General features: G+C 43.6%; 1 protein-coding gene across 1 annotated transcript; it reads left to right on the top strand.

Annotated features, from left to right (window-relative positions):
• Positions 1-81475: 81475 nt before the first annotated feature.
• Positions 81476-271530, top strand: gpd2 (glycerol-3-phosphate dehydrogenase 2 (mitochondrial)). Its single transcript, XM_041201033.1, has 17 exons — positions 81476-81606; positions 133181-133287; positions 165113-165287; positions 193223-193347; positions 193581-193678; positions 210020-210183; positions 218792-218956; positions 223941-224085; positions 225925-226118; positions 259487-259621; positions 260386-260564; positions 261790-261921; positions 266367-266525; positions 267348-267457; positions 267574-267652; positions 268014-268112; positions 270660-271530. Exons 2-17 carry the CDS (start codon positions 133189-133191, stop codon positions 270783-270785), a joined length of 2184 nt encoding a protein of 727 aa, XP_041056967.1. The 5' UTR covers positions 81476-81606; positions 133181-133188; the 3' UTR covers positions 270786-271530.
• Positions 271531-274527: the final 2997 nt, after the last annotated feature.

Below are 274527 nucleotides of genomic sequence, written 5' to 3'. Positions count from 1 at the left end.
GGCTCGCTGTCACAATCTGGTAAGCACAGCACAGATTCTGGTCCACAGCCAGTGGAGGCAGGGACATCCAAGGTCACCAACACGGAGGACGGCTGGAGACCCGGATTCTGCTGAGTCCCAGTCAGATGATGAGTCTCTGGTCTTAATACAGATATTGGAGCTGCGGCAACAGGCACTGGAATATCAGGCAGGAGTGGCAGATGCGTTCAGTCTGAGGTAATAATGCTGGCATGGCAGCACACCGAGGTCAACACTGGAGGCCTCCATGGAGGCCTTGCTCCAGGACAGAGGTCCTGCACTGCTCCAGGAGTTGAACTCCATTGCTGTAGGCATTGGTGGAATCTATCAGTGGCTATGCAAGAGGGGGCCAGGGCTCACTCCAGGTGCTCCTTCTCCTTAAGGAGTCAACCAGAGAGCCTCGGACATCCACCCAGGTGACTCTGGCAGTGCCCACCAGATCTTAATCCCCTCTGCCTGTGACCCCGTCACCTCCCACTCCACAGGCGAGGAGGTTACACCTGCCCCACAGCAGGAGAACGAAAGAAGGCCGGGGCCCTCCAAGTCTCGACCCTCCAGAGGACACGTGCCAAAGTCCTCACAGACAACGGGGTGTAGCAGTCAGCAGGCTGCCTCCACCTCTGCTGTGGATGTCGGGGATGCACCAAGACGTAGTGGTAGGGTTAGGAGGATCAAGAATTACTATGAGCACAGTGGTAACACAGGTGTTCACCACATGTATATACTTTCCACTATTATAAATAGAATTGCACTGATTCCACATCTCCTCTTGTGTATGCCTACTCTGTATGCTGAGTTGTGTTTTGCTTGAATAGGTGTTATACCACGTTCCCTCCCCCTATTTATCGCAGCTTTCACATCATTTGCTTCTGGTCAATGTTGTGTGCTGCCATCTCATCACAATGTGTGCCTGTTCTCAGTTCATTACCAACATTAGTGATGCCTCACCCTCAATGTCAAAAGTGCTGTGCAAAGCATCTTGTCAACATGCATTGAAGGTTCAAGTGATGTTCATTCTTGGCTGTAAGATGGAAGCTCATGTAGTCCCCCGACTCATTTGCATTGTGGAAAGGTGAAGGTATTGTGTAGAAGCAGAGATGTAGATGTGCATGGAGAAGGGTAATCTTTCCTTGAACTCCGGGTACTCTCTGTCATCCATGAGGGTTTGCAATCTATAAGCCCATACCCAGAGGTCATGTGCACTCCTGCCAGCCTTGTGCATTGTAATCTCTTTGGGTGTACGTCTTCTAAGCTCACCAATAAGTGTGTGCACCTTCCCACCTCAATGTGCCTCGGGGGCACAATTTTGTCCAAGTGCGCAAAGCTACAGTTTGAACCATTTTCCACTTTGGAATTGTCTGCATAGCACCCACAAGACTATCATCAAAAAGAAGGGATGCAGCACTGGCCCATTAATTCTGCTTTGCCTCCTGTCCCCTAAACAGTCACTAAACTCAGTGATGCTGCATCCATATGGAGATGTGATGCGGTCAGTGGAACTGTTGAGCATGGTCTCGATGCTTATATGAAAGACAATGCTGAGGGCAGAAATGAACGAGTAGCTAGGATGTAATGCAGCTGATGCGTGCTCTTTATTATCAATGAAGCGAAGCCTTGAGGGCTTCATATTTTGTCTGCATTTTTGGGTTGGCAAGGGCCAGAGCTGACCATTATGGGAAACTGGTGTTGAAGAGGAGGCTTTTTCATGTCTGTCAGGCAAATATGTGAAGATGGTCATTGTCAGGTATGCTATGAACATTGAAAGGCCAGGCTAACTGGAGCCCACATTCCTAACTGAGAGTGGAGGGTCTCAATGTATTGGTGATTAAGGTAACACTAAGGGCTGAGTACTTTGAACATGCATTAACACCCATTGAACATCCGCGCCTGCCTTGGCCTAATTCTTGCCTAGCAGTATCACCACTGAAGTTCCACAGAAGGCGTTTTTCTGTTGCTGAAGATGGATCTCCTTGAGACGCTTTGTCAGACTGAGGGTACTCTTCCATGAGTCCACTGAGGACTGCAGTATAACTTCTGCCTCTTTTAGGCTGGAGAGACACATAAAGACACATAAAGAGGCAGCAGCTTCTGTCGTGTGATGCCGGAACGACCTCCTGCACTTAATACCTCATCTCAGCAAGGACACGTGCCGGCATGTCTTCATCATCCTTCATAGGATAAGGACATGGTGAGCAGAATGTGTAAGTTCTCAATCTCAGAATGAAGAGGATGGTTGAGAAGACTAGCCACACTGGCAGTGATATGGACCCATCACAGAGGGCACTGGTCTGACAGGATATGCAGTGCTACTCATCATCATCCTCCTGGGACCTGGTGGCTATGAGTGGCTCACGTGCACAATTGCCTCATCCGGCTCTTGCTATGGCCTGTTCCCCTTCAGCCTTGCCTTCCTCGACCTCCTCGCCCTCACCCTTCTCGATGTCCTCTTCAGAGGAGGTGTGCAGCTCCGCCATCTTGGTATCTGGCAATTCCTCCCTCCTTTGCAGCGCCAGATTGTGCAACGCGTAGCAAACCACGATGATCTGTGAGACCCTCTGGGGAGTGTACTGGAGCATTTCGCCAGATCTGTCGCAGCATTGGAATTGCATCTTCAAGATGCTAATGGTCTGCTCTACCCCTGTTCGTGTGGTGGAATGAGCATCATTGTACCTTCCCTCAGCTGGAGTTTGTGGCCGTCAAACGAGTGTCATCTGCCACGTCCTTTGCTGATGGCCTTTGTCACTGAGGAGCCAACCCTGGATGTTGTATGGTCCTTTGAAGACGTCTGGGATCTGCAGTCTACTCAAGGTATAGGAGTTGTGGCAGTTCCCCGGGTATCTTGCACAAACTCGCATGATGTGTTTCTGGTGGCCGTAGACCAGCTGCAGATTAAGTGAGTGGAAGCCTTTCCTGCTGATGTATTACATTGCATGTTAGCAGAGAGCTCTTATAGCCACATGAATGCAGTTGATGGCACCCTGCATCTGTGGGAATCTGGAAATGGCAGCAAAGCCCAGTGCCCAGGCTGCCTGGCTAGCCTCATCTCTTGCAAAGTGCACTTGGCAAAGAAAGCACCCGTCACCTTCTGTATGCACTTGTAGGTGGAAGCTTGAGAGATCCACAGAGGTCCTCAGTGGACCCCTGGAAAGAGCCAGAAGTTAAGAGCAACAGTGACTTTCAGAGCCACTGGCGAAAGATGTCACCCCAGTCCCCAGGTTATCAACTCAGGGAGAATGTGGCAGATGTGAGCCACCAGATCCCTGGAAGTGTGGAGGTGTCAACGACACTGTGTCTTGCTCATCTGCAGAAAAGACATGCAGCTTCTGTACACCCTCAGTCTTGAGAGGTGCCTACTTGCAGCGTTTCTGTCAGTCTCATCCTCTGGGTCTGGAGGGGGCCCTGCTGCCCCTTGCTCATCAGAGTGAAGCTCCTCCCTTTGGCGAGCCTGATGTCGCTGTCACACTCTTCTCCGCCTTTCCTCCTGCCTGCATGCAATGATGCAGGTGAGATTAAATGCACCCTCCATCTTCCTGAAAGTTTCCTCTCTGCAGGAACATTGAAAGAAAGGCATGAGTAGGCATCAGCTTCAAAGGTTCACTTTCTGTCGCTGACTCGTAAGTGACTGTGAGTTCAAGGGCTTGGTTACAGTATGGGCACTTAGGTCTAGGACTGTGTTAGCCAATACAGTCCTGGCCATTGCAATGACCGCTTCCCCCTTCCCCCACACCCCAGCAACCCCCAGGCCCATTTCAGTAGATCTACTGCTATAAGAGGGATTTGGTCAGGTGCTTGGATGCCCTGCATGGATTCGAGGTGATAGATTACTCATTCAGTGGACTCTATCACTACATCCTTTGGAATACTGATGAGGGCACATGTTCTGTAAGGCGATGAGATTCCTTTAGGGAGACCTGTGAGTTCCCATCTCTGAACCTGGCAACTGCAAGGTTCTGAGGTGGGATTTCCAAGAGGCTTCTCCTGTTGGTCCAGGTGCCCACTTGCTTTTGGAATCATTATCACACTGGAGAATTACCACGATTGGTACAATGTGTTATTGCAGGAGATCGATGATTGGAACGCACCAGAATTAATCTCGTGTGAATGCGCTGTTACACAGAAGGCTCCAGATTGCCTCAATAGTTATTGAGATGCTCCTAACATGTCTCAGCTGTGCATTCCTCCTCATTTGGTAATACAGATTCCAGATGGGTGCCCCTTTAGTCGGCCCCACAGTGCTGTGATCCACTTCTCCCAGAAGCCCTAACAGCCCTTCTCAGCAGCACTTTTTTTTTGTTTTACATTCTACTGCACCATTGCTTGAGGTTCCAAGTTGGTAGGCCAGATTTGGCCCTCCCTATGTGTCCATGGAAACCCCTCCCATCCTCGTAAAGAGCATAACGTTCAGATTTCCCTCCCTCCTATTACTTTCAGTACCCCACCCCCGTAATCCTTGATCCCATTGTAATTGTGGTTGATATCCCAGTGTTACCCCCTGAGTCGTTTGAGGTGGATGTGCCTATACCCGATGTAGACCTTACTCATCCCTATCTTGAGGCCTACTGTACTTTCACACATAGGCATCCCCCACTAACCCCCCATGAGACCATTGAGTGCTTGTCCCTGGCTGTTCCCTATCTACAGGCTGCAGATGCCTCCCCTGACTAAGACTGTGCCATCTGTGGTTGAGTACTATGCTGGAAACCCCCTGACTATTGTGTTTGAGGTGATGACCACACCCTGCTCACACTATGCTAGGCATGACTGACAATGGACAGACATGCCCTCCCCCTCCCTGGACTGGAACAGGGACTGTCTTTGGAAGCTCAGCAATGTAAGCTGAAGCGCAATCCTCCACAATCCTCCATTCTGGCCCCAACTTGCTTATGTCCTTCAGTAAGAGACTCTCTCCCAATTCATACCCAGAAGACTCTCCCATCGCCCCCAGTCCCCCAGGCTTCTGAGTACAACCTTCCCCAGCCTCCCTGCCCCCCCAAGTCAGGTGTTTGACTACAACCTTCCCGAGTCTCCCCACCCCGGTCCCAATCAAGCCTTTGATCTCCAGCACCTTCCCTTGCCTCTGTTTTGTCTTTCCGCACCCTCCTCCCCCACCCCAGCTGCAGTCGAGCCCATGCCCTGCAGCACATTACAGCTCACCCCTGCCTTACAGCTGGTCTTGTATTTACAGCCTTGCCTGTGTAGCCCCACCCTGTGAAAGCCATGTGTTGTATGCGAAGCCAGCGCAGAGTCAGAGGTGCTGCGAGCACTGCACAATGCAAGGTAAGTGAACATACCTCAAAGTCACAAGTGAATTGCAGATCGCCATGTGCACATAAAAATATAAGAAATAGGAGCAGGAGTAGGCCATTCGGCCCCTCAAGCCTGCCCCACCATTCAATAAGGTCATGACTGACCTGCCCCAGGCCTCAGCCCCTCTTTCGTGCCAACTCCTCAAAACGCTCAGCTCCCCAATATTTCAAAAATCTATCTACTTCCTCTTTAAATACTTTCAGTGATCTAGCCTCCACAACTATCTGGGGTAGAGAATTCCAGACATTCACTACCCTCTGAGAGAAGAAATTCCTTCGCATCTCAGTTTTAAATGAGTGTCCCCTTATTCTGAAACCATGTGCCTGAGTTTGAGATACCCCCACTAGTGGAAATATCTTCTTAACATCTACCCTGTCAAGCTCCCTCAGAATCTTATATGTTTCAATAAGATCACCCCTCATTCTTTAAACTCTAATGAATAAAGGCCTAATCTGTTTAGCTGCTTTTGATAAGTCAACCTCTTCATCCCAGGAATCAGCCTAGTGAATTGCTTTTGAACTGTCTCCAATGCCAGGAATATCCTTTCTTAAATATGGGCACCAAAACTGTGCACAGTACTCCAGGTGCAGCCTCACCGACACCCTGTACAGTTGTAACAAGACTTCCCTATTTTTAAACTCCAATCCACTAGCAAAACAGGCCAAAATTCCACCTCCCTTTCTGTCTCTTCCCCCTTCCTTTTGTTTTTTCCAATAAATTATATAGATTTTTCTTTTCCCACCTATTTCCATTATTTTAAAATATTTTTAAATCTTTTATGCTCCCCCCACCTCCACTAGAGCTATACCTTGAGTGCCCTACCATCCATTCTTAATTAGCACATTCGTTTGGATAATATCACCAACTTCAACACCTGTGTTCTTTTGTTCTTTTGTCTGTGACATCTTTTGATGATCTGCTTCTATCATTGCTGGCTTGTCCCTACAACCACACCACCTCCCTCCACTTCTCTCCCCCCACCCAACACCACCGCTCCCCCCCACACACACACCTTAAACCAGCTTATATTTCACCCCTTCCTTGGATTCACCTAGTTCTGTTGAAGGGTCATGAGGACTCGAAACGTCAACTCTTTTCTTCTCCGCTGATGCTGCCAGACCTGCTAAGTTTTTCCAGGTAATTCTGTTTTTGTTCCAAAATTCCATTTGCCTTCTTAATTACTTGCTGCCCCTGCATGCTAACTTTTTGTGTTTCATGCACAAGAAGACCCAAATCTTTCTGTGCTGCACTTTTTTGGAGTCTGTCTCCATTTAAATAATAGCCTGCCTTTTGATTCCTCCTACCAAAGTGCATGACCTCATAATTTCCTACATTAAACTCCATTCGCCAAATTTTTTCCCACTCACTCAACCTATCTATATCCTCTTGCAGATTCCTCATGTCCTCATCGCAACATGCCCTCCCACCTATTTTTGTATCGACAGCAAATTTGGATACATTACACTCTGCCCTCTCCTCCAAGTCATTAATGTAGATAGTAAATAATTGAGGCCTTAGGACTGATCCTTATGGCACTCACTAGTTGTGTCTTTCCAACCTGAAAAAGACCCATTAATCCTGACTCTCTGTCTTCTGTGTAATAACCAATCCTCGATCCATGCTAATACATTATCCCCAATACAGTGAGCTCCTATCTTGTGCAATAACCTTTTATGTAGCACTTTATCGAATGCCTTCTGGAAATTCAAATACACTACATCTACCCGTTCTCCTTTATCAACTCTGCTTGTTAAGATCTCTAGCAAATTTGTCAAACATGATTTCCCTTTCACAAAACCATGTTGACTTTGTTTGACTGCGTTAAGCTTTTCTAAATGTCTTGGTATTTCTTCCTTAATAATGGACTCTAGCATTTCCCCAATGACAGATGCTAGGCTGACTGGCCTATAGTTTGCTGCTTTTTGTCTTCCTCCCTTCTTGAACAGGGGCAACAAATTAGTGGTTTTCCAATCCGCTAGGATCCTCCCAGAATCCAGTGAGTTCTGGAATATTTTGTTCAATGCCTCCACTATCTCTGCAGCCACTTCCTTTAAAACCCTTGGATGCAGGCCATCAGGTCCTGGCAACTTGCCTGCCTTTAGTCCCGTTAGTTTGTCAAATACTTTGTCCCTCGTGATAGAGACTGTTACAAGATCTTTCCTCCCATTAGTTCCTCAACTTTTGGATGTTTACAATGAGTGTTGATTTCGGTATGAAGTGACAGATCGCTGGTGAGTTTGGCGCCTAGATATGTGAGTTGTCAACAATCTTCAAAGTCACATTGTCAAAGCTAATGGATGGTGGTCTGGCAACATCCTGCACCATGACATTTGTCTTCCTGGTGCTGGTGGTCAAACCAAACTCTTTACAAGCATGAGAGAGTCTGTCCATTTGCCACTGAAGGTGTTCCTCAATATGGAATGTTAGTGCAGCATCGTTAGCATAGAGCAACTCTCTGATGAGGACTTGGCATGCCTTTGTCTTGGACCTTAAGTGAACAAGGCTAAACAACTTTCTGTCAGTCCTGGTATGTAAGTAGACACCCTCTGTAGATGATCTGAAGGCATATAACAGCAGCAAAGAAAACAATATATCAAAGAATGTAACTCTTTTTGACCCCACTGTGGATCTCAAAGAGTTCTGATGTTCCCCTGTGATAACTGACTTCACCCATCATGTTGTCATGGAAAGAGGAGATCATATTGAGTAGCTTCGGTGCAAAGCCGATTCTCTTCAGCAGCTTAAATAGACTGCGTGCCTCTGCTCATAGGGTCGAATTCCTTCGTGAGATTAATAATGGCAACATATATGGCCTCCTTTGTTCCTGGATTTCTCTTGCAATGTGGGACGGAAAAGATCAGGTCAATTGTAGATCTTCCAGTTTTGAAACCACACTGAGATTCAGAGTACATGGGCAGGATTTTTTGCTTCTTCTTATCGTGTCCATGGACAGCCTATACATAGTCGAGCCAGAACTAGACACATTTTTGTGCCTTGTTGTTGAATTCAGTAAGATCTGCAACAGTGCAGAGTTCTTCCAGTGATAGGCATTGCAGGAGATGTTGCATAGTCTGTGGCTCAGTTCCACAATCACAAGTTTTCAGGCTGGTTGTATATCCCCATTTGCTTAGTGATACCTCTGAACGACCTACGTCAGTCCTAAGTCTGTTAAGGCACTTCCTTGTTGCCCAGTTGCAATTAGTTCCTGGGCGAAGGCTTTCATCCGGTAGAATTTCCATTGCTGGGGGTTGTTTGAGACTGGCAAGCCAGTCTTTCCACAAGGCAATGCGGGCTTCAGATGGGAGTGATTGTAATGGAACAACACTGTTCATGAAGCTCTTCCTTGACTTTAGGCGGCTGGGTGTAGGTGTATGACCATGTAGAGGTTGCCTCTCATCTGATGTATGACAGAGTCGCTCTTTCTTGCTGGCTACCATTCTTCTTATATCAGGGGGAGCGATACCCGCCAGGATATATTTTTTGCTGAGCGGGTGGGTACTGGCCAACCCGCTCAAGCATAAAATGATGCGCGATGGCATCAGGTGAGCGTCCTGACGTCATCACGCACTCGTGCGATATATCGGTTGGCAGGCATGCACATGATTCGGCAGCGCACGAGTCAACAATTAACAATTAAGGCTATTAAAGTCGCAATTGAATGAAATTTTTCATTGCCCATCCAACCTTACGGTCATTCATGGGCGGAATGAGATTTCCAACAGCAGTTAAAAATTAAATAAAAAATTTTAAATTTCGTTTATAACATGTCCCTGTTCATGTGACAGAGTCACATGAGGGGACATATTTTTAACAGTGGAAACTTTTATTTTTGAGTTTTTTAATCTTCTGCTCCCTGAGGCAGCTCTGTGGTTCAGGGAGCTTTCATTGCGCGCACCCGCGCGCATGTGCTGACTTCCACGCTTGTCCTCCTCCCGGCCCACCCTGGCAGCGCTGAGCGCTGCAGTGCACGTTTCATGCTGGCTGACTGTTAATTGGCCAGCCAGCATGAAATCGATGTCAGCGCCTGATCACTCCCAGGCCCGCCCACCACATCCACTTGACAAGGTAAAAATCCTGCCCTATATGTTTGGTAAGGAACTGCCATCTGACAAGGGCAATATGAGTAAATACTTTTCCCATGACACCCAACAGGGAGATGCCTCGACTGTTTCAATCGCAGGGGTTGCCCTTGTTCTTGTGCAAGGTTAGAATCTTTGCATCACACATACCCTGGTCACTGCCCCCTCCCTCCAGCAGAGATAGGGCAGAATCATTCGGTCTGGTTGGCGGCGGGCGTCATGGCAGGTGTGAGCAGACAATATGGTGAGAAGGCCAAATATCAGTTTTACGCCACTGTGAGACCAGTTTGCGATCATCTGCTCCACTTGTCAATGGCGGGCCGCGTTTACTGCCGCTTCATGTCGGGAACCTAATTTCAATACTTCAGCATCTCATTATAAGCCCTGCTCACCAGAATCATTCCCCCACCGTGGATCATCTGGGTACCTCATGCCTATGTGTTTCACAACTGTATATAAATGATGTGCAGCTGACAAGCTTGGGACTTCAAGGTTTGTTTGCCTACCTTGCTTCAGGCAGCACTCGTGATCATCAGCGCCAGGCAGCACCACGTCACTTTTAGGGTGGATCACGGACAGGTGTCTACCTACCAGACCATCTGTAAGGCAGGATGGCTTTTCAACGGCTGCAGGGCTAGGGCTTGCTTGGGGAAGGGGGAGCACTGGCCTCAGGCAAGGGAAGAGGCTGCAGAGTGAGGGCTGTACTGGGGAGGGGAGGTATCCCAGGGTATGTGTGGGGGTACATGTTGATCTGTGCAAGTTATCTCAAGATGGTGAGGACTGAGGAGGCAGTCTTCAGAAAAGATGAATTCAGATGGAGATGTGTGGGAGACAGTGCGTGGTGATGTTCCTTGAACTGGCAGTGAGTGAAAAGCCAGTAAATGTGTGATGGCCTTGTGACTGTGTGAGTTTAGAGTGATGAAATGGCTGCCTTACCCTGATGTCATGGATAAGATTATTCATCCTCTTTCTGCACTGGATGGCCAGCCTCTTCTGTGCAGCACTGGCACTGACCATCACTGCCATCGCCTCCCAAGCCAGAGTGGTGAGATTGCTGGACCTCCTGTGGCCAGAACTGAGGTGGAGGACATCCAAAAGTGGGCCTCAAAAGGCATTCCAGTGATGGGTCACTGAATTCTTCTTGGCTTTCAAGGCCATGTCTTCACTGGAGCAGTCCTGGGCTGCAAGCATTGAGAACTGTGTGCATGGCTGCTGTTTAGATATGACACCTGGACTGAGGAAACAGTGTGGTGGGTGATTCAAAGACCAACGAGACAGCGTTTCCTGTGGCTGCATAATTAATGAAGCTGGAAGCGGACAATACAGTGCGAAAACCCGCCATTGCAGCCAGTGAGTAAAACGTCATTTTCCATGCCCGCCACTGCAGTTAGTGCAAATCTGGGACAAATCCCCCCAGAGTAGTTCATGCAGATGCTGCAGGAGGGCCGGTTTTCTATGCTTGAGTTAAGGCACATAGAATCAACACCTGGAGCATTACCCATGGTAAACAAGTCAATAGCTTTGTTAAGCTCCTCCAGCATGGGTTTGACAGCAGGCTTTCTGTGGTGTCCAGGGCTTCCTCACTGACAGTGTTCTCCCTAGACTACAACTCAAGGTAGTGTTCCACCCATCTTCCAACTGTTTATTGCAGTCGGTGATGACCTCCCTTTTTTCCAATGGTGACCTCGCTTCCTTTTTCTCAACGGAGCTGTTTTCTTTGCTGATGGATCTGTTGCCCTTTTGATTCATTCATGCCTCTAGCATTCCCAGTGTTGAAGGACATCTAGATATTCAGCAGAGCTTTAATCAGCAGTCATTGGCATACCGCCTATCAGTCAGTTGGACTTTACAATATATATAAATGATTTGGGTGAAGGAACCAAATGTAATATTTCCAAGTTTGCTGACGACACAAAACTAGATGGGAATGTGAGTGGTGAGGAGGATGTTAAGAGGCTTCAAGATGATTTAGACAAGTTGAGTGAGTGGGGAAATTCATGGCAGATGCAGTATAATGTGGATAAGTGTGAAGTTATCCAGTTTGGTAGGAAAACCAGAATGGCAGAGTATTATTTAACTGGTGATAGATTGGGAAATGTTGATGTACAAATGGATCTGGGTGTCTTTGTACACCGATCACTGAAAGCAAGCATGCAGGTGCAGCAAGCAGTTAAAAAGGCAAAAGGTGTGTTGGCCTTCATTGCGAGAGGACTTGAGTACAGGAGCAAGGATGTCTTACTGCAGCTGTAACAGTGCCTTGGTGAGACCACCCCTGGAGTATTGTGTGCAGCTTTGGTCTTCTTACCTAAGGAAGGATATACTTGCCATAGAGGGAGTGCAGCAAAGGTTTATCAGACTGATTCCTGGGATGGCAGGATTGTCGTATGAGGAAAGATTGGGTTGACAAGGCTTGTATTCACTGGAGTTTAGAAGAATGTGAGGGGATCTCATTGAAAAGTATAAAATTCTGACAGGGCTGAACAGACTGGATGCAGGGATGATGTTTCCCTCTGGCTGGGGGATCTTAAACAAGGGATCACAATCTCAGGACATGGGGTAGGCCATTTAGGACGGAGATGAGGAGAAACTTCTTCACTCAGAGGGTGGTGAACCTGTGGAATTCTCTACCACAGAAAGCTGTGGAGGGCAGGTCACTGAATATATTTAAGAAGAAAATAGATAGATTTCTAGGCTATAAGAGTGTCAAGGAGTATGGGGAGAGTGCAGCAGTAGGGCATTGAGATAGAGGATCATATTGAAGGCGGAGAATGCTCAAAGGGCCAAATGACCTACTCTTGCTTCCATTTTTTGTGTTTCTCTGTTACTTCAAGTGGCGCTTAGTGCATTCAGAGTTTTCTCGCTCAGATCTCATTTTTAATTAATGAGTGTGGAATGCTTGGCTTCCATGACAGGTCCCATCACAGTGATGTTAGCTTTTGAGCCAGTCAGCATTTTTTTGCCCCTGCTTCTCATATGTTCAGTGTGCGGTATTGTAGGCAGTGCTTCGAAGTACATTCCATTTTGCATCTGCACTCTGTGTGAGAAGGCTGGAGAGCACCTGTTCAATCGAGTCAAAGAACTGTTGGTTTTTATCTGAGTAGGCAGCATTGCTGATGTTGATACCAGGACAGCATTTCTGCTTTGAATGAAAAAGCTTCAGGGGTTGCATTCCCCCTCTGGTGCACACCAGTGAGTGATCTGTATCACAGTCAACACTGTGGTAGCTGTGTGTATTGAGAATGCTGTTCAGAGGGTGATGTCTGGTGATGATCAGCTCCAAGTGATACTAATGCTGTCTTTGAAAGTCTCCAGCTCCAGGACAAATTATGGCATGGTTTATTCTGAAAGAAGGTATTAATTACACAAAACCCATGGTAGCAGCAAAGCTCAAATTGTCTCTGTTCATTCTCATTGATTTTCCCCTGCATTCCCATGATGTCCAAGGCAGGAGGGCCATGCCTCATAGTCCATGCCCACTCTTGCGTCAAAATCCCCCAATAGTTAACAATGTTCTGACTTAGGGATTCTGCCGATAGTAGTTTCAACTTCTTCATAGAAACTGGTCTTTCACCTCTGTATTGGAGCACAGTGTTGGGGCATAGATACTCAAGAGGTTAACTAGCCCTGTTTGAGCTGAGAGACAGGTGGAGAGAACATATTCTGAACCATTTGTTGGGAGTTCTATTATCGAGAGTAGAGAATTCTTTATGGTGGAGCCTACACCTTGCTCACACATTCCCTCTAAACTCTTCCCCTGCCAGATGAATGTGCAATATTTTTCTTTCAGTGATCTGCTCTCGGTGAGCCTGGTCTCTTGTAGGGATGCTATGTTGATATTCAGACCATCTAGTTCTATGTGGATCACAGTTGCCTGATGCACATTATCAATTAGCTGCAAGTTGTCTGTCAATCCTGTGCACATGGTCTTGATGTCCAGCTTGCCAGTCGAAGTGTTAGCATCTTTTTTTCTGTTTCTTTTGTTTCTTTGCTGGTGCGATGGATTCCGTCCACTTGTTGAGCGGAGACTCTAAGGTCCAAGTACCCATTGAAGCAGATGGACTATGGCTAGTCAGCACCTTATTAGTTGGGGGTGGGGGGCGCTACCTGACTTGAGGTGGATGGTGACTGACCAATGGGAAATAATGTTCCCTCCCATTATTCTCTGTGCCAATTGAGTTAGGCTTATAACTCATAACTCCTGCCTCTCATGTTGTGTTAATGTCCTGCAGTGAAACTGGAGTGTCCTCTCCAGGGCGCATGCCTGGGAAAAATTTAAGGAGACCCTGGGCTGTCCAAATGTCAGGATCTCCCTCTCAACCTCCCCGGTTGATTCCGAAGGAATTCAAAGCATTGGCTTGATTGCAGGAGTTCCTGGAAAAATGACTTTTTTAAAAATCAGTCCGCCTTTGGGCTGCACTCCAGATTTCTTTGTCGGGGTTTACTCCTTTAGCCTTTAACTCTCATGAGATATCGACAAGGCACTGGAGCTACTTGCCCATTAGTTGGGAGTTTAGATCATGTGCCCACATGCCAGTGGGCCTGCACACTGCATAATCTGGGGGACAAACCTGCTCTGAGTTCCTCTGAAGCTCTAGCCTTGGGACACGAGGGACCCAGTTTCCGTGTGTTGCCACAAGGAGGCAGGGCTGAGGACTTGCCAATGGCAAGGTTGTGTACTGATAGGGAGAGACTTACACATTTGATTATTTTTTTCACATGGCTGCTAGCCAACAGTGTAGGTTGAAAATAAGAAGCAAACTAGCACACAAGAATGGAAAGCATGCCAATTCTCTTCACCCACACAATAGAGACATTACATCGACCTGTTGGACACACACCTTTAAAGTTCACTGATCAAATATAAGGAGAACTATTCTCAAAAGTTCCAATGGATTCAGCCATTGGAGTGGCTGTAAAATCTGTTGTGTCCATCTCTTGTTTCTGCTTATTACTTTAGCATTTACATATTTTAATACATCCAAGTGATATTCTTTGGATTGAAATATTTGTTTCAGTTAAAATAATGTAGCAAGTGGAATTTCATTCAACTTTTAATCAGTGTTAAATCAAACATATTTTTAGCAACAGGAGTTTAGCTTTATTCACTTCTTCATTGGCCATGATAAGCTTTCACATTTCCAATATGTCGCATACACAAGATTCAACCTGACAGTCCTGCAGCTGAGGAGATTCTGGAATTATCTGTTCCAAGTGGCCCGCTTACATCTTGTGGGCCTAACCTTCACTAACTTATCAATCTGTCATGTGAACGCAGATTGCACCATTTCAAATACATATTATTTGTCAAAAGCACATTGCGGACGGATGTACTTTCCGCATAATACAATGCAATAATAATACTGTAATAGCTTTTACTATAAAATTGGAGAATCCAACAATGTATACCCAGGGGCATGGTTTCCTCTAGAATGATTTTTAATGGAAAAATGCAACGCTGCAATGTATGTTCTTCCAGATGTAATGTTATCTTTGATAGAGAAAATAGTTTCCCTCCTTTTCTGCCTGTGGTATGGATTTTTAAACATTGTTTACTTCATTTTAAATTTGGATTGTAGAAATATTAAACACATAATGGATTTTTGGGTCAATTCAACAATTGTTTGGATGAGTCCAATAATTGGCTTAATTGGCAGAACTTGTGACTATGTGGAAAAGTTGATTTCTGTAGTTGATAAAAATGGCCAAATTTGATGAAATGGTTAATTATGATCAAGGTATTTAACAAATTATTATGAGCACCTGTGGATAACACTTACCATTCGGCTTAAAATTTGTGTGATAATTTGACTGTCTTTTTTTCTGCAGAGATAACAAAAAAGGTACGAAGGAAAAAAGATAGAGATTTTCATCTACACTGCTTCCAAGCATCTTTTTACAAGCAGGGTAGAGTAAATTTGAACATTAATTGTAATAGTTGCCTGAACTTCCTCTATGGATTTTGTGGTTCCTGCACTGGACTGAGCCTGAAAGGGATGGAGCAATTTAAATTATATGCAAATAAGTGCCAAACGATATCAGTCACTTGGTGCGGCCAGATTTTCTCCAATTCTGTTGCTCATGGGTTAGGGCGGATTGCTCCAAAAACAAACATGTCTCTATATCTTCCTTGCTGGTCTTAAGGTGATAGTTATGTTAAAGAGACAAGCTGCTTGTGTCCTTTGGCTTTTAGGTTTCAAAATTGTTGTATTGCCCAAACACCTGCATACACTAGTCTGATAATTAGTGATGGAGGCGGTGATATTTCTTATTTCACCCCCACTAATAAAATGGGTGAGTTATTTGGTTTTCACTGTATATGGCTTGGAGGAAGAGGAGGAAGAAGTTGTTCAGCATTTGATGGATGACTGGAACCAATGCTCCTAAAGAAGTGTAGGGCTCTAACTTGGCCATACCCCTCCCGAGAGGAATGTAAATGTAGAGGGTGGTTTTGAAGACTTTTAAAAAAGCAGTATATCTATCAGTTGAGCTTTGTCAAAGAAGTGGTAAGAAAAATGTGTGATCTGTTATACGAAGATCTGCATGCAGTTTCCCAGATAGGTATTGCTCTATCCGTGGAACCCAAGGCCACATTGATAGTAAACTTTTATGCTGCAGACTCCTTCCAGAGTATAATTCTTGATCTCATTAGGAATGCACAAAATACCCCAATCACTGCATCAAAATTAACCATTCAACAGATCAGGGATCTCCATACCTAAAGGTTTAGATATTCAACAAGAGGGCAGCAAAGACAATTACATAACATGGAAGGAAAGAAGCAGAAGCAGGGAGAGGAAGGGGAGCGGTTGGTTGGTCTATGGAGTATGAGGCTGTCTTTCTCCCCTGCTGCCGAGGTCAGAAGCCCAGATCTCCACAGCCCCGTTTTTAAGAGGAAATTTCTATTTGAAGGGTTATTAAAGTGGTTGGGGGTATCTTGAGTTTGGCACCAAGTATGAAAGAGTCCATAAGCCACCTGTGTGAGTACAGAAGGATGGCACGAAGAACCTGCAGCCTTGTGAGGAATGGCATTGCCCCTGTCCCTAATCCCAGTGTCAGGGTCATTGACATAGGGGGAATTGGCATTCATGTCATTGGCATCACCTCTTGGGTGTCTGCCTAGAAAGACAATGGTTTTCCTTATAGCAAGATTGGGGTATGACCATTCCACCTGAAGAGATGTTATGATTTTTCAAGGGCATGGTTCAACGAGTAAAAGATCTTTCTTAATATCTTTTGAGATTTATTAAGCAACCTGCAAGCTGAAGATATTAATCTGTGGATACTATGGATATTCTGGAATACTACAGATATTTGAACAAAGAACAAATAAAGAACAAAGAAAAGTACAGCACAGGAACAGGTCCTTCGGCCCTCCAAGCCTGTGCTGATCATATTGCCCATCAACTAAAACATTTTGCACTTCCGGGGTCGGTATCCCTTTATTACCATCCTATTCATATATTTGTCAAGCTGCCTCTTAAACACCACTATTGTACCTGCTTCCACCACCTCCTCTGGCAGCGAATTCCAGACACTCACTACCCTCTGCGTAAAAAACTTGCCCTGCACATCTCCTCTATGGTTTTCTCCTCTCACCTTAAATCTATGATCCCTAGTAATTGACTCTTCCACCCTGGGAAAAAGCTTCTATGCCACTCATTATTTTGTAAACTTCTATCAAGTCGCCCCTCAATCTCCGTTGCTCTAGTGAGAACAATCCGAGTTTCTCCAACCTCTCCTCATAGCTAATAGGCAGCATCCTGGTAAACCTCCTCTGCACCCTCTCCAATGCCTCCATATCCTGGTACTGTGGTGACCAGAATTGCACGCAATATTCCAAGTGTGGCCTAACCAAGGTTCTGTACAGCTGCAGCATGACTTCCCAGCTTTTATACTCAATAACCCTGCCAATGAAGGCAAGCATGCCATATGCCTTCCTGACTACCGTATCCACTTGCGTTGCCACTTTCAGTGACCTGTGGACCTGTACACCCAGATCCCTCTGCCCGTCAATGCACTTAAGGGTTCTGCCATTTACTGTATAATTCCTGCCTGTATTAGACCTTCCAAAATGCATTACCTCGCATTTGTCCAGAATTTCTCTGCCCAAGTCTCCAACCGATCTATATCCCATTGTATCCTTTGACAATCCTCTTCACTATCTGCAACTCTTCCAACCTTAGTGTCATCTGCAAACTTACTAATTAGCCCAGTTACATTTTCCTCCAAATCATTTATGTATACGACAAACAGCAAAGGTCCCAGCACTGATCCCTGTGGAACTCCACTAGTCACAGCTCTCCATTCTGAAAAGCACCCTTCCACTGCTACCCTCTGTCTTGTATGACCAAGCCAATTCTGTATCCATCCTGCCAGCTCACCTCTAATCCCGTGCGACTTTACCTTCTGTACCAGTCTGCCATGAGGGACCTTGTCAAAGGCCTTACTGAAATCCATGTATATAATATCCACTACTTTTCCATCATCGATCATCTTTGTCACTTCCTCGAAGAACTTGATCAAATTAGTGAGACATGACCTCCCCTTCACAAAACCATTCTGCCTCTCACTAATACGCCCATTTGCTTCCAAATGGTAGTAAATCCTGTCACGAGAATCTTCTCCAATAATTTCCCTACCACTGACGTAAGGATCACTGGCCTGTAATTTCCTGGATTATCCCTGCTACCCTTCTTAAACAATGGAACAACATTGGCCATTCTCCAGTCCTCTGGGACCTCACCTGTAGCCAGTGAGGATACAAAGATTTCTGTCAAGGCCCCAGCAATCTCCTCCCTTGCTCCCTCAGTACTCTGGGGTAGATCCCTTCTGGCCCTGGGGACCTATCCACCTTAATATTCTTCAAGACGCCTAACACCTCTTTTTTGATCTCAACATGATCCAGGCTATCTATAAACTCTTCCCTAGACAAATCGACTGCTAAGCCCTTCTCTTTGGTGAATACTGATGAGAAGTATTCATTTAGTATCTCTCCCATTTCTTCTGGCTCCACACACAGATTCCCACCTCTGTCCCTGAGTGGGCCTACCCTTTCCCTGGCTACCCTCTTGTTTTTTACATATGTATAAAAGGCCTTGGGATTTTCCTTAATCCTGATTGCCAGTGACTTTTCATGACCCCCTTTAGCCCTCCTGACTCCTTGCTTAAGTTTCTTCCTACTTTATTTATATTCTCCACAGGCTTCATCTGTTCCCAGCCTTCTACGAATGCTTCCCTTTTCTTTTTGACGAATCTCACAATATCCTTCATTATCCAAGGTTCCTGAAACTTGCCTTGCTTATCCTTCATCCTAGCAGGAACATGCCTGTCCTGAATTCTTATCAACTGACGTTTGAAAGCCCCCCATATGTCAGTTGTTGATTTGCCCTCAAACATCCGCCTCCAGTTGGAGACAGTTAAGTTTACATGTCCAAATATTACCAGGTGTATCCATTTCACACCTTGCTGCCTGATCAAAGTTGAGAGGCTCATATAAAATTTCAATAATTCCATTCAATTGGTGCATGTGGACAGACCATAGTTTTAGTCAGGCTTCTCTTGGAAGAACAGGTCAGGCACCTAGCTATTACATACTGCCAAATTTGGCAGCCAGCACACATTTGGTGGAAAGGAGGGCATCAGGCACAAGAGATTGCGTCTGGAATTGTGCACATTTCCACTCTCCACCGCCAGCCCACCCCCCCGCCAACCCCACCACCACCCCCCAAACTGCCCCATGTGAATAATACATCCAATGGATGGGTTTAACAAGGACCAATTGCTCCCCCAAAGACTATGTAGTTAGGGAAATCAAAAGCTTAAGTTAGTAACTTCCAGTTTAAGCCATATCCTAATCTTCAAATTTGTTTCAATTTCATTTTTGATGCCCAGATTGTTTTTCAACTCTCCTCCTGGCCTCCCACTTCTTTAGGCTCCCTAGACTTGGGGAGAAGAGCTAGGCCAGACAGGACTGGGCAATTGGAGTATGGCAGCATTTGGAGAAAGTGTACTCTGTGACACCACTCAGCAGCCCGTGGTCTCTCAGCACCGATGGGAGGTGGACTGGGTCAAACAGAACTTGGGTAACTGAAATCTGGCAGCGCTTGCGAATGAAAGGGTTCGCAGTACTCAAATGTGCTGGAGTCTGACAGTACTTAAAGGGATGCCTGGAGTTTAGCAATGTTCAGCAAGCAGCCAACCTGATAGGGAACCCGTAGTTCAAGATATAGTGTGAGGTGGTCCTGTGTGTATGCATTCTACTGCTCATACACTATCATGTTTGCTGGGCTGGACAATAGCTTTTAAGAATTGTAGTCCAGCTCAAGAATTGAAACTTTAGAAATGTAGCAAAAGGCAAGGTTTAGGCTGGAGAGAGAGAGAGAGAAAGGATAATATATTGTAGATATTAGAAGACGGAATGGATAAGTTTAAGGATAAATATTGCTATTCATTTCAGAATTGATGATTGCATTATGTTTATTTTGTTTCAAATTTAAGTTTATTTTTGATATAGTGCCTAAATGAAGAACCAACGTTGCCATTAAGAGGACTTAGTTCCATGTTTTGTAAGTGAATTTTTTTGAGGGGCGGTTAAATGTTTAAATGCTTGAATGATTGCTTTTTTGTGAATACATTTGGATGAATCAGCATGGCGTGTATGAAATTTGGTTCAATTGCCATGCAATAATGAAATAATTGTATAGGAATTGGTTATTTTTAGTAATGTAAAATGTAAACAAACCAGCATACTATACACTCTATAGACATAAACATCAACTGGACATTTGTTCATGGTCTATGGACATATAAATGACACAGAATTTGTGGAATGTGGGTATTTGGTGGTGTGCCCTGTATATTAGATTTTTTCTTGGTCATTCAACTTGAAAACTTTGAGTCACAAATTGCTGCAAGTGCAAACTGATAACAAGGTAAATGGGGCATTTAGTGAACAATGAGACAAACAGTCTACCTCCTTAACCAATGAGATTTAAGGATTGATAAAGAACGTGGAAACAACAGAGACGAAATGGGATGAATTAGAGTCAAGTTAGATAGAAAAGAGAAATAATGAGAGGGAAAGAAAGATTGAGTTAAGAGAGAAAAAAGAAAGGAAAAGAAAAAAAAAAAAAAAAAAATATTTTATAAACCTCCAGGAACAATTTATTACCTGTGGGAACGTGACTCCATAGTTTCAACTGTTCCCTTTCTGGGCTGAAATGGTTGAGTGCCATTGCACAAGCATAATTCTCATCATTTTAAGGGCTCTTTTGATGTTATGTACCAGCCCTAATTTTCTGTAGTGAGTTTAATTTGTTTTAAAAACATAAATGCAGCAATTTTGTGAAATTCATGGGGAGTTTGACGATAAGCTTGCATTTTTACACAGCTAACGGAGAAGCGGTGCAAATTGCCCTTGAAGTTCACAAAGTATCTCTTCCTTGGCAAAAATTGCTGCATGAGTTACATACTAATTATCGACTTGGGCATTAAATTTGCCAATACTCACATGTCAATTCTGAGTCTATTTTGGTACAGAGATATGTCAGGCATAAAGGCCTGATATTTACTGGAATGTCGCCATGTGTCAGCAGCCAGAAAACACAGAAATATTGGGAAGACAGAATTAAATGCTGTTACTTCAGCAGTAATGCATTAGAATTCTTTTTACAAGAGAAAAATACTGTGGATGCTGGAAATCTAAAATAAAAGACAGAGACGGTTGATGACGTTAATGCGCTTTATGTGGCATACGTAGACTTCCAAAAGGCATCTGATAAAGGGCCAAGTAACGGGCGAAGTTCAAGCCCATGGAATAAAAGGGACAGTAGCAGCATGGATACAAAATTGGCTGAGTGACAGGAAGCAGAAAGCAGTAGTGAACAGCTGTTTATCGGACTGGAGGAAGGTGTATAGTGAAGCTCCCCAAGGATCAGTATTAGGACCCGTGCTTTTCCTGATATATATTAACGAACTAGACTAAGGCGCACAAAACATAGTTCACTTTTATCAACATAGTTCAAAATTTGCAGATGACGCAAAACTTGGACAGATTGTGAACTGTGAGGAGGATAGTGGTAAACTTCAAAAGGACACAGAGAGGCTGGTCGAATGGGCGGACACATGCAGATGAAATTTAATGCAGAGAAGTGTGAAATTATTAATTTTGCTAGGAAAGATGAGGGGACGCAATATAAAATAAAGGGTATGATCCTAAAGTGGATGAAAGAGCAGAGGGACTGGGGTACATATGCACAAATTATTGAAGGTGGCAGGGCAGGTTGGGAAAGTGGCTAAAAGGCATGGGAAATCATCAGCTTTATAAATAAAAGTACTGAGTCCAAAAGCAAAGAAGTTATGCTGAACCTGTATAAAGCATTTTGGCCTCAACTGGAGTATTGTGTCAACATTTTAGGAAGGATGTGAAGGTATTAGAGTGCAGAAAGGATTCACAGGAATAATTCCAGGGATGGGGAACTTCATTATGTGATAGATTGGAGAAGTTGGGGGCTATTTTCCTTGGAGAAGTGAAGATTAAGAGGACATTTGATAAAGGTGTTCAAAATGAGAGGGCTGGATGAATAGATGAGGAGAAACTGTTCCTGTTGGTTGAAGGTTCGAGAACCAGAGGACACTGAATTAAAGTAATTGGCAAAAGAAGTAACGTGACATGAGGAAAACCATTTTTATGCAGGAATTGCTTAGGATCTGGAATGCGCTGCCTGAGAGTGTTGTGGAGGCAGATTCAGTCGTGGCTTTTGAAAGGAAATTGGATAATAATCTGAAAAATAAATTTGCAAGGCTACGGGATAAAGGCTAAAGTGGGACGAGGTGAATCACTCTGAGAGAGAGCTGATAGGGCTGCAACAGACTAAATGGCCTTCTGTGTTGTAACAAATATCCCCATCCTCAAGGATGGGGGAGCCCAGCACATCAGTGCAAAAGCTAACAATAATCTTCAGCTCGAAGTGCCGAGTGGATCATCCATTGCAGCCTCCCCCAGAGGTGCCCAGCATCATAGATGCCAGTCTTCAGCCAATTCAATTCATCCCACATGATATGATGACACTGCATACTGCAAAGGTTATGGGTCCTGATAATATTCCGGCAGTAGAACTGAAGATTTGTACCCCAGAATTTGCTGCGAGTCTAGTCAAACTGTTCCAGTACAGCTACAGCACTGGCATCTACCTGACAATGTGGAAAATTGCCCAGGTATGTCCTGTACACAGAAAGCAGGACAAATCCTACTTGGCCAATTACCACCCATCAGTCTACTCTCGATCATCAGTAAAGTGATGGAAGGGATCATCAACAGTGCTATCAAGCGGCACTTGCTCAGCAACAACCTGCTCACTGATGCTCAGTTTGTGTTCTGGCAGGGTTACTCAGCTCCTAAACTCATTACAGCCTTGGTTCAAACGTGGACAAAAGAGCTGAACTCCAGAGGTGAGGTGAGAGTGACTGCCCTTGACATCAAGGCAGCATTTGACTGAGTGTGGCATCAAGGAGCCCTAGCAAAACTGCAGTCAGTGGGAATCAGGGGGAAAACTCTCCACTGGTTGGAATCATACCTAGCGCAAAGGAAGCTGATTATGGTTGTTGGAGGTCAGTTCAGGACAGTTCCAGGCCATCGCTGCAGGAGTTCCTCAGGGTAGTGTCCTCAGCCCAACCATCTTCAGCTGCTTCATCAATGATATTCTTTCCATCATAAGATCAGAAGTGGGGATGTTCGTTGATGATTGCCCAATGTTCAGCACCATTCGTGACTCCTCAGATACTGAAGCAGTCTATGTCAAATGCAGCAAGACCTGGACAATATCCATGCTTGGGCTGACAAGTGGCAAGTAACATTCTGGGCTGACAAATGGCAAGTAACATTCGCACCACACAAGTGATGACCATTCCCAACAGGAGAGAATCTAACCATCACCCCTTGATATTCAATGGCATTAACATTGCTGAACCCACACCATCAACATCCTGAGGAGGTTTCTATTGACCAGAAACTGAATTGGACCAGCCATATAAATAATGTGGCTACAAGAGCAGGTCAGAGGCTAGGAATCCTACAATGAGTAACTCATGTCCTGGGTCCCCAAAGCCTGTCCACCACCTACAAGACACAAGTCAGGAGTGTGATGGAATACTCCCCACTTGCTTCGATGAGTACAGCTCCAACACCACGCAAGAAGCTTGACATCATCCAGGACAATGCAGTCCGCTTAATTGGCACCCCATCCACAAACATTCGCTCCCTCCACCATTGACACATAGTGGCAGCAGTTTGTACCATCTACAAGATGCACTGCAGTAACTCACCAAGGCTCCTTAGACAGCACCTTCCAAACCTATGACTGCTACCATCTCAAAGGACAAGGGCAGCAGATACATGGGAACACCACCACCTGGAAATTCCCCTCCAAGCCCCTCACCATCCTGACTTGGAAATGTATCGCTGTTCCTTCACTGTTGCTGGGCCAAATTCTGGAACTCCCTTCCTAACAGCACTCTGGGTGTACCTACACCACTTGGACTGCAGCAGTTCAAGAAGTCAGCTCACCATCACCTCATGGGCAATTAGGGATGGGCAATAAATGCTTCCTTAGCCAGTCATGCCCACATCCCATGAATGAATAAAAAAAACATTCTATGAGTCTATGATAAAAACATAAAATGCTAGATAAATTTGGCAGATTGGGCAGCATCTGTGGAGAGAGAGATAGAGTAAACATTTCAGGTCTATGACCTCTTATTGAAGCTAAGAAATGTCAGAAATATAATAGACTTTGAGCAAGTGATGGGAATGTGGTGGGGTGGTTTGGGAAGAAGAACAAAAGGGAAGCTCTGTGATCTGGTGGAGGGCAGAAGAGATTCAATGATAAAATGTTTCATGGTGCAAAGGCAAAGGGAGTGGTAAAAGTAGTAAAGAAATAAAAGATATGTCTAGAGGCGGTGTGAATGGCAGATTAACAGCTGTCAGAATGCAGAGGAAAGAAATTAAGAAATGAAAGGAAATACCAAACCAGCAAAAATACACAAAACAAAATGGGGCAAAGGTTATGATCTAAAATTGTTGAGCTCAGAATGCTGTACAGTGTCCTGTCGAAAGAGGTTCATTGGACCACTGTAGTGGGCCAAGGACTGAAAGGTGAGAGTGGGAACAAGGTAGAGAACTAAAATGGCAGCTTTCATTTCCTAACATTAAGCCACTTTTTGCCATGTGCTATTCTCAGACTGAAAGACTAAGCATCAGATAAGAGATGTCTTAGGCTTGACAGCATTGTTATTATATTGTCCACTCGTGGAATAATCATTATAATTTACAAATATCTACTCACCTCTTCATTTTCCCACTATCTGGGAGGACGCACTTAGCATTTGCTTTGGACCACTCCCAAAGTTGTGCCTGAGGTCCAAACTTCTCAAGCGGGAAATGGTTTGTGTTAACCAGCATCGTGTAGCATCCTTTGAATCTTTTTTTTTAAATTACACTTTAATGTGTAACTGTTTTCATCAGTGTTGCAGTTATTATGTCTGCTCAATTCACTTGAGAATATTGGCTCTATTTTGCTCAGGGTTCTTGTGATCGCACAGCTGATAAACTGCATAGGCCAGTTTGGATACTCTGCTTACATTGTATTTACATTTAACAGTTTATTGCTAGTGAGCAACCAAGAAACTGTAGCAAGATCCAATTTCACAGTAATGCTTCACTACTTTTAAAGTGTTATTGTCAGTCATATCAATTCAAGCAATAACAAAGTGATTTTCTATATCTTTTACTGCCTACTTCATCAGTTTGAAAACCATATCTTTTTCCTTTTACCAATCATGGTTACTGCTGCTGGACACAAGAGTGAACTGAATGTGTTAATGGCATGGTTGCCTAATTTAACTGACAGAACATTAACCTTTATGATATTTAAGTTCCCATTATTTTGGATTTAAAACTATTACTGTTCCTTTCCACTGTGCCTTTTATATGTTCTCTCCATGCTTCTTTCAGCTTGCTTATTTTAAACCTTATTAGTTTTCATTTCTGAAGTTAAAAAAAAATTACATGATTTATCTCCTACACTAGGTGAATACAGCCTGCCAATTTCTGTCAGTGTTAAGTATGCGCAGGGGCCAGAAAAGTCTCTGAATTTGCTTCCAATCTCCACCCATCCATCATTTTCACATGGTCCATCTCTGACACTTCCCTTCCCTTCCTTGACCTCTCTGTCTCAATTTCTGGTGATAGACTGTCCACCAATATCCATTACAAGTCTACCGACTCCCACTGCTACCTCGACTACAGCTCCTTACACCCCGCTTCCTGTAAGGACTCCATCCCATTCTCTCAGTTCCTTCACCTCCGTTGCATCTGTCCTGATGATGCTACCTTCAAAAACAGTTCCTCTGACTTGTCCTCCTTCCTTAACCGAGGTTTTCCACCCACGGTAGTTGACAGGGCCCTCACCTGTGTCCGGCCCATCTCCCGCGCATCCGCCCTCACGCCTTCTCCTCCCTCGCAGAAACATGATAGGGACCCCCTTGTCCTCACTTATCACCCCACCAGCCTCTGCATTCAAAGGATCATCCTCCGCCATTTCCACCAACTCCAGCATGATGCCACCACCAAACACATCTTCCCTTCACCCCCCCTGGCTGCATTCCGTAGGGATCGTTCCCTCCGTGACACCCTGGTCCACTCCTCCATCGTCCCCTACTCCTCAAACCCCACCTACGGCACCTCCCCATGCAAACGCAAAATATGCAACACCTGCCCCTTCACTTCCTCTCTCCTCACCGTCCAAGGGCCCAAACACTCCTTTCAAGTGAAGCAGCATTTCACTTGCATTTCCCCCAACTTAGTCTACTGCATTCATTGCTCCCAGTGCGGTTTCCTCTACACTGGAGAGACCAAATGCAGACTGGGCAACTGCTTTGCAGAACACCTTCGGTCTGTCCGCAAGAATGACCCAGACCTCCCTGTCGCTGCCATTTTAACACTCCACCCTGCTCTCTTGCCCACATGTCTGTCCTTGGCTTGCTGCATTGTTCCAGTGAAGCTCAACGCAAACTGGAGGAACAGCACCTCAGCTTCCGACTAGGCACTTTACAGCCTTCCGGACTGAATATTGAGTTCAACAACTTTAGCTCTTGAACTCCCTCCTCCATCCCCACCCCCTTTCCGTTTCTTCCCCCTCCCTCTTTTTTCCAATAATTTATATAGATTTTTCTTTTCCCACCTATTTCCATTATTTTTAAATGTTTTCCACCCATGGTTTATTTCACCCCACCCCCACTAGAGCTACCTTGCTCGTCCTGCTCTCCAATCTTAATTAGCACATTCTTTTAGATAATATCACCAGCTTCAACACCTCTTAGTTCTTTTGTCTGTGACATCTTTTGGTTATCTGCTCCTATCACTGCTTGCTTGTCCCGACAACCACCCCCCCCCCCTTAATCCAGCTTATATTTCACCTCTTTCCTAATTCTACTTAGTTCTGTTGAAGGGTCATGAGGACTCAAAACGTCAACTGTACTCTTCTGCGCTGATGCTGCCAGACCTGCTGAGTTTTTCCAGGTATTTCTGTTTTTGGTCTGAATTTGCTTCCTTGCCATCCATTCAGTGTCACACTTAAAATCCTCCCACTGCTTTCCTGCTGGCACTGAACACTCCCTGTAACAGAAAGTACAACACCTCTACTAGATGTGCTAATCTACTACTGAATACAGGGCATTTAAATAGGAAGCGTACAAATTTCCTGTTCTTGTGTCCTGCATATATAGAGTGCTGATTTGCTTTTTTTCAACTGTCTCAATCTTATAAATCAGAGGGATTGCTTTTCATGACTTCTCACTTAATTTAGTCAAATATTTGTAAATTGAAGAGGAAGAAGCAATACCAAGGATGATAGATGGCATCAGACGAAGTTTGCCCAGATCAACAATATGCTACTGATACAGCCATTTGAGGAGGGGTAAAAACAACTTCCCTGTCCTACCACTCCAAGTCTGACCATAACAGGTTTTGTTGAAGGATTTAGAAAGATGAAGAAATTTTGCTCAATGTGTGAGTTTAACCGTTTGTGTTCCGATTGCAAAGAATCGAGGCTGACAGGCTTTCTTGAGATTTAAAAAAAAATGGGGATAGTTTTTATTCTGTTAAAAACCCACCAAGGTAATGATAGCAAAATATTTGAAAAGGTAAACCTGCGTCTCGACCTTTCATGACCCACATTCACACACACAAATTTAAAAGTTATACCATAGGAGTTACTTTCTTAGCAAAATTAAAGTTCAATGCTGAAAGATAAGAATCCTGTGAGTTGACTGTTAGTCCTTGGTTGGTCATTATGGCTGTGGCAAACATTTTTCCCAGCTCCTTTAGATCCCAGGAGTGGAGTGAAGCCCATGTAACTGCAATTGCTGCAGACAATTTATTTTTAACCTGTAATCTGTCTCTTACAGAAGTTGATGAATTTTGCACCTGAGGTTCCTTTCAATGGAAAATTCACTATGTCTGTGCTGGATTTTTAAACTTTAAGAGATAGGGTCTTAATTTGGGAGAGGAGAGAAGGAAGCACATTACTGCTTCACAGGCAGCTTTTTCAGACGACTGAACACTGCAGCTGTATGCTGTATTAAAGATATTTTAAAATGGTTACTCAGGTCACATGACGCCCAAAATCTGCCTCCCTTGGCAGGTTCTTTTCTTACATGTCTCTGCCAATGCTCAAAGGGCGGCCAAAGGAAAAGGTATAAAGATAAGCTCAAGGCCGCCCTAAAGCACAGAGGCATTAACACCACTAACTGGGAGGAGAATGCTACCAATCACTTAGCATGGCACCACCTGGTCCATCAAGGTGCAAGCCACTTCAAGGTTCAATGACTCGACAGTGAGGTGGAACAGCGGCGTCAGAGGAAGGAGAGGGAAGCCAACCCAGGGCTGCGATTTCCACTCCCCTGTGCAACAACATGCCTCCACTGCAGAAGAACACATGGATCCAAAATTGGGCTCCTCAGTCATCTGAAGTCTCACCAAGCCTAATGGACGCCATCCTCGATTCTGAGGGATTGCTAACGACGACTCTCCCCATATGATTTCAGAAGGTATTTGTTTATCTAATGTCTGAACTGATAGTGCTTTTGTTTCATGGTCATGGGGGAGGGGGTGACTAAATTCTGTAATGTTCTATCCACAAACCCCCTGAATGAGTCATTATCCTGTCATGAAAATGTAATAATTTTCATAATATTATTGTGATTTATTGTAAAAGTAGGTTAATAGTGGGGTTTGGATTAGTTTCTCTGTGTGGATGTGTGTGGGGGGTTTAATTGAATTAGGGACAGCTAGCCTGGAGCTTTAGAGTGAAAAAGGGAAGTTAATTTTGAAATGCTAAGTATGTAAGCATGGCTGAAGTTTTAGAATGTGAGATGAGAGGAACATTTGCATTTTTAGATAAACCAGAGTAGTGAATTTTAAAGAAATGGTAAGGTGTTACACCTAGCCATAAGAGGCCGAGCCAAACAATATGTTTATTATCCCAAAAGTTGCTGATAATATGGGTACTATGAAAGGTTTATATTATGAAAAAATTGCAAAGACATATTGGAACAATGGAATTTTCATTGAAAAAGGAGAAACATGTATAAAGGAGTTGCGGTTATGTGTAAGGAGAAGGAATTCTTAGATCTAACACAAGTGTGAAAAGCTTCCAGCCTCTATGCATCAACTATGTCTACAAGAACCAAAGCTAAGAAAACTCACTGTGAATATCACTGTCCAAGGCATTGTGTGCTTTGCCTGGGTCTGTTGAAATCTATTATGTTTTATTGTTGTGCTAACGGAAGTGTAACTGTGAGTCAGATTAATTAGGGGAGCTAGGAGTTATAAAGCAGTAATCTGTAGACCTAAGCATGTGCTTAAAATCTTTTCTTCTATTAATAAATGTTTAATTTAGTTTTGTAAAAAACTTCTAAGACTTGGTGGACTTATTACCACTGAATTCAGCCACACATCGTGAGATAAAATACAAATTGCAATAATAGTTGTGGCAGTTGTTTCAAGTTTTCCTCTGTGATTTTAGCAGCTCAGCATTTATCATCTGGTGTGCCATAACAATCCATCTTGATGAGATAGGAAAACATTTGTCATATAGCTATTGATCCAGCAGATTTTCTGTTCCTGCTGGAGAGGTAGTCTTATAGAAATGTAAATGTAGCTCCAGTACATTTTTCAGCAAATTCTTTTGAAGTAGTTCTTGACATCCTCAGGTGTGAAATTCCAGAGAATGATGTTGTGGCATGTCTGATTGTATTCCACATTGAAACTTTCCAGAAACTGGTCACTGGCATTACCAGATGTCAGATGACTTGTGGCATCCATCCCGGTGATCCTTTAGGCAGTACTAGCACTCCAAGGGATGATGTGGGGATGGAATGGCTGTGATGAAAGCAAGCCATGGGCTTCACAATGACTCCCTAGTTTGTGATTGGATGGTGAACATGGCAGGCTTCTGTTCAGTTATTTCTGCAGAGATGAGCAGGAGTGCATCATGGATGGAGCAGACAATGTAGTGTTTATCCTGGCAATGAAGCAACTAAGAAAGAGGAGAAGAAGGGCCCATCGCTGCGAGGCTGGGCAAAGGGAAGAGCCTTGCCCTGATGATTAAGCACCAATGGGGTCCCCTCAAGACCCTGAAGCTGAGGCTGACAAATCCATTGAGTGGGGGCATTTGGCGTGACCAAGGGTGTACAGAAGACACTTTTCATACCTCCAGATGAGCAAAAGACAGTGCTGCAGCTGCTTTTGCATGTAAACGGATGTACTGACTCACATCTGCCACATTGTCTGGGAGGAGTTGATGCAGCAGGAACTGGGAGGCCATCCATTGACAGTGGTTCTCAAAGTGACCGCTGCTCTGAACTCCTTTACAAGTGATAAAAATAAAAAACTGTGGATGCTGGAAATCCAAAACAAAAACAGAATTACCTGGAAAAACTCAGCAGGTCTGGCAGCATCGGTGGAGAAGAAAAGAGTTGACGTTTCAAGTCCTCATGACCCTTCAGCTGAACTGAGTTGCCAGACCTGCTGAGTTTTTCCAGGTAATTCTGTTTTTCCATTGCAAGTGGCTCATTCCGGGCTGCACTGGGGACCTCTGCAGGATTTATCAAGCATCTGCTCACAAATGCATGTGCGAGGTTACTGATGCCCAATTTAACAAGGCGCACAATTACATTCAGTTTTCCCTAGATGAAGTCAGCCAGGCTGCCAGAGCAGTTGGACTTGCAGCGATCTCTGGATTCCCAAAGGTGTAGGATGCCATCGACTGCACACGTGTGATAAAAAGAGCTCCCTGGCAGCAGCCACTACAGTTCATCAACAGGAAAGTGTTCCACTCTCTCAATGGTGCAACCACCAGAAGCAAATTGTGCAGGTATGTGCGAGATACCCTAGGAGCTCCCACAACTTGTACACCATGAGTCACCTGCAGTTGCCACAGATCTTTGAGGGCCCTCAGTTCATCCAGGGTTGGCTCTTCAGTGACAAAGGCAAAAGACGAGGCTGATGGTGCCTGTTCAGCGGCCACAAAGTGCTTCAGAGGAGAGGTACAGCACTGCTCATTCTGTAACACACTCACTGATTGAGCAGACCATTAGCATTTTGAAGGTGTGTTTTCGATGTCTGGGCAGGTCAGGTAGCAAGTTTCAGTACTCTCCTCAGAGGGTCTCATGAATGAGAGATGGAGGAGCTGCACATCTCCCCCTCGTTGACAGGGCTGAGCTCGATAAGGGCGAGAAAGCTGAGGACCCAGAGGAAGAGGCCATAGCATGGGCCAGACAAGGCAGGTATGCATATAAAATGCTTATAGCCACCAGGTTCCAGGGGGATGAAGGCGACTAGCTCATACGAGCCTCTTTCACCAGCTCAGCCTTCTCAATGTCCTCATCGTTGGGGGAGATGTTCAGTTCCTCCATCTCTCATTCTGCCAAGTCATCCCCCCTTTGGAGCACTAGGTTGTGTAGAGTGCAGCAAGCCATAAGCCATGATGATGCATGAGACCCTCTGGGAAGAGTGCTGGAACTTGCTACCTGACCTGTCTAGACATTAAAAACACATCTTTGAAATGTTTTGTTGTGATCCTCATCATCTCAATCTCTGTATGAGTAGTTATACTCTCACATCACAATGTCCTCATCCTTGGAAGGTAAGGCAGCCTCTGGAGCATGTGGCTTTTCTGTTATGGGATGATAACTGCAATAGGGTGTTTTGTGAGCCAAGTTCAGATAGTGCAGCCTCTTCAAGAATCCCGCCAACATTCCACTGCCTAATGCAGCCTTCAAGAGGCAGGAGCAGCACTGCAATCCTCAGTGCACTTGGGGCAGTATGCCTGCAGTCTAGCAAGGCACATCTTGCAGGACAATCATCATCACTCAGTGGTTCTCGCCTTGATGTCTGTGGCCTAATCTGAATCCACACTGTGGTATTCCACACAGGCAATCATTCATGCTAGACAAGTGTTCAGGCCTCATCATCATATTGAACACCCAGCATGAGATTTATCTTCAGGACACAGTAATCTGCAACTCTTGGTAATGGATGCAAGCCTGCACTTCAGTGGGCCATGAAAGCATCAGCAGCAGCATAGTCTGATCTCTGTCAAGCACTCATGACCATGATTCCACTTGGAGTCTCCCAACTTCCTGTACAGCCTAGCATTGGCATCTGTGGGCCTGAAAATGCTGGCACTCCGTCTCAGCATGAAATACTCTAACCTTTGATAATAAAGAGAACACATCAGATGTATTGGAGCTTCGCTCTGATTCTAGTCAAGATCTCCATGTTTTCATTCCACCAATCTGACAAGCCCACAAGGAAATCAGGCACATGGAAGCCATTGTAACTAGCACATAGCCATGTTGATTGCCATCTGAAAGCTGGCACAAGGATAATGTCAAGAGTCGCTAGCCAGACCTCATGGACTAACACAACATCCTCCATGTCAAACTCCAGCATCTTGGGCCTTTGCATACACTTCTGGTCTTGCATAGTTTTAACCATCGAGCAGGAACCGCAAGGCTCAACATGTGTCAACGAGGTCATAGCTCTGCATCATGGAGGTGGGAAGGTGGGAACTAATATTGGGGTGATGTTTAGATGTACATATGGACATGTCATAGCGCTGCAGGCTGCCAGGAACACATAAGAGCCCTGGGCTTTGGTGCATATGCAAAGCACATTCAAGGCTGACGGATATTACATCTCGGCCAATGAAAGATGCAACAACTGAGATAGACTGCAATGCAGGTTGACATTCAATCCTCTAAGATCCACATAGAGCACTCTTCAAGTATAGAAGTATCAGGAAATGAAAGCAGCCTCCAGCTTCTAAACTCATGAGGCAACATTATGTGAACCTCTGAAGCAGATTTCAAAGATGCCTAGGCCAACCACCAAGCTCTTAGAGCCAGAAGCTTCACTCATTTTAAGTCTGCACAGAGAACAGTCAGGCACTGTAATGGGATAGTGAGAGACACCATAGACCTGAGGCAGATGATGCAACATCTGTGATGAGGGGGGACATCTGCAACACTTGGCTGATCATGGAGCATATCATCAAATAGAAGCTGACTGAAACAAGTTCTATTTACATGTGTGAAAATGATATACAGATTGTGAACACCCATGCTACCTTTGTGCTCTTAGTATTTCTTAATTTTTCTTAACCTACCACTACATCTTGGTGCCTCGCTAACATCCACAGCAGAGATGGAGGCAGCCTGTGGACTGCTACGCCCTGTTGTCTGTGATGACCTTGGCAGACGTCTCCTGGAGGCCGAGACCTGGCGGTCCCCTGCCTGCTTTGAGTCTCCTGCTGTGGGGCACGTGCACCCTCCTAAGCCTGTGGAGCTGGAGCTGATGGGGTCACAGGCAGAGGGGATTGGTTGCGGCTGCACACTTACGGATACACCCCAGGGTGACTGGCTGAAGATCCTCTTCTCTATGGGTGCCTGAGGGCCCATGCCTGACTCCTTGAGGAGAAAGTGCACCTGGAGTGCAGTTTGGGTGCCTCGACCCCCCTCCCACCTAGCAACTGATGGATCCCACCTATGCCTTGAGCGATGGAATGCAGGTCCTGGCACAGATCAGCTGCTAGGTCCTCAACTAAGGTCTCCTTAGCGGTTGCCATCCTACCAGTGTTGACTTCAGTGCGCTGACATGTCGGTGTACAACATCAGGCTGAATGCAAATGGACTCTTCCATCATTCATTGCAACCTGTTGATGGCATTTGACAACCCTGCCTGATGTTCCCATGTCTGTCTTTGCAGCTCCAACATCTGTGTTGGGGCCGAGTCCAGAGGTTCGTCCTGTGATTTAGAAGCCTGGCCTCCAGCAGCCTTGTGTGACGATGACCTTGGATGCCCCTGCCTCCACCTGCTGTGGACCCAAATTTGTGCTGTGCTCACCAGATGGTGATCCCAAGCCTGCTGTAGAATGTGGTCCCACCGAGGTGTGTGTCTGTGCCAGCTCTACATTCAGTGGGACCTCAGGGCCCTCACGTGAAGTAGTGTGGGGGCTGGGGCTGATGACTGGCTGCTGGTGGCTCTCTTCCTTTTCCTGTTGGTGCCTCTTAAAGAGAGATGAGATAATTAATGACTTGCTGCATAGTCACCAACATTACAAAGCACTCACAGTTTCAATGGGTGTCCGATGAGCTATTATTGGGACTTCACTGGCTTGGGAGGCACTGATCTCATCCTTGGTGTATGCACAACCCTGATCCTCATTGGTCAGCTCTGCTGCCCACTCTTCCTATATTGTGAGTGGCCTGAGCTCAGGCATCCCCCCTCTGGCCTGGGCTCTCTTCCTGTTATGGGCAATCTTTTCCTGCTTAAAGAGGTATGGACAGACTGTGAGCAGGACGGATGGCAGTGTAGATGATAAGGACGCCTGCCTTCTGTGGGTGCTGAGTGAACCTCTGTAAGGGCTGATGACGTGAGCTGTACAGGATGCGAGAAGAGATGAAGATGTCAAAGTGTGTGTGAGAGTCAGTGGTGATGTTCCTTGTGATGGTAGTGTGTGAGATCCCTGTGGACTGTAACCCTGCGAATGCATTATGGACCTGTGAGAGTGTGAGTTGAGAGTGAGGAGAAGATGGACTTACCCAGCAGATGAGATCATTCATCCTCTTTCTGCACTGAATGGTAGTCCTTTTCTGAAGAGTGTCGGTGCTGACAACCCTGATGACCTGCTCCCAAGCTGGTGTTGTGAGATTGATGGACTTCCTGCTCCCATCATGGGGGAAAAGTATGTTTTGTTATTCCTATGCTGCGCCAAGAAGTGCCCGCAGTGCATTGTCACTGAACTTAAGGGCAGTTGACTTCTTTCCCCCGGGGAGCATTTGGTTGCTTGCCGGGATCACTCCTGGGCCGCAGAGAGTGATGCGTGCGCGGGTGCAGTGTAAATATAGCGCCAGGAAATATGAGCCAATGGGGCAATGTTGGGGTGCAAGAATCCCAGCGCAACCTGCCATTACATGCGATGTGTGTCACGTTTATGCGTATATAATGAGCTGGAAAGTGGACGATTTGGCATGGAAACTCACCACGATGGCCGGCAGGAAACGTGCCACTTAACTAGCCTGCCACTGCACTTAGTCTCTGGAGTGGAAATTTCCACCCTATATTCTTGTAAAAGTCCTTACAATCTGTTTTTATATTCCTGGCTAGTTTACTCTCATGTTCTATTTTTTCTCTTTTTATCGACTTTTTGGTAGCTCTTTGCTGGTTTCTGAAACACTCCCAGTCCTCATGTTTATTACTATTATCTGCAACACTATAAACCTCTTCTTTTAATCTAATACAATCCTTAAATTCCCTAGTAAGCCATAGATAGATCTGACTTGTGGAGCTTTTGTTTCTAATGGAATATATTTTTGTTGAACATTTTGGATTGTTTCTTTAAATGTTTCCCACTGTTTATAACTATACCTTTTAGCCTATTTACCCAATCAGCCTTAGCTAACTCTCTCTTCATGCTTATGTAATTGGCTTTGTTAAAGTTAAACATTTTTGTTTGGGACTCAAATATGTTGCTTTCAAACTTAATATGGAATTGAATTATATTATCATCACTTTTTCTCAGCGGATCTTTTACTTTGACCTCACTTATTAACTCTGCCTCATTGGATAACACTAGATCTAAAGTAGCTTAATCCCTCAATGGTTTCACATAAATGAACTACAAACTCATCTTCCAGGCCACATCCAGTTTATATGAAGATTAAAGTCCCCCACAATTATTATGTCAGCTTTGTCACAAGCTCCAATTATTCCTTAAATATTGCTGAAAGGAAAGTCATGTTACTGAAGCTTTTTTTCTTGCACTTTTCAGGACAAGTTCAAGAATGCCAAATTTCAAACATTTCACAATGATTTATTCTACAAGCGAAAAAGGTGCTGATTGGTTGAAAGGTTGACTCTGATTGGCTGGGGCATTGCCATGGGCAACCAATTTAAGATAACCAGTCAAGCTCACAATGTGGCTCATTTATTCTTGCAAATAACAACTTACATTCATATGCAGTGACCTGTTTTCTGCAAACAAAAGGAAAATGTGCACGTGGCCAATTACAGCCAACTTGCCAATCAATCCGCACCCTTTGCTCCTGTCGTATAAATTGTTGTGATCATTTGAAATTTGACATTCTTGCGTTTGTGTAGATGAATGCAAGATGAAAAGATTTGGCGACAAATTATTTATTGCTTAGTGCCCTGTCCAATGGCATAACTACTGTTTGAGAGCCTATAAACTACTCCCACCAATATCTAATGAAGCTTGTTATTCCTAATCTCCACCCATCTTGATCTACTTCCTGATCTTCTAAAGCAAGATCCTTTTTCACTACTTTCATTATGTCATCCTTCTTTATCACTCCTTTTCCTCCTCCTTTTCCATTCTGCCTGTAATGAAACAGTGAAGCCTGTTTAGGCTCTGGATCAGTAGGATACAAAGCTGTGTTGTCTGTTTAAGGTAGGCTTACAGCCAATTAACACCACTGCAAGTGCAGTCGATGTAACCATAGTCTTCAACTTTTATGCCTTTGTTTCCTTGCAGCCTAACATAGGGAACATCTGCTTCATCAGACCATTTGATTTGTACAGACACATCAAAGACATGGCAGATACTTTATTCACCAGTGGTAAATCTGGTGGTGTATGGTTGAAAGGTCTTCACTGTCCAGGAATGATGCAGTTCATCCCTTTTGCCCATTTAGTATGAGCACACAGGACTGCCTAATACCTTTGCTGAAATAACCTCCAAATGTATCATTGCCCCATTTCTTTCCTGCTCTTTCCCCACAGCTATTAATATTCATCTTTTCAAAGCAACTATCCAGTTCCCTATTAAAAGAATAATGGACTTTGCTTCAGCAATGCTTTGTGGTGAGAATTTCACCTCCTAGAATGAAGAAACAGCAAAAACAGGGAAATAAGAATACTGGTCCAAACTGGTCTTATGTACCTTAAAATAGAACACCAATAAAAATTGGGAAATAAGAGTACCAGTCTGAACTGTTTTTTCCTTCTGGGATTCTATCTGCCTTCTATATAAAGAATTTAATGTCAAATTTCAATATTGTTCCTTCAATTTCAGAGCCCAGATTATTGAGTTATATAGTAAATACTAAATCAAAATTGCCACGACAGTTGCCTTTGCAGAACACTACTAGTCCCCTCTTTCCATTTCAGGAGATTTTCATTCATCGCTAGCCTTAGTTTTCTTCCCTTCAACCATTTCTCTGCATTGTCACATTCCTTAATTCCATGTAACATTTTCTTTGCCATAAGTATTTTACATGACACCTTAACAGCTCATTTTTGAAAATCCATCTGAACCTGCCAACTCATTGCATTTCCTTTATCTGTTATTCCTTCAAAAAATTCTACATAGTTGATTGAGAACAACCTGCCATATAGAAACATGTGTGGACTGGCCTTAATTAGCTTTTGGCTCTCCACGTGGTTCGTTACCAACGTCTGAAATCAAACCAGTGGCCTTAAGTTTTCTGATGTATTGCTGCCTTTTTTGAAGAGGGGAGTCACAGTTGCATCCTTCAGTCCACTGCCACAATTTTACTTTTCACAGAAGTTTGGAAAATTATAGGCAGATTTATTTCTCAGGACCCTGAAATGTTAATTTAAAAAGTTGCATTGCTTTTACAAATATTTGGAATGCCACAGTTCCAAAGAGCTAAGAGGTTTTCTCAGGGTAAAATAACCATGTGGGCTCAAGCTGTGCTGCAGTTTCTATACCGCAGCTCATATGGAATCAGTAACTCTGTACCTCACCCAGTCCTCCAGTCCTGCCTAGTTCACATATTCACGTTCCTCTGGACATTGCTTTACTGGATAATATCTTCCAGTGATTTACTAAATCTTTCTAATATGCTCACAGTTAGTTTAATTGCTGACCTATCGGAGAATACTTTGAAAGGAAGGTAGCTATTGCAAGGTTAGGAAATGATTTAAACAATGCTAAATCAGCAGCCAGTTGGAGATGGGTAAGGCTAATCCTAAAATCAATCAGTCAGTCATCTTCTTCTCATGACATAATAACCCCAAATGCTTGGCTGCTCTTCATTTGAAGAGGCAATTGTCTATCTGTTGCTTGTTTTCCCAGTCCCTTTTCCTTAATTGTGATCTTTCCTCAGCTTTTACACCTGGAATCAAACATGCTGGTCTCTCTGGAAGATCAAGCTGTTCCCACATCAGCTGTTTTATTAGCTCCTGTGTCAGCAATTCAAACAAGGACTGGAAAGTGCACACTGTCCTCATAAAAAGTGGAGAACTGGCAACTATGCACCGTCTTTCTTCAGTTAGATCTTTAACAACATCAGCCAGGCAAATTGTGAAAATGGAGATTGGTCAGATACAACCACGCTTAACAGTTTTTATTCAATCAGTAAAATGTTGATGATCATCGATAACAACAATGTAACTTAGCAACTAGAATGCTTTGGTGTGGCTGGGGGGTTTGTGAGAGGATTAGAAGCCCAACATCATTGGTAAGTGGAAGTTGCTAAATTCAATTTAACAAAGTCTGCTGATTATCACCTCGCATGACAAGGAGCTGGAAAAACTGATAGCTAATGTGAAAATTGTACAGTTGGCAACAGTGAATCACTGTGGGGAACCACAAGGGTGAACCTTCTGCTGACACAAGTTATGAATACGGAACATTTCTGACTTGATAAAAATTATAAAATACAGTTTAGCTTGCTTTCAAAAAGTTATTAAAGGCATTTAGTACACAAAAAATGTAGAAAAGGCAAACATCAAATTTTTACAGCACGAAATACACTATTGCTTTCTAAGACAAGAATCAACCCTACTGATGATTGGCATAAGTTTACCATAATGCTCAACACCCTGCTGGTGAAATTTGTCATAGGTGGTATTACAAATAGCAATGGAGACAGGCCAACCTAGTGGGAAAAGGAAGACAGCAAGAAGAGGCTTCAAAGGTTTTCTTTTATTTTCCTTGTTGAAGAGCATTCCTGTTCTTCATGGCCGCACAAAAACTTTTGCCAAAATTACCATCCTTCACAGAAGTGCATTTATTTTATTTCACAGGATGTGGACGTCACTGGCAAAGTCAGCATTTATTGCCCATCCCTAATTGCCTTTGAACTGAACATTTCAGAGGGAAGTTCAGAGTCAACCACATTGGAGTCCATGTAGGCCGGACCAGGTAAGGAAGGCAGATTTCCTCCCCTAAAGGACATTAGTGAACCAGATGGCAGATGGTTATGGCAATCAATGATAGTTTCATGGTCACCATTACTGAAACCAGCTTTATATTCCAGATTTATTAATTGAATTTAAATTCCATCAGCTGCCATTTGAACCCATGTCCCCAGAGCATTAGCCTGGGCCTCTAGATTACTAGATAAAAACAAAAAAACTGCGGATGCTGGAAATCCAAAACAAAAGCAGAATTACCTGGAAAAACTCAGCAGGTCTGGCAGCATCGGTGGAGAAGAAAAGGGTTGACGTTTCGAGTCCTCATGACCCTTCGACAGAACTCAAGTTCTGTCGAAGGGTCATGAGGACCCGAAACGTCAACTCTTTTCTTCTCTAGATTACTAGTTCAGTGACATAACCACTATGCCACTATTGCTACCTAAAGCTTAAAAAAGAGACACTTTAAAGTTAGGGCTAACATGACTAAAGATAATCATACAGAATTTTAAAAGTATAATAAAGAAGTGAAAAAAAGACTAAGAAGGACTTAAAAGGGAATATGAAAGAACAACCAGCAGTTAACATAAAGAAAATAAAAAGAGTTTTTATGAACATATAAAAAGTAAAAGAATAGTTAAGAAAGAATGTGATTGCTCAGTAATGAAAGAGGAAATCTAATTGGAAAGGTTGAAGGGTTGGGGGAGATGTCCGAGAGGAGGATAAGGAACATTTGATAGAATTAACTGTTGAAAAGGAATATGTTCTGAAAGAAAAACTAGTATAATGCATGGAAGATTAGTCATGTGTTTATTTAAATCGTTCCAGACAATTTAAGAAACTGGTTAGGTGAACGAGGTGTAAAATACTGTGAGCAGCTAGGCATTTTTAGTGCTCATTTTATGGCCTCATGAGTAGCAGAAGTTAAACCATCACATCATGGGAGACCAGACATATCCTGCCATCCCATAAATGAATTGCTTAGTGTGCTGGCTGCTCAACTGCCCAGGATGAAATTATAGGTGGTTAACCAAGCTCAAGTCAGAGATTAGAAGAGAATGAATTTGATTATTTTAAACGTGTTGAGCTAGATCACAGAGTGAACCACTGCTGGCATTTAGAAGAGCAACACTGCAACCAAGAGGGTCTTGTAAATGATGAAATGACCAAATATGCAGTGACAGTCATTGTGAGTAGGTTGACGCCTTATCTGCGTTCAGTCCACTTTTACTCACAGCATATATATAGATGATTTGGATTTGGGTAAAAGGAACACAATCTTGAAGTTCACTGACAACATACAAGTTGGAAGACTGTAAAAGAACAGGAAAACATAGGTTAACTGGAATTGGCAGACTGACATTTAAATACATACTTACCTGAAAGTGTCAATGGATGTAGATAAACCCATAAAACTGGACAATAATTTGGGGATAAGTGTACAAGAATAAAGAGGTATTGATTTTTTTTCAAAACGTTTATTACGGTTAGAGTACCATGTACAGTGTTGGCTATTCTTTATAAAAAGAATGTTTAGGCCATGGAAAGCTAAGGACATATATTCACCAGGATGTGAAAGATGAGAAGCAATGTGAAGAGCCTGAGATATTGGAACTGCTTCCATTAGATAAGGGAAGGCTAAGAAGAGATTTAATATGGGTTTTTAGCTTTGAAAGAGTCAATAACAAGTCAATTATTTCCACTGCTTGGAGAGTCCTTGAGGAGGGATCATCAATTTAGAATTGTCCCAAAGACAGTGAAGAGACTGGTTAGAAGAAATTTCTTTACACAGAAGGTTGGATAAATAATTGGTGCAAAGGAAATGCATGGCTTTGGAAAAAGCCTGGAGCAGTGTAATTACTTCTGGATTGTTCTAGCAAAGAGCCTGTGAAGTTTTAATGAGCTCATTGACCCCTTCCTAGCTGTAAACTTCTATATTTCCTTAAATTCATGTTTACCCAGAGAGGCAAGTGTATGGATGACATTCAGTGACATGAGTATATCTTTGATGGTTATGCTTGACCAAGGAGGCTCCTTCACAACTGTGTTGCCTCTTGCAGGAAGATTTTCAAACCTGGTCCATGAGCAAGATAAATAGTACCCTAACTGTGAATAAAAGTCTGTTTTATCTAAATTTATCATTACATATTTATTCTTGTTCTATGTGCCTGTAGCTATTGATCTCTTTTGCGGTTTTATCTATCTTGTCCATCTTCCTTCTATCCTTCCTTCTCTTCCTCCCTTCGTTCCTTGGTCCTCCACCCTCAAAATCGATTGGAGAAAAAACTTTTTAATGCAGCAATCGGTTAAAGTCTAATGCACTGCCTGAGAGTGTGATGGAGGCAGGTTCAATTGAGGCACTCAAAAGGGAATTAGGCTGTTATTTGAAAAGGAAGAATGCACAGGGTTCTGAGGAGAAGGGAGAATGGCACTAACTGAATTGCTCATTAGGAAAGCTGGTGCAGACATGATGGACTGAATGGCCTCCTTCTGAGCTGTAAAAATTCTGTGATCCTTCCTTCCTTTTTTCCTTCCTACCTTCCTTCCTTTTTTTGCTTTATCTCTGTATTTCTTTCCTTTTCTCTTTCTCTCTTTTTCTCTTTCATTAAGCTAGCAGACAGACGAAAGCAATTCGAATAAGCTTTCATCTGCTATGACTACAAGAAGTAATTTCTGGCCTATATTGTTCTTCTGAATCAATCAAAAGGGTTTATTTTCTTGCGATGGAAGTAAACATTACTGTACACTGCAATCACGGAAACAAACTCAAATGCACAAAAACATGGTTTAGAGGAATGGAACTTAGATTTTGTGTTTTCAGGTGGACCCGATTGCATATTGATTGTTAATGTCACTCCTCATATTTCTCCATGGATGTTGACTTCTCTATTACAGCTGTTTTGAATTTTCTCCTGACTATCGCATGATAGCAAAGGGAGCTTTGCCAGAACTGTGTAAATAAACTGCTTTCAAAGTTTCAGAACATAGCTGGGTGCAACAGCCCATAAACAGGCTGTTGCTGGACTAGTAATCTAGAGACCCAGGGTAATGCTCTGAGGACACAGGTTCGAATCCTGCCACAGCGGATGGTGAAATTTGAATTCAATAAAAATCTGGAAGTAAAAGTCTAACGATGACCATGGAACAGTTGTCAATTGTTGTCAAAACCCATCTGGTTCACTAATGCCCTTTAGGGAAGGAAAGATGAAGTCCTTACCTGGTCTGGACTACATGTGACTTCAGACCCACAGCAATGTGGTTGACTATTACATGCCCTCTGAAATGATCTAGCAAGCCACTCAGTTGTAACTAACCGCTACAAAGTCATAGACCACCTGGCATCAAACTAGGCACCAGAAACGACAACGGCAATCTCAGCCCTGTCAACCCTGCAAAGTCCTCCTTACCAATATCTGGGGGCTAGTGCCAAAATTGGGACAGTTGTCTCACAAACTGGTCAAGTAACAGCCTGACATAGTGATCCTTATGGAATCATACCTTACAGATAATGTCCCAGAAACCACCATCATCATCATCCCTGGGTATGTCCTGTCCCAGCGGCAGTACAGGTCCAGCAGAGGTGGCGGCACAGTGGCATACAGTCTGAAGGGAGTTGCCCTGGAAATACTCAACTTCGACTCTGGACCCCATGAAGTCTCATGGCATCAGGTCAAACATTGGCAAGGAAACCTCCTGCTGATTACCACATACTCCCCTCCCTCAGCTGATGAATCAGTGCTCCTCCATGTTGAACACCACTTGGAGGAAGCACTGAGGGTGGCAAGGGCGCAGAATGTTCTCTGGGTGGGGGACTTCAATGTCTCTCACCAAGAGTAGCTCAGTAGGACCACTACTGACCAAGCTGGTCGAGTTCTAAATGACATAGCTGCTAGACTGGGTCTGCGGCAGGTGGTGAGGGAACCAACAAGAGTGAAAATATACTTGACCTCATCTGCACCAACCTGCATGCCGCAGATACATCTGTCCATGACAGTATCGGTAGGAGTGACCACCTTACAGTCATTGTGGAGACAAAGTCCCACCTTCACATTGAGGACACCCTCCAACATGTTGTGTGGCACTACCATCATGCTAAATGGAATAGATTTTGAATAGATCTAGCAACTCAAGACTGGGCATCCGTGAGGTGCTGTGGGCCATCAGCAGCAGCAGAATTGTACTCAAACACAATCTGTGACCTAATGGCCCAGTATATCACCCACTCTACATTTACCATCAAGCCAGGGGATCAACCCTGGTTCAATGAAAAGTGCAGGAGGGCATGCCAGGAGCAGCACCAGGCATACCTAAAAACGAGGTGTCAACCTGGTGAAGCTATAACACAGGACTACTTGTGTGCCAAACAGCATAAGCAGCAAGTGATAGACTCTATCACTGCTTGTTTGTCGCTACAACCACACCAACCCCCTCCACCTCTCTGTCTCTCTATCTCTCCGCCCCCCACACACACACCTTAAACCAGCTTATATTTCAGCTCTTTCCTGGACTCGAACTCAAGTTCTGTCGAAGGGTCATGAGGACTCGAAACGTCAACTCTTTTCTTCTCCGCCGATGCTGCCAGACCTGCTGAGTTTTTCCAGGTAATTCTGTTTTTGAAGTGATAGACAAGGCTAAGTGATCCCACGGCCAAGGGATCAGATCTAAGCTCTGCAGTCCTGCCACATCCAGTCGTGAATGGTGGTGGACAGTTAAACAATTCACTGGAGGAGGAGGCTCCGCAAATGATGGAGGAGCCCAGCACATCAGTGCAAAAGATAAGGCTGAAGCATTTACTACAATCTTCATCCAGAAGTGCCAAATGGATGATCCATCCAAGTGGAGGTCCCCAGCATCATAGATGCTAGTCTTCAGTCAATTCGATTCACTCCACGTGATAATCAAGATATGGCTAAAGGCACTGGATAGTGTAAAGGCTATGGACCCAGACAATATTCCAGCAATAGTACTGAAGACTTGTGCTCCAGAACTTGCAGTGCCCCTAGCCAAGCTGTTCCAGTACCGCTACAACACTGGCATCTACCCAACTATGTGGAAAATTGCCCAGGTATGTCCTGTACACAAAAAGCAGGATACATCCAACCTGGCCAATTACCGCCCCATCAATCTACTCTCGATCATCAGTAAAGTGATGGAAGGTGTCATCAGCAGTGCTATCAAGCAGTATTTGCTTAGCAATAACCTGCTCACTGACACTCAGTTTGGGTTCCACCAGGGTCATTCAGCTTCTGACCTCATTACGGCTTTGGTTCGAAGTTGGACAAAACAGCTGAACTCCAGAGGTGAGGTGAGAGTGACTGCCCTTGACATCAAGGCAGCATTTGATAGAGCATGGCATCAAGGAGCCCTAGAAAAACTGGAGCTAATTGGAATCATGGGGAAAACTCTCCATTGGTTGGAGTTATACTTAGCACAAAGGAAGATGGTTGTGGTTGTTGGAGGTCAGTCATCTCAGCTCCAGGACATCATCGCAGGGATGGCATATCCTGCAGCGCACCTGGGTCCAGTGCCGCAAAAGGTTTAACAAGCTGCTGCGCTCAGGAAAGGTGAGTACCCTGTTGGCATGTATCAGTATGTTGAAGTATGAAGGGCTGGTCATCCCCCGTGGAGCTCAGGGGTGTTAAAGTCTGAGTGCCAATTGTCAATGACACTGGAGTTGGCCAAGGGGGTGAGCACTGGCTGCTTGGACTGAGTGCCTTGCGGCTCGAGGGCCATGACTCGGATGTGCCCTGCAAGATGCTCCTCAGGTAGCATTGGCCAGGCTACAATACCACTGCAAGTAGATGCTCTTCTGTCCTTTCAGGAGAAGATAGCCTTTCACAACATTGAAAGGTCACGGAGCAGCGGACGCCCTGCTAACCTCCTAATTCTAACCAGATATGAGCAGGACACCTTGGATCTGGAGAGGAGCCATGCACCTCAGTCAACCAGTCGCGGAGAGACTGGGTTGTCAGACAAAGATAAGAGTGCAGTGCACAGAGGTGAGCATTTCAGATGGTGCAAATATTCTTGTGTTGTCTCATAATTGATGGGAGGCTCTAAACTGGATTCCCCATTGAATATTGAAAGATGATGGCACCATGATGCAGATCACCATGGTCTCTCCAGTGCATGCACAGTGGCAGTGTGATGACTTAAACTAATGACGTGTCGTTGTTCTCCCTTACGTTTGCTGCCATGCACCCAACTGCAGGACCCCGAAGACCCACCCCTGACGCCAGAGAACCGTTAGACTCCAGAAGCACCTATGTCACACCTGCTCTGCTCTGCTCTGAACCAGGCACCAGCGCAGATACCAGCACCTCAGTGGGTGTTAGATCTTCGGCAAGAATGTTGGTCCACAATAGTGAGGGCACTTTGCACTCGCTTGAGGCAGAGAGTACCCAGGGCATTGCCAGTTGGAGGACTGCTGGAGACCAGGATGATGTTCAGATGATGAGGGCCTGGAGTCGTCCATTAGGCAGCAGATGCTGGATGTCCAGTGATATGTGTGGGAGGATCTGGTGGAGACCCATGAGGGTATGTGTGCCATGGTCTCCGTTAAGGAGGCGTCTAAGTGGAGCAACAGCACTATGTTGACCCTCATCGCCAAGCGCACTGTCTCCTCTATTGAGAGAATGGTGAGTCTCATGGAGAGCATTTCCAGGGACAGAATCAGGTGCAAGCCCTCACACAGGCACTGACCCAAGGTAGTCAGTGTCCATGTGGGAGGTGGATGAGGTACCCAGTATTCCAGCTAGATGCCCGTTCATCAATGATAAGCAGGGAGGTCCAGAGGGACCTCATGTTGGTGCATGAGCTGCCTGTTGTCTCTGCAGGCTCCTCTCAGGGTGCTCTGGATGACGGCAGCAGCTCGTCCGCCCCTCTGCAGGTGATCATGGCATCTGATGAGGCTGCAGCAACTGGGGAGATGCCAGCTGTGGAACTGGTTGCTCACTCCCTCCCAGGCTGGGCCAGCACATGCTTCACTGGCGAGGGGACGACAGCCAAGGTCATCAAGGTCAACAAAACAGCATAGTCAACAGGCTGTCTGCAATGCTGGTGCCAGCGAAGGAGGAGCACCAAGACATAGCACTTGCAAGCATAAGTTTAAGGCACCATGGGCACAAGAGGGACTTCTGTTGTGCAATGTTTTGTTTATTTTAACTGGCCTGGTATTGAAGACCAAAGAAGGTTCTGTTAATTTGTTTTGACTGTCAACATGATATAAATTTTCTTTTATCAGAATGGTCTGAGTATGCTTTGCCTTTTTTATTTAATGTGGCGCAGGATACACCAGTATATAATGCTGGACGTCGGTGGCTGGAAACTTTATTGCACAGGCACTGAATGGACTTTGGGGTCAAAGGAATGGGCTATTTCAGACATCTGAAATGGAGGTGGCAGTCTTGACATGAGGTGGTAGCACTTATTTGGCAGCCTAGTTGAAGGGGCATTGGATCAAGGCGTCCCTGGTGTCCCTGCTTCCACAGAATCTGCGTTCTCCTCACCATGCTCCTCTTCTGACTCACTTCTCATTCATTATCTGTGGCTTGTGCAGCTGCATCAACTTCCTCTTCCTCCAGTGGGTGCCCCCCTTGCCAATGCCAGATTGTGAAGGGCGCAGCATGCAAGCACTATCAGTAACACCCGTTCTGAGGGATATAGTAGTGCATCCCCTGAATGGTCCAGGCATCGGAAGCGAGTCTCCAGAAGACCTACGGTCCTGTCTTTCACTGCCCTTTTAGAGGCATGACTCCTGTTTTACCACTGCTCTGCCTCTGTTCTTGGATGGCAGAGAGGCGTCATAAGCCACCTTTTCAAGGGATAGCCCTTGTCACCCAGCAGCCGTCCATCCAGTTGGGCTGGAGCACTGAAGAGCCTTGGCACCTGGGAGTGTCTCAGGATGTAAGCATCATGGGAGCTGCCTGGGTAACTTGCACAGACTTGTAGAATCAGCATCCTGTGATCACACACTATCTGTACGTTCATGGAATGGAAGCCCTTCCTGTTGACGAAGGCACCAGGCTCACCTGCTGGTGCCTTGATGGCCACATGTGTGCAGTCTATAGCACCCTGGATGCGGGGGAAGCTAGCAATTGCTGCAAAACCTCTGGCTCGCTCAGCCTGGCTGGCCTCGTCCGTACGGTAGTGAATGAAAGTCAGTTCATGCCAGAACAGAGCGTCTATCTTCAGCTTCATGCAACTATGGACAGCTGATTGGGAGACTTCACAAAGATCCCCTGCTGACCCCGGAAAGAGTCAGAGGCATAGAAGTTGAGGGCCACTGTGACCTTCAGAGCCACTGGCATGGGGTGTCCACCCACACAGTTGGAGGTGATCTCAAGCCTAATTATCTAACAGATGGAGCTCACTGTCCCCCTTGAGAGGCGGAGCCTCCTTCGGCATGGCACCTCAGACATATTGAGGTAGCTGCATCGCCACCTGTAAACCCTGGCAGCAGGATAGTGGCATCCTCCGTGGCCCCTTGGACTGCCAGCTGGCCTTGCGTCCCTTGTGCCTGCACCTCTTCTCCCACAGATCGCTTCCCTGGAAGCTGCAGAGGGACATCTGGCATCCTCCCCCTTTTGCCCCTCTCTTCCTCCACAGAGAAGGTGCTTCCAGCGGTGACCACAATCCCCATTATCATTGTAACAGAAGGCTGTCTGATACCTGGAAGGGTCCACAAGGTCTGAATTCTCTGGGGTCCTTGGAGACACCAAGGAATCCTGAAAGAAAGCCTGAAAATACTAAAAGTGAAGCCCCAAATAGAGATGCTGCTGCGATATACCAATAAGTTACCAGCAGCAAACTACCTACCAAGCTCCTCACTACTCACACTGGTCATGCTGCTGACCCTTTTTATCTCGCCTGTGTATGAGGTTTTTGAACTTGTCGGCTGGCTGCCTGCCTGTTTTGCCCATACAATGAGTGCGAAATCGCATGGGCAACGAAAAATCGGCATTAATTGACTTTTTAATGGCCTTAGCTAGCCTCTTAATCAATGGCGGGCGCGGCTCCGGCACCCATACGCACCCATCGAGCAAAATATTTTGCCAGTGCGCGATGATGTCAGAACACTCACCTGACATCATCACATGCTATTTTAAGCTCAAGCGTGTTGGACGTGCACTTGCGTGCCGAGTGAAAAATTCTGCCCCAGACTTCTTTCAATGAAATAAAACCATTTACTATTCCAAGACCAGTCCCTATTTTATTTATTCACCCTAACAATTTTGGAAATCCATTTTCAGGAATTCTTAAATAAAGTTTAATGCATACACAGTTGGATGTGAACCACCATAAGAACATAAGAAATAGGGGCAGGAGTCAACTGTTTGGACCCTTGAGCTTGATCTTTCATTCTCAAAAAATTTCTGCAATCAGTCTTTATGAAGATAAACCACATAAGACAATTGTCGTGGTTTCTTTCAGGAAAAATAAATATGTTGGTTGCAGAATTGAAAGAGCCTGAAAACAAATGCAAGGATTTTGATGCAGGATCACCCTGCACCCATTGCTTCCAATGTAGGCAGCGTGCAAAATTAGTGCTGCCTGCTAATTTAAATGATTGCAGCATTTTTAGCCAATGCTCAGCATGCTATTGGAGTGGCTGTACACCTGAGTGGTGGGTGCAAAAACATGAGATAATAGTATGAGTTAAAGCTAGCCTCAAGGGAGCTGTACTGAGGCTGGAGCAGGTGCTCGAAGTCATTGTGAAAGTGACTTTGACATGGAAACTCTGAATAATGGCACATCATGGCAGGGTGCAGGCACTATGATTTTCCATAACTGCACTGGAGGTTTTTTTAGAGCAGATGGGGAGGAGGAGAGACATAGGGCTTGTGGTTTTCCCCTTGGAGATGAGAAACAGGAGCTGGGTTTGTTTTTGTGTCAGAAACCTGACTCCAGTGAGATACTAACTGAGTTTTGGATTTTTCAAGGGGTGAGCTTGAGTCCTTAATCGATACGGAGATGGGTTTCCTGCCCAGTTGAAGTTAGTGGAGCAGGAATGGAGGCAGGTTTCAGACACCCAAGACAGCTATCACTGAAGCTGCTACTTGTTCTGAGGGAGTTTGGCCAAAGCTTGCCACAGCACCCCAGGGACCCGAGGTGGCACAGGGGAACTAGAGGACTGGCATCCATGACAGAAATGAAGGAGGTCCTCTTCCCAGAGGGTGGCTGGACGAGGCCATTTTGGCATGCAGCAGGGGTACCTTTACGTTCAGTGTCATCTCCCTCTGTCTCTAATTCCTCCTCGTCTCTTACTTCCTGTGCCTCCTGTGATGAACTGTCCCTTCCAGGGCCTCACTGTTTTCAAGGTCCACATGTCTCTGGAGGGCCATGTTATGGAAAACACAGGAGAACACCACAATGACTGAGACCCTTGCAGGAAGTTATTGCAGGATGCCACCTGACTGCACCTGGCACTGGAAGCAGTGTCCTCTGATTCCACAGTGCCCCATCAGTTGTGATCTTGATCAGGGCGTAGTGCCAAGTTTTGAGGTGCAGGAGTTATAAGAAAATGTGTTGGCCATATAGTTTCTAAATCTACTATTATGTTGTTTTCCTATGTGTTAATCAGTTAAGTCCCCAAACATCAGTAAAATTATGCTTCTTAAGTGAAAAATATTAGTGCCAGTAGGCACTTTGTTTTGAACTATGCTGTATTTTGAATCATTAGTCTTCAGCATAGCTAGAATTTCATTATGCAACAGTTTAATTATTTAATTCAAGCCTATTGAAAACATAAATTACAGAAAATTTTACTTACTTCTGACTGGGGGATGGTATATAGAGGGGCCAATGCTTTTCTTGATTTATATTAATAACCTTGACCTTGGTGTACAGGGCACAATTTCAAAATTTGAAGATGATGCAAGACTTGCAAGTATTGTGAACTGTGAGGAGGATGGTGATAGACTTCAAGAGGATATAGACCGGCTGGTGGAAAAGGTAGACACATGGCAGATGAAATTTGATATAGAAAAGTGTGAAGTGATACATTTTAGTCAGAAGAAGGAGGAAAGGTGACATATAATAAAGGGTACATTTATAATAAATTCAGGAGCAGAGGGACCTGTGTGTGTATGTGCATCGTAGAAGTGACAATGCAGTTTAAGAAAGCAGTTAATAAATTATACTGAATCCTGGATTTTATAAAAGGGGGCCCACAGTACAAAAGCAAGTAAGCCTAGAACCTTCATAAAACACTTTTCAGCCTCCACAGGAAGGATATGAAGGTTTTAGAAAGGGAGGAGAAAAGATTTATGAGAATTGCTCCGAGGACGAGAGACTTCAGTTATGCGGATAGATTGGCAAAGCTGGGGCTGTTCTCCTTGGACAAATGTAGGTTGAGAGGAGATTTGTTAGTCGTGTTCAAAATCATGAGGGGTTTGGATAGATTAAATGGAGAGAAACTGTACCTATTGGCAGAAAGCCGAGAACCCGAAGGTGATTAAGAAAAGAACCGGAGGTGACATGAGGAACAGCTTCTGTATGCAACAGGTGATGTGGATCTGCCTGGGCATGTGGTGGAGACAGATTCAATTGTGGTTTTCAAAAGGGAACTGGATAATTATCTGAAGAGAAAAGATTTTATAAAACTACAGGGAAAAGGTGGTGGACTGGGACTAGCTGAGTTGCCATTGCAGAAACCTGGCACAGAGACAATGTACTGAATGGCCTCCTGTGTTGTAAGTATTCTATGATTCAAGTGTAGGTATACTTAAGGAATTTGATAAACACATGAGGAAGGAAGAAGCTGAAGGTTACCCTCATAGTGTGGTGTGATCATTGTGATCAAAAAGGGTAGGCAGAGGTTTGTATGGATCATTGTTAATACACAGCAGATGGTAAATGTTGAGTTGTTCAAATCCCAGAGGGAAACTTGAAAAAACAATTGCAGCTAATTTTCAATTGGTATAAAAGATGAGATGTGTGCCTTGAATTCAGTAGTAATAAGACCACCAAGTCTTATAGGTTTTTACAAAACTAGATTAAATAATAACCATAAATAAGAGAAATAGTTTTTAAATATATACATAGATCTACAAATTACTACTATGATAACTTCCAAATCTCCCAATCAATCTAATTCCCAGTTACACTTTCATTAAGGCAACAGTAAGACACATGGATTTTAAAAGATCCAGGCAAAGAAACATAATACCCTGAACAAGTTGAATACAAAGTGAGTTCTCTTCACTTCAGTACCTGGAGACAGCAGCTTGAGGCATAGATGCTGAAGCCTTTTTCACACTTGTAAGATCTTGAAAAAATGCCTACCCTTATACACAGCCTCTGCTCCTTTATACATATTTCCCTCTTTGAATCCCCATTGTTCCATTATGTCTTTGGACTTTTATGTTCCTGATAATAAAAACCTCTCATGGCACTAAGATTTACCAGTAATCTTTGGGAAAAATAAATGCACTGTTTCTAAACTTCACCCATCCTTTGAAAACAATCTAGTCTGGTTTATTTAAGAATGCAAATGTTCCCTTAACACGTATGTTTCTAAACTTCAAAACAAAAACAAAAATACCTGGAAAAACTCAGCAGGTCTGACAGCATCTGCGGAGAGGAACACAATTAACGTTTCAAGTCCATATGATTCTTCAAAAGAACTAAGGAAAAATAGAAAAGAGGTGAAATATAAGCTGGTTTAAGGGGGGGAGGGACTAGTAGAGCTGGATAGAGGGCTATCCAGCTCTACTTATTTTACATTTCACACCTGCAGCTCATCACAGCCAAGGAATTAGGCAAACACAACAGGGTGTTTGGGAATATTGATGCTGCTTTAGATCCCAAGAACCTTGAGCTTCAACGACCCTGGAATGTCTATTTGTGAGAAAGCTATGTGCAGGGAGTTGTAAGGTCTGTAGTTTTTTAGAGTCAGGGAGCTGTACAGGAGGGTTACTGCTGTTGCTGCTACTAGACAGTGACTCAGAGTCATTCAGCACCAGTAGCATTATGCCCAGGGCCTTGGGCCCGGCCTTCCCTCTGTCACCTCTTAACCTACATCACAAGTCAAGCAGCCCCATGTGGTTGCGAGAGGATTTCCCTCCAGTTCTGATTGCTGCTATCAATGGCACAAATCCCCCTGGAAACAAAATTAAATATTGGAGGCAGTGAGGATTAAAATCCAGTCAGACAATTAATGGCGTGGATTACATTGAGATAAGTGGAAAGAAAAATCAAGTTGGGTGAATAACGGATGACCAATCAGCAAAGGAGAGTTTATCAACCAGTGGTGAATATTAAAGCCTTTAAATAGGAGGTGCCGCAGCAAAGCTCCCCTGCCCCCAACACCCTCCTCCCCACTCCCAAACTCGCAACCCACACAACATCCCCAGCAGCAGAGCAGCAGCGAGTGAAATTGACCAGACAGACTGGCTTCAAAAAACCCGAACCCTCAGCCTGAAAGTTTCGAGGTTTTTTAAGCCGGTCTGTCAGTTCCTCAGCTCTGGCTCCTCCGCGTGGATTACAAGAACTCCATTTAAAACAGGCTTGTCCAAGCTTTTCGCTTAAGGAGGCCACATTGCCATTTTTTTCCCCCTCAAGGGGCTGAGGAGCAAATTTTAGAAAGATAAGGTTTGACTCAACTTGAAACACTAAATGCACATACTGATTGCAACTCTCATCAGCTCATCTGAAATCACTTTTGCCTCAAGTTCATGTGAAAGTAATATCAATAATAGCTTGCATTTATAAAGCACCTTTAATATGGCAAAACGTCCCAATGGTCCTAATCGTCTTAGGACCATTATCAACCAATATTTGACACCAAGCAACATAAGGAGATATTCAAACAGGTGACCAACACCTTGGGCAAAAAGGCAAAGAGTGTCTTAAAGGAGGAGTGAGAGGTAAAAAGGTGAAGAGTTTAGGGAGGAACTTCCACAGCCTAGGGCCTAGACAGCTGAAGGCACTGCTGACAATGGACGGGAAGGAAATTGAGATTGCACACGAGGTCAGAATTGGAGGATTGTAAAGTTCCTGAAGGCTATAGGGGTAGAGGAGGTTGCGATAAGGGGAGGGACAAGGCCATGAAAGAATCTGAACATGAAGAACAATTGTTGGATCAGGAGCCAATGCAGGTTAGTGAGCACAGTAATCTTGGGTAACCAGGACTTGGTGCAAGTTAAGATACATGCAGCAGAGTTTTAGATGAGCTCAGGTTTGATGAATGTGGAAAGTGTGAGGCCAGCCAGGAGAGCATTGGAATAGTCAAGTCTGGAGCAGTAGATGGGCTGAAGAATGCCCAGAGACAAGAGGCCGGGATTTTCCATGCCGGTCGCTGTTGGGTGTGTTTGGTGGCATGAGCAGAGAATATGGCGCGATCGTTTCACGATGGCATGAGACCAGTTTGCGATTGTCCGCTCAGCCTGCTGATGGTGGGCTGTGTTTCTAGCCATCGGATGTCGGGAACCTCTTTGTAATACATCTACATATCATTATTAGGCCAGCCTGCCGGAATTGTCCACCCGCTTCGGTGGGAAAACATGCCAATGTGTTTTACAACAGCACATAAGTGATGTGCACCTGGCAGGCTGCACTTTGCTGGGGACTTCAAGGTTTGTTTGCCTACCTTGCTTTAGTCAGTGCTCACAGTCATCAGCGCCAGGCTTCACAGACAGCACCACATCACTTTTAGGGGGGCTCATGGCAGATCTCCACCTACCAGATCAGCTTTTCAATGGCTGCAGGGCTAGGGCTTGCTTGGCGAAAGGGGGAGAAGTGGCCTCAGGTAAGGGAAGAGGCTGCGGGATGAGACCTGTACTGGGGAAGGAGGGTAACCCAGGTTGTGTGTGGGGCACATGTTGATCTGTGCAAGTGGCCTCAAGGTGGTGAGGGCTGAGGAGGCAGTCTCCAGAGGAGGTGAGGCCAGATGGACATGTGAGGGCATGTGTGTGAGAATAGGTGGTCATATCCCTTGAATTGACGGTGAGTGAGCTGCCAGTGAATGTGTGATGGGCTTGAGTGTGTGAGTTTAGAGTGATGAGATGGTTGCCTTACCTTGGTGTCATGGATGAGATCATTTATCCTCTATCTGCACAGGATGGCCACCCTCTTCTGTGCAACATTGGCACTGATCACCACTGCTGCCACCTCCCAAGCCTGGTTGGTCACGTTGCTGCCCATCCTGTGGCCAGAGCGGGGTAGAGGACATCGTGGCGGGCCTCCACGGTGTCCAAAAGGTGTTCCAGTGATGCGTCACTAAACCTCAGGGCTGCATCTTTTTTGCCTTTCGTGGACATCTTCCCTGCAGTAGTTCTGGGCTGTAAGCACTGGGATGTGTGCGTGTGTCAGGACTTTAAATATGGTGCCTGGAGTGATGAATCGGCGAGGTGTTGGCGTGGCAGGCGAATGAGAGCCCATCCGCCATTGATACAGCGTGTTTCCTGGGAATGCATAACTAATGTGGTGGATTTGGGACAATATGGCATGAAAACCCACTATAAAGGAAAAGCGCAAAACATCATTTTACCTGCCCGCTACTACACTTGGTGCAAATGTGGGACAATTCCTCCCAGAGGGTGAAAATAATACCTGAAAATAATGACAATCTTTCAGCGAGAAAGACTGACTATTATAAATTACTGGCAAGCTGACACATTTAAACTGATGTCAGCTTAAAAAAGTTGATGGTTGGCATGTATGAATCTTGTATGAAAGGGCTTCACACATTCTCAAAATTCTCAGAGCTGACGTTCAGAAAGCAGAATTCCTGAATGCCACCAATGCTGAAATTAAGGATCTGCGTGTTGCCTCCAGCTGGTTTATTAGCTAACCTCTTCTTGCTACTCATGCTCACTCATGCTGTCAGTTTTATGTTGTACCTCTGCATCTAACTCTGCTTTCCAGTCTGGGAGTGTCCTTGGGCATCGAAGCTTGCACTGTTTTAATGTAAGTTAATGTAACTTTTTTGCGCTTTTCCTTTATATTTATTTATTTGCAGCTGTCCAAAAGACTGTTTTTTATTTAATTAATTCCTGAGACGCTCACGCCATTGCTGAGTTTATTTAATTATTACCTCATTGCCAATTTCCTTAATCTCTTCTCTATGGCTGGTTTTTATCTATTGCCTTCTTGTATGGCCCTGTTTATTTAATTTATTCCACCCGATTCCCTCTAATACCTCTCTTAATTCATGATCCCTATATTTGTGTAATTAATTTATTGTTGGAATTCACTTATGGCAAAAAGGCAACAAGCCTAATTTTATTTAATTAATTTATCATTCATATTCATTTAAAAGACTGCTGGAGGCCAAAAGCCTGAGTTTATATGTAATTAATTTCACCCAAAGTTCAGTAGATTCTGCTCATGACAAAAAAGGAAAAAGCTCAAGTTACATTAATTTCACACCAACTTCAATAAATCTCACTGCCTAAAAAATGTAACAAGCTTGAGTATATTTAACTGATTACCCCAATTCTTTCTTTTCTAAGGTTACTTGCCAAAAGCCGTATTTCTTTATTCATTCATATTATTGTGGAAATGTGATTTCTGCTTCTCTTTTAATTTATTGCTTTCCCACAAGTCTACATTTATTTAATCATTTAATTTATTGATCGATTTAATTTCATCGATTCATTACTGTACAGATCCAATTCCTCAATTGAAGGAATAATGAAGAAATAACCTTATGATGTTCCAAGAAGTCTGTAAACCCGCTGACTGACAGTAAACAAAACCACCACAGGAGAACTACTTGTACACTGTAAAATACAAACTATTAAACTAGCAGAGCTTTAGTCCTTACTAAAGACATTAATGTGAATTTTATTTTGTTATGGAAGAAGTAACAGTAACTTAATGAGAGGGACATTCTAAAATATAAAAAGTGAACCAAATAAATGTGTTTTTCATAAATGTTAACATAGGAGTTTCTTATTATAAATGTTGACATGAAAGCATTGCTCAAAAATTATAACACAGGAAATCCATGAGCAAAGCTTTTAACTAATTATATAAATAAATGTGAATTGTTGATCTTACAAAATATTTTGTTTACCTATGTCATTTAAAAGTCAATGCCATGATAATCTGATTAACAATCAACCTGTTTTTAATGCATGTAACATAGGGTATTGTGGATGGAGAACAAAGAAATGAATCATTCATTTAGGGGCTGTGGGCCGTGCACTCCTCATAATTCAAATGTACTTTCAACTTTCAGCAGTGAGCAATCTATCTCCCTCAGAGTTCATGTTGAGTTTTTATTTTCTTACCCTGTTGCCTCAACCATGACTGTACATGGGGCCACAGAATCATTTACGATAAAGAAAGAGGCCATTCAGCCTATTGAGTTAATGCTGGCTCTCTGCAAAGCAATCCAGTCAGTCCCACACCACTTTTTGATGCAGTGTTACTCTGCAGGTTTATTTCCGTCAGGTGCCCATCAAAAGTCCTTTTGAAATCATTCATCTTCTCCACTGAACTGGCACCTTTAAAAAGGGAGTCACGAGGTGCCTGAGATGGGAGAAATGAAAGATAGCATGACTAGGTGACAGAAAGGGTAGGAAAGAAGGGTAGGAAGAAGGGCCAAGAGGGACCATTGAAAAGTGAGAAAGATAGAAATATTGTGCATCAGTCCAGAGCAGCAACCAAAATGTGGATGTGAGCAAACACAAAGGAAACTGGGGTTACATGTGCTTGTCAGAGATTAGAGAATATAGATCTTAACCGGAAATAGAGTACATGGAGATGACAATATGAAAGTCTGAAGTTAAAGTCTGCAGCACTGTTGTTTGATGCTAGCGAGGCCATATTGGCCCCAAACTTCCGATCAGAGTTGTGACCCCTGTGTCAACTCCTGATCAGAAAGAAAACTAGCCACTTACCCACAAGTGTTGAAAAGGCTCCAAATTCTGATCCACGATGCAGAACTCCCTCAGTGGAGGATTCCTTGCAGAGAGCAACGAAGACAATCAGCGCAAAAGCAACATCCCCCCTCTAGCTGCTCTATTCTGCGAAGAACTTACCAGTGTGTTAATGAATGGGTGTATGAGTGAATGGGTGAGTGTGTAGGCAGGATGGCAGCTGTGTAGGTTGGTAGGGTGCAGCTGGGTAGGATGCAGCTGGGTAGGGTGGTAGGTGGGTAGGGTGGCAGCTGAGTAGGATGGTAAGTGGGTGACGCGTTAAAGGTGGGTGAGTGGGTAGGTGGGTCGGGAGGGGTTGTCAGATCGGGGCTAATCAGGTTGAGTTGGGAGTAGTCAGGTGGTGGGGGCTAGTCAGATCCATTTTGGGGGGAGTCAGGTGGTGGGGGCTAATCAGGTCGGGGGTGGGTGGAATCAGAGGGTAAGAGGGGAATGGGGGTGTTGGGGGAGATGGGAATGTCAGTTGTAAAGTTACCCAGGTATTACAATGGAATTTTTCTGTCTAACACTTTTTGGGTGACTATCCAGGTAAGTAAGTCGGAACCATCTAAAGTCTCTAAGTCTAACTCAGGGTCCTGGGCAGCAGGGGATTTGCCCATTGGGAGTTCAGAATTCCCAAGCAATTGCCATGGAGCCTTTGCATCACGACTCCCACGGGGTCCCAAACTGCATCTTGGGGGATACATTCAGTTTCTGATGATCTGGAGACCTGAAGAACTGGGCCATTATGTTAATTCCTTCCTTCTTTGGTTCTCTCCCGTACCTAGTTGTACACATGGCAGATGAAGCACATGCTTCCCTAGTCTATTTCCCTAGCTGGTTTTTCCTAGAACATGTGGCCAGCCTGTTGACAGATTGTGTTAATTAATGCTTGTGAATTATATTATTCGAATTTTCCATTCATAGAGTTTGCCTGTTATCTTAATGTTTTCAGTAGTGGTAACTGCATCTCTTTTCTCAATTTCTTTATTCATATTTACACATTGTAAACCTTGTGAATGGTATTCCCATTCCCATATGGTTTACATCAGTTATATTTTTTGATATGTTTAGCAGCTATACATTACAGTGCTGTAGAAAGCATAAACCATCCAGCATAATCTACAAGTTGAATATGTATATTATTAAAGATATCACATTAGAAACATTTTATTACTTCTCACAGTGGATTGTAATAATAAATTAACTGACTAATGTATCAACAGTAGAGCAACAGAGAGACCCCAAAATTTCTCAGCCATTCTGAGTTTTGCAAGAAGTCCACTCAAACAGCTGCAAGCTTGTCTGGAACCTGGATACCCCAGGTCCTGGCCAATGGTCTAAGCTTTGGGTTTGCCTTGTGGGGCTGGAGCTGTACGCACTCCCTAGAAGGCTAATAATGTAATGGGGTTATGGCAGGGTGAGGAGTCTTTAAGTTAGAAGCTCCCACATCTTGGCCTTCAGTTAAGTCCTGGTGTAGCACCAGCAGATATGCCTGGCCTCAACAGCTATGCTTTGTACAAACTGAAAGACGTGGAGCCTGACATGGGATCATCTTTTGGAGGGGAAGGGGAAAGCTAGGACCTACACAGTGTCAGCTAGCTTCCATCAGTGTTTCTGGCATCTTTTATTGGAGTTGCTCCATATTTACTCCTCACACTCCCACAGGTCTGCTCCTTGAGACTCCTCCTTATGACCGCATGGTTAGTGACATAGTTCAGCAGTTGGATGTGACTGACACGATAGTGCTCCGACAGATTTTCTGGTCCAAGTATGTTTTGAAATGGTTCCTGGAATAATCTAAATTCTATAATAAAAGTTGGAAAATTTCAGAATTTGAATCAAAATCTAAATCAAGCAAGTATCAAGAGCAAATCCCCTGCTACAGATCTGTGACCTCGGGATGGTAGTTAAAACAGCTGGAAAAACAAAATGACACAGCAGTTGTCAAAACATTCTCTCAACACGGTGATTATGACATCAAAGGATTCTTTCAGAATAACCAGAGCAATATTTGCCGATTGGAATATTTTTGATTTTTTTGACTGTGTTGGTGTTTATTTAAATTATTTATCAGCTTTCCCCACATACCATCATAAATGCATTTCCTGCTTTGGATCAAGTAAACAAAATCACTGAATTCAGACATAAATATTCCTATGTGGTGTCATTTCACAGTTTGTTTAATTCTAATGCCAATGTGCTATCATATGTTATTTTTCATTTTCTGAACAGTCTTCCCTCTTCCCCTCTTCTGTTGTCTCTTTGAATAGAATTTTACCAGTCCTTTGATGTTGGGAAGGAGGTGGGAAGGCTGGCAAAATAGTGTGGGAAGCTGTCGGGAGCTGCCTGGTGTTATCTCGCCATCGTGCCATTTTGCTTGTGGCGGGAAACCTGGCAGAACTGCCATATGCCCAGAGCCTAACTGAACCATTTAAGTGCCCCACTAAGGGCCCCCTTCCACTTCCGTGAGCATTTTTCCTGTGTTGGGTTGGGGGGGGTGGGGTGGGGGCGGCGGTTGACTGGTGGTGGCAGGGGGGCTATCACTGTGTGGGGACACCGTCCAGTGAATCAAGGCAATCCAAGGCCCACAGAGGGGCTCTGTGGTAACAGCACCAGTTGTGCACTGCAAGCCCCCTACCCTGAACGTTGGGCCTGCCTGGCCCCAGTGACCCAACCCCACTTATCCCTCTCTAAGGGGTCTCAGCCATTGAGGCACCCTCTCCCTGCAGCTGCAGCCTCAGCACTGGCCATCACTAGAGGTGGTGCTGCTGAGGCTGCTGGGCTCCTGGCCCTGAGATTGGATCAGCACTTTTTGGAGGCTGCTGCTATAATCAATAGGGATGTCAGCCCCAATGGCAGCCACTTAATTGGCCACCACCAAGAATATATCTCCTCGGGTTTTGCCGCTAACTGAAGCAGGATTGCCTCCTACTTTTAGCATGGGTGGCACAACTTCAGCCATCCCTATTAAATTCAGGCCTTTTGTTTGGGTATTATTCCGTTGACCTTCAGTTTCTCATCCAAATGGGCCAAGGGTTGACAAACCGAACACAATCCAGTCTTCATTTGATTGATACATGTGCACTTCCAGCAACAGTCACTGGATAGTGATCGAAAGTGGAAAATCTGGTTGAAGTGCCCCTCTCTATGTCTGCCCCAGATTTTATTCAGGTCTCCAGGGATAATGGGGTGTGATCACCCTGCGGAAAGAAGGACATTCCTGGTGCACTTCTGGTGCAGTATATTATTTAAATGGAGAGAGCTTGCAGAACTCAGTGGTACAGAGGGATCTGGGAGTCCTGGTACATGATCATAAAAAGTTAGTTTGCAGGTACAGCAATTGATTAGGAAGGCAAATGGAATGTTAGCATTTATTGCAAGAGGAACGGAATACAAAAGTTGGGATGTTTTACTGCAGCTGTACAGGGCCTTGGTGAGACCACATTTGGAGTACTGTGTACAGTTTTGGTCTCCTTATTTGCAAAAAAGATATAATTGTGTCAGAAGCAGTTCAGAGAAGGTTCACGCGATTCATTCCTGGGATGAAGGGATTATTTTACGAAGAACGGTTGAATAGGTTGAGCCTACATCCAATGGGGTTTAAAAGAATGAGGTGATCTTATTGAAACATATAAAATCCTGCGGATATTTGATAGGGTGGATACCAGGAAAATCTTTCCTCTAGACAGGGAGACTAGAATGAGGGAACATGAGAATATGAGATTTACCACTTAGATGGAGATGCGAATTATTTTTCTCAGAGTGTCATTAGTATGTGGAATTCTCTTCCCCAGAAAGCAATGGAAGCTGGGTCATTGAATTTATTCAAGGCAGAGTTAGATAGATTTTTGATAGACAAGGTAATCAAGGGTTATGGGGCGGGGCAAAGAGGAAAGTTGAGTTGAGACCACAACCAGATCAATCATGATCTTATCGAATGGCAGAGCAGGCTTGAAAGCTGTATAGCCTACTCCTATTCCCAAGTTCTATGTTCCTATGTTCCTACTGTGGCAATTCCATCTGAGAGGAGAATCTAGCATTTAATCTCCATTATTTATTTGACAAAAGGTCTTGTTTGTCCTAAAACTACTTACAATATCTTATAATCCATTACCTTTGTTGGTCTAAGAATTAGCCAGTGATGTTTAACTATGGAAATAGGCAGAAATCAGCCTTGGCAACAATATTTGACATGTATTGGATGCTGTCAATCTACTTATTTATGGTTGGGTGCTACAATTCTTCCTTTTTTAAAAAAATCAGGCAAATAGAATTTTTTAATTCATTTACAGGATCTGAAGGGAAGCATTTATAGCTTATTATTTGCTTCCCTTGAGAAGGTGGTAGTGAGCTGCCTTCCTGAACCACTGCACTCTGTCTGATGAACGTAGTCTACAGGGTTGTTGGTGAAGGAGTTCCAGGATTTTGAGCCAATGCTGAAGGAACAGTGACATATTTTCAAGTCAGGATGATGTGTGATTTGGAGTGGAATTTGCAGGCACCTCTTGCCCTTGGCGTACTGGTGGTAGAGGTTGTGAGTCTGGGAGATGCTTTTGAACAAAGCTTGGTGAGTTGCAGCAATGCATCTTGTACATGGTACACACTGTTGCTGTGGTGTTCTGGTGTTGGAGGGAGTGATTGTTCAAGGTGGTAGATGAGGTGCCAAGCGGGTTGATTGTCCTGGATACTTTCAAGCTTCATTAGTTTTGTTGGAGTTGCACTCATCCAGGCAAGTGGAGAGTCTTCCACCATATTCGTCACTTGATCCTTGATATCAAGGGCAGTCACTGTCACCTCACCTCTGGAATTCAGCTCTTTTCTCCATGTTCAAACCAAGGTTGTAGTGAAGTCTGGAGCTGAGAAACCCTGACAGAGCCCAAACTGAGCACTAGTGAGTAAGTGCCATTTGATAGCACTGTTAATGGCCCCTTCCATAACTTTGTTGATGTTTGAGAGCGGGGTAATGAAGCAGTAATTGGATGGATTGCATTTGTCCTGCTTCTTGCAGACAAGGCATACCTGGGCAATTTTCCACTTTATTGCCAGTGTTGTAGCTATAATGGAATAGCTTGGCTAGCAGCTAATTATTGAGCTCAAATCTTAAGTGTTGCAGCCAGGATGGTTTTGAGGCCCATAGCCTCTATTGTATCCAGTGTGCTCAACTGTTTCTTGATATCACATTAATACCAAGTATGTTTGCGCTGGTTCATAAAGAACAGAATAAGACTGAAAATATTTTTCCCTTTTGGTGAATTCCCACTACAACTCCAGCAGAAGTATACTAGAAGGTTCAAAATTTAGGCCAGAATCCAGATTTGCTGAATCCAGGCCTTCTGAAGGAATTCTCTCCTGGTCTTGTAAGGGGGATAGCCTGAGCTTCATGAGACTAGTGACATAAGAAGCAGCAGATTTGGGGCCAGGGACTCCCAACACTAGGAGTTCTCTCGTTCCTGCTCTGGGAAGTGTTGACTTGGGGATCATATGGTATACTCAGTAGGAGGAGGCAAATCATTACCACCCCCCAACAACAACTCTTAAAGTAATAAAATGTCCTAAGGTGCTTCAGAGGAGCATTTTAATACTAAATATGATACCAAGCCACATAAGGAGATATTAGGTCAGATGACTAACAGCTTAAGGAGTGTCTTAAAAGAGGAAAGCAAGATAGAGAGGCGGAGAGGTGTAGGAAGGGAATTCCTGAACTTAGGGTCTAGGCAACTGGTGACACGGCCACCAATGATGGAACAATTAAAAGATTAGATTAGATGGGCACAGATATCTCAGAGGGTTGTGGAGATGGAGGGAATTACAGAGTTATGGAGGGGTGAGGCCAAGGAGAGATTTGAAAACATGAATGAGAATTTTAAATTAAATTTAACACTGCATGATCAGGAGCCAATGTAAGTCAACAAGCACAAGGATGATACGCGAATGAGATGCGGTGCAAATTAAGATATGGGAAGCAGATTTTTGGCTGACTTCAAGTTTACAGAAGGTAGAATGTGGGAGGCCAGCCAGGAGTGTGTTGCAATAGTCAAGTCTATAGATAACAAAGGCAAGAATGAGGGTTTCAGCAGTTAATGAGCTGTAATGGGGTGAAGTAGGCAATGTTACGGAGATGGAAATAGGTGTTCTTAGTGATGATGAGAACGTAGTTGGAAGCTCATCTAGGGGTTAAGTATGATTGGTCTGGTTTACTTTCAGACTGTTGCAAGGGAGAGGGATGGAGTTGGTAGCTAGGGAACCGAGTTTGGAGTGGACTGAAAACAATAGCTTCTGTCTCCCCAATAGTATTTAATTGGAGGAAGTTTCCGTTCATCCAATATTGGATGTTGGATAAGCAGCTGGATTGTTTAGTCACAGGGGAGGAGTCCAGAGAGGGGATGGTGAGATAGAGCTGAGTATTGTCAGCGTACAGTGGAAACTGGCATTGTGCTTTTGGAGGGACAGCGTGTAGATGAGGACTAGGTGGTGGGGTGGGGGGCAAGGATAGATCCTTAGGACCACCAGAGATAATGATCCAAAAGCGGGAAGAGAAGCCATTGAAAGTGATATGCTGGACATGATTAGAAAGATAATAGTGGGATCAGATAAAAGTGGTCCCATCCAGCTGGATGACAGAAGAGAGGCATTGGACCAGGATGATGTGGTGAACTATGTCAAAGGCTGCAGACTGGTGAAGAAAGGCAAGTAGGGAAAATTTACCTATGTCACAGTCGCATAAAATGTCATATGTGACTTTGATAAGAGCTATTTCTGTACTGTGGCAGGGATGGAAATCTGATTGGAGGGATTGAAACATGGAGTTCCAGGAAAGATGGGCATGGATTTGGTAAGTGACAAGCCATTCAAGCACATTTGGAGAGGAAGGATCCATTGGAGGTGGGATGGTAGTTTGCAAGAACGTTGGGGTCAAAGGTTTTTTTGAGGACGGGCGGTGACGGCAGAAAAAAGGAGAGAGGGACAATACCTGAGGAGAGAGAACCATTAACAATATTTGCTAAAGTAGGGACCAGAAGGAGAAGTTGGGTGATCAGCAGTTTATTTGGAGTAGGGTTGAGAGTGCAGGAGGTGAGTTTCATGGACAAGAGGAGCTTAAATAACACATGAGAGAAGAAAGTAGAGAAAGATGTGAGTTCAGGGCTAGGGCAGGGAGGAGCTTGAGAGGAAGTTAGGCCCAATGGGCCAGTGGAATGGAGGACGTGGCAAAGGCAGCTGATAGGATGGTCTGATCTTAGGGACAAGGAAAGTCCCTGAGCTCCTTGCACTTATTTTTGGAGGTGCGGGTGGAGAGGATGGGGAAGAGAGTTTAAGGAGTTGGTTTGAATAGAGAAAAGAAGCTGGGGTTATCTTTGCATTTCAGGATGTTCCAGGAGCAGTGAGCAATTTTAGGAGGACCAGATAGTCTTTTATGTGGTCCAGTCAGATCCGGTGATGGATGGCTGAACTAGTTGCTTGCCATATCCATTCAAGTTTGTAACCCTTGAACTTAAGGGAGTGTATTTGAGGGCCATACCAGGGAATGACCAGAATGAGAGAGAGTAATAGTTTTATTGGGGGACTGGGGCATCAAAGGTGGAGGTGGGGGTGCGATTGAGAAAATCAGTAGTTGCAGAAATATTGTAGTGAATGATGACCAAAGGCTAGACAGTTGGAGCTAGAGTTGGGAGATAGTAGGGGGTTGTGGGTGGGGACTGATACAAGGAAGTGATCATAGATGGCCTTATATGTAATTGATATGATGGAACTAGGAAAACCACATGAATTGGCAAGGTCAAAGGGATGGCTGTTAATATGGGTTGGGGAGAGATTTAGGGAGGATAAGAGGGCAGTGATCTTAGAGGAGAGAGAGCATGATGAATTGAGCTTGATGTTGAAATTACTGAGGGTGAGAAGTTGATCAATGCGGAGGCTGAGGGAGGAAAGCAGTGAAGATATTTTGATAACATTTTTATTGTACTTGATAAGGCAGTAGAGAACAATGATTTTGAATGTGAAGTGAGGGGTGGAACATGAGGAGATGCTCAAGTGAGGATAAAGTGCCAGGCAAGTAGGGAGTCACCCTAAGGTATGATCTGGTGATAAGTGCCACACTGCCTCCGTGATGGTCTGGACGGGGCAAACAGTGAAGGATATAGCCAGGCAGGGAAGCTTAAGAGGAAAAGTGTCATCACCCCTCAGCCAGGTTTTCGTTAAGGCTATGATGTTGATAAAATCATCCTCAATAAGTTAATGGATGGCAAGGGCTTTGTTCACAAGTGAATGGACATTCTGGAGAGGGGCGGTGAGAGCAGAGTCCACAGGATCAGCAGTGGAGGTGGAGGGGTGGAGGTGGGGTGTGGGGGTGAATTGGACAGGAAGAAGATTGGCAAAATTAGCTTCCAGTGGGAGCACTGGGTGGGAAGGTCAGTGAACGATCATGGGAAGGCAGTGGTATAGTGGTATTGTCACTGAACTAATATTCCAGAGACCCAGGGTAATGCCCTGGGGACCCGGGTTTGAATCCCACCATTTGAATTTGAATTCAATAAAAATCTCGAATTAAAAGTCTGATGATGACCATGAAATCATTATCAATTGTTGTAAAAGTCCATCTGGTTTGCAAGCATCCTTTAGGGAAGGAAATCTGCTGTCCTTACCTGGTCTGGCTTATATGTGACTCCAGACCCACAGGAATGTGGTTGACTCTTAAATGCCCTTTGAACAATGGCAATTAGGGATGGGCAATAAATTTTGGCCTTGCCAATGCTGCCTACATCCTATGAATGAATACATTTAAAAAAAAGAATAAGGCAGTTGGGGTTGCTGCTCAGAATGAGCTAGCACTGACTGCTTTGATAAGCCTTTTGGAGGATGTGAAGAGGCACAGAGGGAAGCCATGTTTATCTAAGAGCAAGTCAAGCCCTGCTGGAGGAACGGCAATTGTGGGACCTCCTCTTGGAAGGTCCAGTGTTGAAATGTGATCTGGATCCTTGAAGCTTTTTAATAAGTAGACTTCAATTAGAGGTGAGTTTTCTTTTCGGGGGAACCCTGAACCTTTCCCACTCCTCCCTGAAGTAGGTTGACTTCAGCCAGGATTAAAATATAATCTGCAGTCGTGACAAGGTGAAACGAATAGTTTCTTACCTAAAGGCCAAGAGACTTGATCAAACTGCCGGATGTGACAACTGTGTGAGGATGTGAATGTGTTTGTATGTAAGGCTGTTATACTGAAGCTATATCAGACTTGTAATAATCACAAGCTGGCTGCACCATTTCTGGCTATAAATATTTTCAAGAGCATAATTTGGGTTGTCCACATTCTTAAAAAATTTGAATATGCTTCGAGGAATGACCAGGGATTAGTACCTTTACCCACCAAACCTATACGGGGAGACTCACTCAAAAATGACTACCTCTTTTGAATTGTGAGAGTTACTTTGAAAGCTTCCTTGTTTGCTGAAATTTTTAATCTGGTGGCTTTTACACCTGTAGATGACAGTTGATTAGATATTGTAACATTTTATTGTAACATTAAAGTACTAAGTCTACTGTGTGCAATAGGTTTTGAATTTATCTGACATAAGGCAAGATGTAGGGTAAGGGTCAAGGTCTGCTTGTCTTTCTGATCTGTGATACCTATGTAACTTGAATTCCCTCTGTCTGTGGTCCTTTTTTTTCCAGGCCTCTTTCAGTCCTTTCCCTCCAGCCTTGTCCATTTCTTACGAGTAATACCACTTTTCATTGCTACCGTCTTAGGTACTGTAGTGTATTGCAAGACCTGAGCATTTTGTTTTATTGCCTCTCTGCCGTCCTTTCTTTTGGGAAGGTGTAAATAAAGTTAGTTCGATGACGGCCGCCTGCAGCTGAGCGTGTTAATCGCAGCTGAGCGCGTGTTAATCTTACTCAGTGCAATACCGAACAGGTACTATGTCCCAAATCTGTACTACCGAAGCCCTGCAATGCCAATGTGGCCCTCATCACCCAATCACATCTTGGTATTTCCTTCTATTTCTCCAACACTTCTCCTTTGATAACCCCACCTTGTTCCACCACTCTTACCTCTCCTTTCAACTCTTCAATGTCTACTGGCCTCCAAGTGCTACCCTGAGATTTTCCTTCCTTTACTGTTTCAGCCTTTGCATTGTGACTTTAATCTTAATTTTAACTCATCTTGTCTCTCTTGTCTGAATTCACTGCCCTCTTGTCCTTATTAAACCTCTCCCTCAATATAACCCCTTCCTTATTTTTAGCCATCCTTCAACTTTATCATCTTCCACACTCTCTCTACTCCCAACACCTTGATCAGTGACAAGACCAACCAATTTCTTGAATCTTTCAACACCCACATCCACCCACATCCATTTACCCCCTTCCAACCCCATTAACTTATGTGTTTGTCATTGGAAAGAACTCTCCCATGAGTCACATACAACTGCATTGTCAAGTTCCTTACAGCTGAACCTGTGACCTTCCATTAACCACAATATTTTTGTTGTTGATTTGTCCAACTGGTCCCCACCCCCAGCATCTTTGGTCACCTCCTCTGTATGGTAAACAACATTGTTTCTTCAAGTTGGAGTGACACAGATCTAAGCTATTCGAGCATGTACCTGGGTTAATTTTCCTCCATCACATCTGACTGGGCCACATCAAGCATTAGGAGGTCTCAGTCACCTCTGCCAAAACGTATAGTACTTCAAGATCATCATGAAATTGTCTACCATCTATAAGAGTTTACAGCATAGAAGGAGGTTACATGTCTCTGCTTGTTTTTGCTAGAGCAATCCAAAAATAATCCTGCTGTCCAGCTCTCTTCCTCTATTTCAAATAGTATCCAATCCTCCTGTAGAACATGTAATGGTTTCTGCCTCAAATACCAATGTCATGTTCTAACAACTCTCATTTTAAAGTGTTACAATCTCCATAGAGACTGATAACTTTTAAAAAGAGAGTCAAACTTCCAGTTATTAGCTGAAAAGTTTCACATTTTAAAATTTTTCATATAGCAAATGAACAATATTGACTAAACTCTATTTTCCTTTTGTAGGCAACTTATACTTTAAATTACAGAAAGGCAATTTGGGCCAGTTTTTTTTGGAGTTGGGAAGACTCTAAGGACCTTCAAAAATGGTGGACAGGACCCAGGTTTGGAAGTCCCACCCCGATTTCTACCAGATCCCATTTTCACTGTTAGGGAAAGGGCGCAGGGCATGATTCACACATGTGGAAAGCCTGAACTCAGCAGAGCCATTTGAACTCAGTGCTGAGCTCAAACAGATTCCATTTTCGCTGTAGCAAGGGGCTTATCCTGCAATGTGGGAGTTATGAATTTATGGAGGTGACGTAAATGCTCTTGAAGGGTGGATAAGGTCTATAGAACTGTCAAGTTGTGAAGTTATTTAAATCCACAAACCTTTAAAAAAATAAAAGAATACCCTGTCTGTGTCATTGAAAGTTGAAGAAAAATCTGTTTTAGCAGTTACAATGGCTGTTTGTTAATATTACTCTAAAGGATATTATCATATAATTATTAATGCTTGGCTGCTTTCCACAATATACAATTATCCCACCAGGGGCAGGGGACAGAGCTGCGGGGAGGGGGTTTTGTAAGTTGGCAGTTTTACTGAAAGCTCAAAGAGGTTATTAAAGGATTAGCTGTCTTTGATGTGCAGTTATGGATATAAGTCTGTTTGTATAAAGGATTAAGTACTTCAGGGGTTTTTCAAGTTTTGAATGGGCTTTCATGAATGGGAGGTTTTTATTTAACTCCTGTAAAGACTATAATAGATATTTAGACCTTTATTTTTTTCATTGCAAAATGGCTCCTGCAGTTTGCCCATCATGGATTCTGGGTGAGTTACCATGGAGGCTGAAAGGGCAAAAGGTGCTATTTGATTGCATGGGTTGGCATGGGGTTATAAGGAGCCTTGTGTGGGTAGGGCATGGGTTGGCATTAAGTTGGCATGGGAACTTTAAGGAGCCATGGGGGCTGGGAGCATGAGTTGTCATGGATGGGGTATGGGAGTGGGTGGGGGTGATTGGGTTTGAGGGTTAAGGATAGAGGGCCTAATATTTAAGAAAACAACTGGAAAAAGATCCCAGAAAACTGACGTGCCCCTTTTAAATAGCCTAATTTGGTACTCGGCAGCCCCCATGGCCACCTCTGATTTGTGTCCAGGGGCAGCAGGCCCAGGGGCGGTGGGTCCAACTCCATCCCATACCTAAACCCCTGAAACAAAATTGGCATCTGAAGGGGCACTTTTTTCTCAAGGCAGGTGTGGCAAGCTGGGAAATTTTCTAACTCGTGTTATCCACCTCAGGAGCGAGAATCTGGCCCATTCTCCTTTACCACACATCACACTCGCCATGGAATTACAGTCCTTATAGCAAACAGACTACAGTTGCTCCCAGCTTCCAATGGGTTGCATCCTTTTTACTTTTCCAACTGGATAACCTCTAATCCCAAAATGGACTTTCATTGAGGGTTGCATTGCAGATTTGTTTACACCAGCCCAAACAAGACGAATCATCCAGCCTCCTTTATATCCTCACAAACTTAGTCACCTCAGTCTGAGCCTGAGCCCCTACCCACATTTTGCGTGATGAACAATTGAGTCGACATTTTCTCCACTTCAGGTGCAGGATTGGCTGCCTCCATCTCTTGTTCTCTGCTTCTCAGATGGCTGCAGATCACATGAAAACAAACTGCTGTCTGTCTGAGATATGCATGGTTTATAGGAAGCCTGTAACCTGATCTCAAAAATGGCTTCCTCTGCCATCTATGGCAACATGAAACATGAAACCTTGTATCTAGATAGAAATGCTAATTAGCTCTCTTTGATCCCAACTACTTTTCATCTTTGAAGTTCCATGATATTTTACAGCACAATTGTATTGTTGGGAAGTCAACAATCCACATTGTTGACTTCCCAAAAACAGGAAATAGCTTTTTTCCCCTTCCACTTTACCAAGACTCTTAATTTTTAACAATCTATAAGACAGTTCTTCTCAAAGTTCCCTGTCCTGATGAAAATAATCCCAAAATATCAAATCTCTCCTAATGTCTGTAGTTTCCTATCCTTGGAATCATCCTTATGAATCTAAAACATCACACAATATTCTAAGAAACGTTGCATACACATTTGTGATTACAGTACTTCTTTACTCCTGTACCCTGTGCTTCTATTTGTAAATCCCAAAATACACTTTCCATCCGTGATGACTTCATCTACCCACACTCATATTTTCAGGAAAATTATATCTATGAATCCCTAAACTGTGCACTCTATACCCATGGACAAATCATCTATATAGGAAGTACCAAAGCTGATTGAGGACTGATTCTGGGGCACAACATTTCCAAGCCTTCTCACGTCTAAGTAATTTCTATTTTCCCAAACCCCATCTCTTGTCCTTCAACTAACTCTCTATCCATGCTGCTACATTTCACCTTATACCAGATGCTTGACTTTTGACTATGTACCTCGAGAGACACTTTAGCAGATACCTTCTGAAGATTAATTTGCACTATATCCCCTGCATTCCCTTTATTTATCCAGATCCACAGCAATGTGGTTGACTCTTAACTAGCCTCTGAAATAGCCTAGCAAGCCACCCAGTGTATCAAACCACTACAGCAAAGCTGAATAAGAATAAAACCAGACTGACAACCTGGCATCAACCTAGGCATCAGCGACAACATCGGTACACCTTGCCCAGTCAACCCTGCAAAGTCCTCCTTACTAACATCTGAGGACTTGTGCCAAAATTGGGAGAGCTGTCCCACTGACTAGTCAAGCAACAGCCTGACATAATCATATTCATCAAATCATACCTTGAAGCCATCACCATTCCTGGGTATGTCCTGTTCACTGGCAGGACAGACCCACCAGAGGTGGCAACATATTGGTAAACAGTCAGGTGGGAGATGCCCTGGGAGTCCTCGACATTGATTCTAGATACCATGAAGTCTCATGATATTAGGTAAAACATGAGCAAGTAAGCATCCTGCTGACTTACAATCTACTGCCCTCTCTCAACTAATAGGAACATAGGAGCAGGAATAGGCTATTCAGCCCATTGAGCCTGCTCCACCATTCAGTATGATCATGGCTAATCATCCACTTCAATGCTTTTTTCCCACATTATCCCCATACCCCTTTATGTCATTGGTATTTGGAAGTTTGTAATGAATCAATACTCGTCCATGTTGAGCACCACTTGGAAGAAGTATTGAGTATTGCAAAGGCATCTGGATAAGGGACTTCAATGTCTATCAGCAACAGTGGCTTGGTAGCAAGCACCACTGCTGACCGAGCTGGCTGAAGGTCATAGCTGCCAAACTGTGCCTGCTGCGGATAGTGAGAGAACCATGAGGGGACAAACCTTTTTGATCTCATCCTCATCAATCTACCTGTTGCAGATGCATCTGTTCATGGCAGTATTGATAACAGTGACCTTAGCACAGTCATGCTAGGGATGAAGCCATGTCTTCACACTGACAATATCCAACATCATGTTGTGTGGCATTACCATTGTGCTAAATGTGACAGGTCTAAGAGCTCAAAACTGGACATCAGCAGCAGAACTGTAATCCATAACAATCTGTATTCTCATGGCCTATCCCTCATTCTATCATTACCTTCAAGCTAGGAGACTGACCATGGTTTAGTAAGAGCCTAGGAGAGCATAGCAAGAACAGCACCATAGCTTACTACAAATGGGGCGTCAACCTGGTAAAGCTACACACAGGATGCATGCAATACATGCATGCTGAACAGCGGAAGCAGCATATTATAGGCACATTATCCCACAGCCAATCCATCAGATCAAAGCTCTACAGCCCTGCCACATCCATTTTTGGATGAGAGGCAAAGGATCCAAAAATATCTTTATCCTCAATGATGGGGTGGCATGGGGGGTGGTGGGGGGTGGCGCAGGGGGGTGCAGCACATCAGTGTGAAAGACAACACTGAAGCATTTTCAACCAACTACAGCCAAAGTGCTGAGTGGATGATCTATAACAGCTCCTATAGTCCCTGGCAGTCTTCGGCCAACTTAATTAATTGCACATGATATCAAAAAATGGCTTAATGAGACCTGATAACATCCCGTCTGTAGCACTGAAGACTTGTGCTCCAGAACTAGCTATGCCCTTGCCAGGTTGTTCCACTACAACTACAACACTGGCATCCATCTGACAGTATGGAAAATTGCCCAGGCCCAAAAAGCAGGACAAATCCAATCTGGCGAATTGCCGATCCATCAGTCTATTCTCAATCACCAGCAAAGTGATCGAAGGTGTCATCCACAGTGCTATCAATGACATTTGCTCAGCAATAGCCTGCTCACCAATACTTAGTTTGGGTTCTGCCAGGGTACTTAGCTCCAGACCTCATTTCAGCCTTGGTCTAAACATGGACAAAAGAGCTGAATTTCAGAGGTGAAAGAGCGACTGCCCTTGACATCAAAGCAGCATTTGACTGAGCAAAATTGAAGTCAATGGAATCAAGAGGGAAACTCTTCACTGAATAGAGTCATTCCTAGCACAAAGGAGTATGGTTGTTGGAGGCCAATCATCTGAGCCCTAGGACATCTCTGCAGGATTCCTTCAGGCTAGTGTCTAAGGCCCAATGATCTTCAGCTGCTGTCGAACATAAGGTCAGAAATGGGGATGTTTGCAGATGGTAAGGTATTCAGCATCATTTGCAACTCCTCAGATACTGAATACTAAACTCCCTCTTGCCTGCAGCAAGGGCTGGACAATATCCTGGGCTGATAACTGACAAGTAACATTCTTGCCACACAACTACCAGGCAATGACAATTTCCAACAAGGCAGAATCTAACCATCTCCATCGATGTTCACTGGCATTACCATTGCTGAATCTCCCACCATCAACATTCTGGGAATACCATTGAACATAAATTTAACTGGTTGAGCCATATAAATACCAAGCCACAAGGGCAAATCAGAACTGGAAATTCTGTGGAGAATAACTCACCCCTGACTTCCCAAAGCCTGTCCACCATCTACAAGGTACAAGTCAGGAGTGTGGCAGAATACTTGCCGGGATGAGTGCAGTTCCAACAGCACTCAAGAAGCTTGATACCATCCAAGGCAAAGCAGCCCACTTGATCAGTATCCCATCCACCACATTAAACATTCCACCACCAATGCACAATGGCAGCAATGTGTACCATACACCCTGTACACGATGCACTGCAGCAACTTAGCAAAGCACCTTACAAACCTGCGACCTCTACTACCTTGAAGGACTAGGGCAGCAGATGCATGGGAACACCATCATCTGTAAGTTCTCTCCAAGTCACACACCATCCTGACTTGGAACCATATCATTGCTCCTTCACTGTCACTGGGTCAAAATCCTGGAACTTCGTCCCTACACTAACCAGATGGACTGCAACAGTTCAAGAAGGCAGCTCACCACCGCCTTCTCAAAGGAAGTTATGGATGGGCTATAAATGCTGGCCTTGCCAGAGATGCTCACATCTCTTGAACAAATATAAAAATCCAATCACTTCTTCAAATCCTTGAAAGAGATGAGTTGCTTAGCAAGTCACATGGCATTTATAGAGACAACAAACACACTAGTGTTTCAGGTATGGACCCTTCATCAGAATTGGAGGATATTACAGATGAACATTACTTAAAAAGGAAGAGAGCAAATGAAGGAAAATGGGGAAAGTACACATACACACATAATTGAGTGATGTAATTGAATGATCTATAAAGTGACTAGTGGAAAACAGCAAGTGATTAAGTGGAAGAAGTGATATTTCTGTGAGACAATAGGAGGCATAGTACTCACAGAGAATGTGTGAATAGCTCAGCTGACTGGGTGAGACGGGCAGTGTTGGTGGGGAAGTGGGTGTTGGAAAAGCAGGTATAGATGAAACCACAAAACCTGATAAAGCTATGCAGACTCTAGTAGCTAGGAACCTTGATGTAGAAACATGCAGGTCAAAACCATGGATGCAGAATGCCTCATCAGCATGGTGTACAAACTGTCATCATCTGAGCAAGAGACCACAAGAATATTCGCACCACCTGTGCCATGACAGGAGCTGATGACTGCTGGACTGACCATCACCCAATCCGGGCTACTATCTCCATCAGCCTGGCCCAAAAACAGCTGCAACAACAGAAATGCTGCCGCAGGAAAATCGATGTCAATGGACTAAAGGACTCTGTGAAGAAAGACCTACTCAGACAGTGCCTGACAAGCAACCTGGCCATGCTCAACAAGAAGGAACCACCGAATGTCTACAGTGCCTGGTCTGCCGTTAAATCTACCATAATCAGCAAGGATACTCTTGGTTTCTGCACCATGAAACATCAAGACTGACGAAAACAATGAGGAGATGCAAGGCGTTCTTGAACTAGAAGCCAAAACTCGAGGGAAAGAAAGCCGGTCTACCGACAAATGAAGGCCGAGGTCCAACTAAAAACCCTAAAGAACAGATGGTGGGCGGAAAGTACGCAGGAAATACAGCAACTTGCCGACAACCATTACCTGCATGGATTCTTCAGTGCAGTCAAGACCATTTACAGCCCAAATACTCAAAGACCGACCCTATTGCGAGCTAAGAATGGAGTGGCATTCATCAAGGACAGAGAAATAGTCAGCGCTCGTTGGAAGGAGCACTTTGAGGATCTCCTCAACCGAGACTCAGTCCTTGACTTGAACGCTCTCGACTACAATCCACAGCATGTTAACCGCCACCGTCTCAGCACAATCCTAGCTCAACACGAGGTTGAAAAGGCCATTCAATAACTAAGAACCAACAAGGCCACCATGCAGGCAGAATCCCCACCAAAATGCTAAAATATGGCGGAGAAGTACTCATGACACGAATACCTGACCTCATTTCCCTCATCTGGAAGGAGGAGAGCATGTCAGGGGATATCTGAGATGCTGTAATTGTTATCACCTACAAAAATGGAGACAAGACAAACTGCGGTAACTATAGAGGTGTATCTCTGCTGTCCACCACAGGGAAGGTCATTGCAAGAGCCCTTCTCAATCGCCTTCTCCCTGTGGCTGAAGAGCTCCTACCGGAGTCACAATGCAGATTCATGACTTTCACAGCAAGATAAGTCCAAGAAAAGTGCAGAGAGCAGCAGCAACCTCCATTCATGGCCTTCTTTGATCTCACAAAGGCCTTTGACTCTATCAACTGGGACGGACTGTGGAGCATCCTCCTCAAATTTGGTTGCCGGCAGAAATTTGTCACCATCCTCTGCCTGCTGCATGATGACATACAAGCCATGATCCTCATCAACAGGTTTGCCAATATGACCCAATATAAGTGCAAACTGGGGCCAAGCAAGGCTGTGTAATTGCGTCAACACTCTTTTCCATCTTCCTCACAGCAACGCTACACCCCATCTCCATGAAGCTCCCTGCCGGAGTGAAGCTCCTCTACAGTACAAGCGGCAAACTATTCAACCTACAACACCTCCATTCCAGAAGCAAGATCACCCCAACCTCTGACATCAAACTGCAGTACCCTGATGATGCTTGTGTACGTGTACACTCAGAGGCCAAGCTCCAAATTATCATCGACATATTCACAGAGGCATATGAAAGAATTGGCCTTAGGGTAAACATCCAGAAGACAGATGTCCTCTACCAGCCTGGTCCTGCTAGACAACACTGCCCCCAACTATCAAGATCCACAGCAAACCATTGGGCAACGTTGATCATTTCTCAGAGCTTGGGAGCCTCCTCTCAGCAAGGGCAGACATCGGCAATGAAACTCAACATCGCCTCCAGTGTGCCAATGCAGCCTTCAGCTGTCTGAGGAAAAGAGTGTTTGATGATTAAGACCTCAAACCCAGCTGCAATGCTACTTGCCCTCCTGTATGCATCAGAGACATGGGCAACACACAGCAGATACCTTAAATCCCTGGAGAAACATCACCAGCGGTACCCCTGCAAAATCCTGCAAATTCAATGTCAAGATATGTGCTCCAATATCAGTGTACTCTCTCAGGCCAACAGCCCCTGTATCAAGACACCCGTTATCATTAAGCAGCTACATTGGACACCCGTTATCATTAAGCAGCTACATTGGGCAGGCCACATGCCTGACACAAGACTCCCAAAGGAAGCTCTCTACTCCGAGCTTCATCACGGCGAGTTATTACCAGGAGGGCAGAGGAAACTTTTCAGGGACATCTTCAAAGCCTCCCTGAGAAATGCAACATAGAACCATAGAACCATAGAACACTACAGCACAGAAAACAGGACATTCAGCCTTTCTAGTCTGTGCTGAAATATTATTCCGCTAGTCCCATTGACCTGCACCTAGTCCATAACCCTCCAGACCTCTCCCATCCATGTATCTATCTAATTTATTCTTAAAACTTAAGAGTGAGCCCGCATTTACCACGTCAGATGGTAGCTCGTTCCACACTCTCACCACTCTCTGAGTGAAGAAGTTCCCCCTAAACCTTTCCCCTTTCACCCTAAAGCCATGTCCTCTCGTGTTTATTTAATCTAAGTGGAAAGAGCCTATTTGCATTTACTCTGTCTATACCCCTCATAATTTTGTAAACTTCTATCATATCTCCCCTCATTCTTCTAAGCTCCAAGGAATAAAGTCCTAACCTGTTTAATTTTTCCCTATAACTCAACTCCTTAAGACCCGGCAACATCCTAGTAAATCTTCTCTGCACTTTCTCGATCTTACTGATATCCTTCCTGTAGTTAGGCAACCAGAACTGCACACAATACTCCAAAGTTGGCCTCACCAATTTCTTATACAACCCCACCATAACATCCCAACTCTTATACTCAATACTTTGATTTATGAAGGCCAGTATGCCAAAAGCTTTCTTTACAACCTTGTCTACCTGTGACGCCACTTTCAGGGAACTATGTATCTGAACTCCCAGATCCCTTTGTTCCTCCGCACTCCTCAATGCCCTACCATTTGCTGTGTATGTCCTACCTTGGTTTGACCTTCCAAAATGTAACACCTCACACTTTTTGCATTAAATCCCATCTGCCATTTACTGGCCCATTTTTCCAGTTGGTCCAGATCTCGCTGCAAACTTTGAAAGCCTTCCTTGCTGTCCACAACGCCTCCAATCTTAGTGTCATCAGCGAACTTGCTGATCTAATTCACCACATTATCATCCAAATCATTGATATAGACAACAAACAACAATGGTCCCGCACAGATCCCTGAGGCACACCACTAGTCACAGACCTCCAGTCTGAGAAGCAATCATCCACTACCACTCTCTGTCTCCTCCCACACAGCCAATTTCGAATCCAGTTTACAACCTCCCCATGGATACCAAGTGTCTGAACCTTCTGAACTAACCTCCCATGTGGGACCTTGTCAAAGGCATTACCAAAGTCCATGTAGACAACATCCACAGCCTTTCCTTCATCTACTTTCTTGGTAACCTCCTTGAAAAACTCTACAAGGTTCGTTAAACACGACCTACCATGCACAAAGCCGAGCTGACTATCCTTAATCAGCCCTTGGCTGTCCAAATAATTATATATCCGATCTCTCAGAACACCTTCCAATAATTTACCTACTACTGACATCAGGCTTACTGGCCTGTAATTACCTGGTTTACTTTTGGAGCCTTTTTTAAACAACGGAACAACATGAGTTACCCTCTAATCCTCCGGCACCTCACCTGTGGCTAAGGACATTTTAAATATTTCTGCCAGGGCCCCTGCAATTTCTACACTAGTTTCCCTCAAGGTCCGGGGAAAATCATGTCAGGCCCGGGGGATTTATCTACCTTTATTCGCTGTAAGGCAGCAAGCACCTCCTCCTCTTTAATCTCTATATGTTCATGAAACTACTGCTTGTTTCCCTTCCTTCCTTATACATTATGCCAGTTTCCTGAGTAAATACTAATGCAAAAAAACTGTTTAAGATCTCCCCCATCTTGTGAGGCTCCACACATAGACGACCACTCTGATCTTCAAGGGGACAATTTTGTCCCTTACTATCCTTTTACTCTTAATATACTTGTAGAAACCCTTCTGGTTACCTTCACATTATCTGCCAAAGCAACCTCATGTCTTCTTTTTGCCTTCCTGATTTCCATTTTTAGTATTTTCTTACATTTTCTATACTCTACAAGTCCCTCATTTGCTTCTTGTTGCCTATACCTGCTATACACCTCTCTCTTCTTCTTAACCAGATTAACCAAGGTTTCCTATGCCTGTTAACTTTGCCTTTAATACTGACAGGAACATGCAAACTCTGCACTCTCAAAATTTCACCTTTGAATGCCTTCCACTTACTGAACACATCCTTGCCAGAAAACAACTTATGCCAATCCACTCTTCCTAGATCCTTTCTCATTTCCACAAAATTGGCCTTTCTCCAATTTAGAATCTCAACTTGAGGACAAGACCTATCCTTATACATAATTAGCTTAAAACTAGTGTCATTGTGGTCACTGGACCCAGAATGTTCGCCTACACATACTTCTGTCACCTGACCTGTCTGGTTCCCTAATAGGAGATCAAGTATTGCATCCTCTCTCGTTGGTACCTCTATATATTGATTTAGAAAACTTTCCTGAACACATTTGACAAACTCCAAGCCATCCAGCCCTTTTACAGTATGGGAATCCCAGTCAATATGTGGAAAGTTAAAATCTCCTACTATCACAACTTTCTGTTTCTTACATCAGTCTGCTATCTCTCTACAGATTTGCTCCTCCAATTCTCTCTGACTATAGGGCGGTCTATAATACAACCCTATTAGTGTGGTGACACCTTTCCCATTCCTCAGCTCCACCCATATGGCCTCTGTAGACGAGCCCTCCGGGCTGTCTTGCTTATGCACAGCTGTGATATTTTCCCTGACTAGTAATGCCACTCCTCCCCCTTTCATCCCTCCCCCTCTATCACGTCTGAAACAACGGAACCCCACTGATTTGTGGGAAACTTTTGCTCGAAATCGCCCAAGCTGGAGAAGTATCTGGGAAGATGCCAACCATTTCAAACATCTCCGACAAACCCAGGTGGAGGCTAAGCACAAACAGCGGAAGGAGCGTACCAAAATCCGAGCATCTCACCCACCCGCCTCATCAAACACTACCTGCCCCACCTGTGGCAGAATGTGTGGCTCCAGCATTGGACTTTTTAGTCACCTCAGAATCCATAACCCAGGAGTGGAAGAAAGTCATCCTCGGTCCTGAAGTACGGCAGAAGAAAAGAAGTGCCAATGGTTATCCTGGTTTTGAAAATAGGGGCAATTGTTTTCCATTGTGTTCACATGGGATTTCACATATTGATGTTTTACAAATGTGCACCAGCTAAATTGTATATTTTATCTTGGGTGAGCAGCAATTTCCTCATTTATATCCTGGAAAAACTAGAGCCATGGTCTTCGCCCCTCCATCAGAAACTCAACACTCTTGTCACCAGCTCCACCTTACTAACAGGAAATATCTTCAGCACTACAAGTTCTAATGATTCCTGATTCATCCATTTCTCAATAAATAGAGCAGTTCAGCTGCTCAGTGATGTCAAATTTAACTGCCTCAGTCTTACTCCTCTAATGTTGAATACAAATCACTGCCTATATATATTTTGCTTCTTTACATTTTTTTTTGACTTGGTAACAGTTAAAATTGTGTTGGCTCCAAGTCAATACCTGATAATGGGATGTTAAAACGTAGTTGATCCAATATCTGAACCAGGGATCCACATTGTTGATGATTCTCTGCAACACCTGCCCCTTTACTTCCCTTTTCCTCACCATCCAAGTGCCCAAACACTCCTTTCAAGTGAAGCAGCATTTCACTTGCACTTTTCTCAACTTAGTCTACTGCATTCGTTGCTCCCAATGTGGTTTCCTCTACATTGGAGAGACCAAGCGCAGACTGGGTGACCGCTTTGCAGAACACCTTCAGTCTGTCTGCAAGCATGACTCAGACCTCCCTGTTGCTTGTCATTTCAATACTCCACCCTGCTCTCATGCCCACATGTCCGTCCTTGGCCTGCTGCATTGTTCCAGTGAAGCTCAATGCAAACTGGAGGAACAGCACCTCATCTTCCAACTAGGCACTTTACAGCATTCCGGACTGAATATTGAGTTCAACAATTTTAGATCATGAACTCTCTCCTCCATCCCCACCCCCTTTCCGCTCCCCCTTTTTTCCCAATAATTTATATAGATTTTTCTTTACCCACCTATTTCCATTATTTTAAATGTATTTCCATCCATTGTTTTATCTCCACGTTTTAACCTATTTTGATCCCTTCCCTTCACCCCACCCCACCCCCACCAGGGCTATCTGTACCTTGTTTGTCCTTTCTACCTTTAATTAGCACATTCATAAGATAATATCACCACGTTCAATATCTCTTTGTCCTTTACAAAAACAGAATTACCTGGAAAAACTCAGGTCTGGCAGCATCGGCGGAGAAGAAAAGAGTTGACGTTTCCTTTTTTATTTTCTTCAACGTCAACTCTTTTCTTCTCTGCCGATGCTGCCAGACCTGCTGAGTTTTTCCAGGTAATTCTGTTTTTGTTCTGGATTTCCAGCATCCGCAGTTTTTTTGTTTTTATCTCTGTCCTTTTGTCTATGACATCTGGCTATCTCCACTTATCACTGGCCCTCTATCCAGCTCTAACCCCCCCCACCTAAACCAGCTTATATTTCACCACTTTTCTATGTTTACTTAGTTCTGCTGAAAAGTCATGCAGACTCGAAACGTTAACTGTGTTCCTCTCTGCAGATGCTGCCAGACCTGCTGAGTTTTTCCAGGTATTTTTATTTTTGTTTTGTTGATGATTCTCCAGCCAGTCTGGCTCATGGATGAAACATGAAAGAAAACAGCCAGAGATTGTTTCTTTCAGTCGGCTCCAGATAAAAATGAATTTTCTAGCTGGATAAGCAACAGGAAGCATGCCAATATTATAGATTTTAACTGGTTAAAGACTCTAGAAGTATTTCTTTGTAATTTGTATGTTGGGCGCAGGGGCGGAGGGTTATAAATTGCTTATCTTAGGTTTTAGGTGAGATTATTCAGGCCCCGATACCTTTTTGGCAGAGTATGCACACAATTTGAGACTGGAGAAACTGTAATTCTATAGATATTTCAGTAATTTGATTTGGAGGGTCTTATACATGGCAGTGGGTTTCCATGTGTGGCAGGATACTGAAGGGCCAAAACAGATCGGAGATAATCATTCCTCCATTCTGATTCCACACCTCACATAATTACATTCCATCATCACAAGAAATTAGTCATTAGGGCACTGGTTTTAAAAAAGTTATAAAAGCAATGATTATGCCGTGACAGGCAGCAACCTTCAGCTTCTTACAGTAAGGAATTACTTACAGGGCAGGGCGGAAGATAACGTGTAATTAAAGAAAACTCCCTATCCGGCTCTGATTGGTGCAGTAAATGCGAAGGCGCGTCTGTGTTGACAGCAGCGCCGCAGTCCTGTTGGGCTACTTGAGCTGTCAATCTCTGAATAAGGTCGTGATCACATAAGCGATTGGAAACGTTGTGCAAAAGGAAGAATGTGTTATTGGGGTGGAGATCGTGCAATGTTCAAGCAGTGTTGAAGGTTACCGGCTGTGGGATTTGGTGAGTGCCCTGAATTGTTAATAATGTACAGTTAAGTGGGTGGTGAGGTAAATGTACAGATCAGTTTTACATCCCGCTTCCCAGACATAGCGTCCGGGAGAGCGGTAATGGGCATCTATCTACAGGTAAGACCGGTGAAGTGGAGGGATGTTATCAGCATACCAAGCTTTTGCATGCATCGTGCCCCTTATGCAATGCTGCCCGTTTGGTACGTGCAATTATTTGGGGATTTTTTTTTTCTTTTAGTGTAGATACAGAAGTTGTGTAAAGGCCCCTCTCATTTACTTCTCTTTTTTTTTCTCCGCCTTTCGTTGTTGAAAGGAGTGCAAATCACGCCCGTTTCCCGCTGCCTATGATTGGGGCCCTGGCAATCTCAGTTTTGAGTGGCTAAAAGCGGTGTCAGTCTGGGGTGACAACACCATCACGTCGCAGAAACTGAGCAGGTGGTTTGCAGGTTCTGAAAGAGTCACAACAAAATGTGTAGCTACGGACAAGTATTGACTTAGAATACCTTTTGGAGGGAGAAGCGTTTGATTATTTGCTATGGCTGAGTAATCCCTGCTCTTTTTGCCTTCTGTATTAGCGCCGTGCTATTTAATACTTGCAAATTCTCATCCTTTTCAAAACCCTCCATGGCTTCACCCCTCCCTATCTTTGTAATCTCATCCAGTCCCACAACCCTCCGAGATATCTGTGCTCAGCTAATTCTGGCCTCTTCAGCATCCCTGATCTTAATTGCTCCATCATTAGTGGAAGTACTTTCAGTTGCCATGGCCTTAAATTCTGGAATTCCCTGCCTAAACCTCTCTGCTTCTTGACCTCACTGTCTCTTGAAGCTTCTCCTTAAAGCCTGCCTGTTTGACCAAACTTATCTAACTGTCGTCTAACTGAATACCAGCCTATGTGGCTCAGTGTCATATTTTGTTTTGTAATGCTGCTGTGAAGTGCCTTGGGAAGTTACATTACACTAGCAATGCTATATGAATAAAAGTTGTTGTTACTGGTATATGTGTGTGAATTTTGCAGGTTTGGAATTTCCTCACATTTGCACCCAACGATGCATATAATCTGGATGCAAGCAAATTAAGTGTCTTAAAAGATTGTGGAAATGTTGGAGAAAGTGAATTGCACAGATTTTTTTATTCTTTCATGGGTTGTGGGCATTCCTGGCTAGGCTAGGATTTGTTGCCCATCCCTAGTTGACCTTGAGAAGATGCTGATGAGTCATCTTCTTGAACTGCTGCCGTCCTCGTGGCATGGAGCCGCTGGTTCCAGTGGCCTCGTGGTCTGGTGCAGGGTATCTGCCTCCATTAAGCTGGCTAGCTTTGCATGCAGCAGGTGGCTGCTCCACTTCAGAAAAATGCTCGTGAGATTTCAGATTCTCCCCTAATTGGGGCCTTAGCCATCTTAGTTGGTTGCATGCCTCCATGCAGCAGGCAGTCAATCCTATTCCCAGCCCACCCTGGGTAGTTCCCCAGCAGTTGGAATGTGTTGGGTCACCATCCCAACCCTGCTCCTGCTACCCCCCATTTACCCAGATCCCCAGCCTCCAAGCCTGTTATCTTGGGGCTAGGAAAATTCCACTCAACATTTCAGTTCGATGACCTTTCATCGACCTGAAATGTTAACTCTATTCCTCTCTTTCCACAGATGTTGCCAGGCAGCTGCATATTTTCAGCAGTTCTGTTTTTATTCAGATTTCAAGCATTTACTTTGACAATTGAGAAGGTGGTGGTGAGCTGCCTTCTTTAACCACTGCAGTCCATGTGGTGTAGGTACACCCACAGTGCTGTTAGGAAAGGAGTTCTAGGATTTTGACCCAGTGCCAGTGAAGGAATGGTGATATAGTTCAAAGACACGTTGGTGAGTGGCTTGAGGAGAACTTCCAGGTAGTGGTGTTCCCATGTATCTTCTGCCCTTGTCCTTCTAGAGGATAGCGGTCGTGGGTTTGGAAGGTGCTGCCTAAGGAACCTGGGTAAGTTTCTGCAATCCATCTTGTAGATGCTACACACTGCTGCCACTGTTCATCGATGGTGGAGGGAGTGAATGTTTGTGGATGGGTTGCCAATACAGCAGGCTGCTTTGTCTTGGATGGTGTCAAGTTCCTTGAATGTTGTAGGAGCTACATTCATCCAGGCAAGTGGAGAGTATTCCATCACGCTCCTGACTTGTGCCTTGTAGATGGTGGACAGGGCTTGGAGAGTCAGGAGGTGAGTTATTCTCCACAGAATTCCCAGCCTCTGACCTATCATTGCAGCCACGGTAGTTATATGGCTGGTCCAGTTCAGTTTCTGGTCAATAGTAACCCCCAGTATGTTGATAGTGGGGGATTCAGCAATTGTAATGCCATTGAATGTCAAGGGAAGACGGTTAGCTTCTTGCTTGTTGAGATGTTCTTGTGTGGTGCGAATGTTACTTGCCATTTATCAGCCCAAGGTTAAATGTTGTTCGGGTCTTGCTGCATATGGACATGGGCTGCTTCAGTATCGGAAGAGTCACAAATAGTACTGAATATTCTGCGTTAATTAGCAAACATCCCCACTTCTGACCTTGTGATGGAGGGAAGGTCATTAATGAAGCAGTTGAAGATGGTTGGTCTAGGGCACTATCCTGACAAACTCCTGCAGCGATGTCCTGGAGCTGAGGTAATTGACCTCCAACAACCATCACCATTTTCCTTTGAGAGATTTCCCCCTAATACCCATTAACTTAAGTTTTGCTAGGGCTCCTTGATGCTACACTCCATCAAATGGTGTTTTGATGTCAAAAGCAGCCACCCTCACTTCACCTCACCTTTGTCCATGTTTTGACCATGGCTGTAATGAGATCAGGAGCTGTGTGGCCCTGGTGAAAAACAGACTGAGTATCAGTGAGCAGATTATTGCTGTGCCACTTTATAGCACTGTCAACAACACCTTCCATCACTTTGCTGATGATCGAGAGCAGACTGATGGGATGGTAATTGGCCATGATGGATTTGTCCTGCTTTTTGTGAACAGGACATACCTGAGCCATTTTCCACATTGCCGGATAGATGTCAGTGTTGTAGGTGTACAGGAGCAGCTTGGCTAGGGATGCAAGTCTTCAGTACTATTGCTGGAATGTTGTCAGGGCCCATTGCCTTTGCAGTACCCAGTGCCATAGCCATTTCTTGATATCATGTGGTGTGAATTGGGTTTTCTGAAGACTGGCATCCGTGATGTTGGGGACTTCAGGAGGAGTGCAAGATGGATCATCCTTTTGGCACTTTTGGCTGAAGATGACTACTGTATGGCCAAGTCTCCTTGAACTTTTACAGCTATCCAGCAATCTCTTTGCCCTATTGAATCTCCACTTTAGAACTTGTCCCAATCTTAACTCTCAAATGAGTATTCCCAGTTATGCTTGTTCTCATGGTTTTACAACATTGGAACAAAATTATCAGTTTCAATTGGGTCCATTTTTGTGTTTTGCAATTTTTTGAGCATTGTTTTCAATGTATTTATATAGCAGCAATATAAATGTGTTGTCTTAGAAATTGAAAGGCCTTCTGGATTACCATATTCTTAAACTCAATGCAGGATATGCATTAAGGATAGTTAAATGAATTGAAACTTGAATTTTGATACTTTTGGAAGTCGTTTGATAGCACAGAACTTGAGTATTGCTGAAAAAAGAGACATGTTGAAGATTTTCGCTATAATATTGGTCTTATCGGCAACCTTATAATTAGGACCTGAATCATTTGCTCACCATGCAAGTTTGATGCTGAAATAGGGTGCATCAAAGGCATCTTGCAGGATAATGGCTATCCTGATCAGATTGTTTCATGCCATCAGATTGTTATCATGCAAACTCATCAGCAGGCCTAAGGCTGTCACTTTATGCCCTGAAAAGTGCCCAGTCTACCTCAGATTACCCTGGATGGGCAAAGTATCTGAAAAATTTGAGCAACAGGTAAAGCTAACTGTTTCACACTGCTACTATGCAGCAGCAACATGAGTGGTATTCGCCACTAACAGGATGCTGCCATCAAGCCAATAAGATGTTCTGCCAAATGAATAATGTGGTATATGAATTTCATTGCCAGTGTGATGCTAGGTATGTAGGTCGTACGTCCCAAAGACTGGTGGATTGTATCAAACAGCATGTCCCAACCTCTGTTTGCAGTGGGCACATTTCAGACTGTAGCCAATCAGGTCATGTTTGCAAAACTCAAAACACAGTGTCCAACATTAGGTGTGATTCTGCGATTGGACAACATTTGTTAAATAATCTTCAGTGTAGTAAGAATTACGCTGACAACCAATTTAAGATTGTCATTTGGGCTCAAGGTGTTGCTCATTTGCATGAATTGGAAGCTACATATATTAATTCCCAGGGCCCTGTGCTTTGCAAACAGAAATAACACGTACACACATTGTGCCTGTTTCAGTTAAACAAAATAAGTGACAGCCATTTGCTGACTTATTCCTCAGGGCAATGCCTTGACCAATCAGAGTTAAGCTACCTGGCTTAAATTTCAAACGGTGCTTGGAAGTTAACCATCAATTGGTGCATTCTCCATGGCAATGCCTCTACCAGTCAGAGTCCACTTGCCAACCAGTCAGCACTCTCTTCTCACACAGTATAAACTGCGGTTTTCCCCTTATATTGGTATTCTCGCAAAGTGTCCTGATGAGTACAAGATGAAAAGCTTTGACATGTCTCTTTTTTTCAACAATACTTTTGGAAGAAATATACAATGTGGATTCAGTTCTTTCCTTAGGCCTTCCTTTTTATTAGGATAATAATTTCTGATTTACCCCCATCTATACCCATCTCTAATGAGGTTGGGAGAATACTTGACTGTAACTTGACATCAACAAAATGAGTGTGACGAGTATATAACTTTCTGACTGCACTCACGGAGAAAAGTCCAGGCTACGATGTGTAATGTTTCTGTGTTAGTTTTTGGTGGATATTACCGTACAGTGGATGCTTATGCTAGCACAGTAATACAAGATCTTACTAATACTAAAGTTTTTATGATTTAAAAAAAAAGCCTTAGTAAATAGAAATTGCAGAGGAAGGAAGAACTTGCTTATGTGCAGCTCCTTCTGATATCTCAAAACAATGAATTGCTTTGAAATGCAGTTCTTTGTTAAGAAAGTGCATGTGTTTGTCATTTGGCACACACAAATTCCCACAAAAGGCAAACACATGAAGGAACAATTACTCTGCTTTTGGTTGAGTGGAAAGTGTTGGAAAACGCATCTAACTCTATTCTGTTTTGAATAGTATCATGATATATTTAATGTTGACTCATTCTAACATCTAACCATGAAAAGACACCTCCCACTGTATAATGTCCTTTGGTTACTGCACTGACTGTGTCAAGTTGATTTTATGCTGATATCCAAGAGTGGGACATGAACCCACACATTCTGGTTCAACTGAATACTGAACAAGGTAAAATCACAACTGGAAAAAGAAACAGCCGTGTGAATATATTACAACTGTCCCATAACATACTTGAGTTCCAAGTAAGTGCTTGACTTGATTATGTTTTCAAATTATGAATATATTTGCAAAGATGGTTTTACGTAATAATCTGGTTCAGCTGAATACTGAACAAGGTAAAATCACAACTGGAAAAAGAAACAGCCGTGTGAATATATTACAACTGTCCCATAACATACTTGAGTTCAAAGTAAGTGCTCAACTTGATTATATTTTCAAATTATGAATATATTTGCAAAGACGGTTTTAAGTAATAATCAATGTAATTGCCGCTCATTCAATTTTACCAACAATACTGCAGTGGAACAAGTTCCATTTGTAAGCTAAATTAATCTGTAAAAAGCTCTCCTATGAACATAAGAATGAGGAGCAGAGGTAGGCCACTCGGCCCTTGAACCTGCTCTGCCACTCAATAAGATCATGGCTGATCTGATTGTAACCTCAATGCCACATCCCTGCCTACCCCCAATGACCGTTCACCTCCCTTATTAATCAATAATCTATCTAGCTCTGACTTAAAAATATTCAAAGGTTGTGCTTCCACTGCCTTTTGAGGAAGAGAGTTCCAAAGATTCACTACCCTCTAAGAGACAGAAATTCTCACCTTTGTCTTAAATGGGCGACCCCTTATTGTTAAACAGTGACCCCTAGTTCCAAAACCTCCCACAAGAGGAAACATCCTCTCCACATCCACTGTGCCAACACCCTCAGGATCTTAAAAGTTCCAATCAAGTCACCTCTTACTCTTCTAAGCTCTAGTGGATACAAGCCTAATCTGTCCAACATATTCTCATAAGACAACCTGCTCATTCCTGGTAATAGTCAAGTAAACCTTCTCTGAACTAACACATTTACATATTTCCTCAAATAAGGAGACCAGTACTGTGCACAGTACTCCAGATGTGGTCCCACCAGTGCCCTGTACAACTGAAGCATAACCTCCCTACTTTAGTAATCAATTCCCTTCACAATAAATTATAACATTCTATTAGCTTTCCTAATTACTTGCTGTACCTGCATATTAGGCTTTTGTGATTCACAACTAGGACACCCAGATCCCTCTGAAACTCAGAGCTCTGCAATTTCTCACCATTTAGATAATAAGCTTTTTTATTTTTCCTGCCAAAATGAACAATTTCACATTTGTCCACCGTATACTCCATTTGCCAGATCTTGGTCCACTCACTTAACCGATATATCCCTTTGTAGCCTCCTTGTCCTTGTCACGATTTATTTTGCTACCTATATTTGTGTCATCAGTAAATTTAGCAATCATTCCTCCGGTCCCTTAATCCCTTAGTCCCTTATATAAATTGTAAAAAGCTGAGGCCCCAGCACTGATCCTTGTGGCACACCACTCATCACATCCTGCCAGCCAGAAAAAGACCCATTTATGTCATCTCTCTGCTTCCTGTTAGCTAGCCAATCCTCTATCCGTGTCAATATGTTACCCCCTACACTATGAGCTTTTATTTTCCGCAATAACCTTTGATGTGGCATTTTATCAAATGCCTTCTGGAAATCTAAATACAGTACATCCACTGGTTCCCCTTTATCCACAGCACATGTGACTCCTTCAAAGAACTCCAATAACTTGGTTAAACATGATTTCCCTTTCACAAAACTGTGTTGACTCTGCCTGATTGCCTTGAATTTTTCTAAGCGCCCTGCAACAGCATCTTTAAAAATAGTTGCTATCATTTTCCCTCTGACATATGTTAGGCTAACTGGCCTTTAGTTTCCTGCTTTTTGTCTCCCTTTTTGAATAAAGCAGTTAGATTTGCTATTTTCCAATCAAATGGAATCTTCCCTGAATCTGAGGAATTTTGGAAAATTAAAACCAATGCATCAGCTATCTTACTAGCCACTTCTTTGAAGACCTTAGGATGAAGTTCATTCAGACCTGGGGATTTGTCAGCCTGCAGCCCCAATAATTTGCTCAATACGACTTCCCTGGTGATTGTAATTTTCCTGAGTTCCTCCCTCCCTTCCATTTCCTGATTTACAGCTATTTCTGGGATGTTACTTGTGTCCTCCATAGCGAATACCAAAGCAAAATACCTGTTTAATTCATCCGCCATCTCCCTACTTTCCATTATCAATTCCCCAGACGTACTTTCTATAGGACCAATGGTCATTTTGTTAATTCCTTTCTTATTTAAGTATAGAAACTCTTACTATCCATCTTTATATTACTAGCTGGCTTTCTCTCATTCTCTAACATTTCCCTCCTTATTAATCTTTTTGTCATTCTTTGCTGTTCTTTATATTCTTTACAATCTTCTGACCTGCCATCCATCTTTGTGTAATTATATGGTTTATCTTTAAGCTTGATACTGTCTTTAGCTTTAGTTAACCACAGATGGTGGGTCCCCTCCTTGGAATTTTTCTTTCTCATTGGAATGTATGTATTCTGTATATTCTGAAATATCCTTTCACCTGTCTGCCATTGAACCTCTGTTGACCTATCCCTTAACCGCATTTGCCAGTTCACTTTAGCTAGCTCCGCTTTCATGCCCTCATAATTGCCTTATTTAAGTTTAAAATACTAGTCTTGGATGCACTCATTTCTCCCTCAACACAAATGTAAAATTCAATCATATTTTGGTCACTGCTACCTAGGGGTGTCTTCACTATGAGCTTATCAGTTAATCCTATCTCGTTGCTCAATACCAGGTCTTGTTTAGTCTGCCCTCTGGTTGGCTCCTGAACATGCTGTTCTGAGAAACTATCCTGAAAACATTCTATGAACTCCTCACCAATGCTACCTTTGCCCATCTGATTTTTCCAGTCTATATGTAGATTAAAATCCCCCAAATATATTATTGCTCTACCTTTCTGATGAGCTCCCATTATTTCTTCTTTTACACTATCTTCTACCGTGTAGTTACAATTACTCTTTGTCCCTTCCTGTCACGGTCTGTTTATCATTTCCCATATTAATACCTGTCTTTCTTGCCTTGTCTCTACTCTTTGGTTTACCACAACTTCCCAAATTTGATCCCTTGCCCCACTATTCAGTTTGAAACCTGCTCTACTTCCCTAGTTATGTGGCCCTTGAGAACACAAGGTGTAGACTGTCCCAATGGTACAGATCCCACTTTCCGCAATACTGGTATCAGTGCCCCACAAACTGGAACCCACTTCTCCCACACCAGTTTTTGAGCCACACACTCATTTCTCTAATCATATTTATCCTATGACAATTTGCACGTGGCTCAGGTAATAATCCAGAAATTATTATCTTTGAGGGCCTGCTTCTTAATTGGTGCTTAGCCCATCATACTGACTATGCGGAGCCTCCTTCCTCATCCTGCCTATGTAGTCGGACCACGACCACTCTATCTCTCCCTCCCTCCCCCCGCCCCCGCCAACTGCAAGTTCCATCCAGCCCTGAGCAGATGTCCCCAACCCTGGCGCCGGGCAGGAAACACAGCTGTGTGGACTTTCGCTCTTTGCTGCAGAGAACAGTGTTAATCTTGTACTGTACTGTACTGTCTCCTGCTACCACTACATTCCTTTTTGCTCCCCCCACTTGAATGGCTTCCTGTACCACTGTGCCACAGTCAGTTTGCTCATCCACCCTTCAGCCCCTGCTCTCATCCAAACAAGCTGAGAGAACCTTAAACCTATTGGACAATTGCAGAGGCTCACACTCCCACACTCCTATCCTCTGGGTTCCCTTACCTGTCTCACTCGCAGTCACATGCTCTGTCCCTGACCACTGACCAAATGAGAAGACCCCATCCTAAGTGGTGTCGCTGCCTCCTGGTGTGAAATATTCAGGTAACTTTTACCTCCCTGATGTGTCACAGAGTCCAACAGGATGAGGTTTCTGTTATTAAATTAAAAATAACAAATGGACAGAATTTTTATCATGAACATGTTCAGGTGACTGATTGTGATGCGTGGACATTTTATTCAGGATTCTAAAAACTTTTTTCATTGGTTTTAAAGCCTTCAGCTGCCTGAGGCGGCTGTCTGCCTTCAGGGAGCTTTTATTCAGTGCTCAGCCACGCTTACGTCAGCACCCGCCCCCCACCTCAGCAACACTGAGCATTTCAGCATGCACTTCCTGCTGATTGGCTGTTAATTGACCAGCCAGCGTGAAATTGCGGCTGGGGGCCAATTGCGGTCGGAGGCCAATCGCGGTCGACAGTCCATTCCCCGACCACACCCGGGCTTGCCGATTGACACAGGTCCACATGCCATCTAAAAATCTTGCCCATTAATTTAGTATTAAACTTTAATAGAAGTTGTTTCTGGTTATCATAGTTTTTATTGAAACTATAAAGGTCTGATGGTGTAGATTTTTTATTAAATTTATTCTATCCTATAGAGTGTTAATATACAGTTTATTCTATATACCATCCCATCTTGTATATAAATATTTTATTTTTTAGTTGCTAAGGGAAGTGATGGAGGAAGATGAGGATAGAAAAGCATATATGAGAGAATTCTAGTGTCTGCTTTGGGAAAAGAAGAATGGGAATAAGAAAGAAGTTGGATAAGTAATGAAGGAAAAGTCAAACATTATCACCAAGTCCCCTGGAGAAAGTATCAGTAAATTACCATCTCTTTAATCACCTGACTGCAAAAGCTGGTTATGCTTATGAAATGTGAGATAAATGCAAGCTTCCTGTGCCAAGAGATGGTACAGCTCAGAGTTTCCATTGCCTTTGAAACTGGCTGACAAATGGCTAATTCATCCCAAGGAATGATGAATATGGATTATTGGAATAAATTGGAAATAAAGAAACAAATTCTGGCATTAACTTCATCTAGATGAACTGCATTTATCTATGAAGATCCAGTGCCCGCTTTGAGAAATAGTTCAGTGCAGGTTTATATGTCATATGTTGAATGGTAATTGTACTTGTATATAACATTGTAAGTAGGTAACCCATTTGTTATTTATTACCATATTACACACAGTTCAGGACATTTAAACCTGCACATTGTTGATGGGGATTAATAAATGTGATGGTATTTAGGAACCAAGGTTGCTGCTGGTGATCATCTTGAATCTGGTAGTAATGCTTGGACTCATACAGGAAGAGTACCTCAAATCTGGCTACCTGAAAACCGGCCGTGTCCGAAAACTAAGCATTTTTATAATCTTCTGTACATTGATTTCAATTGAGTAAAAGAACAAAAAACTTACATTGGCAATTCAGTTAGGTGCTGCAATGGCGTGATGTGGCTCCAGACTACTTCCCAGCTTTGCATGCCGTTCTGCCCTGGGCTCCAAACAACCTTTGACCTCACCGGACCTGTCTTGACCTGAACCGTCCACGGCTTGAACTGCCCAACCCAAAATCTGGAAATATCCAAAATCTGGCAAGGCTTCAACTCCAAGGGAGCTGGATTTGAGATACCATACCTGTATCAAATAACTATTAGTAGTTTTGCCTACACACTACAACAAGTGCTTAAAATTGGAATAAAATGAGTTAATTTATTTTCAAATGCTGAATACACAAGCAAACTAAAACCCATTATACTTAACCAGATTAATTAACACGTTAAATATTATCAAACAACTAGAATGCAATGGAACAAGCCTTATCAGTAAGCCAAGCCAATTTGCAAGACTCCCATGAATAAAATTTTGAAATCAAGAAGGACCAAGTTATAAGCCTGAAGTCTGGAGCTGGAAACTAAAATGTGGGCGGTCATGTTTTGAGATTAAGTAGTTTGAATAAAATGCGATTGCAGAAACAAGTAAATTAGTTCATGAAACGAGTGGCATGGCACATGATTTATTGCATTTTTGAGGAGAGAAATGGAATTAAGTTAAATAAGTAGAATTTGCTTTGACTGCATTCACTGTAGCCTGTGAAACACTGACTGATGTTGCACATACTGCCTCCTTGTATAAATTACCATTACCTCTTGACTCAACAGTCCCTTCTGAATAAACAATTCCCCTCAGTGACTTGGGATACATAGGAGGTGGTTTTCAATTAATTGGTCATTCATTATTTGTATGAAAAATGAGCAGCCAGAATGCCCAAGGCCCAGCTGATACAATTTTCAGATTGGTCTTTAAATGTGGCTGTTTCAAGCAGGAAACAGTTCAAATTATGCAAATTTTTAAGAATGTGATGAGCAGCCCAGCCAACAGTTTGTAAAGGGATCACAAAAGCCACTGTAAAGGGCCTCAAACTTTATTTGTTTCTATTTATGTGGGGCCAGAAGGAACAGACCTGACCTGTCAACTGGCTCAGTGTAGGAGCAGGCCAATTTTACATCCAACAAGCAACTGGTGAGTTGCAGCATAGTGCCCGTTTGATGGCCGCATCTCACGCACCATGTTCAAACGAGGCTTGCACCTAAAACAGTTTGTGACAAATAATAAACTATTGTACAGTTTTGAACTTCGAGTAGTTAATTTTTATCACCACAGTTCTCTCTTCTGGTGGTTTTAAGTGCTCCTCTATCAGCTTTTCTCTAGTGCTTCTTACATGTACTGCCTGAGGGTTTGGAGTATCTGTTCAATCCTCCAGATGCTGGTTAACATCTGTAAGAGCCTCTTGGGACTAATATGGCTTTCGTCTCTTGTCAACTACTTTCTAAAAGTAGTTCTGTTGAAGGGTCATGAGGACTTGAAATGTCAACTCTTCTCCGCCGATGCTGCCAGACCTGCTGAGTTTTTCCAGGTAATTCTGTTTTTGTTTTTTTTTACCTTCTAAAAAGACTAGTTACAGGCTGCACCTGCAGGCACCTGGGACACCTATTTCTGGCTTATTCCTGACATGCATAGTGATCTGAAAAAACTGGCTTGCTTTCCTTTTTATCCTGAGAGACATACCATAATTTGAAATCTGAAAATGCTAGAACAAATGCTGGAAAATACTACCATTATTTGAACTGTTTGCTGCTTCTGCGAGGCCAGTGACCTGTAGGAGCACAATGAGAATGTTCCTTTATAGGTCAGCAAAACATAACCAATGGTTGACTTCAAGCACAAGTTTCAGTCACATCCTTTAAAGCCAGCCCTCTCATCTCGGTGGCCTGTGGACAACAACATATTCCTGCCTCATGACCCTCTGGTGTAGGACCAACATCTGCAAGTCATCTTGAAGCTGCTTCATACTTGAGGTTGTTCTGCAATGCCCAGGATACACCTTTTATTGTGAAACACATGCTAACATGGATTTCTCTCAGACTGTCTGCAGATACTGCACATGGGTGCAACATTTTCCAAACGTTTTTCTTCTGAAACCAGGGGCAAAATTTTCCCCCCCATGGTCGGGGGTGCGCCGCGATTTTACGTGGAATTGGCCCGTTCAGTTCAGTGTGACGTCTGCCAGGAAGCACTATGTGCTCTGTGTGTGGGGGGGGTGGAAGTCCCTCAGCTGGGAGTGCACTCTCTCGTGCACAAGTGTGAAATAGCACACAGATCTCCTTGAGGCTAAGTGCTGCCTCAGAGAGATCGGCTCAGATTTTCAACTTTTAATAAAGGAATTTAAAAACTTTCCCTGCTGTGCCCCCTCATGGGACATGTCCATAACTTCTATTTAAACCGTTCATTAAAATTTAAATACCCTCATGAAACCTCATCCCACCAGTGGATGAGGTTTCATGTTTTTTCACCAGCCTGCCTGGGCTCCCGGCCTGCCCGCCAACCTTAAGGTTGGATGGGCTGGTCCATTAATGAGCTGAATTGGTTTTCTAATGGCTTTAATAGGGCGTTGACAGGTCAGCGGGCGCGCATCCAACTCGGCTGCGCCCCCACCAACCTGAAAATGGAAATGACGCGGGGTGATGTCGGGAGTTCCACCCAACGTCACCCTGCGTCATCTTACGCGTCGGCGAGCAGGCCCCACCCCTGCTCGCCAACCGGAAGATCCTGCCCCAGAACTGCGATTGAATAAAATCAAGACTGAAGTATGGGTTAATAGCACCCGACTTATATTAGACGTTAACGTTTAATTGTTTTCAGCATTTATGCCAATATTATCCCCATCCACAACTCCTAATCATAGAAATGACTGCACGGTTTATAGTCTAGTCGGCCCATACTGTCTGTGTTGGTGCTAGCTATTCAGCTACAATAACTTGCAGCTTAAATTTATATAGCACCTTTAACATAATAAAACATCGATTCACAGGAGCATTATAAAACAAGATATGATACTGAGTGACATGAGCTATTAGGTCAGATGGTCAAAAGCGAGGTTGAAGAGGTAGATTTTAAGGAGTGTCTTAAAGAATGAAAATGAGGTGGCGAGGCAGAGAGGTGTAGGAAGGATATTCCAGTGCTTGAGGCTTAAGCAACTGAAGGCACCGCCATGAGTGGTGAAGCAATTAAAGTTGAGGATATACAAGAGACTAGAATTAGAGGAGGGCAGATATCTCTAATGGAAGTGGGGCTGATGGAGATTACAGGGATAGGCTGAGACGAGGCCATGGAGGGATTTGAAAACAAGGGTGAGAATTTTAAAATCAAGATGTTGCTTGATTAGGAGCCAGTGTAGATCATTGGGCACAGGAATGATAGGAGAACAGGACTAGCTGTGAGGTAAGACATAGGCACTACAGTTTATGATGACCTCAAGTTTACAGAGGATGGAATGTGGGAGACCAGTCAGGAGTGCATTGGTATAGTCAAGTCCAGAGGCATGAATGAGTGTTTCAACAGCAGATGAGCTGAGACAGGGGCAAAGTTGGTGATGTTATGGAGGTGGAAACAGGTTGTCTTAATGATGGCACAAATATGAAATCAGCAACTCATCTCTATCAAATGTGACACTGAGATTGTGAATTAACTGGCTTAATTTCAGACTGTTGCCCAGTTGGCATAATTTATGATGCCATTTCTGTACCCGCCTTTGTATCCATTTATACTCTATCATGTACTTATCTACTCCCTTTTAAGTAAAGTTATAGTTTGAAGAGCCACTTATCCTAAAGCATTCCATGTTCTAATTAACCTTTTGTTTGAAAAATTTCTTTCTAGCTCCTCCCTTCATTCTTCAAATGATGGTTCTGCTCCCTTGTTAGCAATTTGAGCTCCCTTGTTAGCAATTTGAACGTTAGTAGAATCGATGGGATGGAATTTGACCTACTGCAACAGGGCATACGAGAATGGGAGAGAGAATTAAAACGGAGGCGGGATCTTTATTTAACTCTTTCACGAGCTGTGGAGTGAATGTTTGTGGATGGGATGCCAATCAAGCAGGCTGCTTTGTCCTGGATGGTGTTGAGCTTCTTGAGTGTTGAAGTTGCACTCATCCAAATAAATGGAAAGTATTCCATTACATTCCTGACTTCAGAACATAAGAAATTGGAACAGGAGTAGACAATTTGGCCCCTCGAGCCTGCTGTGCCATTCAATAAGATCATAGCTGATCTTCTTGTGTTTCGATTTCCACATTGCCATCTAACCCCGATAGCCTTAGCTTCTTGTTAGGCAAGGGAATCAATCTACCTCTGCCTTAATAAGAACATAAGAAATAGGAATAGGACTTGTGCCTTTTAGATGGTGGACAGGCTTTGTGGACTCAGGAGGTGCATTACTCGCTGAAGAATTTCCAGCCTCTGACCTGCTAAATTCCTATTTTGTTGAACAAAATAAAATAAGTTTAAAAATATAAAATAAATATACTAACTTTCTACTTGTCTCCAGCTTGCTTACTCTCCGGCTCACCACTGACCCTGCTCGTCGAAGCTCCTGCTTACGACACACCCTGCTCCCTGAGCTCACGGTCGCTGTGAACTCTCCATTTCGCTGCCAACCATCCGGTTTTCAGCCTTTGTCGCTCCCTGACCCTCCCTCTTGTTACCAACCCTCTGGGCTCACAGCTCTCTGACCCTCTGTCTTGCTGCCAACTGTCTGGTTTGTGGCCTCTGCCGTTACCTGACTGTCCCAGTTGCTGCTGACCTTTCCTCCTGCCAAACATACCAGTCACTGCTTCCCTTTCCTGAACCCACTGTTCTGGGGTTCTGGGGATGGGCGCGAGAGGCAGGAAGAGCACCTTCGTCTTGCAGGCGATAAGCCGTGAGCAATAGAGGTGGTCAGAGGGAGTATCAGGGAGTGGCAGAGGCTGGAAACCTGTGGGTCAGCAACGAAAAGGAGGGTCAGGGAGCAGCAGAGTATGCGAACTGGAGGGTCAGAACTGAGAGGGGTTTTCAGGGAGAGAGAGGCAGTGGCTGCTCCAAAATGGTGCCAATTGGGTAATGCAGCCCTACGTCAGGCCTGGTGCAAAACAACTGGAAAACGAAACTCCTGGCAATAAGTGGGAATATGGGCCCCATTAACTAACCAATGTTAAAGCGGGAATGATTTGAGATGAGGCAACTTAAAGGGGGGACCTATTGCTTCTAATTAATTCTCCCCAGTGGTGCGAGGTTGTGTTATCTGGCAGATGCTTTGAAGCAGGAACCTTGGGGGACGAAGAGGATGCCAGGTTGTTCTTGTTTTGGAATTGTTTCCTCCTCCAAAGAAGTGTTATGATCGGGTGAGGAGAGGTCGAATGGCTCCCCTCTCTTCCCATTCCTTGTTTGACTGTAGCAGATTTTTTTAAAAGGATATGCTTGACACTCCAGCGAGTGTTTAACTAAGTGCTGAAACAGATTTTCTTGAGTTTAGTTTAAGAAGTGAATTGTTTTTATTGTATTTAATCTGGTCTAAGTAAAACTAGATAAAAAAGCACTCCAACTCTCACGCTCACACTCACTTGAAGTTCACACATGCACACCAATAGGTTACAGAGTGGGAGTTAGATTAACTGGGCATTTTAGAGCCCAGTAAATGTTAAAGCGATATGGGTCTTGCAGATTGATAACTTGGATAATTCCAGGCTGACTCGGTGTCCCCGCATGATGTTGGTAGTCATTGTATCTTGTTTCCTGGAGGCAGCAGCTGTTGGGTTGATTTCAATGTGGTCTGTGAGCTAAGAATTCATGTATATGCATAAGTCCACCTTTTAATTTGAGAGGTTCACTTTAAAAATAATCCAGCAGACAAACTTTAGTATTAAACAATATAGGTTAGTTTATTACAAAAGTGCTGCTGAAAGTTATTTCAGTATAAGATAATAAAATTATTAATTGTCGTTTGGTAGTACAGAACTTGAGCATTGCTGAAAAAAGAGACATGTCTAAGCTTTTTGTGTTGCACACATCAGGACACTCTCAAGTGTACCAATAAAAGGGGGAAAACAACAATATATACTCTATGTGAAGAGAGTGCTGATTGTTTGGCAAGTGGTGTTGCCGTGGAGAATGTACCACTGGAGGTGACTGACGGTTAACTGCCAAGCATTGTTTTGAAATTTAAACCAGGCATCTTGACCCTGATTAGTCAAGGTATTGCCTTAAGGAATGAGTCAGCGAATGGCTGTCACTTATGAAATTAAGTAGTCAAATGAACTCCCCTTCCTTGACATAATAGTTGAGGAATCTGCCAGGGGATAGTCTACTACAAGCCTACCTTCACTGGTCAATATTTGCGTTGGGATTCTTACAGTTCCACACGCTATAAGATTAATCTTATCGGCAACCTTGTCAATAGGCCCCGAGCCATTTGTCCACCATGCAAGCTTGATGCTGAAATAGGATGCAAGAAAGGCATCCTGTAGATAACAGCTACTCTGAACAGATCATTTTGTGCTGTATATCACGCAAACTCACGAACGGGACTAAAGCTGTCACTTTCGGCCCTGAAAAGTGCCCAGTCTACCTCAGGTTACCCTGGGTGGGCAAGGTATCTCAAAAATTTTAACAACAAATGATGCTAGCTATTTCACACTGCTGCAATGCAGTAGCAACATGAGTGGTATTCACTACTAACAGGATGCTGCCGTCAAGCCAAAAAGATGTTCTGCCTATCACACAAATGGATAATGTGATATATGAATTTCAGTGCCAGTGTGATGCTAGGTATGTAGGGCTGTACGTCTCAAAGGTTGGGGATCGTATCAAACAGCACATCCCTGCCACTGTTCGCAACGGGCAGGATACAGACCGTACCCAACCAGCCCGTGTTTAAAAAACTCAAAACAGTGTCCAACATTAGATGTGATTCTGCGATTCGACAACATTTACTAAATAATCTTTAGTGTGGTAAAAATTACACTGACAACCAATTTAAGATTGTTAATCAGGCTCGTAGTATGGCACATTTGTGTGTACTAGAAGCTACATACTTTAATACACAGGGCTCTTCTTTGCCGACAGAACATGTACATACATTGTGCCTGTTTCAGCTAAACAAAATAAGTAACAGCCATTTGCTGACTCATTCCTCAGGTCAATACATTGACCAATCATGTTCAAGGTGCCTGGTTTAAATTTCAAACAATGCTTGGCAGTTAATTGTCAATCACCATCAGAGGTGCATTCTCCACAGTAACACCACTTACCAACCAATCAGCACTTTCCTCGTATACTATATATGCTGTTGTTTTCCCCTTTATATTGGTATTCTTGTGAAGTGCCCTGATGAGCGCAAGACGAAAAGTTTAGACATGTCTCTTTTTTCAGCAATAATGAAGTTAATTTAAGTAAAAGTACAGATACAAACATTCAAATGCAGATAAAAGAAAAAGATACTTAAATATGTGATTTCAAATCAGTCTCTGTAAGATACTGTTGCGGGCCCGTTGCTTGATTTCCTTTCTTTCTAAAGCGAAGGGGTTGAAACTTGAGATATGGTTAGCAACTGCAATGGCTTCAGCAGTTGACGAGTAGGTGTTTGCCTCTCTCAGGTGGATTCAGCAGGTTTTTGGGAGAGAGAGAAGGTTTCTTATTCCTCATAAATTCTGTGGTTTGACACTTGCAGGTTGCCTAGACTTCTTTGGCAGAAACAGCAATTGATTTCTCAAGACCTTCTTCTTCATCCTCCCTTGGCCAAGTACCCTCTCTGATGTTGTTTCTCAGAGTTCTTCCTGGGGTTCTGCTGTTTGCAGCCTGTTCGAAAACTTAAAATGGCTGCTATGATGTAACCTGGACAAAATGCCAAGTTGTCTTCCAAATAAGGCAAGTGGTAATCCCATTTAGCAATCTGAAGTCCCCTTATCAGCTACAGTGTTCAGAAGGGGCCAAGGTTTTCACACCTTTAGGGAAAGCCATTGTCTGTTTGAGGACTCATTGAACTTCAAAAGCCTCTTCCTGTCTTCATATGTCTTCTTGTAATCAACTCAGAGCCTTCCGGAAGTTTGACAACATTGCACTTGAAGAAAATGCCAGGTGACTTTTGGCAGCCATCATTGAGGTTTCTTGTGTCTATTTAAAAAGGAAGGTTAGCTTTTTTTTTGAAAATATATAATGTCATAACGTGACATACCACCAGCCTTATAGGAAGAAATGAAATATTTTCATTTTTTTACAGAAATAAATTGAGGAAACAAAAGATAAAGAAATATACACACATTTTTCTGCACCCCAGACGGATGACGGATGGAATAGTTTCCTATTTATATTTTCCTGTTAGGTTTTTTTATCTGGGATTTTCTTCCTCCTTTTCCTGGTTTATACAACAGCTTGCACAGATTTTAACTTTGGAGCTATCTTTACCCATTTCATTATTGAGGCTTTCAAAGAACATGCCAGACAAATCTAAGGCTAAATTAATTTCAGCTTCACCTGGACGTGTTTTCTGTTCACTTCCCAAACTTAAACTTTTAAATTCTCTCTTTGAATGAGCAAGTTGGCAATGGCCTCTTTCTATGCCAATAATTCATGCTTTCTTTGGTCAAAGTTTCTTTTTGCTGATACAAGAATTCCATTAGGATGCTTCTTATGTTCTAGCAAGAATGTTTGATATTCCTGTCTGAGCAGTTTAAAATCTCTCAGTATTTCCTCATTCCACTCAGATTGGATCTTATTTATTTTTGAGCTAGATGGATAGCTTCTGCGTTTTGAGTTTTTACTTCTTTCTGTAAAATCTTACGATTATCCTTTATCTCACAAATTAGTTTATGAAGATCACGGTTTGAACTGAGTTCAATGTATCTTTGTTTATCAGCTGTATCTTGTGACTCTACCCTGATGGGTGCGGCTATTCCTTGTGCTCTTTCAGCACAGGCAGAGCTATTCAATACAGTGCCAGCTGCCATTAACCCTTTAGGATCACTCTGAGATTTCAATCCTTTCGGGTGCATTTTGATTTGGGATTTCTATAGACCCCTTTCCTGCCTCTTTCCACTCACTGGGCTTAGCTTCAGCCCTTTTAAATGCCAAGTGACATCCCCCAGGCTGTTCAACTAAGTGGGTCATCTTCTTCACTGGGGATCTCCCTGGCTCCCGTTTAATTCTGTGGGTTTTTGCCCAGCCAGTTCAACTTTCATGGGTTGAGTTGCCCCGTCAGGCTTCTGAAAATTTTCAGCTGTCTGGAGCTTTACAGATTCCTGCTGCTGAAATTGTTTAGTTTGCTCAGCCTCTCTGTACAGTTTTTGAGTTTTGTGGGGAAACACCTTCCAGCCTGTGAGGTCATTCCCGAGCAAAAGGTCGACCCTTTGCATGGCAAGCTTGAGATTACACCCCCATCACTAATCTAGCAACAAGTTCACACTTTAAGTAGATTTTCACTAACAGTACCTCAATACCTTTTCTAGTATTCCTTTAACTATCACTTTGGAAATTGTCCTGCTTCTGCAATCTTCAATTCTTCCCGCAATCAGTGTCGTAGAGAACCCATATCCCGCAGAATGTTAATATTCTTTCCTGATTCTTTGGAACCACTAGAGACTATTTGCCCTTTACTGACGAAATTCTGACAGATTTCTATGCCTTCCTTTGTATTCATACAAAGGGTTACGATTTTAGTGACCAGAGCTACCGGCTGCGGTGGAATACTGCCTGTGGCTTTCTTTGCATGTCAGCAGTGTTCCTTGATGTGGCCTGATTTTCCACAATTAAAACAGACAGAGTGTGAAGTTGCCTTCCATGTTTCTTCTTTTCAAGGTTCGAGAGGGCTTTTCCCATTTTTGCCCATTCTCTTTTCCCTAGGAATCTTTTTCCTTCCTCTCTGTCTCCCCCATCTTTTCCTTGCTAATACAAACCATTTGACCCAGGCCTGCTGTTATTTGAAAGCCTGTGAGTCAGTTCATAAACCTCGGCCTCCATGGCAGCTGCCCTTGCTGCGGTAACCTTTTGTTCCTCAAGGTGCATTTTAATATTGTAAGGGAAACAATTTTTGAACTTCTCTAACAACATCAAATCTTATTCCATTGTAAGTACACTGTATCTTTAAAGCGTGCACCCGATTGGTCGAATGTGATCTGTTTGATTGTCTCAATTTCCAGATAAATTTGTGTGGGTGTTCTACAGGAATTTTGTAATTGCTGATGAAATGTCTCTGGCACAAGTTCATAAGCATTCAGGATTGCATCCTTAGTCTGTTTGTAATCAGCTGTCATTTCAGAGGCCACTGGAGAAAATCTCTTGGGCTTTTCCTGTTAACGGCTCCTGGATCATTAGTATCTACACTTTCTGGGATAAATGTAGCTGATCTGCAGTAATGAAGAATTCCACATCTCTCTTTTTGAATTTGGGAAGGAATTTGGAGAACTTTATGGCTTTGAGGCTTGTTATGGCGATTTTGGCAGTCATTAGGCAGAGTAGGATTTCCCCTAGCAGCTTCAAGCTGCCTTAGATCTCTATCTCTCTGCACTTGCAGTTCCAATTCCAATTTCTGTAGCTGAAAATCACATTCTTCCCTTTCCCTCTATTTCTGAGCTTCTCATTTTTCTTTTTCCTGAAATTCCAGCTCCTTTTCTCGGGCTAGTCTTTCTTTCCTTTCATCACGGTTTGTCTTTCTTCTTTTTCTTTCTGGGCTTTAAACTGCAGCTCAATCTTCATCTTTTACAGCTCTATTTTGCCTAGAATAACCCGGTCTGGTTTTGAACCAGCTTCTGCTGCCTGTTCTGACCCTGACTCACCATAACATTCAAGGCCAAGGGCCAAGTGCTGGTAAATGGGATTAGGTAGGTAGGTCAGATGTTTCTCACGTGTCGGTGCAGACTCCATGGACCGAAGGGCCTCTTCTGCACTGTGATTCTGTGAACTGAATTCAAAGTAGTCAGCAAGCATTTTCAAGAATTGCTGTCTATTTGTCTTACTGGGGATCTTAAATCCTACCTGCCTAGCCATGGCTTTTAGTTGCTCCATGTCTAAGGTTGCTAACTTCTACCAATTCGAACTCCCTTGACTGATAAATTCTTGTGCATCAAAATTTGCCATCCTAATGCACGGTTAGTACATCTTATAAAACAAAGCTTGTTGCTGTAGCCTCTAGTTTAGTTTCAAACAATTTGGACTCTGTGAACTGCCTTGTACTTCCAATTTCTTTGAAGTTCAAAATTTGTCTCTTTCACAATGGATTAAACCCTGACTTTTCATACAAGTTTAACCCCAATTGTCACAACCATATGAAAGGCATTTCCTTAAAGTGGTCCGTGAGCTAAGAATTTGTGTGTATTTATGTTGCCCCCCTTTTAATTTATGAATGATTCAATTTAAAAATAATCCAGCAGACAAGCTTTATTCTTAAACAACACGTGTTAGCTTATTGTAAAACTAATGTTGCAAGTAAAAAGTGATAAATTTATTAAGTAAAAATACAGATACAAAGATTCAAATGCAGATAAAGGAACAAGATACTTAAAGATGAGATTTCAAATCAGTCTTTGTGAGATATCGTTGCGGGCCTTTGGCTTGAGTTTCTTCCTTTCTGAAGAGAAGGGGTTGGAACTTGAGGCTCGGTTAGTAGCTGCAGTGGCTTCTGCAGTTCACCATCAGTGTTTGTCTCTCTCAGATGGATTCAGCAGGTCAGCAGGTTTTTGGGAGAGAAAGGTTTCTTATTTCTCACTAATCTGCAGTTACGGCACTTGCAAGTTGCCTGGACTTTTTCAGCAGAAACAGCAGTTGATTTCTTAAAACCTTCCTCTTTGTCTTCCCTTGGCCAAGTACCCTCTCCGATGTTATTTCTCAGAGTTCTTCCTGAGGTTCTGCACACAAAATGGCTGTTTGCAGCCTGTCTTTATATAGTTCAAAAACTTAAAATGGCTGCTATGATGTGACCTGCATAACATGCCAAATCATCGTCCTAATAAGGTAAGTGATAATCCCATTTAGCAATCTGAAGTCCCCTTATCAACTGCAGTGTTCAAAAGGGGCCGAAATTTTCACCCCTTCAGGGAAAGCCATTGTCTGTTTGAGGATTCATTGAATTTCGAAAGACTTTTCATCTCTGGGTAAGTCTTCTCGTAATCCACTCGGAGCCTTCTGGAATCTTGACAACATTGTAGTCAAAAAAAAATGTCAGGTGACTTTTGGCAGCCATCATTAAGGCATTTCCTATTTAAAAAGGAAGATTATCTTTTTTTCACAAAAGCTGTAGTATCACAACTGCATTTTCATGAAACTACATAATAGTTAATGCATGGTGGCTGCTCACACCAAGCATTACTTACGAAGAACTGGTTTCTTTGCAGCTCTCTTTTACTAAGTGTCAAGCTCAGAGACATGGGGCAGGATTTTATGTCTCGCGGGCGGGCGCACGCCTGACCTGATCGGGCATAAAAGTCTGCATCATGATGTCGGGCGAGCATCTTGATATCATCACACACTCACGTGATATTTTGGTCGGCGGGTGCACGTGAGAGTCAGCAGCGCTCCCATCGACAATTAAGAGGCTATTAATCAATTAATTGAAACCTATTTATTGCTGCCCATCCAACCTTACGGTTAACAGGCAGGCGAATTAGCCAGGTGGCTTTTTCATTTTTTAGCAAACCTCATCCACTGGCGAGATGAGGTTCCAACAATTAAATAAAAAATAAATATAAATTTTTGGGCAGAATTTTTATTCTGTTAATGTTATTGTGAGTGAGTGCCATGTCGGGACATTTTTTTCAGATTTTAAAATTCTTTCTTTATTTTTGTTTCTAAAAATGTTCAGCTCCCTGAGGCAGCTTCCTGCCTTCAGGGATTTTCAGTGCATGTTCCCCTGCGCCTGCACTCCACCTGCCTCCACCCTGACAGCGCTGAGCTTATCAGTACGTGTTTCATGCCATTAATTGGCCAGCCTGCGTGAAATTGCAGTTGGAGGCAGATCGTAGGCGGTGGACTGTTTCCTAGTTGCTCCCAGGCCCACCCACCGCACCCATCCAATGACCTGAAAATCCTGCCCACGGGGTCTGGACTTTGAGTTTTGCTAAGTGCACAGACAATAGGAGATGTGACTTCCACAAATGAGCTAGGACTTTTAGGACGGTGGGGTTTCTCTTCCTGCCACCTGGGCGATCTGTGGCCAACACATCACTGCCGAAACTGGCTGCCCTGCAGCCATTTAATTGCATGGAGATGGGACTTCTGCTCCTCAATTAAGAGGAAGTCCTGCCTCAGAGAGCTGCCAGCCAATCTGATTGGCTGGCAGCTCTCTAGTACCAGCAGTACCAGAAGCTGCAGTGGACAGGACTAGAACTGCAAGCAGTGCCCAGAGACTAGGGGGAGAATGTTCCCAGTGTTGGGGGAGGTTGTACGGGGATGAGTGGGGGCGGGCGCGGACCCGATCAGCGCCCCGGATGGGGTTGCGCTGCCTTTTTACATAGGCGGGCCAATTAAGGCCAGCCCAACGTGACATACGCCCAGAAGCACTGTGCGCTCCCTGTGCGGGCGGGGGGTGGTGGGCGTTCCCTGAGTCGGGGCCTGCCTGTAAAAGAATGCAGGAATCTCCCTGAGGCACCCAGATTAGTTTAAGTTTTAACAACTTAAGTAAAGAGAAGAAAAAAATTTGAAGACATGTCCCCTCATTTGACAGTGTCACATGAGCTGGGACATGTCAATGACATATCTTATAAAACATTTTATTCAATTTATAAACACTTTATGAAACCTCATCCCACCCATGGCTGAGGTGCCATGAAAAATGTGAAGGCCGCCTGGGCTCTTTGCCTTAGTTTATTAGTTTAATTAGTTTTTAAATGGCCTTAATAGGCCTTTGACAGTTTAAATGACACACGGTGATGTCGGGACGCACGGCTGACATCACCCCGCACCATTTTATACCTCGGCAAGCGGGCCCTGCCCCCACTCACCGAGCCGAAAATTCTGGCCTAGGTCCCAGGAGTACAGGATCAGGTAAGTGTGGGTGTCTCAGAGTGGGGTGTGGGAGGGGAGACGAGGCCCAGGGAGATGGATAGAGGGGTTTTGAGGAGTTGGTGGAGCGCATACAAACATGCGGATTAGGAGCAGGAGTAGGCCATTTAGCCCCTGAAGTCTGCTCTACTATTCAATAAGATCATGGCTGATCTGACTGAGCCCCCAACTCCACATTCCTTGACACCCTTGTTAGCCAAGAATCTATCTGCCACTGCTTTAAAAATATTCAATGACTCTGCCTTCACTGCTCTCTGGGAAAGAGAGTTCAAAAGACTCATGACGCTCTGAGAGAAAATAATTCTCCTCATCTCTGTCTTAAACGGGAGACCCTTTATTTTGAAACTATGGTTCTATTCTCTCCCACAAGATGAGACATCCTCTCAGCATCCACCATGTCAAATCCCCTCAGAATCTTATATATTTCAATAAGATTACCTTTCAATCTTCAAGGCTTCAATGGATAGAGGCCCAGCCTGTCCGACCTTTTCTCATAACATAACCCTCCCATCCCAGGTACTGAATTGCTTCTAATGTATTTATATCCTTTCTTAATTAGAACCAAAACTGCACACAGTACTCCAGATGTGGTCTCACCAGTGCCCTATACAACTGTAGCAAAACATCTCTACTTTTACATTCCATTCCCCAGGCAATAAACAACAACATTCCATTTGCCTTCCTAATCACTTGCTGTACCTGCATAATAACTTCTTGTGATTCACGTATCAAGACACCCAGATCCCTCTGTACCTCCGAGTTCTGCAATCTCACTCCATTTAAACATATTCTGCTTTTCTATTTTTCCTGTCAAAGTGATCAAGTTCGCCCTTCCTCACATTATACTCCATCTGCCAGATTTTTGTCCATTCACTTAACCTATCCATAATCCCTTATTTGCAGACTCCTGATGCCTTTGTCACAACTTACTTTCCTAACGAGGTTTATAGCATCAAATGAGAAGGGGTGGGGTAGGGGAAGGGAGCCAGACCTTGATGGAGGCCAACCCCTCACCCCTGTTGAGACCTGAGCAGGGCCATTTTCCAGGCTTCTCCTCTGCCCCTGAACTCCTCCTGCTAGCCTGAAAATTGAGGCTGGCTATGAAACTGCCCTTTAGGGGTCATTAATTAGCCACTTAAGAGTCCCAATTGGAGCAAGGTTACACTGGGTAATATTGCTTGCTGTTTTAGCCTTTTAAATGTTAGTCAGCAATCTTCAGCCAGTGATTACATAAAAGTCATTTTTTAAATAAAGCATGTCTTTGCAACAGAAGAAAGTAGATTGTGTAAGCACTTTGCTTGTCGTCATATGCGATTCAATCCATTTGTGTGAAAGCATTCTAAAATGGGGTGAGAACAGAAAACAAACATGTACTTATGTCTCTTGAAATGCTTTCCTACATTTTAAACTTGAGTAAACAACAGGAAAAAGGATGTTGACTGTGAATGTTTCCTGGATGTTTCAGGGAGGCGTGGCATTTTGCTCAAGGAAGTAATGTGAAACACACATCTAACGTTGCATTCTTATAAGTTGTGACTCTTTGTTTGATGAGCTCAGTAGCATATGGATTGCAGCTTCCCCAGTTGTAAAAATGGGCCATCAGGTTCGATAATGGCAAAATATGTCCCTTCAAATTTAGAGAAGTTTTAGATTTGAAGAAATTTCACATCTTGCATGTTTACTTGTGCTTGGTGACCACCCTCACAATTTCAAATGAGCAAGGTAGAATACATGATGGAGCAAGTTATACGTGGTCTGTACAGGGGTGCAGGGTGAATGACCGTTTAATGCCTCTGCTTCTTTTTGTAATGGAAGAAATCAACTTTTGACTAATAGAACTGAACTTAGGTCCAAATGGCAAATGGATTTTGTAGCCAAGCTTCCTCATGAAGATAAGTTTTGCTTATCTTGCATAATATGGGTGGAGGGGCAGGGTAGGGGGAAAATAGGAGGATGAAGCAAACTCTTTCTGCACCATTCAAGTTAAATATATCTCTTGGTCAGCTGTCCAGTTTATGCCATAGTTTGCTGAGATAGCTATAGTAGAAGGATCCAGTACATTCAAGGTTAACCTGGCACTAAGTACAGTACTGCTTATCAATGATGTAAGAAGCCACCTGTCCTAGAGCTTAGGTCAGCAGTCTAGAGCTAGGTAGCAACATGTAAGGACATGCCATGGAGATCTCTCCATACCCGTACCCTCAACTGTAAATATGTACATAATTCAGTAATGTTAATAAAGACTTCTTGATAACTTCTACAAGACTGCTTAATGGTGCCTAAGCAGTACAAATCCTGGGTAGCGACAACCCAACAAAACATAGCAGTAGCTGGAGATCAAAATCCACATCCTCTGTAAAAAGAATGAAGAAATTAAGAAAACGATACCAGCAACGATTTCTGCTCAGGAAAAAACCTCATTCAAGAAGCAGGAAGCTGAGAAAATTCACCAAAAAATCTCCAAAGACAGATGATCCTTACATCAGAAATTAAGGCAGAAGTTAAGCTCAAGTTAAAGTCTCCACTGGATCCCTGTGGAAGCAGCTTCAATAAAGCAGAGCTAGCAGAAAGCAGCCTGCAGGATGAGATACAACCTTTTTAAAATTCCAGGAAAGCCAGGCTGGTGAACTATTTCTTTTAAAAATCAGTCAGACAGAAACCTCAGTTGCACGTTCATTGCTAGCCTGACCTCCGGCTCAGCGCCGCCTCCACATGGCCCTCGAGTCCGGAGCACAGCAAAAGAAAAGAAAACATTGAGTACACAGAAACCCACATTTAAGCGAAAGCCTAAGTACCTCACAAAATTTTTGTCCTTCTGACTAGCAGACTTCTTCCCTCCCGACCTGGATCCAACCCGCAGCAGGCCACTGCCATTCAACTGACCCACAATCACGACCTGACCGCGGCTATTTTGCAGTATCTTCCTCCTCATGACCCGTTGCTGCCATTTGAAAAGAAGCACCAAAAGTGCAAAGTGTGCAAAAATCTTCCCCTCAGCAATACTGGCAGCGCCATTTTGAAATCCTCCGATCTCTTAAACACTTTAAAATTTTTCAACCATGGATCGTTGCCATCCCCAACGTATGTTACCAATGACCCGGACCAATCTCACAATTGGAGTTAAGGAGAAAAAGGCTCCTCAGATGTAGCACAGCTGGAGGAGTAAACAGAAAGTCAGGGGCAGAACACTGCTTTATTCAGTTGAGCCGATTGCAGATGATATCATTGCCAGGCAAGCCATAGATGAATCATCTGTTAAGTTTGAAGATGCTTTAAAATCTTTTGGCCACTTTTTCAACCTGTGATCCAACAAGATCTTGGAACACGTCAAATTTAACAGGAGAGACCAGCAGCCCGGGGAGCTTGTCTATTCCTTTATCAATTACCTCTGTCACATGGCAGAAGGATGCAAATACGGAGAACTGAAATCAGAACTCATCTGAGACAGAATCGTGGTGGGTGCCATGGATGAATCACTCTCTGACCTTCTCCAAGCCAAGGAAGACCACCTATCGACAAGGCTGTCCTGCTAGTCAGGCTGTCCAAGCTGTGAGACAAACATCGGACCATTCTTAGACGTGAGAGTGCTTCATGGGGGAGAAGCCACACCTTGGTCCACCACATCCGGCCACAGCAGCATAGAGACTGTCTGAGCCAGGGTAAGCCAACCTGCAATTGCCCTGCCAAATGACTGTGCCAGTGTTGCAGGGAAAAGTGCACCCACAGGGAGGACCAATGTCTGGCTAGTGCTGCTAAATACTTCCACTGTCACAAACGGAAACGCTTCAGGCCATGCCAGTCCTGCCTCCCGCACCATGCAGACAATCCGAGAGCCATCCACGAAGTTGGGGCCACCGACCCAGAAGATACACAGCTCTTCTTCCTGGGTGACATCAGATGATGTGGCTCTTCCTTCTGGAACATGGACATCTCAGTAAATGGCCTTCTAACCAATTTTAAGTTAGATTCCGACAGCGGAGTGACCGTCTTAACGGATGAACACCCGTGGCTCCAAGGCCCCTGAATCCAAACCAAACACACCCTAATCTCCAGTGCAGGGGGTAGACCAAATCCCAATCATTGAAATGATTCAGGAGCCATTAAAGTACAGCAGCAAACAGATCACTGAAGTTAGGTAAGTTGTGCAACATCAGCCCTGCCCTTTTCATTCCTCAGTAGAAACACCTGCATAGCTCTCGACATGTTTCAACCGGCAGAAGATGTGAAGATAACCACGGTCCCACGCAGCCATTGACATGTCCTCCCGAAAACCCAACTACGAAGCATCAACCCAGTGTTGACTTTGTTTATAACCTCTGTTCCCTTTTTGCAGTGCAAGTCTGTTCTTCTCCTTTTCATATCCCTGAACCGAACCAAGGGCCAGACCAACCCACAGCGTAGAAGGTTACCACAGCAGCCCCAGCGGAGGTGACGCCAGAGCCAGAACGACTTCCAGAAGAGCCCCTGTCTCCACCAACGACCACAGTGCTGTTGGTTGAGATGATGATCTACACACGGCCCCAGCAACTTCTAGCCAGTGTGATGAAAATACAAAGTCCACTGGAACCAGGTAGCAGCCGGATGCAAACACTACTCAACAAAGGTGAGCTGCTTCTACAATCTTCCATCTACAAGACAGCTCCCCCTCAATCCCAGAAGCCTTGTAGACACTGGAAAAGATGAAAGAAGAAGAAGGGACAAAACTGACAACCGGACAGATACCACTCTTGTTCTTCCAAAAAGAAATGACCACCATTCAAGGTACCAGAGTACTGCCTCAGCACTCCGACCGACCAAGTGTGGTGCAATACTCGCTAACGGACAAAGCACATGAAGCCATGCCTGCACTGGGCTCCACCCAACGATCCTTCACCAAGATCAACAGCCCCTAGATCCTACCACTCCCCTGACCGGATGACAAATGCGACATGGCAGGGCTCCATACCATCTCAAACCCTGATTTCAAAGACTTGAAAGGAGGAGATGGGGTAGCATGAACTCTGTTAATGCATGCTGTTAATGTTGTAATATTAATCACTAAGTAGTTTAGAGTTACAGTTATATTTCCAACACTGAAGTTAAGTAACAAGCCTTATGACAATACAAGACTTGATTCAAATTGTAAGTAACTATTCTCAGTCCAAATTTAGGGGATAAAGACTTAGGGGAAGATGTACATTAAGGATCCAGTACATTAAGGATTAACCTGGGACTGAATACAGTACTGCCCACCAGTGATGTAAGGAGGCATCTGACCTAGAGCTTAGGTCAGCAGTCTGGAGCTAGTTAACAACATGTAAGGACATGCCAAGGAGTCCCCTCCATACCTCTACCCTCTATTGTAAATACATACATATTTCAGTAATGGTAATAGAGGTATCTTGATAACTTCTACAAGACTGCTTAATGGTGTTTAAGCAGTACAACCATGGGTAGCGACAACCCAACAAAACAATTGCTAGCGATTAGAACTGTATCACCCATTGAGCAAAGGCCCGAGGAGAGAAAAAGAATGTTGATCAAAAATAATATACGTTGTATAAAATATTTTACATTTGTATTTCAAAATCACTATCCTATTAAACAAAGTGGGGGAAATAAGTTGGGAAAGTGGGTTTACAAAATATGAATCTTGCAGAAAGGTCCTCTCATTGCTGGACTAAACTGATGTGCTGTGGGGTTAGCACTTCATTCCCTAGTTATACAGTACTTTAGTTTTGACCATGTGGTTTTCGTATTGCATTGAAGTATTGTGATACCTGTGATGAAGGAATTTTTTCCGTTTGTTTAGTGTGTTACTAGTCACTGCTCATAGCGATCAGCCAGATTTATGGATTAAATTCTTAGCCAAAACTATTCATGTTTAGCATACTTTTATTCCATCAATTTATGCTACAGCCATTGCTTCAATCTACAATCTGACATCAGAACAAAGCTGAGTAAGACTCCCTGGAGGAGTCTTAACTTCATTCAGATGTCAGGTTGAATCTGATTTGGAGTCATTTTGGTGCTTTGCACTTAATTCACACTGCACACTTAGTGTCAGTGGAAAACTGTTTTGGCTTCTCACTTCCGCTAAATTTGTGGTGTGTGGTTGCTTAGTGCTTGTTGGGAGGCAGGAAAAATCATTTGTTAAGGGGGAGAAGGAAGAATGCAAATGTAATGGGATTGCTTGCTTCAGTGTTGTGCACTAGCACTTCAGTTGAACAGTGCTAAGTGCTGGCAATTATACATTTGAATTTAAGTTTTCGACATTCTGTAACATTTTAAGACCTACTTTTTTATCAGTATCAATGAAGTTGACGCATCCCACGGGGGAGCACCTTGGATGCTATGTCGACAGTTTTAGTGGTACAAGAAATGTTCACTGATCAGCTGTTTAAATAATCACTTTGCTGCTGAACTGCTCAGTTGCCACCTTCAGATGTCATGATCGTTAAACTGTCAGGGTTACTTAGGGACCTACCCGATTTTTTCATTATAGCTGACTTTCACTATAGTACTTAGTAGGATAATTTCAGCAAACCTGTGTTTCCAGCATTGGCAGACAGTGCAAGCCAAGGAATACAGCAGATCTGTATTCCACACAATTCTTCACTGTAACTTCATGGCTTGATATATCCCTCATTCTGCCATTACAATCAAACCACTTGAGAAACCCTGGTTCAGTAAGGAGTATAGAAAGGTGTGCCAGGAGAATCCAGGTGTAACTAAAAATGAGGTACCAACCTCATGAAGCAACAACACAGGACTACATGCATGCTAAACAGCAGAAAGCTCATGCTATAGACAGAGCTAAGCAATCCCACATCCAGCCGACCAGATCAGGGCTCTGCAGTCTAGCCACATTGAGCAGTGAAAGGTAGCAAGCAATCGTACAACTAATGGGAGGAGGAGGCTGAACGAGCATCCCATCCTAAATGATGGGGTAGCTCATCATGTCAATACAAAGACAAGGCTGAAGTATTTTCAGCCCATTTCAGCTAAAAGTAATGAATGAATGATCCATCTTTGCCTCTTCTGACCAGCTGGTTAGAAGGCCTGCCTCTGTTTACTGGGACAGTGGCCTAGTTGCGTTCACGGGTTGTTAAGCCCTCTAATTCTCAGATCTCCTGAGTTCCTCAGGGTAGTGTCCTAGGCCCAGCCATCTTCAGCTGCTATATCAATGACCTTCCTTCCATCATAAGGTCAGAAGTGGGGATGTTCGCTGATGATTGCATGATGTTCAGCACCATTTGCAACTCCTCAGGTACTGAAGCAGTCCATGTCCAAATGCGGGAAGATCTGGACAACATTCAGGCTTGGGCTGATAAGTTACAAGTTATATTCGCACCACAGAAGTGCCAGGCAATGACCATTTCCAACAAGGGTGGGATTTTCAGATACAGTCACGGGCGGGACCCACCGCGGGTGAGGCAGCACCCCAGCCAGAAGCCCATTGACTTGCGGCGGGATCGGAAGATTGAGGTGGCAGGCGGGTGCAGAAAATCCCGCCCCAAGAATCTAACCGCCCCCCCCTTGACATTCAATGGCATTACCACCGCTGAATCCCCCCACTATCTGGATTTGGAGGTTACCATTGGCCAGAAACTGAACTGGACAAGCCATATAAATACTTTGGCTATAAGAGCAGATCAGAGGTTGGGAATTCTGCAACGAGTAACTCACCTCCTGACTCCCCAAAGCCTGTCTGCCATCTACAATGCACAAGTCAGGAGTGTGATGGAATACTCTCCACTTGTGTGGATGAGTGCAAATCCAACAATACTCAAGAAGCTCGACATCATCCAGGACAAAGCAGCCTGCTTGATTGGCACACCATCCACCACCTCCAACATTGACTCCCTCCACCACTGACGCACAGTGGCAGCAGTGTGTACTATCTATAAGATGCACTGCAGCAACTCACCAAGACTCCTTGGGCAACACCTTCCAAACCCGAACCCTCTACCATCTAGAAGGACAAGGGCAACAGATGCATGGCAACACCACCACCTTGGAAGTGGTGAAGTTCCTCTCCAAGCCACATAGCATCCTGACATGGAATTATATAGCTGTTCCTTCACTGTCACTGGGTTAAAATCCTGGAACTCCCTCCCAAATAGCACTGTAGGTGTACCTACATCACATGGACTGCAGCGGTTCAAGAAAATCAGCCAACACCATCTTCTCAAGGGCAATTAGGGATGGGCAATAAATGCTGGCTCAGCCAGCATCATCCACATCCTGTGAATGAATTAAAAATAAATCCCCCATGCCCCCCATATCTCCCATGCCCCATTCATATCTCCCTGGCGAGCTGTTAAGTGTTTCAAGGTGGGCCTTCACCCCCATTTGGGGAGGTAGTCCCACCTTCAAGAAAACACTTGCCAGTCTTCAGCCACTTTGAGACACTCCACATGAGATCAGGAAAACAGCTGAGGACACTCAATGTGGCAAAGGCTGTGGGCCGCAACAACACCCTGGCTGTTATATTGAAGACTTGTGTTCCAGAATTAGCTGTGCCTCTAGCCAAGCTGTTCCAGTACAGCTACAGCACTAGCATCTACCTGACAAAGTGGAAAATTGTTGAAGTAAGTACTAGAAATCTGAATAAAAACAGAAACTGCTGGACATACTCAGCTGCCTGGCAACATCTGTGGAGAGAGAGAAACAGTTAACATTTCAGGTCATATGAAATCTGCTAAGTATTTCCAGCATTTTCAGGTTTTATTACCATCTGGGACAAAGCTTGATTGGTACTTCCTCTACCACTGCCGCCAAGTGGCAGAAGTGTGTACCATCTGCATGATTCACTTCAGCAACTCTCCAAGGCTTCCTTTGATAGCACCTCCAAAATCTATGAGCTCTACCACCTTGAAGAACAAAAATAAGGCATGAGAACATCACAATGTGCAAGTTGTCCTCAAAGTCACACACACTGATGACTTCAAGCTATATCGTTGTTACCTCATTGTCACTGGGTCAAAACCCTGAAACTTTGTTCCTGTCAGCACTGTAGGTGTACCTCTGCCACATGGCTTCCAGGTGTTCAATGAGGCAGCTCACTACTACCTTCTCAATGGACAGTAAATATTGGTCTTGTCAGTAATGCCCACATACCGTGAATGATTTTTAAAAAGTTAAAAATACTGCAGGGCTCAAGATTGGGAATACTGACTAACTTAATTTACCTGAATATCTCTTGGCCGCTTTGCTAAATGGATGCATGTAATGACAACACTAATCCTGAGTAGAATTGAAATGATTGCGTAATTCCCCTGTCAATCACTCCTGGAGCCCACTTTCCTGTAGATGACTGGGGTTGATTTTATGCACATATTTTACATTGTGTAACTCCAATATCTTGCAGGACAGATAATTGTGCTTTAATTGATACATTGTTACTGCTTTTGTCATGAGTTCTGAATGTTGTAGTTTGTAGAGGCTCTTTATAGCAAAACGTCTGGAGACTTTTGCTCAGATTTTTGTCCCTGGGTCAGGTGTGCCGAGTCGGGAGATTTCCTGGCTCGGTGAACCTGACATTTAAAAGTGGTCACCTGCAGGTTGGATTTTCAGTAGGAGGTTGGGGGGAAGGTGAACTGAGACAGGAGTTGGGACGGGTGACCCTAGAATGAATGTGGAGGCTGCCAGGTGCACAAGGCCTACCTCTGTGCTCCAGCACTGTGTTTAAAAAAAAACTAAAAATACCCCTCCAGCTCTCACCTCTCACCACCCCCTCACATATTCCCTATGCCCCATCCATGCCAACCTATACCAACCCATAACTCCCACCTACTGCCATGACCCCTCATACTGCTTATGCCAGCCCTTACCCTCCACCCATACCCCATGGCCCCTCACCCACTATGCCAGCCCACGTCCCTCTACCCAGACCCCACAGCCCCTCATACCCCCCTGCCAGTCCATACCCTCTACCCACCCCCCAATGGCTCTTCATACCCCCATGCCAACTTAGTGCCAACTCACCACCCTTTGTCCTTACCCCTTCCATGCCAGCTCCAGAGACCTTGAAACCTTTGGCACTTCCTGGAGAGCTGGACAGTTCTTTGCCAGTTTGACTGTTCCTGGACAGCGTGACAATTCCTGGACAGCTTGACAGTTCTAATGTGTTTGTGCGTAAAAAGTGCATAATCATGTTTAATTCTAAAAATCTCAAAGGGTGCGTTACCTCTCCTGAAGGGTTTGTTACCTCTCCCAAAGCAGTCTGAGGACCGTATCCAAAAGGGTACATTATCTCTCCAAAGGGGTACCCTAGCTATCCAAAGAATCCATGAAGTTCAAACCTCCTCTTACCTGGTTTGCTCTGTGCACTCTGGGATTCACGCACCTAGGGTTCAAAAATCGTAAGTCAGTGGAGGCAGCTGGTGATTTAAATGGCCAGCTGCTCTTGCGAATCGCATATATATGAATTCTGGCCCGACTCCAGTCCCCCCCCCGCAAAGATCAGAAATGCCCGGTTTGGGGGTGAGACAGAATTTTCACCTGTTTCTGGGATTTTCACAATGATGGAGAGGCTCTCCATCCTGGTGAAAATCTGGGTCTTTATTTAATCTGCTGTTAGCTTGCTGAATAAATAAATAAAACGGACCATTGGCTATGAGTCATGCAGTAAGCCCTGCTTCGCTTCCAAATCACTGCCTGACCCAATGGTGTCATTAGACACTCTGGGCCAAATTTTGTACCCACTAAGGTGGTGAGATGTAAAATTAAGCACAATGCAACAGACACCGCTCTGGTGTCTGCCCGTTTTGCCCTGCTGCAGTATTATCCCTGGTGTGGGAGGCGTATGTGGCCTGCCCATCTGTGGGCTAATTAGGCCCTTAAGTGGCCAATTAATGGCCATTTCAGGGTCTCTTCTGGCCCCCTGCTGATATTTTTCCCATGATGGGTGCTGCTGAGACTGCTGGAGCTTCTGGCCAATCAAAATGGCTGGCAGCTCTCGAGTGTGGAACTTCCTCCCACTGAGGGACTGAAGTCCTGCTCTTATTTTGTTTAGCTAGCCCCGAGCATGTCCTAGCTGAGGGGTGCGCATCTTTCTGGCATGACCACCACCACCCCCCATCCCTCCCATAAAATCCAGCCCATTAACTCTGTTTCTCTCTGCACAGATGTAGCCAGACCTGCTGAGCATTCCCAGTATTTTCTGTTTGTATTTGAGTATTGGATCCAGTGTCCTTGGTTTGCTGGGGCTAAAGGATCTGGGTTGCATGCTTTATTCGAGGCGACTGCATTGGCATAGAGACAGAGAACATCAGGAGGTTGTTAGAATAAACACATGCTGTTTATTTACAATCTAATTCTACAACTGTACTTATGTATTCACAACATAAAAACTCTGTCTTCACTCCTCGGTGACTAACCCAAGACACTCTCACATAGAGGTAGCTCATGCTACTCTGCTATTGGACAATAAGATCATGTGACCTTACATTACAATACTTGTTTTAAAGGTATATTACATCTCAATTTACTACATTGAGATTTCCAGCAGTCACAGTATTTTGCATTTTGACAAACTTTAATATGGTTTAAAAAAAACCCATTGTGCTGATTGTACTGGAATCTGGCCCTTCACATGAAAGCGCCAATGCTACCGGATCAAAATAATGAGGATGGGGTGTTTTTGACGATTGCAGTTGTTTGAGAATGGCTTTTGAGTTGATTTCCTTTTGCATACGGGCACTTGTAGGGATGTTTTAAATATTAAAATATGTTTTATTTGCCAAGAAACTGACTGGTGTACATCGATGAAACAAGCAAAAGGTTTAGTATAGACTTTTTAAAAAATCATTTTCAGTGATTTTAAAATGAGGTTACTTGCAGGTGGATGACGAGATTTATTAAAAATAGTCATTTGTGATAACTCTATAAAATTGTACTGGGTTACCACTTATTAATACATCAGTGAATATATTTTAATGTGGAAGAAAATAAAACAAACATGCTCTATTATGTTGCCTTATTGTTCTGGTTCTTGGAAGATTTTACTTTTGAACATACAAATGTGTTTGGGTAGAAATTTGAAGCTCACCTTTTCCAGAACCGCTTCATCCAATTTAGGGTTACGGGCAATGGGCATGAGGCTGAGTACACCAACCCATCACAAGGCACACATTCACAAACACTGGGGTCAATTTACTGTAGCCAGTGTATCTAACCAGCACATCTTTGGACAGTGAGAAGAAACCAGAGCACTTGGAGGAAACGCACACAGACACAGGGAGAACATGTAAACTCCGCACAGACAAACACTCGAGGTCAGGATCGAACCCAGCTCTCTAGATCTATGAGAAAGCAGCGCTAACCACTGTGCCACCTGAAACTTGAAACTGCACTTACAAATTACAGCACAATTTGTGTCCAATCTTTTGATCGTGCCTAAAGTGGAAACTCTGTCCAATTCATTATCTAAACCACTGGATACTCATATCAGATGAGTACAAAGTTAACAAACGCGTCACGTATAGATCTTTAGTTAGTTTACTCCACGGTGATGTGTATATGCTTTAAATAAATATATTTTCCATAATATAACTCTGCATTATTGTTCTTTAAATTTTGAATGTTGAGAAGTACAATAGCAAACATCACAAATCGTAACTACTTACCAGTACAGTGGTAAGCCCTGCTTTGCCACCAACTCGCTGGCTGACACAGTGATGTCAATAGACACTCTCTGGGCTGAATTTTAGTCCTGCTAGGGATGTTGGGGTGTAAAATTAAGTGCAATGCCATAGGCACCATTCTGGTGTCTACCCATTTGCCCTGCTGCAATTTTATGCATGGTGTGGGCGGCATGTGCCCATCTGTGGGCCAATTAGGTCCTTAAGTGGCTAATTAATGGCCACCTCAGGACCTCTTCCAACCCCAGCTGACATTTTTCTCACGACGAAGGGTTTGTTCCTCCTTTATGGGCCCTCTGCCCCCTGGTCTAGCCCCTGTTACATTGGGGTACAGCTCCAGCTCCATTGGAAACTGGATGCAGTCCCAGCAGTGGCCACCATTCCTGCTCCCATTTGATGAGCCAGCAGACTTTAGAGTCGGGACTCCCCAAATGGGAGCAGAAGGCCTGCCTTGAGCACTTAACAACCCGCCAGGGAGATATGAATGGTAATCTGAGATGTAAGGGCTAGAGGGCCTAAATTTAAAATTTGTTTTTACTACAGCCCAATAAAAATGTCCATTATTCCAGACCCTATAAAGTATCAAAAGCAGAAAATACAAGCTCTATCTTGTGTAAATAAACATTGGCCAGGATTTTTGGGTCAGCGAGCAGTGGCGGAGCCCGCTCGCCGGCACGTAAAATGATGCGTAAAATGATTCAGACCTTGAGTTTGGCGGGCGCACATTGGAGCCGGCTACATGCCTGTTGAACTCTCAAAGGCCGATACAGGCCATTTAAACACCAATTAAGCTAATTAACTGAGCTGCCTGTCCAGCCTTAAGGTTGGCCGGCAGTCGAAGAGCCGATGCAGCCTTCGCATTTATCATGAAACCGCATCCGTGGGCGGGATGAGGTTTCATGAAGGCTTTTAAAGTTTAATACAAATTTTTAATAAAATTCATTGACATGTCCCAGCTCATGTGACACTGTCACATGAGGGGACGTGTCTTAAAAAATATTTTTCTGTAATAAAATTTTTAAATATCAAACTAATCTCCCTGAGGCAGCTCTGTGCCTCGGCGATTTCTGTGCTCTTTCACACGCATGCGTGAAAGAGCGCAGGCCCCGACGCAGCCTACTACTCTACCCACACAGGGAGCACACAGTGCTTCCGGGTGCATGTCATGCCGGGCGGGCCTTAATTGCCCCGTCCATGTAAAATAGCGGTGTGCGGCCAATTGCGGGAGCTCTTTAAAAATGGCGGCTGGGACCCCATTCCTGGGATTTCTGATTTTCAGGAGTGCCTTTTAAGGGTGGGGATTGGTTCAGGTTAAAAGCCCACACCCTGCACTCCCGACCTGGCCAGCTCCAATGTGGCATGTCCTGGTCCCCTGCAATTTTCATGCAGTTTGGCCATTTTTTAAAAGGGCAAGATTTTCACTTCGATGCGCGGGCGTGGCAGGTGTGCCCGGGAACGGCTTCATGCCCGCTCCCATCCAACTCCCCCGATGAAGAGAAAATCCTCCCCATTGTGAAATTGACAGAAGAGATCAGAGAGCCAGAACTGTCAATCAAACAATCTGGGGCTTGGGTGTTTCTACAGGCTAATGGATTTCTGGACTCTCAGCAAAGCCTCATTATCTATTCTTGTTTCAGAACTCAGACATCCATTAGAGAACTGAAACACCTGAGCCCGAGAGAAAACATAACTTTCCAATTTCTTAAACAAAAAAAAAAGCAATCAATGAATGACTTTTTTTTAAAGCTCTCTGCTGTCTCTATAGTGTTTTTTGATTCTATAAAGTGTATAGTGGGTGAATGGGCATGGTAGTGCCATAGCATAGAATGGAGAGCATGAGGTGCACCAGGGGTTGTTTGGGGGAATATATTGGCAAAGGAGGCATAAGGGCAGTAGGTGATGTTTGTGAAGCATTGCATGGCATGGGAGCATGAAGAGGACCTTTTGAACTTATTTTTCAAAAGGTCCTCCCATACGGACTGTGGTTCATGACACCTCTGAGGTGCTGTGAACCACAACCCTTTGAGCAGGATTTTACATTCTTCAGGCGGGCAGGCACCTGACCCGATTGGGCGTAAAATCACGCGCGATGAAGTCAGCGAGCGTCCTGACATGATCGCGCACTCTTGTGATCTTTCAGTTGGCAGGCATGTGCGAGAGTCGGCAGTGCACCCGCCAGCAATTAAGAGGCCTATTAAAGCTCTTAAACAATTAATTAAGTTGTATTTTTCACTGCTTGCTCAACCATTCGGTTGGCGGGTGGGCAAATAGGCCAGGCGGTCTTTGCATTTTTTATGAAACCACATTCAAGGGCAGGATGAGGTTTCCAACAATAAGTAAAAAACATAAAAAAAAATTTCTGCTTCATTTTAAACATTTCCCTCTTCATGTGACTGAGGAGACATGTCAGTTATTAAATCTTTATTTTCCTTTGTCCAAATCTTCAACTTCCTGAGGCAGCTCTGTGCCGTCAGGGAGCTGTCAGCGCACACTTCCCCGCGCATGCGCAGACTTCCACACTTGTCCTCTTCCTGCCCCCACCCTGGCAGTGCTGAGCATTTCAGCACACCTTCTGAGCAGCCAATGTGAAATTGTGGTCAGGGTCTGACCGCAGGTGACGGTCCGTTTTGTGGCCGTAGCCGGGCACACCTGCCACACCCACCCATCGAAGTGAAAATCTTGCCCTTTTTAAAAAATGGCCAAACTGCATGAAAATTGCAGGGGACCAGGACATGCCACATTGGAGCTGGCCAGGTCGGGAGTGCAGGGTGTGGGCTTTTGACCTGAACCAACCCCCACCCTTAAAAGGCACTCCTGAAAATCAGAAATCCCAGGAATGGGGTCCCAGCCGCCATTTTTAAAGGGCTCCCGCATCAACCCGACTTAGCGAAAATCCAGTCCAGTGTACTTCCTTAAGACTTTAGAGTACAGAAATTGTATCCATTGATGAATACACAAATATGTGTTTTATATCTCTATTTTAAAGATAGGAAATAACTGATATCTGCCACTGCAACCATTCAAATGGACTGTTTGGTTCTTAGAGACTTTTTTTAAAAAGCTTTCTTTTGCATACCTTAGTGTTACTATAGGGTTCCTTGCTTCAATAAAATGTATAGTGATTGGGCATGGAAGAGCCATAGCTTGTCATGGGGGGCTTGGGCTATAGGAGGGCTGGTGGTGTGCATGAGGTGGCATGGATGGGGTATGGGGAGTGTTTGCGGGGTGGAGTAAGGGTTGGTGGGCCATGTGTTTTAATTTTAACTGGGACGAAGTCCCACAGTACCAAGGCAGGCCTTTTAAACAGCCCGCTTCAGTATCTGGCAGCCCCTGTGGCTGCCTCCTAATTTGTTTCCCATTTCAGTTGGCTCGACTGGAGCCTGCATCCAACCTCCAAAATGAAAACCCTGTGCTGCAGGCACTTTCTCCTGAGGTGGCGGACTGAGCTGGAAATTTTTGCTGTGTGCCTAGAGGATGAAAATCTAGCCCACTATAGTAGTATTAAATAACAAAGCGGTAACTGGAGAAGGATATAGCAGTTACTTAAAGCTTTTGCTAACAATTTAATTTATAAGACAATTTAGCGAATCATTATCTAAACAACATTTAAGGAATATCTTTGGAATTCTGTTATGCGTGAGAGATCCATTTTGCGTAAAATAAATGAAGTTAAGTTTTCACACACAAAAACAAAAATTGCTGGAAAAGTTCAGCAGGGCTGGCAGCATCTGTGGAGAGAAAGACAGAGTTAACGTTTCGAATCCGTATGACTCTTCAGAACTAAAGAGAAGTAGAAATATATACTGTTTAAGGCGGGTAGGACAGGTGAAGCTGGATAGAAGGCTAGTGATAGGTGGAAGCAATCTCAGATTTCCAACATCCGCAGTATTTTATTTTTAAGTTAAGTTTTCAGTTGTGTTGTATAGAAATACTAAGGTACGTTGACACTTTGAGTGATGGTATTGCAAAATGTGACATCCAGAATTTGATTTGGCATTTCAAATGGTGAATTAATGAATGTTGGCAAATTACTGTAAAGTAAACATACTTGAAAGGAGTAGTAAGAGGCTTGCACTACCGTTTTCATTCCTGGTGTTCCCTGACTGGTGTGTGCCCAAGGTGCACCCCTAATGATGGTGTATAATGAGGTGACTTACTGGAGAATGCAGGATCTGAGCTAGTGATCACTGAAAAGGACATCCTAGGGCTTACTCCAGAATACTGGGCACCTGGAATTTTGGCACTGTTGAGTAAAAAGTAAACTGCAAATTCAGAATTTTATTTCAACTGGTGAGTTAGACTGGATACAGTTCAGTTGTACTTATAGCACTTGCGAGTTAATTGGGTCCTTGCAGTTGTAGGTTAAATTCAAAAACTTTCCAATGTGTATCGCCTGTTGCTTATTTGCATAAAATTTCAAGTTCAGAACAATAAACAACTAATTATGCACACAAATGTCTTTAATTACAGCATTCCCATGCGATCTCAATCACTAGACAGATTAAAATATCCATGTATAATTCCAAAGATAAGCTACTATGTTCATCTTTTAAAACACTTTCAACGATGAATGGGCATTGGCTGACTCCATTATTCTCACATTGGCAGTATCTTTTTCATCATTGAATGAAGAGCTTTCACAACATTTACACAGTCATAAAATAATGTACAGTGACATTTTGAAGTTAGAAATTTCTGTTTATCACACATATATGAGTTATCTATGAATTGCTGGTGCTTATCTTATGAAACAGATGCTGGCAAAAGATAAAATACTGTAGATGCTGGAAATCTTAAAAAAAAAAGAAAATGCTGGAAATACTCAGAGTGTTAGGCAGCACCAGTGAAGAGAGACAGAGGCAGAGTTAATGGGCAGGATTTTTTGGATGGCAGGGTTTCTTGTCCTATCACCTGAAGAGTCGGCAGGGAATGCATCCCCTCTGATCAAAACCAGCCCTGCTGCCATTGGCTGGAAGCAGGATTTCTGCCCCCATCTGCAGAGGAAGTTCTGTCTCTGAGAGCTGCTGGCTATCTGATTGACTGGCAGCTCTGTAGTCCCAGGATCACCACCGGGAGCAGGGGCCATTGCTGGGACTACAAGCAGTTCCATCTGTCTAAGTGCCATAGCCCACAGGTCCAGCTAGGTATGGGGTCTCATGGTGGGGCAGGAGGATGGGGCGGGGAAGGTCCCTGGTGGTAGTGAGAGGAGGGTGGGATGTTGTGATAGTGAGGCCAGATGGACGAGGGAGCAGACCCAGGGCGTGTTGTAGAGTTTTGGTTACAGTTTGGTAAGCCTGAAGAAGTCTTCGTAGTCACGCATCGGTTAACTGTAAGCCTTTATTGAGTCTTACAGCTATTTACAAACATACAGTAAGCATACAGCTAGGAGCTGTCTCCATACTTGCTGGTACATCAGGCTCTGTCCAACACTTGGCTGACCCTGGGTACAGGTTATATGCTCTCTTACATCCCTGTGTGGGTGATACTTCGTCTCACATGAACCTGATATGTGCCAGATTCTTATATGACACGGAGGAGGGGTGGAGCTGCTCGACCTGGAAAAGGGGCCAGTGATAGAGATGCGGGTGCCCCCCCGCCCCACCTCCCCACCCAAGCCCACCCTTGTTCCTGAGCAGGGTGATTTACCAGGCTTCCACACCCCACCCCACCCTGAACTCCTTCCGGCAGCCTCAAATTGTGGCTGGGGGGAAAGCTGCGCTTAAGTGGCCACTTAAGGGCCCAGTTAGGGTGATGATGGGCCAGCGGGCTGCTTCACCTCCTCCCTGTAAAATTGCGGACAGGGAGGAAGGCAGCGTGAAGACCACCTGGGGAATTTTAGGTGAACCTTCACCTGCAAACTCATCAATGGGGGAACCATAAAATTCTGCCAAATATTTCACGCCGGTGACCTTTCATAAGACAGAGGCAAGCCAAAAGGGAGTGATCAGCAACCAATGATGAAGCTGAAGGAAATTGTAGAGTTTAGCTGAGGGAAAGCCATGAGCGATTTTAGATGAGGGGGATTTTAAATGTTATGTATTAGAGGATCAGGACAAGGATATTGGAGCAGAGTTTTAGATATGTTGAAATTTATGGATTGTTACAATTCCCGTAAAGACCGATAACCTTCAAAAAGATATCTTCTAGTGGCTGACTGAAAGAATCACATGATAAGATTTCAAGTTTTAAGACTTTTACTGTAACAAACTAAAAGCAACATTGAAAAAAAACAATAATTCAGCAATCAATTATGCTCTGAACTGCAAAAAAGTTTCCCAATTTAACTTTTAAAACGACTGAGAATCCTTGTCCATGTTTATACTTTACTCTATCCCTTAAGTGGAACTTCATTTTCCAGGAACCAGCCCAAAGCTATTCTCAGCTTCCGATGGCTTATTCCCTTTTTCATTTCCAACTGGGTAACTTCTAATCCCTGAGCTAACTTTCATGGTGAGGGTTACATTGATGATCCCTCCCTCTAGCTAAAGCTAGGCCAATCTTGCAGCTTTGATTAAATCCTCAGGAACTTGGTTTCTTCCATCTGAGCTCGAACTTCCGCCCTCATTCTGCTTGATGAACGATAGAGACTGGCTGCCTTTATGTCTGTCAGATTCTTGCAGGCTGACCTGTATGTGAGGTTCAGGGATATCTTAAGAAACCTGTAAACCAATACTACAATGACTCGGTATGGACAATTCCCCTCTGAAAGCCCATCTCCAAGGCAAAACATGGACCTTGTATCCAGGTAGAAATACTGATTAACTGTCTTCTAAAGCCCCCAAATTCAGTCTTGTATCTTGAAATGAAACAGACGGTTTAAAGTATAATCCTTTATAAAACCTGACATTCTAAAAATCTCCTGTGGGCTAGATTTTCATTCTTCAGGTGGGTAGCAGGAGTTGGGAAAATTTCATAGCTGTTTCAGTACTCAAATGAATTTCTAGGCCTAGTCATCCATTAGAGTACTGAAACACCTGAACCCCAGGGAAAACATTGATTGACAACTGTGGCACACTGATCACTTCTGTCAATTGCACTATGTATATTTGCACATGATAATGCAGTTTTAAGTGCTTGCAGTTTCAGCTGTTGGTACTTTAAGAGATCTGGATGATTGACACTTTTATTGGGCTGTAGTAAAAGGTTATTTTCAAGAAAGTAAAACGTTATCAAGAATGTCTTTTTTAAAGCTTTTTTATACATCCTATTGCCATTATTTGATACAGCGCCACACACAGACTTGTGAGCAAAGCTATGGCTCATGGAAAAAAAGATAAAGTAGCAACAGGGATACAAAATTGGCTGAGTGACAGGAAACAGCGAGTAGTAGTTAATGGACTTTTTTGGGCTGGAGGAGAGTTTTCGGGGAGTTCCCCAGGGGTTACTGTTTGGACCCTTTTCTTGGGGCAGAATCTTCTGTTCGGCATGCAGAAGTGAGCCCGTTCCGACATCATCGCGCGTCATTCCAACCTTCAGTTCGGCTGGCGTGCACCTGAGTCGGCTGTGCACCCGCCGAACTGTCAAAGGCCTGTTAAGTCCATTAATAAACTAATTAAAGTGCTTGTCAAAGCTGCCTGTCCAACTTTAAGGTGGCCGGGCAGGCGAAGAGCCCAGACAGCCTTCGTATTTTTCATGGAACCTCATCCACGGGCAGGATGAGGTTTCATGAAGGGTTTATTATTTTGATTAAATGTTTAATGAAAATTCATAAACATGGCCCAGCTCAATGAGGGGACCTGTCTGAATAATTTTATTTTTTTATTTTTCACACCTTCATGACTTTTAATCTCCCTGAGGCACGGAGCTGCCTCAGGGAGATTCCTGCGCTCTTTAGCGCGCATGCACGAAAGAGTGCAGGCCCCGACTCTCCCTCCTCCCACTGCCCGCACAGGTAGCGCTGAGTGCTTCCAAGTGTGCATCATGCTGGGCGGTCCTTAATTGGCCCGCTCACCTAAAATGTCAGCGTGCAGCCGATCGCGGACGACGATTGGCTACGCGCCCGTCTGCGCCCACTCCCGTCCAATTCGCTGACAGAGAGAAAATATGAATGACCTAGTGATTGGTGTACAGCGCACAATTTCAAAATTTGTGGATGATACAAAACTTGTAAGCATTGTGAACTGTAAGGATGATAGTATAGAACTTCAGACAAGTTGGCGGAATGGGAGAATAGTTGGCAGATGAAGTTCAATTCAGAGAAATGTGAAGCAATTCATTTTGGTAGTAAGAATGTGGAGAGGAAATATAAATGAAGGGTACAACTCTAAAAGGGTTGTAGGAACAGAGGGAGCTGCATGTATTTGTGCATATGTCATTCAAGGTGGCAGGACAGATTGAGAGAGCAGTTAACAATGCATACAATATCACTATAGGCTTTATTAATTTGGGCATACAGTACAAGAGCAAGGTGGTTATAAAGAATAAAAGTAAAATACTGCGGACACTGGAAATCTGAAACAAAAACAGAAAATGCTGGAAAAACTCAGCAGGTCTAACAGCATCTGTGGAGAGAAAAAAAAGAGTTAACGTTTCGAGTCCGTATGACTTTTTCAGAGCTCTGAAGAAGAGTCATACAGAATGGAAATGCTAACTATTGTTTTTTTTTCTCTCCACAAATGCTGTTAGACCTGCTGAGTTTTTCCAGCATTTTCTGTTTTTGTTGTGGTTATGTAGAACTTGTATAAGACAATATTTCGGCTTCAGCTAGAGTATTGCGTCCAGTTCTTGGCACTGTACTTTAGGAAGAATGTGAAGACCTTGGAGAGAGTACAGGAAAGATTCATAAGACTGGTTGCAGGGATAAAAAACTTCAGTTACAAAGATAGATTGGAGAAGTTAGAACAAAGAAAAGTACAGCACAGGAACAGGCCCTTCGGCCCTCCAAGCCTGCGCCGATCATATTGCCCATCAACTAAAACATTTTGCACTTCCGGGGTCCATATCCCTCTATTCCCATCCTATTCATGTATTTGTCAAGCTGCCTCTTAAACACCACTATCGTACCTGCTTCCACCACCTCCTCTGGCAGCGAATTCCAGACACTCACTACCCTCTGCATAAAAAAGTTGTCCCGCACATCACCTTTATAGTTTTCTCCTCTCACCTTAAATCTATGTCCCCTAGTAATTGACTCTTCCACCCTGGGAAAAAGCTTCTGACTATCTACTCTGTCCATGCCACTCATCATTTTGTAAACTTCTTTCAAGTCGCCCCTCAATCTCCGTTGCTCTAGTGAGAACAATCCGAGTTTCTCCAATCTCTCCTCATAGCTAATAACCTCCAGACCAGGCAACATTCTGGTAAACCTCCTCTGCACCCTCTCCAATGCCTCCATATTCTTCTGGTACTGTGGCAACCAGAATTGCACACAATATTCCAAGTGTGGCCTAACCGTGGTTCTATACAGCTGCAGCATGACTTCCCGGTTTTTATACTCAATGAAGGCAAGCGTGCCGTATGCCTTCCTGACTACCTTATCCACCTGCGTTACCACTTTCAGTGACCTGTGGATCTATACACCCAGATCCCTCTGCCCGTCAATGCACTTAATGGTTCTGCCATTCATTATATAATTCCTGCCTGTATTAGACCTTCCAAAATGTATTACTTCGCATTTGTCCGGATTAAACTCCATCTGCCATTTCTCTGCCCAAGTCTCCAACCGATCTATATCCCATTGTATCCTTTGACAATCCTCTTCACTATCTGCAACTCTTCCAACCTTAGTGTCATCTGCAAACTTACTAATTAGCCCAGTTACATTTTCCTCCAAATCATTTATGTATACCACAAACAGCAAAGGTCCCAGCACTGATCACTGCGGAACTCCACTAGTCACAGCTCTCCATTCTGAAAAGCACCCTTCTACTGCTACCCTCTGTCTTGTATGACCAAGCCAATTCTGTATCCATCCTGCCAGCTCACCTCTGATCCCCTGCGACTTTACCTTCTGTACCAGTCTGCCATGAGGGACCTTGTCAAAGGCCTTATTGAAATCCATGTATATAACATCCACTGCCCTTCCATCGTCGATCATCTTTGTCACTTCCTTGAAAAACGAGATCAAGTTAGTGAGACACGACCTCCCCTTCACAAAACCATGCTGCCTCTCACTAATATGCCCATTTGCTTCCAAATGGTAGTAAATCCTGTCACGAAGAATCTTCTCCAATAATTTCCCTACCACTGATGTAAGGCTCACCGGCCTGTAATTTCCTGGATTATCCCTGCTACCCTTCTTAAACAATGGAACAACGTTGGCCATTCTCCAGTCCTCTGGGACCTCACCCGTAGCCAGTGAGGTTATAAAGATTTCTGTCAAGGCCCCAGCAATCTCCTCCCTTGCCTCCCTCAGAATTCTGGGGTAGATCCCATCTGGCCCTGGGGACTTATCCACCTTAATATTCTTCAAGACGCCTAACACCTCTTTTTTGATCTCAACATGATCCAGGCTATCCACACACTCTTCCCTAGATAAATCGACTGCTAAGTCCTTCTTTTTGGTGAATACTGATGAGAAGTATTCATTTAGTATCTCTCCCATTTCTTCTGGCTCCACACACAGATTCCCACCTCTATCCCTGAGTGGGCCTACCCTTTTTTTTACATATGTATAAAAGGCCTTGGGAGTTTCCTTAATCTTGTTTGCCAGTGACTTTTCATGACCCCTTTTAGCCCTCCCGACTCCTTGCTTAAGTTTCTTCCTACTTTCTTTGTATTCTCCACAGGCTTCATCTGTTCCCAGCCTACTAGCCCTTACGAATGCTTCCTCTTTCTTTTTGACCAATCTCACAATATCCTTCGTTATCCAAGGTTCCTGAAACTTGCCATGCTTATCCTTCATCCTAGCAGGAACATGCTGGTCCTGAATTCTTATCAGCTGACGTTTGAAAGCCCCCCACGTCAGTTGTTGATTTGCCCTCAAACATCCGCCTCCGATCTAGATTCCTCAGTTCCTCCCTAATATTATTATAACTAGCCTTTCCCCAATTAAGCACCTTAACCCGAGGACTCCTGTTTTCCTTATCCACCAGTACCTTGAAACCTACGGAATAATGGTCACTTTTCCCGAATTAGGACTGTTTTCCTTGGAGAACGGAAGACTGAGAGGAGATTTGATATAGGTATTCAAAATTATGGCGGGGTCTGGACAGAACAGATTGGGAGAAACTGTTCCCAGTTGTGAAACGATCGTGAACGAGAGGGCACAGATTTAAAGTAATATGTAAAAGAAGCAAAAGCGATATAAGAAAAAGCTTTTTAATTCAGCAATTGGTTAAGGCCTGTTGTGCACTACCTGAGAGTGTGATGGAGGCAGGTTCAATCAAGGCACTCAAAAGGGAATTGGGCTGTTATTTGAAAAGGAAGAATGTGCAGGGTTATGGGAAGAAGGTGGGTGAATGGCACCACGTGAATTGCTTATTCGGACAGCTGGTGCAGACACAACGGACTGAATGGCCTCCTCCTGCATTGTAACAATTCTATGATTCTATAGGGTTCATTGGTTGTATGCAGCATATAGAGGGTGAATGGGCATGAAAGTGGCATAGCTTGGCATGGGGGGCATGAGGAGGACCTTTTGAACTTACCTTTCAAAAAGTTCCCTCATGCTTATCATGGTTCACGATACCTCTGAAATGCAGTGAACTATGACTCTATGAAAAGCTGACTGAAAATTGCAGAGGACCAGGACATGCCTATCCCTGCAATGGAGTCAGCCAGGTCGGGAGTGCAGAGTGCAAGCTTTTGACCCGAACCAGCCTACACCCTTAAAAGGCACTCCTGAAAAGCAGAAACCCCAAAAATGGGGTCAGGAATCCCAGAAATAGGTCCTCACCACTATTTTCATCCCTCAACAAAGTTTCCCCGACTCTATTAATATCCAGTTCTGTTAGCCCTGGAGGCTAACAGTCTACCCGCAGTCATCACAGCTGCCCTTGCCAATGTCCAAAGTTGTGAACATCTTGCACCTTCTTCCCGGTAAAACAACCTGGGCCCTCCTGTAGCCTTTAACAACCAAGCTACCCAAGCTTGTTGTCAGGCAGAATTCAGAACAGGTGACATGATCTTCTTCTTTCCTCCATTTTACTCTAATTTAAAGAGACAGTCCCAAAACATAACAATCTTACAAGCTTCACAGCTGTAACAGGAGAATGGAAGATGGGAGACCTGTAAGATGTCCAGAGGTTAGAAAGACAAAGATAAGAATTCCAGTAATGAAGAGGCAGAGAAAAGTCTGAGGTGGGCAGTGGAACAAAGGTGGAGGTTAATGGTCTGGCTGACGGATGGATGTAGGGTTTAAAGTTCACCCCAGGATCAAAGAGAATGGAAAGAAAATTGGGGTGTTTGGTTCAGCCTGAGAAAATGGCCAATAGAATTACTGACAAGGGAGTAGAATTTGTGTCCGCTACTAATTTAGCTCTTCATATAAACAATTGCCTCTTTTTTTATCTAAACACATACATGACTTAAATATGTTTTTAATATACATAAAAGGAAAGTTTAACAATTCAATTATAACACATGGAGCTTTAATAATTCAGTACACCATTTTAAATCACTGCTCTTTATTACAGACTTTTTGAAAATAAATTAAGTCATAGATGAATTTTCACTTTTACAACCTGTCTGATTTTCATTTCAATAACTTCAGTGGGGCGTAAAGCAGGTGACAATTGACTAACAGCCATTGTTTGCCAGGCAATATGAGGGAAGATTTACACCACTGAGAAGCAAGATCAGAAACCAAACTTACTACTTTTCTGCTTTGCTTGATAGGCATTTTGTATTTTAGAGTTTGTATAAAATCTAGTTTTGTCTTGTTTCCCCAAGTAGGATGCCGGTGAGCTTAACCCTTTTAAGGATTTCTATGTCATTGATAAACCTGATACCAATTAAACCTGATACCAGTTATGATATCTATCAAGAAGATACATTTTTGTCCCTTCTGTTGACCAAAATAAACTAACGGTATTATAGTACGCTTAATTTTGCTTTCTTCACTGATCTGACTATAAGAATGCTGTTCACGCAATAAATGTATTTTGCCAAGGAATTGAGGATGAGTTGGAATTGAGGATGAGTTGGGAAATCTGAAGGGGAGACTACGTGCTGGGACCATCAATTAACAGGACTGTTTTCAATTCCGGTCCATAGAGCACATATGAATGCATTATTAATATCCAATCATACTTGCTCAGATCAGAATGAAAAATTCTTTCATTTACCTGTTTCTATCATCTTTTCCCACCTTATAATCAAACAAATTGTACAAGGTCCTCATTCAGTAATTTAAATCTCTGTAAGCCCCCTATTCTCAAATGAGCTTTGAAATGTGGTTTGAGCTGTTGTGATGCGTCATTTTCCACAATCAGTGTAATTAATGTTTTGGAAAAATATACTTGCTTTGGTTAATCTTCAGTAATTTTGAAAGTTACATTCACATTGAAGATTGTTTCAGCAGCAGCCTAGGTGAAGCTTTGATATTACTCCAGAACATTCAGAATTTAATTTCTGGTGGATGGAGTTTAAGATGTTAAAATGAGAAGCAGGTACAGTGTTTCTACAGTTAGGTAGGTTCTGTTCAATAGAGCTTGCTATATCCTGATTCCTTGCTCTGTATTTTGCAGCTAGGTAAGTAAATGCTCATGAATGCTGCATATAATGTTATTTTTAATCTTATTATACTCCAAGCATCTATGGTTACTAAAGTTGTTGTTAAGGTAATATAAAAGTGGATTATACATATATAGTGTACTAGTCCATAAAGTGCAACTTTACAAATATCACAAGTCAATCAAATTGTGTAAATATATATTAATCTTTGTAGGAGTGACCTTTGAAAACTTTATATAGTACAATTGAATGTGTCAGGGTCTTAAATGTCCTCCAGAATACAGGATCTTGCTGTTTGTATTCGTTTGAAAATAACATGTCCTCCTAGGTGAATGGTTAATAATTGGATGAAACTTAGTATGTGTCTCATACACGAACAGGGCTGCATAATAATACATTCATACAAATGTACTATATGCAAAAGGAAAAAGCAACTACTATCTGATATATATTTTTACTCTTGAGATAGTTATTTCTTATGATACAAGGCATTGACTTATAGACCTCAGTTACTAGTTGCATATGTACAAAAATATTCAGCAGTGGGTTTTCATTACTTGGTTTATTTCCTATGCATGAAAGGTCAGTAACTTATATCCTAATGCTACAATGTAATAATTTTCAATACAGGCATATTCTGCCTCATGATTTTTCTATCTATGCATCACAGTTGCAGCAACTTATGTGAAACTTGTTTGAAAAAGAATTCTGGTGAAACTTCTTTTTGTAATGTTGTATTACAGAAAAGGAGATGACATTTCGAAAGATTGCCGGCGGAACAATTGTTCTTGGGGGTAGTACCCTGACGATTTTAGGCCTCTCCCACATAGTAGACTACTGCTCAAATCGGGTAAGCTTTCCTTTATATGTTCTACAAATACTCAAAAGCTCATAAGCTTGGGCCTTGTTTGTTTATGCATGTGTGTGTGTGTCTGTGCCTGTGTGTGTATGTGCATGTACAATAAATTCTAATAAATGTGTGTGTATATCACACACACACACCCCTATATGTGTAACTTGCCTGCTTTTGAGTAGCAGTCTTTTTAAGAACTGTTGGTTAGGCTTCTCAATAGGTAGGCAGATACGGTGTGGCACATGGAGCAGAATTTTACGCAAAATTCTGCCCAAGGTGTCTATTTTCCTTCCTATATGCAACAGTTTACACATGTCTGAATTAAACTGTAATTTAACTGCCATGAACAGGTCTTGTGCCACTCATCCATTGCTAGATTTTATGCTCTCAGCAAGGGTAAACTCTCTTGGCAAGCCTTTTGTGCCCCAGTGAACTATTTAAACTCCTGTTCCTTCTGGCCCACAAGGAAACAATACATTTAAAAAAAAGCTTCTTGACAGTCTCCTTGACCTTACTCACTTTTACTTGTTGCCAGCTTTCTCTGGCAAATGAGCACTGGTGAATCCTGGTACAATGTATTAAAATTGTATCCAAGTTCTATTTCCATCATTAGACTGACTTTTTTGTTTGCATATTTGAGGCTTTTGCTTGCCTGTGGCGAGGTCATCATGTTACCCAAAACATTCCAGTTAAGCTAATGTGTGTGAATGCAGTGGAGGGAAGGACGTTGCTCCTATTTAAACACCCAACATGCCCCATTATCTTTAGATGTCCATGTTAAAATCAGCCATAAAGTCTCTGAAGATTGATTTGGTAAAATGAACTTCTTGAGTCTGAGATTTCCCATAACCTCTGGGTGGTAAATCTGGTGGCTCTGGCTTTAATTCTCCTTGTCTGAAGACCCAGTGTTCTGTGCCACATCATTGTCCTCCAAGTTGAATTCAGTGAATAACAGTTCATTTGCAGAAGCAAAAAGGATATTAATGCACTAGTTTCTTGGAGGTAAACCATTGCTGGTGTAACCAACTCTACAGGTAGCTGACACTTCTAAAATAGTAGCAACTATCTTGGCTTTATATGCTCTGTTGGTCCAGGCTATCTTGTGAAGTTGGGATGGGAGAACAAATTTTATGCCAAAACAGACATCTTAATTTCTTTGAAAAATTGTTTGACAGGAATAAACAACTCAGCTGCTGAAAAATATGGTAATGTTAGCGCTTTGTTCCATTTATTGGTGTAGGGCAAAGATTTGTGTGGGAAAAATTGATTTCAATTCATGGGGCACTGATACTTACTAGGGAAAGAGGGAACTGTTCTGTCGGGACAGGCTTCACATGAACTGTGCTGGGGATAGTGTCCTGGCGAATTAAATAGATCGGACTGTAGATAGGGCTTGAAACTAAATAGTGGGAGGGGAGGGGCAGGAAGGTGGTTTCAAGTGAGGGAAATTTAGAAAGTTAAAGGGAAAAGACAAGGCAATATTAGTAACAAGAGAGATGAATTGATGGCACAGTTGGAATAAATGGGTATGATCTGATAGCCATTTCAAGACGTCGGCAGAGATTTTCTGCTCCCGATTGTGCTGGGCATCATGGCTGGCCCGAGACCTAAATCTCATGAGGAGACACAAAACCGGTTTTATGACGATGTAAAATGAGGAAATGTTTATGCTCTTCAGCCGTCAATGGCGGGCCATGTTTCCTGCCGCCGAATGTTGCAAATGTAGTTAGCATAAATCAGCATCTCATTATGATGCCTGCTTGCCGAAATCATCCCTCCATGTTGGATTAAGAGCCCAAGTCGGTCTGCAAGGACTTAAATGATGTGCAGCTGGTGTCTTGCGCTTCACTTGAAGCTCTGAGGTTATTTCGCATACCTTGCAACATGCAGCACTCGTGGGGGTCAGTGCCAGGCTTCACAAGCTGCACTGCATTTGTTTCAGGGGGTCTCATAGGCAAGACTTTAGGGCTACCACACTAGGGTTAAGGCAGGGGTGGCTTTTACTGTGCTGCAGGGTAATGGCTTCATTGGGGAAGGGGCCAGACAGGACTGAGGGAAGGGTAGGGGCTGTAGGGCAAGACTTTATTGGGGAAGGGGCCAGTCAGGCCTGAGGGAAGGGAAGGGGTTGCAGAGCAATGACACCATTGGGGAAGGGGCTGCAGAGCAAGGTCTCCACTGGGGAAGGGGCCAGACAGGACTGAGGGAAGGGAAGGGGTTGCAGAGCAATGGCACCATTGGGGAAGGGGCTGCAGAGCAAGGTCTCCACTGGGGAAGGGGCCAGACAGGACTAAGGGAAGGGAAGGGACTGCAGAGCAATGGCTCCACTGGGAAATGCCAGCAGGGAAGGTTGCGCTGAGGCATATGACGCATGACTAAAGGGCCACCCAACTCAAATGATAGTTTGGCACCACAGGGATTTGGAAGGCATCCATTGCTAGTCGCTGTGAATGTAATTGATGCACTTGACTTTACGCCAGTGGCCCCATCCATGGCTCCACTGGGGACCTCTGTGGCATCTCCCAAGCATCCACCCACCCATGCACCCAGGAGGTCACAGACACCCTTTTTGCAAAGGCCACAATTCTGTTGACTTCAACAGAAATCAATCAAGCCAGGACGCAAGACCACTAGGCTTTGCTGAGATTTCTGGTCTCCCATATGTGCAGAGTGTCATTAATTGCACTCACATGGCTATAAAAGCTCCCTGGCAACGGGCAGCCCAGTACATCATTCAGAAAAGCTACCACTCACTCAATGTGCAGCTGGTGTGCGACCATAATAAACTTATCATGTAGGTTTGTGCCAGACACCCAGGAAGCGTCCACGATTCATACATCCTGAGTAGGGTCTCAGATCCCCAACATCTTCAAGAGACCACCCAGGATGCAGGGATGGCTCCTCAGGGATAAGGAATACCCACAAAGGATGTTGCTGATGATGCCCACGTGATGACCTCAGCCTCCTGCAGAGAGAAGGTACAGCGAGGCTCGTGCTGCAATCCAGACATTGGTGGAACACACCATAGGGATCTTGAAAATGTGATTCCAATGCCTGGACAGATTTGGTGGAGTTCTCCAGTACACTCCCCAGAGGGTCTCCCGAATTATTGTAGCTTGCTGCGCACTACGTAACCTGGCGCTGGAAATGGGGAGGACTTGGCAGATGGTGAGTTGGAAGAGCTGCACGTCTCCCCTGATAAGGAGGAACTTGAAGGGGATGATGGTGATGAGGCCTTGGAAGCTGAGGATGCAGACAAAGAGGCCATTGCATGGGCCAGATGAAGACGGGTGTGTTTGTGAGGCCCTCGTTGCCAGCAGATTCTAGAAGGAGGATGACGAGGTGCACTGAGGATCCCTCTGGACAACTCTCCTCCATCATGGGCCGGCATGACCACCAGCGTAGCTACTCTGATTGCACCCATGAACTTCCAGATGACAGTGCATTGTGGCACAGCATGCTCACATTGCCCTGATGCTGTGAAGGATGAGCAAGTCTTGAGGACATGTGTCCATGCTAAGATGAGGTGATATCTGGAGGAGGACATTCTGGCATCAGACATCAGAAAGTGCTGCCTCTTCACATGTCGCAACAGCACCCTACAAGATGCAGGGGCACTATCCTCTGGGCTGGTGGCTGAATGCCTTCAATCTGGCAAGGCTCCTCAAGGAGTTCCATTGGAACTAATGCAGCCATGCATGAAGTGTTACATTGATAGTGAAACAGAAACATAACACTTGGGACAAGGCAGCCAATCAAAAACCGCTGCTGTGACTGCATTTAGAGATGACTCAGTAGGCTGTGGTACACCCCGCAAAATGACACTGACATCTGGTAGTTCAAGTTATGGATCCTGAACTGCATTTATCCTCACCCTAATATGGAGGTGGAGCACCTGAGCATTTTGAGGTCAGATACTTGGTTGAAAGATGCTTAAGGCTAGACGTTTCAGCACCTGCACAATGTGCCTTTGCTTTGTCACCTTGAGGTGGCAAGGAGCTCCCACTTTTTACTGAGATCAGCAAATTAAAACTGGGAACATCGGAAACCTGTTTGGCTGAGGGCAGCGCTCATAAGCTCTGAGTATCGATTCATATAATCAAAACTCTGCCGAGAGACAGCAGGCACATGGAGTTGGACGGTACATGAGCCTTCTGCATGCGTGAGCACATCTCTCCTTAAACATCACGCCTTCACTTGTCAAATATGCAGATGATATAGGGGTACACCTCTGCCTCAATCACTCAGAGCCAAGAATGCCCATGATGGGACACGATGTGACGTGGGAATGAAGTTCGTTCTACAAGCACACTTAACATGAAGGTGCAGGCATTACTGTTGTGGAGAATTATATTGAAACGGGCCACTCACTGTGGTGAGATGATAGCACACTGCACAGAAGAATGGCTCAGCATAGAGACCATTGCCATAAGTGGGTGCAAGAACCAAAGTATCACATTTGATTGACAGTAACACAGCTCATCATAAGTAGGAGGCATAGACAAGAGCAGAAATGAAATGGTTGCAAGTCTATTTACATTTGTTAACATTATATACATGTGGTTAACACTCATGCCAATGTTGTGCAATTACACCATCTTCACTTTCCTTGCCCTAACACTACGTCTTGATGCTCCCCATGCACAGTGGAGGTTCATCCTCTTTCTGCACTGGATGGCTGACTTCTTCTGTAGACTGTTTGCACTGACCATTGCTGCGACCGCCTCCCAGGCCAGATTGGTCACCTTGGTGGAAGTCCTGCGGCCAGAGTGGGGGCAGAGAACATCGCAGTGGGCCTCGACCACATCCAACAGGCACACCAACGAGGCATCACTGAGTTTGGGCGCAGCATGCTTTTTGCCTTGTTTTCACTAGAGGTGTCCTAGAGTGTGTGCAGAGAGTGTGAACGCTGTGCAGGGGTGCCGTTTAACTATGGCACCTGGAGTTAGGGAGCGCTGAGGTCACCGCAGGGTGGGTGAATTGCAGCCGGCGGGTGGAATGCCAGTCTTTACGCCCACTAATGCACTTAGTGCGTTTCATGGAAAATCCCAGCCGTGGTTGTAAAGTGACACTAATGCAGTGAGTCATGAATTTAATACTCCAAAAATGTAAAATGTAGGGAAATATTGTAAGACATATATTTGAACCTTAGGAAACACAATAGGAGCCTTGGCAATATGGCAGTCTTCAATTTACTACCTGTGAGTGGCATGAAAGTACCATTCTACTGTGCAGAAAAGCTTAAATAAAATCTTAGAGTGAATTCTTAGTTTTCCTCCTTTTATTGTTTCCCGGTTTCTTGACAAGAAAGAAATGGCTCATTTTAAATTTGTAGTGCTACATGAAACCTCTTCCTCCCTTGCATGCAGATATAATGTATGATTGGCGAGGCATTTTGGAAATACATCTAGACAGTGTATTATTTTGGCAGCCAATGATAATTAAGTGATGAGCCACAGCAAAGGTGCATGATTGGACTATACAGCTGGTGGCATACTTCTGGCTCATGTGTATTTGCTTCCTGTCCACCATATTGGAGACTTGGGAAGTGTTAGGTGCCCAAAGCATGTTACTAAGCATGTAAATTTGAATTCAACCATGGAAAATTGTGAAACAATTTAATAACTCTGGTAATTTAGGGGTGAACCCCAGCAAAAATGACTATCAAATCTGCGGGGTTATTGAAAAAAACCATCATTCCAGCTGCAAGCCATTTATTTATAAACAATTGTTACATAACCCAATCGTAAAAATAAGAACTGTAATGGTTCAAAGAAAAGGTCCACCACCTCTCCAGGGCTACTAGAGTAGCCAATAAAAATACAGCTTTGTCAGCATTTTTCACATCTTGAAAATAGAAAAATGAGGAGGTGTCCCTGAATAATTTTCCACTTCTGGCGGATGGAAATATGTTGCAATATGAGAGGAACATCCTTCTTAGTTTATTTACCGTGCTGGCCTAGTGCCAGCTCTTTTCTTTTGTCTAGGTTCCAGAATGCTTGACCATTTTCATTTAACATTTCTGTGATGAGGATGCTACAACTATAACAAGGTGTTTTTTCTCCCCCTGAGTGCCTTTCCCTACTTCAGATCAAATTGTACCATTGATTTTGCCGACCCTTCTTTTCAAAAGTGGATATATTCCTTCTGACATTACCAGAACAACATGGGCCTGTGTTACTCCAGGTTCCCTTCCTCTCTTCCATGGTCCTGTTTGTTTTCCTGTTCAGGTCAATCTCTGGGCTGCCTGATATGGTGCTGGCCAAAAGCCAAAGAATTGCACTGGGACTCTCATTTAGTGCCCAAAGCCTGTCATGTATATGTTAATGAGGCCCAGCCTTCGACATGGACTGAGCTTCTCACTGGTTAGCATGTTCTGACAGTCACCTGCCAGATAGCTAAAGTTCACCCCAAACAGATTATCCAAATAGAGCGAGATAAACCTAAATCAAATCTCCTCAAAGTCTGTGATTCATGGTAAGCATGTCCTGGTAACTAAGGCACTTTTAAGTAGCTATTCAATCTGGTGGCCCTGTTCTGTACAGTTCCAAGGTTTGTACCATGAGAGGGGATCAAAACTGGAAATCATATTCTAAAATATTATAAATCTCCAATGATCTCTTCCATCAGTTTCTCTATAGCAGAAGTAAAGCTATTGGGCCTGTAATTTCTCAGTCGTGATTGATTGGCCTTTTTAAAATATTGGCACTGTATTGACCCCTTTCCTGTCTAGATCTCAGCAAGTTGTTAAATATATGGACAAGCGGCGCACAGAGCGTAGCCTCCATTTCTTTGATCACCCTTGGATGAATGCTGTCAGTCTAATCCATTTCAAGATCACTCCTAGCAAGGATTATATCTGCATTCTTTGGCGCTTTGACTATAGTGTGAGCTGGACAAAATATTATTGCTAACCTAGCATCATATTCAGTAGTGAAGATTGCCAAATAAAACTTCTGTTACAACCTAGCAACCATCCCAAAATACCCTGAGAAGCCCTTCACTGGCTCTATTCAGTTCTTTAATAGTCCTCTGAATCTGAACAGCTGAAAATACCTTAGTATTACTGCCGTGGTTACCCACTGTCTTCCTCTTTAATGTCCTTTTGGCTGCTCTGTTAGATTTATTGCTGTTAGACCAGATTGATACCTATCCTTTTTGTTTTTGTTTTTTAAACAAAAATTTCTGTCTAAATCTGATTTATGGGCTTTGTTCTGCCGTGTGTTCAAGTAACTCAGATCTAAGTGGTTTCTCTTTTTACAAGATGGTTGGATGGCATTCCATTTTTTTTGCTGTGTTGCTAATTTCTAAGCCTAGTAGAACTGCCTAATCAATCTGATTCACATCATCTTTTCAAGTATAACCCTCTTGAAAGTTAGTGCTAGTAACATATTTTCAGGAGCTTTGGTTTGTTTGTCTGATCAAGTTGAATATAATAATATTTTGGGCACTGCTGCAGTGTTTCCCATTGAGGTCTGATATCCATCATTTGTTACTAATACTAAATCTAGTACCTGATTACCCCTAGTTTTCTCACAAATGTATTATATGGGGACACAATCACAGTGTGTCTACAGTTTTATCAGCTGCCTGTCCTCAATAAAAATGTCCTCACCCCCTCCCACCCCCACCATTATACTGTAAAATATTTGGGAAATTAAAATCTACTTGGGCTGAGGTAGATAAAGGAACAGGTTATGTGTCCAGTGGACTAAGGAGGCAAGTCTTCAAGTCCCTGCATCGTGAAAAAGACAGTGCTCAGTGTTGTAATAGTGGCATTCCATCCATTTGGGTTCAGTTGCCCTTGTAATTTGTACCCAGAGTGTTTTCTCCTAATGGTCGCCTGATCTTGAGGCCTGTTACAGATGCTAATGATCAATTTAGGATCAACAGCTTGATCCATCTAAACATTAAGAGCTTCAACTGTACGTTGTGAAATAAAAAAAACACCTTTTCCAGAACATTTAAGTTCATTCTTAGCCTCCTTTAAAATCCTTCAAAACCTTTTAGTTGGATTTTAGACGTCAGATATGCAATCAGTTTGCTGAATAAAAGCAAAATACTGCGATGCTGGAAATCTGAAACAAAAACAGAAATGCTGGAAAAACTCAGCAGACTAACAGCATCTGTGGAGAGAAAAACATAGTTAACGTTTCAAGTCTGTATGACTCTTCTTCAGAGCTAAAGAGAAGTAAAAATATGATCAAATTTATACTGTTTAAGGTGGGTGGAGCAAGTGAAGCTGGATAGAAGGCCAACAATAGGTAGGGGCAAAAGAAAGATTGCCAAAGATGACATGAACAAAAGGACAAAGGGATGTTAATGGTAGTGGTACTGGCTAAAGGAGGTGCTGATAGTGGCATTAAGGTCAGAAAGCAGAATGTGATAATAGCAGGACAAGGGTAAGCACTCTGAAAAAAACAACATGAACAAGTGACAGATAGCCCTAATGGGGTGGGGTGCGGGGAGGGAACGGTAGTGGGAAAAAAGATTGAAAATAGAATAAAAGGTGAGGATAAAACAATTAAAAAAAATGAAGATGAATAAAAATAAGTGGATAAATAATAAAAATTAAAAACCGAAAATGAATATTGAAAAAAGGCGATAAAAAATGGGTGAGGATGGAGGAGCGAGTTCATTGCCTGAAGTTGTTGAACTCCAAGTTAAGTCCAGAAGGCTGTAAAGTGCCTAGTCGGAAGATGAGGTGCTGTTCCTCCAGTTTGCGTTGGGCTTCACTAAAACATTACAGCAGGCCAAGGAAGGACATGTGGACATGAGAGCAGGATGCTGTGTTGAAATGGCAAGTGACAGGAAGCAAAAACAGAAACAGAAATACCTGGAAAAACTCAGCAGGTCTGGCAGCATCGGCGGAGAAGCACAGTTGACGTTTCGAGTCCTCATGACCCTTCAGCAGAACTAAGTAAAAATAGGAAAGGGGTGAAATATAAGCTGGTTTAAGGGGGGTGGGGTGGGGGTTGTTGGGACAAGCAGCCAGTGGTAGGAAGAGATAACCAAAAGATGTCACAGACAAAAGAACAAAGAGGTGTTGAAGGTGGTGATGTTATCTAAAGGAATGTGCTAATTAAGGGTAGAGAGCAGGACAAGCAAGGTACAGATAGGTCTAGTGGGGGTGGGGTGAAATAATACTAAAAAGGCATAAAAGGTACAGATAAACAATGGGTGGAAATACATTTAAAAATAATGGAAATAACTGGGAGAAGAAAAATCTATATAAATTATTGGAAAAAACAAAAAGGAGGGGGAAGAAACGGAAAAGTGGTGGGGATGTCGGAGAGAGTTCAAGATCTAAAATTATTGAACTCAATATTCAGTCCAGAAGGCTGTAAAGTGCCTAGTCGGAAGATGAGTGCTGTTCCTCCAGCTTGCGTTGAGCTTCACTGGAACACTGCAGCAAGCCAAGGACAGACATGTGGGCAAGAGAGCAGGGTGGAGTGTTAAAATGGCAAGCGACATGGAGGTCTGGGTAATGCTTGCGGACAGACGAAAGGTGTTCTGCAAAGCGGTCACCCAGTCTGCGTTTGGTCTCTCCAATGTAGAGGAGACCGCATTGGGAGCAGCAAATGCAGTAGACCAAATTGAAGTAGGAGCAAGTGAAACACTGCTTCACCTGAAAGGAGTGTTTGAGCCTTGGACGGTCAAGAGGTAAAGGGGCAGGTGTTGCACCTTCTGCGATTGCTAGGGAAGGTACTGTGGGAGGAGGATGAGGTTGGGGATGATGGAGGAGTGGACCAGGGTGTCCTGGAAGGAGCGGTCCCTACAGAATGCCGACAGGGGGGTGAAGGGAAGATGTGTTTGGTGGTGGTATCATGCTGGAGTTGGCAGAAATGGTGGAGGATGAACCTTTAAATGCGGAGGCTGGTGGGGTGAAAACCGAGGACAAGGGGGACCCTATCATGGTTCTGCGAGGGAGAAGAAGGTGGGAGAGCAGAGGCGCGGGAGATGGGCCGGACACTGTTGAGGACCATGTCAACCACAGTGGGTGGGAAACCTCGGTTAAGGAAGAAGGAAGACATGTCAGAAGCGCCGTTTTGGAAAGTGTCATCATCGGAACAGGTGCAACGGAGGCAAAATAACTGAGAGAATGGGATGGAACCCTACAGGAAGGAGGGCGTGGGAGTCCTATAAAGACTTGATGGGGTCCACCTTTCACTCCACCAGCCTCCGCATTCAAAGGATCATCCTCTACCATTTCTGACAACTCCAGCATGATGTTACCACAAACACTTCTTCCCTTCACCTCCTCCTGTTGGCATTCCGTAGGAACCGTTCACTCCGGGACACCTTGGTCCGCTCCTCCTTCACCCCCAACATCTGATGCCCCTCCCACAGCACCTCCCCATGCAATCACAGAAGGTGCAACACCTGCCCCTTTACCTCCTCCCTTCTCACCGTCCAAGGGCCCAAACAGTCCTTTCAGGTGAAGCAGTACTTCACTTGCACCTCCTTCAATTTGGTCTCCTGCATTCGATGGTCCCAATGTGGTCTCCTCTACTTTGGAGAGACCAAATACAGAATTGGTGACCGCTTTGCGGAATACCTTCGGTCTCTCCGCAAGCATGAGCCAGACCTTCCTGTCGCTTGCCATTTCAACACATCATCCTGGTCTCATGCCCATATGTCCTCCCTTGGCCTGCTGCAATGTTCCACCGCAAACTGGAGGAACAGCACATCATCTTCCGATTGGGCACTTTACAGCCTTCCGAACTTAACATTGAGGTCAACAACTTTAGACTGTAATCTCGCTCCTCCATCCTCACTCCTTTTTATCCCCTTTTTTCAATATTCATTTTCAGTTTTAAATTTTTATTATTTATCCACCTACTTTAATATTTATTTATTTTCATTTTTATTCATTGCTTTATCCCGATGTTTTATCCTATTTTCAACCTTTTTTCCCACCTCCGTCCCCTCCCCCCTCCCCACCCCCACTAAAGCCATCCGTCTCTTCCGGCCGGCGGGGACAAGGGGCGGAGCAAGTCAAGATGGCGGCGCTGAGAGTGGGGCGAGGAGTGAAGCCCAACGCAAACTGGAGGAACACCACCTCATCTTCCTACTAGGCACTTTACAATCTTCCGGACTGAATATTGAATTCAACAACTTTAGGTCTTGAGCTCCCTCCTCCATCCCCACCCCCTTTCTGTTTCCCCCTTCCTTTTTTTCCCCAATAAATTATATAGATTTTTCTTTTCCCACCTATTTCCATTATTTTTAAATATTTTAAAATCTTTTATGCTCCCTCCACCCCCACTAGAGCTATACCTTGAGTGCCCTACCATCCATTCTTAATTAGCACATTTGTTTAGATAATATCACTTTAACACCTATGTGTTCTTTTGTTCTATTGTTGTTGACATCTTTTGATGATCTGCTTCTATCACTGCTTGTTTGTCCCTACAACCACACCCCCCCTCCACTTCTCTCTCCCTCTCTCTCTCTCTCTCTCTCTCCCCCCCCCCCCCCCCCACACACACACACACACACACACACACACACACACACACACACCTTAAACCAGCTTATATTTCAACTCTTTCTTGGACTCGAACTCAAGTTCTGTCAAAGGGTCATGAGGACTCGAAACGTCAACTCTTTTCTTCTCCACCGATGCTGCCAGACCTGCTGAGTTTTTCCAGGTAATTCTGTTTTTGTTTTGGATTTCCAGCATCCGCAGTTTTTTTGTTTTTGTCACTTGTTCATGTTGTTCTTTCCAAAGTGCTTACGCTTATCCTGTCATTATCACATTCTGCTTTCTGACCTTAATGCTACCATCAGCACTTCCTTTATCCAGTATCACTACCATTAACACCCCTTTGTCCTTCAGACATCTTTGGCAATCTGTCCACCGCCCCCACCCCCCCCACAACCAATATAAATTCCATCACATCATATGGACTCGACATATTAACTCTGTTTTTCTCTCCATAGATGCTATTAGACCTGCTGAGTTTTTCCAGCATTTCCTGTTCCTGTTGCTATTTTTGAAATGTCACCACTGTTCCCCACCCCCATTACAATCAGAGTTGATCCCCCATCTGAGATGACATCTATGGGAGATGTACTGGCAGAACTCCCATGATATAGCTCACATTGCATCAAAGGAAACAATTTGTACATTACATAGCATAATATCCACATTGTTATCATGTTTAATCAGGGACACTGATTTATGATGAATGAGTAAGTTAAATTGTGTTCTTATTGTGTGACTTTATTAAGTATTTAACTGTGCTTGTGGTTTGAATTCCATAGTTGCATTTCTCTATGATGTTTGCAACTGTGAAGTGGCCTTGAATAACCTTTGGCCATTATTTTCTTTCTAAACGTGATGGTCAGGATTTTTTGGATGGTGGGATTTCCCTCTCTGCCACCCAAGGAGTTGACAGGGAATGCATCCCTGCCGATTATGGCAGTCCTGCAGCTGTTTAATGCTCTGAGGAGTGTTAATTAGCTGGAGTTGGAACTTTCACCTCTCATTTGGGCAGAAGTCCCACCCTCAGATAGTTGCCAGCTAATCAGATTGGCTGGCAGCTCTGTAGTCCGAGCAGTGGTCAGGACTGGGACTAGAAGCCGTCCATGGATTCTAAGACCTGGAGTCGAGGACCAGGTAGGTGTGGTGGGGAGGGTAGGTCTTGATAGAGAAGCTGGGGTGGGGGAGGGAGCACCCACCGGGGCCGGGTTGGGGGCTGACCTTGAGGGTGGGGGTGGTGGCTAATGTGGAAAGGGGACCTTTGGGGGAGGCACCCCACCCCTCCTGCCTAAGCAGGATGACGTGCTGGGCTTCACCCCTGCCCCTTGCCTGCCCCATGTCAAATTACGGATAGGGCGGGGATGGACAGGGGTGAGGGGTAGGTGGTAGGAAGGCCACCCAGGGAATTTAACGGGGGCCCCAGCCTGCAAACCTGTTGGCGGAGGACCATAAAATCCTGCCCAATATATATTTGCTCATTTACTTGTGCATTTAATGTTTATTCTGTACCTTACATGAATCTTTCTACAGGGGCTTGCCGGATCATTCACTGAAATTTCATGCAGGAACCTCAGAGAATTTGTGTAAACAGCCTTTACACTACTTCTCTTAGGCTTCCGTGCACCACACGATGGATTCAGGCCAGGAAGGGTATAGGGGCCTTGATTGTTCGCTCGTCAAACCCTACTTCATCTGTAATGGCTGCTGCGTCACAGCTGCGGCCTCTGGCTGTCCCCTTGAGTGATTGCCGCTTCAGAATCATGGCCAGGCAGCCTTGGCCATTTTAAAAATCAAAAAATCTTCTTTGCTATCTACGTCTTCAGATCAACAACTCCAACCTCAGATAGTGGGGCTGCCAATCTGTGAATGCTGGAGGGCTTCCCATTGGCCTTCAAGCATTGGGAACCTGCTTCTTGGCCTTTAAGTTTTTCCTCATATCAAAATATTGGTGAGTGTGTCTATTATATACCATGAGTGGTCGAGACCTGCAACCATCCCCCATGTGAGTTTCCCGACCCCTGAATGACAGTCATCCCAGGGAGAGGATGAGGCCATAGAGGGATTTGAAAACAAGGTTGAGAATTTTAGTCAAGATGTAGCTTGACTGGGAGCCAGTGTAGGTCAGCGATCACCGACGTGTTAGGAGAATGGGACTTGGTGCGAGTTAAGACACGAGCAGCAGCATTTTGAACCACAAGTTTACAAAGGGTAGAGTTTGAGGATTAAGCGAGTATTTGGCACACAACAGCAAATAATTAGAATTTGACACACCTACAGCAGCTGTACAAACTAATCATACCAAATAATGATGTAAATGGGATAGTCTCTATCTCTATCTTTCTTTTTCTCTCCTCTCTCTAAGCATTATGAGCTTACTGTATAAAGCAATCAAATTGCAAGCTTTTATTTAAAAGTTTAGCTGAAAGCTTACTCAAAATCATGATCCAGTTTACATTGAACACATTTTTGGAAGCACTGAAATATTGCCTAGCACACATTTATTACCAAATACTACTGTCTTGTTTTAACAGCAGTGTACAAGGCCAGTGTTAGATTATTTCTGACATCTGGTGTTATGGCTGCTATGCTATGCATGCACGGTCTACTAGATTTGTACCGTTTTGGCATGTTTCCATGGTGTTTGGAGATGTGACAAAAGGAAGCAAGATAGATTTCTTAACAGATAGAATCTTACATTCTTAATGTTTTGCATGCTACCAATCCCAAAAGCTTGTTAGGGGTATTATTTTTGAGATGTTGATGCTAAGCTGTTAGTTGAAATTTAGCACTAGCACAGATCCTGGAGGTTTTGCAACATAGAAATTGCTTGCCTAACTGCAACATCTGGGTGACATCTTGTGTGCTCTCAGGTTCTGGGGAACCAATTACTATCAAACAAGGCAATACCCCTACAGTGTGCAGAGAGGATGCACATGGTTCAACAAGTGGCAACTTGACCATGTAGATAATCTACCTTTTTATTCTTCAATATTATAAAAGTAAAGTATGCATTTTTAACCCACATATTTGAACAAAATATTGATAGTGGAATTTAATGTACTGTTAATATTATTTAAAAGCTGCTTTTGCATTCCAAGTACAATTTCATGAAAAAATATTACATTTCTAAAAACATTAAAATGGGTAAAAGAAGACTTTCTAATATTTTGTTCTGTGACTAGAATATAAATAGCCTGGGGGATATTGCATCTTTAACAGCATATTTTCTAAATGAAATGAGAAATGTTGACCTTTCGGTATGCTTGGACATAATCCAAAAATGCTAGTATTAATTGCGATCTAGAAAGGGCTTTCTTATTATGAGAACATGGCACAGAGGTTGACATTATTTTCTAAGATGCACTCTTCCTGACTTGACAATGTCAAACCATTCAGTTTCTGAGACTAAAACTTCATTAGTACTGGTATCCAGAATGAAACTGCTGCAGTGTACTCCTAGTACTGGTATTTGGAAGATCTGTTTTTATATTTCAGGGCCACAGGCGTAGACGACATGTCTCTAATACCAAAAATCCCAAGATAAATTTGTATTCATGTGAAAAACATGTGTCTGCTGCCTGATACTTCACACAGTAACTAGGTGATCCATATAGACCAGGAAAGCATCAGATACAATCCTCAGTGCGTGCTGATATAGCTGATCTCAGCTGGGGTATCAATATGGATACTGTATTAAGATTGGTCTCAGTACCCTGGGTTAGAGATGGGAAGATTGACTAGGGTGCCTGCTCTTAATGGCGGTTCAGTGATCTCTGCTGGAAATATGCACAGATGGAAGTTAGGTGAGAACAAAATTGATAAAAACAAAAAACAGAATTACCTGGAAAAACTCAGCAGGTCTGGCAGCATCGGCGTAGAAGAAAAGAGTTGACGTTTCGAGTCCTCATGACCCTTCAACAGAACTGTTCATCAGTTCTGTTGAAGGGTCATGACTCAAAACAGGTAATTCTGTTTTGTTGAGAACAAAATTGAGCTTGGTTCTGATGTCCTGAATAGTTTAATAACCTGTTTACACTCAACTGGATTTGAAGAATAGATATTTAGGTGCAGTACCAGGTGTGACACTCAGCTTGGAACGCTTGGAACCATACCCATCAAAGAGTCCTTTGCGTCCTTGATGAGGAGAAAGGTAGAGAATTCAGAGAAAGAGGAGGAAGAAAAATACCTGTATGGAGAGAGACATTTCTGTTCCTCGGTGCTGTGCAATTCACCTCAGATGAGATCAGCTGTGTCAGCACAGACTGTGGGTGGAACGTTCTGTTCTGGAAACTAAGTGCAGCGATGGGCGGCATAGTCAGCCTGATTCTCTCTGGGTGATGGGGTAGGTGAACATGTGCGATATTCTGCTTTTCAGCTCATTAATTATGTTTCAGCGAGGAACTTGGCAAATTTTGTGGCGGGGTGGGCAGGAAGTTACCTCAAGGGTTCGAAGGTTCTGGCACCATATTTAAAAGGCATCCAGACAGACATTTACTCACTGCAGGCCAGGAGCTCCGCATTGCTTCTTCTGTGCCCTTGTGTCCGCAGCTCGTACTGGAGAAGCTCACAGATGTGCGCAACCATATCTTAGGATGTATGAGGGTGCCTCAGGCATTGTATTTTTCTCATCCCGAGACAAGAACAAAGCTGGTGATACACCCGTGGTCAGACCAATGCTCGCTGCTGCAGTGGTCCATGTTTGCCTCCTTCTTAACCCTATAGAGGCCCCGTTGCCTCTTGTTCAGGCCCTTGCTCTTCATGGCCTTGTGCCAACTGGTGACGACCCCTCCATCTCCTCATCTGGATGACAGCCATTATCAAGGCAGAGTAGCCTGCAGCCTACATCATCAACACCTCAGGGAACAAATTGAAGAGGTACGTTAAGTGAGCATGTCCTTTACATGCTTCCCTCCATCTCCAAGCCAGCAGGAAAGAGCTATGCCCTTCACCTAGCCTCTGTCTTGTCTTGACATGGCATCCCCACCCCACCCCTTCCAGGTAAAGGACATCCTGGAGGATCGGAGATGGTGTTCCTATCGTTCATTCATGAATGCATGTGGAGACATTGTTCTTTGACCAGGGTGATGAGGGTCATGTGCAAGAAGCCTCATGGAGACGCTTTTCCGCTTGTCTCCACTACCCTCAAAACTTGAGACCATTGCCTTGGCAGCATATTGATCCTTTGTCAGCCATGACCATTCATCCAGGAGTATGAAGGTTTGGAGCCGTGCATTGGCTGCTGTGACCATTGAAGGCATTCACCTCTCTCCTTCTCTTTATCCCAGGCCTCTGACTGTATCCGATGACAAATGGCACAGAATGATTGGCAGCTTCAGAACCTGCTAGGTTGTAATGAGATCCATGAGTCAGGAACAGACCTGCTGCAATGTGGCCTTCGCCATAGAGAGGAGAACACAACTGAGCATCTTTGACATCCAGTTTCTCATAATTATTAGGGTGTCCCTTTAGTCAGCCACTTGTGCCGACCTTGAACTCCACCCACCCTAAAAGACCCTTCTCCCACTTTGAGGATTCACACATTCAGAGTAACTATGTTAACAAGTGCAGCTGTGAGAAAATGGTGCACATAATTTTTCAGACACATTCCACCACCTTCTATTCTTCCCCTGTCCCTCAACAACTTCCACCCATCATAGACCCTACCCAGTATCACTATTCCGGTTCCTTCTGTCACCCTTGAACTCATCCCGTTTCTCTGGATCCTGTAACCATCCATTTCCACATTCCATTCTTCCCTTCAGAGCCAACAACGTTACCGCCCACATGCTCACCCTAAACCTACCTCTCCCATTATCTGAGCCACCTGTCTTGTCCCCCTTTGTGACTCACCCGATGACACCTTCACCTGCGTGTGTGTGTGTGCCTTAATTGATTTAAAGATAGCTGGTCTGAAGACTTTGATGTATCAGAAGAAGCTAGGTTTGAAATGATAGATAACTAAACATGGCTGAAGTTTTAGAATGTGACGTGTTAAGGAAAATTTACATTTTTAGATAAACCAGAGTAGTTTGAATTTCAAAAGAGAGGGTGAAATGTTACACTTAGCCAGAAGAAGCCAAACAGTATGTTTATTTTTCCCAAAGCTTACTCATAAAATTGAGCCATGAAAGATATTTATTATTAGAAAGGTGAAGTCCAAAGATATATTGAAACAATGGAATTTACAGTAAAAAGGGAGAAACATCTATAAAGGAGATGAGGTTATGTATAAAGAGAAGGCATTCTAAGATCTAACAAGTGTGAAAAGCCTCCAGCCTCTATGTACCAAGCTGCTGCCTATAGGAACTGAATTCACTGCGAATATCCAAGGTATTGTGTGCTTTGGCTGGGGCTGTTAAAATCTATTTTGTTTTTACTGTTGCTTTAACAGGGGTGTAACTGAGAGTCAGATTAATTAGGGGAGCTAGGAGTTATCATAGTAGTAATTTGTTGACCTATGTATGTGCTTAAAATTATTTATTTTATTGGTAAATGTTTAATTTACTTTTGTAAATAAAACCTCTAAGACTCAGTGGACTTATTACTACGGAATTCAAGGCACGCATCTTGAAATAAAAATACAAATTGCAAAACAATTGTGGCAGTTGTTTCAAGTTTCCCTCTGGGATTTGAGCAGCTCAGCATTTACCATCCGCTGTGCCATAACGTAAAGTTTGCCAGGTGCACGCCTCTAACGTACACCGCGAAATAAACTGCCTAATTATCCACTGGTGGGGCAATTAGTTTGGAGGAGAACATAATTCCAACAAGTTGGCCTTTTAATGAGTTTTCACAAGTTAGAAATGAATGCAAATGTGGTTACCGACATAGATCAGCGGGAAACCTGACCTTCCTTTAACTGGCCATCAATGTTGGGAGGACGAAATTCCAAATCAATGTTTTGCTATCGGAAAACTGACTTTTTCCATCATGCCAAATTTAGTTCCCTGACCTGCCATGGAGCTGAAAATTCCACTCTTACTCTCTTAAGATGATGTAATTGCCCGAAAGAAAATGTCAACAGAAAATGCTGGTAAAACTCAGCAGGTCTAGCAGCATCTGTAGAGAGAGAAACAGAGTTAAACTTTCAAGTCCATATGACTCTTCTTCATAGCTCTGAAGAAGAGTCATATGGACTCAAATATTAACTCTGTCCCTCCACAGATGCTGCTGGACATGCTGAGTTTTACCAGCATTTACTGTTTTTATTTCAGTTTTCCAACATCTGCAGTATTTTGCTTGTATGAAAGAAAATGTCATTGCCTTGACCATTTATTGTGCTCTGTAACCAGTATAAGCTGAATAAACCAGCAGAAACAGATCGATTAATCAAATGAATTCAGTGGCCAATATTGTTGTAAGCAAGGTATCTGACACAGACAATTTGGAGAATCGGGTTGAAATGTACTGCTTTGCTTTGTATTCTTAGAATTAGTTCTTATTATTCTCCTGAATTCATGCTAGAACAATAGTGAGAATTTTAATTACACGATTACTCAGGTTATTTTAATTGTGGTGGAGTTTTTTGAAGAAAAGTAACCCTTTAATTTGAAATTCAAGAGGAATTCTGATGCTCCTTCCTATCTGGCAAAGGTTGTGGGAGAGGAGTTGCAGTTAAAATGTATGTGGGAAATTACCTACTAGCTTCTCAAATTATTCTGGACAACCACCCCCAATTTCCAGCCTAAATCTAACATCTGGGCAGCCAATTCCTGCTTACTTCCAGGCCTTTTTGATCGGATACTTGCCCAACAGCACCCAGATAAGATCTGGCTGTTAATATTAGCTGGGTCTCTGTTTTCTGCTGTGAGACAAGTTTGTTGCTAACTAGGTCAGTTTCCCACCTGGGAATTAAAGGCCACCATTCAAAATATTTGTAATTTGCACAAAGGAATTATACTTTGGACTATGAATGCAGTCAAATGCATGACTTGAGCATGAACAATAAAGCATTCACCAAGCAAGAATAGACAATTAAGTTAATTGAAAAATGAAGAAAATGCCATACATTAGATTTTTAGAGTAGGGTTTTGAGTTTTGATACTGACATCAGGGCCAAATGGTGGCCATGGCCTCCACACAGTGGGAAAGCCACCTGGCATTGATTTTCCACCAATTGACCAATTACTGGCCAGAGGCAGGCTGTTGAAACTTGAGGGCCAACTTTTTAAATTTATAAGTTAAAGAAAAGACCTCAGGAACCAGGCCACCATTGTTGCACCACTACAGGCAGCTGGCCTAGTCTCTGACACCTTGGAGGTGGGATAGCTGGGAGGCGGTGGTGAACCTGCAGGCTAACTGGAAAATTCTAGTTGGCCTCTGATAACAAGGCCTTTTTAAGGTCTTTAATTCTCCTTCCGACTCTCATCCTGCCTCCGGGAAAATGGTCTGGGAATGGGATGGTGCTAGCATGCCAACTGGTGGTTCCGATTTCTGCACCTGCCTACTTCTGTGTTCCATTAGAGTAGGGTGGTATATACTGTTTCCCCTAAAAGATGAGGCCAGTAAGCAATTCAAAGGTAAACCTAAAAGAGCTTTTTAAAAACTGCTAACATTGTCCCAGTATTAAAAAAGGGAGGAAGGGATAGACAGGAAATTAAAGGCCAGTCAGTCTAACCTCGATGGTGAGGAAGTCACTAGAAAGAATTCTGAGGAATAAAATATATCTACAGTTGGAGAGACATGGATTATCAGGGATAGTCAGCATGGATTTGTTAAGGAAAGGTTGTGTTTGACAAATTTGATTGAATTTTTTGAGGGGGTAACCATGAAGTTAATGCATTTGATGTGGCCTAAATGGACTTTAGCAAGGCTTTTGACCAGACTGGTCAAGAAAGTAAGAGCCCATGGGACCAAGGGAAAGTGGCACATTGGATCCAAAATTGGCTGAGGAGGCAGGAAGCAGAGGGCTTAATTTTTACAGAGGGATGTTTCTGTGACTGTAAGTCTGTTTTGGGGTTTTGCACGGCTTGGTGCTGGGGCCCTTGCTGTTTGTGGTGGACTTAAATAATTTAGACTTAAATGTAGGGGCTATGATCAAGAAGTTTGCAGATGACATGAAAATTGGTAGGATAGTAAATAATGAGCAGGATAGCCATAAACTGCAGAAGGATATCAATGGACTGGTTAGGTAGGCAGAGCGGTGGCAAATGGAATTTAACCCAGAAAAGTGTGAGGTAATGCACTTGGTGGGGGGCTAACAAGGTAAGGGATTGCACTATGAATGGTAGGGCCCTGGAAAGTATTGAAGATTAGAGGGACCTTGGTGTGCATATCCACAGATCCCTGAAGATAGCAGGGCAAGTAGGTAAGGTGCTTAAGAAGCCATATGGGATACTTGTCTTTATTAGCTAAGGCATAGAATACAAGAGCAAGGAGGTTATGCTGGAACTGCATAAAACACTGGTTAGGCCACAACTGGAGTACTGTGTGCAGTCCTGGTCACCACATTATAGAAAGGATGTGATTGCATTGAAGAGGGTGCAGCGGAGACTTACCAGGATGCTGCCTGGGCTGGGGGGTCTGAGCTATGAGGAACGATTGGATAGGCTGAGGTTGTTTTCCTTGAAGAAGCAAAGTTTGAGAGGGGCCTGACAGGTGTATAAGATTATGAGGGACATAGAGAATGGATAAGAAGGCACTTTTTCCATTAGTAGATGGGTCAATGGCCAAGGGGCATAGATTTAAGGTAAGAGGTAGAAGGATAAGGTGGGAGTTGAGGAGAAATATTTTCACCCAGAGGGTGGTGGGAGCCTGGAACTCACTGCCTGAAAGGGTGGTTGAGTCAAAAACGCTCGTAACATTTAATAAGTACTTATATATTCACTTGCGTTGCCATAGATTCCAGGGCTATGGGCCAAGCGCTGGAAAATGTAATTGGTGTTGTCAGATCTTTGTTGACTGGTGTGGACACGATGAGCCAAATGGCCTCCTGTGCTGTAAATGTAGTCTGAGTCTATGAGTAAAAGTATCAGCAATATTTATGAAAGGACAAGTAGAAATAGTATAGAATGTTTCAATTGTCGTGGTTGACCATTCCCTTCATCCACTTCCTTTCTTCTGTAATCTGCCCTCATTTCCTTTCATGGTTCCATTTTTACTCCACCAATGTAGTAAGCACATATCACACAATCACAGTGCAGAAAAGGCCCTTCATTCAGCCCATCAAGTCTGCACCGACATGTGAGAAACACCTGACCTACCTACCTAATCCCATTTACCAGCACTTGGCGCGTAGCCTTGAATGTTATGACGTGCCAAGTGCTCATCCAGGTACTTTTTGAGGATGTGAGGAAATCCGCCTCCACCACCCTCCCAGGCAGCGCATTCCAGACTGTCACCGCCCTCTGGGTAAAAAAGTTTTTCCTCACATCCCCCCTAAACCTCCTGCCCCTCGCCTTGAACTTATGCCCCCTTGTGACTGACCCTTCAACTAAGGGGATCAGCTGCTCCCTATCCACCCTGTCCATACCCCTCAAAATCTTGTACATCTCGATCAGGTCGCCTCTCAGTCTTCTCTGCTCCAATGAAAACAAACCAAGTCTATCCAACCTCTCTTCATAACTTAAATGTTTCATACCAGTCAACATCCTGGTGAATCTCCTCTGCACCCCCTCCAGTGCAATCACATCCTTTCTATAATGAGGTGACCAGAACTGCATACAGTACTCCAGCTGTGGCCTCACTAAGGTTCTATACAACTTCAACTTGACCTCCCTACTTTTGTAATCCATGCCTCGATTGATAAGGCAAGTGTCCCATATGCATTTTTCACCACCCCACTAACATGCCCCTCTGCCTTCAGAGATCTATGGACACATACGCCAAGGTCCCTTTGTTCCTCAGAAATTCCTAGTATCATGCCATTCATTGAATACTTCCTTGTCAAATTACTCCTTCCAAAGTGTATCACCTCACACTCTTCAGGGTTAAATTCCATCTGCCAATTATCTGCCCAGTTGACCATCCTGTCTATATCTTCCTGTAGCCCAAGACACTCAACCTCACTGTTAACCACCCGGCCAATCTTTGTGTCATCTGCAAACTTACTAATCTTACCCCCCACATAGTCATCTATGTCATTGATATAAATGACAAATAATAGGGGACTCAGCACAGATCCCTGTGGTAGGCCACTGGCTTCCAGTCACTAAAGCATCCTTCTGTCATCACCTTCTGGCTCCTACAACTAAGCCAATTTTGAATCCACCTTATCAAATTACCCTGTATCCCATGTGCATTTGCCTTCTTTAAAAGCCTCCCATGTGGGACCTTGTCAAAGGCTTTGCTGAAATCCATCTAAACAACATCAACTGCACTACCCTCATCTACACACCTGGTCACCTCCTCAAAAAATTCAATAAAATTTATTAGGCATGACCTCCCTCTGACAAAACCATGCTGACTATTCCTGATCAAATCTTGCCTCTCCAAGTAGAGGTAGATTCTCTCCTTCAGATCTTTCTCCAATAGTTTCCCTACCACTTACGTGAGACTCACTGGTTTGTAGTTCCCTGGCTTATCTCCACAACCCTTCTTAATTAGCAGAACCACATTAGCTGTTCTCCAGTCCTTTGGAGCCTCCCCAGTGGCCAGAGAGGAATTAAAAATTTGGGTCAGAGCCCCTAAGATCTCCTCCCTTGTCTCCCTCAGCAGTCTTGGACACAAAACATCTGGACCTGGAGATTTGTCCACTTCTAAGCCTGCCAACACCTCCAATACCTTGTCACTCCCTATATCAATTTGCTTAAGAACCATGCAGTCTCTCCCCGAGTTCGATACCTCCATCCTCATTCTCCTGGGTGAAGACAGATGTGAAATATTCTGCAATGGTGCCTGGATAGTCATCTCTGGTATGTCCCACGGTTTCATCTTTCTTCATTGGCATGCTGTCTGTTGTTGACATTTTTCATAACCGCATTGGTAACCGCTCAATTGCATGACTGTTATTGTACCTGTCTAATCTCAAACTGTGCTTGAGCCAGGGTCTTCTCCAGCATCACACTGGTAAGACCAAAGCCATAGTGTTTGGCTCCAACAAGAATTCCATGGCCACGGCCCGCCATCCGAACAGTCGGCAGGGAACACATGCCCGCTAACTCCAGCATCGTCGATGCCATTTCATGCTCTAACGAGCGTTGATTGGCAGAAACACCGGACCTCCGCCCATAATTGGAAGGAAGTCCCATTATGGATTGACCAGCAGCTTTCAAGTCATTCCAGGAACAGTGCTGCAATTGCCAGAAGAGGCACTGCAGTTAGCTGCCTGGAAGTAAGTGTTGGGGGAGAGGTAAATGGCAGGAGTCAAGGGAGGTTGGGTTGGTAGGAAAGGCCTGGGCGGCTGTGAGGGTGGTGATTGGGGTCTCGGGGAATAGGTGGGGAGGGAGGCAGGACTGGAGATCACTGGGCCCTAAGGGGAGGGCGCCCCCAGTCAGAAGGGGGCTTTTGTTGGGCTTCCCACCCTGGGCTGTCATCCACCCACCAGCCTAAAAATTAAGGCTGGGTGGGAAAAGGCCTTTAAGTGACCACTTAAAGGCCTTTACTGTGGCAAGGGTGGGATCCCCCATCTGAGGCTCTGTACGCCCCGGGGTAAAATCACGACCAGGTCGAGGCAAGTAGGAGCCTGGAGGGAACCCCATCCAAGCAATTTCACACTCCCCTCCCCACCTCAGAACCCGCTGTGGCGAGCATAAAATTCTGACCCATATATTTATACCTGATTCCATTTTCTCACTAGCTGTTCCCTCAAGTGGACCCTAATGGTGCGCAATTTCAGTGTGCTGCTTTGCCCCAAGTTGATTCAAACTCTGCATCCTTTCCATTATCGAGATCACTTAATTTCATTTCTAACATTGCCCATATATCATTCCTTTCACTGCTGAAACCTTATTCACACCTTTTGACATTGACTTCTTCAATGCTGTCCTCAGCAACTTCACAAGTTCCATCCTGTACGAAGTCAAATCTCATTGAAAACTCAGATGCTTGCATCCTATTACACGCTAATTCACACTCACCTAGCATATGCGAAACATCATTCACTCCAATACCCCAGCACAATGATTTGAATATCATCTTTATTTTGGAAACTCATGTGCTGCCTTGCCTCACCCTATCTCTGTGACCTCTAGAAGCCTTATACTTCAGCCCACATTCCCTGCTCTTCTGTTACCCAGCTCACAGTGCTCCATCATAAGCCTCCCCTTTGTATATTCTTCCCAAAGCCCTCAACCTTGCTACTCCTCCTTGCCTTCAAAAACAGCACCATACATTCTATTTTTGCAAGTACCTCCTTCTGAAGTGCTGTTGGGAATTTTGCTTCTTTGAAGGAGCTAAGTAAGTCCAATTTGTTGCAGGATCCGTTTGCTGTACGTTCACCACGTGGAGCAATTCTGGATAAGGGAAATATACATGCTTTTGAAATTTAGAAGTTTAACTGCATCAAAATACTTACCTTATTTACTACACGCTACTATTATGATTTTTTTTTCAGAATCTGCATTTCAATTAGTACATCATCAAAATTACCTTTATTCTGTTCCCAGGACAAAAGAGTGAAGTAGGAACAATGCCAAATGATACATTGTAATTATTAAAGGATCAAACACGTTCAAGGGTATTGCTGATAGTTTTCAATAAAGAAAGAATTGCTTTAAAATTTACTGAAAAAATGATGGGTCTGAATTTTTGGGGCTCCTTGAAGGTGGGACGGAGACAGGGAGTTTGTCCCCCGAAAAGTCTGCTGCCAGGCAGCATGTCAATTTCAAGGTGCCGATCCCGGCCTCAGCAGTAGGCACCAGGGTGGAACAGGAATCCTGCTCCCCTCCCTGTTGAGGCCACTTGGAACTAATTCAGAAGTTTGTTCAGAGCTTGTTGAAGGAGGAGGGTGGAATATTTAAAGGGGTGCACACATGGGTTTTAGAGGCTGTCAGTTCCTGAACGGGGCAGAAGAGCAGGAGTCAAGGCTGCCATTCACTGTAGGATGGCCACCTGTTTAGAAGAAAGGCTGCTGCAGGCTTTGGGGGCATGATGTCAGATTTTGGGCTGAGTGGTGATGAGGAGCAACAATCTTTGCAGGAGGGGGAAAACAATAAGCATCAGGAGGACATAGGAGAGGATAGAGAGGAGGAAGGCAACAAAGGACATACTCTCATCAGAGGATCTATCACTAAAGACTAAGATCCATGCCGTATGAGACTGCGATTCTCCAGGAAGATGATCACAGACCTCTGTGCCCTCTTCACCAAAGATTTTGCAGTATTGGTCACCATGTGCTGCCAGTAGCAATCATATTGAGGCCTTGAGCTCCTTTTGCTTCTGGCTCCTTCCAACAATCAGCTGCAGACGTTGGCGATGTCTTGGAAATGGCTATACACGATTGCATCTCACTGGTCAGTGAGGCCCTCTTTGTCAGAGCTGGATACCATATTTATTTGATGATGGATATGCCTCACAGGGACAGAGGACATTAGGTTCCACCTCCATCATTGGATTTCCTCAGGTGCAGGGCTTCCTCAGTTGCACCTGTATGGTCATCAAGGCACCTAATGACCAGTTAGTGAGAACCAAAAACAAGAAGGGTTTTCACTTCTTCAATGTCCAAATGGTCTATGACCAAGACTGCAACAAAAGTTTCCACCAAGTGTACTTACGCAACTACCCAACTCCTTCATCCCCCGCCAGTCCAGTCTGCCTCAGATCTTCACTCCAACACCCAAAGCGGATGGATGGATCTGAGGGGATAAGGGAAATCCCTTGAAGACATGGCTAATGACGTCTCTATAGGAGCCCAGAGATGATACACCCAATGCCACCTATTTAGTAGGACAACCATCAAGCAGGTCAATAGATTTCTGAAGATGTGGTGTTGGTGCCTGAAACAGTCGGACGGTGACCTCCAGGTGGAAGGCTTTGACATAAACTGCGTGGGGTGGAATTTTACGCCAGGGTGATTTTATGGTCCCGCCAAAGTCAGTGGACTTCTGAATGGCTCGCCGCATTTTATGGCCCTGTCCCCGCCATGATGGGGCTGTAAAATTCCACCCCATATCTCTCCATCAGGACAGCCAGCATCCTTAGTGATGGCTGTTGTATGAATCTAAATGAGTTCCATGCTTTGTCTGACTGCCCTCAGTTCTCACTCTCCTGGCTCTAAGAGTTCAGGAAACCTGCCTATAAGCTAATCAAGGGCTTCCTAGTGTGAAAATCTGAACTTTAATCAATTTGCCCCAGAGCCAGGCCTAAAAACAAACCCGACTCCTGTTTCCTGCTTCCACGGTGAAAAAATAGCCCATGGTATCTGATTTAAAGTTTTAAAATACAGAGCAATGAAACACCTACATGATTATTTCTTATCTTTTCTACTCTTATTAGTCCTTGGTAGTGTTTTACACTGTGGACATTGCCTTTCTCTGTGTGTCTTAATTCCATAAAAACTTGTTTTGCCACATTCTGGAATGATGAAGATGACTATATTATTGTACCTGAATTGTGGCCCCCCCACCCCCACCCCCCCACGCTAATAATTTTGCTTTTTACTTTTTTTTGTTCTGTGTGTCTGAATGAAATGTGGTATAATGAAGCCAAAAGTGGCAAGTTAGAGACTCTGGCCTTGGGGAGGAATGGTTGGGCGGGGTTATAGTGCCAGCTTGGAAGTGTGTACTCGGGGAGTCCCGGATGTGTAAACCAGGCCGATTTTAACAGTCGGGCCTCATTACCATTGTCATGACTCACTGGGGATAGTGCGCCCTGGGCCAGGATTTTCCCCCCGTTTGGAGGGGGGGAGTTGAAGTGCGGGCATGCAAGGGGCGCACCTCTGATTGGCGCCCCCAATTGGGGGCGTGCTGCCATTTCATGTGGGTGGGCCAATTGAGGCCGTTTGACCAAACCACCAGATTTCCCCAATTCTACCTAACTATTTAACTTCGGTTAACAGAATATGAGCACCAGGTTGTAAACTTTAATAAGTAAATAACTATTTGTTGAACAAACTGTTGTTAACCAGTGATAAAAGAAAGAAATATGAACTGCTAATTTCTAACTCTATCACCTAAACTCTACCCCTTCTTAAATCCCTGTACACACACATACAAGACACACACAAAAACATGGATTTTAAGGGTGGGATAAAACAGTTCAATAGCAACAACTCTGGAGCGCAGGATTCGATGAGTTGCTTTTGATTGATGTCTTCCAAATTCCTTTCAGTTCTTGTTGATGACATGAGGTAGTCTTCCAGCATTTTCCTCCTTTAGCTCACTGGTTCAGCGCTTGCCTTTCAATGTCTCTCACGATGATTTTCCCCTTTGCCTCCTGACAGGGGTTTTCAGAGAGAGCAGGTTATAGAGATATGGGGAGGAAAAAAGCCAGCTAGTTATTACTGTAGAATGACTGGAATCTTACACACACAGGAGAGAGGTTTTAGTCTTTTTCCTTTCAGGCTAGGAGCTACTCTGCTGCACTGCCCTCGCACAAACCCTGGTCACCTGGTCAGGAGCCAATTAAAATGTTGTTGCCAGGCAGCTCCCTTGGCCCAGGACTCCTTTCCTGTCTTTCATGCCACACTCTGTTCCAGGACTGCAACACTGTATATATCTCTCATCCTGTTCCAGTTCACATGTCTTTCAAACTGCAGCCATTGTAATTTTTATCTACAGTCCAACAGAAATAAAAAGATATGTTCTTTCCACCATAATGTCCAGATCCGTTACCTGGCCAGCAAGCAGATAAATCAGTATATCATGGGCACCTGTGGGATCAGTCCATGTACCCTGCTATGTGTGTTTCTCGATGCAATTGTGGGAGGAGCCAATTACAAGGGAGGTTCAGAGCTTCCCAGTGGGGCCCATTAGGTACCTGAACTCACTGCTCCCCTGCTCAGGCCTGCGACTAATATTGCAGATCAGATCCTGTTCGTGTCAGTGGGTCTCAGTCTGTTTTTAAACAAGGTGCTGCTGGCTTAGGGCTTGTGTTCAGCTTGCCTACTCCAGTGAGCTCAAGAGAGCAGATTGACATTGGGAAGGTGGCAATATCAGATAGGTAAATTGTTACCTTCATTTTAACTCATGTCTGTCCCCACCCCATATCTGGCCAGCTTTTCAGTTGGCAGTGGGAAATCTGTTAGTGAAATATTGATTACTATTACTTCATTAAATTCATTTTAATGTTCTTGAATTATTGTACAAGAAAGTAAATCTTGTCATTCTTTCATATTCAAATTTTGAATGTATACATCTGCACGGTTGTCAAATCAACAGCGACTTGTGCGCACAAGTTTATTCTTCGTTAACTTCATTGCAGTCTGGTGCATTTTCAAAGTACTGGAGACTTTAAAAAGAGAATATGATTTGAAACTAACCCCAATGAGAAAACAAATGAAATCCCTGTCTAATGTAATAATTTGCATGACGCCTTGCATTAAGCTGAAACTGTGATTACAGGACAACCTGGCTGTTAATTGTCTGCAGTCTTTAAATATGCACTTTTTTGGAAGTAGATGATAATTAATAGGTCTCGTTTACTGTTCAGCTCCAAATTACAAATGTCTTGATACTGTACCTTCAAGAATTTGCAAGTCTAATTGTGTTCCAGCAGGAGCAAAATTGATATAATCATTCAGTATGAGTTGTGTGTGCAGATTTGAATAAAACATTTAGTCATCATTAAACTTATTTCTTTCCCCTTGGAGTGAGAGATTTTGTGTAGGAAATTAACCAAAGTGAACTGATCATTAATATGGCTTTCCAACCCTCTTATTTTTTTTAATAATTATATGTACCTACATGTGAGAATTAACAAGCCTGCTGTAGAAAATACAAAACAATCATGGAATTTTCAGTCACACCTACATTTTCTAGCTTTCTTTAATCATCACTACTTTAATACAATGCCAATTGTTGATCAAGAGAAAATGATTTAAAATGATTGTTAAACTTAAAAGTAAATGACAGTGATTTGGCTTTAAAAATGTGACTGATTTAACATGGAAAGAAAATACCTAAGCATCAGTATCTTATTGTAAAGCATGGAGTTGCCATATTTGGGTAAGCTAGCATGTTCTCTATGGAGAAGGTTAAGTGCAGATTTGATAAATATGTTCAAAGTAATGAATGGCTCAGATAGTTCCTCTTAGTTTACTGTTTCCATGGACTGAAGGATTGGTAAGCAGAGGACACAGATTTAAAATGATAGGCAAAAGAACCAGAGGTGACACAATTAACTATTTTGAGGCTTCTTTTTTTCTTTCTGCAAATTGCTGTGATCTGAAGTGCATTGTTTGAAAGGGTAGTGGAAGCAGATTCAATTGTTACTTCAAATATTTATCCAATTTGCTTTTTATAGGGAAAAAATGCAGGGCAAGGGGGAAGAACAATCATGTAGGATTAGTTTAACAGATGTACCAAGGAGCTAATACTGGCATGATGAGCCAAATGGCTGCTTTTTGGGGTAGCGGGAGTGGGATGCAGCACACTAGCTGAAAGTACATTGACTTTTGGTGGGACTGGAAGATCCCGGCAATGGGCTGGGCTGGAAACCCCCACCAGGGGACCAACTCTTAGGAAATAAAATAAGGGACCTTGGAGGGTGCGGAGGTTCTGGTAAGAGCAGGGTTGGGATGCTCTTGAGATTGGGGATTTTCTTAATGATAACCTAATCAGAGAAAGACATAAGTAGAATACATAACTCTTCCAGATCGGCTGCTGTCCCATGGCTCCTTCTCCACTTTGTGGCCAACAGCAGGAGCTCATGTGCATGAAACAAAGGTACAGTCAGCAGCAAGAGGAGACTCCAGGCAGACTCCCACATCGCTGCCCAATAAATTCAGTAAACCTACAGTACAGGTGGCATCTTGGGAAGGCATATACGGGACACAGCTCAAGCGGCTAAATTACAGGATGATCCTGTAAAATACAGGATGGAGTCATCCTGTTCTGTCATGTTATCATTCCTTGATGAATTTCAAAATGTGTCATTATCCCAAGTATGAGCTTAGTGAGAAAATCTTTCATTACAAGCATTGCAGTATACCATTACAGTATTTGAGGATAAAATGCTGAAGTGTTAATTACATTGTTGGGGAGGGATAGGAACCTTTTTTATTTTATGTGATGTAATATAAATTTAACTTTTTACACCCCGCACTTTGCTAAATTTATAAATTAGAAAGGATCATGTTGGAAGTGATGTTCTCTTTTAAAAGTCATGTGCCATGTTACATTATCTTGGAATTTGCTGAGTGGGGACATTTCGTGGTATGCCTGGCTAGTTAGATTTTTTTCCCGCACCCTTAAGCTTCAACTTTCTTTTGTTCTGAAAGTGTGAGCTAGTAATGACACGTGAGGGCAAGAGGGCAGCAGGGACCATGGGGGATGACTGGATGAACCGTTTATCTCCGTAACCACTGAGTTAAAGCATTGAGAAATAATTGGAAGAAGCATCGAGCTGGAGGAGTCAATGTCAAAAATTGGGTAGAGGGAAAGAAATGGGGAGAAGAAGATTGGATTTGGACAGTGAAAAGAGACAGGAAGGAAAAGTAAGAAAAAAATTTAAATTAAAAATTTGATATTTCTAAAATCTCCAACTATAATTCACTACCTGAAAAAACAAGACTTCATTTTTAATTGATCACTTTCTGGGCTAGAGAGGTTGATTGGCAGTTATTAATAATGATCACATTGGTAAAAGAGTACTTACCCCATTAATTACTAGACTAAACTTTGTGTCGAATTTAATATGCAATTAATGTGCAAATGCAGCAACTTAATGATACTCATGGGGCGATTAAAGATGCCGTATTCACAAGGCTAACAGCAGAGCAATGTAAATCTTCCAGTTACTTGTGGCAATTTGTAACTCACAGGGTGTTTCTTCTTTTTCACAAATTGCTAGTAATTTGCAACATGATAATGCTGTGCATCGTTTGCATGCTTTTTAGTGGCAAATTCCAGCCCATTATTTCGTTTATGGTCAAAAGAACAATTGAACCAGCATGCTTCTCTGAATGATCTATAATTTATCTTATGGATGATATTGACTTGGGATTTGAGATAATTTCAGAGAGCATATCATTTAGTTAGCTGATTTACTTGGGTACCCTATCCTTATTGTTACATACAGCTGGGTACTTTGAAAATAATACCTGCTGTAAAATAAAATATGAAGTGGCTAATAAAAGCTATAAATATTGAATATAAAGTTGTAGTTCTGTTAATGAACATGCTTCATATCTGCTGAAAGAATCTTGTCAAAAGTGTGCTCTCATCTCAATATCTTTAATTGGGCATAAGTAGAAAATTCACTGAAGCCTTACTTCATTGTTGCTCCATTTTAATTGCATAGGCCCGTCTTTCTTATGTTCAAGCATCAGAACAGCTGAACCAGAATTATGATCAAAATAAACTCCCATCAAGAAAAGCTCAACTGTACACCTTACAGACAACTAAGGAATTTGATGTCCTTATTGTTGGGGGCGGGGCAACAGGATCTGGCTGTGCTCTAGATGCTGTTACTAGGGGTAAGTAACTTCTAATTTTAAAAGTTTGCATTTATTTTGTGTGTTAATGTGTCTATAATGCTCTCTCATACATTGACTTATAATCTAGCAGTTTGAGTGTAGTTGACAACCATGTATATATCTATATTATATATATATATATATATATATATACATGTGTCCATGTACTGTCTTTCCCTTCCACGCTGTCTTAGTAGGTAATATATGGTTTGATTTTTGTATTCAAAATTTTGTCAGGATTTTTGATACATTTCTCACTTATATTTGTAATGGTTTTAACTGCAGTCTGCACGTAAAATCAACTGTTCAGTGATACTGGCTGTAAAATTGTACCGCTGATATGAACTAAATAGTCAAATCTGAACTTGAAAGAAAGAAAGAAAGACTTGCATTTATAAGTGCCTTTCATAACCTCAGGATGTCCAAAAGCATTTTACAGCCAATTAAGCATATTTGATGTGTAGTCACTATTGACTACATTCCTCTGAATTTACAGCATTTTAAAAATAGTAAGTAATCTTTATTACTGAGTTGGCTCTTCTGGGGTTCAATGTACTTTCTTTGTGCTTGTGATTGGAGCCACGTAATGACAATGATATATGTATTATATTTTGTTTTACAAAATGCCACTCTGCCCATTTCAGCTCTGTGCTCTTGCTTTTACTTTGATTACAAAATTGTCAGAAGACCAACAATAGGCCAGTTGGGTGTTTAAATGAAAGTTTTGCTCCATCAGTTTAAAAACTGCATTTGTGTGTCCTTGCCCCTGTTCACTGTGCCATGCAGTTCCATGTAATGATTGAATAAAAAAGGGTTTTCATGGAATCTGATTTTAAATAATTTTGACAAAACAAAACATTTTCAGTACAGGAACAAACTATATTTGAAATATGTTAATGAAATGTTTTAATATGGCTTGTGGAAAGATGTTAGGCCAGAAGCATTCATCAGACCAGGAAAGCTCCCTCTTAAAAGAAATGTGTTGTCCAGTTTGAACATAACATAAGAAATAGCAGGAGTTGGCCATTCAGCCCCTGAAGCCTACCCTGCCATTCAATAAGATCATGGCTGAACTGCTCCATCCCATAGAAACCCTCATCAGCACAAGCAGTAATATATGTTTGTTCAATCACTTCTTATCCTATTACTTAATTGGATATATTAGCTTAGAAATTGAATTGTACCTTTAAGCATCATTGATTTGGCTATTGATTAACCACCCAAATAAAGACTACAGCATAAATATTGTAAAGGAGTCCTCAATCAGGAATTAGGCCCAATTTGCATATGTGGAGGGCTTGCTGCCTGTTACAAGTGGACACCCTGGATGCGTACGGAATCATCCTAAAAAATATGGCAAATGATTCACTTCTGTTGCAGAATGAATGTATGGACTCTGCCCGCTATATTGGACTCACAGGAGCTTGTTTTACCCAATCCACAGCTCAATCTAAATGCCATTTGCGCTGAACTTCCCTCTAGGTTTTTGGTGAATTAGAGACAAGCCCACTGATTCTCTCACATTCATGTGGTCCATCTCCAGTACTTCCCTTCCCTTCCTTGACTTCTCTATTTCTGGGGATAGACTGTCTACCAATATTCATTACTAGCCCACCGCCTCTCACAGCTACCTTGACTACACCTATTCACAGCCTGCTTCCTGTAGGGATAGTTTCTCTGTCTCCATTGCATCTGTTCTGATGATGCTACCTTCCACAACGGCGCTTCCGACATGTCTTCCTTTTCCCTCGGCCAAGGATTCTCCCTCCCTGTGGTTGACAAGGCCCTCAACCGTGTCTGACCCATTTCTCGCACTTCTGCCCTCACCCTCTCCCTTCCCTCCTAGAACCACAGTAGGGTTCCCCTTGTCCTCACTTTGCACCTCACCAGCTTCCGTATTCAAAGGATTATCCTCTATCATTTCCACCAACTCCAGCATGATGCCACCACCAAGCACATTTTCCCCTCCCCTCCCCTGTCAGCATTCCGAAGTGACCGTTCCGTGCATGCCACCTGTATTCCCTGCTGACAATGTGGTCTTCTCTACATTCTCTACATTGGGAGCCAAACACTGACTGGGTGACCGCTTTGTGAAACATCCTCGCTCAGTCTGCATGTATGACCCCCGATTTTCCAGTCACTTGCCATTTCAGTTCACCATCTTGTCTCATACTCATATTTCCGACTTCGACATGAAAGCAAGAACATAAGAACTAGGAGCAGGAATAGGCAATTCAGCCCCTTGAGCCTGCCCCGCCATTCAATATGATCACGGCTGATCTCATTTTGGCCTCAGCTCCAATTTCCCGCCCTGTCCCCATAACCTTTTAACCCTTTCTTAATTAAAAATCGGTCTATCTCCTCCTTAAATTTATTCAGCGTCCCGGCATCCACTGCACACTGAGATAGTGAATTCCACAGATTCACTACCTTTTGAGAAAAGTAATTCCTCCTCATCTCTGAATTAAATCTACCACCCCTTAGCCTAAAACTATGGACTCTCGTTCTAGAATGCCCCACAAGGGGAAACATCTGCTCCACGTCTACTTTGTCTATCCCCTTTAGCATCTTATATACCTCAATTAGATTTCCTCTCATCCTTCTAAACTCTAGCGAGGAAAGGCCTAAACTGCTCAATCTTTTCTCATAAGACAAGCCCCGCATCTCTGGCACCATTCTAGTGAACCTCCTCTGAACCGCCTCCAATGCAACTACATCCTTCCTCAAGTAAGGAGACCAAAATTGTGCACAGTACTCCAGGTGCGGTCTCACCAATGCCTTGTACGGTTGCAACAACACTTCCCTATTTTTATGCTCTATTCCTTTAGCAATAAATGCCAAAATTCCATTTGCCTTCCTTATTACCTGCTGTACCTGCATACTAGCTTTCAGTGATTCATGCACGAGATCACCCAGATCCCTCTGCACTGAAGCATTCTGAAGTTGCTCTCCATTTAAATAATAAGTCATCTTTTTATTCTTCCGACCAATACGGACAACCTCACACTTACCCACGTTAAACTTCATCTGCCAAATTTTGGCCCATTCACCTAACCTATCCATATCCATTTGTAAATTTCTTATTTCTTCATTGCAGCTTACTTTCCTGCCTATTTTGGTGTCATCTGCAAATTTAGCTATAGTACCTGGCTATCCCTGAATCCAAGTCATTAATATAAATTGTAAATAGTTGGGGCCCAAGGATCGAACCCTATGGCGTCCCGCTAGTTACAGCTTGCCATCCAGAAAAAGACCCATTTATCCCAACTCTTTGCTTTCTGTTGGTTAGCCAATCCTCTATCCAAGCTAATATATTACCCCAACTCCGTGTGATCTTATTTTGTATATTAATCTTTTGTGCGGCACCTTATCAAAGGCCTTCTGGAAGTCCAGATATACTACAAGCACAGATCCCCATTATCCACTTTGCTTGTCACATCTTCAAAGAACTTCAAACTTGTTTTACTCTTCATAAAACCATGCTGACTTTGATTGATTGCATTTTGACTTTCCAAATGCCCTATTTCTACTTCCTTAATAATGGATTCCAACAATTTCCCAACAACAGACATTAAACTAACTGGTCGATAGTTTCCTACTTTCTGCCTCGCCCTTTTTTGAATAAGGACATTATATTAACATTTTTCCAATCCACTGGAACCTTTCCAGAATCCAGGGAATTTTGGAATATTATAGCCAATGCATCCACTATCTCCATTGCCACTTCCTTTAAGATCCTGGGATGTGGGCCATCAGGTCCTGGGGACTTGTCACTCTTTAATCCCAATAGTGTGCTCAGTACTTTTTCCCTAGTGATAGTGATTATTCTAAGTTCCTCCTTCTCTATATCCTCTGCACTACCTGTTACTATTGGGTGGTACTAGTATCCTCCACCGTGAAAACTGAGGCAAAATATTGATTAAGTGTCTCTGCTATTTCTGCGTTCTCCACTATTAACTCCCCAGTCTCATCCTTCAAGGGACCAAAATTCACTTTAGCTACTCTCTTTCCTTTTATAAACTTGTAGAAGCTTTTGCTATCAGTTTTTACATTTTGCGCTAGTTTTCTTTAATAATTTACCTATGCTTTTTCTACTTTTTTTTTAGTAACCTTTTGTTGATCTTTAAAAGTTTCCCAATCTTCCAGCCTGCCACTAACCTTTGCAATTTAGTTTTTGCCTTTAGTTATCTTTAACTTCCTTGCTTAGCCATGGATACTTTCTCCCCCTCTTACCATCTTTCTTCCTCTTTGGAATATATTTTACTTGGGAGGAATTGAATATCTCCTTAAATATCTGCTATTGTTCATTAACTGTCCTTCCTTGTAGTCTTCCTGCCCAGTCTACTAGGGCCAAATCTGCCCTTGTGCCTATGCAGTTACCTTTGTTTAACTCTAGAACACTAGTGTGGGATTCAAGTTTCTCGCTCTCAAACTGACCTTGACATTCTAGCATGCTATGATTACTCTTCCCTAGAGGATCTCTTACTATGAGATCATTAATTAATCCCATCTCATTACACAAAACCAAATCCTGAATAGCCTGCTCCCTGCTTGGTTCCACAACAGATTGCTCCAATAAACAATCTCTAATACACTCTATGAACTCTCCCTCGAGACTACCCTTGCCAATTTGATTAGTCCAGCCTATATGCATATTAAAATCACCCATGATTATTGCCTTGCTTTTCTTATATGCTCCCAGTATTTCCTGGTTTATACTGTGCCCTGCTGCTAAACTACTGTTTGGGGACCTATAGATTACTCCCACCAGGGATTTCTTTCCCTTGCTATTTCTTATTTCTAGCCAGACTGACTCAACGTCTTGCTCTCCAGTGCCTACATCATTCCTCACTATAGCACTGATCTCTCCCTTTACTAACAAAGCTACATCGCTTTTCTTTTTCCTTCCTGCCTATTCTTCCGAAATACTGAGTACCCTTGGATATTCAACTCCCAAACCTGTTCTCCCTGTAACTACGTCTCAGTAATCGTCACCTATTTATCTCTATTTGCGCTGTTAATTCATTAGTTTTATTCTAAATGTGCATTCAGATACAAAGCCTTTAAGTTTGCCTGATTGTCAATTTTCCCTACTTTTATATGATTCTTTGGTGCAATGTGGCGTTCACACACTCTGTCCCTTCGTTTCATTTTTTGGTAACAATCAGCCTCATCATTAACCTGCACTCTTCCCCTCTCCTTAAACTTTGATATTTTATATTTCCATGCAACTGAACTCCCCCCCCCCCCCCCCCCCCCCCCCCCCCCCCACTGTTTAGTTTAAAGCCCTATCTACAACGCTAGTTATGCGATTCGCCAGGTCCCAGTATGATTCAAGTGGAGCCCGTCCAAACGGAATAGCTCCCTCTTTCCCAAGTACTGGTGCCAATGTCCCATGAATTCGAGCCCATTTATTCCACACCAATCTTTGAGCCATGAATTTACCTCTTTAATCTTATTGACCCTGTGCCAATTAGCTCGTGGCTCAGGTTGTAATCCGGAGAATATTACCATTTTGGTTCAGCTTTTTAATTTAGCCCCTAGCTGTTCATATTCCCTCAGCAGAACCTCTTTCCTCATTCTACCTATATCGTTGGTAGCTACGTGGACCATGACAACTGGATCTTTCCCCTCCCATTCCAAGTTCCTCTGCAGCCCAGATGAGATACCCTTAAATCTGGCACCAGTTAGGCAACACAGCCTTCAGGACTCTCGATCCTGGCTACAGAGAACAGTATCTATTTCCCTAACTATACTATCCCCGATTACAACTACATTTCTCTTTTCTCCCCCCACTTGAATGGCTCCCTGTACCACGGTGCTATGGTCAGTTTGCTCATTCTCCCCACAGTCCCCATTCTCGTCCTCACAGGGAGCAAGAATCTCAAACCTGTTGGATAAGGGCAAGGGCTGAGGCTTCTGCAGTGCTACTTCCTGAATCCCTCTACCTGCCTCACTCATAGTCACACCCTCCTGTCCCTGACCACTGGCCAAATTTAAGTTAGTTAATCTAAAGGGTGTGACTGACTCCTGAAACACAGCATCCAGGTAACTATCCCCCTCCCTGATGTCTCGCAGTGTCCGAAGCTCAGACTCCAGCTCCTCAACTCTGAGCCGGAGTTCCTCGAGCAACCAACATTTGCTACAAACGTGGTCATTAGGAACCACATTGGAGCCCACCAGCTCCCACATCATGCAGCCACAACACATCGCCTGGCCCTGCCTCTCTATTTTATTTAATTAGCTTTTCAACTTGTTTTTAAATTTCTACTGGTCTTTAGTTTATCAATCTGTAAAATATTTCTCCTAATTACCTTTAATCTGAAAGCAAGTTAGAGTAGATATTCAAAATACACTTTTGAAAATCAACTGGAACTTGCTCTCTCTGCTGAGTTGAAGCTGAAGTGTTAGGCCTCCGATCCTGGGCCCCAGTAGTCACCTTTAATCTGAAATCAACTTAGAACAGGTAGTTCAAACTAGCAGTTACTTACCAACCAATGAACTTATGGTTTTCCTGTGATGTCACTTTATTTTTCACTCGGTGACAGTGACTGCAGAGGACACTCTTCCCAGACTGCTTCCCGGCGACGGTGACTGCAGAGGACACTCTCCCCAGACTGCTTCACAGCGATGGTGACTGCAGAGGACACTCTTCCCAGATATAAGCTGAAGGAACAGCACCTCATCTTCTCATTAGGCACTTTACAGCCTTCTGGACTAATCATTGAGTTCAACAATTTCAGACCATCAATCTGTTTTCCATTTTGAATTCTCTTCCCCCAAGTGCCAGCCCAAATCTTGTTCTCAGGTTTTTGCTTTCAGACAGTGCAAATCTTTATTCTGCCATTAACACATCTTGCTATTTTGCTTTCAGACAGTGCTGAACTTTATTCTGCCATTAACACCTACTCTGGACCAATGCTTTGTGTCTTTAATGCTATCATTACATTGTGTTCCATGACATCTTTGTCATTTAATGTCCCCCGCCCTCTAACCCACCCCTGACTTTTTCTTTCGCTCCACTTGACCCAACCTCTTTTGTCAGTATGAAACCTATCATATACCTACCTCTCTTTGGTTCTGGAAATGAATTGTATTGGGCTCAGTTTCTCTCTCCATGGATGTTGCCAGACCAGGTGAGTTTTTCCAGCACTTCCTGTTTTTATTTCAGATCTTCAGCATTCACAGTATTTTGCTTTTATTTTAATGTTTATTGGACAAATGGGAGCAGAAATTTAAGTTTGATTCATTCTTGTTATGGTGGTATTTATTTTAGGGAAAAGGATTAATTCTTGTACCAGCTCCCTAACATCAAAAAAGAAGGTAGGAAAGGCAAGTTAAAATAGTTTTGCAGAATTTCCACCAGTTCAACCGTTGGTGCTCCCAGCACACTATGCAGTGTATACAGTGTGTGATGGAAATGGGGCCCAGCAAACTGGACTCCTTGGAAAGGGCCAATTCTTTTCAAATGCTTCTTTGGGTGGACCACCCTGGCTAGTGGGTGGTCAGATTTACATGCTGTCATCCACCTCCAGTCATTGGGTTCTACAGTTATACATGTTATTTAAATGGCCATGGGAATTCCCACATGGTCATAGGCACATGGGCCTAGTAGACTGAAGTGTTGTGGTAATTCAGGATCATGCATTTTTACAGTCAATTGAAATAAAGCAACCTCCTAAAGTGATATAAATTTAAATAAAATATAACTGGACCTACTTTGTATATATTACGATGTATAAAGGTTTATGTACTTCTCTCCTTTAACATAAAATGTAAAAAAATCTTAACCCCATTAAAGGATATTTGAAGGATCATTATAGTTTTGCTTCCTCCTTCTTGCCTCTTCCAACTGTAGAGGTGTTCACACTCATGTGCTGGATTTTACAGTGGTGGGGGGGGTGGACTGTTCTTCCCTCACTGAAGGAAAGTCGACCAGCAGCCAACATGCCGGAAAGAAGCCTGCCCTGCACCCATAACATGCTGGGGGTGGGCTAAACTAGCTGAGAGCGGGACTTCTGCCCCTAGGTGGGAGGAGGTCCCGCCCTCAAGAGCTGCTGGCTAATCTAATTGGCCAGCAGCTCCAGCATTCCCGGCTGCACCGCTGCTCAGTAGTGGGTGCTGCCGGGACTGCAAGAAGAAGCATGAAGGAGCGAGGTGGCTGTCCCCGAAAAGTAAGTCCCAGATTTAGGGCAGGAAGGGATATGAAAGCCCAGGGAGGAGAGAGAAGCGGTTGGGTATAGGGCTCGGGTTTTGGAGGGTAGGCAACAAGGGAGGAAGCTGGAGGTGACATCTTGCGGGGGGGAGTTGCCCTTGATGCACACAGGGTAGCCCCCCCTCCCCTGAAAGAGGTGCTCCCGCTTCCTTCTTGCTGCTTTTCACCTAGACCACAAAAAATGGCCTTCCCAGTCCCACCTGGCCTGGCCAAGCATATTATGGTGTGTTCAGAATATTATCCTGGTCAGTAGGCTTGCTAACAAGTCGAATTGACCTTTAGTTATTCATTTAAATATGGCAGATGAGCTGCTGATTTCAGCACCCATCCACCTACCCTGTCATGGGGGTCAGCTTAGGGATGGACAAGAAGGTGGGGGGGCTCGCTAGCCACCCAATGTATTTTATGTGCCCCCCTCAATGCCAAATACATGCCTCGTGGGGGCTGTAAAATCCAGCCTATTAAGGAGCTCCTCAACCAGTAGGGCATCAGTGAACTGTATCAAAAGTCGTGCAACAGGGTGTTTTTCTTTCACTATTGTTACGATCTCAGTTACGATTTCAAGAGAAATTTGAACTCCCAGTTAATACCTGAAAGCACTATACCACAGGATTTGAATTTTAAGCAAAATGCTTTATTGTACAAGAATTAAACAAAGGAAGTACTACTACCTTAACACTATATTTCGTAAAGCCTTATTATTTAAACAAAAAATTCTTAATCTGATTGGCTGACAACTGAGCAGTCCCAGCAGACCTCAGTCATGGCTGCTACTGGGACTACAAGCAGTGTAAGGAGAAGATCCACGAATACTAGACTTACAGGTTGGGGAGGGCTCAGGGACCCTGGCTGGGGGAGGAATTTGGGGGGGGGGGTCAGGTTCAGGAGGCTAGGGGGCGAGGCACAAAGTGGGGGATACTATCTTTGGGGTGGTGCCCTTGACGGGCAGAATGTATCCCTCAAAGGAGTTACCCCATTCTGACCTTTTAGCCCAAAGTCATGAAAGAGAGGATGGCCTCCTCCATTCCACCTTCCACAGCCGCATATATTATTGTTGCCAAGGTGGAAACAGGCCCTAAACTGGCCATTAATTGTCCAGTTAAGTACCTCAATAGTCCTAAGGGTGTTGGGCTGGCTGGCGCCTTACTTATGGACGACAGTTTGGGGGTGGGTGGAAAGGCGGTGGGCTAGCCACCCATCCTATTTTACATGGCATTCCACCTGCAAGAACGCCAGTGTTGGGCCATGAAATTCCTCCCATTGTTTCTCCCTATCCTCTCTGCTAAAATGCATCACCTCACACTTCCCTGTATTAAATTCCATCTGTCACTTGTCTGCTCGCCTATCTATGTCCTGTTTCAGGCAATTCTTATCATTTTTCATTGTTTGCCGCTCCTCCAAATTTGTTATCATTGGCAAATTTTGATATTTTACTACATATTCCAAGATCCAAGTCATTTATATATAGAGAAAAAGGCAATGGTCCTTGTACTGACCCTTGAGAAACACCACTGTCTATTACCCTTCAGTCTGAAAAACAATCATCTACCGTGACTTGCTGCTTTCTGTCCTTAAGCCAATTTATTTATCCAGTTAGACACTGACCCTCCTATTCCATAAGCCTCAATTTTGTTAACCAGCCTTCTATTTAAAAAAAAATTGTTAGATTGTTTTATTGGATTGTCGCTATCCATAATGTTGTAGAAGTTACCAAGACATCGTAACATTACTGTAAATATGTACATAGTTCAGAGGGTACAGGTATGGAGAGGACCCCAAGGCATGTCCTTTCATGTTGCTATCCATCTTACTGGTGGGCGGTACTGCACTTAATCCCAGGTTGACCCTTAATTGACCAGATCTTTCTACTACACATCCTCTGAAGGCTTTATTGCCTGGATATAGACTGACAATAGTTACTTACAGCTTAATTCAAGTCTTGCATTGTCATTAGGCTTGTGTATTCAATTATAACTTGTGTTGCAATTATAACTACTCTAACTCTAACCTACTTTGTGATTAACATTACATTAGCAGCATGCATTAACAGAGTTTATACTGTCCCATTATCCCCCTTCAAGTCTTTGAGATCAGGATTTGTACCACTGCCATGTCTTAGTTGCTGACTGGTCAGGAGAGTGGTAGAAACTAGGGGCTGTTGTTCTTGGTGGTGGATCATTAGTTAGAGCTGGGTGCAGGGCTAGTTTCATGCGCTTTTTTCATTGTGAGGTGTTGCAATATGCTTGGTCGGTTCGCCTGCTGTGTCGATGGTTTGGTACCAGCAGTGGTGATCGTTTCTTTCTGGGAGGACAGGAGTGGTATCCGTCCAGCTGTTGGTTGCGTCTCTTCTTCCTCTTCCACCTTTTCCAGCATCTGGAAGCCTTCTGGGGTTGAGAGGAAGCCATCCTGTGGATAGAAGAAGAATGTAGAGGCTACTCACCTTTGTGGAATAGTGTTTGCCTCAGGCTGTTCCCTGGTTCTAGTAGACTCTGTGGTCTCATCACACTGGCTGGGGCCTTATGTAGGTTGTCATCTCAACCGACTGCATCGTGGTCGCTGGTGGAGGCAGAAGCTCTGTTGGAAGGCATTCTGGCTCTGGCATCACCTCCACTGGGGATGCTGTGGTAACCTCCTGCGCTGCAGTTGGTCTGGCCCTTGGTTCGGTTTGGGGACGGGAAAAGGCTTTTCAGCTTTTTTATTCAGCTCTGCAGAGCCCACTTTTTCAGGGTCAACTACTCAAATCCTGAGTTCATCCTTCTGGATGAAAAGTAACTCAAGCTTCTCTTCATCTTCATAGTCATACGCTAAACTCAACATTCTGTCTTGAAGTCCATATAGACAACATCCAGTGCATTAGGAACATAGGCAGAGAGAACTTAGAAGCAGGAGTAGGCCATTCGGCCCTTCAAGCCTGCTCTGCCATTTCAAAAGATCATGGCTGGTCTGACTGTGGCCCCAACTCCATGTTCCCATCTGCCCTCCCATAGCCCTTGACTCCCTTGCTATCAAAAATCTAACCAGCTCTGCCTTGAATAAATTCAATGACCCAGCCTCCATTGCTTTCTGGGGAAGAGAATTCCACAGACTAATGACCCTCTGAGAGAAAAAAAACCCCTCATCTCCGTATTAAAAGGGAGACCTCTTATTTTTAAATTGTGTCCCCTAGCTCTAGTCTCCCCAACAAGAGAAAACATTCTCCTGGTATCCTCTCTATCAATCCCCTCAGGATCTCAAGTGTTTCAATTAGATTACATCTCATTTTTCTGAACTCCATTGTGTGGAGTCCCAACCTCTTCAACGTTTCTTCATAAAATAAGCCCTTCAGCCCAGGAATGAATCAAGAGAATCTGCTCTGCACTGCTTCTAATGCATTTTTATCCTTTTTCAAATAAGAAAACCAGAACTGTACACAGTATTCCAGATGCAGCCTCACTAAGGCCCTGTACAACTGTAGCATAACATCCCTACTTTTGTATTCTATTCCGCTTGTAATAAACGCTAATATCCCCTTTGCCTTCCTAATTGCTTACTGTTCTTGCGTACTTTTTGTGATTCATGTATTAGGACACCCAGATGCTTCTGTACCGCCAGGCTGCTCAATCCCTCTCCATTTGAATAATATACTGCTTTTCTATTCTTCCTGCCAAAGCTGACAAGGTCACATTTTGCCACATTATTCCCAATCTGCTAAATTTTTGCCCCTTCACTTAACCTATCTATATCCCTTTGTAAGCTCTTTACCCCACCTTGACAACTGAATTTCCTACATATCTTGGTGTCATTAGCAAATTTAACTACCATACATTCAATCCCTTCACCCAAGTCTTTGATATAGATTGTAAATAATCGAGGCCCCCAACACTGATCCCCCAGAACTCCACTAGTTACAACTTGCCAACCCGAAAGCGACCCATTCATCCCTAATCTCAGTGTCCTATGGTTAATCAGTCCTCTGACCTTGCTAGTATGTTACCCCTTACACCATGAACTTTTATTTTGTGTTGTAACCTTTTGAGTGGCACCTTATTAAATGATTTTTGGAAATCCAAATACACTACATCTACAGGTTCCCCTTTATCCATGTTGATTGGTACAACCTCAAGGAACTCTAATAAATTAGTTAAACATGATTTCCCTTTCACAAAACCATATTGACTGTCTGATCCCATTATGATTTTCTAAGTATCCTACTACAACCTCCTTAATAATGGATTTGAGTAATTTCCCTATGACAGATGTTAGGCTAACTGGCCCATAGTTCCCTGCTTTCTGCCTCCTTCTCTTGAATAAAGGTGTGACATTTTCTATTTTCCAATCTGCTGGGACCCTTCCATAATCTAAGGAATTTTGGAAAATTATAACCAATGCTTCTACTCTCTCTGCAGCCACTTCTTTTTGAGTATGAAACATAGGCCATCAGGTCCTGGATACTTCTCAACCTTTAGGTCTAATAGTTTTCCAAGGACTATTTCCCTGGTGATGGTGATTATTTTAAGTTACTCCCTCCCTTTCACCTCTTGATTTTCAAGTGTCTTTGGGAAGTTCTCAAAGTGTTCTGTTACTTCATCAAAAGATTCAATTAGATTAGTCAAGCACGACCTGCCTTTTAAAAATCCATGTTGGCTATGCTTAATTAACTCAAATCTATCCAAGTGCTTGTTGATTTTTTCCATGATTATGCATTCCAAAACCTTGTCCATCACTAAGGTTAAACTAACTGCCCTGTAGTTGCTAGGACAGTCCTTACCCATTTTCTTGAATAAGGTTGCCACATTTGGCACTTGCCAATCCCTTGGCATGCTCTCCATATCTAGGGAAAGTTGAATGATTAAGGCAGCCCTTCCACTATTTCCATTCTCATTTCCTTTAGCAACCTTGGATGCAAGCCATCTGGACCAGGTGACTTATCTATGCTAAGTGTAGCCAGCCTTTCCGGTTCCACTTCCCTTTCAATTTTCACATTATCCATTACCTCCTCTTTCTCTGCTTCTACAAATATTTTGTCAGACTCCTCTTAATAAATACTAATAAGGAACTCGTCAAGTATTCTAGCCTTGCCCTGCACCTTTCAGCATATATAACACTCTTCCTCCCTAATAGGACCCACTCCACCTCTTACTACCTACTTAGCATTTACATGCTGGTCGAAGATCTTTGGATTCTCTTTTATGTTGACTGCAGTGCTATTCTCATACTCTCCCTTTGTCAGTCTTATTTTCCTCTTCACCTCCTCTCTCAACCTACTGTTTTTGACCTAGTTTTCACTTGAAGAATTCACCTGACACGCATCATACACCTTTTTGTTTCATCATAATCTCTATTTCCCTCGTCATCCAAGGAACATTGCTTTTGGCTCCCTTACCTTTCACCTGTTTTAGAAAACGTAGCCTGCACCTGAAACATAGGATTACTTCATCTGGACACAACCTTCCTCTTAAAGATCACTCATTTTTCTGTTAGTTTTTTCTGTCACTCTCTGGTTCTATTTTACCCTGGCAAAACCCCTTTTCAGCACATTGAAATTAGCCTTCTTCCAATTCAGAAGTTCTATATTAAATTGTCCCTTGCCCTTCTCTATTACTAATCTAAACCTTATGATATGATGATCACTGTTACCCAATGCTCCCTCACAGACTCTTGGTCATTTCCCAGCACCAGATCCAGCAATCTCTCCTTTCTAGTTGGCCCGAGAATATATTGATCAAGAAATTTCTCCTGAACACATTACATAAATTCCTCTCCCTCCTTACCCTTTAACACTATCCCAGTCAATATTTAGGTAAATAAATTCACCGAGTATCAACACTCTATAATTCTTGCACATCTCTGTGATTTCCCCGTAGACTTGCTCCTCTATCTCTCTCTGACTTACTATTTGCAGACCTATAGAATACCTGTAATACTATGATCATAACTTTTTTACTTCTCAGCTCTAACCAAGAGCCCTTGCCCCCTCAACGTCATCTCCTTCTTCCAACATTGCAATGTCTTCCTTAATCAGTAACCATGCTCCACCTCCCTATTTACCTTCTCTATCTTTCTGAACACTTATACACTTGGAGAGAATTTTTCCCATATCGGGGAGGGAGTGCGGGTGCTGGCAGGCACGGTCCCGATCGCCACTGGCATGGGCAGGCCAATTAAGGCCCACCCAGCATGATTGGCAACTCCAGGGGGCGGCGGGAGTGGGGAGTGGGGTTGGGGGGTGGAGGGGGTGCGCAGGCAGAACGGCAATCGCCGCCGGGTCCAATGGCGACCCGGCGGCCTGTTTAAAGGCCAAGCTGCAGCCGCACCAGGGCTGCAGTACATGGTCAGAGATTGGGGGCAAGGCAAATCTGAAAGAGCCATGCAGGAGGGTAGGGCGGGTGGCCTGTGTGCGCCCAGGTTCTCCGATGAGTGCCTTGCTGCCCTCCTCGAGGTGGCAGCACGGCGGGATGTGCTTGGCCCTGAGGATGGGAGGAGGAGGCCACCCCACTTGACCAAGCGTGCGTGGGAGGAAGTCGCGGAGCTCGTGAGCTCCCACGACGTTGCGCGGCGCTCATAGACACAGTGCCGCAAACGCTTCAACGACCTGCTACGCTTGGGAAGGGTGAGTAGCATGTTGGCATCATTCACTATACCCATCATGTGACCTTCTCCCCCACTGGTGGATCATCCACGTCTGAGTGGCCTGAGCGTTAGTGACAGCATGTGTCCTTAGCTGGGCTGCCCAGTAGAGATTGTCTATGCATTCGTCAGCATGGGAGGGTTGAGATGAGATGGGTTCTGCACCCAAGCATGTGGTGCAGTGACACCGACATGACTGTGGTGGGTTCAGACTGGGGGAGCCACACGCAGGTGCACTGGTTGAACTCCACGACATGTGGAAGTCAGGGTGATGACATGGTGTGAGGGGATCTTCAGGGTCCTGTGGCACATATAGATGTGCTGTCCTCAGCCCTCCACGTCATTGTGCCTCCTTGCAGCGGCTGGTACAAATGCATGTTCCCAACTGTGATGAAGGCAGCATGTGGGGGAGGGGGGGAGGTGGTGGTGGTGGAGGAAAGGACACACCAGGCATATTAGTGTGAGTGCCAGCCACCAGCAGGGGGAGGATGCACTGCAGACCTGCAGTGGCCAACTCGGCTTGGGGTGGGCTGGCTGCGAGGAGATTGACGGTACAAGTGTCACTTATCAATGTGATTTTTTTTCATTTTCAGGAGAAGAATTCTCATAACAGCGCTGAAAGGCTGAGGACTGGCAGTGGGCCTGCCCAGATATTGATGCTCAGCCTCTATGAGCAGGAGGCACTGGACCTGGAGAAGCGGCATGCACCCAGGTCCACTGGAGCCAGAGAGGTTGGGGTTCCATGGGCAGGTATGTATGGCCAGCATTCACGTTACCAGTGGTCTCCCAGCATCCGTTCCATTGCTGATTGTTCAGTGAGCGACGTTACAACATTGGCTTACCCAGTGCGTGTGGAATGATGAGTGCTTGGTGAGCCGGGGGACAGGCATGTACGTTATGTACATTGACATTGCCCACAGGCTAACTGATTGAATTTCGTTACTCTTCCTTTCAGCATCATCGGCGCACGGCCGGGACCCGGAGCAGCAGGGGGCCCCTCTGACACCTGAGAGGCATGAAGTTTCACCATTAGAAGCGTCACACCATCTCTGCCAGGCAGGCACCAGCGCAGATACTGGCAACCTGGTGGGCATTATATCTTCAGCTAGTATCCCGGGTCACAGCAGTGAGGGCACTTCACAGTCGCTGGAGCAGCTGGTAGAGACAGAGAGTGCTGATGTCGCCTGCAGTCGGAGAACTGAAAGAGCCCAGGCACATGCTCAGTCCGTGGCAGATGATGAGCCTCTGGAGTTGTGGGCGATGCAGCCAAGTGCTGAAATGAGGCCGGGTGTTCGGGAACATCTGATGGAGATACATGAGGCTCTCCTTGGCTTGGTGTCAGTGGTAGAGGAGTCTACATGGGCCGTGGCTGATGCATTGAACATCATGGCTGAGCGCCAAGCTTCCTCCATGGAGAGATTGGCGACTTATGGAGAGGCAGCTCCAGGGATAGAATCAGGGGTCCCTGGGGTTGGGCTCTGACCTGCATGCCCTCACAGGGACATTGACCTCATCTGTTCAGTGCCCATGTGTGGGCGGTGGTTTGGCCACCAGGTATCCCACCTCGGTGCCCATCATCTACAGTGAGCAGGGAGGGCCAAATGGACCTCACATCGGTGGAGCAGCTGCCTGTCACCTCTGCTGGCACCTCCTCAGGGTGCTGCGGATGAGGGCAGCAGGTCCTCCGCCTCTCTGCCAGTGACCAAGGCACCCAATGAGGCTGTGACGACTGGGCAGATGCAGATATGGAGCTGGCAGCTCCGTCCCAGGTGGGTCCATCACAGGCTCGTCGGGCCAGAGGACATCCGCCAAGGTCATCGAGGCCAACAGGACATCAGAGAGAGCAGGCTGTCTCAGCTGCCACAGCCAGGGACGAGGCACCATAAAGATGTAGCACCAGCAAACGAAAGATGAAGGCACCTTAGGCACACCCCGGGTTCATCACTGGTAGTTTTCTGCTGCCCCCAACTCCAAGAGTTGATTAGAACTTTGTGTGAAGTCCAACACATTTTTATTTCTGTAATTTGACAAGACTTTGGTAACAATATTAAATTAATGTTGTCTCAAATGGTTGTGGGTTCCTCTTTATTTGGAATGGTGCATGGATTCCTGAGATTTGATGAATGATTTGTATGTCTTTCAGATTTATTGATGGTGCCCATCGCCAATCCTCCTATCCAGACAGATGAGGTTTCCAGGCTTGTGTTGCACATCCATATATGCTGTGCTAGCTAAAGGTTCCTTGGGTTAGAGCATCCCGGGTATCCCTACCTCCCTGGAGCATGCCCGGGTCAGCCTGTGTCCCCTCATCATTTCCCTGTGCATGCTCATTCTCAGATTCACTGCTGGACTCATTGTGCTCAGCCCCAGCCACTCCATCTACATCTTCTTCATCCACAGCGTCCCCACCTTTGCAGAGCTAGATTGTGCAGAGTGCAGCATGCAACCACTATAAGTGACACTCGATCTGGGGGGTACTGGAGTGCGCCCCTCGAACGGTCCAGGCATCTGAAGCGCATTTTGAGAAGACTGATGGCTCTCTCCACCACAGCCCTTGTGGAGGCGTGACTTCTATTATACCGCTACTCAGCTTCTGTTCTTGGATGGCGGAGAGGCTTCATGAGCCACCTTCTGAGAGGATATCCTTTGTCTTCCAGCAGCCATCCATCCAGCCAGGCAGGAGCACTGAAGAGCCCCGACACCTGGGAGTGTCTGAGGATGTAGGTGTCGTGGGAGCTGCCTGGGTACTTTGTGCATATTTGCAGAATCTGCATCCTGTGATCACACACTAACTGCACGTTCATGGCATGGAAGCCCTTCCTGTTAATGCAGGCACCGGGATCACCTGCTGGAGCCTTGATGGCCACATGTGTGCAGTCTATTGCACCCGTGATGCAGGAGAAGCCAGCAATGGCCGTGAAGCCTCTGGCTCGCTCTGTCTGGCTGGCCTTGAGCCAGCGGAAGTGGATGAAGGTCAGTGCACGCCTGAACAGAGCGTTTGTCACCTGCTTGACACAAGTGTGGATAGCCGATTGGGAGACACCGCAGATATCACCCATTGAGCCCTGGAAAGAGCCAGAGGCATAGAAGTTGAGGGCAGCTGTGACCTTGCGAGAGACGGGCATGGGATGTCCACCCACACAGCTGATATCTCTGGATAATCATCTGACAGATAGTGTTGACTGCCTCCCTTGACAGACGAAGCCTCCTTCGGCGCTGCACTTCAGACATATTGAGGTAGGTGGTTCGCGCTCTGTATAAGCTGGCAGCAGGATAGTGGCGTCTTCTGCGGCCCCTTGCGTCTTGGACTACCTCTTGATCCCTGCGCCCCAAGTGCCTTCGCCTGTTCTCCCAAAGGTAGCTACCCTGGTGGCTGAATGTGCACTCCTGGCCTCCTCGCCCTTCTAGTCCTCCTTTCCTCCTCAGATAAGGTGCCTCCAGTGGAGAGATCACCTCCCATTCCCAGGCTCAGGGAGGCTTGCAAAAACCTACAGACCCCAAAACAAATCCTCACTGAGAGGTGCTGACCTGAGAGTAATGAGTGCAGTGCAAGCAGCTGCTACACATTTGAGACTTCTCCACCTCACACATGCAACTTTCAATAACTTCTGAGCTCTAACTGTTAAATGTCTGGATTCGCAAAAACAATGAGCCCTCTTTCCTGCCCGTGGATGAGGATTGTTAAAGTTTTGGATAGCTGCCTGCCCGTTGCGCCTGTGCGACGAGCCGAATATCGCATTGACGCCTTAAAATCTAGGACAATTGGAGCCATAACTACCTTAATTGGCCTGGTAATGACTTGCGGCCGCGCAATAGACATCAACACACGCCCGCTCAGCGAAATATCGCGATGGCGCATGGTGACATCGGGATGCGCACCCAACATCACCGTGCGTCATTTTATGTGTCGGTGTGCGCGTCCTGCCCCCTGCATGCTGACAGAAAAATTCTGCCCCTTGTATATTAAGCATCCAGTCCTCACCATTTTTGAGGCATGTTTCTATTATAGCCACTACATCATATTCTCACACTCTATTTGCGCTTGTAGCTCACCAAACATATTCACCACATGTGTTTATGTACGTAAATTGGAATCCTATCTCTGTTTTCCTTGTGTCCTTCTTAGTCCGCTTCTATCTAATATGATACTACTTCCTTCTGCAGTCCTATCCAACACTGTCATTTTATGCAATTTATTCCTCATTCCTATTTCTATAGCTGGTGCCCATTTTGCTGCCAATTTGGTTTAAACCCTCCCCATCTACATTAGTGAACCTCCCTGTGAGGATATTGGTTCCAGTTCTGTTGAGGTGCAACCCATCCCTTTTGAATAGGTGCCTTCTGTCACAGAACTGGTCTCAATGTCCCAAGATTCTGAAGCTCTCCTTCCTTCAAGCTTCAAGCCACACATTGATCCTCCCTATCTTATTATTTCTACTTTGCCCAGTGGATGGCACTGGGAGTAATCCTGAGATTACTACCTTTAAGGTCCTATATTTTAGCTTCCTATAGTTCCTGAAAATCTGACCTTAGGACCCCAGTACTTGCCCTCTCAATAGCGTTGGTACAAACATGTACCATAGCTTCTGGCTCACTCCCTTCCCCCTGCAGCATAGCCTGTACCATCTCCAAGATGCCCTTTACCCTGGCATCGTGGAGGCAATACACCTTGCAGGACTCATGATGACAGTTTTATAATTGCCTGTCTGCCCCCCTAACTATTATACAACAACTGCATTTCCATGTTTTGCTGTTGCCTCCTGTATAAGCCTTTGCCCATTGGTGCCATGAGTTTGGGCTTCACTCCTTCAGGGTATCATCACCCCCATCAGTCTCTAATGTTATGTTCCTGTTTGATAATTGTACACAGCTTGAAGACTCCTGTTCTACCTGCCTCTTCCTATTCCTCTGGATGGTCACCCACCTACTATCCTGCTCACTGCCTGTGGGGTGACCACCTCCTGCAACATATGATCCAGGAAACCCTCATCCTTCCTGATGCTCCACAGTGACTGCAGCTGCCCCTCAAGCCTGAAATCTTGAGCTTAAGCTGGCTGGAACATTTCCTACACATGTGGTCAGTAAGACATGCAAAGTGTCCTCAAGTACCCACATAGCAAAGGAATTGCACGCAACGGGTCTCAGATGCCCCTCCATGATGTTAAAAAACCTCTTTCCAGTTAGTACCCTGTTTAGACTATGAATTTTAATGTTTAGGTCTACATCTTCATCAAAACCAAAAATTGCTGAAAATATTCAGCAGGTCAGGCATCATCTGTAGGGAGAAACAGAGTTAACTTTTCAGGTCATGACCTTTCATCAGAACTGAAGAATCTGATGAAAAGTATTAGGTTTTAAGCCATTTTAAGTATTAAACTTAAGGTTTTAAGTATTAGGTTTTAAGTAGGGAGGGGCAGGAAGGACAAAAGGGAAGATCTGTGATAAGGTTGAGGGCAGGAGAGAAGAATTAACAAAGATTTCATGATGCAAAAGCCACAGAGAGTGGTAATGGCTTTGGTAAAAAAAAACAAATATTATGTCCAAATGGCTATATAGCAGCCATCTGAATGCATATAAAAGGATAAAGAAAGAAGCGAGCCAGAAAAAAAAAGCAAAAAACAAGCGAATAGAACAAGATGGAGGCACAGCTCCCCCTCAGGCTCATTCTTTTATTCTCTCGCACTGCTCCCTCTCAGACTTACTCTTACCTTCTTGCACTGCTCTCTCTCAGGCTCGCTGTTTTATCCCCTCGCACTGCTCTCTCTCACGCTCATTCTTTTATCTTGCACTGCTTTTCTGTCTCGGGCTCACTCTTTTATCCTCTCGCACTGTTCTCTGTCAGGCTCACTCTTTTATCCTCTCGCACTGCTCCCTCTCAGACTCGCTCTTTTATCCTCTCGCACTGTTCGCTGTCAGGCTCACTCTTTTATCAGCTCGGCGATCTCGCTTTGCTCCCTCTCAGTTTTACTCTTTGAATTTCCCGCTTCCCGTGCTTTGCTCCTGCAAAGGATCACTCTTATCCTCTTGCTGCTCTCTCATTGTTCCCCCTCAGACTCATTCTTTTATCCTCTTGTTCGTATTTAGTTCTTTCTCTTAACAGTTTGAAGATCAAGAGGGACCTTTGTTTACCTACCAAGGGGTGAAGTTCCCATACACACAACATCTCCTGTTAATTTATTGTTGAGATTAATTCATTCTGAAAGTACTGATAAAGATACAAAGTGCCCATTAGTTTTGTCATTATTATCGTGTTATTCCAGAATTTTTGTTCAAAGTGCTTTACGTAATCACAAGCACATGGGCATAATTTAATTTGCTTCTGTGTACCATCTCATTTGTTTGTTCCCCGTGTATTGTATATGTATTTTACATCATGCTTTCCTTCAAATGAATAACTCTGAATTACACCGCATTGATTCAGAGTCATGGGGCAGCATTTTCCCGTCGGCGAGCAGGGGTCGGGGCCCACTCGCTGACACATAAAATGACACGCGGTGATGTCGGGTGGGCATCTCGATGCCACCGCATGTCATTTAGATTTTCAGTTCGGCGGTCTGCGCACCCGCTGAACTGTCAAAGGCCTATTAAGGCCATTTACAAAGCATTTAATGCACTTAAGTGAGTGGCCCGTCCAACCTTAAGATTGGCAAGCAGGCAAAGAGCCCAGGTGGCCTTAGCATATTTCATGGAATCTCATCCACAGGTAGGATGAGGTTTAATGAAGTGTTTAAAAAATCGGTAAAAGTTCTTCCAAAATTTCAAAAACATAACCCAGCTCATGTGACACTGTCACATGAGGGGACATGTTTCAAAAGTTTAAAAATCCTTTATTTAAAAGTTTAACACTGAAACAAATCTCCCTGAGGCTTCCGGGCGCGCATCACGATGGGCCGGCCTTAATTGCCCCGCCCACGTAAAATGGTAGTGAGGACCCGATCAGGTTCGCGCCCACACTCGCACAGCCCCCATGAATGGGGGGAAGTTTCTGGCCATGGTCAATTAAAACCACTTTCTTGGCTTGATTAAAATTCCACACCTTTTTGTAATTACATTTCTTATTTACCCCCACTAAGTAACACCATTTTTTTTTGCTATCCAGAGGTCCTAAACGTTAACTGTAGTTCATATGTGCTTGTGGACAAAGTATTCTATCTGAGATCACCCAATGGTTCACTGCTTATAATATGTTTGTGTTGAATGGATGTCAAACAGTTATGAAAAGAAATAAAGCAAGCGAGAATTACGAGACGATATTGTGGAGCACCATTCACAAATGCAAAATATTCCAATCAGTTCTAGATTAGATTTTCCTTCAGATCAGCTGTTGTCCTTATCATCAAATCACCATGCGAAGAAGCTGTCATTAACAATGTACTTCTTAGGCACTTTCAAAAGCTTTCATTATAATGCGTGTGCTGTCTATATTTGTATTGACAATATGTGTAATGTTTGTTAGACTTATGTGTGACATTACTACTTCCATAGACCTGAGAACATAGTCCCTAAGGGGAAATGTGTGTCATTCAAGTTGGGGATTTCACAAGAGTAGCAAGTTCATGGGAAGACCATCACCTCCAATTCACAAATGATTCTGACTTGGGCACAATCCTGCATTGTCATTGGGCCAAAGTCCCGAAATTCCAATCTAACTGCATCCGAACAATGACTGCAGGTGGCTCAAGGAGAAGGCCCACTACCATCGTCTCCGGGCAGCTAGCGATGGCCTTGCTAGCATCATGCTCAATCCGAATTCCCTATTGAAACAGTTAATAATTTGGAACAGGTCAAATTCAGACATTTCTTTGATGAGAATTATTTGACCAAATCAGCATATAAAGAATTTACTTATTTTGTCCAATGATTTTTGAGACATTTGAGTCAAAGTGTAAGAAGTGAAAAATTGGTGGGATTTTCAGCCACCACTGGGGCTGAGATCAGAGGTCAGGGTGAGCTAAAGATAGCCCTGTTGGTGGGCGTGCCTGTTTCCTGGCTCCATCCTTCCTCTGGACAGTGGAGGCAAGATTGGATGATCTGGCAGAGCAAGCCAGAACAACACATTGTAACTCTTTTGAGTACAAACCCATTTCCATCTGTTTCAGATGAAGTTACATTGTTTCATAGTTTGCCATTGTGAGATTTGAACTCTTGATACTCTTTTGAGTAAACCTGTTTCCATCTGTTTCAGATGAAGTTACATTGTTTCATAGTTTGCCATTGTGAGATTTGAACTCTTGATCTTGGGGTTGATCTGGCAGAGCAACATGCCCAGATGGGGCTGGTAGCCAATGAGGCTCATTAAGAGCCTGATTGAGGCCAATGAAATGAATTTTTCAATTGGCCTCCCGGTTCCTGGAGGTGAACAGCACTAACTCTTTCGAGTACAAACACGTTTCCATCTGTTCCTATTCAGATGAAGTTACATTGTTTCATAGTTTGCCATTGTGAGATTTGAACTCTTGATCTTGGGGTTACAAGCCCAGTACCATAACCACTTGGCTATTTAGGCACTGTAGGTGAACACCTCATGGAGTTGAGTGGTTCAAGAAGGTGGCTCACCACTACCTTCTCAAGGGCAATTTGGCATGGACCACAAATGTTAGCATTTCGGTGTTCACATCCTGTGAAAGAATTCAAAAAATGATGCGGACAGGTTTAGATGCCTGGAGGTAGGCCTAAAGGCCCCCAATGTCTGAATAAGTGAAGGAGCAGTCATAGGCTGCTCTGAAGAGGGTATCCCTCCACAGTGGTGGCTTGGGTGCTGAAACTATTTTAATTAAAGATTTAAAAAAGTTGGAGAGAGTGCACACCACCTGGAAGCACCCTCTCCCTTACTTACCTTCCCTTAATTCCCTTCCATTACAGCCTGCTACTCTTTTCAAGCTAGAAGGCCTCTGTTTAGCCCTCCAGCTCAGGGAGCCTGGCTGCTACCCTTAATTAGATGGCGAATCTGCCCTCTGACCATTAATCAGCTGCCTTTGTTAAAATCACAGACGAGTGCTCCTCTCTGTAGCATCCCACCTCCAAGCCAGAAATAGACTCAGCCTTTGTTCCCCATCCCTGGAGGGAAAATGCAACCTTCATTCCTTTCAGCAAAGTTCACCACCACCTTGTCAAGGGATGGGCAACAAAATGCTGGCTTTGCAGGCAACACTCACATCCCAGGAAAGAATAAACGTAAGTAACAATATATCAGGAGATTTCCATAATTTAAAGTTGGTGTGATTGCTTAATTAGGGGCTTGGTAAAGTAGTGGTTATGATACAATTCTAGCAACCCAGAGATTATGAGGTAGATCCATGGCCAGTTGTGCAACTAAATTCAACAAATATTTGGTCTAGCACAAAGAAAAGATGGTCATCAAAACTGCCAGGTTATTGTAGAAAGCCAACAGGCTCACTAATATAACCTTCCTTCAGGGAAGGGAATCTGCCTCCCTCCTGCATGCGACTCCAGTGCCTCATTGTGTGGCTGGATGTTTAAAGCCCCAAGGAAATTGGTGCAGGTTACAAAGATACCCTAATATGTGTGGTAAATAAAAATCTTATGTGCAACAATTTACAAAAAAACTCCTCATTTACTTGGCAATGCACAAATATTTTGAAAACCAATCCTTAATTCTCTATACCTCTATTACTTATCACTGAAAGAGCAAACATGGAGAAGAGCTTTTGCTATCATAGAGGCATCTTGTTATACATTAATTGATTTGTTTTAGCACTTTTACATTTCTGACAGGTTACAATTGTAATTATTATTATTCCAGTAATGTTTCGGGCACATAAAAACATCTTTTGCATTGGATCTTGTACCTCTATGTCAGGCAATTGGATGTTTCAGCAGAGGTATATCTGATATTAATCAGGAAAATAACTCTTGTAAAAAATCTGTAGCAAACATTAAAAACCATACATAGGACAAAATATTTTTGCGAAAATGTAGTGTTTATAAGTAATGTTTACAGTCTCCCAAACAACTGCTGTAAGTTTTTAAAAAAAACCTCCAATGGTACAATAGTCAACCCATCTTTAAATGAAGTGATTTACCAAGAGGAGTAGAGATGCAAAGGATGAATTTCGTGCTAGAATTTCTTCATTCTCTTATAGGAAATCCACAGAACAGTTTAGTCAAATTTAATTCTCATTAAGCTTAATTCTAATGCAAAGAAAAATGTAAAAAGTAATCATGCGAGATCTATTGTACAATAAACCTTACGTACAGAAAACTTGGATTAATAGCTCTTAATAAATATTAGCAAACATCGCTGTGGATTGATGTTAATTCCCAATAAATTACTATGGTAAATGTTTACATAAATAAATTAACTATTTTAATTTAAAGACTTAAATATCTCTTGTTTCAGTGTCAAAATTATGTTGTTTGCTTCTAGTTGCTAATTCTTAGTCATGCAGTTTACAGGGGTAAGATAGTGTAAGAGTTATATTACTGAACTAATAATCCAAAGAATGAGAATTCCAATCCTGCCATTGTAGTTTGAGAATTTGAAGTCAATTTTTAAATAAGTCAGGAAATAAAAGTTTGTAAACCTGTTTTGGTCAATGTGTGACTCCATTCCAACCCTAGTAGTTGACTCGAAGCTTCCTTCTGAAAAGGCCTTGCAAATCACTCCATTGTATCAGATTGCAACACCATCTTCTCTGGGCAATTTAGAATAAGCAATAATTGCTGGCCTTGAGAAGCGTTGCACATCCTGAGAATAAATTTTTAAAAATGTTCCCCAGTTTAGGGAATATTGCTGCTGTTTGTTATTTGCAGCAGAACTGTAAAAGGTATAAAATTAATTATAAAAAGTGAACATTCTTAATAAGAGACCCACCCATTTTAATAAGGCATCTATCCATTAACTATCAGAAGTTTAAAAGTGCATGGTTGGATTAGGGATTTACAAAAAAAGCCAAGTTTGGAAATGTTACACCAGTGAATGAAATAAATAGTTGTTTTGTTCAAATCAAGATCTCTAACTTAGGGGAAAAAAATCATGCTCCACACAAACTGTCATACTATAAACATATTGGGGGACTTTCTTCTTCACTACACCTGGGTAACGTTCAATTCCAAAGTGCAACAAAAAAATTCTCCATCTTTGCAATGCTGCTCACCCCCAGATCTCCTGAGATTCCCCAAGCACGTCACTGAGCTTCTAACTGTGCCTAAAGATGGTGTGGTACCATGGTAATGTGGCAAGAGGAACTGTTCCCTTTCCACTCAGTATGTCTCATTAATGCTGCTATAGAGGGGAATATATGAAGAAACCTGTAATTGTGACTTGTGCTGAGACCCTTCAGGTACCATAAACCTGTAAGGGTTCCCAGGGCAGCACAAAGATGGATACAGAAAGAAGGTATTTACAGTTTTAGCAGGATTACCCATTTCCCTACAGGATGATCTTTATACCTTGGGTTGTTGTGGCAGCTGCAGACAGATAACCCCCATGCCATCTCTTTCCCATTTCTGATCCCACCCCTACCCGAAAATGTTGACGTCATTTTTGCATTCAAATACGCTCAAAAATGATCAGCAATCATTTGACATCAAATATTCTAATTTGGAATGGGTTTTGCATGCAGTTATCAGTGTTTTTCCATCTTTGACATCAAATGGCAAAAGGCGCTCGATTGTATCGAGGGCACTCAAAACTATCCAGTGCACTTGAGCCTATCCAATGCACACAAAGCTATCAAATGCATGCAGCAACCTGTATTGAAAAATATAAGGAAGTTAATTATTTAAATAATATCTGAATTTTTTCAGTTTTTCACAATCCAATAAATCTTCACACTCCACAGTACATACTTGATAGCACCACCAGATCCACATCAGTTCTTAATTCATTTTAATCTCAGGGACTACACTTTCCACCCCCACCCCGCCCAGGCTCAGGGTCTAAACTCTCTTATCCGCCCCGCCCAGTTTCAAGGTCTAAACTGTCTCCCTTCCTCTGGACTCAGGGTCTAAACTTTCTTGCTATCTCTACACCACCACCACAACAACCCCCCCCCCCCCCCCCCCCCCCCCCCCCCAATCACCAGTCTCAGGGTCTAAACTCTCCCTCCTTCAAAACCCCTAGTCTCAGGGGCTAAACTGTCTCTCCCCCAAAACACCCAGTCTCAGGGTTAAACTTTCTCCCACCCCCAGTATCAGGGTGTAAACTTTATCCCACCTCTCCCAGTCTCAGGGGATAAATTCTCTCTTCCCCAAGTCTCAGAGGCTAAGTTCTCTCTCACCCCACCCTCCAGTCTTAGGGTCCAAACTCTCTCTTTCCCCCCCCACTCCCTCTCTGTCTCAGGATCTAAACTCTCTCCACCCTGCTCCCATCCCACCCAGTCGCAGGGTCTAAACTCTCCTCCACTTTCTCCAGTCTCAGCGTCTAAATTCTCTCTTCCCCCCTCCCACTCCACCCCCACTGCAGTCTCAGGGTCTAAACTCTCCCCCGTATCTCCTAGTCTCAGGGCTAAATTCTCTCTCCCCTCCCCCTGCACTATAGGTTATGAAGAAATACATAAAATAAGCTTATTAAAACATATGTCATAACAGAGTCTGCTTTTTCTCAAGTTAGCTCAGTTTTAGGATGTTTGAAGCTATTGAAATTCAGAAAAATGGAAAATAAACTCTATGATCGTTTTTGTTGTCCAAATGCTTAAGGTAAGTGATACACAAATGTTTCAGCATTGTGATTTGGGGAAATTGATGACAATAATGTCAGTTAGTCTGCTTGCAGGGTAAATAACAGCTAAATGATTGCTTTTGAGCACAATTGATGTCAAATGATGACTAAATGTTTGCTTTTGAGTTCAGCTGATGTCAAATGAGTGCAAATGAATGCTATTGAACACAAATGATATCAAACTTTTTGCGTAAAGATTGGGGTTGTGTTCGGAATGCCCAGGCCAGATAAAAGGATTGATCCCCAATCTTTGTGCTGCACCCATTGATTATGCATAGAAGGGGAGAATCAACTCTATTAGCTAATTTCTCATTTAACAAAGGCAGCCTTCAAGTGAAAAAAAGCATTGTTATAATTTTAAATGATATGTGAAATATTGCTTGAGTACATAACTTAGAACAAGCTACAGAGAATCATTTTTCTTCTGCCTAGGTCTCAAAACTGCACTAATAGAGAGAGAGGACTTCGCTTCTGGGACCAGTAGCAAAAGTACAAAGCTTATCCATGGAGGAGTACGATATCTACAGAAAGCATTCATGAAATTAGATTATGAACAGGTATAAATAATAAATATTCTTGTGTTAGAATGAACATGCCTAGCATTATTAATTCTACAAGAATATGTATTATTTCTTGCTAATGGCATCATGAAATGAATATGCACTGAATACATTTGCTGATAAAGACAGCTATGGACTACTAATCTGTCTACATTCTTTCCAGACCAGTTAAATAGTCAATGAATTACAAATATCAGTGATTGTAACTTCCAATTATTTTCCTTTTATAGTATAAACTAGTGAAAGAAGCACTCGCGGAACGTGCCAACTTACTTGATGTTGCCCCACATATTGCAAAACAATTGCCGATAATGCTCCCTCTTTACAAGTAAGCATTTCTTAATATAATGGAAATGCCATGTCATGTTTCTGTCTATGCTTTACTGTTGAAATAATTCAGAATATTGCAATAGCTAATAGTCAAATATTCTATGACAGTTTACTTGTGTTATGTCCAGGTTAATCTTGGTGATGAGTAGAAATTCCTCCAAGTGTTACAGTTATCAAGCTAACCATTTGTTTGCATTTAGTGCATCTCCCAAATTGCATGAAAACATAAGAAATAGGAGTTGGAGGAGGCCATTTGGCCCTTTGAGTCTCCTCTGCCATTCAACAAGATCATGGCTGATCTTGTACCTCAACTCAATCTCCCTGTATGACCTGCATAACCATTTATTTCCCTTGGTACCTAAAAGTCTCTCAGTCTCTGTCTTGAGTGCACACGATGATTGGACATCCATAAGCTTTCTGGGGAAGGGAATTCCAAAGATTCACTCCTTTTCAATGAATAAATTTCTTCTCTTCTCAGTTCTAAGCCAACCCCTTATTCTGAGGTTGTGACCCCATTTTTGCAGGATCCACAAGCCCCTAAAGAATTTTATATGTTTCAATCAGATCATCACTCGTTCTTCTAAACTCCAGGGAATATAGGCTTAGTCCACTCAATCTCTCCTTGTAGTAAAACCCCAGCGATTTGCTTGTGCTTCTTTCAATTTAGTGTACTGTATTCGCTGCTCATGACGTGATCGTGTCTACTTTGGGGAGACTGACTGGGTGACCACTTTGCGGAGCGCTTCCATTCAATCGCAAGCATGACTTCAAGTTTCCTGTTGCTTGCCATTTTAATTCTTCACCTTGTTCCCAAACTGGTCATTCTGTCCACAACCTGCTACAGTGTTCCAATGAAGCTCAATGTAAGTTCAAGGAACAGCACCTCATCTTTCCACTCAACACTCTATGGCCTCCTGGACTGAACATTGAGTTCAACAATATCAGATCATAGCTGCTATCTTGTTTATGTGGTTTATTTTTTACTGGTTTAGTCTTGTTTCGCTTCTTTCTTGCATTCAGACAGCTGCAATGTAACCACTCATGTCTCATCGGGACACACCTTTTGTTTCTTACTATACCCATTACCACTGTCAAAAAGGGCAATGAATACCAAGATGCTTGATCTTCCTGAATGGCCTGAAATTGCTAATGAATTGTCTATTGTTATAGAATCCACCTCTCATTTCATATATTAATTATTTACAGAATCACAACTCAGCATGGGGATGTACCAGAAAGCCATCTTATTGGCAACTTTTGCTCATAACACATTTTAAAATCATTTTTGTCCAAGCTTTCACCTTGGGAAAATGGCCAAATGATAATAAGTCTTGACACCAGGCTATCAGCATAGCTCTCTGTGCACTTGTACGCAATACCGCTGTCTGAACAAGAATGGCTATAACCGGTAAATATCCAGATAAATGCAACCAGTGCTTGAAGATCATATATCAGTCTGGCAGTAATGACAGTGTATATGTGGTGTTTTGGACTGGAAATAACACACACAGGGCGGGATTTTTCTGCCCCAACACCAGCGAACATTGTTGCAGGCGGGACGGGACAGGCTGTCCAAATTTTCCCGTCCAGCCATGGACGATGTCCACTGGTGTCAGGGCTGAAAAATTCCACCCAGAGACTCTACTATAGTCACGTCACACACTTTTTTCAAACCTCCCAACAGAGAAGGTAGTATCAAAATATGATCAGCTGTTATGATATACTACATACTCTTCCCACTTAAAAATAAATCAAACAGTGATTACCTTTCAAAGCTACAAGATTTTTTTTTATTTTATCAAGCTAACTTATACATTAAAATGTACAATGGTACATGTACATAATTTCCCAGAATACAATATGACTAATCAATATTAACAATACCTGAAATTTAACAGATTGGGTTGCGTATTTATTTTTACTGTAATCACAACCAATACATGTATGATTGATATTACCAGAGTAATTTACATGTAAAAAAAATGTTTTTCATTATCACCAGTATGTGTTTAACAAGACTATCATCATTTGACAACTTCTTTAATGAAATAAACACTGCAATGTGCAGGCTAATTTGACTAGTTAATTTCAGATGAAATTATGATTATTTCAGACTGAAATATATATATATCTTATATTTTGTGTATCATTTTCAATCAAACAGTATTTAACTGCACTTTAATTATTTCAAAACCCCATTTAGTTTAATGGCCCTTTTCTCAATAAAGCAAAATAATAAAAAAAATTAACTATCTTGGAATGAAAAGTAGGCTTATACTTTCAACTTTCCAATTCTTGTTTACTTTCTAGCTCCTTCCTTCCTACATACCTTCAATTAACCTGTCTGGGTATCTTCTCCTATGTCCATTTCCAAGAGCTTGATTCTGCTTTGTCAATATCTGACTGTGTCAACCCTGAACTTTGACTTTGACTACCAATTGTACTTACTGTCTGGGATTGTGACATTAACTGATTAGCCTTGAAGACTAACTCAGTTTGCTCTAACAGTGGATTCTGTGATATCAGAAAACTTTCAGGTTTCTTTGTGATTTTCACTTTGAACTGTAGAAGGACTATAGGAAGGCTATCATGCTCTCCTTTCATCACATTTCCTCTTTCAAGCAGATGAGATATTGGTGTCACTGACTGAGTCCCTCTCCAATCTTCACCAGATATGTGAATGCACCTAGTCATATACAACTCCAATCACATTACTTCTCCTATCACCACAGATGTTTTTCACTATGACCTTCTGATCAGTACTGGAACTCTTTTAAGTTCCATGCCTTGTGTATCATGAATCATCTTCATTTTGTTTTACTTTTCTCTTTGCAACTAACATCAGGCTTAAGCAAACTGAACCTTGTTCTAGAAGCATGTTTAAAAAATAACTTTAAGGTGAGCAACTTGATGTAGACTCTGGGGTTATTCTGTAAGGGAACAGAACATTGTCTGGCCTATGTCAAAAGGAAACATGGAAATGACTGCCTATACTTTTGCAAAGACCTCTTTACAATCTGTGCACTTCTCTCTGTAGCACCATTCGATGCTGGGTGATACGGTGGTATTAGAGGCTGTTTGACTCCATTCTTACTCAATAATATTTCAAACACCTCTGACATAAACTGTGGACCATTATCTGACACCAATACCTCTGGCAACCCAAAAATTACAAATCAACTTCTCAAAACCTCAGTAGCTTTGGCACATGTGGTATTGTGCAAAGTCTCAACATTTATCCACTTGGTATAGCTATTGACAAAAACAAGGTACTCTTTCTCTTCCACTTCAAAGAAATCAACATGTTTTTCCCATGGAATGAAGGGAACTTTGAGTGGACCATATCTAATTCTAAGACACACTTCACAATTTTTCACCAATTCTTCAAGATCTCTGTCTGACTTTGAACACCAAAAATGGCTTCTTGCTACTACTTTCATGTGGACTAACCCTGTATGTTCTTGATGAAATTCTAACAATTTCTCTCCAAACTTTGACAGAATAATGACTCATAAACATAGAAAATAGGAGCAGGAATAGGCCATTTGGCCCTTCGAGCCCGTTCTGCCATTCAATTTGATCATGGCTGATCCTCTATCTCAACGCCATATTCCTGCTTTCTCTCCATAACCCTTGATGCTCCTAATATCCAAAAAATTATCAATTTCTTTCTTGAATATACTCAGAGACCCAGCCTCCACAGTTTTCTGTGGTAGAGAATTCCACAGGTTGACCAGCCTCTGAGTGAATAAATTTTTCCTTATCTCAGACCTAAATGGCCTATCCTGTGCCCTGAGACTCTGACCCCTAGTTCTAGACTTCCCAACCAGGGGAAACATCCTCCCTGCATTCAGTCTGTCTAGCCCTGTTAGGATTTTATATGTTTCAATCAGATCCCCCTCATCTTCTAAACTCTGGTGAAACCCCACAGGATCTAGACTCAGTCATTTCTACTTGTGAAATACCCCTGCAACTTCTCATCATCACACTCTTTAGGTCAATCATGCATGCCACAATTTACTGAGCACCACATCCCTGCGAATTTCTTCACTAATTTCCCTGGCAGACACTGGCATGTCATTTGTGTATTTAAAGTAATTCACAGGTAACTCAATGGCTAAGAATGAATCAGTCTTTATGGGAGCTCTTGAAAGTCCTTATTAGCATGATCTGCTGACTTACGATATTTAATATTATACTGATGGGTCGTCAAAATCAATACTCGTCTCTGAAGCTGTGCTACCAGTAAGGATGGTATCTCCTTCAATGAGCCAAATAAGATCAAAAGGTCTTGGTGGTCAGTTAACGAAGTGAATTTCCTCCTATACAGACATTTGTGGAATTTAGTACTACCATATATGATCGCTAACACCTCTTTGTCAACTCGAGTAATTTTGCTCTGACTTTGTTAACGTATGTGAAGCAAATGCTACAGGCTTCTCCACACCATCTTCCATTATATGAGATAAGACCTAGCCATTATGGTGAGGCATCACGCACTAACATCAGATTAGCCATGAGCTTATCGAATGGTGGCGCAGGCTCAAGGGGCCTACTCCTTTTCCTAATTTGTATGTTTGTATGTTAAAACCAGTTGTTTCTTGGGATCATAGCGGGCCAAAACAGCATCATTAGTCAGTAAACAAAAACAGAATTACCTGGAAAAACTCAGCAGGTCTGGCAGCATCGGCGGAGAAGAAAAGAGTTGACGTTTCGAGTCCTCATGACCCTTCGACAGAACTTGAGTTTGAGTCCAAGAAAGAGTTGAAATATAAGCTGGTTTAAGGTGTGTGTGTGGGGGGGCAGAGAGATGAACTTTCTTCACTTCTTCAAATGCTTTCTGGCACTCTGCAGACCACTCCCAATCTATTTCATCTTTCAGCAGTTGATATATGTTAACTAAGTCAGGAATGAACTTAGAATAATACAAAACAATTCCAATGAATTTCCTAAGTTATTCTTTGTTCTCTGGTCTGTTTGCTTCCAAAATACTCTCAACCTTCTCCTGTGTTGGTGGATACCTTCACCATTTATTTGGGAACCCAGGTATGTTACACTTGAGACCATGAGGTATGCTTTAAGAGACTGGTGGGATGCAAAATCTGATGAGCTGCCACATCTAGCTGAGATGCGCGATCCGTGTTTTTACAGTGTGCTGAAGACTGTATACGGACCACCCAACACAACTTTGTTCCTATCCTAACAGCTGATGGAAATGAACTAATCACTGATAAGGCAACAGTAATGGAAAGGTGGAGTTACTGCCTGATGGCATGGTTGTGCTTGTGGCGAGGTGCCCAATGACTTTGGGGTAACCAGCAGCTTGAAGCAAGGATGTGTCATGGCTCCCAAGCTCTTCAACGTCTTCTTTGCTGCAATGCTTAAGGAACCCTCCAGAGACAGGCCTGCAAGCATCAACACAAGGTTCTGTTCAGGGAAGCTCTTCAATCTCTCCATCTGCATGCTTCCATCAAAGCCACAGAGGAAATAACAAGAGAGTTTCTTTCAGCAGATGGCTATTCCCTAGCTGCCCATAGCAAGGAAGACATCCAGACTATGGCAAACAAGTTCTCGAATGCTGCCAAAAACTTTGACCTCCAAATCAGTGCCTCCAAGGCTGAGGTTATGTTTCAATCAGCACCAGGCACACGCTATGAAGTACTAGACATAATCATTGATGGCACTAGTCTCAGGCTTGCATATCTTGATGTTGCACTCTCTAGAGATGCCACTATTTATGAAAACATCAGTGCTTGCATCCAGAAAGCAAGTTCAGCTGATGGCGGATCCCATGGTCATTTATGAACGGAGCATGGCATTAAGCTGACGACCAAAATCGAATTCTTCTAAGCTATTGTCCTTGCCACCAACATTTCCTCTAAGCTGTGTGGATACATGGATGCATGGCTGCACAGCAATTGAGTGAGCTGTGCAGGGGACAATGAGGCTGCAACCAGCGCTCCCTTTACGATGTGCAAGAAACAGGCCACGCGTAGTGAAGGAAAATTAGAGAGAACTTTTCTAACCACCCTGCTCTATGGCACCGAACCCTGGGTCTGCTATGGGCACCACATCAAAGCTTTGGAATGCATCAACCAAAGTCAACCTTCGTTCTCCTTTAAATCACTGAGCTATTCAAGATTGCCTCAGACTGTGCAGCATAGTATATTGTAAAAGCTGATGATATTGTGGTACTGCCCTCTGTTTTAGGAGGCATGAAACAACATGGTTGAGGGTGGAATCGCCCCAGATTTGCACTAAGTGCTGTAGTGGGCGGGTAAAAGAACATTGCACCTGCGCATGCATGCGCGGAAGAGTGCAGGGAACGACTCAGGGAATCCTGCCCCCCCCCCCCCCCCCCCCCCCCCCCGCCCCCCCCCACCACCGCCTGCACAGGGAATGCACAGCGCTTCCGGACGAACATCACACAGGGTGGGCCTTACTTGGCCCACCCACATAAAATGGTGGCACATCCCCGATTGGGGGCGCCGACTGGATTTGCACCCGCCCCCACACAACCCCCCCAACAGGGGGAAAATTTAGCCCCCTAAAGTTAAAATTGAAGCTCTTTTGATCATTTTGAAAGATTATCCCTTGTGCACATGGCATGTTTATGAATGCTAAGGGACCTTATTTACTTAGTGCATCCCCAGCTTATGGCTGAATAGTCCTCATACCATGCCAGAGTGATATGCTGCCAGAGCAGACCACTTGTTGAACAAATATCTGGTGTTTGCTCATTGCTTCGATGCTTGGACTATTTGGATAGGCGAAGCAGGTTTATCTTTGCAACATGATTCAAAGATACCAACACAAAGATGCCTCATCCTGAAAGATTCCTTACTCTGGAAGATGCTAAGAAAATGAAGGTCATTGATGCTCTGCAGGTAAAAATAGCACAGCAGCTTGAGAAGATGTTCCCACTTGTGTGGGAGACCAGAACTAGGAACCAGAAACATAAAGTAGTTATTCATAAATCCATTAGGGAGTTCAGAAAAAACTTTTTATCTAAAAAGTGTTAAGAATGTGGATCTCCTTTCCACAAGGAGTAGTTTAAGCAAATAGCATGGCTATATTTAAAGGAAAGCTAGATAAGTTTATGTGTGTTAAAGGAATAGAAGATATATTGATAGGATTAGATGAAAAAGGGGCAGGTACGAAGCTTGTGCAGAGCATAAGCACCAGGATAGACTGGTTGGACTGAATAGCCTATTTCTGTGCTATAAACGTCCCATAACTCAATGCAACTAGCTATTGTAATGGAGAATTTGATGTTGCAGGCTACAATGGCACTATTTGTTCATGCTTTTCTTCCAAGCACACACATGTTTATTTTGTAATTGAAATCTCCCATTTATTCCCACTTAACCGAAATTTGCTTTTTATCATCAAAGCTTTCTGTTAATTTCTGAACAAGAGTCAAAAACAGTACAGGGAAATTTGTTGGTTAGCTTTTTGTCCTGAGTCTTTATGGGCATGTTTATAGTATTTTTATTTAAGGATTTAAATTTTACACCCCTGTTTTCAAAAAAAAGGAGAGTGGGATACAACCAGCAATTACAGACCAGAGAGACTATCGACAGTGATGGTGAATCTTTTGGAGGCAATGTCCTGGGATAAAATTAATTGGTATTTGGAAAAAAATGGATCAAAAACTAAAATCAGCACAGCTTTGTTAAAGGCAAATCATGTTTGACTGACTTGATAGAGTTCTCTGATAAAGTAACAGGATAGCACTAGTAGTGCGATTGATGTTATGTATAGGGATTTGAAAAGGTGTTTGATAAAGTACTACATAATAGCCTTGTAGGAATAATAAAAGCCCATGGCTTTAAAGGGGCAGTTTTGTCATCAAGTTAGATACATAATGTCATGGCATTAATGTCATTGCACTCAAAAATTCCAGCTTAATTTTTAGAGAGGCTTTGAAGGCCTAATGAAGATTGCAGCTAGAGGAAATTACCTATGGTGATTAACTCACCTAGGGCTGTGATTAGTTTTATAGAAGGGGCCTGCTTCTAACTTGATGTCTTTAAAACTAGCAGAAAACGTCACAGAATCTCGAGTTGCGCTGAATGCATCTGTGCTTAAAATTCTGCAATCTTGTGTGCCAGTTAGGATGATATTGGGGCAATTGCACTGATAAAACCAGCACAGTTGAGCAGAACCTCAGTATATTTTTCATTTGCTGTAATCTATTTTTTGGTGGTTTTCCTTAATAAAGTTCCATATTGTCTTAAAGCACTTGTCACGTTAGTTATAATAATATGAAATGTATTTGTAACAGGATTTATTCATATCTTTGCACAATCACGCCAAAAGTCTTTCTACATTCTGTATGGGCAGAATTTTCCCTTTGGTGTGTGCGGGCTCGCCCCGCATGACCATGTGTAAAATGATGTGCGGTGACATCAGGCGAGCGTCCCGACGACGCTGCGCACCATCGCGATATTTCTTTGGTCGGGCGTGCGATGATGCCTCATGCTCACCCGCCATTAATTAATAGGCCACTTAAGGCCCTTGATTCACCAATTGACATTGATTTTTCAGCGCCAGTGCAATCTTTGGATCGATGCATGGGCGCAACAGGCAGGTGAGTAGGAGACATTCGTATAAAACTCATCCATGTGCGGGACCCCTCACTGGGGCCGCGAGTGTGCACTGTCAAGTATTTATTTTTCAAAGTTATTGAAACTTGCCTGGTGTGATCTGCAGTACCTCAAAACGCATTCCAGACGCTTTGTCTGGACTCTTCACCTTCAGGTCAGCACTCTACAGTGAGGAATATTTTCTGGGCCTGCAGGTTTTAGGAAGCCTTCCCTTAGCCTGGGAATGGGAGCTGAACTCTCCACTGGAGGCAGCTCCTCTGAGGAGGAAGGTAGGGCTAGAAGGGGAGGAGCCAGGAGTGCACATTCAGCCTTCAGGGGAGCCACCTTTGGGAGTCCAGGCGCAGGCACAAGGGGTGCAGGGCCAAGAGTTGACTAAGGCAAAAGGGGCCGCAGAAGACACCACTATCCTGCTGCCAGGGTATAAAGGCGGTGAAGCAGCTACCTCAACATGTCTGAGGGGCTCTTCAGTGCTCCGGCTCAGCTGAATGGTTGTCTGTTGGGTGACAGGAGCTATCCCCTGCAAAGGTGGCTCATGATGCCACTACGCCATCCAAGAACAGAAGCTGAGCAGCGGTACAATAGGAGCCAGGGCACCACAAGGGCTGTGTTGGAGAGAACCATTGGCCCTCTCAAGATGTGCTTCCATCTTAGGCTCACTGGATATTATGGTCACTGGGAGAGGGGCAGAGGAGCTGCCGTCCTTATCCGGAGTGCCCTGAAAGGTGCCCGCAGAGTCAACAGGCAGCTGCTGTGCCGACGTGAGGTTGCTTCAGACCTCCCTGCTCACCGTGGAGATGGGCACCGAGCTGGGAAACTTGAGGCCCAAACCATCTGCCACACTGGCAATGACCAGCTGAGGTCATTGCCGATGTGAAGGCTTGCTGGTCAGAGCGCATCCCCAGGAAGCCCTGACGGGTCTCCTGGAGGAGCCTCTCCACGAGAGTTGGACATGTCCTGCAGTTCAAACACGGCACCTAGGTGCAGCTCCTCCAGGTTGCTCCCAAACCAGTCATGTGGGACTCATTGTACCACATGCTGTGGGGGCAAAGCACATCTCTTCACCACCCTCTCAGGGTGACCTCGGCATGGCCAATATCTGCTGGCCCACCCAGCAAAGGATAAATGCCATCAATGATTCAATGCAGTCACTACACTCAGACTTGGGGTGGGGGGAGGTGGCAACAGGGGATAAGCCGACCTGCTGCGTTAAATGACCAATGCCAACATGGTACTCACCCTGCCAGAGCACAACAAGTCGTTGAATCGCTTGCGACACTGGATCCAAGTTCACTGCACCACATTGCAGGTGCTCAACACCTCCCCCACCTCCTCCCAGGCATGTTTTGTCATATGGGAGAGCCTCTTCCTCCCGCCCTGGGGAACCTGCACCTCCCGCCATGCTGTCACCTCCTTGAGAGAGCAGCAAGGCAGTCATCTGAAAAGCGAGGGGCACACTGGCCCCTCGCCCTACCTTCTGGCCTGGCCTGCCCCGATGGCCTACCCTCCGGACTTGCATGAACTTCATTGCCCCTCTGCACAGCCCTTCGCCTAGCCATTGAGAGCAGCCTTTCCGAGGCTGCCAGGGTCTTCCGTTATGCAGGCCACCGGGTCACCATTGGATCCAGCGGCCTGAGCACACCCACCGCCGCCTGCTCACGGGAGTTGTGAAGTACGCTGGGCAGGCCTTAATTGGCCCGCCCGCGTAAAATGGCGGCGCGGATCCGATCACAAGCGGCGATCGGGTCCGCTCCCACTCCACCACCCCCCTCCCGCCAACCGGAAAATTCAGCCCTATGTGTTTTCTAGCTACTTATTATGCAGATGAACATTTTAGAGTAGTTTTTCATAATTGTAAAAACCTAACAGTTTTCTTTCTTTCTACTAGTTGCTTTTCATTTTTTTCTGATTTTCATTTGACTGTTTAGCCCCTGGCTATCTTATTTCAGTCAGAAAGTGCAGCTGCCAGAACTCAGCCCCATCAATGAACAGCTATGATTTTTCTCTTTGCCATTGTCAGTATTGCGACTGACCAAGTGAATGACTTCAACAGCAATGACATTTATTTCTTGCAAGGAAAGAGAGAAATTACTTGTCCTTCATTTTGGCCCGGATGGGATTTCAAAACCAATAATGACACCAAAGCTGGCTCAAGTACAAAAGCCTAAAGGAACTTTCTCAGTATAGGATGACTGCTGCCTTGGGGAAAATGTCTTAGGCACTAGTATTCTCTAAGACTTTAAGGAATTTGGATGGATAATCCTATGTAGACTCAAAGCCACATCGAGTGGAACACAGTGATGAGCCACTGTAAACATTATGTCTGCTCCAGAGGATATTTTAAATTTCCATTTTTGAAGCAAAGGAAAGTTTAAGATGGGCCAACATGACAAAGTAAAACTTAATGGCCAGGATTTTCCAGTCATCAGGCGGGCTCAGCGGGAGCAGGCGGGGTGGTTGCGGAACCGATCACCACCTGCGATTGGCTCTGCACCGTAATTCTATGTGGGCGGGCCAATTACGGCCTGCCCTGCATGGAACGCGAGCGGTGAGCGCTACCTGTGTGGGTTGGGGGAGGAGAGAGAGTCAGGTCCAGTGCCCTTTCACGTAAGCGCGTGAAAGAGCACTTAAATCCCCCTGAAGCACAGAGCTGCCTCAAGGAGTTTGAAGCGCTTTTGAAAAAATATATAAGGACATTAAAAATTTAATGAAACATGTCCCATCTTGCGACTGTGTCACATGAGATGGGACATGTTTTTATTTCCAAATAAAGTTTTTATTTCATCACTATTAGCTTTAGGAAACCTCATCCCACTTGTGGATGAGGTTTCCTAAAAAACTTAAAGACCGCTTGGCCTTTTCTCCTGCCCGCCAACCGTAAGGTTGGACGGGCAGCATAAAATTAAACGTAATCACCTGGTTAATGGCCTTAATAGGCTTTTCAATTGTTGGCAGGCACACAGCCACACGCCAAATGTAAAATTCTGCCCAATATTTCAAAAGCAAAATGCTGCGGATGCTGGAAATCTGAAATAAAAACAGAAAATACTGGAAATACTCAGCAAGTCTGGTAGCATCTGTCGAGAAAGAAACAGAGTTAACTTTTCATCAGAACTGTGTGGATGAAATGCCACGACCTGAAATGTTAACTCCGTTTCTCTCTCTCTCCACAGATGCTGCTAGATCTGCTTAATATTTCAAATGTGATCTTTATAATACAGTATGGCAAAAGGAAATGGCAATATTTATCTTAAATAAATGTGTTCTATTTGTATGATAACTAATTTGTTATTTGTAAACATATCTAAACATATTTCCAAGGTAAGGTAGTGACTGAGCCTTTTCAGTTCAATAATAAAGCCCAAGCAAACTAGAATGTGGTTTATTTGCAAAATCTTTCTTCCTGGGTGGGAACTCAGTTTGGTTCAGTATGGTTTCCATCCTTTATATCGAAGATTTTCCCACTTCCAATGCCCAATCTGTTGAGTAAACATGTCCCCAAGCTTATGTAAGTAGGTTTGGCCGTGATGTACATTTCAGTGAAGCATGTCCACTTCTGATGTCTGTGCTGGCTTCACTAACACAGGTTGTTGTATTACTATGTGGCCTCAAAATGTGTTACTGTACTGTACCATCTCCAGAATCATTCTGTGATGAAGCCTGCCCCTCAGGCTTTGTTTCCTCATGCTAAGAGAATAGGTGATTCCTAATTTGTACTATATATGTATAATATATATTATATTATACATATATATATATATGTATATATAATATATTATATATTTAATAAAGGTACACTTATGTAGGCTGTGGAACATTAAAATTATAGTTTACAATGTCTTTGCAGCTGCATTAATTCAATTATTTGAAACTGATTAACACCAGCTTTACCATAATGCTGATCAGAAAATCTAGATCCCTGATTGTTGTGTGATAAAAAGCTCAGCCTAACTGAGTTATTTACATAAATTCAGTCCCATAAGAACTCTATGAGCAGTCATCAGTAAGGGCACAGCAACTTGAGTTGGATGAGCTGAATCTTTTCTTTCTGTGTGGAATGATCGCTGAGTGCCTTCTGCTAGGGACTTGGTGAAAATTGTAGACCCATAGGGCAGAATTTTCCCCCCATTGTGGGGGGAAGTTCAGGAGCAGGCGTGTGGAGGCGTGCCTCCGATCGGTGCCCCCAATTGGAGGCGTGCTGCCATTTCACGTAGGCGGGCCAATTAAGGCCCACCCAACGTGACGTCTGCCAGGAAGGGCTGAGCGGTCCCTGTGTGGGCAGGGTGGGGGGCATTCCGTGAGCCAAGAGTGCACTCTATCACACATGCAGGCGAAAGAGTGCATTCATCTCCCGAAATCTAAGTGCTGCCTCAGGAAGATCGGCTCCACATTAAAAAAATGTTAAAAATACAGAAACAAAATTTCCCTGACATGTTCCCCTCATGTGACACTGTCACATGAGTTGGGACATGTCCATCACTTTTAGTTACATTTTTATTAAATTTTAAAAAACCTACATGAAACCCCATCCGGCCTGTGGATGAGGCTTCATACTTGCTCTGAAGCCCGCCAGGGCCCACAGCCCAGCCCAGGTCGATTAATTAGGTCAAGTACTTTGTCAGTGGCCTCAATAGGCCATTGACAGGTCGGCGGGCGCAGAGCTCATTCAGCTGAGCCCCCGTCGATCTGAAAATTGAAACGTCGTGAGGTGACGCCGGGAGTTCGGCCCAACGTCATCCTGCATCACTTTACGCGTCAGAAATCCTGCCCATAATGTATGGCCTGAATTTTTCAGGCGGTGGGCAAACTCACCGGGGGCAGTTGCTGAGCCAATGGCCGTGCGCGATTGGCTTCGTGCCGCCATTTTACATGGACGGGCCAATTAAGGCCACCCAGCGAAAGACTCGAGCGGTAGCTAGCGATACCTGTGTGAGCGGGGGGAGGAGGGAGAGTCCAGGCCAGCGCTCTTTCGCGCATTCACATGAAAGTGCGCTTCAATCTCCCTGAGAAATGGTGCTGCTTCAGGAAGATTGAATCGCTATTGTAAGTAGTGAATAAAAGATTAAAAAATTTATTTAACATGTCCCCTCATGTTATGGGACATGTTTTTATACTTATGAAAATTTTTAAATTTAAGTAATAAAAGCTTTAGGAAACTTCATCCTGCTCATGGATGAGGTTTCCTAAAAAAACACGAAGGTGGCTTGGCGTTTTCGCCTGCCGCCAACCTTAAGGTTGGACGGGCAGCGTTAACAATTATCTTAATCAATTCTCTAATGGCCTTAATAGGCCGTTCACATATCGGCGGGTGCGCAGCCAACTCCAGCAATCACTTGCCAAACGAAACATCGCGAGACAGCGCAATGATGTTGGGTTGCACGCCCGACGTCATCATGTGTCATTCTATGTGTTGGTAAATTGGGCCTGCCCCGCACGCTGACTGAAAAATTCTGCCCATATCTTCTGCCTGTCGGGTGGGCCGGTTGGGAGCCTGTGATTGGCTGTGGCCGCCATTTTATGTGGGCAGGCCAATTAAGGCCCACCCAGCATGACGTGCGCCCGGTAGCGCTATTGGCTACCAGTGTGGGCGGGGGGAGGAGGAAGAATCGGGGACTGCGCTCTTTTGCACTTGTACGTGAAAGAGCGCAGAAATCTCCTTGAGGCATGGAGCTGTCTCAGAGAGATTAAGTTCAGTTTTAAAGTTTGAAAAGAAGAAAGAATAAAATTATTCAGGCATGTCTCTTCATGTGACAGTGACACATGAACTGGGACATGTTTATGAATTGTCAAAAGAAAATGTATTTAGTAAATAAAACCTTCATGAAACCTCATCCCGCCCGTGGATGAGGTTTCATGCAAAACGCAAAGGCCGCTTGGGCTCTTTGCCTGCCTGCCAGCCTTAAGGTTGGACGGGCAGCCCTGTCAATTGCCTAAATTGGTTCATTAATGGCCTTAACTGGCCTTTGACAGTTCAGTGTTGGCTGCGTGCCCGCCGAACAAAAGATCAGAATGACGCGTGGTGACATTGGGACGTACGCCCGATGTCACTGCACATCATTTTGCATGCCTTCGGTCTGTCCGCAAGCATGACCCAGACCTCCCTGTTGCTTGCCATTTCAACACACCACCCTGCTCTCATGCCCACATGTCCGTCCTTGGCCTGCTGCAATGTCCTAGTGAAGCGCAACGCAAACTGGAGGAAGAACACCTCATCTTCCAATTAGGCACTTTACAGCCTTCCCGACTTAATATTGAGTTCAACAACTTTAGATCATGAACTCTCTCCTCCATCCCCACCCCCTTTCCGATCCCCCTTTTTACCAATAATTTATATATATTTTTCTTTTCCCACCTACTTCCATTATTTTTAAATGTATTTCCATGCATTGTTTTATCTCTACCTTTTAGCCTATTTTGATCCCTTCCCCCCGCCTCACCCCCCATAGGGCTATCTGTACCTTGCGTGTCCTGCTTTCTACTCTTAATGTCACCTATTAACACATTTCTTAGCTAATATCACCACCATCACCACCTGTTTGTCCTTTTGTCCATGACATCTTTTGGCAAGTTCCACCTATCACTGGCCGTCTATCCAGCTCTACCTGTCCCTCCAAACCAGCTTATATTTCACCTTTCTTCTATTTTTCCTTAGTTCTGTTGAAAAGTCATATGGACTCGAAATGCTAACTGTATTCCTCTCAGCAGATGCTGACAGACCTGCTGAGTTTTTCCAGGTATTTTTATTTTTGTTTTTGTTGTGTATGAGGAACGTTAAGTTGGCAAAACTGATCAATGCAGCAACAATGTACTGATCCACCATCCAATTCTTTATCTTTCAATAGTTTTATTTGGTGGTATCACCAGCAAAGGTGAGGGCAGAAACTGGTTTTCTCGCCTTTCTCCGAAAGCTCTGCTGCATAAGTTACAGGGTTTAAACACTTGTGTTTTTACTGTGTAGGTAGGGTCAGGGCTACGGAAAGTCTATTGTAGATTTTTTAACGTAAATTCTGCCAATAAGAGGAAGATTTGAATTGGAGGTGACAATATATTTGGTAATCTAGAACATATTTACGCAATTTTATTATATTGGAGTTTGGGAAACTATTGTTTATTTCATTTGAGGCCTTCGAAGTCATGATGATGAGGTCAAATACCTTCAGGTCATATATGAATTAATGTGTCATACGGGGATTGTCATATGGATGTATTTTAAGTTTAAAATGCAATATACTTATATGATTATAAATGGAATATATACAAAAGAATTGAATAACTGGGTTTTTTAGCCAAGAGGAAGAATTCAAGTTATGCTGTATACAGAGATTAAATCAATTTGCTTCTACTTTATGTATATTAAAACTTGTCAATTTATGGCATACCAGCACCAAGGTCACGTAGAGACCCAATTCAATAGCAAATTGTAAATTGGCACGTGAGAAAATCTGTTGGGTGGCCAACCATACGTTACTTAAAAAAACTGACAAAGGTCTGCCTTTACAAAAGACTTTTATTCTTAAGACGGATGGCAACATCCCAGATTTTTAATGTTACAAAGAAATTATTTAAGAAACATAACACCTCTATGGTGGTTTTGATAATAAGGATATGTTCTGTTCTAGCAGGCACAGAATCTTTGAAACAATGCCGCAGTTCACAAAGTGCATTAAGATTTATATGCTTGTAAAGCATTTACACTCCAGTTCATCACGCTATCCTTTATTTTTATCCATTAGGTGGTGGCAGCTCCCTTATTACTGGGCTGGGATAAAGATGTACGATTTTGTGGCTGGAAGTCAGTGTTTGAGGAGCAGTTATGTCCTTACCAAGTCAAGAGCTCTGGAACTGTTCCCCATGCTGAAAGAAGATCAGCTTGTAGGAGCTATCGTTTATTATGATGGTAACAATTTTAATTTTCTTGTGTCGGAAGGGCTTTAAAAACTGTAAAAGTAGAATCAGTGAAGTAATCTTGCTGTTTGCACTTTCTTAACATTAGCTGGGATTTTAAAAAATCTATTCATTTTCAAATGCTTGAGGCTACTATTTTCAGATGTTACAGTTAATCCATGTTAAAATCTGTTGGTTCTCAAAAGTATTTGAAATCATCATTCTGGCATGTACAGGAAATGAAAGGGACAAACACCCAACAGCGTGTAACTTTTAGGGCTGGATCTCGGTTCCTAAAAACGGCTTGGTTTGGGATGGATCAGAGGTTAAAATTCAAAACTCCTGAAACAGGAAGCCAACCTGCATTCAACCCACCCACTTCACGTTTTAATCTATAAGGGGTGGATGCCAGTTGACTCAAAGGAGGTGGCTTGACCATTTAAGCAGGTTAGAGTCTGTCTGCTTTCATTTTAAGTCATTCTATTTTAAACTCAGTCATCTATGTTTCCCCAGTCCCGTGAAACTAAGAAATGGAGAATGGCTGAATCCTAAGTCTTTACAACACTGCATGTGGGCCAGAAGCAACAGGACTGTTTCTGCTTGACACAATTAAAACCCCTCTCCCCGACCACCATCAGACCCTCTCCCATCCTTGACTGTAGCCTTGTGCTGTAGGTTTCCTTGCCCAACCGGCCTCCAGCCTGTCAGTCAGACTGGCTGCAGGTGAGAAACCGACAGGAAAAACGTTTAAAAGCAACCTCCTCTTAAAAACCACAGAACGTTTGGAAAATGCATCCTTCAGGGTTTCCCTACCTTAAAACAGCTCACCCCCATGCCACCCACCCCTTGCCTTCCCCCGGTCAAAATCCAGGCCTTAGGCTCTACAGCTGGGAAGAGCCAGTCTATTATAAAAACATAAGCAAAACTGCCATGGTAATTAGCAGATTTCTAAAGAGCTTTTAATGCAGTTGTGGGCTTATCAGTCATGAGGCGGGGCTAGTATAAGAAAACAGAACTATGAACAAAATTTCAGAATGTTACCATTTGGATAAAGTATTTTGGGTAATAAAAACCTATTTCTGATGTCTAGCAAACTGTTTTAAATGCAGGTTATGAATTATTAACTTAATTATAGTTTTAGTGCCGCCTTCTTCCAAGAATATTACTGAAAAATTGGATAATCTGTTTAGAAAGCAAGCTCTAAATAATGAGCCACAGTGTCATATCTGCCAGTACAAATTGAACTGATGATACTAAACATCGCTGTGCTGAAAAGCATACCCCATTACCACAGTAGGGTAGATAAATTCCCACCAGAATATTCCTTAGATTGTTTACAGGCCAGAAAATGGTGTTGCAGGACCCAAGGAAACAATTTTCAAATTGAGTAGAAATAAGAATAGATACATGGAGGTAGAAATTCAACAGTACTTGCACACTCAAACAAACAAAATACAGCACACCATTGTGTCTGCTCAAATTTTCTTCTATCTCCATTTTTAAAAAAAATTGTCTATCAAAACATATGACAGGAGGTTGTCCAAGCCTGGGACTTTTGCCAAATAAGTGACAATTGCAGAATGCACTAATCGGAGGTGGGCCTCCAGCAGGATGAGTGAACCATTCCCAGGATTTCATCCTCCTGAAGGACACAGTGCAAGGCAGCCCTCCAGGATGCTGGCCCTAGCCTGCTGAAAGTTAATTGAACTGTTTTGTATATTTGAGTAACAAGCAGTCCTGAGTCCATTCCCTTTTTGATCATTTGGTACCAAGACAGAATACCTATTACAGCTTTCCCATATAAAGCTGCATTTCGTATTTGTATATAGTTGTAAGTTGCCATTTTTTAAAGAGTTTTGTGTTGATAAAGATTCATACTGAAATTATTAATGTAAACAATGTTGTCATTGCAGTATCTGTAGTAACTACATAAAAATAAATCTTTTTTAGTGCTGTCAAGTCATTAAGGAATGGAGCACTCTCCATTTGGGCACCCAAAGCCAACATCAGCAGCAACTTGCATTGCACCTTTAACAGATAAAATGCCATAAGATGAGAAAAAAATCAGTGTTGAACAAAATAAAAAGCAAGGTTAGGATGGGTGAGACAAACTTAGTCAAAGAGATGAGAGTTAAAGAGGGCTTTAAAGGAAAAGAAGGGAAGTGGAGAGGTTTAAAGAGGGAATTCCAGAGCATGAAGCTGAGTAGCTGAAGGCACAGGAACAATAACAACTTATATTTATGTTGTGCTTTTAACATAATAAAATGTCCCATGAGCATTATAAAACAAAATTTGACACCTAGCCACATAAGGAGCTATTAGGTAACATCACCAAATGCTTGGTCAAAGAGGTAGGCTTTAAGGAGTATCTTAAAGGATGAAAGCAAGGTGGAAAGGTGTAGGGTGGAAAGTCCAGAACTTAGGGCCTCGGCAACTAAGGACACAGCATGGTTGAGCGATTAAAATCAGGATGCTCAAGGGGCCAGAATTAGATGAGTGCAGATATCGTGGAGGGTTGTGAGGCTGAAGAAATTACAGAGATAGGGAGGGGCAAGGACGTGGAGGGAATTGAAAACAAAGATGAGAATTTTAAAATCAGGGTGTTACTTGATTGGGAACCAGTGTAGGTAAGCACAGAAGTGATGGAGAATGAGACTTGGTTCGAGTAAGTTCACAGACAGCAGAGTTTTGGACGACCTCAAATTTATGGAGGGTAGAATGTGAAAGACTAGCCAGACGTGTGCTGGAACAGTTAAGTCTAGAGGTAACAAAGGGCTTCAGCAACAGGAGGTGAACTGAAGCTGGGGCAAAATCAGGTAATGTTACAGAGATGGAAAGAGGTGGTCTTAGTGATGGTGCAGATGTGTGGTCGGTTACTTAACTTGGGGTGAGAAATTACACCAAGGTTTTGAATTGTTTAGTTCAGTCTCAGCCATGTGCAAGTAAGAGAGATGGAGTCTGTAACGGAGGTACTGAATTTGGGGCAGGAACCGAAGACAATGGCCCCAATCTTCTGAGAAGCGACAATGATTGTCGGATTTCCACTGCCCTTGAAAATTCCCCTGACTCAATGCTGCTGTTGTTTCTTCCGTGATCTTCTGATCCTGGCTTTCACAGAAATGTGCAGTGCAGTTTCCCTCAGGGAACTTGTTTGGAGTGGAGTCGAGACAGGGAAAGGCAGGACATGCCCTCTTTTTATAACACTAGCTACCATATGGTAAGTTTAAGGGTCCATTCTTAATTTTCGTGAGTGGCTGAGTAATTGAAGGGTTGGATGGGTCAGGAGGATAAGTGGGCAGGTGGGTGAGGTGCTGTGGTGGGTGAGGTGGTAGGTCGGGTTGGGGGTCTGGTAGTTGGATGGTTGGAAGGGGTAGTTGGGTGGTCAGGAACAGAGGTCTACTTGGGCTGGGGGGGGTGTAATTGGGTAGGGTCAGGTGTAGTCGGGTCGGGGTGTTAGGTAGCTGGAAGGGGTAATGGTGCCGGGGGGGGTGCATTCAGGGTGTGATGGGGGTTATCAGTTGTGTAGTTACTCGGATGTTAAACTAGGTTTTAATCTGCCTATCATTTTGCGGATAATTACCTAGGTAAGTACTATAGAACTGGCTGAAGTCTCTGACCTAGCTCAGTTGGAAACATTTGCTCAGGGTCCCAGGGAGCAGGGACGCCCATCGGAGGTTTAAATTTCCCAGACAACTCCCACGTAGGTGCGCACATCAGGACTTCCACTTCCTGACATGCATCTTCAGCCATACGTCTGGTCTCTGACAATCCAAAGACCTGAAGATTTGGCCCCTTGGCTTCAACCTTGCCGCTATTTAATTGGAGAAAATTGCTGCTGATCTAGTACTGGATGTCAGATAAGCAGTCTGACAATTGCAGCTATAAACGGTGGAGCAACAAAATGCACATCAAATGATCAGCATCAAATGTTGAAGGTCTGAATAGACAAGAGTGTGGCCATGAATTGATTTGAGGCATTGGGAAATCAGGAGGAAATGTGTGTCAGTGAAGATAGGGATGATGGGTGAGTGGAAGTTAGTGTGAGATAGGAAATCTGGAACTGATTTTTCGATGAGCTGTGGTGTGTAGACAATGGGAATCCAGCCAGAAGAGCACTGAAATAATCAAATCTCTTGGTTGCAACGATGTAATTGAGGGTTTTGGTGTGGATTGATTGAGAAGGGCGGAAGTGTATGATGTTTTACAGGTGAAACCCTGTCGTAATTGTGATGGACAAGATTTGAGCTAGAAACTCTGTTTAACAGGACACTGAAGTTGGGAACTGTTTGATTCAGTGGCCGTGTAGATAGATAAAGTTGGGGGCAAGAGCACGGATTTTGTGACTTAAGACAGTAGCTTTGCTCTCCCCAGTGTTTAACTTGAGCAAATTATGATTCGCCTTAAGACTGGATGTAGGATAAAGTACTCTCATAGCACAGGCGCAATGGAAGGGTTAGAAGAAGTGGTGGATGTAGACTTGGATGCCATTACCATATAGGTGGAAACTGACACCAAGGCCTGAAATCCCTCCCGGGTCAGGAACGCAGAGTCAGGAAAATTACTGGCTCCACAAACCCAACACGGGATAAAGTGTCTTGGATAGTTGTATGTTCGTTCCAGGGGGTGGGTGTTGACAAGAGTCATGCTTGCCACTCATGGAAAGAGTTCAGAGGTAGCCACACAGGCTGCCAGGTGCAGAGGCAGATTATACAAAAGGCTAGTCTCGGTGCTCTGGCATTTTGTTCCAACTGTAAAAAAACCCGAAAAACAGCCTTCTAGCCAGCTAAACACCCATCAAATCCTCTCACCCCCTCCACACACTCTGCATGCCCCATCCATGCCAACTCATGCCATACATACCCCACCCACTCCTGTGGCCCCTCATACCCTCCATGCCAACCTATGCTGCTCTACCCACCCCCATGACTCTAATAGCCTCCATGCCAACTTATGCCCCTCTCACCATCCCCATGGCCCTTTATAGCCCCTAGGCAAACTTAGTGCCAACAATGCCCCCATCACTCTTTGCCCTTATGCCCCCCCATGCCAACAGACCCAGTATCCACCATGAGAAGATCTCAGGACCCATGATGAGATGAAATAAGAAAGTTCTAAGTGTCTATTGATGAATTCACTATTTTAAGAAAGCACTCTCATTGATAAAAACCCATTCAATACATTTATATCCTTTCAACTATGTAATCCCTTATAATAAGCATTTGTATTCATAGCCTTCACATCAAAGGCTTTATAAGCATTTTGAATTGACAGACATCCCACTGTGATAATGATAGGTTGTGAAATCAGTCATGCATAGCACAAATCCTATAATGAGAGCCCTCAGGCTTATGTCAGCAAACAGAGTGAAATAGCAAGCACTGATTTTTAAAAAAAAAACTGCAGCCTTTTTTATTTAAAGGCTGGGAGATTTAAATGCCTTATCAGCTTTGACAGTTCCCATGACAACTTGACAATTCCAATGAGCTTCACAGTTTCAATGAGTTTATCCACTTTTTCATGCATATTCGTGTCTGCTTTTAACAATCCCAAAGGACAATTGACCTCTCCCAAAGGGCACCTTGCCTCCCCCAAAGGGCACCTTACCTCCCCCAAATAACTTCACAGAGTTTACACCTTCCCCTGTTAAGCCTGAAGTGCACAAATTGTATTTCCCACTCCTTTCTTTTGAAAATCAAATCTGCCTCTGTGAACCATGGATGTGCGAATTACGATTCCCCCCTTGCGAAAATGTTGGTTTTGGGGTGGGAGTCAGGGTTCGGTCCTCTGGTGCTATTTTGGCTCAGCTGGAGACCTTCTTTATTGTGATGAAAATTCAGGCCCAACCTGCAGATAGTATCACTCCTAGGTCAGGTATAATACATTTAAATGCAGAGTAATTGTTTTTCCATTCTGCTGCAACCTCAGAGAAACATTCCCCCGTTGGATCAATGTAGATTTCTTCCCTCTTTCTTTCAAATCTACCCAGCGGCCTTAAGAAAGCCACCAAGTGTTGAATTAGCATTTTTCTATAAGCTAATGTCCACTAAGAACTAGAACAAAACTACCCAAACTCATTTTACGACTGAGGAGATTAGCACACGCAAGATTTAATGGCCTCTTTCTGCGCCTTAACTTTGGTTCTAAAATTACACAGGAGCAACGACTGACAGGAAGTCAAGTGGGCTGTGAGTAAAAATAAAGGAAGCCAATTGTGTAGATGACTTTTTAGATGTATGCTGTCAGTGGCCCAGTTATCTAATGTGCCCATGCGATCCAGTGTGCCTGGTGCAAGGAAATCTTCCCATTTTAGTCTCAATTGGATTTGAACTCTGGTACCATGGGTGAAGGACCAATACCTAATCCATTGCACCTGGATTAATTCAAGCTTTCACAGAAAACTTCAAATTCAAGCCACAATATTCACAGGCCAGAGACTAATGCAAGAATCTACTGCAGGGTAGATGTGCTCTATGTTGGCATAAGAAAAGCAAACCATATGTTAGTTGTTAGCCTGGGTGTATACAGCATGTCCCATTTATTCAAGGTTTCCTTTGTAGCCGCAAACTCACTACTTTGTTTCTTAGGGGTACTTGTCAGACTTCATTTAACATTTGTTGATATCTGGATTCTCTTGGAAGGCAAAAAGGCAACATATTTTTTTTATGGAATGTGACTGAAATCTGAGCAGTGATCTGTCAGATTCATTCATGCAACTGAAGGAATATTGAAGAAGACACATTACTTGGAAGCCATGGCAAGGCTTCTTGGTATTTGGATGCGCTTTTCTTGGTAGATCAGTTGTTTATGCACTGTATGATGTGGGGCTTAAGCAATCTTACAAGACAGTCTTCTTGTGTTTGTCAGGAAATATATTCCTGTGCTTAGATATGTGCATTGGAGCCTTTAGGTTGTCTTCTTGTAAGAAAACAGGAGCACTTTGCATTCCACAACAGTTCACTAGCCCAGAGGAGCCATCCCCACAAGCATGCAGATGATAACTGTGTCTCCCGCTGTACCTGCAACAATTTAATTGGACAAGTCAGCCCAGTCAAGCATTGCAAACTCATGACTTGGAGACATGAAATTCACTGTCATTATTGTCCCTGTCATTTTAGATCGTTTTATTCCAGTGGAGAATTTTCTTCACTTCAATGCACACTCTTCCTTTAGGAAATGGGGATTATGGCTGGGGTTGGGGTGGGGGCAGGACACTGAACTATGCTTACCTCAGGGGGAGCCACAGATTAAATTGGCTTTGCTCACTGACTTGATGGTTGTGTGTGTAGCTGCACTATATATTTTGTTAGAGAGCTGCATGAGAAATCCTGGCTATCTAGTTTATTGAACCTTTAAATATCCTCAGTTTTATTTATTTAACAAGATTACTTGTTCGAATAGTTGCCACTTGAAGACCAGAGGTTAACAATTCGCGTTTTCTGGAAAAGAACAAAGCTCGTAGGTTACAAGGTTTATTATTTTAATTGGATAGTAGTGTAAAATACAAAAAAAATAGTTGTGATTTTAGTTTGAATCTATACATGATAATTGCTTATGAGTTGCTGAACAAACTCACAATTTCAGCATTGAAGAATAAAATGATTTTGTTGTCATTGTTTTATTGTATTTGTGGAGCAAATGTTAAGAGGATTTATGCACATTTTGCATATGTTTTAATTCTAGTTCACATACATACCTTGTGTACTACATAGCAGAAAGGATTATGAATAAACTTGAGCGAATTTTAAAAAGCTATATAACAAATTACAACTGGTTTAACAGAAAAACTGGGTCAAGCTAAATATGTATAGTCCAATTAAACATTTATTTCTGTTCTGAATTAGTAACTGTGGAAATGATTTTATGCCCCGCATGCTAACCAAGTATGGCAGCAGTTAGTATTGCTGGCACTAGATTGCAAAAACTGTCCCTCATCTTTCTTGAGACGGTTGGTAAAATTACTATTAGCTTGTGGTAGCATTAACCTTACTACCAGTTACCTAGCCCCTAGTTATTATAAATTCAGGGCACACAGAGTCTGTGCCCCTGCAATGCAGAACAATTTTGCTCACAGCACAACATTCATGATTTTAACTTTAGTCGCAATAATAAATAGAGAAATCCCTCAAGATACCAACATTAAATGTGATTAATCATCTCTACTCTCCATCCTCTTTTACCAGGGATTTTTCTGTAATAAATCTTTAATGATATACATAAGAATGACTTCCTAATGAAATCAGGCTTTGTTCATTTTTCACCTTTTTAAAACCTTTGCTTTAAATTGAAGAACTTATAACCTTTGACTTGGGAGATAGATCACCACTGGTTTTCTAAAACAGTTGAAGAATTTATACATGAATCAGAGTACCAAGATATTTCTTACCAAAATCCTTTCATGTTGTGTAGCTTACAGGGAATGTTAATTAACACTGTTGGGGCCTTTAAAGTGGTGAGTGCTGTAAATTAGTCTTAGAATTAGTATTCTAAGTCTTGGCTGAAAATGAGATATATTAAATCTGACAGGGACAGATGTGACAGATCTGTTCTGACACACTTCCATACCACAAGTCAGTGGCTTGAGGTGACTCATGTCCTCCCTCGGAATCTGTCCCCTGCTGCAGGACAACACAACGATGCACGAATGAACCTTAGTATCGCTCTGACTGCTGCCAGGTATGGTGCTGCCATAGCCAATTACGTTGAAGCGGTGAGCCTACTGAAAAACAAAGATCCGGACACCGGTAAAGAATATGTATGTGGTGCCAAATGCAGGAATGTTGAAACAGGTATGTACATGTCACCTTAAAGAATGTTAACTGCCTCAATACCAGTGCCATTATTTTACTTTTTGAAATAGATGGGTCATTTTAAGGGCATTGAACTCAATTTTTATTTAGTTTATTTAACACAAATGCATCCCATAGATGAAGGCATTGAGGTACATGTGTAAATGACACTAAGCAGGTGTTGATATTCAAATTGTAAATGAAATTTTGAACCCACCCTGACATAAATTTTTGCCTGAAGTTTGGAGCTGTACCCAGGTGTGATTTTACTTCTTGGAAAATAGCTGCCAAATTTGGATTGCACAATAAACATAACTATATATGAAAACATATGCCCCAAAGTGTTTTGCAACGAAGGAATTATTACGTTGCTGTTCCTCCTGACCCCGCAAAGGAAATTTATTTCACTTACCTGAAGGCTTATTATATCCTTCCCAAAGGCTGCTAACCTGTCTCAGCCTGGTAGGAAAACCATAGCGGCTTTCACACATGGGACCCTATTAAAATGTCACTAGAGTCCTTTTGATACCCTAATTAGGATTTATGAATGAGGCTATCAGCTGAATCCAATGTGTTCCCTATCTGTCCCCAAAACTGGTTGTGGTAGAATGGGAGAGTGGCAGCAGCAAGGGGAAAATGGAACTGTTCCATTTTCACTGCTTGTCCAATCTGTCCCTGCCTCATGGGGAGACTTAAAGTTTGCCATGCCCAAGTGTTTCAACTTGTACACTTGGTGATGGCAAAGGTACCCAGGCTCCTGCTTCTGATTGCTACCCTTGTCTGGATAGCATGCATGAGTGGTTGTTGACTGAGGTGAGAAACCAGCTTAACAATGAAGTTCCCCACAATGCTGACAGTTGTTGCCTTGACCCACGAGAAAGAGTGGACACGTGGGCAAACTACCCAAAGGTTCATAGCACCTGTGGAACAATAACCCAGAAATCGATGGTTCAAGAAAGATGGGGAGGAAGAAAACCTAGTAGCATAAAGCAATAATCTCTAACTTTAGTTACATGGATGTCAGCAGAAACTAATTATGACTCCTCATTGCGAGCGTAAAAGGAATAAAATCCTGCTTCAAGAAATGGTCGAAGCAAAAACATAAATCTGCTATTTCAGGTGTCATTCAGAAATTCTGCAGTGCTGTAAAGAACTAATCTTATCCTGTTCCACCTATTTCCCTTGTTCAGCATCTTCGACCCATCCACCCCATTATGTCTTCTTTGTATTTTGAACAGCTGTATTTTTTTAAAACTACATAAGCAAAGTGAGAAATTCTAGCACTATTGTGAGGGTTGGGGTGATGGGAGAGTCCTAAATTGCACCCAATGGACTTGTTCCAGTTTTAATGGAGGTGTTTTAGGGCAGGTGAATAACTGGCTCTCAAGAGTTGGACCCATAATTTAAATTCATAAATGAGGCTGCTGCCTCAAATTTTAGTAGGCTTTTAAATTTAGCGCCTGTAGGCTGGATTTCCCAGAGCTCTTGGGAATACAGCAGTTGAAAGGAGGCAAGAACAGCTGGATCCGGTAGGCAAGTGCCTTTCCAGCACTGCTTGTGGTCCAGGAGTGGTTCCCCTCCCTTGTCCCCATAGCCCCTTAAGCTAACCTGCATCTTTTCCTGCAGTCAGCCAACACACCCCCAACTCAATATCCTCTCCTCAACCCACCACCCCTGCCCAAGCTTTTCCAATTTCATTTGATCAATCTAGCTGGTTGGTTAACGTAAGTATAAAAAAAATGGGAAGCCGCCATAACATTCAGCAAGCTGACATCCTTTCATCTGCGAGAGATGATAGGAATGCAGAATCAGAACTTTGATGAAGTCAGATGAGATCATGGGCACTTCTTTTGATGGCTGAACAAGCCAATTCTGGAAAGATAAAGTCTGTTACAAGTGCCACGTGTGAAGTTGTCCCTTGCATGTGATGCTGGATGGTCTCTGACATCTGCTTTGGAGCTTCTGAAGCTACATGTCACCATGATAGCAAACTACTGCCCACAGTTGATGTCGCCTCCATTTGCTTCAATCGTCAGCTAGAGTTATCCACTTGTCGTGATTGAGGTTGAGGGCATTCATGTCCCTTTTGACAGCATCCTTGAATTGGAGCCCTGAGCACCTGGCTGGTCCCTTGGAACAGGACATCTCCCTGCATTGCATATCCTTGAGGATGTGGCCATTTTCCATCCTGTGGACATGCCCAAACCAACAAAGCTTTCTTTGCTTGAATAGCATGAGAAAGCTAGGCATATTTGCCCTAAAAGGAACTGCTTCATTGGTGAATTTGTCATTCCATGTGATACCAAGAATGTGCCATAGACATCAAAGATGGAAGTTATTGAGCCTTTGTTTTTGGTGCGACATCCATGTTAACCAAGTTTCCGGGTTCCCTGTAAATATCAAGGCTACAGCCTTTGCCACACAGTGGGTGGAATTTTCCCAAATTTGCATTGTGTGGTAGGGGGCAGATAAAAAGACGTCGGTGGGTTTTCATGCTGTATCGTCCTGAACCCGCCTCATTATTTATGCACTCCCGGGAAACATGCCGTTTCCATGGCGGGTGGGCTCCTACTCGTCAGCCCGCCATCACCCTGCTGCTGCATCATGCCGGATGCCATGTTTAAATTCTAGCCGCAAGCACACATCTCAGTGCTTCCAGCTTATCACTGCTGCACAGAAGACATGGCCCTGAAACTGAAGAAGACTACAGCCCCAAGGTTCAGTGATGCTTCTCTCGAGCGACATTTGGATGCCGTGGAGGCCCGCCAGGACGTCCCCTACCCCCGCTATGGTCGCAGGATGGGCAGCAACAGCACTAACCCGGATTGGGAGGCGGTGGCAGCAATGGTCAGTGCCAATGCCTTGCAAAAGAGGCTAGCACCCAGTGCCACAAGAGGATGAATGATCTCCTCCGTTCTGCCAAGGTAAGTCACTCTTCTCATCACTCAACTCACACACTCACAAACCCATCACACATCCACAGGGCCCGTACTTACTGCCAGTGCAAGGGACATCACCATTTACTCTCTCAAACTCACTGTCATTGCCCTCATCCCATTCCATGGGACCTTTCACCACCCACACAGGCCAGGCATACTTATCATCTGGCCTGGTAGACATCCTGCTTATACTTTCTCCATATCTATCCATGCAGGACAAGCTGGCACGGAACAAGAGAGAGAGGTGGCAGAATGCCCGAAATCAAGGCCCTCACGGACTTTGAAATCAGAGCCATCCAGCTGGCCGGTGAGGATCTGGACTGGTCCTGTGCTGATGTTGAGGTTGGCGCTGCTCTTCCAAGTGAGCACCTAGCAGTGCAACATCCAGCAGAAAACCATGCTGTGAGTCTTGTGTCCTCTTTTTCAGGCCACTGCCATGCACTAATTACCTCCCCTTGCTTTCGCAGGCACATCTGCCAAACAGCCAACAGAGTCCATGACCCAAAGCCTCCAATCCAGCTCCAAAAAGACTTCTGGAGAGGAATCTGAAGGCACCCTCCCTGAAGTCCCATCACAGCGCTCACCCACACCCTCCAGCAGCACAGAGACACACACCTCGGTGGGACATAGCTTTAGAGTAGCCCCAGGATCACAATTTGGTGAGCACATCGCACTGCCTGATCCACCACAGGTGACAGCAGGGACTTCTCAGGACCCCAGTACTCGGAGGATTGCTGGAGGCCAGAACATTGCTGAGTCCAAGTCAGATGACGAGCCTCTGGACTCGATCATGTCACAGTTGCTGCAAAGGAAAGCTCGAGAACATCAGGAAGGGATGTCCGCTGCACTCCTCAGGTTGCAAGGCACAATGGAGGAGTCTGTCCACCTTCAGTCTGAGGTGATAGCGCCGGCATACCAACGCACCGAGGTCAACACTGGTAGGATGGCGACCGCCATGGAGACCTTGGTCCAGGACTTCACTCCTGCATTGCTGCGTGTGCTCAACTCCATCGCTGATGCCATAGTTGGCTTCCAATAGTCTGTGCACGGGAGGGGTGCTGGGCAGTTCGATCTTACTCCAGCTACCCTTGCTCCTCAAGGAGTCAGTTTGGGGCCCCCAGGCACCCACAGGGAGGAGGTGCGCACTCCAGACCTAACCATCCAGATGACTCCCAGAGTGTCCGGCCCATCCGACTCCCCTCTTCCTATGAACTCAGCAGCTCTAGCCCCACAAGCCGAGAAAGGTGCCACTGCCACACAGCAGGACCCTGAAAGCAGGCTGGTGCCCTCCAAGTCTTGGCCCTCCAGAGGACACCAGCCAAAGTCATCACGAACAGGGCGCCACAGTCAGCAGGCTGCCTCCACCTCCACTGTGGATGTTCGAGGAGCACCAAGATGTCGCAGCAGGGTTAGGACAGTTAAGGAGAATTAGTTGCACAGCCTGGACACGGCTGTAAGCTACCCTGACTTGTACATTCATGGAATCTTCTCCCTACCTAACAGCACTGTGGGAACCCCATCATACAAACACTACATTGGTTGAAAGTGAAAGCTAACCATCCTTTTGGGGCTACTAAGGGTTGACATTCGCCTTGGCCTTAAGACTACATCTTAAGAGCCAAGAAGAAAATGATTAAAGGTGAAAGTTTGGCCAGGAAGTTCATTCTTTCATTCTTTCAGCCTTTAGCTAGAAGTTTGGATTTCTCCTTAAAGGTTATTGGTCTCTATGGAGATTGTAACACCACACAAAGTGAATTTCCTGAATTAACATATTGGTGACTTATTCACTTTCCTGTGAGAGTTCTCAATGCTACTTATTAAATTCCAAGTTTGCCTTTGAGTGGAAAGTCACCTGAAGGTCTACCTATTTACCCAACTACCAGAATAGAACAACTCTGCCTGACAAATAAATTAGAAATGCCTAGTTGCCTGCGTGCACGTTGCTAGCCTAAAGTTTGAGGATCAATAAAATATTAATTATAATGCACAGATGTGCATTCTGAAGGGACAGATGGTTGCCTGATTAGTGTTCTTTTCTTTTACAGATGAATTTTTTGATGTGAAGGCCAAATGTGTTATCAATGCTACAGGACCTTTCGTAGACACACTGCGTCAAATGGATGATGAGAAGGTGGAAAACATGTGTCAGCCTAGTTCTGGTGTACACATTGTCTTGCCTGGTTATTATAGGTAACTAAATATATTACTAGAGAAAAATCATGTTCTCAAAACCCAAAACAAATCTTGCTCACTTGTGGTTCTATTACCCAACTGTTGACTGTCTGCCAATGCAATGGTGAAGCACACTCTACACTACAACTGAAAATCTGTATCTGTTTGTGTGCCCTGATGTGAAGAGCTCCTCCATCAAATTATAAGGTAGATGACTGTTTAACATAGTAAAAAGAAATGTGGATAAAGATAATTATTGCATAGCTGAAAAGGATCCTTTAGCTTTTTTTTTAAGGTACATAACTTCAATTTATTTCCAGGTCTAATCTATAAATCAAATCCCCTAAAAATGTTTTTCCTAAATCACAACAGTCAACTTATTGTTTTTTCATTTTTGTTTCATTTCACTTTAGGAATTTGCATAGAAGTACACAAAGCATTTAGTAACAAAACCTCAAGTTACCACTCAGTTGAAAGTAACTGATTTTTAAAAATAATTATTTCATACTATTTTAATTTTAATTTTGGGTATTAACTTCAGACATTGACAAAGATGCATAAGGCAAGACTGAATAATTTCTGTTATAAAGATTAAGAAAAGCACAATCTGTACAAAATTAGTCATTAAATAGGAATTTATAGCTAAGCATTCAGTTTCTATAATAAGATGTGCAACAGAGTGCTGTACGTGTTTATATTACGATAATGGAAAACAAGTGTGAGTAATTTTGGATTCAGATCAAATCCCATCATAGCTTAGAATTGATGTTCTGAGTATGTCTGCAAATTCTCCATTACAATCATGGAATTGTGGGAATGTCAGATCTCAAGACATCCGCTGTAGTTTATTGAAAATTATTTTTATTAATTAATTTAAAACAAACTGTTGCTAATGGGATGTAGGATGCATTTGGAGAAAGAGATAGGTGAGGTAACAATAAACAAAGCAAGCAAGATCCTGGGTTATTTTGCTGAATTGAGTTCAAATCTCTAGTCATCTTGATGACTTCATCTGGAGCATTGTGCATAGCTCTAGTTGTCACAATGTAAGTGGGCCATATAGGTGCTGGTAGGAGGTGGGAGGGGCTGGAAAATCCCACTTTGTGAAGCTGATTGCTAGTTTTAAAGTAAATAGCTATGAGAAAAGACTTGATAAGCTCACCTCTCCATCCTCAAAGACATTCCTGCCCTTATAGAGGTACGTAAAGGGTTAGAAGAAATAAATCCTCTGCAATCATTTCAGATACATCAGGAGAGCAATATTAAAGGCACAGGTTCAAGATTGAGAAGGACAAGTTTAGGAGAACATTCAGAAAATATTTCTTTATACAGAAGGCGAATAACAAGTGGAATGGTGGCAGGAAGGGCAGTTAAAGGCAGGAAAATGGACTCATTTAAGAACCAGCTGCATGCTGTAATAGGGAGGTGATATTGTTTTCCCTTAGTACTGGAACTCGAAACAGCTTGCTATTTAATGTAGGTTAGCATAAATCAGTTGAGTTGCAGCAAATTATAGTACTTGGGCTTTTGTTTTCATTTAAATGGGAACAAAAGGGAAAAACTGTGTTCTGGAAACATGTTAATTGTTCTGCTTAAGGAATTATTTAGATAAATGATAATGCCTGTACATGAGGCAGCCAATCATGGATTTTAATTAATTTCTGAACACATTGGTAAAACTTGCCATGTAGCTGTACTTTCTGTAGTTATCGTGCTGTTTGTGATCTGAATCAGTGCAAGGAGTGGTGCGCACATTTTAAGAGCTGATTTGACCCAATATTTTACACGGTACAAAGATTGGGTAACTTTAAAGCAGAGAATAGATTTTTAAAATAACTTTAGCATTTGTCTTTACAGCCCTGAAGCCATGGGACTGCTTGATCCTGCAACAAGTGATGGCCGAGTTATATTTTTCTTACCTTGGGCGAAAGTGGTCATTGCAGGAACCACTGACACTCCAACAGAGGTTACGTCTAAGCCCGTACCCCATGAGGAGGAGATTAACTTCATTCTCAAGGAAATACGGAATTACCTGAGCCCTGACGTTGAAGGTAAATTGGTGAATTTTAAGTAATCTTAAACTCTCCAAACCAAACACAAAAAGTATTGATTTAGAACAGGCAATAGTAATGTATTCGAAAGCTAAATTTGTAGAGAGATTAGAATGCAGATTCCTAGCAGTGGATGGTACTTTTACTGTTTTATTTTGTACCAACATGTTGGGTATTGCTGCTATGCATTGGATTAACATTCCAGCACATCAACAGAGGACCTCTATTGATCATCGGCTTTGCAAAGCATCATAGGTTAAGCTCCACTATCAGGTTCCACTGGGACATCCCAAATGAAGAGAGGAAAGTGAAGAGGGAAGTTGGAAAGGCCCCTTCTGCCTTCTGCTTACTCTGGGTCTGCACTTACTGTAGACGCAAGCCTCACTGTACCCTTAAAGTGAAACCCTTGATCTTTGGGGCACTGTTGTGGAGAACAAGACCTGATAGAGTGGATCTCCTCCACATTTCCTCTTCGACGCTGCTGGGAATTAAGCACATCACAGTCTGTCCTCTTGTGTTTAAAGACTGAGTGAGGAATTTTTAAAAATGTATTATATGTATGTGGATGTTACCAGCAGCCCAGCATTCATTGCCTATCTCTAGTTGCCCTGAGAAGATGGAGAAGGTGCCGTTCTTTCACATATACCGTGAGATCCTAGACTGATTGTTATTCATTGGCGTGTAATCACAATAGAAAGAGCATTGCAAGTATTGGTGGCTATAATAGTTGGTCGTGTATCCTGGATACGGCATGTTGTAAGTGATGGGAAACTCCATCAACATGCCAATCATTTGTTGCTGAAAGGTGCTTTTCAGAGTTTTCAGTCCTGAAGTCCACTTGAACTGTTTAAACATTATTGAGGTTGTATCTAAATTTGCTATGGCTATAATGGAGTCAAAAGTTTTGCATTGTAGGAGCCTTTTCATACAGTCAATAGTGTTTAAATTTCAGTAATTAACAATATTTATAAATAGGCTTATATTATTTAAACAAACAGTGCTGGCCATATTGATCTGCTCCAGACCCATGTTATCCTGCAAACATTTTTGCCAGGCATACCCACTCCTAGAGACTTGGACACTTTCCAGCAGTTTAATTATAGTCTGACAAGAGCTGCTATTTCTGGCAGCATGGTTTATAAATGCAGTTCAGTACTCTCATAATATGAAAAATGCCTCATTTTAGGTAGATTGACCAGTATGGCAACAACAGTTGCTTTTGAAATGTAGTTCAAGTTCTTCTAACAATATGTGCTGTGATGCTTATTTTGAACAGGACATTAAAAACATAAATCAATATGTTATAAATGCTTGTTGAATGACCTACTCTCGTTCTTGTACGACCATTTCATATAAGGTGGAGTGATATGAATAGTTTTAATTAAAAATGCATCTATAGCATATACAGTTAATGTTCTACTTCTCTGATGTACAAGTTAGAATTTGTAGCTCAATTTCATAGCTTAATGGAGCAAATGTGAAATTCAGGATGTTTTTGACCTCAGATTCAAGCCTCTAATCAGCAAGTCAGGCAACATCTGTGACAGAGAGAACCAACAGGATAATGGAGCCTAAATTTATTAGTGCACAAATCAAATGATTCCAGTTTGGAATTGACAGCACACCAGAACAGGAAGTTCTGAGAATGGAGCTGAACTCACATTCTCATATTTGAATTCCTACCGCCTATAGGTAGAGGCCAACATTGTATTAGTCTTTTTGTATACGTTTGTACCAGAATTACTGATTGTCACATAAATCCCTTTGATCCTGCACAATTCCTAACCTGTTACCATAAAGAAAATATTCCAATTTGTCCTTCGTGGTCATAGAGCTCCACTTGCCATTGTTTTGCCCACTCAATCTATGTCCTTTTGTAACTTTCTGTTCTCATCTGAACGACTGACTGGGCTTCCTATCTTTGTGTCACCTGCAAAATTTGATATACAACTTTCTCTTAAGACTCTCTCCATCACCCATACCTTTAATATATATGGTGAAAAGCTGAGACCCTGGTATAAATCCCCGAGGAGCCCAGTATAAATCCCTGAGGAACCCCAGTATAAGTCCCTGGGGAACACCATAGGCAGGTCATTTAGGCCCTGATGAGGGCAGGTGGAGGTAGGTGGTTGGGAAAATTAATGCCATTAGGCGGTGTGCAGGTTTGGCATGCTGTTCCTGTTGCTGCTGATTTTGCTCAGGATGGGATGGCAGAACCCAGTGGGTATGCCTCATTTGGATAAGTGGCCAGTTGATCTTGTTAACGACCTTGTCAACTCGTCAAGGCTCAATTTGAAATTTTGATGATAGCATACGGGTTATACGATGGACCAGGGACAGTCCCGGTGCAAGGAGGTGGCAGTACAGCGGAGAAGCAGCCATGATGGGCTTATAAAAGGGAATCATAGCTGAAAGGTGCACTCAGCCATTGACACATAGGTGCCATTGGGTGAACAGAGGCAGCAGAGCGAGTGACCTGTACATGCTTGGATTGTGGGAAGTGTTGTAACCCTCCAGTTATTGTGGGGCCATAAGAGTGGAGGGGTGAGCAAGGCAACAGCTGGACATGGGGTTATGCTTTTGAGAGATTGGGTCGAGTAGTGACGAGGATCAGCATCTTTAGAGGCAGTGGCTGAATCACAGGCATAAGGAGGGGAATGCAAGACATGAAGGCAATGGAGGCCATACCTACAGATTTGTGTCGACTGCCAAAGAAGAAGCTACCTGGACATGTCAGTGAATCAGTGCTGCAGGCAACTTTGCCTATATAGGGAGATGGTAACAGATTTGTACCCTTGTAATGGAAGACCTCACAGTTTTCAGGACTGTATGCTACGCACTGCCAATAGCTGTCAAAATTGCTGTGACCTTGAACGTCTTCACTTCTGGCTCCTCCCTTGGATCAGCAATGTACACCTTGGTGGTGTCTTACAAGATTCAGTACACCATTGCATCCTGTGGGTCACTGATGCCTTATTTATGTAAACTAGGCAATGCATGAAATTTCACACAAATGGGACCTCACAGGCAGGAAGGGCAGTGGGAGCACTTCCATTGCTGCATTTCTGCATGGACAGAGTATCATCTGTGGCACCCATGTGACCATCAAGGCACTGAGTGAGTGGCCAGTGAGGTTCCTCAACTGGAAGAGCTTCCACTTCCTCAACATTCAGCTAGTTTGCGACAACAAGAAATTTATGCATCCAAGGGATAGGCGATATTCCTTGAAGAGTTGGGTGCTCACTCCTTTATGTGACCCGATACATTCACAGAGATGCTACAACCAAAGCCATCACCTCAAAAGGGCTACCATTGAGTAAGCCATCAGGCCTCTGAAGATGCAGTTCCAGTACCTGGACTGGTCGGGTCATACCCTGCAATGGACTCCTGCAAGGATCTCACACACCTGCACTTTCCATACCCTTCAGAGAGGTGAGGTGTTGAAGAGGGTGAGGCCCTGGAACAGCACAGCTCATTGAAGGAAGAGTAGAAGCAAGAGGTTGAAGAGGAAGTGGAAAAACCAAGAAGAAGATGTAGAACAGAGAGCTGTCTAGTCTGTGCCTGTAAGTGGTTGGGGCCAGGGCAGGACTTGAAGTTTTCATCAGGATGTATCAACGTCAGAGAACATCTCATCCAGGCACGTTTCACCTGAGTCCTTATATCCCCACAGGACTGCGTTCTCGGGAACTCACTTTGAGCTGCCTGTGAGAATACTTCTATTGAAGACGCAACATTGACTAGATCCGCTCTTACTGTCAGTGGAAGATGCACATCTGTTCAGCAGTCTCATTGACTACCTTCAAAGGCTTTTGCTTTTCTTCACCACTTCACCTTTCTTTTCGAGTTTTACCTTTAAACAATGGAAGCTGGCATGTTGGAATCATGTGTGAAGATGTACGGCGTTAGCAAAGGTAACAGAGTACACATTAAATGTGAAATAATTCTCAGTGAACCACATGATGCTGTGACTGACATGGTAGCCTCCCCCTTGGCCACATCTACGCAGTGCTCAGCCTGCTTTCTTGTGTTTGCTTGTGGTTGTAATGTCTGTGGCAGGTGTGCTGATCATGGAGGTGCCAGTGGGGGCACTGCAAGAGGCTGCTGGAGGAACAGTGGGCAGACTTTTGCCCTTGGTGGGCGGTCAGGCCCCACTGGCTTGGTGGCAGGCGGGCAGCCGACCCCTGCCACCGAAATGGGGCCCACTGCCATTTTGAGTGGGCAGGCCAATTAAGGCCTGCCCGACGGAAAGCGCTATGCGCTTCCTGTGTGGGGGAATCCCCAACTGTCAAAATGCGCCCTTTTGTGCGTGCTGTCTCAGGGAGATTAGTGACAGGTTAAAAAACTCTAAAAATAAAAAAATAAAAACATTATTAACATGTACCCCTCGTAATAATGTCACACGAGATGGGACATGTTAATAAGAAGCACTGAAACTTCATCCCGCCAGTGAATGAGGTTTCACGTTTTATCAGATGCCTGCTGGGGCTCCTGGCCTGCCCGCCAGCCTTAAGGTTGGATGGGCAGGGTCTTTAATGACCTTAATTATCCTGTCAATGGCCTCAATTGGCCATTGACAGGTTGGCGGACGGACAGCTGATTTCGCTGTCCGCCCGCCTTCCTAAGAATTTAAATGGACTTGGATGACGTCGGGGGTTCCACCTGACATCATCCCGCGTCATTTTCCTGTCGGCGAGTGGGCCCCGCCCCCAAATCGCCGACAGGAAAATTCTGGCCAGTCTCTGCCACAAACCTCTGCTGAATAAATGGACCCTTGGTCAGAGGTTCCAATGATAGTTCCAAGGAAGAGATTCGGTAGGGGGAGGCTCCCTCATCCTCATCGGTGACTGCCTCAGCACTTGGATGGCACTCCCGATCGCTGGAGGGGACCAGCAGCTGGGGCGCAATTGGCATCCACTTCATGCATTTTAATGCCATCAGCACCACTGACCAGTCAATCCTACAGAACATACTATGAACTCTGTGCATGTCAGTGCGCTGCTCCTGTATTGACTCAGTGCTGCCACATATGGGTCTCCATGATGTTGCCACTCTGTCAATGGAAGAACTCATGTGTTCAAAGCTCTGAAACATGGTGATGCACATGAGTTGAATGGACTCCTCCATTCTCAGTCCAAGACCCCACTGCCTCACGCACCTCTGTTATTGTCATTGTACACATCTGTCATGTTGGTCAAAGTAGAACCATCTTTCTTGTGACTCCTAGGCCCTGCATTTTCATCCTGCTGAGCAGGACTATGCCTGTCTCCCATCCTCCAAAGGGTACTTCCCACAGCTGCTTCTGTCTCTCTTGCCTCCTCATGCTCACTAGTGCCATGCTCTTCACCCAGTGCCACCCTTTCTAAGCCTACATGAGGCCCCAAAGATGTAAGTTTATCTACACTGGTGGTGGGTGTGCTTTATGATGTGACAGTTCCTTGTTGGACTGTTGAGCTGCCTCTGGTGTTGCAACAGTGTTTTGCCACTTCCCCTCAATGACTGACCCTGTGGGGCACACATGAAACAAGATCATGTGAACCAGCTTGTGACAACAGCAGCTTCTATAGTGTGTTGGCTTCTCAATGCAGCTGAGTATTTGTCATGCTTTTGGATGCAGAGAAGTACAATCCAACCCCTTCACCTACAGATCTCACCATCTTTTCATCCTGTCCTCTAGGCATTCCTATCTCTCTGTCCCCTACCTGGTTTTGCAGGGCTACCCTGGTGAAGCATCACGGTCTTCTCCATGACAGGATCCCCCAGTATGAGCCCTGTCTAAAGAGTTACAATAAAACAGAGAGAGATGCTGACTTTTCTGATCAATGCCAGCAGCTCATTAGCATAAGTTGCATATATCAGTGTTGCCAAGTCCTCAACAGTGCTAGGGTTTTGGGCATTGCTGAGAGACCAGTAGGTACCCTGGGCTTACTTTCGTCCCATGTTCAGGAACAGCATACACCCTTAGGCTTTTCAAGTGAAGTGTCTGCTGGAGCTTGCGAACTGAGAGGTCTAACATTAGGGTCTCATGTTGCACTATCTTTGCCAGAGCAAAGAGTGTAATTAAACCTCTTGTGGCACTGCACCCAGTTCCTCCATGCTACACTTCTACTGTTAACAGTTTCATTCACCTCCAGCCTGGTCTGTTTTGTTTGTCTGGGTGGCCTCCTTCTGTCACTTTCTGGAAATAGGATCTGGAAATAGCAGCAACTGAAGGCCTGCACCCGTGAAGTGAGGGGCAACCCTGCCCAGGGTGCCAGGACTCCGCTTCTCCTCCTGTAGCAGTGGAGTTTTGTATAATGCTTCAAAATGGCTGCCACAATAACGTCAGGCTAAGTGAGTGGGCAACAAGGCGCAAATGGCACAAATGAAGTAGAATGTAGGGTAGCATGTACTTTGGTAGCAAGAGTAGAAAAGCAGAATATTGTTTAAAAGGTGTGAAACTTTTAACTGTTGATATTCAAAGAATTAGGAATGCAGTACAGCAAATGCTGATTGCTAGGATGAGAGTATTGTCCTATGATGAGATGCTGAGTTATTTGGGTTTATACTCTCTGGTGTTTAGAAGAATGATTGGTGATTGCAATGAAATTGTAAGATTCTGAAGAGGCTTAACAGGGTAGACATTGAGAAGTTGTTTCCCCTGGCTGGGGATCTAGAGTATGGGGACACAGCCTCAGAATAAGTGATCGATCATTTAGAAACTATATGAGGAGAAATTTCTTCACGCAGAGGATTGTGGATCCTTGGAATTCTCTACCCCAGAGGGTTGTGGATGTTCCATTGTTGCCTATTGAGAGCTGGGATAGAAGGATTTTTGATCTCTCAGGAAATTAAGGGATATAGGGAACGGGTGGGAAAGTGGAGTTGAGGCAAATGATCAGCCATGATCGTATTGAATGGAGGAGCAGGCTCAATGGGCTATATAGTATACTCTTGCTCCTATTTCTCATGCTCTTAAACACAATTTATAACTAATATGCAGGGAACTTGTACTTGTAATCATACTTGTACCAGAGAATGATGCTAAGAAAAGGAAACATGTAGTGCTGTGAAAACTCGATTTATACCCACCCACTATCTTAAGACATGAGTTCAAATACAACCCAAAGTTAGTACCAAAAGTTGCTTTGATAGAAGACTACCCAAAAACCTGCAAGCAGTATGAGTTGTGACTCATCTGTTTAATCAACACTAGGGTAATGTCAAATGTAAGAAAGTATGCATGCGTAAAGGCTATTCAGATCATGAAGATTTCCCTTTTATTTTGGTCTTTGTAAAGGATATACAATTCATCCTTTATTAGCATCCAATCTGTATCCCTCTTATTTTCTTGAATTAGAAATTACTTTTAATGCATTTAAGAAGAAGCAAACAGGAGAAATGAAGAGGGATTATGAGATAAGACTGGCAGCCAACATAAAGGGGAATCCCAAATTCTTCATTAGGCACATAAATAGTAAAAAGTTTGTAAAAGGAGGAGTAGGGCCAATTAGGGACCAAAAGGGGGATTTACACATAGAGGCAGGAGGCATGGCGGAGGTATTAAATGAATACTTTGCATCTGTCTTCACCAAGGAAGCAGATGCTACCCAGGTCATGGTGACAGAGGAGGAAACTCTGTCACTAGAAGAGTTCAAAAATTGATAAAGTGGAGGTATTGGATAAATTGTCGATACTTAAAGTTGACAAGCCACCGGGACTGGCTGAGATGCATCCAAGGATATTGAAGGAAGTGAGAGTGGAAATTGCAAGGGCACTGACCATAATCTTTTGGTCTTTCCCAGACTCAGAGGAGGGGCCAAAGGACTGGAGAATTGTAAACATTATGCCCTTGTTCAACAAAAAGCTGTAAGGATAAGCCCAGCAATTACAGACTAGCCAGTTTAACTTTGGTGGTGGGGATGCTTCTGGAAATGATTGAAAACAAAAAACTGCGGATGCTGGAAATCCAAAACAAAAACAGAATTACCTGGAAAAACTCAGCAGGTCTGGCAGCATCGGCGGAGAAGAAAAGAGTTGACGTTTCGAGTCCTCATGACCCTTCAACAGAACTGATTGAATATTAGATGAGGGGCGAATATAAGCTGGTTTAAGGTGGAGATGGGTGGGGGTGGTGTGGTTGTAGGGACAAGCAAACATTGATAGGAGCAGATAATCAAAAGATGTCACAGACAAAGGAACAAAGAAGTGTTGAAGATGGTGATATTATCTAAACGAATGTGCTAATTAAGAATGGATGGCAGGGCACTCAAGGTACAGCTCTAGTGGGGGTGGGGTGAAAAGAAAAGTAGGGCATACAAGATTTAAAAATAATGGAAATAGGTGGGAAAAGAAAAATCTATATAAATTATTGGAAAAAACAAAAGGAAAGGGGAAGAAACTGAAAGGGGGTGGGGATGGAGGAGGGAGTTCAAGATCTAAAGTTGTTGAATTCAATATTCAGTCCGGAAGGCTGTAAAAGTGCCTAATCGGAAGATGAGGTGCTGTTCCTCCAGTTTGCGTTGGGCTTCACTGGAACAATGCAGCAAACCAAGGACAGACATGTGGGCAAGAGAGCAGGGTGGAGTGTTAAAAGTCGTCTCAATTTCTCTGCTCCTCTCACCCATTCTAATCTGTCTCTCTCTCTGAACTTACTGCACTCCGTTCTCTCAGGTCCAACCCCAACATTGTCATCAAACCCACTGACAAGGGTGGTGCTGTTGTTGTCAGGCGCACTGACCTCTACCTCTCAGAGGCTGAGAGTCAACTCGCAGACACTTCCTCCTACCTCTTCCTGGACCATGACCCCACCACTGAACATCAAGCCATTGTTTCCAGGACTGTCACTGACCTCATCTCCTCCGGAGATCTTCCTCCCACAGCTTCCAACCTGATAGTCGCCCAACCTCGGATGGCCCGCTTCTACCTCCTACCCAAAAACCACAAACAGAACTGTCCCGGTAGACCGATCGTGTCAGCCTGTTCCTGCCCCACGGAACTCATTTCTTGTTATCTTGACTCCCTTCTCTCTCCCCTTGTCCAGTCCCTTCCCACCTACATTCGTGATTCCTCTGACACCTTCCGTCACATCAACAATTTCCAGTTCCCTGGCCCCAACCGCTTCCTCTTCACCATGGACTTCCAATCCCTCTACACCTCCATCCCCCACCAGGATGGTCTGAGGGCCCTTAGCTTCTTCCTTGAACAGAGGCCCGAACAATCCCCATCCACCACTACTCTCCTCCGTCTGGCTGAACTTGTTCTCGCAATGAACAATTTCTCCTTTAACTCCTCTCACTTCCTCCAAATAAAAGGTGTGGTTATGGGTATCTGCATGGGCCCCAGCTATGCCTGTCTCTTTAAGGGGTATGTGGAACATTCCTTCTTTCAGTCCTACTCCGGCCCCCTCCCACAACTCTTTCTCCGGTACATCGATGATTACTTCGGTGCTGCTTCACGCTCTCGTCGGGACTTGGAAAAATTTATTAATTTTGCTTCCAATCTCCACCCCTCCATCATTTTTACATGGTCCATCTCTGACACTTCCCTTCCCATCTTTGACCCCTCTGTATCAATTTCTGGTGATAGACTGTCCACCAATATCCATTACAAGCCTACCGACTCCCACAGCTACCTCGACTTCAGCTCTTCACACCCCACTTCCTGTAAGGACTCCATCCCATTCTCTCAGTTCCTTCACCTCCATCGCATCTGTTCTGATGATGCTACCGTCAAAAACAATTCCTCTGACATGTCCTCCTTCTTCCTTAACCGAGGTTTTCCACCCACAGGCGTTGACAGGGCCCTCAACCGTGTCCGGCCCATCTCCCATGCGTCCGCCCTCACGCCTTCTCCTCCCTCCCAGAAACATGATAGGGTTCCCCTTGTCCTCACTTATCACCCCACCAGCCTCCGCATTCAAAGGTTCATCCTCCGCCATTTCCACCAACTCCAGCATGATGCCACCACCAAACACATCTTCCCTTCCCCCCGCCTGGCGGCATTCCGTAGGGATCGTTCCCTCCGGGACACCCTGGTTCACTCTTCCATCACCCCCTACTCCTCAACCCCTACCTATGGCACCTCCCCATGCCCACGCAAGATATGCAACACCTGCCCTTTCACTTCCTCTCTCCTCACCATCCAAGGGCCCAAACACTCCTTTCAAGTGAAGCAGCATTTCATTTGCACTTCCCCCAAATTAGTCTACTGCATTCGTTGTTCCCAATGCGGTCTCCTCTACATTGGAGAGACCAAACGTAAACTGGGTGACCACTTTGCAGAACACCTGCAGTCTGTCCGCAAGAAAGACCCAAACCTCCCTGTCGCTTGCCATTTTAACACTCCACCCTGCTCTCTTGCCCACATGTCTGTCCTTGGTTTGCTGCATTGTTCCAGTGAAGCCCAACGCAAACTGGAGGAACAGCACCTCATCTTCCGATTAGGCACTTTTACAGCCTTCCAGACTGAATATTGAATTCAACAACTTTAGATCTTGAACTCCATCCCCACCCCCTTTCTGTTTCTTCCTCCTTCCTTTTGTTTTTTCCAATAATTTATATAGATTTTTCTTTTCCCACCTATTTCCGTTATTTTTAAATCTTGTATGCCCTGCTTTTCTTTCCACCCCACCCCCACTAGAGCTGTACCTTGAGTGTCTTGCTATCCATTCTTAATTAGCACATTCGTTTAGATAATATCACCACCTTCAACACTTCTTTGTTCCTTTGTCTGTGACATCTTTTGATTATCTGCTCCTATCACTGCTTGTTTGTCCCTACAATCACACCACCACCCCCCCATACCTTAAATTTCAGCTTATATTTCACCCCTCTTCTAATATTCAATCAGTTCTGTTGAAGGGTCATGAGGACTCGAAACGTCAACTCTTTTCTTCTCCGCCGATGCTGCCAGACCTGCTGAGTTTTTCCAGGTAATTCTGGAAATGATTATTTGGGATAGAATTAATAGTCGCATGGAAAAGTATGGGTTGATTAGGAAGAACCAGCATGGATTCCTTGAGGGAAAATCATGTTCAACTAACTTGCTGGAGTTTTTTGAAGAGGTAAAAGAGATGATTGATGAGGGTAATGCAGTTGATGTGGTGTTCGTGACCTTCCAGAAGGCATTCAATACAGTGCTGCACAGCAGACTTGTGAGAAAAGTTATATTTCGTAGAATAAAAAGGACAGTAGAAAGGTGGATAAAAAATTGGCTGAGTAAAAGGAAACAGTGAGTAATGCTTAATGGATATTTTTTGGCTGGAGGAAAGTTTGAGGTGGAGCTCTCCAGGGGTCGGTATTGGGACCCTTGCTTTTTCTGATATATATTAATGATCTAGATCTTAGTGTGCAAGGGACTATTTCAAAGTTTGCAGATGATAAAAAACTTGGAAACATCGTAAACTTTGAGGAGGACAGTGTAGAACTTCTAAAAGACATGGACAAGCTGTTGGAGTGGGCAGATAGGTGGCAGATGAAGTTCAATCCAGAGAAGTGTGAGGTGATTCCTTTAGGTAGGAAAAACATGTAGAGACAATGTAAAATAAGAGGTACAACTCTAAAGGGTGTGCAGGAGCAGAGGGACCTGGGTGTATATGTGCATAAGTCATTAAAGTTGGCAGGCCAGGTGGAGAGAGCAGTTAATAAGAGCATACAGTATCCTGGGCTTTATCAATAGGGGCATAAAGTACAAAAACAAGGAGGTTATGCTGAACTTGTATAGGACACTAGTTAGAACCTCAGTTGGAGTGTTGTGTACCGTTTTGGGCACCACACTTTAGGAAGGATGTGAACGCATTGGGAAAGAGTGCAGAAGAAGTTTCCAAAAATGCTTCCAGGAATGGGAAACTTCAGTTATGAAAATAGATTGGAGAGGTTGGGACTGTTCTCCTTGGAGAGGAGAAGGCTAAGAAGAGATTTGATAGAGGTGTTCAAAATCATGAGGGAGCTGGACAGAGTAGGGAGAAACTGTTCCCACTCATAAAAGGATCGAAAATGAGAGGGCACAAGTTTAAAGTGATTTGCAAAAGAAGCAAATGCGATGTGAGTAAAAACTTTTTCACACAGCGAGTTGATCGGGTCTAGAACGCACTGCCTGGAATTGTGGTGGAGGCAGGTTCAATCGAGGCATTCAAGGGGGTATTAGATGATTGTTTAAATAGAAACAATGTGCAGGGTTACAGGGAAAAGGCAGGAGAATAGCACTGAGTCACAGACACAGTGGGCTGAATAGCCTCCTTTTGCACCACAACAATTCTTTGTTGAGACACTTCACAGGATCAAAGTCAACATTTTTTGCTTTAGTTAGCAATCTGAATTGACTCCAGATATGAAGTAGCGACCCTGCAAATTATACTTAGCTTGACAGTTTTTAGTTTGTATAATTTTATTTCCTGGATCAAGCGTGCTTACATGACAATGTCAAAAGTAATTCATTGTGAAGAACACTTTGAAATGTTTTAATGTGATAAGGCACTGTATAAAAGCATATTGATGTGTTTTATGTCACCCAATCCAATTTTTTGACTTTGCACTAAATCAGTGATTCATGATATAAATAAGTTAGTAGCAATGCTTTCCTACTAAATTTTTAAAAATCACAACAACTGAAAATATTGAAGAGTTAGTAAAGGTTCAGATAAATGATTTTTCTTTTATTTGCACCTATGCAAATCATTTTCTTAGTCGATGTTAATAACTCACGTAGACCTTGTTACTGCAAATGTGTCAATGTTGCCTAATATGTCATTCCATGTGGAATTAATCCTCTTATCCCATTATCTCACAACACAACCCTGCTTACATCTGTCACACTGTAATTTTTTTTTAAAATGACTGATCATTTCATGTCACATTAAATTTACCGTAATCTGATGTGTCGCATTATCCAAAAAAAACATTGGGGGTGTACAAGGATGTTACTGCATTATTCTAGCCAAAATATGACCTGCTGAATCATTAATAAACTGAATATAAATGCCTTTTTCTTTTTATTTTATGCCTAATTCTAAATGACATCACTTTGACCATGATTTTTTTTTCACCAGCATTGTAGCTGCTGTCAGTATAGCATCAGTTTCAACTCCCTGTTAATGCTTAAAAATAGTCCAGATTTTTGATTAATCCCCTCACTTTCCAAACAATAACAGAATGATTAATGTCCAATGCCTTTCTAACATTAGCCTTCTGAATGATAATATGATGTTCCTCCTTTTTCAAAGTTGCTGTAACCACCCTGCTCCTTTAAAAAAAAACTACACTTTTTCCTTTCATTCTAACCAACAACATCCCATCTCCCTTTCCTCAAAAGTTCTGCAATGTTTTGTTGCCACCCAGCAGCTTGCTCCACTTCTACAGTTTTAGTTTCACTTCTGTCCGACCCACAACACAGAGATTGCACTAGTCAAAGTTACCAATGATATTTGGAGTGAGTATTGTCACAGTACATTATCCCTTCTTGACCTTCCTGTGACTTTCAACACAGCTGAGCAAACCATGCTCCTTCAACATTGCTATGGTATTACCCTCTCAGTATTTCCAGTCCTCTCTGTCTAAATGTAGTTATTGCATCTTCTGGAATAATCTCTCCTCCAGCCCCTCAGAGATGACCATCTGCAGTGTGCCTGAAGATGCCACCCTCAATATGTTTCCCCTCAAAGACATATTGACAAACAAAGGAACAACTTACATATTGTTGATTCAACAACTTTTGCCATGCTGCCTGACTGTCTCACCAATTTCAAGCAGTAGTTGAGCCAGAAATACTTGCAGTTCAACAGTGCCAAAACAGAAGTCATCCAGCTAAGCTCATGTCATGCTTGCTTTGAACCTAAGCATTGAATCACCTATCAAGCTCATTAGCAGGTCTGTCTTCTTTCACTTTCACAGCAACATCACCTGTATCCTTTCTGTTTTTGTTTTGGATTTCCAGCATCCGCAGTTTTTTTGTTTTTATCTCTGTGTTTAATTGACTGCCACTGCTCTTCAAGAAATGCCTACCTCCTTGAAGAAGTTCTGTTCCTCTCTGCGACAAGATTTCCGGATTTCTCTGTTGCCTTGTTCACCTTCATTGCTTTCCATTTCTCTCCTAGTGTTTGACAAGGTGTTTACTAAAACCCGCTTTCACAGCCATATCTCCTTTCTCAGTGACTGTCTCCGTCTCCGACTTACCCCACATGGATTTCAACTGAAATTCCACCCCTCATGTTTCGAACCCACCCAGGATTCTATTGTTGTTGACATCTTTTGATGATCTGCTTCTATCACTGCTTGTTTGTCGCTACAACCACACCAACCCCCTCCACCTCTCTGTCTCTCTATCTCTCCGCCCCCCCACACACACACCTTAAACCAGCTTATATTTCAGCTCTTTCCTGGACTCGAACTCAAGTTCTGTCGAAGGGTCATGAGGACTCGAAACGTCAACTCTTTTCTTCTCCGCCGATGCTGCCAGACCTGCTGAGTTTTTCCAGGTAATTCTGTTTTTGTTTTGGATTTCCAGCATCCGCAGTTTTTTTGTTTTTATCTCTGTGTTTAATTGACTGCCACTGCTCTTCAAGAAATGCCTACCTCCTTGAAGAAGTTCTGTTCCTCTCTGCGACAAGATTTCCGGATTTCTCTGTTGCCTTGTTCACCTTCATTGCTTTCCATTTCTCTCCTAGTGTTTGACAAGGTGTTTACTAAAACCCGCTTTCACAGCCATATCTCCTTTCTCAGTGACTGTCTCCGTCTCCGACTTACCCCACATGGATTTCAACTGAAATTCCACCCCTCATGTTTCGAACCCACCCAGGATTCTATTGTTGTTGACATCTTTTGATGATCTGCTTCTATCACTGCTTGTTTGTCGCTACAACCACACCAACCCCCTCCACCTCTCTGTCTCTCTATCTCTCCGCCCCCCCACACACACACCTTAAACCAGCTTATATTTCAGCTCTTTCCTGGACTCGAACTCAAGTTCTGTCGAAGGGTCATGAGGACTCGAAACGTCAACTCTTTTCTTCTCCGCCGATGCTGCCAGACCTGCTGAGTTTTTCCAGGTAATTCTGTTTTTGTTTTGGATTTCCAGCATCCGCAGTTTTTTTGTTTTTATTTTTTGTTTTTATCCCTTTATCTTCTCCATTCCCAACTCACTTCTACTGTTTTGGAAACATCCATGCCTTTTTCCTCCTTTCCAAGCTCTCAAACTCCACTCTCTATAAGCTCCACTTCCCACCTCTTGTCCAACACCGATTCCTGTCCAACTGTTATCACAATTTTGCCTATTTATCTTGGTTCCCCACGTTGAGCATTGATTTCCTAGCCTCCAAATCATTCAGTGCTCTGCAATTCTTCCCACCTGTGCAGACACCCACTCCACACTCCGCAGTCTTCTAACTCTGGACTTTGTATACTACCTCTCCCTTCCATGCTAATAGGGCAGGACAGGGCCTTCAGCCATCTCTTGTCCACCCACCCCTCTCCCAACCCCCTTCAACACTCTGGAACTCCCTCCTTTAAATTCTAAACCTTACTTACACCTACTTCTCGTTTTCAAAAGCCTCCTTTAAACCTACCTTTTTGGAAACACTACTCCATCCTTTTTGTGCTCACATCTCAGTCTCAACCATGAAACCACATTGATCATTATCTTGTATATGCCAGTTGTTGAGTGGCACCTCACTTTTATTTGGGTTTTATCCAGCTGTACAAGCTTTCAGAGTTGGTAATGATGCTTAACTCTATTTCGTAGTTAAACCATGTAAGGTATTTGGAGGCACAGTATTTGGAAATTTTACTTTTATTTTTGGGCAAATGGAATAATAGCTTCTGGAGTACAAGGGGGCACCAGGGATCTGTCAGTTATTGTATGTACTGCAAGGCCTTCATTCATTGCAGTGGAAAAAGTATAGCTGACTTTACATATTATTGTGGATATGAAACCAAGTGGTTTAAAATCAAAATTATTTAAAACTTTGGATGTAATTTTAAATTTATCTAGAATGTTCAAAATTTTAATAATCTAGCCTTACAAAAACATTTGACCATTTTAGGTAGTTGCTTTATATAACTGAATATAAATATTGGCTGCTCAAGAAAGCTTTTAAAATTTGTTTTGGAATGCAGAAACAGTTTAGTAACCTAGCCAACTACATAATGAGGTGTGATTTTTTTTTTCAGTTGATAAACAGTTTTGCATAATCTATGCTTTCTATTTCCCATTAAGAATTTTGTTGCAGAAATATTGCAATCTAATATATTTTGTGTCTATTTTGTTAGATGCCTTTGGATCTGCATTTTCATTTCAAACTCTTTTTGAACTGGCTTTGCAGCATTTATCTGTCTTAAAGATCAGCACTTTCTGAAATTCTATTGCTGGCGATAATATAAAAGTCAGCAGCATCAGTTAATTTTCTCAGACATTCAAATTTTGATGACATGACAAAATATTTGGTGGAATTTTTCATTTTTCATTGTAATACTTTACATAATCCTTTGTTTCTCTTTTGACATATTACTGTGTTTTTATTCTTTGGTTTATTTTTCTTTTGCCCGTTTCTGTTTCTCTCAATATCCTCTTTCTCCCTTTCAGAATATATCAGGAACTTTGGTTACTCACACTGATGTTCAATAGAACAGACTTAGAAAGCAAAGATTCAACAGCTATAAATATTTAATTAATTTCAAATACTGTTGCTTTTTAAGCCATCATTGAAATCCAGCCTATTCTCTCATTCAGTGCTTTGGGCAGTAGGCAATAGTTAATCTACAGAGACTGTAGAGAAATGAATAAAATCTCTTTATGATGTTAGTTAATACCATGAAAAACTCTTTTTATTGTGTTTATTTTCAAAGGAAATGTTTGCATGAGCAATTGGATAATATAATTTTTTAGCATCTATTAGTAGATACTAATACAAGGTATAAAAACTGAGATTTTGGAACCAATTTGCCACCATTCCTTAGATAAACCATAATACATTGTGGTGGCTGATATAACAAGCGAAAACACTACCCTAATGCAATAAGGAAATTCTTCTACAGTTGGGTGTTCTGGATATTGCTGTTGAGAGTAGGTTAAACTTTGTGAGAATATACACACACACATACATATATTTACACACATGGACCTGTCCTTTGCAAACAAAAAGAACATGTCCATACATTGCACCTTTTTCAACTAAACAAAAGTTGGGGGACAGCCGTTCCCTGGTTCATTCCCTATGGAAATGTCTTGACCAATCAGAATCAACTTGCCTGGTTTGAATTTAAACAAAAGCTTGGCATTTAACTGTTCCCTGGTGCATTTCATAGCAACATCTCTAGCAATCAGAGTCCACTTGGCAACCAATCAGAACCCTTTTCTTAGTACAGTTGTCTCATCGGCATCCCTATGAGGCAGCACACAGGCAAAAGCATCCACATCTTTCTGTGTCTTTGATCGTAAGGCAGCAATCCCATTCTTAGCTTTTACTTTCCTTTACTGCAGATCGATTTATAGCAAAAGGAGTCAGATGATGATGAGGAGGAGCAGGCAGAGAAGAAGAAATTCTTTGTCATTGACAAATAGTTGATGAAAAGCAGGAGGAGGATAACTAGGGCAAAGAAGCTAAGGTTAAACCCATTTGGGATCAAACTCCTGCTTAATATGCCTGTTGTTACTGTGCCCCTCCCAGACTCCCCTTATGGTACCCCCTGCATTATTTGCTTTTTCACTGCATACATACACTCAGATTCTCCCACCACGTGGGAATTGGATAATGTTAATGAGAAAGTGACACTGTATGATTCATTGAGATTAAAAGATGGAGGAATATGGGTGATCATGTACCACTTTCCCAGTCAAAGGCCATGGAGAAGACTTCTGTGCAGTGGGACTTGGATCTCACGGGTACTCTAATGTTGATCTCCAAGGACAAGCAACAATGCAGGGGGAGGCGATGACATAATGGTATTGTCACTGGATTAGTAATCCAGAGTCCCGGGGAATGCTCTGGGGACCTGGTTTCGAATCCCACCAGGGCAGAATTCAGTAAAAATCTGGAATTCAAAGTCTAATGATGATCATTGTCAATTGTTGTAAAAACCTATTTGGTTCACTGATGGAAATCTGCTGTCCTTACCTGGTCCAGCCAACATATGACTCCAGACTCACAGCAATATGGTTGACTCTTAAGCCCTCTGAAATGGCCGAGCAAGCTATTCTGTTGTATCAAACCACTACAAAGCCTCAAAAAAGGAATGAAACTAGATGGACCATTCAGCATCAACCTAGGCACTGGAAACGACAACGGCAAACTGAGCCCTGTCAATCCTACTAAGTCCTCCTTACTAACATCGGGGGCTAGTGCCAAAATTGCAAGGGCTGCCTCACAGACTAGTCAAGCAACAGCCTGACATAACCATCCTCACGGAATCATACCTTACAGATAATGTCCCAGACACCACCATCACCAGCCCCGGGTACGTTCTGTCCCACCGGCAGGACAGACGCAGCAGAGGTGGCCGCACAGTGATATACAGCTGGGAAGGAGTTGCCCTGGGAGTCCTCAACATCAACTCAGGATCCTATGAAGTCTCATAGCATCAAATCAAACATGAGTAAGGAAACCTCCTGCTAATTACCATGTACCGCCCTCCCTCAGCTGATGAATCAGCTCTCCTCCATGCTGAACACCACTTGGAGGAAGCAATGAGGGTGGCAATGGCGCAGAATGTACTCTGGGGTGTGGGACTTCAATGTCTATCACCAAGAGTGGCTCGGTAACACCACTACTGACCGTGCTGGCCGAGACCTAAAGGACATAGCAGCTAGACTGAGTCTGCGGCAAGCGGTGAGAGAACCAACAAGAGGGAAAAACATACTTGACCTCATCCTCACCAACCTGCCTGCTGCAGATGCATCTGTCCATGACCATATCGGTAGGAGTGACCATTGCACAGTCCTTGCGGAGACAAAGTCCTGTCTTCACATTGAGGATATCCTCCATTGTGTTCTGTGGCTCTACCACTGTGCTAAATGGGATAGATTTCGAACGGACTTAGCATCCATGAGGCACTGTGGGTCATCAACAGCAGCAGAATTGTAAACAAACTCAATATGTAATCTTAAGGCCCAGCATATCCCCCACTCTACCATTACCATCAAACTAAGGTATCAACCCTGGTTCAATGAAGAATGCAGGAGGGCGTGTCAGGAGCAGCACCAGCCATATCTAAAATGAGGTGTCAACCTAGTGAAGCTATAACACAGGACTACTTGCGTGCCAAACAGCATAAGCAGCAAGTGGTAAACAGAGCTAAGCAATCCCACAACCAACGGATTAGATCTAAGCTCTGCAGTCCTGCCATATCCAGCCGTGAATAGTGATGGGCAATTAAACAACTCACTGGAGGAGGAGGGTCCACAAATATCCCCTTCACCAGTGATGGAGGTGCCCAGCACAGCAGTACAAAAGGTAAGGCTGAAGCATTTGCAACAGTCTTAGCTAGAAGTGCCGAATGGATGATCCATCTCAGACTCCTCAGGAGAACCCCAGCATCACAGATGCCAGCCTTCAGCCAATTCAATTCACTCCACGTGATATCAAGAAATGGCTGAAGGCACTGGATAGTGCAAAGGCTATGGGTCCTGACAATATTACAGCAATATACTGAAGATTTGTGCTTCAGAATTTGCCACACCCCTAGTCAAGCTGTTCCAGTACAGCTACAGCACTGGCATCTACTCGGCTATGTGGAAAATTGATCAGGTATGTCCTGTACACAAAAAGCAGGACAAATCCAACCTAGCCAATTACTGCTCCATCAGTCTATTCTTGATCATTAGTAAAGTAATGGAAGGGGTCATCAACAGTGCTATTAAGTGGCACTTGCTTAGCAATAGCCTGCTCACTGATGCCCAGTTTGGGCTCCGCCAGGGTCACTCAGCTCCTGCCCTCGTTACAGTCTTGGTTCAAACATGGATAAAAGAGCTGAACTGCTGAGGCAAGGTGAGAGCGACTGCTCTTGACGTCAAGGTTGCATTTGACCGAGTATGGCATCAAGGAGCCCTAGCAAATCTGGAGTCAATTGGAATCATTCCTAGCACAAGGGAAGCTGGTTGTGGTTGTTGGAGGTCAGTCATCTTAATTCCAGGGCATCACTGCAGGAGTTCCTCAGGGTAGTGTCCTTGGCGCAACAATCTTCAGCTGTTTCATCAATGACTTTCCTTCCATCATAAGGTCAGAAATGGGGATGTTCACTGATGATTGCACAATGTTCAGCACCATTCGCAACTCCTCAGTTACTGAAGCAGTCCATGTCCAAATGCAGCAAAGTCTGGACAATATCCAGGCTTGGGCTGACAAGTGGCAAGTAACATTCGCGCCACACAAGTGCCAAGCAATGACCATCTCCAACAAAAGAGAACCTAAACACCGCCCCTTGACGTTCAGTAGAATTACCATCACTGAATCCCCCACTATCATTGACCATTAACCAGAAACTGAACTGGACTAGCCATATAAATACTGCGGCTACAATAGCAGGTCAGAGGCTAGGAATTCTGCAATGAGTAACCCACCTCCTGATTCCCCAAAACCTGCCCACCATCTACAAAGCACAAGCCAGGAGTGGGATGGAATACTCGCCACTTGCCTGGATGCATGCAGCCCCCACAAGAGGCTCGACACCATTCAGGACAAAGCAGCCCGCTTGATTGCCAACCCATCCAAAGACATTCACTCCCTCCACCACCAACATACAGTAGCAGTAGTGTGTACCATGTACAAGATGCACCGCAGCAATTCACCAACGCTCCTTAGACAGCACCTTCCAAACCCACGACCTATCACCTAAGAAGGACATGGGCTGCAGATAGATGGCAACCTGTAACTAATGGAGTGCCACAGGGATCAGTGCTGGGGCCACAATTACTTACAATATATATTAATTACTTGGATGAGGGAAGTGAATTACTATCGCCAAGTTTGCGGATGACACAAAAATAGGTGGGAAGGCATGTGGTGAGGATGACACAAAGAGTCTATAGAGGAATATATTCAGGTTAAAGTGAGTGGACAAAAAAATGGCAGATTGAATGTAATGTGGGAAAATATGAGGTTATGCACTTTGGCAGGAAGAATAGAGGAGCTGAATATTACTTAAATGGAGAAAGACTGTAGAAAGCTGCAGCACAGAGGGATTTGGGGTCCTTGTGCATGAATCCCAACAAGTTAGCATAGAAGTTCAGCAGGTAATAGGGAAGGCAAATAAAATGTTGGCCTTTATTTCAAAGGGGATGGAGTATAAAAATCAGGAAGTCTTGCTAAAACTATACAAAACACGAGTTAGATCACACCTAGAATACTGTGAACATTTTTGGTCCCCTTATCTAAGGAAAGATATACTGGCATTGGAGGCAGCCCAGAGAAGGTTCACTGGGTTGATCCCAGGTATGGAGGGATTTTCTTATGAAGAAAGGTTGAATAGATTGGGCCTGCACTCATTGGAGTTTAGAAGAATGAGAGGCGACCTTATTGAAACATATAAGATTATTAGGGGCTTGACAGGGTAGATGCTGAGAGGTTGTGGGTGAGTCCAGTACCAGAGGGCATAATCTCAGAGTGTTGGGTCTCCCATTTAAGACAGAGATGAGGAGGAGTTTCTTCTCTCAGAGGGTTGTTAATCTGTGGAATTCTTTACCTCAGAGCTCTGTCGAGGTTGGGTCGTTAAGTATATTCAAGGCCGAGAGAGAAAGATTTTTAATTAGTAAGGGAATCAAGGGTTATGGGTAGAGGCAGGAAAGTGGAGTTGAGGATTGTCAGATCAGCCATGATCTCATTGAATGGCGGAGCAGACTTGATGCTCTGAATGGACTACTTCTGCTCCTATGTCTTATGGAAGCACCACCACCTGCACCCCTCCAAGCCACCCACCATCCTGACTTGGAAATATATCTCCGTTCCTTCACTGTTGCTGGGTTGAAATCCTGGAACTCCCTCCCTAACAGCACTGTGGATGTACCTATACCACATGGACTGCAGCGGTTTAAGAAAACAGCTCACCACTACCTTCCCAAGGGGAACTAGGGATGGGCAATAAATGCTGGCCCAGCCAGCAATGCCCACATCCCATGATAAGTGATGAAAGATATCGTTGATAGTACTGTCAAACAGCAATTTCTCAGCAATAACCTCTAACCGATGATCAGTTTGGATTCTGCCAGGGCCAATCAGGTCCAGACTTAATTACAGCCTTAGTCCAAACATGGACAAAAGAGCTGAATTCCAGAGGTAGGACCTTTGACATCAAGGCAGCATTTGACCAAGTATAGCATCAGGGAGCCCTGGTAAAATTGCAGCCAATGGTATTCAGGGAGAAAACCCTACTCTGGTTGGTTGGAGTCATACTTACCACAAAAGATGATAGTTGTGGAGGCCAATCATCTCAGCCCAGGACATCACTGCAGAAATTTCTCAGGATAGTCTCCTAGGCCCAACCATTTTCAGCTGCTTTACCAATGACCTTCCCTCCATCATGAGGTCAGAAGTGGGTATGTTCACTGATGATTGCACAGTTTTCGGTCTCATTCGCAACTCCTCATACACTGAAGCTGTCTCTTCCCATATGCAGCAAGACCTAGACAACATCAGGCTTTGCTGAGTTGTGGCATTGATATTACTTGCTACAGAAGTGCCAGGCAATAACCAGCAAAAGAGAATTTAACCATCCTTCCTTGACATTCAATGGCATTACCATCGCTGAATCCCCCACTTTCAACATCCTGGGGCTTACCATTGACGAGAAAGTGAACTGGATCAGCCTTTTATATATTGTGGATGCAAGAACAGGTCAGAGACTGGAAATTCTATAGTAAGTAACTCACTTCTTGACTCCCCAAAGTCTGTCTACTATCTTCAAGGCACAAGTGAGGAGTGATGGATTACTCTCTACTTGCCTGGATGAGTACGGCTCTAACAACATTGCAGAAGCTCGCCACCATCCAAGACAAAGCAGCCCACTTTATCAGCACCCCATCCACCCCCTTAAACATTTAATCCCTCCACCGCAGCACACAGTAGCAGCAATGTGTACCACATACAAGATGTATTGCAGCTACTCACCAAGGTTCCTTCAATAACATCTCCCAAACCCATGATCTCTACCACCAAGAAGAACAAGGGCAGCAAACATATGGGAATGCTGCTACCTGCAAGTTCCCCTCCAAGTCATGCATTGGAGATGACACCAAGCTTCCTGGACATGAGTAACTTATGTGCAGCTAGCAGCAGATGCCTCCTACAGAAACTGCCATGAGAATTGGGTACCTCAGTCCTATGAGCCTTTTGTATAATGAACAACCAACTACTTCTGGTAGTGTTAATTCTCAGGTTTCACCTAGGTAAAGCTCAGTGCATTCTGGGAAAGCGCAATGGCAGAAAAGAATATGTTAGCTTGTACTTATTTTGGAGTTTGTATTGTTGGAAAATGTGTGTAATACTCAGCTGTCCGTGGGAATTGGAGAAGTTCAGAAAAGGGTGCACTGATTTTTTTGGTTATTATTGAATTAGAGAATACGAGGCTTGATGTGTTGTTTTGTTTCAAGATGAAAATTAGATTGAAAGATTTATCATTTATTTGAAAATGGAGAGAAAGGGCTATGGAGATGGTAACAAAAGTGGGTTTTATGAAAGTTGAGAATTAAGTGATCATATTTGCTCTGATGTCAGTTGAAGAGTCATGGTCATCCAGAACTCCGCTCCATGTAATCCTGCCTTCCAAACAGCCAAGGCCTCCGCCTGTGAAATGTCTTTATGCCAGCCTTTTTGTAAAGTAAACTTCTGTCAGAAAGCTTGCATGCAAAGGAGCATGGAGGAGTCGGCATCAGCTTTGCACAGGGCTTTGAACAGAGCTTGAAGCCCATCCTTTTCAACGTGAAAGCACTGGCCAACTCCATTACACACTTCTTGAGCTAATTATAATGCAGTATATGGTGGCTGATGTCTCAATTTCCATTGCAGCAAAAGCAGAGCCAACCAGTGTCTGGGTGCTACCATGCATGCTCACACTGGTCTCATGCAAATTCAGGCAGCTAACATCATGGCTGTGGATACCAGCGTTTGAAGGTGCTTGCAGGATGGTGAAACAGTCCAGCAATATGTGCTCCAACAGATTACTAGGATTGCCTAGGCAATGCCATGGGTGAGTAGTTCTCTGGAGCATGAACCTAATTGCGTTCATCCTCTCGCCACTGCCATTCTGTTAGTGCCTTTGTTGTTACCTCTCAGCGAGCCAATCCAGACTGCTGCCACTGATACCAAGGTGGTGCAGTCCAAAGCCAGGCCTTTTATGTCCAGAGCTGCTTGAGATTGCCCTCCAAGGCCATTTGCAGTTTCCTCCACTGAAAGTCAGCAGCTTTCCATTACCTATGTTCCAGCCACTGGGGTAGCAGCTCGAGGAGCACTAGTTGGGAAAAAGACACAGAACACAGGCACTAAGCAAATGCACAAGGGTGATTAGTTGATGTTGTTATGCGTAGAGCCCAATGTGATTTATATACCTGGTTTGGATTGTTGATTCTGTGTTGCCTTTATTTTTGCATTGTGGCCAAGCAACTATTGTGATGGTCAGTAACAGAAGGAAGGGAAGATGTGGAACTGTTGGTGAATGGGAATTTGGGGTTGACTTACTGGTATCACAGCCAGATAAATTGCTTATTGACTACTCAACCAAAAAGCAGCTGTATAGGTTGGCTCCTGCTCTGCTCCTCATGCTCTCTAGCTGCTTGCGTATGGTAGGCGGGGGGGAACTATATGGTGGGAAGGCCAAAAATCAGTTCATGTCATCATAAAACCAGTTAGCCATCATCTGCTCCGCCCATCAACCAATGGCAGGCCGCCTATCCCACTGTCCAACATCAGGAAGGTAATTTCAATGCATTTGCATTTCATCGCCTTGCCTGCCTACCAGAATCATCCCCCCATATCAAATTTACCTCCCACATCAGCACGACTTCAGAACAACGTGATTCACAACAGCACTTAAAAGACTTGCATCTGGTGAGGTGAACTTTGAGGGGAGCTCAGAGGTGAGTTCACACTAACGTTGTGCAGCACTCGTGAGGGTCACCCATTCAACTTCAAGGAAGAGGCGCTGCACATTCAGGCGTGGGCACAGGCAAGTTGCTTTTTCCTGGCTGGCTAACATTGCGGTGCTGGGGCAAAGGCTGCACTGCTGTTGGGTTAGGGTAGTGGGCCAAGGTAGTACAGCCTGATGATAGTGCACAAGCACATGGGGGTGTTGGGGGGGGGGCGGTGCATGAGAGAGGGAAGCAGCCACACACTGGAGAAACCTTTTGTAAAGTGAATATTCTTCTGCAGCTGAGATAGTTCAGGTGCAGCTACATTGATTTGCTTGGAGTTGGGCCTCTAGCTTCTCTGCCCAATCAAGCAATGCAGAGGTAAGAAAGTGCCACCAAAAGCTCCAGAGCTTTTCACCCCTCGGGCACAGACTGCAAATTAATGACCGTTTTAGTAGACTGCAGAACAATTGAACAATTGGGCACATTGTACAATCTCTTTCTGAAAGGTGGCCATGGAGCAGCCACTGGTAGAAGCACTCACAGACCCTTGCTGTCTTCATTCAGGTTTGGACCAGCAACCATTATGGTTCAAGCTAATAGCACAGGCTTGCAGTGCAGGTTAGAAGAATGCCTGCGGCTGAGCTGAGAGCACAGCATGCAGTCCAGTGGCCGAAGCTGCCGCCAATTGGTCAGGTGGAATGAGGTGGATGTGGGTGGGATTTCGGGCAGCCAAGCAGCACACTAAACTCTGGCCATTCAAGTGGTGACCTGTACTGTCCAGCTGCACATGTAACCATGAGAGGTTGCTAGGAGACCAATGCCAACCCATGCGTTTCTCATCCTGCAGTTGGAGTACATCAGGAGCATGGAGCCTGGCAACCTAGCTGTATGCTGCATGGTTTACAGGGAGCGGAGACAAAGGAGAAGAGAACAATGGAGGTGCTTGGCTGGGCAGAGGGAGGAGCAGCACCCTCAAGAAGAAGGTATCTCAGGTCAGTACCTAGCTAGACCCTGGGTCTACAGACAGCACCTGGCATTTCTGCAGATGACCGAAAACCTGTGTCATCGAAGACTGCACATGTCCAGGGAACTGGTCAGTCACAAATGCCACTTGCTGCAGGACCTGGTGCCATGGGGACATGGAGGGCATCCACTGCCAGCGGCCGTGAAAGTGACTGTGGCGCTCACTTTTTATGCCAGTGTCTCCTTCCAGGGCTCCAGAGGTGACCTCTGCGGGATCTTGCAAGCCTCCACCCACAAGTGTATCCAGGAGGTCACGGATGCCATATTCAGGAAGGCACACACATTTATGCATTTCGTTCAAGATCAGGCAAGCCAGGAAGCGAAAGCACTGAGACATGTGCAGATCTCTGGTTTTCCACATGTACAGGGTGGAAAATGCATTCAACTGCACTCACGTGGCTCTTAGATCCCCGTGGCAACAAGCAGTGCAGTATGTGGACCACAAGGGCTTCCATTCGCTGAATGTTCAGCTGGTGTGCGACCACAACAAACACATCCTGCAGGTCTGCGCCCGATTCCCAGGGAGTGTGTACAACTCCTATGTCCTCAACAGGTCTCAGATCCCTGATGTCTTCCAGGGTCCACAGAGTCTGTGGGTTTGGCTTCTTGAGGACAAGGGCTACCCACAGACAATGTGGCTGATGACACCCGTGTGGCTGCCTCAGAGTGCAGCAGAGAGAAGGTGCAAAGAGGCTCATGCTGCAACTCGCACTTTGGTGGAGCAAGCCATTGGGATGTTGAAAGTGAGATTCCAGTGCCTGAACTGGTCTGGTGGAGCACTGCAGTATAGTCCACAGAGGGTGTCACACATCATTGTCACCCGCTGAGCCCTACTTAACCTGGCACTGCAACAGGAGGAGGAGCTGCCTGAGGAGGAGATGGAGGAGCTGCACGTCTCCTCCGATGAGGAGGACATCGATGGTGATAAGGGTGATGAGGTCCTCGAAAGCAAGGTTGACGGCGATGAGGCCACTGTGTTGTCCAGACGATGAAGGCATGCTTGGAAGGCCCTCATAGCTGCTAGTTTCGTGGAGGATGACGACGACATACAGTGAGGAATCTCCGTAGATCCTCAGATTGCATCTGTGAACATTTGACTCCTGTCTGGCTTCTGTGATAAGCCTCCTATCATGGAGATGCAGCGGATGCCCATAGTCCCTACATTCCCAGAGATGATGAAGACAACATGCAAGGGGAAACCCCGTAGATCCTCACATAGCTTATGTGAATGTTTGACTCTTGTCTGGCTGATGGCCCCTCTCTCGCGCTCCATCAATGGGTCATATCATGGAGATGCAGAGAGGAAACTTTCACTTCTCCAGATCCTAGAGCATTCTCCATGAGCTAAACCCTTCAGGACAACACTGTGACCGGATGCAGATGCTGATGGGATGGGGGGCCAGCTGTGCCTCAAAGGTGCTGGGAGCACACAGAGAGAATGACAGAACTCTGTGCCGCCGGCCCAGGCTAGTCTAGCAGCAATGACGAGCCCCATCAAGGTGCAGGCACGACTGATGTGACCAGTGACAGTGAAGGTGCATCATCAGTGTGCTGGGGAGGTTGCACAAAGCACAGGGAGGAGACCCTGGACTGAGACACCTGCCTTTATCTTGTGGAGGGACCAAGGTTTCACATCTGATTAATACAAGCACTGCTCATAATAACAAGGAGTCAAAGACAGGTGACATTGTTGGCAGTTTATTTACAATAGTCAAGATTATGCACAAGTGATTAACACCCGTGCCCATGTGATTAAACTATAGCTTCTTAAGCTTCTTAACCCTGCTGCTACGTCTTGGTGGTCTCCCAACATTCACAGCGGAGGCGGAGGCAGCCTGCTGATTGCTACGCCCTGCCTGTGATGACTTTGGTGGGCGTCCTCTGGAGGGCCAAGACGTGGGGGCCTGCTTTCAGTCTCCTGCTGTGGGGCAGGTGCACCCCCCTCAACCTCGAAGTTGCAGCTGATGGGGTCTCACGAAGAGGTGAGTTGGATCAGCCAGACATTCCCAGAGTCACCTGGGTGGATGGCCCAGGGTGGTGAGGTGCTGATCTCCCTCCCTATGGATCGCCAGTGACCCCTGGCTGACTCCTTGAGGAGAAGGGGAAGGTGGAGTGAGATTGAGCTGCCCTGCATCCCTCTTGTGCTCACACTATTGGAAGCAAACTATGGTGTCAACGATGGAGTTCAGCCCACGTAGTAGTGCAGAACATATGTCCTGGACCAAAGTTTCCATGACGGCCACCATCCTACCAATGTTGACCTCGATGCTTTGGCATGACTATATGATCACCTTGGACTGAAGGTAGATGGATTCCTCCATTGTGCCTTGCAATCTGAGGAGTGCAGCTGTCATCCCTTCCTGCTGTTCCGTGATTGTCGCTGCAACTCCGACAACTGATTGAGGTCCAAGGCTCATCATCTGACTCGGATTCAGCAGATCCCTTGCCTCCAGCAGTCTTCTGGTGCCGGCGACCTCAGATGTCCCTGCCTCCGCCTGTCATGAAACAGATTGTGTGCTGTGCTCATCAGATAGTGAACATGAGCCTGCTGTACATGTAGGTCCCAACGAGATGTGTGTTGCTGCGCTGTTGGAGAAAGTATGTGAGTGTCATGATGCGTCTTCCATGAGGGCACTGTCCTCAGGTTCTTCACCCGAAGTGCTCTTGGCTCTGGAGTCGGGGCCAAGGTTGCCTGAAGACGATATGGCAGTTGTGCCTATGAGTGAAAGTGGAGCTTATTAGTGCATAGCTGCCACAGTATACAGAACAGTGGACTCAAGTTGAGTTGCCAGAGGAATGATCTGATGCATGGCCCTCACATGAATGCTTGGCGCCGACCTTGCTGTCACTTTAGGAATGGTCCACGTCCTCTCCAGCCAGCTGTAATGTGTGATCTTCAAAGGGAACGAGGACCTTGATGACTCCCTTTTGTTGTGCGTGATCTTGTCCTGCATAAAGACAGATGGAGATAGTGTGAGTAAAGAGCATGCCCGGCCAAATGAGAAGGATGCCCAGCCAAATGAGAAAGATGCCAGGCGTGTGTGTGTGCTGAGTGGAGCCATGGACAGGCTGAGGCAGCGACCTCCAGAAGAGATGAGGCCAGATGAAAATGTGAGAGCATATGTGAGCGAGTGAGTGGTGATGTCCCTTGAGCTGGCAGTGAGTGGTGATGTCCCTTGAGCTGGCAGTGAGTGAGATATGTGATGCGCTTGTGAGTGGGTGAGTTGAGATTGATGCTTTATTTACGCTGGTGGAATGGATGAGATCATTGGACATTTAAGGCCCACGTAACACCCAAAAGATGGGTGCTAACCATTTATATTTTGCGCCATGTGTCTTTCTGCATGTGAGATGATGGTCAGTGTCATCACCCACAAACCATCCATTGGCATCATTTCCTTTCTTGAAAAGGTCAGAGAAAGCCATATTCTGGAGACTGAATTCATTATAATTATTTTCAGCAAATCTCACATTGGCATGCAGAATTCTTTGCAATCTATACATGCAGCAAGCAGAAACCCTTTCTTTTCAGGAAATTGAAGGGATTGACTTTAGGAGCTTGCAAAGCAGCATAAATGTTATCTACTGTACCCCTTGGAACATTGGGAGATCCAGCAACTCTGTAAAACGCTTTCTTGTTGCTGCCTTATTGTGATGCCAAACTGGATGAACTCCTGCAAAGTGTGTTGGTCACCTAACTAATGTTTGTTTTAAAAAGAGGGATTGTTCTTGGAATGTAGGAAGTATTTATTGTCCTGTTCCTGATTGCATCAAGGGGAGTAAGAATCAATCGTTTAATGTGGGCCTGGAGTCAAGTGTAGGCCAGTGCAAGTAAGGTTTGTACATTCCTGCTATGAAGGACATTTGTAAACCAGTCCAACAACTTTCCACATAGGCAACTGCCTCACCGCATTTCAGAGTATAATCAGACAAAAATTAACACAAAGCCAAAGAAGGAGACATTAGGGCAAAAGCTTGGTAAACTAGTTAAGTTTTAAGTAGGGTCTTAAATAGGAGGTGGAGAGCATGGCAGAGTGGTTTACAGAGGGTATTCCAGAGCTTAGGCCCTATATGGCTAATAGCATAGCACCAAAGATGGAATGGAGGAAGCGGGGAATGCATAAGAGCCAGTGTTGGAGGAGGCAGTTATTTGAGGTTTGTATGGCTGGAGGGGGTTACAGAGAGAGGGAGAGAAAAAGCCATGGAGGAATTTGAACTCCAGGATGATTTTAAAATCAAAGATGTTCCTGAACCAGGAAACAATGTTGGCCAGCAAGCACAGAAGTGATGGGTGAATGGGACTTCATGTGGGTTAGCAAATGGGTAAGAGAGTTTTGGATGAGCTCTGTGGAAGGGTGAAAGAAAGGAAACTGGGCAGGAGAACATTAGAGTAGAAGGTGACAAGCGTGGGTGAAAGGTTTAGCAGAAAATAAGTTGAGGTAGGTGTGGAATCAGATGATGTTGCTAGGATGGAAGTAGGCAGTCTTTGTTTTGAATAGGATATGAGGTTAGAAGCTCAGCCCTCAGCTCTGGGTCAAATAAGATACAGAGGTTGCAAACCAGTTCAGCCGGAAATCAGAATGGAGTTTATGACAGGGTACAAAGACAGTGGCCTCAGTTTCCCCAGAGTTTAATTCAAATTACCAGATTTATTGAATTCAGTTTCACAACTTGTGAGCACTTGTCATCTGGGAGGGTGATTGTTGTGGTCACTTTGACAAACAGACCACAGGTGTCTCAGCTACAGGTCACAATCGTTTATTCGAGCAATTGCAAGGGGAGAACCATCTCAGTGCAGCTTGAGATAGCACTCTGCTAAACTACAAGTGTTCAGCATAGTTATACATTATTGGTCACTTACAAGCACAGTTTCCAGATTCCGATCTCGTCAACATATAGGTTTACATTAAACAGACATCTCTGGTAACAGGTACATGCATTGTATTCCCTATTTTTCACCCAGGCAGAGACCTTCCCTCCTTTCTAAGCTGGGACCATCTGTCCTTCCCCTATCTGTTGAAGAGCACACTTAATCTTGGTTGTTTTTGAACCTAAGTCTCCAGTCTAACTCCCAGGACCTTGCTCAAGATTGCAAACCCTGAGGGTGTACAAAGTTTGAGAGTGGATAAGCTTCATATGGTTTAACTGTTTAATTGTTGATTTACTGGTTTGCACTGGCCTGCCTGTAGATTCTAATTTAAGTAATTCATTCTCCCTTACCATAAATTCTCATTTACTTTCTTCCCCCTAACAGTGATCTAGTTCTATAACTGTAAGTTCTCATGGATACCAGTATCCATGCCATATGCACCCTGGTTGATATTACAGAAATTCATTATGGCCTGGATCTTCCATGTCCACCAGTGTTGGGCGTGCTCAGTGGCGTGAGTGGACAATATGGCAAGAAGCCCAAAAATCGGTTTCACAATGTCGTGAAATCAGTTTGCGATTGTCCATTCAGCCTGTCGATTGCGGGCCGCATTCCCCGCCATCGGACATCGGGAGCATATCCTCCCCGCCCCCCACCCCACCTCCACCAGATCATCTGCCCAGATCAACGGGAAAACACACCAACGTGTTTCACAACAGCATATATAAGGCGTGCACTTGACAGGCTGCACTTCGCTCGGGACTTCAAGGTTTGTTTGCCTACCTTGCTTCAGTTACCACTCGCAGTCATCAGCGCCAGGCTTCACAGAGAGCACCACATCGCTTTTAGAGCAGTTCACGGGTAAGTCTCTACCTACCAGATCAGCCATATGTGGGTAGTTTTTCAATGGCTGCAGGGCAAAGTTTTGCCGAGGGAAGGGGGAGAATTGGCCTCAGGCAAGGGAAGAGGCTGCAGGACGAGAGCTGTACTGGGGACAGAGGGTAACCCATGGTGTGTGGTGGGGCACATGTTTTTCTGTGCAAGTGGCCTCAAGATGGTGATGCCTGAGGAGGCAATCTCCAGAGTACATGCGGCCAGATGGACATGTGAGGGTAAGTGTGTGAGAATGGGTGACGATGTCCCTTGAGCTGGCAGTGAGTGAGATGTCAGGGAATGTGTGATGGGCTTGAGTATATTAGTTTAGAGTGATGAGGTGGTTGCCTTACCCTGGCTGCGCGGATGAAAATATTCATCCTCTATCTGCAATGGATGGCCAACTTCCTCTGTGCAACATTGGCATTGATCACCAGTGCCATCAGCTACCAAGCCAGAGTAAGAATGTAGCTGCCCCTCCTGCGGCCTGAACGGGGATGGAGGACATCACAGCGGGCCTCCATGGTGACGAAAAGGCGCTTGTGGACTGCAGCGTTCTTGCCTTTCGGGGCCATGTCTTCTTTGCTGCAGTCCTAGGCTGGAAGCACTGAGCGCGGCTGTACTTTAAATGTGGTGCCTGGCGTAATGAAGTGGCGAGGTGACAGTGTGGCAGGCGAATCAGAGCCCGCCCACCATTGAAACGGCATGTTTCCTGGGAATGCATAAGTAATGTGGCAGGTTTGGGATGATACAGCGTGAAAACCTGCCATCGTGGCCAGCGGGTTAAATGTCATTTTACCCACCCGCTACCACACTTAGAGCAAACCTGGGACGATTCTGCCCTATGGCTTCTTAAGCCCTTTAAAGTTGATCATGGTCATCAAAATATTTCATTCCCAAGCACAAAATACATGATAGCACAAATCAGTATCTTAAATTGAAGTGGCATCGAACTGGCCCTAAAGTACGTTATGAATCTTTATAACTTTGAAATCAAACAATTGAGAAACATTTTTATTCTAAGCTATGGAAGTCTATCATATACTGGTTTAGTCTATCTTCTTCTTTGAATGTTCTAGCAGTTTTCTTACTGCAGTTGAGTATCCTTTAGCCATACATCTGAAAACTGATCACATCCAAAAACTGAATGTTTTTTTTTGAATAGGCCCGAATGTGAGCCAACATGAACCTCACCAATCTTTTGCATGGGAAACCTACGACCCGAGACAACTTTGCTTTATTAACATCCAAATTAACTGCAATGTAATATTATATTACAGGTGTAGTAAGTGTTAACAGGTAAGAAGTAGAGTGTGTGAGAGTTGGTAAATGGAGAAACAACCTAGTATTTGTGGACTATGGCTAGCCTAGGCTCAGGCTGTTGTAATGTAAGTAGGCCTAGACCTACTCTATGTACAGTAGCTATATCAAATCCGAAATCCAAAAATATTTGAATACCAAAACGCAATCAGTCCCAAGGGTTTCTGATAAAGGATGCTCGACCTGTAGACAACCTTGTTAGCTGGCGGTGTGGAGATTTTGCAATTAACCTTTGGTCATGATCTGTTGCTATGCATAGTGAGAAGAGGAGATGTTCTTGCAGCCTGGAGTGGCATTCGACCACTGGTGTCTGATCCCAATTCAAAAGAAACCAAGTCAATTTCCCGCAATCATGTTGTGACTGTGACTGACAGCAGACTGGTGACTATTGCAGGTATTATTCTTTGAAGCCGATAAATATGAATTCTTGTATTAACATTGGTGAACTGCATAGCATATCTCTCTATTCCTTTCTCCCTCCTGTACTTAGCTAACTTCTCCTTAAATTATCTAATGTGTAGCATATTGGTCTTTTTTTTGCTCTATTGGCTAGTTTGTTTTAGCTTAATTCTTTTTATGGACAAAGAAATTTTATTTTTCTTTTATAGATTGCAACATGTTTAAAGTTATAGATAAAGGGAACGCTCCTGATAACCCAATGCAAATGCAGAATTCTCGGTGTATGGAATCTGCTATCTCCCCAAGCTATATACTGGTCTGAGAGTATAGCAACTCAAAATAGTTAATCTTGATACATTCTGGGGGAAAGGGTAAATATGCACAGGGCGATATTGATGGTTCTATCGAAAACAAAGTTAGAGGAACTTAGAAAGCAAAACAGCTGAAATATGCAGAGGTGCTGACTGAGAGGAAAGATGAAAGTGAAAAGTGGGAGATCTGCGAGATGAATTAGTAAGGTGTGGATTTTTGGGAGCATGGGCAGGGAGATTCTTCACAAAGGTGGTGAAGAGAGGAAGAGTGGCTAGAAGTAGAATGAATATTGGCGAGTACATGAATTTTTAATTATCTTAAGAGAAAGGGTTTTAAGATGAGGAGGAAGCTGCCTGATAATACCTAATAGCCTGCATGGTGAGAAAAGTAGTAATCCTGCTGTCTGTGATAAAATGGAGTTTACAAGTGTACAAATGTATTTTATAGGTGGCAAGTGGACCACTTATCGTAAAATGGCAGAAGAAACAATAAATGCTGCAGTTGAAGCTTGTAACCTGAATTTAGCAAAACCGTGCAGGACAGTTGGACTTCAACTAGAAGGATCCCATGAGTGGACTCCTACTCTTTACATTACATTGGTGCAGTATTATGGTCTGGGGACTGAGGTAAGCAATGTCAAATGTTTAATGGAGCAAAAATTATTTTGTTCCAAACAAAGGAGCCACATTTGGAATTGTGAAGCATGTGAATCCATTTCTTTGATTTTTTGAAGTGGGCTATTGATTTTGAAATTATACTATCTTTGTGTAACACTGAAGCTTTCCTTAAGTAGCTTAATTTGGAATTCTTGAATAATTTGATAATTCATTTATTTTAGCTGTCTTAGACATCTCTGGCACTACGTACTTTTAACCAAGTCGCCATCAAATGCTATCCAACACAAAAGTTATATTCACAGAATCTTAACGGCATAGAAGGAGACCATTCAGCCCACCATGTCTGCACTGGCTCTCCAAATGAGCATTATGACCTAAAATATTCATACACAAAATCTATATTCATGTCTTTTTAATTACCTCCCATTGTACTACCTATGCTCTGGTCGACATCTCATCCTTAGACATTTTTTCTGTTAACTCTGAGGTGCTTCAGGGCTTTGTTCCTTCTTCATACTATTGGCCTCCTCCAGATGGTATTTAAACCTCCTCCCTTTTTATGCTGATGATTCAATTCTACATTCATCAACTTTCTTCAGGTTACATGATGCCTATACACAGATCTTCCTTTGTCTCACATAAACTGCTCAAGTAGCTACACCAAAGTCTCCTCCATGGACAGGATTTTTTGGATGGCGGGGTTTTCCCACCCCACCATCAAAAATGTCAGCAGGGAATGCATCCCTGCCAATCACAGCACTGCCATGGCTGTTTGACACTCCAGGGAAGGGCAGATACCTGGCAAAATGATTGCCTTATCTTTTTTCCCTTTGACGTCTGCTTCTGGGAAATGAGCCTACCTTTGGAGCAAAGGTCAGGAAAATTAGCCCTACAGTGTTGAGATATGCAGGCCATGCATAAGTCGGCCTCTTTAAGTTACCACATGTGTGACATGCACAAAAAAAGTTAAGAGGGCCATGCACTTAAATACATCTCCACTACGCTCTCAAAAAAGAGGGTACATGGGTTACAAGTGTGCATGTTGATACTTATCTAGACTCAGCTCCATTTGGACATCCAGTGAGGAGGAAATTCCAGAACCACAACTCATTGGGTAGAATGTCCCAGATGCTTGCAGTGTGAATGTGAAGGAATTTTACTAACACAACACAATTAATGCAAAAATAATAGCTGTGCATTTTAATTGATTTTTAATGATGCTATTGTTCTTTAGGTTGCTCTCCACCTTGCTTCTACTTATGGAGACAAAGCTTTTCAGGTTGCGAAGTTGGCTCAAGTTACTGGAAAGAGATGGCCCATAGTTGGCAAACGTTTGGTGGCTGAGTTCCCATACATTGAAGCAGAGGTATGAAACAGCATTATTATTCCGCTAATGTTATTGGTTGATGAATAGAGTTGAAATAATCTTTGTCAACTTTGCTGTAATTAAGAGAGTTCTTATTTAAAGCATGTGATATTCTGAAATGCTGAAAATCTCAATTAGTTTTGGTATTGAAGTGGCGATGTTCTGAAGTTACGGGACCAGAAAGGAAGATGGTTGTGGTTGTTGGAGGTCAATCATCTCAGCTCTAGGACATCACTGCAGGAGTTCCTCAGGGTAGTGTCCTCAGCCCAATATCTTCAACTGCTTCATCAGTAACATTCCTTTCGCCATAAGGTCAGAAGTGGGGATGTCCGCTGATGATTACACAATGTTCAGCACCATTTGTGACCCCTCAGATATTGAAGCAGTTCATTTCAAATGCAGCAAGACCTGGACAACATCCAGGCTTGGGCTGACAAATGGCAATTAACATTCATGTCACACAAGTGCCAGGTAATGACCATCTCCAATAGAAAAGAATCCAACCATCACCCCTTGACATTCAATGGCGCTACCATCACTGAATCCACCACTACCAACACCCTGGGAGCTACTATTGACCAGAAACTGAACTATATGGATTTGCCGTATAAACACTGTGGCAACAAGAGCAGGTCTGAGGTTAGGAATCCTGCGGCGAGTAACTCACCTCCTGACTCCCCAAACCTTATCCACAATCTACAAGGGATAAATCAAGAGCGTGATGGAATACTTTCCACTTGCCTGGACGAATGTAGCTCCAACACCACTCAAGAAGCTTGACACCATCCAGGACAAAGCAGCCCGCTTGATTGGCACCCCATCCACAAACATTCACCCCCTCCTCCACACCATCTACAAGATGCACTGCAGGAACTCACCCTCTCCTCCCTTTTATTGAGAATCCGGTTTCCATATAACAAACACTGCTCTGAACTCATAGCCAGTCTGTTAACCTTTTCCTTAAAACTGTTGTCTGATCCCACTGTGATCTCTAGCACCTGAGGGAACTAACTGAAGGAGAGCCACACGTATAAAGGGATTACAAGGAAGGATGAGAAGGCTGTGTTGCCTGCTGGGTCAAGGGTTAAGGACATCTCCTCTGAGCTGAAGAGGAACTTGGTGTGGGAGGGGAAGGATCCAGTAGTCATGGTGATTATGTGTACCAAAGACAAAGATATGACTAAGAAAGGCTCTACTGAGAGATTCATAGTAGCTAGGAGCTGAATTAAAAAACAGAAACACAAAGGTAATAATAAGATCAAAGAGTTGAATGGGTGGCTCAGAGATTTGTGTGAAAGAAATGGGTTTTGATTCATGGTACACTGGTACCAGTATTGGGGAAGGAGGGAGCTATAACGTTGGAATGGACTTCACCTGAACTGTGGTGGGACCAGTGTCCTGGCGAGTTCTATAACTAGGGTTGTAGAGAGGACTTTAAACTAAATAGTTGGGGGGTGGGAGGGGGTGTTTCACCTGAGGAAAGATTTGGAAAGTTACAGAGAAAGGACAAGGCAAAAGTGCAGGGTAACAGTACATATAATGATAACTAGAGTGAGACGGATGGTCACTCTTGAGATTATCAATGAGTGTTCTAAGTACAAAATTTAAAGTTTTCTACCTTTGACCACAAAAATGGTGGTCCTGCAGGGTGTGGTTCTGCAGGCAAAGTGGGACAGCATATTTTTAGGGCACCTTTTCTAGCCCCCTCCCTATTTGAGGTGAGCAGAGTGTACCCTGAAGAGGATTTCTCAATCACAGATGCTGCTGCCAAAGAACCTTCTGTCCCAACACAGGTGTCCAACAATTTTCATGGGTCTGTCCTCTGTGTGCAGATTCTTGATTAGAGACTGGCAGGCTCACAGCCCTGTCCCATTCACCAATTCTCCATCACCACAGAACTTGGCAAATGGACCCTGGTAGATGCCTGAATGTGAATTTGTTTAACATGGGGACCTGGGACAATGTCATTGTCCATATGATCTTAACGGGTTGATGGTTTGATTTCGGTAACATGATGACCTTGACCATCTTGCTACTTGCTACACCCTTCTTCCACCTTTGCTGCTGGTGAGACGAACAGGCTCCCTTTGCCTGTTTTGCCACTGGGGACTTTTTAAACCGCACTTTGTCTGAGAGCCCCCCACGTCTCAAAACCTGCTGCCAGAAGTGGCCCTATCAGGAGCAAGGTGCTCCCGACAGCATCACACAAGGGATTGTCGGAGAGCTAGATCCTCTCTACCATTTCAAGCTGCCAATCCACGGAGGAGGTGTAACGATTAGAGTGGATACAGGGGAACCAGTAGATGTAGTATGCTTGGATTCCAAAAGGCATTCGATAAGGTGCCGTACAAAAGGTTGGGGGGTGATATATTAGCATGGATAGAGGACGTGAAGCAGAGAGTAAGGATAAATAGGGCATTTTCAAGCTGATAGACTGCACTAGTGGAGTGCCACATGCATCAGTGCTGAGGCCTCAGCTGTTTACAGTCTATATTAATGACTTAGACAAGGGGACAGAGAATAATGTATCTAATTTTGCTAATGATACAAAACTAGGTGGGAATACAAGCTGTGAGGAGCACACAAAGATGCGGGGAAGGGATAAAGACAGGTTAAGTGAGTGAGCAACAAGGTGGCCGATGGAGTATAATGTGGCTAAGTGTGAAGTTATTTACAAGATCGCAAGAATAGGAAAGCAGAATACTTTTTGAAAGGCATGAAACTAGTTGGAGAGACATGGGTGACTCATACAAGGAACACCAAAAGGTTAGAGTGCAGATGTAGAAAACCATGGACATAGATCTCGGCACATAAGTTGACCTGACATCTAAGACAAACCCATTTTTTGGCCCCAAAATTCATGTCTTTGCAAATACTCGGCCTATAAGTTGACCCCCCCCTTTTGAGCTACGACATGCAAACCAGCATTAGTAGTCAGCCTCAATTTTTCACCTCACAAATGGATGTTTTACTTACCAGTACCTTATAACTGGGTGCAAGGGGTCAAGCAGGTGATACGGGCTGTGTTGCCAAGATGCATGGGAGCTTAAGACACACTGTCACAGAGCAGACCCTGCCTGGCGAACAACAAAGATGGTGACCACCCCACCCTCGCCGGTGGTTCATTTTTATATTTGTTGCATAAGTCGATCCTCATTTTTAGACAGATCTTTCAAAGCTTCAAAAGCCAACTTATTTATACACCATCATCTGTAGTATAGGAAAGCAAATGGCATTTGGGCTTTATTGCAAGTGGATTGGAGCACAAAAATAAAGAAATCTTGCTAAAATTATACAGGGCTTTGGTGAGACCCCACCTGAAATACTGTGTACAATTTTGGTTTTCATATTTAAGGAAGGATATACTTATTTTGGAGGCAGAACAGCGAAGGTTCACTAGATTGGTCCCTGGGATGAGAGGGTTGCCTATGAGAGGCTGAGTAAAGTGAGTCTGTATTCACTGCAGTTTAGAGGAATGAGAAGTGATCTCATTGAAACATTCATAATTATGAAGGGCTTGACAGGATAGATACAGAGACATTGTTTCCCCTGGCTGGGGAATCTAGAAGGCAGTTCCAGGATAAGGGACCGATCATTTAGGGCTGACATGAGGAGAAATTTATTCAGCAGAGGGTTTTGAATCTTTGGAATTCTCTACCTCAAAGGGTTATGGATGCACTATCATTCAATATATTTAAGGTTGAGATAGATTTTTTGGTCTCTCAGGGAATCAAGGGATATGGGGAACAGGTGGGAAAGTGGAGCTGAAGCCCAAGATCAGCCATGATCCTATTGAATAGCAGAGCAGGCTTGATGGGCTGTATGGTCTTCTCCCTCCCCTATTCCTTATGTTCTTAAAGAGCAGCTGGTGTACCTTGGCTGTTCTGGTGCAATTGCTAAACATCCTGCTTCACTGGAGGCTCACGGTGGTGGCAATTTCAGTCACCTCCCTCAACAAAATGTTTATTTTCTTGGCAATTTTGCAGATTTGAGTCCAAACAGACCATCGCCCCCTCCGTTCCTCAATTGCGAGGACATGTAAGTCCGGTTCTGTCAAATTCGATGCTGGATTCTTCAATCTGACTGCCACCCTTTTCACCCAAGTTATTTTCTTCCTGCAGCCGCTATCTCTTTATAGCCTGTTACTGCACCAGGTCTAAGTCGCCTGCAGAAATTTTTCACCCTCAACTCCCCCTTACTGCCCCCCCACCCCAAACCCCAGCCCACAACTCTAGGTGTGTTCCAGTCCTCCTCTCCTCATCCCCTACTTGCAGCTGAATTCCAGCCCGTACACTAATTCCTCCAATCCACCCAGAAATGCACTGCAGGGACTCCCGCCCACCAGATTTTGAAGTCTTCAGCTGATTGACAGATGAAGCTGAGAAAAAAAGTTTGGTTTTATTACTGCTGAAATATATTTTAAAAATTCTGTGCATCTTATGTAGGTGAGGTATGCTGTGAAAGAGTACGCATGTACAGCTGTTGATATCATCGCCCGCCGTACACGTCTCGCATTCGTGAATGTGCAGGCTGCTGAAGAGGCACTTCCACGTATTGTGGAAATAATGGCCGCAGAATTGAACTGGTGTGAGAAACGAATGCAGGTAATCTACTTGTTTTTTTTAAATAAATTCCATTTTAATAGATGACTGTAGCTAAATGAAATTTTGATAATTTCAGGTAACACCCTACAGGATTCCTATGCACTGTTCCTTCATTATTTACTGCGAGCTGAATATAATAAATGCATCTGCACAGACCAAACATCTGCCCTTCTTAGTATTTGCTGTAAAGGAGACGCTGTTTTATTGAATGAATTATAATGAGATAGCTTATATCAATACACTTCTAATAATAGTTTTTATTTTATTCAAAATGTGTCTAATCCATTGAATCAGATGATCTGAGTGGGATTTCGGTATGGAATGCAGCAATTAGGAATTTACTGACTAGGTTTTTTTCTTTGAAGTGGAATTATCTTATATGGAAATAACAATTCCATGATTTGCAGGAAGAAGCTTTTTTAATAGATTTGTGTCTTTACAAATTACCCTGTAGCTGGAGGATTTTTATTGGAAAACAAACCAAGGAAATATAGATGTCTTGGTGAATTAATGACCATTTGTAGTTCTATTCTCTCACATAATATTGCTCATCAAATAGGCCTTGTTTAAGTTCATTCAGTTTATTCTCTATCTGTAATTTTTAAACAGCTACTCTGCTTTTATCACTGTTAACTACGCATTAAATTGCACTGTGGATTTTAAACAGATGCTTGATTGCATTCTGTAGATTGATTTTATTAGAATTGTTAATAATGTAAAGTAATAAATATAACTTCTAACTTTTTGCCATAATTTAAGAATTAACATTATTATATATTTAATTCCTAACTCCTGATCCTGATTCTTATTGCATATATTTAGGATGAATTGAAGGCTGTCCAGCAGTTTCTGTACCACGAAATGGGCTACAAGGCTCGATCTGATCAACTAACAAACACAGAAATAAATCTGTTACCTTCAGATGTGGATAGGTGAAAACAATCATTTTCTTTACTTTTTCCGTTTTTCCTCCACACCCTCTCTCTTTACCTCTTCCAGATTTTTTCAAATCCTTTATTGCTTCAAATTGGTAAAATTGCTTTTCCAGGTACACAAAAAGGTTTCAGAAATTTGATGAGGATCAGAAGGGTTTTATCACAATGATTGATGTTCAGCGTGTGTTAGAGGTAAAATAGTTCTTTACTGCCACAGGTGTTCTTAGTTCGTCTGACTATTTAAAAACAGAATTATTTACAGGAGACTGTAGAAGCAGTCCATATTTAATTATTTGTTTCAGCACAATTTTAACTGCTGTGTTTTTAGTTTTCTATTTGTTAAATAATAAAATTACGTGAACCTTCAAACTGTTATTACAGACCTCTCGTAATAAATACTTCGCCACAATGGAAACACTTATCACTGGCAGAAAAGCCCAAACAACAATGAGATATACCCTTTATATTTACTGCAAAGTAGCTTTTATGAGTGTGTAATAATAATGAATTTCTAAATCCTAAACTATTTGATTTTTGTTTGTCTTTCATATAGAGCATTGGTTATCAGGTAGATGAACAGACTCTCCATGAAATGTTACACGAAGTTGATATAAACAAGAATGGGCAGGTAGAACTAATTGAGTTCTTGCAGGTCGGTATCTCTCTTTTCCATCAGCTTTAAAGGGAATGATGGTGTAATTTGGAAATAATTTAAATTGTTTAGATTATTCACTAAGATTCCTTCTTTGAATAAAGAGGACTGTTCAGTCTTTTGGCAGTAATTTAATTTATGTGTAAGATAAAATTGAGGTTCTTGATCTGCTTATTTAACTTTGTCCCCAAGAGCGTTTGAGTTTATTTTTCCCCTGAAAGTTAAGTTTGTTTTTGTAGATCTTGTCCTGGGTAGGTATTTCAAATAACTGCCAGGTCTTTCCTCTATGGTGACAGTGATGAATGCAGAACATGAGATAAATTAATGCTAGGGATTTTGGTCAATGTCAGGTCTTTCTTCGCTGTGTCAAGTTAAACAAACAAGATCAAGGCAAAGGAAATGGTAATTGTCCTTCCTGAGATGAGCTGTAGATAACTGCATTGTGGTAGCAGATTGCAGATTTTTTTACATTCTTTGTCTGCCATGACTATTGTTTAATAAATGTTTATTTGAATGTAATGACAGTGATCTCAAATGTGTAAATAAACTGTTTTAATTTATTTACTCTGCCAGGCAGTAATACAGATTGTAGAATGTAATAATTAAACTGTAGTTTCAATAAATAGAAATTGATGTGTATAGCCATGTGATGATATCCATGTGTTAAAATCAGAGGAATTTTAATGCTCAGTGTAAACTTTAGGCATTAATTATATCTCCAATTCCAATATTAATTTAATTTTAATGGCCAAAAAAAATCATGGGCTCCATACCAGAAGTGCACAATTAGAATATTTGACTTTGTATCTCCTTGTCGATGATGAGATTTAGCAGTTGATATTTAATTTCACTAAATGAATGTCCTCCAGCAATATAAAAGGTGTGATGCCATGATTGTAGTCATTTTAATACACGCTTCTTTTGAACAAAAAATACTACAACCACATTCAGAACAGAGAAACTATACAAATAATGGAAATATATGAATTACTACTGATTACAAACCATGCCTAACAATGCAGAAAGCCATCTAAAACTAGATATTTCCATGTAATGATATGCCCATTGCGAACTTTACTGTATTTCACAACTTTAAATGCTTTTTTGGTGAGTCAGAGCTTTTACTCTGAAGGGGAAAAATTACTTGTTTAAATTGCTAATGTACAGCTCTATTAAACAAACTAATACTGAATACTCTACAATGCTGGGAGAAAATAAAATTGGCCTGGTGTGGTTTGAGGAAGAAATGGCCCATATCAGTGTAAATCCATATTTGGTAGCGTTTGCCTCCTCTTTTGAAATTGAAGACTCATTCAGTAGGACAGCAAGTATGAGTAGAGAATTTCTCTGTGAAAAAGATCAAACAACTATTTCAGCAACAGTTTTTAGAAGATTTACAAACATACAAGTAGAAATCATGTCCATGTCCTTTAACCAGAGTAAAATGCTCTTATTAAAATACCACCATTTGTTCGAACCCAGATCTTTATACAACAGTGAAAAAATGAGGATAATATTCGCCTTCATCATCTGGGTGGTATTCTGGCGGAGTGAATGCCCAGCTTGATGCACTGAATCAGATTACTGGCCACCTGGTGAAAGTGGAAATTACCCCAGTATCAACGGTTGCCATGTTACAGAACATGCTGCCTCGTTGAAAGTGAGCAGCATGTTCTGTTATATGATGCTGCTGATTTTGATGTGGGTCTTTCATGCCATCTTCAGTTTCACAACTGCAAATGCCCTTTCTGGCCTTTATTATAATGGGGATGGAATATAAAAGTCGGGAAGTCATGCAAAAACTGTACAGAGCATTGGTGAGACTGCACCTGGAGTACTGTGTAAAGTTTTGGTCTCCTTATCTAAGGAGGGATATACTTGCATTGGAAGCAATTCAGAGAAGGTTCATTAGGCTGATTGCTCGGATGACAGAGTTGTTTTATGAAGAAAGTTTACGCATGTTAGGTCTGCACTCATTGGAATTGAGCAGAATAAGAGGTGATCTCATTGAAACATATATGATTTTGAGAGGGCTTGCCAGTGTAGACGCTGACAGGATCTTTCCCCTGTTCGAGAAACCTAGAACTAGGGGGCATCGTTTAAAAATAAGACATCTCATTTAAGACAGAGATGAGGAGGAATTCCTTCTCTGAGGTGGTCATTGGTCTTTGGAACTCTCTTCCAGAGAGAGCAGTGGAAGCTGGGTTATTGAATATATTCATGGCTGAGTTATAGATTTTTAATCTAAAAGGGAGTTGAATGTTATGGGGGGCAGGCAGAAAAGTGGAGTTAAGGCCAAAATCAGATCAACCATGATCTTATTGGATGGTGGAGGAGGCTTGATAGGCAAAATGGCCTACTCCTATTGCTATTTCTTATGAACTAATTGGGCAGGGTAACAATACAGCTTGAAATCTTGTATTCTTGCCAAGATGATGTGTGTACAATAGAATCACATTGCATAATTTACCCATTGATAAGTTAACAAACAATATGATCAATACAAATTTCTTTAAAAAGATTTCCTTCAATTGCTTTTCTTTCTAGTTGATGAGTGCAATCCGAAAAGGTTCAGTATCTGGAAGCAGATTGGCTATTTTGATGAAATCTGCGGAAGAGAATCTGATTAAAGGAGATGCTATTCCTGTGCACCGCAGTGGAGGAGGCTTGTGAGTCTTGCTCACTAAGTGCAGTATTGGCCAAAAGGGAAAACAAGATTTCCAGTTGTTGATGCGACTGCAGGCACAAAACTTGATACTGCAGGACTTTTATTTTGCACTGTTTGAGCTTTACTCCTGTTGAACTTAGTAGATGCATGAAATTCTGTATCTTCCTTCTCAAAGTCTTTTCTTCGACCATTGTGCTTCACAACAATCTGATTGTTGCATTATATTAGTAAATTATTCAAATATAACATATCTTTATATCTTGTGTAAATTTTGATAACTAAAGTAATTGTAAAATCTTCTGTATTTCACCAATTGAGATTAATGCAAAACAGAATAATGGATCAAAGTACAACATTTATCCTCCGTCCTGCTTGGGAAGAGGGAGAGTAATTTTATCTGTCTATGCCAAAAGTGGTAAATGTAAAGTAACTCAAAAGCGTATGAATGATTTTCATGTTTTATGGGCAGTGTCTCTGGTGGATAAGTCTTTTGCATTATGCTGTCTGGAAGATATAGTTTTTATTTGATACAACCCATTTTTATTTTCCATTCAACTGCTCATCTATTACTCAAACCCAATGGCTTCAATACTTTATATTGCAATCAAAGGCTTTGCCAGTGACTTATTCTCTCACCCTATAATAGAGCTTATCAAAGAAGAATGTACTGATGTTATTCATATGCCCATCTACAAATCTGCAAATATTTGTACTTTCCTTTAATAAAACTTTGATTAGGTTTGATGCGAATATAATGAGTAATTGTGCTTTTCATCAGGTTTAATAATAGGTTTGCTGGGGGTCACGTTTTTCTGACTGTTTGGGCCAGATTTTCACTAATGGCTCAAGAATTGAAAGTTGGGCCACTTCCTGGCGTTGCATTCCCGAGGTCTGAGTGAACCTGCACATACATGTTATTTTCACCCTGTGAAATCAGGGGCTGGCTGAAGTTGGGGCTGCTGCTTCCCATTGTGGACCTGGGGTGGGTACAGAGGCGGGTGGATGCTGAGGCCAGCATTTTAGAAGGCCCGCTTCCGCTTACTGGCACATCGACTCAGTTCTGTGGGTGATTGTTGGGCCCCCTAGCCGTCACCCCTCACTATCCACTCCCCATGCCCCCTTCATACTTCCTATCCCCACCTATACCATCTCATATCTCTCATGCCCCCTCCATTTCCACTGTTAACAAACCTCATAAGTTTTATAATAATACTGGGAAGTCTTTGCTCATGAAATTAAAAAAAAACATTCAAACTCCACATGAAAGAATTTCTCCTGTTGTAATCTTATAAAAACTGTTAGTCAAACACAGGCAATGACATTCCCCTCAAAAAAACCCCTCTGCTTTGAAATGCTCATAAATCTGTCAAAATAAACAAACAAGCATTCAAAACCTCTTAAACCACTTCAATCCTATTAGCTGTCAGTCCTCTTCACAGCAGTGTAAACAACACCTGCTGAGCTAACTCCATTAGTGAGGATTGGAACTCAGCCATACATTCATTATGAAATTCCACTGCGTAACTGAATGAACAAACCCCCCAGAATTCAATGCAATTGAGTCTTTAAAGTTACCTGACCAGATTGCCATCTGCTCATTCTTTTCAAAGGCTGTACAGATGAAGTTTCAATAAAATAAATCTGGCATATTGTCAACTATTTCAAAGGCTCACCCGATGTCTGGATTTTAAATCAGTGTAAAAAAACAAGGGGCAGTGTCCAGATGACACACTAAATTTAGATTTTCAACACTGTTGAATGCAGAGTAGCACTTTATCCACTGGATAAAGTACTCTAATGCATGTGAGCACTTACAAAATGCTGATCACCTTAATGGTCTCTTACTATTTAGGGATAGAACCAGATGATCAACCACTGCATTATAAACATACTTACATTATCATACAGCATTATCTTATATTTGAAGTTGGCAAGAGCTTTTAAACTTATCTGTCAAAAGCTTCTCAACTCAGGCTTCTCCCAAGGCTAATGAACTGATTGACCTGACGTGTTTCATACATGCTTCATGAACCTACTCATCTCACTGATGATGTCAATCTCTGGGAAATTCACAATTGAGCAGGCAATTAAAAGGCTGAACCTGAAATCTCTTTGGGAATCAGGTGAAAAATGTGAATTTAAGGTCCCCCTTTTGCATCTATATTCAGATGCCTGACATGGATTTGCCCAGTGTCAAATCATCAAATTCCGGACCTATATCAGTAAACATTATTTTGATGCCACACCAACTGAGAAATTTGTCCCGTTATCCAAGTGGAAATTGAAGGCAAAGAAGACTGATTTTAGGGCACAACATTCCATGTCCTAAGAGAACAAGAGATAATGGGTTGGACTAACAAGTGTTAGGCCCCCTTGACTGTTCTAGTGAGGCACCCAACGACTATTTCATGAACCTTTCCATGAAATCTGTTGGGCATTCAGTAAATCAAAGGCTACGCCTGTTCCACTCACCTTTTTATATCATAATGTAACCTAACCAGTGGAACCTAAAGGGTCTGCTGGAGACCACCAGCAAAAAGTTAAGCTAATCTTTTTAAACATTCGTTTATATATTTTCTTCTACCCTTCCATAGACTTTTCAGAGACCCAAATTTGTCCCACAGTGACCAGTTTACTGTGTCTGGAGGCTCGTCAGACACTTGCAGCTTGGCACAATAATTAAATTAAGTCCAGGGCTCAAGATCTTTAGGCTGACTTGTTCAGGCACATTTCAGACATGCCACAAGTTTTACCCTGATAGTTGGGCTAATTAATTCCTCATTTAATTTTTTTTTAAATTAAGTATGTGCTCATTGACCCAAAAGCAGTAAACTATGTCCTGTAAGTTGGAAAAACACTAGTGAACACAAAGAATTCACAATGCAGTGAAGGGAAGATAGGGACACATCCGCTCAATAATGCTCACCCTCCCTAGCCCCCTGTGTGGCTGTTAGCACAAGAATTGAGGCATTAAGTGTTTTCTACTGGCCTAAGTTTCAGGCCCGGAGTATTTTATCTCCAAGACTCCTTTAAAAGCTGGCAGCACAGGAAGATTAGTTCACTCTCTGGCACGGAGCAACTTGCAGGCATGGGGCAACGAGATGGTTTCAGGAGGATCTTGTGGAAAGAAAGGGGCAGAGTCTGCAACGGTGGAGATCACAACTTTCCTACTGGAGCTGTCCACTTACTGTGAAAACTGCTTCCCCACTCAAGCCCCCCTTAAAATTCCATCAGGGTCTTGCTGACATTATGGGGTCCTGATTACTATTTATGGGTGAGACTTTTGCTTGAATCCATCTGATAGCTCATTCACCATTATAATCAGTGACGTTAAATCAGAGATTGGTGGGAACAGCAATTTAATTGTTCTGCTCCATTTCCATAGAACGGGAAAAGTTAAAATCATTCTTCCCCTAATCCCACAACCTTGATATTGAAAAACATTTTGCACTGTTCTAATATCCCTACACAATGGTTAAATTCATGTAGCACAATACACAAAATAGCACAGACTGTGACATGGAGGCCAAAGCCTCCCACTTCAGTGAATAATGGGATTATGATGGAGTGGACATGCTCAATACTTACAAACTCTATCTTATCGATTTTGATATTGAGGAGAATATCTCCATACTAGAGAGAGTTTTCTGTTGTCTGGCCATGCTCCTGAACATCATTCCCCACATGAATTGTGTAACATCCCTATGACTTCCATGCATACCTAGGCCCTACTAGGTACTTCTTGCT

Source organism: Carcharodon carcharias, chromosome 12 (assembly GCF_017639515.1).
Source record: "Carcharodon carcharias isolate sCarCar2 chromosome 12, sCarCar2.pri, whole genome shotgun sequence".
NCBI classification, from domain to species: Eukaryota; Metazoa; Chordata; class Chondrichthyes; order Lamniformes; family Lamnidae; genus Carcharodon; species Carcharodon carcharias.
This window is presented reverse-complemented; position numbering and strand designations above follow the sequence as displayed.

What these genes read in the sequence shown, in the direction of transcription:
- gpd2 (XM_041201033.1), top strand. Translation starts at nt 133,189, where the DNA reads ATGACATTTCGAAAGATTGCCGGCGGAACAATTGTTCTTGGGGGTAGT. An exon ending in GTCTTGCCTGGTTATTATAG is followed by an intron (nt 224,086 to 225,924) that starts GTAACTAAATAT and finishes TTGTCTTTACAG; the next exon opens with CCCTGAAGCCATGGGACTGC. An exon ending in ATTATGGTCTGGGGACTGAG is followed by an intron (nt 260,565 to 261,789) that starts GTAAGCAATGTC and finishes ATTGTTCTTTAG; the next exon opens with GTTGCTCTCCACCTTGCTTC.